The sequence below is a fragment of the Hyperolius riggenbachi genome, chromosome 4 (assembly GCF_040937935.1).
Source record: "Hyperolius riggenbachi isolate aHypRig1 chromosome 4, aHypRig1.pri, whole genome shotgun sequence".
NCBI classification, from domain to species: domain Eukaryota; kingdom Metazoa; phylum Chordata; class Amphibia; order Anura; family Hyperoliidae; genus Hyperolius; species Hyperolius riggenbachi.
Genome location: NC_090649.1, coordinates 284,042,961 through 284,331,318, shown reverse-complemented (window position 1 = coordinate 284,331,318; position 288,358 = coordinate 284,042,961). Strand labels below are relative to the sequence as shown.

The 288,358-nt window shown below is 44.9% G+C and overlaps 3 protein-coding genes and 1 non-coding gene across 7 annotated transcripts; 2 read left to right on the top strand and 2 right to left on the bottom strand.

Moving 5' to 3' along the window:
* Positions 1-41,737: 41,737 nt before the first annotated feature.
* On the bottom strand, positions 41,738-99,165 carry NUS1 (NUS1 dehydrodolichyl diphosphate synthase subunit). Its single transcript, XM_068231358.1, has 5 exons — positions 98,678-99,165; positions 70,695-70,823; positions 63,499-63,651; positions 46,869-46,968; positions 41,738-42,040 (listed from the first exon to the last, which is right to left on the bottom strand). The coding sequence occupies exons 1-5, from the start codon at positions 99,087-99,089 to the stop codon at positions 41,950-41,952; spliced, it is 885 nt and encodes a 294-aa protein (XP_068087459.1). The 5' UTR covers positions 99,090-99,165; the 3' UTR covers positions 41,738-41,949.
* A 19,628-nt stretch (positions 99,166-118,793) lies between these two features.
* LOC137504782 (nephrocan-like) lies at positions 118,794-167,965 on the bottom strand. The gene is made up of 6 exons (XM_068233371.1): positions 167,663-167,965; positions 167,205-167,533; positions 165,012-165,089; positions 164,373-164,514; positions 124,280-125,181; positions 118,794-119,238 (listed from the first exon to the last, which is right to left on the bottom strand). Exons 1-6 carry the CDS (start codon positions 167,963-167,965, stop codon positions 118,794-118,796), a joined length of 2,199 nt encoding a protein of 732 aa, XP_068089472.1.
* TRNAC-GCA (transfer RNA cysteine (anticodon GCA)) lies at positions 166,083-166,154 on the top strand. The gene has a single exon. It is a non-coding gene; the product is annotated as a tRNA-Cys (tRNA).
* Positions 167,966-185,019: 17,054 nt separating the features above from the next.
* GOPC (golgi associated PDZ and coiled-coil motif containing) lies at positions 185,020-258,105 on the top strand. 4 transcript variants are annotated; one of them, XM_068231355.1, is made up of 9 exons: positions 185,020-185,682; positions 201,741-201,905; positions 219,714-219,737; positions 225,605-225,780; positions 233,016-233,181; positions 234,462-234,557; positions 238,890-239,054; positions 249,690-249,873; positions 252,179-258,105. In XM_068231355.1, exons 1-9 carry the CDS (start codon positions 185,428-185,430, stop codon positions 252,295-252,297), a joined length of 1,350 nt encoding a protein of 449 aa, XP_068087456.1. In that variant the 5' UTR covers positions 185,020-185,427; the 3' UTR covers positions 252,298-258,105. The 4 variants fall into 4 exon arrangements, with proteins under 4 accessions (XP_068087456.1, XP_068087455.1, XP_068087458.1 ...); XM_068231354.1 differs by having other exon boundaries at positions 185,022-185,682; positions 234,459-234,557; XM_068231357.1 differs by lacking the exon at positions 219,714-219,737 and having other exon boundaries at positions 185,023-185,682.
* Positions 258,106-288,358: the final 30,253 nt, after the last annotated feature.

The window sequence follows — 288,358 nt, the reverse complement described above, 5'->3', positions numbered from 1 at the left end:
TAACACAGTGCTGCTACAGTATAACAGAGGTGACACAGTGCTGCTACATTATAACAGAGATAACACATTGCTGCTACAGTATAACAGGTAACACAGTGCTGCTACAGTACAACAAAGGTAACAGTGCTGCTACAGTGTAACTGAAGTAACACAGTGCTGCTACAGTATAACAGAGGTAACACAGTGCTGCTACAGTATAACAGAGGTAACACAGTGCTGCTACAGTATAACAGAGGTAACACAGTGCTGCTACAGTATAACAGAGGTAACACAGTGCTGCTACATTATAACAGAGATAACACATTGCTGCTACAGTGTATGATAGTGCGCTGCTACAGTATAACAGAATGTTGCTACAGTATAACAGAGGTGACACAGCGCTGCTACACTATAACAGAGATAACACATTGCTGCTACAGTATATGATAGTGCGCTGCTACAGTATAACAGAGGTAACAGTGCTGCTACACTATAACAGAGGTAACACAGTGCTGCTACAGTATAACTGAGGTAACACAGTGCTGCTACAGTATAACAGAGGTGACACAACGCTGCTACACTATAACAGAGATAACACATTGCTGCTACAGTACAACAGAGGTAACACAGTGCTGCTACAGTATAACAGAGGTGACACAGTGCTGCTACATTATAGCAGAGATAACACATTGCTGCTACAGTATAACAGGTAACACAGTGCTGCTACAGTACAACAAAGGTAACAGTGCTGCTACAGTGTAACTGAAGTAACACAGTGCTGCTACAGTATAACAGAGGTAACACAGTGTTGCTACAGTATAACAGAGATAACACAGTGCTGCTACAGTATAACAGAGGTAACACAGTGCTGCTACAGTATAACAGAGGTAACACAGTGCTGCTACAGTATAACAGAGGTAACTCAGTGCTGCTACAGTATAACAGAGGAAACACAGTGCTGCTACAGTATAACAGAGGTAACACAGTGCTGCTACAGTATAACAGAGGTAACACAGTGCTGCTACAGTATAACAGAGGTAACACAGTGCTGCTACAGTATAACAGAGGTAACACAGTGCTGCTACATTATAACAGAGATAACACATTGCTGCTACAGTGTATGATAGTGCACTGCTACAGTATAACAGAATGTTGCTACAGTATAACAGCGATAAGACATTGCTGCTACAGTATAACAGGTAACACAGTGCTGCTACAGTACAACAAAGGTAACAGTGCTGCTACAGTGTAACTGAAGTAACACAGTGCAGCTACAGTATAACAGAGGTAACACAGTGCTGCTACAGTATAACAGAGGTAACACAGTGCTGCTACAGTATAACAGAGGTAACACAGTGCTGCTACAGTATAACAGAGGTAACACAGTGCTGCTACATTATAACAGAGATAACACATTGCTGCTACAGTGTATGATAGTGCGCTGCTACAGTATAACAGAATGTTGCTACAGTATAACAGAGGTGACACAGCGCTGCTACACTATAACAGAGATAACACATTGCTGCTACAGTACAACAGAGGTAACACAGTGCTGCTACAGTATAACAGAGGTGACACAGTGCTGCTACATTATAACAGAGATAACACATTGCTGCTACAGTATAACAGGTAACACAGTGCTGCTACAGTACAACAAAGGTAACAGTGCTGCTACAGTGTAACTGAAGTAACACAGTGCTGCTACAGTATAACATAGGTAACACAGTGCTGATACAGTATAACAGAGGTAACATAGTGCTGCTACAGTATAACAGAGGTAACACAGTGCTGCTACAGTATAACAGAGGTAACACAGTGCTGCTACATTATAACAGAGATAACACAGTGCTGCTACAGTATAACAGAGGTAACACAGTGCTGCTACATTATAACAGAGATAACACATTGCTGCTACAGTGTATGATAGTGCGCTGCTACAGTATAACAGAATGTTGCTACAGTATAACAGAGGTAACACATTGCTGCTACACTATAACAGAGATAACACATTGCTGCTACAGTATATGATAGTGCACTGCTACAGTATAACAGAATGTTGCTACAGTATAACAGAGGTAACAGTGCTGCTACAGTATAACAGATGAAACACAGTGCTGCTACAGTATAACAGAGGTAACACAGTGCTGCTACAATATAACTGAGGTAACACAGTGCTGCTACAGTATAACAGAGGTGACACAACGCTGCTACACTATAACAGAGATAACACATTGCTGCTACAGTACAACAGAGGTAACACAGTGCTGCTACAGTATAACAGAGGTAACACAGTGCTGCTACAGTATAACTGAGGTAACACAAGGCTGCTACAGTATAACAGAGGTGACACAGCGCTGCTACACTATAACAGAGATAACACATTGCTGCTACAGTACAACAGAGGTAACACAGTGCTGCTACAGTATAACTGAAGCAGCACAGTGCTGCTACAGTATAACAGAGGTAACACATTGTTGCTACAGTATAACAGAGATAACACATTGCTGCTACAGTATATGATAGTGTGCTGCTACAGTATAACAGAGGGAACACAGTGCTGCTACACTATAACAGAGATAACACATTGCTGCTACAGTATATGATAGTGTGCTGCAACAGTATAACAGAGGTAACACAGTGCTGCTACAATATAACAGAGGTAACACAGTGCTGCTACAGTATAACAGAGGTAACACAGTGCTGCTACAGTATAACAGAGATAACACATTGCTGCTACAGTGTATGATAGTGCGCTGCTACAGTATAACAGAATGTTCCTACAGTGTAACAGAGGTGACACAGCGCTGCTACACTATAACAGAGATAACACATTGCTGCTACAGTATATGATAGTGCGCTGCTACAGTACAACAGAATGTTGCTACAGTATAACAGAGGTAACACAGTGCTGCTACAGTATAACAGAGTTAACACAGTGCTGCTACAATATAACAGAGGTAACACAGTGCTGCTACAGTATAACAGAGGTAACACAGTACTGCTACAGTATAACAGAGGTAACACAGTGCTGCTACAGTGTATGATAGTGCGCTGCTACAGTATAACAGAATGTTGCTACAGTATAACAGAGGTGACACAACGCTGCTACACTATAACAGAGATAACACATTGCTGCTACAGTATATGATAGTGTGCTGCTACAGTATAACAGAGGTAACACAGTGCTGCTACAGTATAACAGAGGTAACACAGTGCTGCTACAGTATAACTGAAGTAACACAGTGCTGCTACAGTATAACATAGATAACACATTGCTGCTACAGTGCGCTGCAATAGTATAACAGAATGTAGCTACAGTGTAACAGAGGTGACACAGTGCTGCTACACTATAACAGAGATAACACATTGCTGCTACAGTATAACAGAGATAACACAGTGCTGCTACAGTATATGATAGAGTGTTGCTACAGTATAACAGAATACTGCTACAGTATAACAGTGGTAACACGGTGCTGCAACAGTATAACAGAGGTAACACCGTGCTGCTACAGTATAACAGAGGTAACACAGTGCTGCTACAGTATAACAGATGAAACACAGTGCTGCTACAGTATAACAGAGGTAACACAGTGCTAATACAGTGTAACAGAGGTAACACAGTGCTGCTACAGTATAACAGAGGTAACACAGTGCTGCTACAGTGTAACAGAGGAAACACAGTGCTGCTACAGTATAACAGAGATAACACATTGCTGCTACAGTATATGATAGTGTGCTGCTACAGTATAACACAGTGCTGCTACAGTATAACAGAGATAACTCAGTGCTGCTACAGTGTAACAGAGGTAACAAAGTGCTGCTACAGTGTAACAGAGGTAACACAGTGCTGCTACAATATAACAGAGGTAACTCAGTGCTGCTACAGTATAACAGATGTAACTCAGTGCTGCTACAGTACAACAGAGGTAATACAGTGCTGCTACAGTATAACAGAGGTAACTCAGTGCTGCTACAGTATAACAGATGTAACTTAGTGCTGCTACAGTATAACAGAGGTAACACAGTGCTGCTACAGTATAACAGAGGTAACTCAGTGCTGCTACAGTATAAAAGAGGTAACACAGTGCTGCTACAGTATAACAGAGGTAACTAAGTGCTGCTACAGTATAACAGAGGTAACACAGTGCTGCTACAGTTTAAAAGAGGTAACTTAGTGCTGCTACAGTGTAACAGAGGTAACACAGTGCTGCTACAGTATAACAGAGGTAATACAGTGCTGCTACAGTATATCAGAGGTAACTCAGTGCTGCTACAGTATAACAGATGTAACTCAATGCTGCTACAGTACAACAGAGGTAATACAGTGCTGCTACAGTTTAAAAGAGGTAACTTAGTGCTGCTACAGTGTAACAGAGGTAACACAGTGCTGCTACAGTATAACAGAGGTAATACAGTGCTGCTACAGTATATCAGAGGTAACTCAGTGCTGCTACAGTATAACAGATGTAACGCAATGCTGCTACAGTATAAAAGAGGTAACACAGTGCTGCTACAGTATAACAGAGGTAACTCAGTGCTGCTACAGAATAACAGAGGTAACACAGTGCTGCTACAGTATAACAGAGGTAACAGAGTGCTGCTACAGTATAACAGAGGAAACACAGTGCTGCTAAAGTATAACAGAGGTAGCACAGCGCTGATACAGTGTAACAGAGGTAACAGAGCGCTGCTACACTATAACAAAGGTAACACGGTGCTGCTACAGTATAACAGAGGTAACACAGTGCTGCTACAGTATAACAGAGGTAACTCAGTGCTGCTACAGTATAACAGATGTAACTCAGTGCTGCTACAGTATAACAGAGGTAACACAGTGCTGCTACAGTATAACAGAGGTAACTCAGTGCTGCTACAGTATAACAGATGTAACTCAGTGCTGCTACAGTAGAACAGAGGTAACACAGTGCTGCTACAGTATAACAGAGGTAATACAGTGCTGCTACAGTATAACAGAGGTAACACAGTGCTGCTACAGTGTAACAGAGGTAACACAGTGCTGCTACAGTATAACAGAGGTAACACAGTGCTGCTACAGTATAACAGAGGTAACTCAGTGCTGCTACAGTATAACAGAGGTATCTCAGTGCTGCTACAGTATAACAGAGGTAACACAGTGCTGCTACAGTATAACAGAGTTAACTCAGTGCTGCTACAGTATAACAGAGGAAACACAGTGCTGCTACAGTATAATAGAGGTAGCACAGGGCTGATACAGTGTAACAGAGGTAACACAGCGCTGCTACACTATAACAGAGATAACAGTGCTGCTACAGAGGTAACACAGTGCTGCTACAGTGTAACCAAGGTAACATAGTGCTGCTACAGTATAACAGAGTTAACACAGTGCTGCTACCGTGTAACAGAGGTAACACAGTGCTGCTACAGTATAACAGAGGTAATACAGTGCTGCTACAGTATAACAGAGGTAACTCAGTGCTGCTACAGTATAACAGAGGTAACACAGTGCTGCTACAGTATAACAGAGGTAACTCAGTGCTGCTACAGTATAACAGAGGTAACACAGTGCTGCTACAGTATAACAGAGGTAACACAGTGCTGCTACAGTATAACAGAGGTAATACAGTGCTGCTACAGTATAACAGAGGTAACACAGTGCTGCTACAGTATAACAGAGGTAACACAGTGCTGCTACAGTATAACAGAGGTAACACAGTGCTGCTACAGTATAACAGAGGTAACTCAGTGCTGCTACAGTATAACAGAGGTATCTCAGTGCTGCTACAGTATAACAGAGGTAACACAGTGCTGCTACAGTATAACAGAGGTAACACAGTGCTGCTACAGTATAACAGAGGTAACACAGTGCTGCTACAGTATAACAGAGGTAATACAGTGCTGCTACAGTATAACAGAGGTAACACAGTGCTGCTACAGTATAACAGAGGTAACACAGTGCTGCTACAGTATAACAGAGGTAACACAGTGCTGCTACAGTATAACAGAGGTAACTCAGTGCTGCTACAGTATAACAGAGGTAACTCAGTGCTGCTACAGTATAACAGAGGTATCTCAGTGCTGCTACAGTATAACAGAGGTAACACAGTGCTGCTACAGTATAACAGAGGTAACACAGTGCTGCTACAGTATAACAGAGGTAGCACAGTGCTGATACAGTGTAACAGAGGTAACACAGTGCTGCTACAGTATAACAGAGGTAATACAGAGCTGCTACAGAATTATAGAGGTAACAAAGTACTACTACAGTATAACAGAGGTAATATGCGTTCTGCACATGCAGTTTGTAAAACCTGCTAAACTGGCTATTGTGCATGCGCAAAACATTCACAATCGTGGGGGCACGATCGAGGAGGCACACAGCTAGGAAAGCACATGCACTATAGTCCCGCCGAGGACGTTAGTTAGGCTGACAGCAGCACAACACAGGGGATTGGAAGGCACAGAGGGACCTCACATATTATAGGGTTTTGGAATAAGCTCCAGGTAAGTACAACTCAACGTTTTTCCCCCCTCTTAAAAGTTCCTTTAAAACATACCTGAACTGGCTTAAAAAGGTGCATTTTTACTTACCTGTGGCTTCTTCCATCCCCCTGTAGTCTGTCAGGTCCCTCGGTGACCTCCAGGTCCCCTAAGTTGTGCCGCTGCCCACTCTGAAAGATCTGTGACTAGAGCTCCAGTCTTTCATGCGCTGTCCCGTTTGGGTGCATCCTCTATCATGCTTCCATCACCGGGAGCATTCTGCGCATACAGTATGCAGTACAATTCTTTTGAAAACCACACAACAGGAGTGGGGATGAGGAGGGATGCGGATGGGGCTGCACATGTGTAGTAGCCGGCGGCTAGAGCTCTAGTCACAGACCTTTCAGAGGTGGCAGACGCATATAATACGTGACCATATGGACCTGGCAGAATACTATATATGCTATATATTAGAATATTTCTATATTTCTATGTATAGAAATATGAATCTGGAACCATTACATTGATAATCAAGAAATTATTAGCATCAAGAACTTTGGGTGGTTCGCGTTCGCCAGCGAAGGCGAACTTTTGCGGAAGTTCGGTTCGCCCCCATAATACTCCAATAGGGTCAACTTTGACCGTCTATATCACAGTCAGCAGGCACATTTTCTCCAATCAGACTACACTCACTCCTGGACCCCCCCCCCCCTTATAAAAGGCAAGATTCTCCGGCCGTTTTACTCACTCGTCTGCCTACAGTAATTAGTGAAGGGACAGCTGCTGACAGACTCTGCTAGGGGATTCTTAGTTAGGCTTGCTCCTAGCTGATTGTTATTCCTTATATAGCACCAAGTTCTCCCTCCTTCCCTCCTCCCTCCTTCTCCTCCGGAGGAGGAGAATCTTGTCTTCCAGGGATTTGTAGGATGTCAAAAGCACACTCACATACCTTGGCCAGGAATCGAACCCAGGTCAACTGCTTGGAGGGCAGCTATGCTCACTACTATACTACCAACACTACAGGCTGAAGCCAGCCTAGCTGGCCTGGGAAGGATGAAAAGCTAGGTGGCCATGCAACCATTCCTGCTAACCTAAAGCTTACTTGTGTCTTACAACACATTGGCTTAAGACTTTACCAAATCCAATGCTCCAATATGGGGAAGCTTCTCTGTTTGCTGTTTTTTTTTGTTGTTGTTGTTTTTTTTTAAGTGTGGTGTCACAGTTCACTCAATCCTTTAACTACAAGAAAGGCCCAGGAGTAGTCTTAGCTACCGTAATATCTATGTTACGACAGGGCCCTTATTACACTTTCTCTTACAGGGCTATGGAAACCGTTTTGCCCATGCGATAAAGCGAGGTGCAAAAATGAAATCATGCCTAGCAGAGGATGTATCCATCAACCTCTGGGTTGAACTGAACACTTAACTGAAGACTTGCTGATGGCCAGAGGAAGACCTCAAGGTGCAAGATGGTAACGTGATCTAATGCTAGCACAGGGGCATGGGCGTAGCAATCACTCCTACAACCCCTGCCATTGCAGGGGGACCCCAGAGGCTTTAGGGGCCCCTCTTCCCTCTCCCTAACTGCAAGTGCAGCCAATTAGCAAAAAAACTCCTGTTTGCTCACAATAAAACATCCTCGCCACCTCCTCCTGCCATGCAGAGTAGTGAGTAGCGTAAGCGGCTGTAATTTTTTTCCTGCTTCCAGAAGCTGCTTCACAGCAGAACACTCTCTGCTGCCATTTGACAGCTCCCACGGGGTTCAAGGACCAAGGGGACCCCATGCTATCATTTTTGCAGGGGGACCCTATTAAGTTTAGTTACGCGCCTGGTGCAGAGGCAGGGGTGCTTCAAGATACCACTGATGTTTGTATTTATTGAACGTATAACAAAAATAGTGAAGATTGCTGGGCTGGGGCCAGAAAGTCAATACAGTCATATTGGCAGAGCATATAGATGTTTTTGTAACTACTGAAGGTGTCCATTTATCAGCAGCTGCCCATGACAAGAGTTGGTAGCAGCTTGCCAGTGTGCATGCTCAGTAAGGGTGAGGTAAAAGGGAAGAATACAGTGTCTGACTCTGGCTAAAGTAACACTATATGGCTAAAGTACATATGCACAAATAGCACAAGCAACTTCAGAAAAAAGGAAAACTACCGTACTCTGAAATAACACATGGAATAAGGGAACAACACATATAATATTTTCACATTTGTTTTATTCCATAGGATATGGACACAAGTTCCCTTTAAAAAAATCAGTCTGTACCAAATGAGCCTTACAATGCAAAATAATAATTGGCTTGGCAGTCCATCAGCCTTGCAACCTTTTAACCTTATGGCAGTTAAAGAAGAATGCCACGTCGTTTAATTGGTTTGGGCATTGAATAAAAAGAACATTTCTCATTTATACCTCTTGAAACATTTCTATTATTCAGAACTTATTAGCTGCAAAAATATTCCTCAAACGATCTCTCTAGTCAGCTCTCAGACTAATGCTTTGGGAATGAATCTGATAGCTAAAAGGACAGGCAGCTTGATTGATAGCATCAGAGAAATTATGCAATCTCCAGAGACTAGAGAATGAGTAAGTGAAGCCTGGAAGTAATTGGTTACTACTTCTCACAAAATTGGAGAACTTGAAGTGTTTTCAAAAGTTTACCATACACAAAGGGATCCGCTTACCAGTATCATAAAACGTCCAATATTTATTTGAGAAAACTGGATATATGGACAATTACCTATTTAGTACTGAATTGCTAAATTTCCATATGTCCATTTTTCTCAATTAAAGATTGGAAGCTGATCCCTTTGTGTATGGTGGAGTTTGAAGCTATGCCAGCTAGATCATGCTCCCAGTGAAAGCAGTAGGTTGTAGCAGACAATACCTTCTGGGTGCGTTTTCTAAAGTTTCAATTACATGCATACCCTCACAACCCAGTCTTTAGGGGTTGTTTTGTGTTGACCTCACAAGCAACAGGAAATTAGATGTAGACTTTACTGTAATAACGGATATAACTTGCAATAAGATTTACTTAAATCAGAGTTACTTGCAATCTGTCGTATTCATTGTACAAAGCAATGGATTTGTAATGGCACTGCAAGGATGCTTTCAGCTAGACGATTTTCAGTTTGTACAGTTTTATCCATCCTAGAAAAGTCAGAGCCCAGGTTCGCTTCCTGAGGAATACACATCCACATGCTCCATGAGATTTGGGGGTAGCTTGTGTGTGTGGGTGCAACAATTTCAGTTGAACAACCTGTTTATACAGATTCACCAGTTTGATTATGGTATGGTATTTACTACTCTGTCATCAGCTATGCACCCCAACAATGGCACTCTCTGATAGAAGCAGCTTGGCTGTAACACACAACCACATAGGCGTCAATTCACCAGAGGTTACCAACCTATTTATCTCTTGGGAGGTAATTTACCTCCTGTGATATCTCCAAATAGCAATTCTCCAGAAGTATAGGGGAAAATATCGACAGAGAGAAATGCAAGAGATAAATGTGAGATAAATAAGTGATAGTTAGTAGTTAGTTTTTCTCCAAATCACAATTCAACAGGGAAGAAAGGGGGTGTGGCCATTTGTTATTTTTTCATCTCTTTATCCCCTGAATAAACCTGGAGATATCGTGGTTTTCACACAGCAGCTGCTGCTGTGGAAGATGGAGCCTTTTGAGCTTACTCTGTTAGGCCTGGTGCACACCAAAAAACGCTAGCAGATCCGCAAAATGCTAGCAGATTTTGAACCTCTTTTTCTTATTTTTCTGTAGTGTTTCAGCTAGCATTTTGCGGTTTTGTGAAGCGTTTTTGGTGTAGTAGATTTCATGTATTGTTACAGTAAAGCTGTTACTGAACAGCTACTGTAACAAAAACCGCCAGGCAAACCGCTCTGAAGTGCCGTTTTTCAGAGTGGTTTGCGTTTTTCCTATACTTAACATTGAGGCAGAAACGCCTCCGCAATCCAAAATCTGCAGCAGCCCGGGAGTATGCGTTTCTGCAAAACGCCTCCCGCTCTGGTGTGCACCAGCCCATTGAAATACATTACCCAATCGTATCCGCAGCCGCAAGCGGATCGCAAAACGCAGCCGAACCGCTCTGGTGTACACTAGGCCTTAGAGCTTGCTTCTATTATGAGGAGACGAAGGCGCAGGAGGAGGGTCTGTTTAATCGCCCCTCGTATTTTTCGTGAGAGAACAGTTCTTGATCATTTTACTGAGACAGAGGTGGTGAAGAAGTTCAGACTCACTCATGATATGATTTATGATATGATCTGGCAGTAAAAGGCGGGAATACTCTGGTCAGGTAGTGGTAAAACTCCGCCTCCTACCCACAATGCTTCACTTTCAAGCTTACAGAGAGGAAAAGTATCCCATGCAAATCATTAATACCGATTATCTAACTCTCTGCTTTCTCACACTTTCCTCATGCATATCTCTCCATTATCCCCTGCTATCGAACATTTTTCTCTCTGTCCTCTCACACTGGTGAATTGACTCCAGAGTGTTAAAATACCTCATGAGATAAACTACCTACCTTTTTTCTCTTAGTAAATGCTCTCTGGTGAATTGACGCCATAGTCACCATACACCAACTAATTTCAGACAATCTGCATGTCATCAGGAAGTGACTGTATTACAAGGTGCATCACATTACATAGCTCACAGACATAGCTCCACCCCTCAATGTGAATACTTCTTAAAGGGATTAGAGGTAAACAGAAATTTTTTTGATGATGTTCCAAATGAATGTTCTGTGAATCTGCAACTGAAAACTTCTTACATATAGGGTATTGGTAACTTAGATAGCATCCTTAAAAATTGCTGAAAGATATCAACTGAGGCCCAAGAGGGTGGATTATGGTGGAATTTGGAAGCACCTTTAATATCAAAGGGGCTTCCAGATTTCTACCCACCAGGTGCGATGGGTATAAGGGTACATTGGTACTTCTTCATTCTACACTCAAGTAGGAACAGAGCCTAACAGAGGTAATGTACAGTTTGTGAATTGTCCTAAACTGGCTATTGTGCATGCTCAGAACACTCCCGGTTGGGGGGTGTGATTGAGGAGGCACGCAGCCAGGACAGCACATGCACTATAATCATGGACTTTAGTTGGGCTGAAAGCTGCACAACAGAGGGGCCTCAACGGCACACAGGATCCTCACATATTATAGAGAGTTGGAAGAAGCCCCAGGTAAGTACAACTTAACTTTTTTCCCTTAAAAACATACCCGAACTGGGTAAAAAAAAGTGCATTTTTACTTACATGGGGCTTCTTCCATCCCGCTGTAGTCTGTAGTCTGTCAGGTCCTTCGTTGTCGTCCAGGTCCCCTGAGTTGTGCCACTGCCCACTCTAAAAGATTTGTGACTATAGCTCTAGTCTCAGCCTACTCCGCATTCCCATGAAGGATTAAAGTAAAAAATCCAGTGCCTACCTATAAGGGTGGCAGTAGTTATTTCAACCTCTCTAAGCACAAGGTGGGGATGAGCCCTTTGTCTATTGCCTGGGTCACCAAATAGGTCATAAAGAACCCTGCAAGTGATACAGGTGGGATGGACAAGACTGAGAGGAAATTATTCTACACAATAAAGCATTCTGCATTGAACCAGTCAAAATTTCAGTAAACTTGAAATTGTACAAACGGTAACTGAATTACTAGTAGAATTAGTAATAGTAGTTAATTGGTTAATAATTCATACCACAAGATATTACTAGTTAAATATGGAGAAAACAAATAAATTGAACCGTATACGCATAATAACTGACATAAGGGAGTATTGAAATGTCTCAAAAGTTTATTGAAGATTTGTTTTAAGGCCCCTTTTACACTTGCCCACTGCGTCACCCCGTACTGAGCTTCCCCGCCGCAAGGGCCATGCAAGTCTAAGGAGACTTGCACACTTCACGCGATGCGTTGCAGTGTGCCAGAAGTATCCAAACTACTGCGATGCAAATGCAAAATATGCAGTGTGTTTCCGCATGATGATCAGTGCCTGCAGCATGGATTATGCAGCAATGCAAGTCAATGGGCGACGCAGTAAGTGTAAAAGATGGGCACGTGATGCGATGTGGAATGCATGCTCATACTAACGGGACTCCCAATAACTTACTTCTTGCCCAGGAGGGAGTATGTCACTGAGCAGGGGGTGACGCTATGCTTATGACCCTGTCGCTGCATGATGGAGCAGGGTCATACTAAGTCTGGTTTCTGCGGTGTGATGTGGTACAGGCATCGCATTGCACCGCTTCAAATAGGTGTGAAACTGGCCTTAAAGAAAGGTGATGCGGGAAGCAAACATACTGCACCATCATACTAAAAACACCATGTATAAAAATGTTCACAAGGTTGTACTGAGCAGAATATGTAGTTAAAATGAGAGATCAAAGATTCCCCCCAAAATACGTATAAGGAACATAGATGGATGAAGACTAGTTGGAAGACCTAGAAAGAGATAGCCTGATGAAGTCAGGAAACATGCTAGAGAACTATTAAACAAGCAGGTGAAAGCAGGCAAGTCTAAGGAGACTTGAACTGTAGCTAGGACCTTAACTGGGCTGAAGTCTCATTGGGAAATATGTTCATAATTGCACTATGCGATATGGGTATTGTTGAATACATTATTGTAAGGTGCAGAAAGCTGAGGAACAAACTGATCTTTTCACAGAAGATCAGGAGGAAGAAACGTGCAGATGCCAAGCAAACCAGGATTATACCGAGTATGTTGTAAAAAGGTAAGTGGTTGGCAAGGACCAAAGATGCCAGTAAGGTGGTGTAAGATTGACAGGAAATGAGCAAGAGTCATATAAAGTGAAATGTATGACAGTCCAGAACTGAAACTTCTGGTCCAAATTATGCTCACACAGTTCCTAATAAGGAATGCATCAGGGGCGTAATGAGATTTAACAGGGCCCCCCTGCAACAATGACAGCATGGGGCCCCCTTGGTTCCTGAACCCCACCCATGAGGGACACATATTTGTGAGGCGTCGAATTGCAGCAGAGAGTGTTCTGCCGTGAAGCAGCGTCTAGAACCAGGAAAAAAATTATAGACGCTCCCACTACATGCTACTCTGCATGGTGGGAAGGAGTGGCAGAGACTTTTTTTTCCTAGTTGGGTGCACTTGCGGTTGGGGAGAGGGAGGAGGTGGGGCCCCCAAAGCCTATGGGCCCCCCTGCGATGGCAGGGGTCGCAGTGGTGATTGTTACGCCCATGGAATGCATTATACATATGTGGAGGAGAACCTGCAAATACCTTCTTTTAAGAAGGCAAATTGTACTTGGCACTACTTTTTCATTTGGGGGTTTTAGCGTGCATTTAGGTCCACTAAAAAATCTGGTGGTTCTGATTTCCCATACCTTTCCATACCTGGCTACCCTGTTACTCATCTTTCACAATCTAATCCATATCTTGTTCTTATGGAAGCCAAAACAGCTTGATACAACTGTCTGCAAGCTAGAATATGTAGCTCTGTACAGTCAAATAAGCGAAGATAAGTTTTAAACTGGTAGTTCTGGATATATGTCTTACTTATAAGAAGATAAATGAATGATTTGCATATTCCATTCTGAAATGTTGCTTCTTCTCATTTACATGGTTGTCAAACATGCAAAAGGTCATAATTTCCCATAACATCTTTCCAAAGGGCAGCACCCAGAAAGATGTCCTCATTCCACAACTACTGGACAAGACTATGCAAAATAAAATTTGAATACATTAATATTCATTATGCAATTAACATATCCCTATAAGAGGCTACCATAACATACCCTCTCAGTTCTTGCTCTGTCTACACAGGATATGCATGGTTCCGGTCTACATCTAAGGCTTGCCATGACAGGTGTTAAGGGAGCTGTGGCAGCAGTGAGTCTTCCCCAAGGTGTACTCTTGGCTTCTAAATGAAAAATCAGATCAGATTCTTACTTCCTCTGTCAGCCCAGTTTGTGGGTTTCCCAAATGTCTAGGATTAAGTGGTGCCCACAGGTTCAGCTGATGCAGGTTCCACATGATCACCACTGAACTAGGAACTGCCATTCTTCTAGTTGCAGAGTGGCTGGAGCAGCACCAACCATGCTAGTGAGTCCGGGCTGCGGTGGTGGCAAATTAGGAAGGCAGGTAGGAACTTGTCTGCTGTTGGGGAACAAGGTTTTTACCTTCTACCATTCTGGTACAGGTTTAATGGCTGCACCCCTAATTGGTGGGCCATTTTGTTGGGGCTGATGGGAGATATATATTTGCATGACAACATGGTTCAGCCACCATTATGTGTCAAGCTGACCATGGAACAAGCCACCGGACCCTCCTCCCGGGCTGAAGAGTCAGGCTCTCTATCTCTCTGGTTTATTTCAATAGAAACTGATTCACGTTACCTTGCCTTTGGGTCATTAGGGGTTCTGATAGAATTGTATTCTTTGTTCATTATGGCCCAAACAGTCCACTGCAAAGGCAAAGCAAAAATCTGCCACAAAGCAATGTTCTATGTGTGCTACTAGAAGCCTTCTGTCTTCAACCAGGCTGCTTTGTCAGAGTTGTGTGGATCAAGTAGTAAAGCAAGAATCTATAGGCATTATAAAAGAGTTTAGGTATCCAGGTAATAGATTATCTGGATAATATACTACATTGAGGATGTAATTCCCATCCTTTGTGTTGTCCTATCTAGTGATTGTGGACATCTCTCAGGGTGCTGTCCAAGGTTGACCAGTGAAATCCTATTTTACTTTTCAATCTGCTCTAATTTAAAATGTTAAATCTGATCAGTTACCATGGGCTACTGCACTGTGAATACTGATAGTGTTTGTGTCAGTGACCTAATTCATTAGATTAAGAATATATATTTTAGATTTGGTCTGTGCTGAATACATTATGTTGACAAGATGAGTATACTATTTTTTTCAGAGAACACCTGGTCAGTGAGGGATGAAAGCTAATGTTCAAAGCAGCTCTATACTATAGCCCAAGTGCACTTATCTGCACCCAAATCGTACATGATTATTAATGTGAAGAGATCTAATGAGGCAGATAATGCTTTGACCAGGGAAATCTTGTGGCTTTTTGATACCGATTCTCTGTGACTAGCTATAATGCTTATTCTTCTCTATTACCACACTAATGGAAATGCTGCACAATCCTATAGCTGAATATAATTAACACAGGTGTACTACCGTAGCAGTAATGAAAAATAACTGAGTTTATTGTTGTAAGCAAACACATTTATTCTGATGAAGAATATAAATAGATGCAGTAAATTGAGCCACAGGGAACACTTTCGGCTGGGCGTGCAAGTTTCATATAACCCTTAAGTGATATCAGTGACCAATTGATTCATGCTTAAAGGGAAAGGCCACTGTTGTTGAGGGGGAAAAAATTTTTTTTGCCTTGTCTTGTCTACTCCAGGTGTGGAAAGAGAGTAACCAGGGATTCTGCTGAATGTAACTAATTACTCATGCTGTCGTGCAACAATGGTTCCTTTTAAAGACCTTCTACATTTTCCCTGCAACTATTGGATATTTAATGAGATGCCAATAATTCCAAGTCAATGCAGAACTATGTAAGTGTTCATGTATATGTTTGCTGTTTGCACATGAAATGATTGAGGCCTCTGTGTACTTATATGAGTGCCAGCCAACACGAGGTCAGCATCTTTACGCTGCATGAAGCTTATTGGTAAGCAATGGATATACTGTAGGCCCTCTATTCCTTCGGTTTATCTTTTTTGCTGTATTTGTGTTTGTGGCTATATGCCTTGGGTGTTAGTGAACATTTTGCAGCACTGCTTTCTGGGTAGGATGTGAAACTTGGGGGTCCCAATATAAAAAAGAATGTGAACTATCAGATCGGATTTGTAACCCAAAATACCACCATGCCTTTTTTTGATGATGATGATGATCCAGTGGACACATTGCTAAATTGCTTCAACTGCATTTTTAAACACATACTGTAGTTCAAGAATGTAAAGTTATACAAATCTAATCAAAAATAGCTTCACTGGCATGAGCAAGATGTATACAGGTATACTAATACCGTACTAATTGTTGGTCCTCTGAGGATGCGGATGGATAGTGCAGTGATGGCAGGGTGATGGTCAGGCAATGGAATGATGTGCTCGAAATGATGAAATGTACAGATATTTATACAGACTGGTTTACACAACAATGTGAACAATCAATATTCATGTATATTAAAGAGTGATGTTTTAACAGAAGTAAATTGGTTATATGAATACTTATGCTTTGAATATAAATCAATATAATCATTTGTTATATTGGAAGCCCCTACATTCCATTTGTAGGATATTGGAAGCCCCTACTCTGCATCTGTAGGACTCACTTTATTTAATGAGCCCTTTTATTTTACATCACATAGGAATACATGGGGAGTTGCACTGCAGTAACTGTGGAAAACTGTCAATAATAAGAGTGTATTCCAGTTGTGGCTATCAGAGCAGTAGCAGTGAGGAAGGAGTTAAAGAGGAACTCCAGTGAAAATAATGTAATACAAAAAGTGCTTCGTTTTTACAATAATTATGTATAAATGATTTAGTCAGTGTTTGCCCATTGTAAAATCTTTTAAATCCCTGATTTACATAATGACATTTATTACATGGTGACATTTTTACTGTGGGCAGGTGATGTAGCTGCTACTTGCTTTTTTGGCAGTTGGAAACAGATGTAAACAGCTATTTCACCACTAGAGAGAAAAAGGTGCACAGGACCACTACAAAGCGACACTCCGGAGTGCTCAAAGCCAAAAAAAAAGTCCTGAGGAGCACTAATTTGTATAGTGCGAAACAGCTGTTGACCATCTTTCATGCTTATCCCTCTCTCTCCTGGAATTTTGGTGCTGCTGATGCAAACTTTTTAAATGTTTACAATAAAGGTCTTTTTTACTGGATGTGCCCAGCCGCTCCTGTCTATACAGTAACTGTAAACAGCTATTTCCCACAATGCAGCAAGGTTCACAGACAGGAAACTGCCAAGAGTATGCACTTTGCATTTCTTTGTGGGAGAGGTTTCACCACAATATCAGTCATACAGCGCCCCCTGATGGTCTGTTTGTGAAAAGGAATAGATTTCTCATGTAAAAGGGGGTATCAACTACTGATTGGGATAACGTTCAATTCTTGGTCGGAGTTTCTCTTTAAGGTTATAACTATTGATAGCTAGTGATCAATGGCCACGTACTTAATATGTAACTTACTCACTTTATTACTTGTGTTTGTATTTGGCCCTGTGTCTGTATTCAAGAGTAGAGATTCCAGGCATGTAAAGAGGTGCAGCTTTAGTCAGTTTTAGAAATACATACTGTAGCTTACTTACTGTATCTGAAACAAAAGATAATCACTAATAGCATTACCTTACCACCTCTGCCTTGCATATTCACTGTTCCAGGAGCACCCGGATGACCATTAATGCACCCAATGACTGGTACACTGTCCGTCACACATGTGGTGGCAGGGGCGTAGCAATAGGGGTTGCGACGGCATCGGGGCCTTTAGGCCAGAGGGGCCCGAAGGGCCCTCCCTCAACTACAGTACTTATTGCACCTCTGACACTGTAGTTGCCATTGGCAGGTTTTGGTGCGCTGTATCTATAGTTATGTATAGAGAGCTTGAGGGGCCCCATTGTAAAACATGCATCGGGGCCCACAGCTCCTTAGCTACGCCACTGGGTGGTGGAGTGGGAGTGATCATACATGAAAGAAGAGGCTGTCTGTGTGTGAATATTTAGGCCCATATGCAATTCGCTTTATCACCCGAGTTTTCTCCTAGGTGATATTTTCAAAGTGAAAATGAGAACATACTCAAAATTATTTGGATAGCACTTTTTCACCAACTTTTGGGTACTTTTTCAATTGCAAAATCCTGAAAAGTTACTTTAAAGAGACGATAAAAGTTATCTCCTAGGAGATAACTCAGGATAAAAATAATTGCATATGGGCCTTAGAGTTTACTGTAGCCAGAGCAGGTTAAAGGTATACAGAGGTGAGCATAAACTGATGAGCTAAACAATTATTATCTATCCTTCTTCTACTAAAAATGACTTATTTTATATTTAAATCTACTTTTTGCATTTTTTTCTGTTTCATTGTCTCTGCTCAATGACACATTCATTGAAGTATGCTAGAGTTAAAGTGAACCTCCAGACTAAAAATTGACTGAGCAGCACTGGAAAGGCCTGGTGTTTCTTTAACTGTTTCACAGCATCAGAACTTTTTTTCTCTTATACCAAGCCTCATCTTCAGCTGCACAGAAAAAAACTGCCCGGGCGTTTTTCCCCTAATGCTGTGCAAAGCATGATGGGATTTCTGCTGTTGTTGTTCTCGTTCTGCTGTTTTGGTGCAAAAAAATTTTTTACATTTTGAATTTGACATTTGAAGCCTAGCGTGTGCAGCTGGGAGGGGTGATCAGGACACAGGACAGTTGGAACTGTGTCTCCTGCTCCCTGTCACCTCCTTTCAACCAAAAAGATGGCTGCCCCCATGACAAAGATGGCAGCCCCCATGAATCACAAACATTTGGCTGTTCTTTTAAAACGGGGTGGGTAAGAGATTATGTTACCCATCTATTCTAATTAACATAACTAATGTAACTTAATGACAGTATGTTTGTTTAGGCTGAAGTTCCCCTTTAAAGAGACACTGAAGCGAGAATAAATCTCGCTTCAGTACTTATATTCAGCAGGGGCATGTGTGCCCCTGCTAAAACGCCGTTATCGCGCGGCTGAACGGGGGTCCCTTGCCCCCCAAATCCCCCCCTGCAAAATCAACGACCAACTTGGTCGTAGATTTTGCTGCTGTTGAGGCAGGGCTAACGGCTGCAGCCCTGCCTCTCAGCGCCGTCTATCAGCGGCGCATCACCGCCTCTCCCCCGACCCTCTCAGCGAAGGAAGACTGAGAGGGGCGGGGGAGAGGCGGAGATACGCGCTGATAGACGCGCGTGAGGCAGGGCTGCGGCGCTTAGCCCTGCCTCTATGCGGAAGAGATCCCCGGGACTCCACGAGGGGATTTGGGAGGTGAGGGACCCCCGTTTAGCCGCGGCATAGCGGCGTTTTAGCAGGGGCACACATGCCCTTGCTGAATATGAGCTCTGAAGCGAGATTTATTCTCGCTTCAGACTCTCTTTAACATCTATGATCTCTTTCCTGCTCTCAGAAGCGATTTTGTGTCAGTAAGGACTTTTATGGATGTAATTCCTTATCAGTGAGGGTTAGCTTTGGTCTGAACAGGTCTTGACTGGCAGGGCCGGCGCTACCATTAAGGCAGAGGAGGCAGCTGCCCCAGGGCCCCAGAGCTTGTAGGGGCCCCCAGTGGCTACAAGAGGAAAACATTTTTTTTCAAATCGGCCTTATAGTTTTTGAGAAAATCGATTTTAAAGTTTTAAAGGAAAAAAAAAAACATTTAAAAACCTGCCGACTTTTATGGTTAATAGCAAATCCACCTTCAATGCTAGAAACCCTAAATTTGCAGGATATGTTAAGGAGATCATTAGGAATAAGAAGAAAAAACAATTTTTCAAAAAGACCTTATAGTTTTTGAGAAAATCGATTTTAAAGTTTAGAAGGAAAAAAGTATAGTTTTAAATGCGGTAAATGTCACTTTTAGTAGCAAACCTAACGGTAGTGTAATTTTACATGTATCAAAAGAAAGAGCAATACATTTCCTGACGGGGTTTCCAGGGGGTCCATACGCAGCCGCAGCGCTTTGGCCAGGGATCGCTATACAGCCGCAATATGGCTGTATGAAGATCCCTGGCATTTTTTCCTATTTTCCCAATTTTTTTTATGTTTAGAGTGTGGGATTTTTTTTTTTTTTTTTTTTTATTATGTGGGGTCCCCCCTCCTGAAACTTTTTAACCCCTTGTCCCCCATGCAGGCTGGGATAGCCAGAATGTGGAGCTCTCACCGATTGGGACTTCACACCCTGACTATACCAGCTGCAAAAAAGGTCCCCTAATGCCGATTTTTGTTCCGGGGTATATGTTGGGGGGGCCCCCCAGGTTTATTTTGCCCTGGGGCCCCATTGTTGCTTAAACCGGCCCTGTTGACTGGACAGAAACTGTGACGAAACTGTCACTTGCATTCCTGATGTTTAACTCTTTCAGGCAGAGAAAGAAAAGAAGGAACACAGCAATTATTTGTGTGCTAGGTACTGTATATACACACCTCATGTCACAATATACCTTCAAAGCTGGTGCCTGTGGTTGACCTTTTTTTAAACTGGTAACTGTTTCATTAAAATATATTCTCATAAATAGCTTTTAAATCCAATTCAAATTAGGATTATAGCATGGTGAGGAGATGATAATGAACTGAGTTGGCCATTTCTCCAAGAGAAAGAAAGCTCTAGAAAAAGAACTAAAGAGCTTAAAGAGGCACTACAGCAAAAAAGGTAACATTTAAAATATTTGCAAACATATACAAATAAGAAGTACATTTTTTTCCAGAGTAAAATGAGCCATAAATTACTTTTCTATGTTGCTGTCATTTACAGTAGGTAGTAGAAATCTGACAGAAGTGATAGGTTTTGGACTAGTCCATTTCTTTATAGGGGATTCTCAGGGATATATTTATTTTCAAAAGCACTTAGTGAATGGCAATTGCTCTGTCCAACTACCAAAAAACTGTGCAGCAAGCACGGAAGCTGACCAGCATCATTGTTTAAATACTTTTTCAGGAATATCTTTATAAAGAATAAAAGCTTTGTTGAGAATCCCCTATGAGGAGATGGACTAGTCCAAAACCTGTCACTTCTGTCAGATTTCTACTGCCTACTGTAAGTGACAGCAACATAGGAGAAAAGTCATTTATGGCTCATTTTACTCTGGAAAAAAATGTACTTCTTATTTGTATATGTTTGCACATATTTTAAATTATACAGTTTTTCGCTGTAGTGCCCCTTTAACAGTAGGTGTTTAGAAGCATGTAGGATATTTTTGTCACATGCCGACTGCAGTGTACATATTTTCTTTATTTCAGTGTTGTATCTATGGATCCAAATGTCACTGAACTGTATATGTATAGTAATACAAGACAGCCTACTAACGCCACCTGCTGGAGATCCCATTCTTCATAAATGCTCATGGTACGCTGTAACACAACCTGGGTTTTGATTCATGGGCTATTTTAAACTATTGATCTAGTACTGTAGTATTTTTGTGTGTGTAACATAGTATCAGCATATTTGTATCCGCTAGATTTTATTTTTGCTTTCTTGCACTTGGATTAGATTGAAGACCCATGTTAACCACTGCAATACTTCACATGTGCAAAACATACTCGCTTAGGCCCTGTATGTTTGAGAGTCTGTCTGTTAGTACTGCCAATATCGAAGAAATCACATTTTTGAAGAGCTACCACCAGGGGTGGAAACACATACTTGAGCAGAAGTGGGAACCGAACAAAATGTGAGTATAATAATAATAATAATAATCCGAACATTTGTATAGCGCTTTTCTCCTGTCGGACTCAAAGCGCTCAAGAGCTGCAGCCACTGGGACGCGCTCAAGAGGCCACCCTGCAGTGTTAGGGAGTATTGCCTTGAACTCCTTACTGAATAGGTACTTGACCTAGCCAGGATTCGAACCCTGGTGATTCCCACCCTGCAAGGTGCTATTGACAGATTGCACTATTGGCTCCTGTTTTTTCCCTTTGTCTTTTTCCAGTATTCTGGGTGCTCCGGGACAACCCACCAAGCTCATCTATATACGGAGGTACCATATATACAAGCGGATAACTTTTCCCACGCTTTAGCCGTCCTCCCACTTTTGGCCTAAAAAAGCTATGACCTACTAATTCCCCATTGTGTCGCGGTCACCCAACATGTACAGTGCGCCGGCAGGTACTTGAGCATTTTGTCTTGCATTCTCTAGGGTCCTGTGCCGCTTCTGAACTGGCCACCAGAGCTCCAGGCTCACTGTCATGTGACCACAGTAAGCCTGGAGCTCTGGTCGTGAGTTCAGAAAGCTGCCAGGACACTAGCGGATGCAAGCCAGAGTGAGGACAGGTGGCTATACATGCTAAAACACGTACACAGCGCACTCTGCATATGGTGGCCCTTGCACCCTTTCCCATTTCCAAAACGTCAGAGCAATAAACTTTTCATAACAGTTTTTGAAAAAAGGCAGCCTTTTTTATACCTTTGTAAATCAGGAGTAGAAACAAAATGGCTGGTTTATTGCGCACCAACAGCTTTCAATTGTTTAATTTATTTAGTTTACAGACAGTTTTTTAAACTCAATAACTATTGCCAAATTCCTGCTTTTATTTATTGATTTATTAGTTTTGAATACAGTATAATCTCGTCTTAGTAAACTCTGCTATAGTAAACATTTGTGCATAGTAAACTAAACGTCCAGGTCCTGGCCTGGCACCATTATAAGTAAACAGGAGTACTGCCTACTATAGAATACTCTATGATAGAACTTCTGCTAAATTTAACATGTTTTTTGGCCCCTGCAGTATTATGTATCCAGCTACTTGTAGCCTGCTCGCTACCTGCACACTATAGGCCTGTGTGGATTACCTCAAAAGCACCAGCCGGGGGAAACCTATGCTTCCTGTGTAAGCTGCTGCCTGATGACTCATGGAATTGCCGGTCGCTGTCAGTTAGTGCCTGGCTGCAATGCTACAGTATCATCCAGGCTGCACACAAATGTAGGCAGAGGAGCACACCATCAGTACTATACCTGCAGGCACATGCAGGGAGGGCTCTGGGTACACCCCAAGAATCCCCCTCTGTAAATACACATAAAAAGGTCCCAATGGCTGTAAAAAAAAAAGCCCCACCCCTTCCTACTGGAAGCCCTGCCCACACCTAAAGAAAGCTCCTCCCTATCTGGGACACTTTGGCATGATCTTGCACCCACAGGGACCTCTCCCTCCACCTAGGACCCATACGGACCTCTCCCTCCCCCAGCAGCACCCTTTTTTTCCCCAGCTGCTCCCTTCCTGTCCCCAGCAGCACCCATAGTGACCTCCTCCAGTACCTAAACTGACCTTTCCCTCCCCCAGCACCCCGAATGACTTCCCTGTCCTGCAGCTCCCACACTGACCTCTACTTCTCCCAACATCCACCCCTTCCCCCCATAGCTGGCAGTGGCACCCAGTACTCACACTCACATGACCTTAAGTACCTGTTCCCAGGTCTGACATTGCACCCAGTGCTCACACCTGCACACAGCCTCCACATGGCCCCCACTATCTGCACCAAGCACCCAGTTAACCAGTACCTGCACCCATGTATCTGCATTCAAAACCCATGTGACGGCCAAAGCCCACCCATAGCCAGCACAGGGATGGTGCCAAGTATTCACACTCATGTCACACCCAGTACCTGCCCCCACATGGCATCCAGTACATGCACCCAGATCTCACATGGCACTAAGTACTTGCAATCAACACCTGCATGAAACTTGATACCCACCCATAGCCAGAACTCACATGACACTCTGTACTCACACCCAGAACCCACATGGCACCCAGCATCTGAATTCAGCACACACATGACAACCAATACCCCCTAGCCAGAAATGGGGGGGAGCATTGCAAGGCCCCTTTTTTAAATTTGAACACCCCCCATTTAAGGAGCCTCTGCACGGCCCTGTGTATCTGCATTAACTGGTGAGTCCTGTGCAAGCTGTTGTGTGATTATTGCATGCAAATCCCTGCATATCGGGCACTCTGCATTTTTTATCTAGCTTAAACATTGTCTGTGCTCCCTTGCTAAAGCATTGAAAAGAAAAATTGACTCCCAATTAACAACTAAATTAAGATATAGCAGTATTGTATACTTTGTGCTTGAGTATGATCATTTTTGATATAGTAAACTTTTGATATAGTAAATTACTTGGCATGGTCCCCTGGAGTTTACTATAACCACTTCAGGTTTGGAGGTTTTTACCCCTTAAAGTGAACCTCCGGACTAAAAATCGACTCAGCAGCACTGAAAAGGCTTGGTGTTTCTTTAACAGTTTCACAGCATCAGAACTTTGTTTCTCCTATCCAAGCCTCATTTTTAGCTGCACAGAAGAAAATTGCCCGGGCTTTTTTCCCCTGATGCTGTGCAAAGCATGATGGGATTTCTGATGTTGCTCTTGCTCTGCTGTTTTGCAAAAAAAAATTTTTTACATTTTGAATTTGACATTTGAAGCCTAGCGTGTGCAGCTCGGAGGGGTTATCAGGACACAGGACAGTTGGAACTGTGTCTCCTGCTCCTCGTCACCTCCTTTCAACCAAAAAGATGGATGCCTCCATGAATCACAAACATTTGCCTGTTCTGTTAAAACAGGATGGGTAAAAAATTATATTACCTATCTATTCTAATTAACATAACTAATGTAACTTAATGACAGTATGTTTGTTTAGGCTGAAGTTCCCCTTTAAGGTTCCTGACAATTTTGGCATTTCAGCGGTGTCTCTATTGATACAGCAAAAACTTTTTAATACCTATGCCATCGAAGTGATACATACATTATTTTTTTCAGGACAAACTATGCTTTCTTTGGGTAATTTTTTTTAAAGTATTTTTTGATTTCACGGGAACTTTATCAAAAAATGTTTTTCATGTTTCCCCCTTCCTAATTTTTACCTGGCAAATTACATTTGTAAAACATCAAAACACATTACTTGAGTTACCCGGGTTAAAGCGATACCATACATGCCAATATAGCGTACCATTATCCCCAGCCTGTGCATCTGTAGCGATTGCATGTAATCGCTAGGGTGTACAGTTTGGGGACTCCAGTACTGTATAAATGCATTGCTAGGCAACATTTTTATGCATCTATACATTGCTGGGCCCTCAAGCTCCCGCCCTATTGATTGCATCCGATCACTGTGGGCGGCAGCCATTTCAGGTGTCTACAAATCTTAAAGGGAGCCCGAGGTGGGCTCATGAAATTAAAAAAAAACCTAGGCTACCTGATCTGGGGGGCTGAGCGGATCAGGTAGCCTCCAAAACCGCCACTCCCGTGGGCTGCAATGGCCCACTTTCATGACCTCTAGATCACAACGCTGGAAATAGAGATTCATTCTCTCATTCACAGCGTGCAGGGTGGCAGGGGGCGTGGCCAGGGAGAGAGAGAGCCCTGGTAGGCGTTTTGAACAGGGAATCCCTCTCCCACATGTTTACCTCTGAGATAGCGACAAATATTGTCGCTAATCACAGGGGCTATGGCGGTGGGGGAGGGGGCAGAGAGCGGTGGTGTGGGGACATAGAGGCATGTCATGAGGCAGAGAACATGCCTCTGTGTCACATCTGCCACACAAAAAACACGTCAGGTTCTCTTTAAGGCCAGTTATAGGTGACTCGAGGGGTTTATTAGTCTGGTAGGGTTTAAAATTAAAAAAAAAAAAAAACAACCACAACAACAATTTTTTAATGGACTCACTGTCAATTTAATAAAAAAAAAAATTTGTATAGCTTAACCCCCTTGGCGGTATGAAAAATACCGCCAGGGGGCAGCGCAGCAGTTTTTTTTTTTTTTTTTTTTTAATCATGTAGCGAGCCCAGGGCTCGCTACATGATAGCCGCTGCTCAGCGGCATCCCCCCAGCCCCGCCGATCGCCTCCGGCGATAGGCGATCAGGAAATCCCGTTCAAAGAACGGGATTTCCTGGAGGGCTTCCCCCGTCGCCATGGCGACGGGGCGGGATGACGTCACCGACGTCAGCGACGTCATTGGGAGACCCGATCCACCCCTTGTCGCTGCCTGGCACTGATTGGCCAGGCAGCGCAAAGGTCTGGGGGGGGGGGGGCCGCGCGCCACACCAGATAGCGGCGATCGGGGTGCTGGCGCAGCTAGCAAAGTGCTAGCTGCGTCCAGCAAAAAAAAAATTATGAAAATCGGCCCAGCAGGGCCTGAGCGGCACCCTCCGGCGGCTTACCCCGTGTCACACACGGGGTTACCGCTAAGGAGGTTAATATGAATTACTGGTAGAAAAGTTCCTGAGCATGCACATGTGGCGGCGCACACGGGAGTGCACATACAGCAAGCATTCTGCACTGAATGTACCTTGTATGTCCAGGAACACAGTGAGGCACAGATCTGGATGTACGGAGTCCTGCTGATCATTCTGGCATCAGTTGTGTCTGAATCAAACACCTGAAGCTAGCATGCAGCTAATCTTATCAGATTTCTGCTGGAAAAACACCTGATCTGTATGCTTGTTTGGGGTCTGTGGCTAAAAGAATGAGGCAGAGGATCAGCAGTACTGGGGCTTCATCCTGCCCCCCTGTAGTGCTTCCGGTCCCTCGCTGTCCTCCCGGTGCAATTAGTTCTGCTGCTGTGCTCCACAAAAGCTTGCTGCCTGAGCCCAGTTTCAGGCCACTTTGCATGTGTAGCATGTCTCCTTGATCACGCTCCTGTGGCCAACTGCAGGAACACGATCAAGGAGACAACAGTGCTCAATCGGTCAGCTTTTCAGAGGGGCAGAGAATCAGAATCAAGTTTATTTTGCCAAGTACAACATGAGTCGTACCCGGAATTGGTTTTTGGCACAAACAGGGCCGGTGGTGGTACAATAGCAGCATGGTGCACTTAGCATACAATATATACGTACAATACATACATACATTCAGGGGTCGAGCGGGAGGTGTACGCGGGTGAACGGCGTCCGCTTACTATTTCCGCAGTGTGGACGCCGTCCCCCCTGGCGTGTGGAGGGGAGCAGCGCAGAGAAGAGGGAGAGCTGTGTGGACGGTGGAGAAGGGGTGCCATCTCCCCCCCCCCTTCCCTCACCTTAGGGTGCTCTCCCTCCCTCGCTGTCCCCTCCAGAAGTAACGTGCGGGCAGCAGGCAGCGGGCAGGACTTACCTCTCCTCGTTCCGGCACCGGATCTGCGTGCCGCTGCTCTGGATCAGACCAGACTTGCGGCAGTGGAGTGCTCGCGCCTGAACGAGGAAAGGTAAGTCCCGCCCGCTGCCTGCACGTTACTTCTGGAGGGGACAACGAGGGAGGGAGAGCACCCTAAGTTGAGGGAAGGGGGGGGATGGCCCCCCTTCTCCACCGTCCACACAGCTCTCCCTCTTCTCTGCGCTGCTCCTGCTGGGGGTAACACCTGACTACCTATTCTGGGGACATATACCCCTGCCTACATATATACTGGGCACATATACCCCCTGACTACATATACTGGGCACATATAACCCGTGAGTACATATACTGGGCACATATACCCCTGGCTATATATACTGGGGCACATATACCCCTGCCTACATATATCCCTGCCTACATATATACTGGGCACATATACCCCGACTACATATACTGGGCACATATACCCCTGGCTATATATACTGGGACACATATACCCCTGACTACATATATACTGGGCACATATACCCCTGCCTACATATACTGGGACATATACCCCTGACCTGCGCAGGAGGATTTCTCAGGCCCCGCTGAGCCGATTTGCATAATTTTTTTCCTACACGCAGCTAGCACTTTGCTAGCTGCGTGTGGTACGCGATCGCCGCCGCGCCACCCCCCCCCCCCCCCAGACCCCTACGCAGCCTGGCCAATCAGTGCCAGGCAGTGCTGAGGGGTGGATCGGGATTCCCTCTGACGTCCATGACGTCATCCCGCCCCGTCGCCATGGCGACCGGGGAAGCCCAGCAGGAAATCCCGTTCTGAACGGGATTTCCTGCTTACTCTGATCGCCGGAGGTGATCGGAGCGGGTGGGGGGATGCCGCCGCTCAAGGGCTATCATGTAGCGAGCCCTGGGCTAGCTACAGGATTTAAAAAAAAAAAAAGTAAAAAAAAAAGTGCTGCACTGCCCCCTTGCCGGCGGGAATTGGACCGGCAAGGGGATTAATGGGCACTCCACAGTCTCTTTGGACAACACTAGCTGACTGGTTATGACAAAAAATTGAATTACTGGCATTCTTCAGAGAGAGTCAAACTACCAGTATTATGACAATGAAAAGGTTAGCACTGAATGGATCAAAGCAGCCCTCTGGCACCAGAAACAGTCAGAAGAAGTAAGTGGTTGAATGCTGGGTATTTAAGCTAAAAAAAATGAATTTCTACACTTTCTTTTTGCAGTGCAACTCCAATCACAGAAATAGTACAGTACAGTATTTGTTTCCATGTGACCACCCTGAAATCCAATATCCTATTATGAAAATAGTTTAGATTATACCCAGATTTGTTATGCAAAGATTACTGAATAATTGCAGTTCTTTTCCTTCATCTCCAGTCTGTTATGGTTAGGAAACCTGCAATTCCCTGTCTTACCTGCTGGAGGCATGGCATACCTAAAGTATTGTTGGACTTTTGCTCACCAGCAGGTGTCTCTCATGAGTCTGCAATTCCCTATTCTACCTGTGGATGGCATTTTGCACCGTCATGTACATCCATTACTCACCCCCAGAGGTCCTCAGGAAGACTTTCCTCTGCAATTATGCAGTCAGCTGCAGTAAACCTATCAATCCCTCTGCAACCTGCAAATCTGATTTGCGATTCCGATTTTCCCTGGATGCTATCAAAATAAGAAGAAAACCGCTGAAAAAAAAACACAGCATGCAATACTCATTAAAAATCGCAAATGCATGTAGTGCGCAAGAGACCTGAAGACTCCACCCTGCTACAGACATTGCCAGAGCTTCAGTTGTACCAGGCCTCTGCTTGCTGCCTGAACTGTCTTGCCCTTGATTACGATTTTGTACTGCATTCTTGGATTTGTATAGTTTTGTCACTTCTAGTTATTTAGCCTTGTGTGGAATTGTTCACTGTGCTTGCATTGTTTATACTGACCACTTTTCACTGTTGTATATAGTTATTGCACTTTTCAATAAATATTATTGCCGATATCTGCTCTCATCTCCTGTATGTGCTGCACAGAGTGGCCACCAGCTCTGCTGTCAGTGAGGTTCATACCAGTTATATCCTTTATCATCTGTTGATATGTAATTGGGCCAGTTAACTCTGTAAATAGGAAAGTGGTAACAGGCAAACAATCAAGGCTAAAGCATTATACACATGCTAGACGGTTCTTGTCCAAAGCAGTCGGTTAAGGCCATCTATGGTGAGTATCTAGCATGTGTATGGTATCCCTCAGTGCTTTGTCATGACATCCAGCATGCAGTCATCTCAGCCAAGCCCCCTACTCAAAGCCATGCAGTCATCGCACCTGAGGAATCAAGTCCCGACAGTGCTTGTGCATATGTAAATGCAATCTGCAATGAAAAGGGATCTGGAGGCTGCCATATTTATGGAAAGACCCAAACTGCATAGGTTTGTCTCAGATCAGTACATAGTTGTGGCTTGGGATGTGTCACAGGGGGAAAAAATTATGTGACAAAAAGGTAGAAAATAAAAAACTTGGACGATGTTCTTAAACTCTAAGAACATTGTATGTACTGGCATGTAGTACAGAGGTTGGATCTCAAGTCTTGTGCAGTAACTGATTGTCTAGATTTTAGTTCAAATACAATAGATGTACAGCAATCTTCAAAAAAAACAACAACCTGTAAACTTAATTTTTATAAGGTTATTTCATTAAATTTAAATATCCAGATAGTATCCTATAGCCCTGCAGGAGATATCATCTAATTTGAAGGCCCCTTTTTTACACTTTCTTGAAAAAGTCAAAAGAATAAGGACTTTTCCCCTAGAAACTGGAGTTTTTCACTGCTGGTGGAAGAGTGAACAGACATATCCTAAGCTACATAAGAATAAATAATGGTGAGCCATCCTGCCATCTTGTGGATAACTTTTAGAAGTGCAGCTATGTAAAAATGGAAGTATTTCATAAGTGTAAAATTCTCATAACTGCAAACAGAGAGTCCATTGGCACTGCAATTGGGGAAGCAGTAGAGGGAGAAGAGTGGAAAGATGCCAGCTGGCTGCGTCCATCAAGGTACAAGGCGTGCTCAGACTAATTGTGGAAATAATGTATTATGCAGCAATGAAAGGAGGAAAAGGTCAGCACAGCTCAAGATACCTTCAATTGCTTAATTCAATTCACTTTATTGTCATTGTGTAACACAACGAAATTACTTTTCATGACAACCTCACGGTGCATATAGGGAACATAGTGATAGTAACAAGGAAGAGAAGAAATTATACACGTATGCCAGGTATTACAGATGTCTAAACAATTTGTACACAGTGTTAATTATTTCAGAGAGGATTCAGAGTTCATCAAGTTTATCAAGTTAATGGCGGATGGGAAAACGCTTTCTTTCAGTCTGTTTGTGTGTGTGCGGATTGATCTAAAACGTTTACCTGATGGAAGGAGCTCAAACAAGGTATTTCCAGGGTGAGTGTGGTCCTTGATAATGTTTTTGGCCCTTCTCACGCTGCGAGTATTATACAAAAGTTCCAGTGATGGTAGTTCAGTGCCAATAATGGCTTCTGCTGTTTTAACAACTTGCTGCAGGGCTTCTCGAGTAGCCTTCGTGCAGCTGTTGTACCAGGCCGTCATGCAATTGGTCAGAACGCTTTCTATAGTGCATCTGTAGAAATTAACCAGCAGCTTCTGTGGGAGGTTAGTGCTCCTTAGTTTTCTCAGAAAGTAGAGGCATTGTTGTGCTTTGCCAGTTAGAGCTAAAGCATTGTCAGCCCAGGACAGGTTCTCTGCGATGGTGACTCCCAAAAATTTGAAGCTGGAAACTCTCTGCATTGATCATTAGCGGTAGGTGAGTGGTCTTTTTGGTGGTCCTAAAGTCCAGAATAATTTCTTTGGTCTTCTTTGTATTTAATAACAGGTTGTTAATGTCACACCATGCAGTCAGGTTCCTAACTTCTTCTCTGTATGCAGCTTCCTCATTGTCTGATATAAGCCCAATGACAGTCGTATCATCTGCAAACTTAACAATTATGTTTGAGGTATGGATAGGCTGGCAGTCATGGGTGAAAAGTGCATAGAGGAGAGGGCTTAATACACAGCCCTGTGGCACGCCAGTGCTCAGGGTAAGGGTGGAGGATGTCTGTTTTCCTAGTCTGACAGTTTGATGGCGATTAGTAAGGAAGTCCAATAACCAAGTACATATGGAGGGAGCAAGACCAAGTGCATGGAGTTTGTTGGTCAGCTGGCTCGGTACAATGGTTATTAAATGCTGAGCTGTAGTCAACAAAGAGCATCCTAACATAAGAGTTGGGCTTTTCCAGGTGTGAGAGGGCAGCATGGAGAGCTACACAGATGGCATCCTCAGTCGATCTATTTGTTCGGTAAGCAAACTGGTGTTGATCTAGATTTGCTGGGATGGAGGCCTTGATGTGTGTGGCTACCAGTCGTTCAAAGCACTTGGCAATGACAGGGGTTAGAGCAACTGGTCGATAATCATTAAGACAGGTTATCCTAGGATTTTTTGGGACTGGCACAATGGTTGTAGATTTAAGGCATGATGGGACTACACCCAAGAACAGAGAGAGGTTGAATATTTGTGTAAAACCTTTCGCTAGTTGACCAGCACAGGCCTGGAGCACACGTCCTTGCACACCATCAGGACCTGCAGCTTTCCTGGTGTTGATATTTGTGAGTGCTTGCTGCACTTCATGTATGTGAAGGATTAAAGGCAGTGGCCTCAATTCACGGAGCATTATCAAACGTTTATCAAACATTTTATCAAACGTTTGATAATTAACCTCATGGGTAAAATCTCATTTTGAATTCACTAAGGTGTTATATATTTGTTGAACGTTTTATCGGTAAAACATTCGATAAATATATAACACCTTAGTGAATTTAAAATGAGATTTTACCCATGAGGTAAATTATCAAATGTTTGATAAAGTGTTTGATAAACGTTTGATAATGCTCTGTGAATTGAGGCCTGTGAGTCTGTAGTGGGCCCAAAGTTGACTGGAGGCCGATTGTTGTCTTTTTCAAATCTAGCAAAGAAGTTGTTCAGTTCCTCTGCTAGGCTGGGGATGTTATCGTCCAGTGTATATTGAGTGCTATTCTTTTTGTAATCTGTGAATAGTTGAATGCTTTGCCACATCCTCTTTGGGTTTGAGTCATTTTCAAAGTTTTCCTCAATCCTTTGTTTGTATTTAAGTTTTGCATTTCGTATGCCTTTTTTCAGACTTGCTCTGGCTGAAGAATATGATTCTTTGTCCTGTATTTTAAAAGCTTTGTTTCTATTCTTTAGAAGTTCCTTGAGTTCTTTTGTTATCCATGGTTTATGATTTGGGTAAACCGTAATTCTTTTGTTGACAGTGATGATGTCCACACAGAAATTAACATATGACAATACAGAGGAAGTACTCGTCTCCAGGTCTGTTTCATAAAAGAAAATATCCCAGTCTGTATTTTCAAAGCAATCTTGGAGCTGAGTGACGGCAGTCTCAGGCCAGACTTTAACAGACTTGCTAATTGGTTTAGCAGTGTTGATAATGGCTTTGTATGCGGGAATAAGAAACAAAGATAGATGGTCAGACTGTCCCAGTGGGGGGCGTGGGGTGATCTTATAGGCACTTTTTATGTTATGTTAAAAGTGCAAGTACAAGTACAAAAATGCAGGGCTGTGGAGTCAGAGCAATTTTGGGTTCCCGGAGTCGGGAAAAAATGCACCGACTCCTAATGAATTTAAAATATGATAAAATGTTCCATTTCTCAGATAATAGTCATCATAAAGAATTTATATATACAGTAATAGCTGTGCTTAGTCCACAAAAATGAAATAAACCAATCAAAATTAGTTACTTGTGCTGCTTCAATAAAGCAGTCCCCGTATTTTTAAAGTCAGATATACATATCTGACTGTACAGTATATATGATGTGTACACAGGAATCTCATATATACTAAATAACATCTATACTGTAAGAATAAAGCCTGATGTGTAGCCGTGTCACTAATAGAGATGGTCAATGAGATGGAAATAATTCTGCGTTGATGCCGATTTATGCAAATGTATGCACTCATGAAATCAAATAATTTGATATGTTGTTAACATTTGGTTTGGGGACTATAAATTAAAGGGTACCTAAGACAGATGAAAAGAAAAGTTGTATACATACCTGGGGCTTCCTCCAGCCCCCTTCAGGCCAATCAGTCCCTTGCTGTCCTCCTCCACCACCTGGATCTTCTGCTGAGTCCCGGTAATTCAGCCAGTCCGGCCACTCCTACAGCCAGGAGCATTCTGCACCTGCACAATAGTGCTGCGCAGGTGTAGTACGCTCCCGGCGGCAGAGTGTGTGCATGCGCACTACGCCGGACTGGCTCCAAGTACCTGGACTCATAGCAGAAGATCCAGGTGGCGGAGGAGGACAGCGAGGGACTGATTAGCCTGAAGGGGGCTGGAGGAAGCCCCAGGTATGTATAAAACTTTAATTTCATCTGTCTCAGGTTTACTTTGTTACACAGTAGTACTATACTCTACATATGCACTCTCCACAGAGCTGCAGGGAATCCACTGAGAATGTTGTGCACATTGAACACAGAGGTGTTGTCTATCACCCATAAACCTAGTTCAGATTGTGCATGAAGAATGTATAGAGGAAGAATCTCCTCATACCCCTGCAGAGTACCTGCACATCAGTCTTACATGTACCCACAGTTACATTGCCTAGGGCCTGATAGATGCGCAAGAAGTGGGATCAGCGCATCACCAGGCCGCCTCCGAAAGGCCTACGATAAGAGATGCGCTGAGCCCCCCCCCAGAGACTGCAAACGCACCTTGAACCCAAACAGAGGCTCTGCATATACACCAAAAGCAAAGCTGTTAAGTGGGAGCGGCTGACCAAAAATGAATTAAATTAGTACATAGCATTGAAATGAACAGCGCTACATAAAAACAGATGAGTGCCTACCTGCAAAAGAGTGCAAGCCCCACTTATGGGATAAAATACACACTGAGCAGACACATGACCTGTCCACCACTGGAGGATGTTTGTTTCCTGTAACTGCTTGCATGCAACTTGTTAAGTACTCGTCCCTCCCACTGCAAATAAGTCAATCCTCCATGGGAGGGGACCTAACACTTACTAAATCCTACCTATGCACATGCATAGCCTGGGCGCGCTACCAGGTAAAATTGAAAATTGCGCAAAAAGTGGGATCAGCGCATCACCAGGCCTGATAGATGTTCTTTGCTCCGGTCTGCATCTTTAACAAGTACTCTTACCAAGGACTAGTTTTAGTCTATGACTAAAGGGAATAAATATGACAGTCTACATATCCTCAGTTCAGTTGTCTTTTAAAATTCCTAAGTGTTGGCAGTTAAGAGACGAAGTTCATGTTACATACTTTCAATCAACAAGATTGTAATATGCAAACTAGAGGAGTCGGATTCGAGGAGTCGGTGGAATCCTAAACTGAGGAGTTGGGAGGATTTTTGTACCGACTCCACAGCCCTGCAAAAAAGTATATGGCACATACCGGTGGCAGCCTCCGAACAATGTGGGTGGGTACAGTGTGCTGGAGCCTAGGCCTTTCACTATCAATTACATTAGCTGCTGTGAAAAATGTGTGCAAATACAGTATTCCAAGCATTCTATAGTAAAGAATATCCATGGTATTGTAACACATTCTTCATGTAGGAATACAAGGTTAGATGTAGTAAAGGATCAGTCTCTACCTAACTCCAAACCGTCATCCAGTTACACTGCCAGCTGCTTGGTTAGATAAACCCTTTCCTGATCAATATTCGATAATGCATCAACTCAAAAAGCATTATTTCTTTAACATTCTAACATTTAATCAATTGTATATTGTCAATATTGTACAATAAAATCCGCTTCTCGTACATGTCAAGTAGTTTACTATATCAGGATTGGTCATACATTGTATATGTATACAGGCACATGGTCGGGGGACTGAGTTTACTACTGTATACTGTATATGTGTTTACTGTAACAAGATTCTACAGCAGAGAGTTTACCCGTCCTGAGTCTTGAATATTTTGTTACCTTCAGATCTGAGACACTCACAGTGGAGAATAGTGCGAAACAACTTTATTGTTTCCAGTTTATTCAAATACAGCACATTGCGCTTCAATCATAAAATGTAATGATTTATTTTACCCATAAAAACTTTACATAATATTTACAAATAAGCCAAAACATTACAGCATCACAGAGCACAAAATACTTGTCTGTACAAATGCACAAAAAGCCATGGAAATGATCATGATGTTGATGGGTTATGACTTGAAAGGTCCACATACATTCATAGGCAAGTCGCCACAACTCAGCATAGTGCTTGGCACAAGTGGTTAAATTTAAGGTCTTGTGACCAAAAATATACTGCAGCACTAACAAAAAAAAAATCTCCCAAAACTCTGTGAAAAAAAGTGGACATCTCACAAGTGGAAGAAGCAAAGAGATATTTTGAGGGTGACGGGAATCCTGCTCCCACTCCATCAGTGTTCTGACAGAATGTGCTTCTCATAGCTGTGCACATTGACCTTCACACTGGGAAAATTGGAAAAATGGACAAATGTGGCTGCATGTGTATATAGGTGCTCTATCCACCTAATCAAGTTCTTACAGAGCTACAAACATCAGCTCAACCAATAATAATATTACCTTTCAAACTGATTGGTTTAAAATACTTTGTAAATAGAGCTTTTATTCCTTCCATACTCCCAAAATATATGTATTATTACTTATTTATAAATATATATTTGTCCCATCTAGTACAATTGTGAAACTACTCCAATCACCACTACAAGCCCTTGCTCTTCTCAGGATCAGGGGACTGTTGCCTGCTCTATCACAGTCATGATGTCCATGTCACAATGTCTTGGTAATGTCATCTTCAAGTACATTTGCAAGATTTTATAAAAACAGATTTAAAAAACCCTTCTGATTAAACATTATACAAGAAATGTGGTTACAGTATACCACACAGTGGCCTTATTTGTGACTCAGGATAGACTGCAATTGAGTGCATAAGGCAGCAGTCCCAGAGTAAGGATATTTTATCTGTTTGTGTACCACCCTAGTTACAATAAAGTTGCTGGACTTGTTTAATTTTTTGCTTTGTAAAAAGTCACAGGTACACATTTGATACTTGCCTTACTAGAGGGAAGTCTCCAGATAATGCAGAGGATTCCCTCCACCCACCTCTAGCTCCATTTCAACACTGGTACTCTCTGAACTTTTTTGACAAGGCCTTGCTCCTATGCACAAGTGCATCTACGCTGTGCAAGACTGTCCGCACCTGCACAATAGCACAGAGCCGCTCGTGCACGGTTTTATCACTACCTAAAACACTAAAAAAAGAAATTTGACACTGCAGTATGGTGGCTGTTTTATAATTGTGCTGCAATCTCATTTTTAATTATGTTCGCCGTTGTGGTGTCCCTACGGTGTGTGTGTGTGTATACACGCACTGATAACAACCCCCCCCCCCCCCCCCCCCCCCAATAGTGGTTTCACTATAGTGCCTTACGGTGCGTCCATGTATAGCAGTTTTCATTGCAGCATCTTCAATTTCAAAAGCTCCCCGTATTTAAAATCCACCCTATGTAGTGCCCCCCAAATAGTAACCCCTTATATTCCTCCCTACATGTGCTCATGTCCCAAATAGTCCAGTTTTCCTCCACTATTTGTACAGTATACAGTCTAGACCTGATGGTGTGCAAGATTATATTGGAGGAGGATGGCATGTAGGACTGGGAGCTCAGTAAACAGTGCTAGAAAGGGGATAATATACCCAGCTTGGCTTTCACTGCTGCCAATCACTACAGTGGGAAGAAGGGGTGCACTTAAGATACCACTGCCTGTTGCCATTAGCTAAGATCAAAAGTACGCATTATCTGACGCCTGGTCAGTTGGGTGTGGGTTAGCCAAATAACCCGGCATCCACAAAAAAGAAAAAAATATATATAAAAAAAAAACAGTTGTAGCATCTCGGAGGAAGAAGTAATTTGGGGGTCTGGCAATCGCCGGCACCCAATTTACATTTGAAACCCAGCTGCGCCGCTATAGACGTGATAACATTAAGTCTTTCGCTGCGCCCAGGTCAGGCACAGCGCATGGTAGAGCGCACGCCAACAAGACTTCCTAGTGAATAAAAAGCCCTCGATGTTCTTGCCACTAGAGGCCTCAGATGACTCCGGGATACAGACAGTCAATAAGCGACGCAAATAGTTCAGCATTGATGCAGGATTATGTACTATACATTTTGTATGCAAATGTATGTAACTTGAAAACATACCAATCAAATTTCACCTTGGCTTTCACTGGCCCAAGCTGCATATATTTGTATCAACACAGAATTATTTGCCTCATTGACAGTGGTTCTCCACTGATGGAAATGCAAAGTCTCTGTGACAGTCACCTACTCCCTGGAGTGGCAGGAAGATAGGGAGCGTTTTTTGATGTAGAGGTCAGCAGAAGGAGCCATGAAGAGACATATTAGGAAACTATTGTTGCTTAAGCAGCCCCTAAAGAGAAACTCAATTGAAGGGATATGGCGGCTGACCTATTTATATAAATTTAAACCATACCAGTTGCCTGGCAGTCCTGCTGATCCTTTGCCTCTAATACTTTTAGCCATAGACCTTAATCAAGCATTAGCTGCTTGCCTGTTGTGCGATTCATTCACTAAAGTCAGAAAGATCAGGCAACTGGTATTGTTTAAAAGGAAATAAATATGGCAACCTCCATTTAAGCTCTCGCTTTAGGTTCCCTATAAGAGACAGAACAGCTGGATCACTAGTACTATATATTCCCATATTCTTTTTCTTGCACAAAGCTAGGGAACTGCAGCAGTGTAAAAGCAAACAAGTATAAATCAAAACCGTTCTCATGTAAATATTTCTACATATAATTATTTTTTGAAGTTGTAGGAGTTCTAAAAAACAACAAAAAAAAAACGACATTTCTGATTTTAGACAGGTTTAATGCATTTTAGACAAAGCCTTATTGAGCTGGTGGCACAATTATAGGTACTTGAAAAATATAGAAGAGTGGCAATTTCCACTTTAGAGTTAATATTTACTGAAAGGGCTGACAAGCATTACTGCATCTTGACATAGTGAATAGCTGCTGGAACGAACCCTGGAAAATACAGACAGTAATAATTGTGTGCACAAATTGACCAGTGCAGCTGACAGGAGGCAACTGCAGGCAGCATTATTAACAAGGGCCCTTAAGGTGGGTACACACGTCAGATAAAAGTCTTTGGAAAATGAAAGATCACAGACCAATTTTACCCCCTTTCATGTAGTATGAGAACCATACTCTACACAGTCTATTCTATGGAGCTGAACTCCCCATCAGATAAAAAGCTTTGCAAGATGCTGCACACAAAGACCGCTGTACACATGCAACAGATCAGTATCTGCAAAAGATCTGTTCCTGCAAAAGATCCATTCCTGCAAAACGCATTCATAGTCTATGATATCTGAAAACCTCATACACACCTTGTTTAATGGACAATTATCTGTAGATCAGATCCACCAGGTTGGATTTTCAAATCGGCAGATAATTGGCTGATCTGCAGATGAATGTCCATTAAACAAGGTGTGTATGGGATCTGCAGATATCATAGACTATGAATGCATTTTGCAGGAATGGATCTTTTGCAGGAACAGATCTTTTGCAGATACTGATCTGTTGAATGTGTACGGGCATCTTTGTGTGCAGCATCTTGCAAAGATTTTTATCTGATGGGGAGTTCAGCTCCATAGAATAGACTGTGTAGAGTATGGCTCTCATACTACATGAAAGGGGGTAAAATTGGTCTGTGAGCTTTCATTTTCCAAAGATTTTTATCTGACGTGTGTACGCACCTTCAGATTCAAGTTAAATTTTCTAGCATATATTACATGGCAACCAACTGCATACATTAATACTAAGCAGCTCCATCAATAACATCTATATAAAAAAAAAACAAAGACAACAACAAATATTCTACTAGTGCTGTGGATCTACCAAAGGATGAATTTGTGATGTTTTTCCTTTTGCCCAATTAGTAAAAAGCAGTGGTCTTCCTCATTTGAGGGCAGCCATCTACTGCCTGTTCTCCCATAGTTATGAGCCTAAAAATAAAAATACTGTATATAGAAAATTTTGCCTCCACAGAAACCACGTTTTGTGAAATCAAAATTTGCTGTTTACTCAAATTTTATGCCCATCACTACTCTCCACAGCCCACTGATCTAGACCAGAACTGCAGCTGCTGAAGTCAGATTCTATACTCATTTCTGTCCATGACATTTTATACATTGTATATGGTCATTGTTCTCCCCCTTTTTTCTAAATTTACTTATGGTGCATTTGATTTTTGGCCAATCGCAAACGCTTTGCATGCGGTAATTTTAAAACCTGCTGAAAATTGTTGCTTAAAACCCACACGTCAAATGAACAAACTCTCCTACCACAGTGTTTGCAATACCGATTTTCTGTGAAAAAGTGTCCAAAGTAATAGGAACTATAGGTTTCTGCTTTATGCTCTTAAAGAGAACCTGAGGTGGGTTCTAAGAAACCTATTAGCACACAGAGGCCGGGTCTGCATATAATGCCCAGCCTCTGTTGCTATACTGTCTCCCCCCAGGCCCCCCCCCCCCTGCACTCTGCTGTGCCCCCATAAATCAAACGCAGTGCTAGCGACACGCAGCGTTTCGATAGCCGGCTGTTTACCGCTGCACTGCCACTCTCGCCGCCCCCGCCTCCTCTATATTGCCGCTCACCGCCTGCGACCCTTTCCTCCAATCAGCGGGGAGGGACGCAGGCGGGGAGCGGTGACAGAGGAGGTGGGGGAGCAGTGAGGGTGACAGTGCAGATGTAAACAGCCTGCTAGCGATGTTGCTAGCACGGCTTTTGATTTATGGGGGAAAGCAGAGCGCAGGTGAGGCCTGAGGGGAGCCAGTATAGCAACAGAGGCTGGGCATTATATGTAGACCCAGCCTCTGTGTGCTAATAGGATTCTTAGTACCCACCTTGGACACCTCTTTAAAGGACACCTGAGAGGAGAGTGATATGAAGGCTGCCATATTTATTACCTTGTAAACAATGCCAGTTGCCTGGGAGTGCTGTTGATCTTCTTGCATATGTAGTGCCAGAGTTAAAACCCTGGAACAGGCATATAGCTAATCCAGTAAAACCTGAGTCAGCTGAGCCAGAGTACCTGATCGGCATATGCTTGTTCAGGGTCTATGGCTGAAACACAGGATCAGGAGGACTGCCGGGCAACTGGTATTGTTTAAAAGGAAATAAATATGGCAGCCTCCATAGCACTGTCACCTGGGGTTCCCTTTAAACAACTGCTGCTTGGACTGATCCCGACTTCTTCAATAAGGCAGTGCAAGTATCCCTAAGCAATCAGGCTACATGCCATTATAAAGTGGTTAGCACGGGCTAGCTAGGAGGTATTGCTCCTGCATCAGTTTTAGATAATTCACTACATCACAAGCAAGAGAACCTCAACATAAATAAAAAACATGCTTGCAATGTAGTTTTCCTTTTTCACACAGGTAAAGAGTTTTGTAGTGATCTAACAAGCTGGCTGCCTGATGCCGACTAGCCTAGTGATCAAGGTGCTGAAGAGTGATGCAGGAGCCAATGGCTAGGTTTGATTTAGAAGAAGAGAAGGGTGTGGGGTTTAATACTTCAGCGCTAAAATAGCACAAGGAAAAAAACATTTTTAGGTTTTTATAATTCTAGACATGTGTTAATAAGTATTTTAAACTGCTCAAAAATTTAGAGCAGCACTGTCCAAGAACAACATCAGGTCTCACCAAAAGTGAATGCTTTTCAAACAACGAGTTGTGTCAGCGGTCGGGTTTAGCCCAAATCCACAGAACAAGAACCGTTAACTGGAACTGAAGACAGATATAGGATTCTCAAATTTAGAGGCTATACCTCAAACACGACCTGTCTTTTGCCAAAAATGATTTCAATATAAATTATAACTTAAAATATATATAAAACAAAAAATGTACAATGTTGGTTGGCATGTAAATTCAGTGCAACTAACAAACAGCTCTCCAGAATTTCTGATAAATTACTAATTGGCTCTAAGACCAAGTACACCAATTGAAATACACATTTGGTTAATATTCACATTGAAAATACTCCATGCTAACAAAAAGATCTCAAAATGTCCACATACAACAAAGGGGGATTTTTGGTAATGAAAACCCTATTGTCCACCAATCTTCCAATGGGTACATTCCATACATCTGATTGGGTAGTTGGAGAAGAGACATGCTCTTAGCCCACATAAGCTTCCACACCAGGAGACAATAGCAGGACGGAATGCTGGCTGAGACATTTGCTTCATAGGGTAGTCATCAGTATACATGGACTTCCAAGGCACCCAGCAATAGACACAGGAATGCCAGGTAACATAAATAGCTTGGCTTTAAAGATCTTGATGGAGGTAGTACCCACACAATGTTTGCATGACCGTAATGTTTATTTAAACTTTCCAATATCGGCAGCTGATGTCTCTCAATCTGTGCACTGTCATGTTCTACTGTGTGATGAGTGAAAAGATCAGCTCTGGGGCAAGAACCATCAGCATCTCTGAAATCATACGTTGCTCGTAAACACATGTATTACGTCCCTTTAAAAGGAAGCCTGAATTAGCTCAGATGCAGAAAATAAGGTCATTTTCCAAATCGCTGCTCACAACCTGCGTAGCAACGAAGTGCAAAGAAAAAGTCTTCGTACTGGATATTCACATGAGATGGTAAAGAACTGTGTAAAGAGAGGAAAGGAAAAAAAAAAAATTATGTTGTGGAATCATATCAGGGAATTCTTCTATTTAACAAAGCACAATACTAATGCCTCTAGCTTTTCTGCATTCATTGTAAAGGTTATCATACATGTTGCATATTCATGATACAGTATAAACTTAGTAGGAGATACAACAAAAGTTACAGCCCGTTTATCCATTTCTAGGGGTGGCAATGCTTAGGAGAATTCAGTTTGATCAGCTGACAGATTTGCAAGGTTCCGATTTGCTGTGCTGACTCCCTGGTTTAAAGGGAATCTGAAGTGAAAATAAAGTTATGATATAATGATTTGTATAAGTAGTACAGTTAATAAAGAACAGATATGAGTATCATTGTTTCCAGTACAGGAAGAGTTGAATAGTTTTCTACGCAAAAGAACTTCTCTGAGCTCTCTTGACCAAGCTTGGTCTGAAGCACTTATCTCACCCTGCCTCTCACGGTTCGTTTGTTAAATACGGTTTCACCCTGCAAACTGGCAGCAGCGATGCATCACGCCCGCCGCACCGCATGAAACAGGCCTTCAGGGAAAACCGCGGTGTTCCCTGTCTGGCCACCAGACAAGCAGGAAGTGACACGCACGTGCGGTCACTTCCTGCTTCGTGGTGTGCGGAAGTGAATGAAAGCATATTGTAAAAATCCGCTTCCACGCATGCGCACCATTGACCTTTTAAAAAACTCTGCGTCGCCATAGACTAATATAACTTCCAGGTCGACACATAGCATAGTTCTGCGCTAGTGTTAGATTAGGGACTTCCGGCACAGCGTACTGCAACGTGGGAAGTATGAACTTCCCCATAGGGTTGCTTTTTCTCTATTTTGGATTAAGAAAATAATATAACTTGCCATAGTCTTGCATGCATCTCTAGGCCCCATTTACACTGGGAATCACAAAACGCTAATAAAATCACTAGGGTTTTGTAAAGCAATTTTTCACAGTACAGGAAAGCAATTTCAGAGTGACTGCGTTTTGCATTTCTAAACAATGAAATGCAATCCTTCCAAAATCACTAAAAAATATGCTGCATGAACCAAGTTTGCAAATTCAGCAAACAAAAAAAAACAAAACAAAAAAAACAAAAAAAAAAACAAAACAAAACAAAACAAAAAAAAATAAAAAAATCGCTGGTGACCGCTACAGTGTGAACACCGCCATTAACCACTTGCCGACCGTGCACTCATAACGCGCGGCGGCAAAGTGGCAGCTGCAAGACCAGCGACGCAGATCTGCGCTGCAGGCTAATTAATCAGGAAACAGCCGCTCGCGCGAGCGGCTGCTTCCTGTCATTTCACGGCGGGGGGCTCCGTGAATAGCCTCCGGGCTGCCGATCGCAGCTCGCAGGCTAAATGTAAACACAAGCGGAAATAATCCGCTTTGTTTACATTTTTACAACGCTGCTACAGTAGCAGCGTTGTAGTAGATCAGCGATCCCCGGCCAATCAGCGGCCGGGGATCGCTGGTATAGTATTGTGCACTGTTTACTGAGCACAAAACTGTGCAGCAATTTTACTTCTCCCACACATATCCAAAAGGGGAAGAGAAGATATCGTATAATGGCACAATAAGATCTGATTAAAGACCGCAGTAGCCAGATATTTGGTACCATCAAAATGACCTTGGATTTAGAGTAAGGCCTAGTACACACCTGAGCGTTTCCGCTGCGGTTTGCGATCTGCTTGCGGGTGCGGATCCGCTAGGGTAATGTATTTCAATGGGCTGGTGCACACCAGAGCGGAAGGCGTTTTGCAGAAACGCATACTCCCGGGCTGCTGCAGATTTTGGATTGCGGATGCGTTTCTGCCTCAATGTTAAGTATAGGAAAACCGCAAACCGCTCTGAAAAATGGCACTTCAGAGCGGTTTCCCAGGCGTTTTTTGTTATAGTAGCTGTTCAGTAACAGCTTTACTGTAACAATACATGAAATCTACTATACCAAAACCGCTACACAAAACCGCAAAACGCTAGCTGAAACGCTGCAGAAAAATAAGAAAAAGCATTTCAAAATCTGCTAGCATTTTGCAGATCTGCTAGCGGTTTTTGGTGTGCACCAGGCCTAACTTGATTTTAAGAGCGCTTTCCAATACAAGCAAAAATTTGTGAAATTTTGACTTAACCACTTTATCCACCACTGCAGTATATCTACGTCCTCTGTTACTTCATCTAAGCCACAAGTCAGTAGATATACATCTTGCAGGAATGGGCTTGCTCCTGTGCACATTTCTGGCACTATCTGATGCAGCACTAATTGGTGAATGGGAATATATGTTTCCTGAGCTAATGAGATTGATTTTTACCATTAAAAATACTTTTATTTTCTCAGTTCATGGTGAAAAATACACTCTGAAGCATCATTTCAGAATCAAATATCTTCACCATAAACTGTGACAGGAACATAATCTAAGTTTTGTGATAAGCAGTAAGAATGGCCAAACAAATTTTGTGTTTTTTATCTACAGTAGCACTTTTAATTTTTAAACTGGAATTGGTAAAACTGAGAAATAATGTGTTTTTTTCTACTTTTTTTCCTTGTTTTCCCATTAAAATTCATAGAAAACCAAACTGTTCAAGGGGAAAAAATGGCATACAATGAAAGCCTAGTTTGTCTTGAAAAAACAAACAAACAATATATATTTCATTTCCGTGTTATAAGTAGGGATAAAGTTATTCCTGATTAAATAGGGACATAGCTAAACTGTCAAAACTTCTCTGGTCAATAAGTGGAAAACAAGGTCTGGATGCGAAGTGGTTAATATACAAGAAAAAAAAAAAAAAAAAAGTATACACGCGTCACATCATCACTACTGAGCGAATGGTTCTTCTCCCTTAGGTCCTGTTTACACTTAATCAGTTGATCTCATTTATAACTGAAAGGTCAACTGATTTTCAAAGAAAGACCCTTGTTTTCCTATGGCACCTTTCACACTTGATGCGTTTTAACTGGTATCTTTTTCACAATGCACTGCTATGGAGAAGAAAAAAAAACGTGTACCAACTAATTAAGTGTAAACGGGGCCTAAGGTGCTGCAGGATTGTACTTATTTGTACTTAGAGTGAAGAGACTGTGCAAAGTCACATTTCCATGAAATCCTCAAAAGTAACTGTCATTGGATACGTTCCTTGTTAAAGCCACACACAAAAAAAAGTTGGGGCAAGCCAAAAGATGGCAATGACAGTAGCGGCAGCAGGTTGACTTAACTTCCTGGCGGCTCCAGGTGGTGATCACGTGCCTCCGGGCTCCTCTGTACATCGCAGCTAACAGGAAGTAGTAATCAACTACTTCCTGTTAGCCTGCGATGTAAACAGAGGAGCCGGTGGCACAAGATTATCGCCTAGAGCCGCCTGGAAGGTGAGTTACCCCACTGCCGCCGTGATTTCAGACAGGGAGAGGGGAGCAAGGAGGGGGGGGGGGGGGGGGGGGAACAGAGGAGAGGGAGGGAGGAGTCGCCCCTCCCTACGGCCGAGTCCCGCTGTGCCACTGCTCCCCTCTCCTATCTTATAGCTTGTGGGGGGAGCGGAGAGAGAACTCCTGCGGGGGCACACATATGCCTTACTAACTATACCGGGGACATCTACACCTGGCTACCTATACTGAAGCACCTATGACTGGCTACCTATGCTGGGGACATCTACATCTGACTACCTATACCTAACCACCTATGGCTGGCTACCTATACTGGAAACATCTACACCTGTCTAACTATACTGGGTCACCAATGGCTGGCTAACCTATACTGGGGCCATTAGGGGTGCCCAACGTATACTGGGGCACCTATGGGTGCCCAACCTATATACTGGGGCACCTATGGGTGCCCAACCTATATACTGGGGCACCTATGGGTGCCCAACCTATATACTGGGGCACCTATGGGTGCCCAACCTATATACTGGGGCACCTATGGGTGCCCAACCTATATACTGGGGCACCTATGGGTGCCCAACCTATATACTGGGGCACCTATGGGTGCCCAACCTATATACTGGGGCACCTATGGGTGCCCAACCTATATACTGGGGCACCTATGGGTGCCCAACCTATATACTGGGGCACCTATGGGTGCCCAACCTATATACTGGGGCACCTATGGGTGCCCAACCTATATACTGGGGCACCTATGGGTGCCCAACCTATATACTGGGGCACCTATGGGTGCCCAACCTATATACTGGGGCACCTATGGGTGCCCAACCTATATACTGGGGCACCTATGGGTGCCCAACCTATATACTGGGGCACCTATGGGTGCCCAACCTATATACTGGGGCACCTATGGGTGCCCAACCTATATACTGGGGCACCTATGGGTGGCTAACCTATACTGGACATACCTAGGTTTATAATCAGGTCAATCATTTACCTCTGTTTTTTAGGGTAAAAGTTGGGAGGTCTGCTTATACTCAAGTATATATGGTAGCTTGCTTAGCCCTGTTTTATACAACACAACAGAACATAGTAATTATGAACTTAAAGTGGAGCTAAACTCAGACATTCCTTTCTGCTCTAAAAGATAAGCAACAGCGTAATAATCTTTAAAGAAAATGTATTCGTTCCTAGAATTACTGGGAGAACCGAAAGGGTTAACCTCCAGTGTTTACATATTAGCACAGAAAAATAGCACAGCTGACAGCCCTGATTTACAACTGCTGTTCACTTGTGGATATTAGAGAATCACACAGGCTGATCTCACTAAAGGCACACAGTCAATTTCTAAGCAACTATATACTGTGTGTGTTTTCCTTGTTTGCTGTGCAAAAGTTTAAGTCCGCTTTAACACATATACCAAAATATACTTACATCACTTCTGAAAGTCGTATGTGCCATGGCAGAAAACCAAGTGTGCTGTTTACAGTGCCAAATTTTAAAATAAGCTCAGGGTCTGGAAAATTATGTGTACCTATGAAGAAGGAAAAAAACAGAAAAATTAAAATCCCCAATAAAATCCCCCTTAACTGAGAATTCTGGCTTAATTCTTGATTTGATTGAGTTTCTGAAGTGCACAAAGGACTGGCTGTGCAGCAAGAATAAGGCCAATCTCTTTCTACAAGAGGCATGAGGGAATACCATGACCCTTATTCAATTCACTTTTCCTCCTAAATTTCCTCCTAGGAGATCACTTTTCATCATGTTTAAATAACTTTTTTTCAGGACTCTGCAATCAAAAAAATACCAAAAGTTAAGTGAAAAAAGTACAGTCAAAATTTAGAGTATTTTTTTTTCTTGCTGGTGGCTTAAAGCAGATCTGAGATGAAAAACTAAATATAACAAGTAACTTGTCTAAATATCATCTAAAGTTTAGATAGTTTACACAGCAAATCTAGCTACAGACAGCTTAAATAGAATTTGAGGTACTTATCCGTTAGCCGGGCGCATCCGGCAGGTGGCGCTAATTACTATTCCCCCTCCAGGCCGACATGGATAGTAGGGAAAGATGTAACTCTGGTGGAGTTTTGTCGCCACCTAGAGGATGCGCCCGGCTAACGGATAAGTACCGAATTTGATTATTCCTTCCTGTGATACAATGACGATACAATGACGGCAGCCATGTTGTTTGTAAACAATACACACAAAATAGTGAAAGCTTATCTGCATCTTCAGCACTCAGCCTAATCCCCCTCCTCCTCCCCTCTGCCTCTGAAATCTCTGACTAGTAATACCTCCCCCTCCTCCTGACCAGACTGAGCTCCCATGAGCCCTTGCTACAGTGCCAAGGCTCTCAAAGGCCGTGGGTGAGGCTTGTTTAGTTTATAGGGAATTAGAGTATTAAAACAAAAACGTACCATATATCCTCGGCTATAAGTCGAGAAATTTAGGACTGACTCACTGTATAAAAGGTGTGTGTGTGTGTGTGTGTGGCGGGGGGGGGGGGGAGGTCGCCTTATACTCGAGTAGTCCTAAAGTTCTCCACTTATAGCTGGTATGGGGGGGGGGGGGGGGGTCTCGCTCTTCCTCCTGGCTGTGCTGCAATTTCCTTGGTGTGCTAAAACTTCCCCCTCACCCACCATCATCCAAAGGGAGACTCTGCATCTATTTCCCCCTTCGCGCTGTGTAATCCTATGCAGCGTGATTAGCGCAGCAGAAGCCGTCACTCACCATCAGCCGGCGCACCGTCCTCCCTTCACTCGTGCTGATGCGTAGCCCCGCCTCCCGATATCAGAAGACGGAGCTACGCTATGCATGGAGATCAGCGGCAGCCGAGTGAAGGGAGAAGAGAGGATGATGCGCCCGCTGATGGTGAGTGACGGCTTCTGCTGGGCTTCTCACTCTGCATAGGATTACACAGCGCGAGGGGGGAAATACAAGCAGAGGCTCCCTTTGGATGATGGTGGGTGGGAGGGGGGCAGGAATTACAAGCAGAGGCTCCCGTGGGGGGGAATACAAGCAGAGGCTCCCATGGGTGATGGTGGGTGGGAGGGAAATACAAGCAGAGGCTCCCATGGGTGATGGTGGGTGGGGGGAATACAAGCAGAGGCTCCCATGGGTGATGGTGGGTGGGGGGGAAATACAAGCAGAGGCTCCCATGGGTGATGGTGGGTGGGGGGAAATGCAGACAGACAGCTCCCATGGGTGATGGTGGGTGGGAGAGAGTTACAAGCAGAGGGCTAATGGCTGCATGTGTGTCCTGGAGGAGTTATTTGCTGTACTTGGTGGGCCAGGAGGGGTTATTGCCCCAAGTACAGCCATTAACTTTACTGGGTAGACTTATACATGAATAATTGGAAAATTCCAGCTTTTGAGGGTCAAATATTGGGGTCGACTTATACACGGGGTCGACTTGTATCCGAGTATATACGGTATTTGGCTTGAGGAATGCCCTATAAACAATAGGAAAGGAACACAATTATGCAATGAGTAAAAGTTAATCTCGGATCCACTTTAAAATGCATTTTATCGATAAAGTGAGAAAGTATTTCCTAGAAGCAAAAGTGAATTGAATAAGGGACACACTTCTAAAAGCCCATCTTTCTCCTAACCCTTACACTGCCAGCATTTTTTTATTTAAAAAAAAAAAAAAAAAAAGCTACTCAATTATGCTTGAATTGTGCTTATGCCCAAATCAACTTGTCCAATGTTCACATTAACCAGTAGGTATTATCACGGAGATGCAAATACATTTGAAATGATTGAGAATTATGCTGATGATACACAATTATGGTGGTTATAAAAATCTAAAAGGGAAATGGACTAATCAAATCTTGAAGTGAAAGCATTTGATTGGTCAATTTTCAAGCTGCATAGATTCACAGTAACATTAGTATAATTATGCATTAATTTAGAATAATTTGAATATTTCAAGTCAAGTAGAAAGCCTTCACTGGCCCATACTTTATTTCGGAAATAGTTTTGTACTTAAAGGGAAACTTAAGTCAACGATAAAAAATGAGATTTACTCACCTGGGGCTTCCCTCAGCCCCCAGCAGCCGATCGGTGCCCTCGCAGCCCCGCTCTGACGCTCCAGGACCCGCCGGCGAACACTTCTGGTTTGGCCGTCACCGGCCGACAGGCATGGGAACGCGAGTGATTCTTCGCCTTCCCAGCCTGTATATCGCCCCCTATGCTGCCATTGCGGCCAGCCGGAAGTGTTCGCCGGCGGGTCCTGGAGCGTCAGAGCGGGGCTGCGAGGGCACCGATCGGCTGCTGGGGGCTGAGGGAAGCCCCAGGTGAGTAAATCTCATTTTTTATCGTTGACTTAAGTTTCACTTTAAAGAGGAGCGGTTAGCCATCCTATCTCAAAAAAACACCATCACATATATAAGTAGATAAATACTTGCTCTACGTACATAACATATGTATTGCACTGTCCACGTTTTGATTTCAGAGAATTTTATATAGTAATAAAGAGAATTCTGTTTCAGGCATTTGCCATCTTAAAGAGGATCTGTAACGTCAAAACGTCCCCTGGGGGGTACTCACCTCGGGTGGGGGAAGCCTCCGGATCCTAATGAGGCTTCCCACGCCGTCTTCCGTCCCTCAGGGGTCTCACTGCCGCCCTCCGTGCAGCGGTGACGTCAATATTTACCTTCCCGACTCCTGAGCAGGCGCTCTGACGGCTGTCGGCTCCGAAGTAGGCGGAAATACCCGACCGCCGTCGGGTCTGCTCTACTGCGCAGGCGCAAAATTTCCGGCGCCTGCGCAGTAGAGCGGACCCGACGGAGATCGGGTATTTCCGTCTATTTCCGAGCCGAAAGCAGCCACAGCGCCCCCGCTGGAGCCAGCAAAGGTAAATATTGAATCTACAGTCTGGTCTGTCGCCGGCTGTTCGGAGGGCTGCAGCAAGACCCCCGTGGGACAGAGGATGGCGTGGGAAGCCTCATTAGGATCCGGAGGCTTCCCCCACCCGAGGTGAGTACCCCCCAGGAGAGGTTTTTGATGTTACAGAGTCTCTTTATTGCCCTCTGACTGAAGCCAATAGTGATGTAATTTCCTCCCTTACTCTGGGAGGAGGGCAGCCAACGCAAACAGACAGTCTTCAGACTCTCCCACCCAGCTCTACAATAGAAAGTGCATTGTCGGGGGCGTGGCTGGCGCGCTAGAGAGATGGCCGCTTTCTAGACTCGCTCAGCGTGGCCGACTGCTAAAGCTAACTACCCCAGCCTTTTCAGCAACCATCCCCACTCCTTTTTCCTCTCCTCAGCATCCTAAAACATCGGTGACTCGATGGGCCGAACCTCAAAAGGATCCAGGGAGAGCTCACCCCACTCTCAGGCTTCTTTCTCTCAGCGCTGCCGAGGCAAATCCAGCATGGCGTCCTCAGCCTCCTCCTCACACTCAGACGCAACAGTAGCTTCCCGACCCCGCACCAGAGCACGGAGGTCGGAACACAACTCTTCGGATCCCACACTGGACTGGACTCCGAGGGATGCCCTTCTCCTAGAGAAATTCAAGTCCCTTCTCCATAAAGAACTAGACGCTGTAGCTAACAAATTAGCCCGTCAGCTCAAAAAAGACATCAAAGACCTTACCGCTCACATGGGAGAATTTGAAGAAAGGTACGAAAAGACTGCGACGGTGGTCGATGCACATGACAAGGAGCTCACTGAAGTTAAATCTGAGCTAGCAGAAACCAAGCTACGGTTGGAGGACTCAGAAAACCGCTCCCGCCGCGGCAACCTGAGAATTCGCGGGCTACCGGAGTCCATCTTGGATCTGAACTCCACTGCAACAGCTATGTTCCAGGAGCTAGTTCCTAACATCCCAATTGAGCGCTTAGAATTTGACCGCATCCACCGGGCCCTGGGGCCGAAGAGAGCAGATGGTTCCCCCCGGGACATCATCATTAAATTTACATTTTACCGCACTAAAGAAGTGATCCTGCAAGCGGCAAGAGAAAAGGAGCCATTAAATTTTCAAGAGCACCCTTACCAAATCTTTGCGGACCTTGCTCCCGTGACAATACAGAAACGAAGAAGCATGAAGCCCTACACTGCTGCACTACGGGCTCAAAATATCAAATATAAGTGGGGGTTCCCGTTCAAATTAATCTTCCTGCTGTCCGGGAAATCTTACACTACCACCTCTCCCGAAGAAGCCCAAGAGCTGTTTGAGCGCCTACACCTGCTCCTACCTCCAAACGGCAACAAGTCACCTGCCGGAGCTTCATCACAGCGTCCCCCGAATCTGCAAAATTCTTGGAAACAAGTTTCCCCATCACGGAAATCCACTCAGTCTGCTCCAGCTCTTCGGGATGTCTCTCCAACCTGAGGACCAGCTGCAGCTACTCCTCTGCCTGCCTTACGGAAAATCTCCCTAAGCTGATGTACGCATCACCGCTCAGGTGCATTACCATAAGCACGGATCACCGGTGGACAGTTATAGTCCTACGTTCTGTTTGCTTCTTCTACTTTTAGGACAGTCCACTCCGGGGTTAACTAGTTCAGCATTCCGCTCTTGATCTTGTTTGAACATCTGGCTTTGGTTTATCTTCCTGTCATCACCCAGAGAACTCCGTGCTTCACAGATAACCTTTTGTTCGCATACCTCTTCACTTTACCAGCTACCGCCACGGTTGGGTAAGACACTACAGTTTTTTCTTCGCTGTTAAGCTGACTTTATTTTTATTTTACTCCTCAGTCACTACTTTTGATCTGGCTGGGCTACTCAGCGGTAACCTTGCCCAGACCTCCGCTTTCTAATTGTTACACTCTGGGACAATGTTTATATGTTTACTGAACAGTTTAGGAGGGCATAGACCTGAAAGCTCTCTCCTCGCTACGAGATCTTGCTTTTCTTAGCATACTGTGTATCTGATAAATGTAGCTTAAATGATGAACTAACTAACCTCTCTTAATTATTTAACCTCTCTTAATTATTGTTCTTATTGCATTAAGTTTAACAATGTTAATGTTACTGTTCTTATAGGATGCTCGCACAATGTTCCATTTACAATATATGTCTTGCATTAAGCTTAACATATTACCCCCCCCCCCTCCTTTCCTCCCCCCACCCCCTTTCACCTGTGCTCTCTGTATAATTAGCACTTCATAGATACATGTTCTAACGGAACATTTACTGTCCTGCTTGTCCTCGTTTCCCCCCCCTCCCTTTCCCCCTAAGCAAATTTGCCGGTAGTTTTGCAAAGCATCACACCCTTAGTGTTTTGTAACATATATATAAGCCAGAACTCTAACTGGAAACCTCAAGGTTCTATATAGGGTTAAAAGGTTGTACTTATCATTACTGTTATGCACAGTTTACCCCAGATTTACCCCCTCTCCCCACCACCCATGCTACTACTGCTGATATGTTCATCCTCCCTCCCCACCCTCTCTACCCCACTCGCTCTCCCCCCCCCCCCCCTTCTTCTCCCCTCCTGTCTGCACTAGCTTTAACAGAGGAGCCCCCTCCGTTATTGAGCCTCTTCCCCTTCCCCGTCCTTCTCCCCCTTACCCTTCCTACCCTACCCTACCTTATTACCTAACTTTCCCTATGAAGGGATCGACAACTTTTAAACCAAAATAAGGATGTGTCGCTCTAAGCTTATATTTGATTTGAAGTTATACCTCAGGCCTTTTATATGTACACCAAGTCTTCAACAAAATTTGCTATCTTTTTCCCTTTTCCATTTACCTGCCTTACTAAGCTTAACAGTTTGTTACCGAAACAAAATACTGTACGATACCTACCTGTCTTGGTGAACATAAAAGGGACAAACCAACATACCACATTAAAGCTGATTACTCTGCTGGCTTGACCCATCCTCCACACAGAAACTACATAACCATATTCTTAATTATAATAATTAACACCCCCAGCCGACAACCTACAACTAAATCGTAAGTTTATCCTCCCCCCTCCACCCCCACACACACTTGCAACTACTTTCTCTCCTGACGCTGGGACCTATTTTGAAAATATGACCCGATAACTAAGCCAGCAAGGCAGTCGGCCAACACATGTTCCCCAATGATTTGGACAGAGCCCCTTACCCATGGGGACTCAATCCCTCTCGAGAACCTCTCGACCCTGACTCAATTGGAGTCGCCCTCTCTGCCTACCTCAGTCCCTTTGTTACTAGGGATCTGGGTACCTCTTACCTTTTCTCCTTCTCTTCTATTCTCAACTGCTTTTAATCTTTCCTACTCTTTTCTCTTTCCCTCCTCTCCCCACTCTAAAGGTGTCCACCTTGCAGCCTTTCACATTCGCACACCCTCATACATCGACCCTCCATGACTTCCCCGTTTTTTAAAATCTTTTCTCACAACGTCCAAGGATTCGGATCCCCACATAAACGCTCCAAGGCGTTCACTTACTACAAAGCGAGTCAAGCTGACATAGTTTGCCTACAAGAAACCAGGCTAGATCAAACCACCTGTCCCAAATACTTAAATCGTCATTATCCCACAGCCTACTTTGCTTGTGCCCGCACAAAAGTACGGGGTGTTCTAATAGCTATTAGAAATAATTTTCCCTTCTCCTATACAAAACACATTGGTGACCCTACTGGTAGGTATCTTATCTTACTTGGCACCATATATGACAGAGAAGTCACCATTGCCACATATTACGCCCCCAATGCACACCAATCTAATTTCTACTCACATTTTCTCCAAGTTCTCACTCAACATGGCTCAGGTCAAATCATAATTACTGGTGACACAAATGCCACTCTTAACCCCAAAGTAGATAGACAGAAACCCCCCAACTCTAACGCTGCCCCAGAACCAAAAGACCCGCAAGGTGTTAAAATTAAGGAATTGCTGGATAAATATGGCTACGTGGATATATGGCGAGAACTCCACCCTTCCACAAAGGATTTCACCTTTTACTCTAACGCCCACGATAGCTTCAGTAGAATTGATCACATATTCGTCCAGCAAAACCATTTACATCTGACACCAGCTGCTAAGATACACACAACCCCCTGGTCAGATCACTCTCCAATCTCTGTCTGCTGTTCTGCTACACTTCCAATCAACCGAGCATTTCATTGGCGATTAAATGACTCCCTACTCTCGAGAGCAGATATAACTGATCAATTAAGAGGGAGAGTCACAGAATACTTTGAGGATAACACAGGCTCGGTAGCCTCCTCCCTAACTCTATGGGAGGCCCATAAAGCTACCATAAGGGGGACCCTGATTGGAATAGCTAGCGCTATTAAAAAGCAACGCAATAAAAAAATCGAAGAACTATCTTCAAAACTAGATCAAGCAGAACAAGATTGGAAGCGCAACCCCTCACGTATCAATAGAATCATTAAAGATCGCACCCGCACAGAACTAGATCTTTTACTTACAGATAGAGTTGAGCAGCAGCTTAGGTGGCGCAGACAATTATATTACTACAATGCAAACAAACCTTTAGCTTTGCTTGCTAGATGCCTTAAAAACAAACCATTAACTCCAACCATGCTGAAAATTCGCAACAGCTCAGGACAAATTACCGCCAATCCCCGCAAGATTGTAGATCTTTTTTCTAAATTCCTATCAGATCTATACACCGACTCCTCCACTGCTCCTGATGGAGACATTCTCGCCTTTCTAGACCAGGTTACACTCCCAAAACTAAGCCAGGAATCTGTTTCACACCTGAGCGCCCCCATTTCCACCATTGAAGTCCTCTCCGCTATCAAAACCCTGAAATCCAACAAATCTCCAGGCCCAGACGGGTTCTCAGCCCTATATTACAAAAAATGTTCAGACTTATTGGCCCCAGTATTAGCGAAATGTTACAACGAACTCCGAGAAGGTAAATCTCCTCCGAGATCTATGCTTGTAGCTCACATTTCGATGATCCCCAAAACAGACCAAGAACACCACGCAGTCCACCAATTTCGCCCCATATCCCTCATCAATGTAGACTTCAAAATACTAGGTAAAATCCTGGCCCTGAGATTAAATAAACTCCTCCCAGCTTTGATCCACCGTGATCAAGTTGGATTTGTTCCGGGAAGGCAAGCTGAAGACAGCACCAGAAGAGCTATCCTTTTAACTCACTATCTCAATTCACATAAAACCCCAGGGGTAGCCTTATCCTTAGACATCTTTAAGGCCTTTGATACCCTCTCCTGGTCTTACCTAAAGCTCACCCTGAATAAATGGGGCCTTGATGCCCACTTTTTAAATTGGATTCAAGGGATGTACACAGATCCAACAGCCTCAGTGAAACTTTCTGGCCATAGTTCTCCAACCTTCGCTATCAAACGAGGTACGAGACAAGGCTGCCCACTATCCCCACTGCTTTTTATTTTAGCCCTCGAACCCTTTGCATGCTATTTACGCAATGCTACAGACATTAAAGGGGTAGACTGCGCTGGTCTATCTTACAAGCTTCTTATGTTTGCAGACGACACCCTACTATTTTTAACACAGCCCCACATCTCAATCCCGAATGCCCTTTCAGCCTTTACTCGCTTTGCCCAGGTGTCGGGCCTACAAATTAATGTTGAGAAATCCAAGGCCTTAGGCATCTCTTTACCCCCCCAAGACCTTGAGCGAATCAAAGACCTCTGTCCCTTTCAATGGGTCCAGTCCTTACCTTATTTAGGCATCACTCTTACCCCCAATTATGCCTCCCTCTTTTCAGCCAATTACCCCCCCTTATTAAAATCACTCTCAGCCCTAACCGACCGGTGGTCCCACTCCCCCCTATCATGGCTAGGGAAGATCAACGCCATCAAGATGTCATTCCTGCCCAAACTCCTTTATTACTTCCGCACCCTTCCAGTCCAAGTCCCAAACTATTACATACGCATCTTTCAAAATAAAATCATGGGATTCATTTGGGGACGTAAATGTCCCAGAGTCCGCAAAACTACTCTCTTTGCTCACAGATTTGATGGAGGCCTAGGAGTCCCACAAATCTCGTCATATTATCGCGCGGCAACCATAGCCCAACTTGCTCGTTTATTTCAAATACAAGATACTCCCCTCTGGGTTTTCCTGGAAATACCTAACTGTGCTCCCTTGCTCCCTAGTACCTTACTATGGCTTCCATTGAAGGCGAGGCCTCCCTCACTTAGCCCCCCTTTGACCCACTGCCTCCAAGTATGGGACTCCATTCGCTATTCAGCACACCTGCAATCCCCATTTTTACCATTGCTTCCCCTGATTAACCTCCCTGGCGGTAACCCCGTGTGTGACACGGGGTAAGCCGCCGGAGGGTGCCGCTCAGGCCCTGCTGGGCCGATTTTCATAATTTTTTTTTGCTGGACGCAGCTAGCACTTTGCTAGCTGCGCCAGCACTCTGATCGCCGCCGGCCCCCGCCCGATCGCCGCTATTTGCTGCGGCGCGCGGCCCCCCCCCCCCCCCAGACCCCAGCGCTGCCTGGCCAATCAGTGCCAGGCAGCGCCGAGGGGTGGCCCGGGACTCCCAATGACGTCCCGACGTCAGTGACGTCGGTGACGTCATCCCGCCCCGTCGCCATGGCGACGGGGGAAGCCCTCCAGGAAATCCCGTTCTATGAACGGGATTTCCTGATCGGAGATCGCCGAAGGCGATCGAAGCGGGCGGGGGGATGCCGCTCAGCAGCGGCTATCATGTAGCGAGCCCTCGGCTCGCTACATGATTAAAAAAAAAAAAATTTTAAAAACTGCTGCGCTCCCTCCTGGCGGTATTTTTCATACCGCCAAGGAGGTTAACAATCCTTTATTTCTGCCAGGACTTGAGGACCCAACAGCATTCTCATGGTGGAGCACGAAAGGCCTCACCCATGTGACACACTTCCTTACGCCTAGGGGTATTCTCTCGTGGCCAGATATTCAAGAGAAATTTCGGGCTCCCCCCAGAGAATACTTTCGCTACCTGCAAATCCGACACTGGGTCAAATCCCTCACTCAAAGCATAGATCCCCCCTATACCGTAACGCCTTACGAAAACATCTGTCGCTACCGCCCTAACGCCAAAGGGCTAATCTCCCAGATATATGCCCTTTTAACCCGCCCATCCCCACCTGTAACACACCTCTACACCTCTAGGTGGGAAGCAGACCTGGGTGACCCTAAGGACAGGGAAGATTGGCTTGATATATGGAGCAGAGTCTCAACTGATCTTGCAACCTACATATAGTAGAAGCTGCTTATAAAGTTATGACCCGCTGGTACCTGGTCCCAGCACGCATAGCTAAGGTATTCCCATCCGCCAACCCGTACTGCTTCCGGGGCTGCAGGGTACTTGGCGACATGTTGCACACTTGGTGGACTTGTCCACGACTTATGAGATTTTGGTGCCAAGTATATAAGATACTCTCCTCCCTTTTCCATAAACCTATCTCTAGAAACCCATGGCAAGCCTTACTACATGAAAAGATAGAAGGTTTAACATTAACACAAAACAAACTAGCCTCCATAGTTCTCTCAGCAGCTACCATGACAATTGCACGAAATTGGAAAAAGCCCTCGGTCTCAATCACTGAAGTGAAATCTAGAATCAATATGATAATGGTGAACGAGAAGTTAACCAGTATTCTTAAAGACACCCACAAAAAGTTTGGAAAAATCTGGGATCCTTGGATTCGCTTGGAACATCCAAATCTAGAGGCATCTCTTATCTCTAGGCTGTAGGGTGGACCCCTCCTTTTCTTCTTCTTCCTTCTGCTCTTACCTCCTCTTCCTTCTCACTTATCTTTCCCCCCCCTTTCTCTTTCCTTTTTTTTTTTTTTTTTCTTTCCCCCTCCCCCATATCTTCACCACCCCTGTAATGATGCTACTGGCTATAATCCTTCCTGTCTTGCTTGCCTATCACTGGACGGCAGGCTCCCAGGACCGAAATTAGAAAGACCCAATATTGACTTGGGTCTCCCCATGCCCCTACATTTCCTTCAGCAAGCCCCAGGTAGCTGGACTAAATCCCCTGAGGGCTCAGTATAACCTCCAGGCAGTGATACCTCGTTTTCTACAAGCAAGTTGGTCAATAATTATTAGGAGTATCACGGATGACCCCACATACCCCCCTCCTACTATGCAATGTTTGTATGATGAGCTTATCTGCATCAGGCGTTTCCCTTGTTTTTGTCATGATGTTTTTTCTTTTATGCACTGTTTGTTTGTCAAAAATTTCAATAAAACTTTGAAAACTAGAAAGTGCATTGTCATTGTGTGACTCTGTAGCTTGAGAAGCATGAGAAATGTTGGCCAATCAGAGAGGAACAGAGGTGTGGGAGAGGAAAACAGGAGGGAGAGAGGCTCCAGCCAAGCGGGCTGCATTAGTTAAGTCTGAGGGGAATTAGAGAAGCAAAAAAAGACAACCCAGCATGCCCTGCAACTTCCTTTTTGTGTACCAAATAAGACACAGGTAAACTGGTGAATTATTTTTCAACAAGAAAAGTAATAGTGATTTTAACTTTTGAATTGCCTGGTTAGCATCTTTATTACTTGTTTAAAAGATAAAAATAAAGAATTAATTTATTTTATGCCGGACAGTTAGGGCTCATTCACACTACAGAGCGCATACACGATCGCGATTTCGTGTATGTGTTGCCATCGTTCAGCCAATGCACAGAATACACGTTGTGGTGCGCTAGGAGCGCAGACGTTGGCAGCCAACTAATCAGGAGAATGTGTGCGTTATGCGATTAGATGTTCCCAGAAGCGCTACATCGTATTACATTGTAACGCATGGGAACGCACACCTGTAATGTGAATGGCAACATCAAAGTCTATGGACTTTCATGTTGCCATGTAGACTATGTGCATTGCGTCAAAACTGACAGCGCAGCACATAGTGTGAATGAGCCCTTACTCTTTAAAAACAAAAAAAAAAACACCTTTAGATGTCAGTGGCGTACAAATGCAAACAAACATGAAATGCCTAGAAAGCATAAACATAGTAGATTACTAAGCCCAAACTCTATGGTCACCATGTATATGGTCTATTTTTATCCATGCATGCAATAGCATGCTCTAATAGTCGCCTGGTTAGACAAATCACCCCATAGCAGATGACTACATGATGGGTTATGTTATTTTAGTAATTGAAAAAAAACAGACAGCCTCCTCCAGCTCAACATGCTATGTGACTACACACAGTGGGAAATGCGAATCATTTTACAGGAGACCACTGCAATATAGGGATATAAAAAAAATTATGGAAAATCTATGTAAATGGAAAAATAGTCAACTTTTTTAACCTGTCACATTAGGAAATGTTACCAAATCAGCAATACTGCCCAGGTACCTTGTGGTGGTTCGACCCTGAATTAAGCTAGGCATACACTTTATAATGTGCAGGAGATCATAAAACAGGATCTACCTTGTATGGACCTCGTTTCCCACCTTGCAATAGTAGATAGTAAATTTCAACACAAATCTGGACAAATTAATGGTGGCCACTAATGATCCAATCTTTTTTCATCCAAGCTTACCATTTCTAATATAAGGGAACTGTCTATAGCAGGGGTAGGGAACTTATGGCTCGGGAGCCAGATGTGGCTCTTTTGATGGCTACATCTGGCTCACAGAGAAATCAGTAGGGGTTGATTCACTAAGCTACACTGCTCGAGCAGCGCAGCTTAGTGTGGCAGTGCAAATCAAATTTTCAAAGTAGGCACGTTACTGCTGTAGCATGCACTACTAACTTACTCGCGCTCCCCCAAAACTAACAGCTGCTCCAATTATCCCACTCGGGACCCTGTCAGGTCCAGTGACTTTGTAGGGCAAGATCCCCGCACTTTGATTGGCCCAATAACTTGCCTGTCACTTGACAGGCAGGCTATTGGGCCAAAGTGCGGAGATCTCTTCCTACAAAGTGAATCAACTCCCAAGTCAGCTAGCTAATTGTTCAAGCTGTTAGTCTGTATTTGTCCTGTCTGGCTCTCGGGGAAATTACTGATGTTGCTGAAACCCAAGAGAAGCTGAAGACGTGTCTTACACTTCCAATGCCGGCGGATCAACTGTATACACATCACCATGGCAACAGGGACGTGAGTCCTCCTGTCCCAGTTTGAAACATATTGTATGGCTCTCATGGAATTATATTTTAAAATATGAGGCGTATGTGCTCTCTCAGTCAAAAAGGTTCCTGACCCCTGGTCTATAGTATCCAATTAATATATTTCATCAGTTTACTCTTCTACTACATACTGTAGATTTGGTAAGATTGGATGAAAAAGATTGGATCATTAGTGGCCACCCTAATACTGCCTGCATTCCAGCTTGGTACAGCCTAATGTTGTACGTCAGTTGTGCACGGTTCTTACTACATCCACTCCCATGCCCTTTCCCAGTCATCAGTTTGATTAAAAAAGAGGGACATGTATGACTAATACTCAAAAATACACTTGGACGTGCCCTTATTTTAATAGAGTAGATGTTAGCTTTTACAAGTACAGCACAAATAATATAACGGTTTATACCTACTTTACTCCTTAAAGCAGAGTGTGCAACCAATGTGCCCCAGCCTGGATATACTAGGCACAAGGGATATGAATATTGCCACATAATATGCCTGGTCTTTTCTGGCACTAAGCTGTATCACTCTATACAGCGATCCAGTGTTAGAGCCATTACTTATCACATATGCTCTGACATTGCAGAATGAGTGACTGAGGCCGACCTTAGCCACTTCTCTCCTTGCTGTCTAACAGAGTGCCGCTTTAGTTAATAGTATGTCCCATTATCACCTCTCAGTTTAAAAGGAAGGTCTTTGCAGCTAAAATATGCTGATGCAAAAAGTATATGGTGGCCATACACTTATCCATTTGATTCCTGGTAGATTTGATCACTCTGAACAAGTCAGCAAAAAATCTATTGCCTTGACATGTCCACTCAATCGATTTTAACCAAAAACTGAAACTATTATAATTTGACAGGATGGAAAACTTTCATCAACAGAGGGCAGGAGTGGTTGATTGATGGGCCATAGCACCGCACTGAATAGTGCAACACTGTGGAATAAACTATTTTCAATAGATTTCCTGCCAAATACGAGGTCTCCTGTGCAATGGAATTAGTCTCTCTCTGATCAGATAGGGAGCAATCACTTTATCCTATCAGGTGGCAATCTTTAAGTGTATGGCTAGCTTAAAAGACATCAGAATTAAAACAATGTGCCCAAAAAAGAGTCTACACATACATTCAGTATGGTATCCACACCAGGATCGCTGCCTCAGTTTGACCCTGCCAAGCTCCATTTTCCTCAATCAGTATCAGATTAGGGCCTGACCACAAGTAGTCTGGCGGGGGCAAACAGAGACAGCGATCCTGGTGTGGATACCATCCTGAAAGTAGTCTGAAACTCAGCATTTCTTCTTTGCTCTAAAAGATTCCTTACAGCTTTAAAGCTACTATAAAAAAAAAAAAATAAATAAAAAAAATTGTAGCAGAACAGCATTCAAACAGTTGAACAAAGCACTTCATACCGAGCGCTGTGATAACAGTGCAGGAGATTTGGTCGCAGCCGGCACCACCATAGACCGCAATAGGAATTACGGCTATAGCGGCGCACAGTGCGCAACTTCCGCACCATAATTAGACGGAGCTGAAGTTACTTTTAAAACACTAATTCGGCCTCCAGCAATAGCTGGAAGTCGAATTACATCATTCCCCACCATTCCACGTGGACCTAGAGGGGGAATAGTATTTAATGCCGCCGGGAACTTGAGCAGCAGGATAAGCCATATACCAGCTGTATTCTGCGCCCAAGTCTCCCAGCGGCAAGATCACAGAGACACCTTTGTACTACCATGGAAAGCCTCTTTAGCTTAGGATCCGATCTGAAGTGGAGACATCAGTATATTTTGTTTACATTCCTCAGTTGTTACATTGTGTGTAACAACTGAAAACCAGCTCTCTGTGAAGTGCTCTCTGCTTCAACTATACACAGTTCACTAGAAGATTTTAATATATAATAAAAAGCAGCTCGAATAAATGCAATGGCAGCTTTCAGAGCAGATAAACTGTACTTTGGGAACTTTTAATTTGTAAACCGATAATATTACTTGTGAACAAAAGCAAATATGGTAACTGTATGGGTAATAAAAAGTAGGAAAACACATTTTTATTGAATGTTATGTCAGAGTTTCAGATCACTTGGATGTAGTATAGATTGTTTTTGGCACAGTGAGGAGGGATTTGCTTATTAAGTTGGAATCAAGGGGTCACTCCCTCTCCTTAATTATATATTTTTTTTTGGGCACATTGTTTTCATATGTCCTTCCGTTACCATAAAACGGTGTCTAGGATAACCTGAAAAAGCAGTTTTTCCAAGGTACTGCCCAACACATGCGAGCACTTTAGAGTGTTGATGGAGGATTCAGTTAATTAACCACTTGCCGACCAGTGGCTTTCTGGCTGATCTGTGCTGCGTAGGCTCTCCAGCCCGCAGCACAGATCAGGTTTTAGCCAGGGTGATCAGACTTACCCCCTTTTTTCCCCACTAGGGGGATGTCCTGCTGGGGGGGGGGGGAGGGTCTGATCGCCGCCGGCTCTCTGCGCTTTGCGGAGGGGGGGGCTCTTCAAAGCCCCCCCTCCGCAGCGTTTTCAGCGCTCCGTCCCTCTTCCTTCCCATCTGAGCTGCGCAGGACGGATATCCATCCTGCACATTGTAGGATAGGCTTCAGCCTATCAAATGACGGCGATCCCCGGCCAGAGGCCAGGGATCGCCGATCTGCATTACGGCGCTGCTGCGCAGCAGCGCCGTATGATGTAAACAGCGGGGATTTCTTCCCCGCGTGTTTACATTTTGCCGGCGAGCCACGATCGGCGGCTCTCCGGCTGTTCACGGAGACAGCCTCCGTGAACGGACATGGAAAGGCCGCTCGAGCGGCCGTTTCCATGGAAACTTGCAGACGACCAGTTTACGCCAATCGGCGTTAGCTGGTCGTCAAGAGGTTAAGAAAATGCCAGCTTCCCTTTAAAATTGCTCAAACAACATGCTTATTGTCGCAATTACACCTAAAAGGAAACACTACATTAAAACTACAAGCATAAATTAGGACCAAAATGTATCAGAAAAAAATACAATTCTAATGAAAGTAAAGAGGGCAAATTACTTCTAAGTAAATGGTCTAAAGTATCTACATCCAAATCTGACGGTCTTTTTTGTTTCTCTGCTACTTGCTGACAAAATGTCTGTGCGGCTTTGACAATGTTTGGCTTCCCATCTTCTGGCGATAGCACCTTCAACATGGGCAAATGGTGGAATGCTGTGGGAAAAAAAACAGAGACTAATTTACTAACACATAAGATGGAAAGCAGCACATATCCCCATAAACTCTACACCCACCGACCAACACCACTCCTGTAGACATTCTAGCTACACAATGGTATACAAACTTTGTACATTGTGCCTGTTTAGGAATATTTCATAGGATCACAACATATAGTGCTACTCCTTTACTAGTCTCCACGGTTGGATTTTGGACAGACAGATAGAGGAGAATTTATTGGTTTAAAAACGGGCTCTAGGTAGGGATATTGCCGCCACCGCATGTTAGTGTGCGTGCGCACACCTGCCAGACTCGCGTGCGCACCCGCCCTGCTCCCTGGCCCATCCTCCTGTCCCAACGGTTGACTGTACTGTGCACATGCACAGTACAAAAAAACCACGGACACACAGACAGGGACAGAGGATGATGCAGGGAGAATTAGGTTTTATTATAGAGGATGGAAAGGAGAAACATGTATTTTAAATGCCAAACTCAATTACAGCCCATTTGTTTTGCTGGCTTGTTTCCTCTAGCAGGGATGATAAGATAAATTCACACGTAAGTAATTATAAAAAAAGAGAAATGATAATGGCATGCTCACCTACTGGACATATTGTCAGGCATTAATAATGAAATATGGAGCTGTGGAAAGTGCAGTCCATTTAAAATGATAGACAGTTGAGGTAACTAGTGCAAGACAACCTTGCCATAGAGACCCAACTGTGTTGTGCCAAAACTTCAGTTTCACGCAAAGAGGGCACTGGGTTTAGACCAAACTATTTGATGTCTAAAGGTGGCCACACACCATACAATTTTTTAAATACCTGTTCAATTTAAGAATTGCAATCAATTTTTCTGACTGATTGTAACATTTAAAAAATATGACCAATAGAGGGCTGCTATAGCAACATAGAGGGCGCTATTGTGGCTGAAAACGCGAAGAATCACTTGCGTTCCCAGCCTGTCGGGTCCTGACGGCGAAACCGGAAGTGGTCGCCGGCGGGTCCAGGAGGATCGGAGCGAGGCTTCGAGGGCACCGGACCACTGCAGGGTGTTGAGGGAAGCCCCACGTGAGTAAAACTCATTTTTTTTATTTGGCTTAAGTGACTCTTTAAACATAAAACATCTTTGTTACAGCGGATACAAATCCTAAAAAAAAAAATCTGCACTGTTTCTACTTCCTGAGTCATGGAAGCAGACACATTGTTAACGTCCTGTGCTTTCAAAACAGCTCATCTGCCATCTCTGCTGTAGCAGTCATGTGACAGGGGAGAGATCAAATTACAACTTGTGATTAGACACAAATGAGGGGAAATTAAACAAGCAAAACTCTAGAAATACATACAGGGTGCATTTCTTTCGGTTTTTCTTTTGCCCTGTGCAAGAGCTCAGGTCTACTTTAATGGCACAGGGCAGAGGTGTCAAGCTCAATCACGTATGGGGCCAAAGCTGAAAGTAAATGGTTTATAAGATTTAACATTCAATAGCCTAAACTGTGTGACTGTGTGTGTGTGTGTGTGTGTGTGTGTGTGTCTGTGTGTGTGTGTGTGTGTGTGTGTGTGTCTGTGTGTGTGACTGTGTGTGTGTGTGTGACTGTGTGACTGTGTGTGTGTGTGTGTGTGTGTGTGACTGTGTGTCTGTGTGTGTGTGACTGTGTGTCTGTGTGTGTGTGACTGTGTGTGTGTGTGTGTGTGTGTGTGTGTGTCTGTGTGTGTGTGTGACTGTGTGTGTGTCTGTGTGTGTGTGTGACTGTGTGTGTGTGTGTGTGTGTGTGACTGTGTGTGTGTGTGTGTGTGTGTGTGTGTGTGTGTGTGTGACACTGTGTGTGTGTGTGTGTGTGTGTGTGTGTGTGTGTGTGTGTGTGAGACACTGTGTGTGTGTGTGTGTGTGTGTGTGTGTGTGTGTGTGTGTGTGTGTGTGTGTGTGTGTGTGTGTGTGTGTGTGTGTGTGTGTGTGTGTGTGTGTGTGTGTGTGTGTGTGTGTGTGTGTGACTGTGTGTGTGTGTGACTGTGTGTGTGTGTGTGTGACTGTGTGTGTGTGTGTGTGACTGTGTGTGTGTGTGTGTGACTGTGTGTGTGTGTGTGTGACTGTGTGTGTGTGTGTGTGACTGTGTGTGTGTGTGTGTGACTGTGTGTGTGTGTGTGTGACTGTGTGTGTGTGTGTGTGACTGTGTGTGTGTGTGTGTGTGTGTGTGTGTGTGTGTGACTGTGTGTGTGTGACTGTGTGTGTGACTGTGTGTGTGTGACTGTGTGTGTGACTGTGTGTGTGACTGTGTGTGTGACTGTGTGTGTGACTGTGTGTGTGACTGTGTGTGTGTGTGTGTGACTGTGTGTGTGTGTGTGTCTGTGTGTGTGTGTGTGTGAGACTGTGTGTGTGTGTGACTGTGTGTGTGTGCGACTGTGTGTGTGTGTGACTGTGTTTGAGTGTGACTGTGTGTGAGTGTGACTGTGTGTGAGTGTGACTGTGTGTGAGTGTGACTGTGTGTGAGTGTGACTGTGTGTGAGTGTGACTGTGTGTGAGTGTGACTGTGTGCGAGTATGACTGTGTGCGAGTGTGACTGTGTGTGAGTGTGACTGTGTGTGAGTGTGACTGTGTGTGAGTGTGACTGTGTGTGAGTGTGACTGTGTGTGACTGTGTGTGTGTGTGTGTGTGTGTGTGTGTGTGTGTGTGTGTGTGTGTGTGTGTGTGTGTGTTTTCCTTCTCCCCCTTCTGTAGATTAGCACAGTAGAGCAGTTCAATATTTACCTGCTCTAGTGTCCTTTGATCTTCCCGACAGCACCTCGCTCTATGCTGCTCACCTCTGTGACTCTGCATGCATGTCACGTGATTGAGAGGAGACACGCCAGCAGAGAGGGTGAGGCTGCCAGGAAGGACGGAAAAGACATAATGCAGCATGGGGGCAGGTACATATTACACTGCTCCACTGCCCTAATCTGCAATTTGGGGAGAGGGTGTGTTTGTGCTAATTTCAGGTGTGCCAATTCCTCTGGGGAGTACTGTGGGTTGCTGAGCCCCACCTCAAACTAACAATGTTTAAACAAGAAACACTGTCACCAGGGTGCTCTTATGGATGGGAAGGCAGGGTGCTGTCATTCTTTGAACTGCTTATAATGATGCACATTTGAAGCGCTCAAGGGCTACACTCGGTCCACAGGTCTTGAATTTGACACTTGTGGCATAGGAAGTCACCTAGCAAATCAATTCATCATAATATCAGCTTTATTGGAATGGGAGTACACGTATGCTTAAAGGACAACTGAAGTGAGAGGGATATGGAGGCTGCCATATTTAATTCCTTTTAAGCAATACCAGTTTCCTGGCTGTCCTACTGATCCTCTACCTCTATTACTTTCAGACATAGATCCTGAACAAGCATATGCAGATCAGGTGTTTCTGACATTGTGAGCCCTCGGATTAGCGGCATGCTTGTTTCTGGTGTGATTCAGACACTACTGCAGCCAAATAGATCAGCAGGATGCCAGGCAACTGGTATTGTTTAAAAGTAAATAAGGCAGCCTCCATATACCTCACTTATGTTGACCTTTAAGAGAGCCAGTGTGATTTACAGAAGTACTAAATGTAAGCAGCATTTTGGGCAAGGTCTTATCCAGTTTTTAGTAACACTGATGCTGTCTTGTTCTGTAGAGAACACTTGATTATGGATTCATGCATCTATTGCAGGTGAGCTGCCATTTTCATAGTAACTTGATCTATACGTGTCTAGAGTGTCCGTGTCTAAAGAGAAAATTGAATTTTTACTGCTAATTGGTGTCTGGCAAGAGTCTTCACGTCCTATCAAAATAATGGAGTTACTGAGAACAAAAATCATAGTATAATCTCTCCATCACTAATACAGTGAGGAACATAAGCAGTGTTCTCCCCAGACTCTTTTAGCCAGGTGCTCCACCCGGCTAGTTTTGGTGAGCACCCGGCTGTCACTGGCTCACCTCCTCCTATGCTATAAGCATAGTTGCTCACAGAAGCACAAGCCCTGCATAGTCTCATCCCGCCACCCATTCGGCTACTTTTTCATTCCACCCGGCTGGAAAAAACTTCTGGGAGAACACTGCATAAGTATTTGAACACCCTACAATTTTGCAAGTTCTCCCACTTATATATCATGGAGGGGTCTGAAATTCACATTGTAGTAGCACCCATCTCAGCTCTTTGAAGACACCTGTTCACACCACAGTCAGACTCCAACTACTACCATGGGCAAAACCAAAGAGCTGTCAAAAGAAACCAGAGACAAAATTGTTCACCTCCACAAGGCTGGGAAGGGCTATGGGGAAATTGCAAAGCAGCTTGGTGAAAATAGATCAACTGTTGGAGCAATTGTTAGAAAATGGAAGAAGCTTAAGACGACTGTCAGTCTCCCTCAGACTGGGGCACAATGCAAGGACTCACCTCGTGGGGTATCACTGATGATAATAAAGGTGAGGAATCAGCACAGAGTAAACAGTGTACGCTATGTTGGGGTGGCTGGGAGGAGTATCAGTGGGAAGGCACATTTGAATACTGTGTTGGCACGCAGCCTGTGTGAGTTTCACAGACTGCATTGCTGATTCATCCATCCCTCCATAGCGTACACAGTTTACTCTGTAACAGGCAGACAGACAAGATTTTCTCTTCAAACATTTTCAGAGTCTCTCTCTCCTCACACTATTATTGTTTACTGATGAGTGTCATGCAACCCTGGATGGTCAAGGTGGATAGAGTGGTGGATGGCCACCACGTCACAGCAGGGCTGGGACATCAGCCAAAAGGTGGTAGAGTCATGGTTTGGGTCGAAATCATGTGGAGAGAGCTGGTCAGCCCCTTTAGGGTCCCTGGAGGTGTGAAAATGACTTCTGAAAAGTATGTGGAGTTTCTGACTGTCCACTTTCTTCCATGGTACTTAAAGAAGAACCGTGCTTTCTGTGACAAAATCTTCACCAGCACCAGCTCATGCGACATATACCTTTGCATCATATCAACTGTCAGCAAAAAAGCAGAGAAACTCATAGTGTGGCCCTCATCCTTCCCTGACCATCATAGTGAGAACCTTTGGAGCATAGTGAAGCAAAAGATCTATGAGAGTGGGAGGCAGTTTACATCCAAACAGCAGCTCTGAGAGGCTATTCTGACATCCTGCAAAGAAATTCAAGCAGAAACTCTCAAAACTCAAGGTCAATGGATGCAAGAATTCTGAAGCGGCTATCAAATAAGGGGTCCTGTGTTAATACATAACTTGACCAGTTAAGATGTTTTTCATTGAAATAGCTTTTTTTATTTTTGAAAAATATCCTGTTATCATGAGGTTTGTTCAGTAACATTTCAATTATGCTCTAATGGTTGATGACTAAAAGATGATGCTGACTGCCACTTTCATCCACCATTTAGGCAAATCAGAGGGAAATATAATTTGCATAATAATTTGGAACATGGTGTAGGACTGATTCAACTGAAGTGGTACTGTATCATTCTGATGAATTGTTCATCACTGCACCATTGTAGTCCGCTGCCACCACAGCAGATGGATGCCACTTAATGGATGAATGGCAATATAGAGGCTGATACACTAACTAGTGGTAATATTGTCGCGCTGAGACAGAGCACTGCAATATTACCTGTACTACTGCCAGCAGTGTACCACACGTAAAAGCTATTAGCGCAACCCGCGGTACTCGAACACGAATGTTGCTATGGCAACGCATGTTACGTAAATAGCGCAACGCGCATAATTGTAGCAATACTTGCATTACTCGAGTACCATGGGTCTTAACTAGTCAGCTATTTCCACAATGGACATGTAAAGGTGCATACACGTTAGACAAACCTGGCTGGGAATGGAGCATATGTTCAGGTATAACATGAGCTCAAACGCCAGATCTTTATGTGACAGGCATGCAGAGCACCTCTTTCCCCTCCTTGCGCCTGCCACCAGAAGCCAATACACCCCGCCTCCCTTCTCCATAGAAGCAGTAAACACTACTCTGCTATAGGTGGGCATGTCTGCAGAGCTCTGGGCCTCCAAATTGTCACTTGTGGGATCATGTCCTTCATGTGTATGAAGCTTTCCAGCAGGTAGTAGATATAGTGTAAACTGAGTAGAGGATTTTCTATGAAGTCAGCTGCTAGAACTATCTTAAAGGGGTTCTGGGGGGGGGGGGGGCTGAGGATAAAGACCGCCACTTACCTGGGGCTTCTATCTGCCCCCTGTAGCAGCAATGTCCCACACCGTCGTCCTCCGATCCGCCGTTCCCCGCCGCCGGCACCGGGCAATTATTCGTCTGACAAAGACGAGTAATGCGTGCTACCACCCGCATCAGAAGCTTACTGTGCAGACGCAGTACAAAGTTTTCTTGTACTGCGCCTGCGTAGTAAGCTTCCGATGATGCGGGCGGGAGCGAGCAGGCGCAGTTGGACGGCATGCTGCGCTAGACTGGGGCCGGCGGCAGGGAACGGTGAGGGACATTACTGCTACAGAGGGCTGATAGAAGCCCTAGGTAAGTGGCGGTTTTTATCCTCAGATTCCCCCCCTTAAGAAAGAATTTGCCAAGCTGATGTGTGCAGTGCCGGTCCAAAATGAGATCTCAAATCTTCCTTATGGTGCCCATACACGGTGCAATTTTTTTAATCAGAAATTTTATCAATTATTCCCTTTGGTCGAATAATGTTTAAAATCCTTTTCGAGGTACCATACACAAACGTTCGATTTTTCAAAGAAATCCAAGAAAAACAATTGAATATGAAGAAAAAGTTGGTTTATCTAATAGTATTTTCTTACACAACCTACCATACGTTATACAATTTCACAAAAAAACAAAACAAAAAAAAAAACAAAAAACAAAAAAAACACCCAGATTTTTCCAACATGTCCGATCAGATTTATATAAAAAAAAACAACAACTAAATATTCGTCCGACTTTTCTCAATCGAAAAAAATATTCATTTTCACTCTATTTGATCGTTTTGGTTGAATAAAACAGGAAAATCGAAGGTTTTAATAGTACCATGTATGGGCACTATTAGCACAACATGCTTACAGTTTTACCTACCTTTATCTATTTTGTCAGCATTACCATTTGCATATTCTAGGGGATACTTGGAGGATTCATGACCCAACAATTCTTTCTGTTGTTTTAATACTTCATCCATAAGTCTTGAAGAATTTTGTTTGAAGATTCCTTCAGATGAGAAAGGAAACAAAACAAGTTAAGTTGCTGCTGTTTACATGATAACAGGCTTTGTATGCCATCAAACATAAAGTGGAGAGATTCAGTCAGAGCAGCCTGAAAGCAGCATGGAAATAGAACAGCAGTTCTTTCACCTTTTCCACTGTCCTAGACAGGCCAAAATGGGCAAAGTCACGTGCAATGGTACAAAACACTAAAGGCAGAAATGAAGCACAACATAAACCAAGAGAGGACATTTGTCACAGAATAGAATCTTGGGTATCTTTTTAAAATTTTGGGGATATTTAACCACTTTACCCCCGCGCGTACGTATTTCTCCGCCCCTTTTTCCATCCTTTAACAACCAGGGACGGAGAAATACGTACTTTCCGCGTTCCCGACGCTGCCCGCGCTCCCGCTCGTAAACACGCCGCCCGCCGCTAGTAAACACGCCGCCGCCCGCTCGCCCAGAGATCAATGAACGGGAAAATCCATTCCCGTTCGTTGATCTAAGCCCCGCAATGATCAGCTTCTCTCCTATGGGCAGCGCGATCATTGTGAGAAAAAACTCACGTGTCCAGCCTCCTTATTCTTCCTCCAAGCTTCCAGAAGGAAGCTTGGAGGTCGCATTAAAACAAAAAGTTACTGTGGCCATCTTGTGGCCAAATAGTAAACTACACCCTACACATTTTTCACATACAAATAAATTACTTTTACACATAAAATTAACTCATTACCTCCCACACTCCCTATTTTTTTTTTTTTTGTAATTAAAAAAAAATTAAAAAATTTACAATTAAAAAAAATACATAAATAGTTACCTTAGGGACTGAACTTTTTAAATATTTATGTCAAGAGGGTATAACACTGTTACTTTATAAACTATGGGCTTGTAATTAGGGATGGACGCAAAAATGAAAAAAATGCACCTTTATTTCCAAATAAAATATTGGCGCCAAACATTGTGATAGGGACATAATTTAAATGGTTTTATAACTGGGACAAAAGGGCAAATACATTTCATGGGTTTTAATTACAGTAGCATGCATTATTTAAAAACTATAATGGCCGAAAACTGAAAAATAATTATTTTTTTCCCCACATTTTTCCTATTTTCCCATTAAAACACATTTAGAAAAAAATAATTCTTGGCATTATGTCCCACCTAAAGAAAGCCTAATTGGTGGCGAAAAAAACAAGATATAGTTCATTTCATTGCGATAAGTAATGATCAAGTTATAGGGGAATGAATGGAAGGAGCGCTGAAAGGTGAAAATTGCTCTGGTGCTCAGGGGGTAAAACCCCTCAGTGGTGAAGTGGTTAAAGTTCACTGTGCTCAAAATAACTTAGAATAAGGCTCTAATCAAAGCAATGTATTGTACTCATTTTAGCTCTGAAATAAAATAAAAGCCCATCACTGCAATTATTGACATTACAAAAATAAGTAATCTGAAATCCAAACTCTGTAAGGCTATGTGCACACATAGCAGACACGCTAGCGTTACAGAAAATGCTGCATTTTTGCTGGTAATGGAAGTCTATGGGTCGCAGGAAAAGAAAAAACGCATATCAAAAATGTGCATTTTCAAAACCGCTGGTTTTGTTGCATAATCTTCAAAAACGCAGCAAAAATGCACATAATGAAAGTCAATGAAAACGCAATGGTATGCGGTTTTCATGCATTTTTACTTAAAAATTGTTTTGCAATGTATTTCCGCTTCCTGTTGTCTTCCTAGTGCATAAAACGCAAATTAAAAACGCATGAAAAACATATGCGTTTTTATATTCGAACCACAAACGCATTAAAATGCATGCAAAACGCATCTGTAGTAGGAAAAACAAAAAACGCTAACATAAAACATGACCTAAAACGCAGTTTTTCATGTTATGTCACTTGTGCACCTAGCCTAATAATGCAGGATCAAGAAGGGAATAGCTGTGAATTCCCTGCTAGACAGGAACAGCTTTTACCCAGAACACGTGAAGGCCTCCCTGCCATATGGCCAGTTTCTACATCTAAGAATGAATAACTCCTGTCTTGATACTTTTGGAGGCACAGGAACTTACTGAACGCCTGAAACCAAGGAACTATGACAGACAGTCCCTGCAAGAAGCCCAGGAGAGGGCCGGTAAGAAGGATAGAGCCTCCCTTCTTTGCAGAGGCTCCAAGAACAGAGGGAGAAGTCCCTTTACGTTCACCTTTGACTACACCCCCATGACAAAAAGGCTAACACAGATCATAAAGAAAAATTGGGTAGTAATAGCCAGGGATCCCGCACACCAAAAGATCTTTCCTGACCCACCCAGAATAGTCTGTAGGAGAGCCCCCACACTGGGAGACGTTCTCACGCGGAGCAAATTTCGCTCACCCCCGTTCATAATTGGTTGACAGGTAGATGTCCTAAGGGGAACCACAAGTGTGGTAACTGTCAATTTTGCCCCTACATGTGGGAGGGCACAAACTATCGCATGTGAGGAATTCAATGGGAAGTAAGGGCATTTATTACATGCCAAACTAGGTTTGTTTCTTACGTTCTGTTTTGCCCCTGCCTCTTTTATTACAGAAAAAACGACAGAAGTGGAGGAGCACCCATGCAAAAGGATATGGGGTGTGCCGTAGCTTTAAGACCACTGTACCAATGATCCAAAGATGCAGATCCAGACGAAGCAGGCACCACCTTCAGTAAATAATTAGCTCTTTATTGAAAAAGACATAAAAAATGACAAGTCATCGATAAAAAATGGCTTTAGCCGCTAAAGCCATTTTTTATCGATGACTTGTCATTTTTTATGACTTTTTCAATAAAGAGCTAATTATTTACTGAAGGTGGTGCCTGCTTCGTCTGGATCTGCATCTTTTATTACAGAGGCAAGACCACTCGACCCTTGAAAGAAAGAGCGGGGGAACACTTTAAATCGATCAAGTCGGGTAGGGGTTGTCCCAGGCTCATTGAGCATGTGAGAGAGGCTCACGGTGGAAAAGCGAGATGCTTGAGATTTGCTGGCCTCTTGTATGTCGCTCCCTCACGGCAAGGGGGTGATGGCGACCGTGAATTAGCACGTCGATAATCACGTATCATTTTGCGCACAGAGGCAATGGGACCGCTAGGCCTGAATGATAGGCTGAGTTGTCCTGTTTCCTCGATCCATCAACTCCCCTGGACATGTTGGGCCTGGCACACCCCACCTATATACCTACAGTATACTTCATGTAAGGAGGCAACAGTGGGGTTCCCTCTGATTCCTGTCTTTGGACCCCCCCCCCCTTAATCTTTTCAACTTGGTACTTCATGGGCCCACCTTGTGGAGGGTAATAGGAATCCTTCCATGGACTAAAGGGTAATTATACCCCGACGATCATCAATAGTTGACCCCCTGGCTGTGTGGCAGATACGGGAAAAGTTTTAAAATCAGTGACCTTCCCCAACATGGACAACGGGTCATCCCGCCGTCAATGTTAATGGGAATGGACAGCTCAATTAGTGCCATCTGCTGCATGGGAGCTTAGTGGTTTATCCCAGCCCCCTAAGGGATTTTTCCTCGCTTTGCGCTTTGCCTTAAGAACCCCTCAAGGTAGCCACTTCTGTGATACTTACCTTGTCTGCTTTCTTCTTCATACTTGGGCACCACTTTGCCATTTCTATTGATTTCCTCTATGATTGTCATAAGCTGGGATTGCTACGACACATTGGATGTCTTTCCAGTCCCTAACTGTAAACTTCCCTGGGTTGCCTTAACTAGACTTGAAGTAATGGCTATTTGAGTGGCCTGAAATACAGTGGTGTGAAAAACTATTTGCCCCCTTCCTGATTTCTTATTCTTTTGCATGTTTGTCACACTTAAATGTTTCTGCTCATCCAAAACCGTTAACTATTAGTCAAAGATAACATAAATGAACACAAAATGCAGTTTTAAATGATGGTTTTTATTATTTAGTGAGAAAAAAAAAAAAAAAAAAACCTACATGGCCCTGTGTGAAAAAGAAATTGCCCCCTGAACCTAATAACTGGTTGGGCCGCCCTTAGCAGCAATAACTGCAATCAAGCGTTTGCGATAACTTGCAACGAGTCTTTTACAGCGCTCTGGAGGATTTTTGGCCCACTCATCTTTGCAGAATTGTTGTAATTCAGCTTTATTTGAGGGTTTTCTAGCATGAACCGCCCTTTTAAGGTAATGCCACAACATCACGGTACAACACTTTACTGCTTCTAAGGTAATTCCACAACATCTCAATAGGATTCAGGTCAGGACTGACTAGGCCACTCCAAAGTCTTCATTTTGTTTTTCTTCAGCCATTCAGAGGTGGATTTGCTGGTGTGTTTTGGGTCATTGTCCTGCTGCAGCACCCAAGATCGCTTCAGCTTGAGTTGACGAACAGATGGCCGGACATTCTCCTTCAGGATTTTTTGGTAGACAGTAGAATTCATGGTTCCATCTATCACAGCAAGCCTTCCAGGTCCTGAAGCAGCAAAACAATCCCACACCATCACACTACCACCACCATATTTTACTGTTGGTATGGTGTTCTTTTGCTGAAATGCTGTGTTACTTCTACGCCAGATGTAACGGGACACGCACCTTCCAAAAAGTTCAACTTTTCTCTCGTCGGTCCACAAGGTATTTTCCCAAAAGTCTTGCCAATCATTGAGATGTTTTTTAGCAAAATTGAGACGAACCTTAATGTTTCTTTTGCTTAAAAGTGGTTTGCGCCTTAGATATCTGCCATGCAGGCCGTTTTTGCCCAGTCTCTTTCTTATGGTGGAGTCGTGAACACTGACCTTAATTGAGGCAAGTGAGGCCTGCAGTTCTTTAGATGTTGTCCAGGGGTCTTTTGTGGCCTCTCGGATGAGTTTTCTCTGCGCTCTTGGGGTAATTTTGGTCGGATGGCCACTCCTGGGAAGGTTCATCACTGTTCATCACTGTTCCATGTTTTTGCCATTTGTGGATAATGGCTCTCACTGTGGTTTGCTGGAGTCCCAAAGCTTTAGAAATGGCTTTATAACCTTTACCAGACTGATAGATCTCCATTACAGTACTTTTGTTCTCATTTGTTCCTGAATTTCTTTGGATCTTGGCATGATGTCTAGCTTTTGAGGTGCTTTTAGTCTACTTCTCTGTGTCAGATAGCTCCTATTTAAGTGATTTCTTGATTGAAACAGGTGTGGCAGTAATCAGGCCTGGGGGTGACTACAGAAATTGAACTCAGGTTAGATAAACCACAGTTATGTTATTTTTTAACAAGGGGGGGTAATCACTTTTTCACACAAGGCCATGTAGATTTGGAGTTTTTTTTCTCACTAAATAATAAAAACCATCATTTACAACTGCATTTTGTGTTCAATTATGTTATCTTTGACTAATAGTTAACGGCTTTTGATGAGCAGAAACATTTAAGTGTGACAAACATGCAAAAGAATAAGAAATCAGGAAGGGGGCAAATAGTTTTTCACACCACTGTATGTAATGCCCAATATGCATTGACTCTGGTCTTTGTGTTTGGAAGGGGTGCTCAATGACGGTCCTGACAGTTTGGAGGTCAATGCACCTATATAGGTCTTTTAGAAAACCGCAACACACCCCCAGTCTTTATACAACACCGTTTTTGGTAGCACACAGTTTATGCACATTATATGTGTCAATATGTTTGCACTATGAGTTTTATATAATATGTTACTGAGCCTAACATCACTTAATGTTATTGGTTTTCACCAATTCGTCACTAAATCATTAGTACACTTGGTAACATAGATGTGCCCATCTCATGCAGCATTTGCTTGCAAAGGAGGCTTAATAAAGCATTCTTCTAATTCTCGCCGCTGGTCGACGAGTCTCCGTTCATTCACCCCCGACCCTGACACACTCCTGCACCAATGACGAGCGCCACGGGCACGGTCTGGCAACTTTATCCCGGAAGCTGCGCCACCATTAACATTGTACACACGCACGTGAACAAGCCCAGGTCTGGCGTGAACCGGCTGTAGTGCCATCCATCTACTTCCCTGGTCACCAGCACCCTGTACACCCCAGCACCATCAACCTCTCCCCAGCACCATCATCATCATCATCATCTCAGGTTTGATGTTATATTTGTGATTGATGTCCTTGTATCATTTGTGGCATAAAGATGGAAAATAAAGCAGTTTAAGTGACAAGTGCCCGGTCTGCCTTTCACTACAGTGCTTTGACATTTGTTTTCCGTTGTTTACAACCGGCTGCACGTCCTTCAGCTTAGTGTCATGTGCCAAGATACGGGTGCTTTTTCTGGGGTGAAGACTTTTGCTACACACGCAGCAGATGCAGGCTGAGGCCCCCACCCCCAGCAATATGTACTGGGTGCCGAGTTGTTTCCTCCCTACAGTGTACTAGCCTAAAGAATGTTTGCTGATTTTATTAGCTTTTCGGTAGAGGGACGATAACAAGAGAAGCAGTGATTAGCAAAAAGTGTACTTAATTTAACATCAGTATAAGCAGTTTATCCACTAATTCTATGCATACTGGAGATGGAACATCCATCTTCACCCTTTCTGCACCGAGCTAGTTTAAATCTATGCCATTTACGTCTTGTTATGCCTGTCAAGGAGTAGATTTCAACTACTCGCCGCCAAGCACTAACTCCACTCCCATCGCTGCAGTCTGCTCAACTGTCCTAGTGACAGCCTAACTTTGTACACCTGTCAGACCCTGTGATCAATGGGAGCCAATGACTGTGATTAAAGTGTAAAATAGAAAAAGGCTCATTAAAATACTGCACGTGCAAGTGAAGACGACAGTATGCATGACGCATCCACATTTAGTAGAACAATGTCCTTCAAATGACACTTAGCCAACTGCACACTTTCCAACAGTTGTAAAGCCCAATCAACACGATACGATTCTTTTTGCGATTTGATTACGATTCTATTTACGATCTGATTAAATCAGAAATGTCCGACTGGGATTCGATTTGCCATTGCAAAACAATGACAAATCGAATTGAATCAAATTGAATCCCAATTGGACATGTCAGATTTAATCGGATCATAAATAGAATCATAATCGAATCGTACAAAGAATCGTATCGTGTAGATGGGGCTGAAGAGTTGATCTACCGGAAGGGTTGTTCAAAAGGAGTCGATTGGCATGTCTTTTTGCTATATTATGGCACAAGATTGTTGTCAAACATGGTGAAATTTGTGGTTTGTTAGATATTTAAAAAGGACTTTATTTGAGCATGTGTACGGGCCTAAATTCTATGATGTGAACCATAAAGGAGTAAAAACTGGCCAGATATAAAGATACTTTTTTTTTTTGTCAGTTTTCCAGCTCGATATGAGAGTGTGTTTTGAGTGCAGCTATAACAAATGACTTTCAGAAGTGACAATAATAAAGCTAAGAGCAATATACTCATCACGCTATATACATGTTTTTACACCGGGTGTATTGATGCTTTAAGATTTCTTTTGTCTGAACAGACTAACAGATATGCGATTACATAATCACTTGTTAAGTGGCTGAACAGTGCATATTGCAAAACAGCCCAAGTTCACATTTTACCCAGTTTAAATCAGAGAATAAAGGTCTGTAATAGGACTATTTTCCTGAACATGCATTACTCAAATCTATTCACAAAAGACATAGGTACATAGATCTGGTCTCTGTCATTTAAGAGGGGCTTAAAGTGGCCATTTCCTGTTGATATCCGACAGATTTGATCACCCTTGTAGATTCTGCTAGAAATTAATGCTGCAAACAATGCCTGATCTTCTCTCCCGGGGTGCCTGACTATATGTATGACTATACTGTAGTTGATATATACGATGACCTGAAATGCAAGAGCCACAAAGCCATCCTTTAACCACTTGAGGACCGCCCCCAGCCGATGGACGGCGGCAAAGTCCGGGCCCAAATGACCGCAATACGCCCATCGGTGACACCAATGAGGAAGTAGTACACAGCGTGGAGGCCGTGGCGTGCTGAGACGTGGGAAGCAAGTACCAGCAGAGGCAAAAGCCAGCCCGGATGGCCACCGCATGGGGGAGAGCCCAATAAAACTCTATGCTGTTTATATGCTGTGGAACATGTGAGTGTGCATTTTTAACTTTTTAATAAATTTTCCGTATGGTTTTACGCTATGGGAGCCTTGTGCTTTTACTTTGAGGTGCAATTCTTGTGAGGAGTATACAGTGACAGCGAGCAGAGGATCGTTAAAGGCTGGGGATCGCCTTAGAGTATCCCGCAGGCGCTGTGTGACCCACTTGATTGAGGGTCATTTACTAAGAGTAAGTGCCCACTCTGCAGGGTGTGGTGAAGGTGTAGGATCGTTAAAGCACCTGTTGAAACTGTGAAGCTTGTGAACAACCAGGGACTGTGCTGATTATTTTGTATGGACTCTAAGGGTTGCTTATCACTGTAGGACTGTAATCATAAGTGCAGCGCGGTTCTAGCTAATATAGTTTGCCAAATTGATTATTGAACGCGCACCACCTGACTTTGTATTGTGCACATTCAGTATATCATTGAGTATACTAGCGCGGTGTATGGTGTAATAATTGGCTTTGATTGGCCCGTGATTGGCTTCGATTGTCCCGTGAATTGAGTGCCCTGTGATTGGCCTGCGATTGCCCTGTGATTGCCTTTGATTGTCCTGTGATTGTTTCTGATTGCCTCTGATTCCCCACTCGCCACCACCCCCCTGTCACTATCCTAGTGATCTAAAAACAGTGATCAGTGAAAACTGTCACTTTTTTAGTATCACTAGTGTTAGCAGTTAGGCCAGTTAGCTAGGCCCCTTTGTGTCAGTTAGTGCTCAGCCCACTGCACCACAGTCACTAATTAGCGTCATCACTGTCGCTAATCAACATTGGTACTATATAGTATCTGTAAGTGATCATTACTGATCGCAGTCAGATCTATTAGGGTCACTAGGATCCACAAAAAAAAAACGCAGTGTTTGCCCGATCAGGCCTGATCGTTCGCCTGCACTTGCGTTCAGCCCGCCCCACCGCAGTGACAGAATTTTTTTTCTGATCACTGCAAAAAACACTGTACAATAGCTGTGGCACTGTAAACTCAGTTTTGATTTATTTTTTTATCAAAACTCAGTGACCACAGCTTTCTACCTCTCAAATACTCCCTTTTGCTAGGTAGGTGCTCTTTTTTTCTGGGTAGTCTCAGAGGAATACCCCCTAAATTTAGCAGACCACCATGGCAAGAAAGGGGTATTCCGATGATGAGGTTCTCAGGTACATGGCCCAGTCGGATGAGGACGATTGGGACGCCTCATTCGACGAATCTTCCGGGTCAGAGTTTGAACCTGAATTGAGCAGTGGCTCACTGACCGATAGTGATGACGAGGTTGAGGTCCCGGCTAAAGCCAGGCGTACCACACCCCATGTTGTTGGACCGCAGGTGGCGCAGGATCGGCCTCAAGGGCAGCAGAGTAGTGTTCGTGCTGGTCTGAGATTTCATGGTGGGGCAGGAACCAGCAGCACAACATCTCCTGGACCTAGCACCAGTACTTCCGTAGACCCTGGTGAAGTGGCGAGCACCAGCATGGAAGTTGAAACTGGTTCGGTGGCACGTGCAGTAAGATCCCAGTCGCAGCCACCAAGAAGACGGGCCCGTACTACCCCTAGTTTACCAGAGGTGCTGGCAAACCCAAATTGGCAATCCCCTGATTCCGCCGCACCCGTACTTCCCCCTTTCACCGCCCAGTCTGGAGTCCAGGTGGAGACAGATAATCTAGGATCGGCCCTAGACTTTTTCTATCTGTTCTTCACCCAGGATCTCTTAGACTTAAAGAGGAACTCCAGTGAAAATAATGTAGTAAAAAAAAGTGCTTGATTTTTACAATATTTATGTATAAATGATTTAGTCATTGTTTGCTCATTGTAAAATCTTTCCTCTCCCAGATTCACATTCTGACATGTATTACATGGTGACATTGTTACTGTGGGCAAGTTATGTAGCTGTTTCTAGCTGCTCTGGCTGTTACAGACAGCTTTAAACAGCCATTTCCTGTCTGTGAACATTGTTACATTGTGGCAGTTTGCCCAGAGTACCGCGGTATTGAGCCTCTTGTGGGAGGGGTTTCAGCACAAAATTAGTCACACAGCGCCCCCTGATGGTCTGTTTGTGAAAATCATTCTATTTCTCATGTAAAAGGGGGTATCAGCTACTGATTGGGATAAAGTTCAATTCTTGGTTGGAGTTTCTCTTTAATTGTGGCAGAGACCAACCGTAAGGCCACACAATATATAACCGCCAATCCGGAAAAGTTCCTTGCCCAGCCTTTTCGGTGGAAACCAGTCCAAGTTTCCGAAATGAAATTTTTTTTGGGCCTTCGCCTTCACACGGGACTAGTAAAGCAGAATGTGTTGCGGTCTTATTGGTCTACGGACCCAGCATATCATGTTCCCCTGTACTCTGCTGCCATGTCCAGGACACGATTTGAGAACATCCTGCGCTTCCTGCACTTCAATAACAACGAAACCTGTCATCGAAGTGACCACTCTGCTTTTGACCGGCTCCACAAAATTCGACCCCTCATAGACCACCTGTCATCCAGATTTGCAGATGCTTATACCCCTGACCAGGACATATGCGTAGACGAGTCCCTCATACGCTTTACCGGGCGCCTTCGCATCAAACAGTACATCCCAAGCAAGCGCGCCCGGTATGGGGTGAAACTTTATAAGCTCTGTGAAAGGGCCACAGGCTATACATCTTATTTTAGGGTCTATGAGGGAAAAGACTCAAAATTGGAGCTGGTCGGATGCCCTGACTACCTGGGGAGCAGTGGAAAGGTTGCGTGGGACTTGGTGTCACCCTTGTTCCAGAAAGGGTACCATCTTTTTGTGGACAATTATTACACAAGTGTGGCCCTCTTTCAGCACTTAAAAATAGAAAAAAATCTGATGCTGTGGCACCGTGCGGCCTAGTCGCCGGGGCTTCCCCCAACGGCTCATTACCACCAGACTTGAACGGGGCAGAGGGCCGCCTTGTGTGCTGACGACCTGCTCGCGGTGAAATGGAAGGACAAGAGGGAGGTTTACTTCCTGTCCACCATTCACGCAGACACGACAGTTGAAATTCAACGGCGAACTCAGGTAATTGAAAAACCCCTTGTCGTCCATGAGTATAATACTAACATGGGAGGGGTGGACTTCAATGACCAGAGGTTAGCGCCCTATTTAGTTGCCCGATAAACAAGACGCTGGTATAAAAAAAAAGTGTCTTTTTACCTCATTCAATTGGCAATTTACAACAGCTTTGTTCTCTACAGTAAGGCTGGGAGAACTGGATCGTTTATTCAATTTAATAAACAGATCGTGATGGAACTCCTGTATCCAGGAGGTGCAGTGGCCCAACCCCAAGATGCAACTAGCCGGCTGCATGGAAGGCATTACGCCTATCCAATTCCGAGTACCCCAGGTCAACGAATCCGAAGAAAACGCTGTCGTGTCTGCAGCAGGGCTGGAATAAGGCGTGACACCACTGTTTATTGTCCCACCTGTCCTGACCAGCCTGGCCTATGCCTAGGGGAGTGTTTTGAGAGATACCACGAGCAGGTACACTATTAGAGAGTAGGGAACTCCACACACAGCGGTAGGCACACAAGGGTCTCTCAGTGCTATTTCACACTGCTGCGATGCGTTAGGGCAAAATGCCTAGCAAAAGTCACACTTTGCGGTCCCCCCCTACGCCGGAAGTGCTTGACTTAACGCTAGTGCATGCCTATGTTACTGCGTGGCTTCTGTGGCAATATCGATCGGCCCGGAAGTCATGTTGGTCTATGGCGACGCAGTTCATTACTAGGCCGAATGCTACTCTTGTGGTATTGCCTGAAGGTCTGTTTTGGACGATATGGTGCGGCGGGCTCGACCCACCGGATAGACAAAAATTACTTACGGTAATGTCTTTTCCAGAAGACGAAAGGACAGCAACCCTGAGACTTGTCTCCTTCCATAATTCACTGGACAGGAAGCTAGATAAGAATTTGCATAATAGATTAGATAGGGATTAGACAGGTATATACAACATAGTTCCCGCTTACCCCATCAGTTGTAAAAAAAAGACCACACAGAATGATGCTTCAAAATAAATTTTAATAAGACAAAATCCGGGTGGGTAGTAAGGGTGCTGTCCTTTCGTCTTCTGGAAAAGACATTACCGTAAGTAATTTTTGTCTTTCCCAGAACGTCTCAGGACAGCAACCCTGAGATGATATACAAGATCAATTTAGGGGGGGGGACTACAGCTTGCAATACTTTTCTGCCAAAACATAGATCAGAATTTGACAATACATCCAGTTTATAATGTTTGACAAATGTATTGTGACTTGACCAGGTGGCTGCCTTACATATTTGCTCGATAGTGGCTCCTGCCCTCTCTGCCCAGGAAGTCGAGACAGCTCTCGTCGAATGTGCTCTGATTGTAGAAACAAGCTGCTTCCCCTGATGAAAGTAGGATAAAGCAATTGCCTGTTTAATCCATCTGGCAATTGTTGGCCTAGATGCTTGTTTGCCTCTAAATTTACATGCGAATAGTACCAGTAAAGCATTAGATTTTCGCCATGACTTGGACCGCTGAAGATATTCGATTACACATCTTCTGACATCTAAAGAATGCAACTTATTTTCTTTTTGATTAGATGGGTTGTTACAAAAAGATGGTAAAAAAAATCTCCTGAGATCGGTGAAACTTGGAAGATACATCTAGCCGTAGCGTAATCCTATCTTCACTGATAACACAATAAGGTTCATTTATTGAAAGAGCCTGTAGTTCTCCTATTCTTCTGGCAGTTGTTATTGCTAACAAAAAAGCAGTCTTTAGTGTCAATAGCTTATCAGATATATCAGAAATAGGCTCAAAGGGCGATTCACATAGAGCTTGCAACACCGTATTTAGGTCCCATGACGGAATCTTTGACTGGACAACTGGTCGAAGCCTCCTTGTTGCTCTAAAAAATCTAACCACATATTCTTCCTCCGCTAATCTTCTCTCCAGGTAAACACTCAGAGCCGATACTTGTACTTTTAATGTGCTGATGCTAAGACCCTTTTGAAATCCACATTGTAGAAACTCCAGCACCGAATTTGAGTGTGATGTGTCCATCTCATTCTTCAAACACCAGGAGAGATATGTTTTCCAAGCCTTATGATATATCTGGCGTGTAACTTTTTTCCTACTCTGAATGAGTGTTTCTGATAATCTATTAGAGAAACCCTTGCTCTTTAATATCCTCCATTCAGGCTCCATGCCGAAAGCCGAAGAAGAGTCGGATTGGGATGAAACGCTGGGCCCTGGGTCAGTAGATCCTGTCGACATGGAAGGATCAGATGGTCTGAGGCTAAGCGCTGAAGTGGAGCAAACCAAGGTCTCTTGGGCCAGAAAGGAACAACCAGAATGACTTGTGCTTGGTCTCGCCATATCTTGTTCAAAACCCTCGAGATGAGATGTAGGGGGGGGGGGGGGGGGGGGGGAAGGCGTACATCTTGTGCTGGCTCCAGCTGATTGAGAATGCATCCACTTCCCATGGATTGTCCTGTGGGCACAGGGAACAAAATAGAGGGCGTTTCGTATTGATTCGTCTTGCAAACAGATCTACTTGTGGGGCCCCCCAGAGATTCGATATTTCCTGAAATATTTGATCGTTTAGGCTCCATTCGTCTTGAGAGAGGTTCCATCTGCTTAAATAATCTGCTAGATAGTTGAGCGTCCCTTTCAGATGTACTGCTTTTAAGGAAAGTAGACTCTTTTCTGCCCAATGAAGAATCCTTGATGCTTGGGACCTTAAAACTCTGCTCTTCGTACCCCCCTGCCGGTTCAGGTAGGCCACTACTGTACTGTTGTCCGTACGAATAGTCACATGGGATTGGTGAATCTGAGTCTGGAATGCCTGAAGTGCTTCCCATACAGCTTGCAACTCCCTGCTGTTTGAAGATCGTTTGTGAAGATGTGCAGACCATTGACCTTGAGCAAGAAGAGTATTCAGATGTGCTCCCCAACCCCCGGAGCTTGCGTCTGTCGTTATTACAGTCTGGGTTGGAAAGTCCCAAAGATTTCCTCTGGAGAGATGATTTGCCTCCAGCCACCAAAGAAGAGAGTGCTTGACACTCCAAGGAATGTGAAACTTCTTGTCTAGGGAAGATAACCTCTTGTCCCATTTGGATAAAATCCAGCTTTGAAGTACTCTCGAATGAAGTTGACCCCATTGTACTGCAGGAAACGATGCTGTTAATAAACCCAGTAGCGCCATAGCTTTTCTTAGAGAAATGATCTTCATTCTCTGAAAAGAAAGAACAGAATTTAGTAAAACAGTATATTTCCTGGAAGGCAAAACAAGTGTTTTATTGCCAGTACAGATCACAAAGCCCAGGAACTCCATACTCTGCTGAGGTTTTAAAGAGGATTTCTCCCAGTTAATCACCCACCCAAGGGACTGAAGAAAATCAAGTGTGAACTCTGGAGATTTACTGAGTGGACAGAGGGACCCCAAAGTAGTAAGTCGTCCAGGTAGGCCATAATCTGGATAGAGTCTAGTCTCAGGACAGCTAAAACTTCTGCCATAACTTTGGTAAATAGCCATGGGGCTGAAGATAAACCAAAGGGGAGGGCACTAAATTGAAAGTGTCTTACCTCTCCGTGTAGAACCACTGCGAACCTCAGGAATTGCTGTGATTCTAGGTGAATTGGCAGATGTAGGTAAGCGTCTTTGAGGTCTAGAGAGGTTAACCAACAGCCCTCTTGTAGCAGATTTATCACTGAGCGAATGTTGTCCATTCGGAATTTCCTGTAACGGACTGCCTTGTTTAATTTCTTCAGGTTCAGGATAAACCTGTAGTTCCCTTGAGGCTTCTTTATCAGGAACACTGGAGAGTAAAATCCTAGACATTCCTGGCATCTTGGGACTTGTCTGATGACTCTTTTTTCTAGTAGAGAATTTACTTCGTTTAGTAATGCCTGTGCCTGGTCTGGACTGCTTGGACAGGGAGTCACAAAGAACTGTGTCGGTGGGCGCTTGATAAATTCTATTTTGTATCCCTGTAAGATTATGTTTAACAACCAATTGTTCTGGAATGTCTTCTGCCATCTTTCGAAAAAATGGGCTAGTCTGCCGCCCACCGGTATCCTGGCGTCATTGTTTTGTTGGAGGGTTTGGATTGGAGTAAGAGGGATTTCCTCTTGGCCGCTGCGTTCTATTTGGTACCCACTTCTTCTTCTGGATATTCCTATTTTCTGTTTCTTGTTTTCCTGAAGGACGAAAGGAACGATTGAAACGAAAATTTCTCCGCTTAACTGGAAAATTTTTCTTTTTATCTGCAGATCTTTCCAAAGTCTCTTCCAACTTTGTTCCGAACAAGAGATTGCCTTCACAAGGAATTCCGCATAGTTTAGACTTGGAAGAGGTATCACCCTGCCAGGTCTTTACCCACACACCTCTGCTAGCAGAATTTACCAGAGCTGTTGTTCTAGCCGTTAGACGTACTGAGTCATCTGCTGCATCCGCCAGATAATTAGTGGCATGTAGGATCTTAGGGAAGGCATTCAATATTTCCTCTCTAGGGATGCCTGACGCAATCTGTGATTGGACTTCCATTATCCATAACTTTAGGGATCTAGCCACTGCAGTAGATGCTACCGAAGGCTTGAAGTTTAAAGAAGCTGCCTCCCATGCCCTTCTTAAGATGTTATCCATTTTCCTGTCAATTGGATCTTTTAGGCAACCGAAATCTTCAAATTGCAGATCCGACCTTCTGGACACTTTAGATAGTGAAGGGTCAAGTTTAGTTGAGGTCCCCCAAAACTTTTGATCTTCTGCGCTATATGGGTATCTCTTGGCCAAAGACTTAGGCCAAAAGGCTCTCTTTTCAGGATTGTCCCATTCTCTTTTAATGATGTCCTTAAGACTATTATGCACAGGAATAAAGGACATCTGAGGTTCAGATAAAGTCTCATACATTTGATCTAGGGGTGTTAATGTTTTCTTTTCTGTAGCAATTCCCATTGCCATGTGCATGGCCTCTAACAGTTCTTTCATAAAGTCAGTGGAGAAAGCAAACCTATGGCATTTACTCCTCTTTTCTTCCACATTATCTGTTTCAGAAGGTATTTCATCAAAAGAGGAAATTTCCATTTCTCCCTCGGATCTTTCTGATTCCTCTGAAAGCACAACGTCTAATTTCCTCTTCTTAGTCGGAGGGGTACCTTCAGGAGCCCGATCCGGCTGTTTAGTAGCCACAGAACCCGAGGGTCCTGGTAGGACTGTCAAACCTGCCCTTACTGGAGAGGTAGCTGAGCTTTTCATAGTCTCTACTGCTGAGGAGATTTCTGCTCTAATCCATCCTTTTAAATCTTTAAACATAGAAGGAGATTCATCTCTGACCACTTTATCTGTACAAGACTGACATAACATTTTAGATGAGGATGAAGACAAATGACCCTTGCAAACTGCACATTTCTTAGAAGGCTTATGAGATGCTTTAGCTTCAGAGCCTTTAGATTTATCAGTGTCAGTTTTATCAGGCTTGTTAGGGAGTTCTTTATCAGACTTAGTGTCCATCTTCCGGGTTTTAGGCTAAAATAAAACACAAAGAAAAAACCCCAATCAGCCTGATAACCCTCAATAATTAACCAATATGGATCAAGGAACCACAATGATGCATACCAGAGAGGGTACGGAGCTTGACTCCACAGAGCCCTGGGAGGAAGATCCAGAGGCAGCCTCCATAGTCACAGACACTGTAAAGAGTGACTAAGTTAGTTAAGTAGAATGTACCTGCCCACAGCATAATAACATTATCCCTGGCTATCACCAGAGATCCTACCAGTCCAGAAGATTCCACAGCTTTCCAAGTGGTTACTGCAGCCTGCACGTCCGCTGTCCGGAGGAATCCGTGCTAAACGCTGCACTGGAGCGCACGCCGGGCCAGGAGACTTCCTGCTTCCGGCTTCTGGTCACGTGGGTGCCAATCACGTGATGCGCGGGCGGGACTTCCGGAATCCGTACGAACTTCCGTATCCTGGGGAAGGCTACAGCGTGCTCCCGCGCGAGGACAACTAGCCTGCGCAGCCAGGGAGATCACACAAGCAGCGGCTCCTGCAACTAGCATGGGTGGCCAGCCATATCCCCACACCTAGCATCCTGCTGGACAGGATAACAACTGATGGGGTAAGCGGGAACTATGTTGTATATACCTGTCTAATCCCTATCTAATCTATTATGCAAATTCTTATCTAGCTTCCTGTCCAGTGAATTATGGAAGGAGACAAGTCTCAGGGTTGCTGTCCTGAGACGTTCTGGGAAATGTCAATATGCAGTGTGAAACCAAACATCGGGTTTCCAGAGACCCTAATACACAGGGCTGCCAGAAACCTCTCCTTTCACTTGGGACAAATTGCGTAATGTACTTCGCCACAACTCTGTGCGATTTGCACTTCGCACATTGTTCCATGGGGGGGGGGGGAGAGGTTTGTCCTCGGGAGGCAAGTTAAAAAAAAACAAAAACAACAAAAAAAAAACAGGTAAGCAAAGAAGTTAATGTTTGGTTTGCAATGTTAAGTTTTTTATTAAAAAAGTTCAAAGTTTATTATTGTTAATGAAGTAATTGCTTTGCTGCTTGCTTGTTTTTTGGTTTTTTTTGTATTTTTTGTCACAAGTTAGCGGAAATTGCTTTTTATTAGATTTTTTCACAAAGTGTCATTTTCCGCTAACTTGTGACAAAAAAATAAAATCTTCTATGAACTCACCGTACTACTAACGTAACACCTTGGGGTGTCTTCTTTCTAAAATGGGGTCATTTGTAGGGTTCCTATACTGTCCTGGCATTTTAGGGGCCCTAAACCGTGAGGAGTAGTCTTGAAATGAAATTTCTCAAAATGACCTGTGAAATCCTAAAGGTACTCATTGGACTTTGGGCCCCTTAGCGCAGTTAGGGTGCAAAAAAGTGCCACACATGTGGTATTGCCGTACTCAGGAGAAGTAGTATAATGTGTTTTGGGGTGTATTTGTACACATACCCATGCTGAGTGGGAGAAAGATCTCTGTAAATGGACAATTGTGTGTAAAAAAAAAATCAAAAGATTGTCATTTACAGAGATATTTCTCCCACCCAGCATGGGTATGTGTAAAAATACACCCCAAAACACATTATACTACTTCTCCTAAGTACGGCAATACCACGTGTGACCCCTTTTTGCAGCCTAGGTGCGCTAAGGGGCCCAACGTCCAATGAGCACCTTTAGGCTTTACAGGGGTGCTTACAATTTAGCACCCCCCAAAATGCCAGGACAGTAAATACACCCCACAAATGACCCCATTTTGGAAAGTAGACACTTCAAGGTATTCAGAGAGGGCTATGGTGAGTCCGTGGCAGATTTCATTTTTTTTTGTCACAAGTTAGCAGAAATGGAATTTTTTATTTTTTATTGTCTCAAAGTGTCATTTTCCGCTTACTTGTGACAAAAAGTAATATCTTCTATGAACTCACTATGCCTCTCAGTGAATACTTTGGGATGTCTTCTTTCCAAAATGGGGTAATTTGGGGGGTATTTATACTATCCTGGAATTTTAGCACCTCATGAAACATGACAGGTGGGCGGAAAAGTCAGAGATGCTGGAAAATGGGAAAATTCACTTTTGGCACCATAGTTTGTAAACGCCATAACTTTTACCCAATCCAATAAATATACACTGAATGGGTTTTTTTTTATCAAAAACATGTTTGTCCACATTTTTTGCGCTGCATGTATACAGAAATTTTACTTTATTTGAAAAATGTCAGCACAGAAAGTTAAAAAAAAATCATTTTTTTGCCAAAATTCATGTCTTTTTTGATGAATATAATAAAAAGTAAAAATCGCAGGAGCAATCAAATAGCACCAAAAGAAAGCTTTATTAGTGACAAGAAAAGGAGCCAAAATTCATTTAGGTGGTAGGTTGTATGAGCGAGCAATAAACCGTGAAAGCTGCAGTGGTCTGAATGGAGAAAAAGGCTCTGGTCCTTAAGGGGCGAAAAGACTGTGGTCCTTAAGTGGTAAAAAAAAAAAAAAAAAGTGTTTTCTGGCTATCATTTTAATGAAACTACAACCCTTATAAAGTAGGCTTACTATACAGTAAATGTAAAATAATGTTACATTGATATAGGAGATAAAAAGAAGCTAGTAAAGTAAAAAAAGAAAAAAAAGGGGAGGGTGGGGGGGGCATGGGCCAAGGTTTACACTGCAAAACAAATCGGTGCGTTTTGAATGTTTTCTCCATTGCGGTAGCAGAATGCAACGTCCCTACCTGCACGTATTTATTGGACGCCGCACGGAAAAGGGACATGCCCACCATGGTCTCCCTTGCTGTCCAAAAGACATAATGGAAGTATTCCGACACTGTACTGTCCGTACAGTGGATTGTACATTAGATTCGCTGTGACTGTTCATACTGCCTATCAGGCATACTGTGGACCTAGCCATACAATTCACAAATTAGAGATATGCAAGTTTTTCCCTACAAGGGAAAAAAAAAAAAGCATATTTTCCTTACTGTAATACAAATAACACATTGCAATTCCAACTTCCTAAAAGTCTGTGGCCTTATCTAGGAGATTGGTGCACATTCTTTTAGTGACAACTGTTACATTTAAGAAACCATCTTATTTTTTGTCCCTGAGCCAAAGTGACAGCAAAAGAAGCTGTAACCCTTCAACTTAAAACGGATTCACACTGACTGGATGTCAGCCTGTTGTGGCAACACAACCCCTCCTAATGTATTCCAATGCAAACTTCTCGGACTCTAAAGAAAAAACATTTGCATAAGCACAGTGGATAGAATTAAGAATCATAATATTCAATGACTGTGAAGCAATACATGCAACATGAGTAAAAAATATAGTATGTATAAAACCCACATGAGATTAAGTTTTCTTACAATGAGATTCATTCAGAGTCCTGAAGGAAATTGAATGGGAGATGCTTAAGCATATTACAAGAGATCACTGGCAATACAGTACAAGGATATATAGAAGCATTGAAATTATTTTGTAATATCTAGCACAGATGAGGTTTAATGGTGTGCAGATGGCTTTTTAACATGTAAAGCTTAGCATACACGTTACAATATATGCTCAACCAGGGAAACCATCAATATTTCACAGACCCATATTATTAGTACAGTACTAATTGGAATTCCATCACCGCTAGAACTGTGCAACTCAATGCAGTATAAAGTGGAAAATGCTTGCCTGCCGCTGACCAATTACAAATTTTTCCAGGGCTGTGGAGTCGGTACAAAAATCATCAGACTCCTCAGTTTATGAAACCTCCGAATCCAGGTACCCAAAACGCGTACATTTGAAATCGGCGCCGGTAGACTTGGGCACAGGATACAGCGTTATATAGCTGATCCTGCTTCTGCACAAGTCCGGGCCGATTTAATTACTATTCCCCCTCCAGGCCGCCATGGATAGTGGGGGAATGAAATAATTCGGCTTCCAGCGATTGCTGGAGGCCGAATTATTATGTTTTTAAGCAACTTCGGCTCTGTCTTCTGACGGAGCCGACGTTACTCACTGAGCACTTCAATAGGAATGATTCCTATTGAAGTCTATGGAGGCGCCGGCTGCGCCCAAATCTAGCAGCGCTGAAAAGCACTGCTCCGACCCAAAACTGCTCTAACTCCACAGCCCTGATTTTTTCATTTCAATAAATGTTTTAACAAAATGATAGTCTAATCTATGAAAAATGCAGGGCTGTGGAGTCGGAGTCGTGCAATTTTGGGTCCCTGGAGTCGGGAAAAAATGCACCGACTCCAACTCCTAATGAATTTGTTACTGTAATTAAAATAGAAAATATGATAAAATGTTCTATTTCTCAGATAATAGTCATTAAAAATAATGTATATATACAGTATATATACAGTAATAGCTGTGCTTAGTCCACAAAAATGAAATAAAACAATCAAAATTAGTTACTTGTGCTGCTTCAATAAAGCAGTCCCCGTATTTTTAAGGTCAGATATACATATCTGATTGCGACTGTATATATGATGTGTACACAGGAATCTCTTATATATGTTACGTCCAGAACCCGAAGTGTGGCCACTTCTAGTTCTGGCCGGCCACTTCGGGTTCTGGCCGGCCAATGCGCGAAGTGGCCGCAGCGCAGCGGCCAATGTTAGAAATGGAATGTTTCCTTTTATTATGAATGTAGTTTTCCGTCTGTCTCTGGCCAAAATGTAGCAAAACAGTTCGTTCATTAAATGAAATGAAGCTGGCGGCAATGTAGAAGGATGAAGCCGCCCGGCTTCTGCTCCGCCTCCTCTCCTCCGCCCCTGCCTCTCTCTCTTCTCCCCGATACTGGCAGCGGGGGACATGCGTGACCCCCCCAGAGTCGTTCGTCGCGGCAGGCAATCCTGTCGTTCGTCCCTGCAGAGCGGGTGCCGGCAGAAGCAATGCCTGCAGCCTCCCCGCTCTGCTTTCCTGCCGCCACGAACGACTCTCGGGGACACGCGTGTCCCCGCCGGCTGCCCGAAGAAGAGAGAGAGAGAGAGAGAGAGAGAGAGAGAAGAGGCAGGGGCGGAGGAGAGGAGGCGGAGCCGCCAGCTTCATTTCATTCAATTAACGAACTGTTTTGCTACATTTTGGCCAGAGACGGCCGGAAAACTATATTAATATTAAAAGGAAACATTCCATTTCTAACATTGGCCGCTGCGCTGGGGCCACTTCGCGCATTGGCCGGCCAGAACCCGAAGTGACCGGCCAGAACTAGAAGTGGCCACACTTCGGGTTCTGGCCGTAACATATATACTAAACAACATCTATGCTGTAAGAATAAAGCCTGATGTGTAGCTGTGTCACTAATAGAGATGGTCAATGAGATGGAAATAATTCTGCACTGATGCTGATTTATGCAAATGTATGCAATCCCTTTGCTGATGAAATCAAATAATTTGATATGTTAAAATTTGGTTTGGTGACTACAAATTAAAGGGTACCTGAGACGGATGAAAAGTAAAGTTTTATACATACCTGGGGCTTCCTCCAGCCCCCTTCAGGCTAATCAGTCCCTCGCTGTCCTCCACCACCCGGATCTTCTGCTATGAGTCCTGGTAATTCAGCCAGTCAGTGCTGTCCGGCCGCATGCCGCTCCCACAGCCAGGAACATTCTGCACCTGCGCAATAGTGCTGCACAGGTGTAGTATGCTCCTGGCTGCGGAGTGTGTGCATGCGCACTACGCCCGACTGGCTCAAGTACCTGGACTCATAGCAGAAGATCCAGGTGGCAGAGGAGGACAGTGAGGGACTGATTGGCCTGAAGGGGGCTGGAGGAAGCCCCAGGTATGTATAAAACTTTAATTTCATCTGTCTCAGGTTTACTTTGTTACACAGTAGTACTATACTCTACATATGCACTCCCCACAGAGCTGCAGGGAATTCACTGAGAATGCTGTGCACATTGAACACAGAGGTGTTATCTGTCACCCATAAACCTTGTTTAGATTGTGCATGAAGAATGTGTAATAGAGGAAGAATCTCCTCATTCCCCTGCAGAGTACCTGCACATCACTCTTACATGTACCCACAGTTACATTGCCTAGGGCCCGATAGATGTTCTTTGTTCCGGTTTGTACCTTTTACAAGTACTCTTACCAAGGACTAGTTTTAGTCTAAAGGGAATAAATATAGTAGTCTACATATCCTTCTCACTTCAGTTGTCTTGTAAAATTCCTAAGCGTTGGCAGTTAAGAGACAAATTTCATGTTACATAGTTTTAATCAACAAAATTGTAATATGCAAATTAGAGGAGTCGGAGGAATCCTAAACTGAGGAGTCGGAGGATTTTTGGACAGACTCCACAGCCCTGAAAAAATGTCTTACTAAAAGGGTAGCTTTAGTGCACTCAAGTGACACCTGATGTTAGAGGGGAATGGAGACTGACATATTTATTTGATTTTTTGATTTTAAACAATGCACATTGTTTGGCTGCCCTGCTGATCCCCTGATACTTTTAGCCGTAGACCCTGAACAAGCATGCAGGTCAGATGTTTCTGACTGAAGTTTAACTGGATTAGTTGCACACTTGTTTCAGGGGTGTGGTTCAGACACTGCTGATGCCTGAAACATCAGCATGGCTGCCAGGCAACTTGCAATGCCTAAAAAGAAAATACCAATGGCAGCCTCCATATCCCTCTCTCTTCCAGTGTCCTTTAAACTGTAAACACAAAATAAGGCACTGATCAAAGATTAAATTATTTTTATTTAATAATGTGCCAGGTAAATATCAGTCATGCAATGCTGGCCAAGAATCTAAGTAAGTGCATGTATTCCGAGGTTCAGAGCACCAGATCAATAGCAACAGCCGAGTGCATTGTTCTCCTCCTTACCCCACATGTCAGAAGCTTCCCCAATGTCAGCTGAAACATTGTCCTTCCTTTCCCACGGAGCAGCATGGCAGTTGCCGAAAGACACACCTGTAAGACTACATTTGAAATCGGCGCCGGTAGACTTGGGCGCAGGATTCAGCGGTATATGGCTGATCCTGCTTCTGCACAAGTCCGGGCCTTTTTATTACTATTCCCCCTCCAGGCCTACATGGACAGTGGGGGAATGAAATAATTCGGCTTCCAGCGATTGCTGGAGGCCGAATTATTAGTTTTTTAAACAACCTCGGCTCCGTCTTCTGACGGACCCGACGTTACTCACTGAGCGCTGCAATAGGAGTGATTCCTATTGTAGTCTATGGCCTCAATTCACGGAGCATTATCAAACGTTTATCAAACACTTTATCAAACGTTTGATAATTTACCTCATGGGTAAAATCTCATTTTAAATTCACTAAGGTGTTATATATTTATCGAATGTTTTACCGATAAAACGTTCAACAAATATATAACACCTTAGTGAGATTTTACCCATGAGGTAAATTATCAAACGTTTGATAATGCTCCGTGAATTGAGGCCTATGGAAGCGCCGGCTGCGCCCAAATCTAGCAGCACTGAAAAGCACTACTCCGACCTGTAAAGCTCTTGTGATTTCGGCATGCCATATATAAGCAGCGCCTCACAACATAACGCAAACGTGGCGTCACTTAAGCACATATGTAATGGAACATACAGGCTTCTGACCTAGCCAATTATCATTTGAGCCGCACACCGTAAGCTACAAATGGACTGCTTCAATCAGAAGTGGTGAAGTCCAAGCCGGGAACTTTTACTTCATTTTAACCTGATCTCGCTTGTTGGCCAGCACACACATGCAATTCAGTACTGAGTGCCTGTTTTTGTGCTTATTTCTATACATTGTTTGATACAGTTCTTATGAAATAAAACCAGACCACTACACTATGAACTGCCTTTGTTTCGTATGATCATATCCTGAGACACTGTTTGCTAATCTCAGTTGGAGGATTGACATGTAATCTCGAGCCTGGAGGGTCATCCTACGATCCTTGATTAATTATGCTCTAGTCTATATAAAACCTTATAACATGGGTTGTTTCTGTTTGGTAAGCCTTGACTCTTTTTGTAATGATAGTAGGCATGTCTTTAAACCACTTGGAATATTATTACACTGAATCATCTCGCAATCAATGAGACCTGCGCTGATTTATGTACATGACTTATTCTGAACTCTGGACATTAGTCACTCTCAGCAGCCGTCGCTTGTAAACCTGGTGGCAATGATTGTTCTTCCTATTTTCTACCCATTCCTACAGGAATTCCCAGAACTTCTGGCCATGCTAACTCTGTCTTATCCGAGATGGATCATCCTTGGTGACTTCAACGTCCGGGCTGATAACACTCAATCACAAGATGCAAATGAACTAATAAATCTCATGGGTGGACTAGGCTTCACTCAAGTTGTAAAATCTGCTACCCACAGAGGAGGGCATACGCTAGACTTACTGTTCCACCTCGGAATGGACATTAGTAACATAACAGTAACCCCAGTGGTGTGGTCAGACCATCACATAATACAGTTTACTATTGAACATCACCCTATCAAGCAGCTCCCTAAAGAAACAATCAAAACCCGTCCCCTGAGTAAATTAACACCGGAGAGGATAACTGCCAACCTGGATTTTACAAATCTGCTCCACAGCCAAATGGACCCAAACACTCTAGTAACCCAGTACAACACCACGATATATGAAACACTTGACAGTATTGCCCCATGGCGCACCAAATCAGCAACCAAAAAGCAGAAAGCTAATTGGTTTGACAAAACCATCATGGATCTAAAAAAGAAAGGGCGCAGACTAGAAAGACAGTGGCGTAAATCAGGGACTGAGGAGCACAAATCTAGCCTAGTTCAACACCTCAGACAATACCAACAAGCAATAACCAAGAAAAAAAAATCAGACTTTATCTCGCACAAAATATCTACAGCCAACAACAGAGCTGCTCAACTCTTCCACACAGTGGAATCACTCTGCAATCCTTCCTGCCTAAAAGCCCCAACCACATACTCCAGGGAAAGGTGTGAAGAATTCTCTGCCTTCTTCACAAGCAAGGTGTCTACCATCCGTGCCAGCATTACACCAACTACATCAATTGACCACTGGACGTTGCATATGCCTACTACCGTACCACCATGGCAAGTCTTTGACACTGAGTGTAGAAGATTTTGGAATTCTCATTCAAAGTCTCCGCCCCACTACCTGCGACCTGGATCCTGGCCCAACTGGATCCTTAATGCAGTGCCCAGAGCTGATCAGGCCAGCACTTCACAAAATCACTCAGTGCTCCTTGCAAAGTGGTCTTTTCCCAGAAGAACTAAAGAAAGCAATCATAAAACCCCTCCTGAAGAAACCATCACTAGATCCTGATTCTGTAACCAACTACAGACCTGTGGCGAACTTACCATCCCTATCAAAAGTTATCGAGAAAGCAGTCGCCAACCAGCTAGAAGCCAGGCTTACAGATAACAACATCTTTGATACTTTTCAGTCAGGATTCAGGAAAAGGCACAGCACTGAAACAGCATTAGTCCGAGTAATGAATGATCTACTTACTGCAAGGGACAAGGGTGATTGCTCAATTCTGATTCTTCTTGACTTGTCAGCAGCATTTGATACTGTAGATCATGAAATTCTTATCCAGCGACTGAAGAATTACTGTGGCCTAAGGGGTACTGTTCTTAGATGGTTTCAGACCTTCCTATCTGGCAGGACACAGCAAGTATGTCTGGGCACACACTACTCTAATCCAGTGCCACTTGCCTATGGAGTTCCACAGGGTTCTGTACTATCACCATTACTCTTTGCAGCCTATATGCTCCCACTGGGCAAAATAATCCAGAACTATGGCCTAGGATACCATTGTTATGCAGATGACACACAACTGTATCTGTCCTTCAAGCCTGGCACCCAAGACCCATCAGCATCCATAAATGCGTGTCTAGTGGATTTACAAAATTGGATGAACACCAGCTGGCTGAGGCTGAACTCTGACAAAACAGAGGTGTTGGTGGTAGGTGGTCCACACATGATGGATAAAGTTCAAAACGCTCACCACCTCAAACTAGCAATTGGGGGAGATACTGTACAGTATAAAAACTCTGCGAAACCTTGGGGTGATCCTGGATGGAAATCTAAAACTCAGACAGCAGGTATCAGCTGTCGTCAAGTCTTCCTTCTTCCATCTAAGAAATATAGCGAAAATCAAACACCTTATCCCAGCTGAAGACCTACCTGCCCTGGTTCACGCATTTGTATCCTCCCGCCTAGACTACTGCAACGCCCTGTTCATCGGATCTACAGATAAGGCTCTGCGCCCCTTACAGCTAGTACAGAATGCTGCAGCCAGACTCCTAGCCAATGCCCCCCGCAGCTCACACATCACCCCAGTACTGCAAACTCTTCACTGGTTGCCAGTAAAATGGAGAATCAATTTTAAAGGGATACTGTAGGGGGGGTCGGGGGAAAATGAGTTGAACTTACCCAGGGCTTCTAATGGTCCCCCGCAGACATCCTGCGCCCGCGCAGCCACTCACCGATGCTCCGGCCCCGCCTCCGGTTCACTTCTGGAATTTCTGACTTTAAAGTCAGAAAACCACTGCGCCTGCGTTGCCGTGTCCTCGATCCCGCTGATGTCATCAAGAGCGCACAGCGCAGGCCCAGTATGGTCTGTGTCTGCGCAGTACACTCCTGGGGCCATCAGCGGGAGCGAGGACACGGCAACGCAGGCGCAGTGGTTTTCTGACTTTAAAGTCAGAAATTCCAGAAGTGAACTGGAGGCGGGGCCGGAGCATTGGTGAGCGGCTGCGCCAACACAGGATGTCTGCGGGGGACCGTTAGAAGCCCCGGGTAAGTTCAACTCATTTTCCCCCGACCCCCTACAGTATCCCTTTAAGATCTGCCTGCTGACATTCAAGGCTCTACACCACATGGGACCCAAATACATAGCGGATCTATTGGAACTTTATGCCCCTTCACGCACCCTCCGCTCTGCCAACAAGATGAAGCTGGTTATTCCCAGGATACACTTAACATTTGGTGCTCGGGCCTTTTCCTACGCAGCCCCTACTCTATGGAACTCACTTCCACAATCAGTACGAGAGGCTCCTTCTCTGGACAGCTTTAAAAAAAGGCTAAAAACTCACCTCTTTTCCCGAGCCTTTGAGACTGCATAATGCAGGGTCACAGCGCTTTGAGTCCCCAGGGAGAAAAGCGCTATATAAATATTATTGTTATTGTTGTTATTTTAAATTAGATTACAGCAGGCTAGTCATTTTCTTGGCAAGGGTTGAGAAAAATTTACTTTTAAGGCCCAGTCTAATAAAACAAACAAACACTTAACTCATTCATTTTCAAACTATATGAATGCAAATGTCTCCAGCAGGGATGATGGTAGCAATGTGATCAGTCTGATCAGAGGCTGCATAGCAGCCGCACATACCTTGCTGGTCATAGACGCTGACATAGGAAATGCCCAGTGCCATACACCACACCACCAGGCTGGCCACGTCGGGGTAGCTCTCCTCCTCCTCCCCAAAGAGCAGTGCCAGGTGGACAGGCAGCTTGTGGAGCTTGGCGCGGTCCCTCCTTTGCAGGATGAGCTCGCGGTGCAGGGTGCTGCAGTCACAGCGCTGCCGCAGAGAGGCGCTATCAGTGCTGGGGGTCAGACACCGGCACCTGTCCCCACGCCCGGGTAGCCGCTGCTGCTGGAAACCGATATCAGGTGGCAATAGGAGAGCGCCCGCTGCCCTCCACAGCCTCCAGTGCCAGAGCCGCAGCCAGGCGAGCAGCGCCCGCTGTATCCCGAGCAGCACGTGCAGGAGGCGCCAAGCCAGCGCGTACAGTACGGACATGTCTGCCGCTCTCTGACACCGGCACCATCCCACAGCATGCACAGGACCCCCACCACGGGGATTGGCCGGGAGACCGAGTGTCGTCACTTCCGCAGGAAAAGAGCAGCGTGACGTGGCCAGCGCAGGTTGGAGCCGGAAGATTGAAGTGCAAAGAGTAAACGAGTCAGGAGGTAACGGAGACACACAGAATTGCGGCACACTGACATCGCCTGGCCTGTCCAAGAAACTGCAACAGCTGTATCTGTTGCAGTCATTTGTTCTGCATCTTTATAGCTGGCTGCTAAAATACAGTGGGAACTGTGTAGGTAGTACATGTACAGCACTTGTGCGCACAGTGCCTGAGTGCATGTACAGTGTGAGCTCAGGGAATATACAGAACATGTGGATATAGCATGGGTATATCTACAGTGCATTTGTGGACATGGTTTGGGCAGATGCACAGCAGATGCGTGGACAGAGCTTGGGACCTGTACACCATGCTTATGGAGAGACCCTGGCTACCTATATAGTATGCTTTTTGATAGTGTGTGTGGGCTCATTGGCGCAAGCACAGTAAAATCTTCAGGTTAAGGTTAGGCATCAGGAAGGAGGGTTCTGTGTGAGAGTACAGTTAGGTTTAGCTGTAGTAAAATATTTGTAACATTTACTTATGACCAAAAAGTATTCAAACCCCAACCCACAGTACCTATAAACATACCTGTACACATTTTATTTAGTTCAGTGGTTGTAAGAAACATTCCCTATAAAATCAAACCCTTAAAAGCAATATCCTGAGCAATGTTTAAAATTAAGGAGCGCTCATTGCGACAGGCTCACCCACTCTCACACTACAACCATACATACACAGATTGGCCAATCTTATTAGTAATACAGTAGCGTGTGTGAATAAAGTCGTTGCACTAAACATTAGTTGTTAGTCATGGATTCATAAACATTTACCAATATTTTACTATTGACAGTTATCACTGTAAAATAATAGAATTTCATTAAATGTATGGATGCCTTAGCTGCACACACTCCATGGCTCTGAGCCTGTCATACTCTCCATACATCGCCCCCACCCACCATCACACTCATTCTTTGCCAGCTCACCTATCTTGCAGTCTCCAATGTCTGTATGCATTACCTTTTTCTACTCTCCGCTTCCTGTGGTACTATAAAATCACCTAATTTCAAATTTAAACCACATCCCTACTTATTTCATTGCTAGAGATGGTCAATGACATGCAAATAATTCCAAGGTGATGCAGATGTTATCCTTGTTTTTTATGGTAATGTATGCAGCTTGAAAATGGACCAGTCAAATCAAATCATAGATAGCTTTATTGGCATGACCAAGATTCATTACAGGTATTGCCAAAGTAAGGGGAAATAGGGGACGTGGGAGGGGGTGGGGTAGGGGGGACAATGGCTAAGCAGTCTGTGGACATTTTTAGGTTTACAGTTCCGTTATGCTCCTCTCAGTCTGTGGCATGCTGTGACATAGTGTGCAGCGATTGTCACTGTGGATTCCTCTTCTCCCAGTAGGATATATGTTTTTCTCTCATCTTCTAGTGTGAGAAAGTCTGGGAATAGTTCCAACAATTTCTTAAAGTAAGTGTCCCTGGTTGCAGTATATTTGGGGCCAGGGGTGAGCCTGGGGTGCCTGGCACCTGGGTGCAAGATTTTCTCTGGCGCCTATGGGAGTGGTTAAATTAACCACGCCCAACCACATAACCACACCCATGTCCTTCCTAATCACACCCACACCTTCCACCTCTTTACGCATGCATGTGATACCCCATTCCTACCCCTCTTCCATGGGCTTGCTCCTGGCTGGCTTTGGCTTCCTGCGAGTGACAGTCTGCTAGTCTCTGGACTGACTCAGGCTGAGAGGCTCTGCGAGTGCGACGCAGTCACACACTGCGTATTTATGGCTGCCTGCGGCCACCCTACTCTCGCTCGCTGACATCGGCTCCTCCCCCCTGCCAAGCCCAAGGTGGGCTGCCTGTATCTTTCCCGTTGCGCCACACAGCCTGCCAGTGTTGCCAACCTTTCACGTTATTTTTTACTGACAAATACCTAAAAATTTACTGACAAAAGATTATTTTTACTGACAAAAATTCCCCACTAAATGCACATAAGAGACAGCTTTTCCCCATGTAAATGCACATAACGAGAGACTGCTTTTCCCCATGTAAATGCACATAACGAGAGACTGCTTTTCCCCATGTAAATGCACATAACGAGAGACTGCTTTTCCCCATGTAAATGCACATAACGAGAGACTGCTTTTCACCAGCAAATGCACATAACAAGAGACTGCTTTTCACCAGCAAATGCACATAACAAGAGACTGCTTTTCACCAGCAAATGCACATAACAAGAGACTGCTTTTCACCAGCAAATGCACATAACAAGAGACTGTTTTTCACCAGCAAATGCACATAACAAGAGACTGCTTTTCACCAGCAAATGCACATAACAAGAGACTGCTTTTCACCAGCAAATGCACATAACAAGAGACTGCTTTTCACCAGCAAATGCACAAAACAAGAGACTGCTTTTCACCAGCAAATGCACATAACAAGAGACTGCTTTTCACCAGCAAATGCACATAACAAGAGACTGCTTTTCACCAGCAAATTCACATAACAAGAGACTGCTTTTCACCAGCAAATGCACATAATGACAAACAGCCAGTGTCCCCAGGATATGTAGCCAGGGGGTATATGTGCCCGGGATAGGTAGCCAGGGGGTATATGTGCCCGGGATAGGTAGCCAGGGGGTATATGTGCCCGGGATAGGTAGCCAGGGGGTATATGTGCCCGGGATAGGTAGCCAGGGGGTATATGTGCCCGGGATAGGTAGCCAGGGGGTATATGTGCCCAGGATAGGTAGCCAGGGGGTATTATGTGCCCAGGATAGGTAGCCAGGGGGTATTATGTGCCCAGGATAGGTAGCCAGGGGGTATTATGTGCCCAGGATAGGTAGCCAGGGGGTAATATGTGCCCAGGATAGGTAGCCAGGGGGTATATGTGCCCAGGATAGGTAGCCAGGGGGTATATGTGCCCAGGATAGGTAGCCAGGGGGTATATGTGCCCAGGATAGGTAGCCAGGGGGTATATGTGCCCAGGATAGGTAGCCAGGGGGTATATGTGCCCAGGATAGGTAGCCAGGGGGTATATGTGCCCAGGATAGGTAGCCAGGGGGTATATGTGCCCAGGATAGGTAGCCAGGGGGTATATGTGCCCAGGATAGGTAGCCAGGGGGTATTATGTGCCCAGGATAGGTAGCCAGGGGGTATTATGTGCCCAGGATAGGTAGCCAGGGGGTATTATGTGCCCAGGATAGGTAGCCAGGGGGTATTATGTGCCCAGGATAGGTAGCCAGGGGGTAATATGTGCCCAGGATAGGTAGCCAGGGGGTATATGTGCCCAGGATAGGTAGCCAGGGGGTATATGTGCCCAGGATAGGTAGCCAGGGGGTATATGTGCCCAGGATAGGTAGCCAGGGGGTATATGTGCCCAGGATAGGTAGCCAGGGGGTATATGTGCCCAGGATAGGTAGCCAGGGGGTATATGTGCCCAGGATAGGTAGCCAGGGGGTATTATGTGCCCAGGATAGGTAGCCAGGGGGTAATATGTGCCCAGGATAGGTAGCCAGGGGGTAATATGTGCCCAGGATAGGTAGCCAGGGGGTAATATGTGCCCAGGATAGGTAGCCAGAGGGTAATATGTGCCCAGGATAGGTAGCCAGGGGGTAATATGTGCCCAGGATAGGTAGCCAGGGGGTAATATGTGCCCAGGATAGGTAGCTAGGGGGTAATATGTGCCCAGGATAGGTAGCCAGGGGGTATAGGGTCCCCGTTTAGGTAGTGACAGGAGCGCACCCAATCCTCCCCTCCCGCCGCTGCTGCCTCTGCCGCTCCCTCCTCACCTTGCAGCAGCTTCAGACCTCAATCAGCGGGCGACCCGACCAGTAAGAAGGCGCCAGGCGCACCCGCTCTATATGCGGAAGTGATGTCACTTCCGCATATCAGTGCGGCGTGCTAGGTCCTAGCGCCCGCCCGCCTGATCGAGGTCTGACGCGGCGCCGGCGGCTAGAGGGAGGGAGGGAGCGAGCGAGCGGCGGCCACAGGGGGAGAGCCCAGGCTCGGCCCTGTTTGGGGCAGTGCAATAGGAAGTGGCTTTCATCCTCAATGGTCTTCTGCTCACAGTGTTGGCATAGTCTCTCCTCCCTGGGTTTGTACGTCTGTCTGTGTCTCCCAGACTCTATTTCGAGGTTGTGAGCACTCAATCTGTAGACACTCAGGATTTTCCTCTCTTGAGAGTTTTGGAGCTTTTCCAGGTATGGGGCCATTTTATATTCTCTTTGTAGAGACTGGTATATGGTTAGCTTTTGTGACTGTTTTATTTCACTCCTCCATTTTTCCACATAGTCTTCTTTGCTCTTAGCTGTGGTGTGTTTTATCTGGACTTTTGTTATGACCTGTGGGTTGGGGGTTGGAGGGAGTATAGAGCTGACCACGACTTTCAGCGCACACGGCTTTTCTTGGTCTTCATTGTGCAGCATGGCTTTGTAGTGGGGTGAGTCGGGGCTGCTGCTCTGTAGGTGGGCCCAGAAGGACAACACTCTCTTCTGTATCTCAAGCAGTAATGGGAATCTCCCCAGCTCAGCTCGGCAGGCATTGTTTGAGGTACTCCGGTGGACATGGAGAAGGTGTTTGCAGAACTCAAGGTGGAATATTTCTGTTGGGCTGGATTCCCATTTTGATTGATCAGGGTAGGTGGTGGGGCCCCATACTTCACTTCCATACAGTAGGATTGGGGTGATGACACTGTCAAATACTTTCAGCCAGACCTTTACTGGTGGTTTGAGGTGGTACAGTTCTTTCCTGATGGCATAGAACATTCGGCATGCTTTGGCTTTTAGGGCCTCCATGGCTGACTTAAAGTGGATCCGAGACCAAATATAGCTGCTTTTATAATTCAGCTCCTGACATATACTTTATAGGGCATTTATCCCCCCAAAAGATTTTATTACATTTATTTAATACCCAATTGTCACTAAAATGAATATATCCCCTCCCCCAGCATCTCTGAACGCCGCGGCGTTCAGTCCCATGCTGCAATACCTCATGGGAACTCAGCCAGGAGAGGAGGAGGCTTCTGCAGGAAGAGGAGGAGGAGGCGTCACCAGCCAGCCCGGCAATATGCTGATCTTCAGCGTGGTGACTGTGCGAAGCGAGAAGCAGTTCCCTGTCACATCTCTGTATACTTCACACACAGGTGCTTTCTGTGTGTAAAGTATACAGCGCTGTGACAGGGCACTGCTCACTTGCCTCACTCGTTACATGCGGTCTCTGCGCTGATCGGCAGAGTTAGATATGGCCGGGCATTTCATCCATCAAGCAGGACTTTGACAGCAGTAATCGCCTGCAAAAGAACTAGATACAGGCTGGCTATGGCAGACTCCAGATACTTCACGGAGTTCATGACCTCTCCAGCCCTCAGACAACAAATCATGTCCCTGCAGAAGAAGGGGGGAAGCAGCCAGTCATCTATGCAGAGCAAATGTAACCTCTTAGTTGCTGGATAGCTGCTGCAATGTCCATTATTCATTTCTTCTTCATCATAGTTTCCTTCTCTTTCCCAGTTCTGTTCTATTTGCCTCTTTTTTTCTTATTCCTTCTTCTCTATCTTGATCTCTCTTTTCCACTGTTATTCTCCATCCTGGTCTCCCTGACTTTCTCTCTCTCCCTACCCTGTGCACCCTGTCTTTCCCTTTATCATTTTATTGCATATTATGTGGGGACAGTTGTGTTTAGGGGCCCCACTGCTGTCAGTCATTTAGGGGGGTCAGCCGCTCTGAAATGAGGTCTGATTTTATTGCATATTATGTGCACAAAGGGGCCCATTGCTTTCAATCATTTGACACTGACCATGCAGAGGTTTCAGAGGCAAGGGGGCGGAGAGGGGCGTGGAGTTTGCACAGGCTAAGGCGTGGAGATGCAGATCAGTTTAGATTGTGTGTAATGATGACAAGACAACATGGCCGCTCTCATTGTATCACAGGAAAAAATAATCATACAAAATTGAAGCTGTTTGCAGATAGATTTGCTGTGTAAACTATCTAAACTTTAGATAAGATATATAGACAAGTTACTTGCTATGGTTAGTTTTTCATCTCGGATCCGCTTTAAGGCTTCCTGATTGGTTGATTTCCAGACCAAGGTAGGTATATGTATTAGTTCTGCTGATTTCACAGTCATTGAGTATAAAGGATGGGCTCTGGGCTGACTTGTTTTTCCTCTGGAACACCATGGTTTTGGTTTTCTTTAGATTAATGGGGAGTGCCCATGTTGTGCTAAATTTCTCCAGGATTTCTAGGCTGTCTTGTAGACCTTCTTTAGTTGGCGATAGCAGTAAGAGGTCATCTGCGTACAGAAGGAATTTCACTGTTGTGTCATGCAGGGTGAGTCCTGGTGCTGGTGAAGCCTCTAGGGCTGAGGCTAATTTGTTGATGTATATGTTGAAAAGTGTTGGACTCAGGCTGCAACCCTGTCTTACCCCCGACCCTGGAGGAAAAAAGGTGTTGTTTTCCCATTTACTTTCACACTGCACTTGTTCCCAGTGTATGAGCTCTTTATGACATCATATGCTTTCCCTCCTATTCCGCTCTCTAGGAGTCTCAGGAACAAACCTGGATGCCACACTGAGTCAAAAGCCTTTTTAAAGTCCACAAAGCAGGCACATATTTTTCCCTTTCTTCGTCTGTGTACATGGTGCTTGATAAGGATGTGCAGGGCGTAGATGTGGTCAGTGGTGTGATGGTTTGGCATAAAACCTGCTTGGCTCTTACTGATAACATTGTGCTGTGTGAGAAAGGTGAGGATTCTCTTATTTAGGATGCTGTTGAACAGTTTTCCCAGTGTGCTGCTCACACAGATGCCTCTGTAGTTGGCTGGGTCATAGCGATCTCCACTCTTGTAAATGGGAGTTATGAGTCCTTCATTCCAGACCTCAGGGAAGTAACCGGCGTACAGGACCAGGTTGAATAGTTTCCATATTGCAGCATGGATTTCTGGGGTGCCAGATCTGATCATTGCTGATAGGATTCCATCTGTGCCACTAGCTTTTTTGCCTTGCATGGATTTTATCTTCTCTTTTATTTCCTCCAGTGTGAAAGGTGTCTCAAGTGGGTTTTAAAAATCTTTCACCTTCTCCTCCAGGTTCTTTAATTTGCTGAATATTTGTACTTGTTCTGGGCTGAGTTCTTTTTTAGGAATATCTCTATATAGGTCTTTGAAGTATTGTAGCCAGACTTGGCCATTTTGGATATGCTGATTTTGTTTGGGTTTTTTGCCAATTTGTTTCCAGGTCTCCCAAAAGGAGTTGTCTTGCAGGGATTCTTCAAGCCATTCGAGACGATTTTGGATGTGATTTTGTTATTTCTTTTTAATGGTCGCTTTATATTGACGTTGTGCGGCGTCATGTGCTGTCCTCAATTCTATGTTGTTTGGATGTCTGTGTTTTTTGTTTGATATGGCTCGTAGGTTGTTTCTTAGTGACTTGCATTCACTGTCGAACCATTTGTTTGAGTTTTTCTTTGGTGGTCTCTTTTGGGCAGTCCTTCTTATGTTGGCCATTTCTGCAATGGTGTGTAATATCTGGTTGAAGTACTTTGCTGCTTGCTGCACACCTTGTTGATCAGGGTTGTAGGTATACGTTTGATAGTCCAGATGTAGCTGTATTGCTTCTGGTCTGTTAAGAGTCTCCTTGTACTTTATGGTTGATTCTCTGGACCATTTAAAAGTGGGTGGTAGGTTACACAGGCTTACTGGATGTTGTTGTACAGAGGGTTTGCTTGAGGAATTGATGTATAGTAGGATTTAGTTGTGGTCTGACAGGTGTGATTGTGGGGTGACTTCATTCCATTAGACTGTTTTCAAACTGCATAAATATGCCTAAAATTATCAGTGTGACTGGATAGTGTAATGGTTAAGGGCTCTGACATAGGACCTGGCTTAAGATCCCGGCTCTTCCTGTTCAGTAAGTCAGCACCTATTCATTAGGATTATAATCAACAGAAATACTGAGCTTAGGAAAAGCGAATTAGCAATTAGTTTCTCAGATTCAATGGAGCGCAATAATAAAAGTCACCATAAAATACTATAAAAAGAAAAATCTCGCTACAAGCTCACAGTCCCAATAGATGCAACGATATTCAATCGAGGAATCAATTGATATGTACAGTCCACAGCCACCAGGAGCAGACCCTTCTAATTGAAACAAAAAAGATTGCATAGAGTAGTATTGCCAATCATCATTTTTCCCTTCACCGTCCACCTGTGCATAAAACACTTCCCAACGATCCAAACACCAGACTGAGAGGGAGACTGTGGAGGCTGATGGAGTGGGAGCAGTGTCCCGAGAACACCTGGGCAAGACTCCCTAACATTGCTACACTGAGTGTGCTCTAGTGGCTGCCTTGCAAGAGGTTTGAATCCGATAGGAGAAAAGCACTATACAAACTTCGGAATTATTATTATTAAAAATCTGCATCAATTCAGAATTCTTTGCATTTCACATAAACATAACTGACATGTGAAATTACCTTTCACCCATTCCCATACAATGTCTGAGCCGCGCTGTGCACAACAAGCACTATATTTGATTTATAAGGCACAAACATATTCCGTGGTGCTATATATATAGCTACATCTAATGATAATATATATATATATATATATATATATATATATATATCCTACCTAATAAAACCTAAGTGTCTCTGCGTCCTGTCCCTGGGTGTGTGTGTCCATGCGTTTGCGCTACTGCGCATGTGCTGCACGGATAGCCGTCGGGCCGGGAGCAGGACGGGCAAGGAAGTCGGGTGGGCGTGTGCACGTAGACACGCGTCAATGACACACCTAGAGCCTGTTTTTAAACAGGCTAAGGACACTTGCCCATATATATATATATATATATATATATATATATATATATATATATATATATATATATATATATATATACAGTGGGATGCAAAGGTTTGGGCAACCTTGTTAATTGTTATGATTTTCCTGTATAATTGGCTGTTACAATAAAAAATGTCAGTTAAATAGATCATATAGGAGACACACACAGTGATATTTGAGAAGTGAAATGAAGTTTATTGGAACTTACAGAAAGGGTGCAATAATTGTTTAAAAAAAATAGGCAGGTGCATATATTTGGGCACTGTTGTCATTTTATTGATTCCAAAACCTTTAGAACTAATTATTGGAACTCAAATTGGAGTGGTAAGCTCAGTGACCCCTTGACCTACATACACAGGTGAGTCCAATTATGAGAAAGAGTATTTAAGGGGGGCAATTGTAAGTTTTCTTCCTGTTTTAATTTTCTCTGAAGAGTAGCAACATGGGTGTCTCAAAACAACTCTCAAATTACCTGAAGACAAAGATTGTTCACCATCATGTTTTAGGGGAAGGATACAGAAAACTGTCTCAGAGATTTCAGCTGTCTGTTTCCACAGTCAGGAACATATTGAGGAACTGGAAGACCACAGGCTCAGTTCAAGTTAAGGCTCAAAGTGGCAGACCAAGAAAAATCTCAGATAGACAGAAGCGACGAATGGTGAGAATTAGGGTTGCCGCGATATACCGGTATTACGGTATATCACGGTTTCAATGTGCATGGTAATCACCGTTTATTCCCGCTGCCTTTTGCCGCTTCCACATCATCGCCACTTTCGCATTGCCGCCACCGTTCACATTTCCCTGTCTACCTCCATGAAAAGCAAGCTCCCGAAGCTATTTCCTGGTTGCGGGAGGCTTGCTGATGCACTGCGCAGGTGCTGGATGGGACGTGCTTCCTATGATGACGCACCTGGAACGCAGAGACTGCTCCCCCATCGGCTGGAGCGCACACGCAGCAGAAGTGCGAGAGCAATGATTGGCTCAGTAACGGGGCTCTTGTCCCGCCCATCACGGCCAATCAAGAGACAGCCTTTGAAATGTGCCTCTTCAGTATTGTGTGCTGAAGCGCTGAATGTTCTCTGATATCCCTCTGCCATTCTTCGTTATCCTGCTGCCACTCAATGCCTGGTCCAAGCTCTACAAACAGGACTGGTAAGCTGGGCACATTTTAGGCAGTATTACATCGCTGGCACTCTTTCCTTTCCACTTGTGCCACCTATGACTGCCTACACTTATCCCTGGCTACCTATGCTACGGCCACCTATTACTGCCTACACCCTATCCCTGGCTACCTATGCTGCGGCCACCTACTACTAGCTACACGTATTCCTGGCTACCTATGCTACAGCCTCCTACTACTGCCTACACCCTCTCCCTGGCTACCTATGCTGGGGCCACCTACTACTGGCTACACCCATCCCTGGCTACCTATGCTACGGCCACCTACTACTGCCTACACCCCATCCCTGGCTACCTATGCTGCGGCCACCTACTACTAGCTACACTTATTCCTGGCTACCTATGCTACGGCCACCTACTACTGCCTACACTCTATCCCTGGCTACCTATGCTGCGGCCACCTACTACTGGCTACACCTATCCCTGGCTACCTATGCTACCACGGCGCCACCTACCCTGCCTACACCTATCCCTGGCTACCTATGCTACGGCCACCTACTACTGCCTACACCCTATCCCTGGCTACCTATGCTGCCAGCACCTATTACTAGCTACACTTATTCCTGGCTACCTATGCTACGGCCACCTACTACTGCCTACACCCTATCCCTGGCTACCTATGCTACGGCCACCTACTACTGCCTACACCCTATCCCTGGCTACCTATGCTGCGGCCACCTACTACTAGCTACACTTATTCCTGGCTACCTATGCTATGGCCACCTACTACTGCCTACACCCTATCCCTGACTACCTATGCTGCGGCCACCTACTACTGGCTACACCTATCCCTGGCTACCGCCACCTATCCTGCCTACACCTATCCCTGGCTACCTATGCTACGGCCACCTACTACTGCCTACACCCTATCCCTGGCTACCTATGCTGCCAGCACCTACTACTAGCTACACTTATTCCTGGCTACCTATGCTACAGCCACCTACTACTGCCTACACCCTATCCCTGGCTACCTATGCTATGGCCACCTACTACTGGCTACACTTATTCCTGGCTACCTATGCTATGGCCACCTACTACTGGCTACACTTGTTCCTGGCTACCTATGCTATGGCCATCTACTACTGGCTACACCTATGTCTTACGCCACCAGGACTTTTGCAGGAGCAGGGTGAGCCATTTTACAGTTCCAGAGGGAGTGGGGAACCTCACACTGGGGTGGACGGGCACATTATTTAATGTAAAGGGGGGGGGGGGTCCCGGGTCCAAATAATTGTATAATATCGTATAATGTAATACCGTCATACCGTGGTATTTTTTTTGACGGTTATCATACTGTGGAGTTTCATACCGTTGCAACCCTAGTGAGAATAGTCAGAGTCAACCCACAGACCAGCTCCAAAGACATACAACATCATGTTGCTGCAGATGGAGTCACTGTGCATCGTTCAACCATTCGGCACACTTTACACAAGGAGATGCTGTGTGCAATAGTGATGCAGAGGAAGCATTTTCTCTGCCCACAGCACAAACAGAGCTGCTTGAGGTATGCTAAAGCACATTTGGACAAGCCAGCTTCATTTTGGAATAAGGTGCTGTGGACCGATGAAACTAAAATTGAGTTATTTGGACATAACAAGGGGTGTTATGCATGGAGGAAAAATAACAAAGCATTCCAAGAAAAACACCTGCTACCTACAGTAAAATATAGTGCTGGTTCCATCATGCTATGAGGCTGTGCGGCCAGTGCAGGGACTAGGAATATTGTCAGAGTTGAGGGACGCATGGATTCCACTCAGTATCAGCAGATTCTGGAGACCAATGTCCAGGAATCAGTGACAAAGCTAAAGCTGCGCCAGGGCTGGATCTTTCAACAAGACAATGACCCTAAACACTGCTCAAAATCCACTAAGGCATCCAATGCAGAGGAACAAGTACAATGTTCTGGAATGGCCATCTCAGTCCCCAGCCCCGAATATAATTGAAAATCTGTGGTGTAAGTTAGAGAGCTGTCCATGCTCGGAAGCCATCAAACCTGAATGAACTACAGAGGTTTTGTAAAGAGGAATGATCCAAAATGCCTTCAACCACAATCCAGACTCTCATTGGAACCAACAGGAAGTGTTTAGAGGCTGAAATTTCTGCAAAATGAGGATCTACTAAATATTGATTTCATTTCTTTTTTTGTGGTGCCCAAATGTATGCACCTGCCTAATTTTGTTTAAACAATTATTGCACACTTTCTGTAAATCCAATAAACTTTACTTCACTTCTTAAATATCACTGTGTGTGTCCCCTATATGATATATTTAACTGACAGTACACGACTATCCGGAAGTGGCAAAACATAAGTGGAACATACATGTCCAGTTTGAATCCTATAATATTACAAATAAACACATTCTATCGATTTCAATATCACAAAACTTTTATTTATCCAAAAATTAAAAATATACCTAAATGCATAAAAAATACATGGGATGGCCACCCCATCACAACCAACCGGTACATCCACACTCCAAACATGCATACCACGGCCGTATTTGATTGCACAAGGGAGAGAGGGACTAGTCCTCATTCAAAGGATTTGAGATATCAAAGTCTATGCGTCTCCAGATACATGGCATGCGCCACACAGATCGGCATCAGTTGATTCACTCAATTTAATATTGTCAGCAGATGAAGCAATAGCAGGTATGTAAGTAAGCATTTGCATCTAGTTAGCCAAAAAGCGTTCACAGGTTAGCAAAGCGTACAGCCAGCATAGTCATAAGATGTATAATCAAACTTGTCGACCTTATTGCAAGGATCTCACCACTCTGCTGTCAGATGCATCATGTAGTTCCGTGCTGACGATCGCATGATTGGGGGGCATCAGGTGAATTGATCACAACGCCTCAGCATGTGTGTCTACAGACCCGAAATCCCAGACAGTGCAAAGAATGGAACAACGGCAGATATAGACCCAGGCAATCGCCGTCCTCGCAGTTCGTTAGGCGGCTTGCATGACAGGGAAGTCTCAGTCCTTTTACAGGTCCATGACCAGTGTGGAGTCCGGGGTCGGGGCAGAGTGGCGTCCCATGCGGGTGAGAGGCGCTCCTGACAGTTTCGCCGGCTTCCGGCTTCCTCAGGGGGGCGTGGCCTCATGTCCTCCATGCATACAGCTAAGAAGACCCAAACAACCAATCACAGCAGCCGAGTGGGGAGTTCCACCGCGAGCCAATGGGTAAGGCACAGGTCTGCATGTCAGCAGTTACCAGGCAGAACTGAATTGACATCAACGATGTCATATATTTATCCGTATAGGCCACACAGACATTGCGGACTCCGTGTTATAGGATGTTGTAAAGAAAGGCATCCCCCAGTGCTCCAAGCACTAAGCAGGTATTGTAGGCTTCCGCGAATGTCCGGTGGTCAGCCCTGGTCTCTGTGTCTATATCCCCATAGGGCATACACAGCGTCAAAATCCCCCTCATACAGTCTCATATAGATGTACAACTATAGTAATTATCTTCTGTCTAGGCATGCAAAAAGCGGCTGACATCATAACACTTGTAACCCCCATCAACCTGACAAATGTTTAACAGAAAAACCATATTGGAGATGCAAAAAATGCGTTTTTCAACCAAGCATATTAGGTCCAATTAGGACCCGCTGGAGTCACATGCTCCTAAGTTTAAATATGAAAATAGAAAAAACTGAATTTTTTTTTTAGATAAGTTGGGGGATAAATTGGGGGATAAAAAAGAGAGTCAGTGGTCATCACAGTGGAGAGGGCCCAGGAACACAGGTACGAGAGTGCACAGAAGGCAGAGAGGTCGTGCAGAGCAATTCTAGGTGGGCAAAAAATGGGCATAACTGACCTGCGCGTTCAAGCCTGGATAGGAACATGCTTTTAATTTATATATCCATCTAGATTCGCAACGCAGTAATAGCCGATCGAAGTTTCCTCCTCTAATGGTTGGGTGAATACGGTCCAGGCCAATGAATTTTACCACACCCTTATCACCCGCATGGTATTGCACGACATGTCTGGCGACAGGAGACTGTGCATCGCCGCTCTCAATGTTAGCTAAATGTTCTGACATGCGTTCACGTAAAGTAGGTTTTGTCTTGCCAACGTAGAAAGCACCACATTGGCACATCAACAGGTATACCACAAATCTCGTTTTACAATTCACGAAATGCGGCAATTCCAGTCTCCTGCCATCCGGCAGAAATGCAAATCTTCCTATCTGCATAAAACGACAATAGTCGCACCCTCCACACGAGAAAGTTCCTGTAACTGAACAATGTTTCTTGGGAGTTACCCCTGGGAAATGGCTATGTACTAAAGCATCCCGTAGCGACCTTGCTCTACGGAAGGTCAGACTAGGGGATGAAGGTAAATGTATACCAACCACTGGGTCATTCTGTAACAGATACCAATGTCTGTCCAGAATGGTTTTTAATGCAGGATGCTGCGCACAAAAACGTGTACAAAAACGAGGGAATGAAAGCATATCCCGACCACTGCGTCGGTGGCGTTGTCGCAGCAGGTCGCTTCTATCACTATTCTTTGCTCTCTTGAAAGCCCGCCGTAAGCATGTATCTCGATATCCCCTAGCTCTAAATCTATTCCGCAATTCCTGTGCTTCACGTATAAAAGTTTCTTCATCTGAGCAATTTCGACGTACACGTAAATACTGCCCCATCGGGATCCCTCGGATTGTATGTGTGGGATGAAAGCTCTCCGCATGCAGAAGTGCATTTGTTGATGTCGACTTTCTATATAAGGTGGTACTTAAACGACCATCCCTATTAATTGCAATGCGTATATCCAAGAAAGAAATAGAATTTTTATCGAAATCCAAAGTAAACTTAAGATTCCGATCGTTATTATTGATCCGTTTTACAAAGTCCACAACCTGCTGCGACATGCCCGTCCAGAAGATCAAAATGTCGTCTATATACCTGTGCCACGCCAAAATGTGGCACAGGTCCATCGACAGATCATCGCTTGAAAAAATCTCGCGTTCCCAGTCCCCCAGATACAGATTTGCGTACGACGGGGCACAAGTTGTCCCCATTGCCGCACCCTGCACCTGGAGGTATCTGTCACCATCAAAAGTGAAAACATTATTAGTTAGCAAAAAATCCAAAAGTTGTAAAATAAACGAATTGTGCGCAGCATCCTGCACTCCAAGCTCACAAAGGAAATTGGCTACCGCCTGGACACCGGGGCCATGGGGGATGCATGAGTAGAGGGACTCAACGTCAAGGGAGACCAAGAGAGTCCCAGCCGGGACCTGTATATCCTCCAAACTGCGTAACAGATGAGTAGTGTCCTTGATATAAGAGGGTAGGCCCTGTACATGCGACTGTAAATGTTTGTCTATATACATACTAACACGCTCAGTGAGAGAACCCCTACCTGACACTATTGGCCGGCCTGGGGGGTTTGTCAGACATTTATGCACTTTAGGGAGTGCGTAAAAAGTCGGTAGCACAGGGTCTATAACCTTCAAATATAATGCAATGTTTTCGCTTATTATATTTTTATGCAAGGCAGTATCAATGATGGAAAAAAGTCTCGGCTGGCAACGATCTACCCTCGACGCCGAGACCATTTGGTAGCACCCCCGCTGGCCCAAAATGTCCATGCACATAGTCCTATAATCAGAAGTCAACATGATGACGACATTGCCCCCCTTATCGGAGGGCTTAATCGTCCATTCATGTCTTTCAGAAAGGAGGTCCAAAGCCTGACATTCATGCTCGCCAAGATTGGACATTCCCTCATCAGTTCTCTCCAAACTTGCGATGTCCCTCTCCACTGCTCTAATGAAGCAGCGTAAGCCCATATTGCTAGAAATCGGTGGAAAACGGTGAGAACGATTGTAGGATTGTTTGTTAATTTAGATGTATCTGGGAGTAGAAAGGTATTGGGGCCATTCTCCATTGCAACCGTCATCGTCTCCCAATGACTCTGAGCTGTTTTCACTTAATAGAAAGTTGAGTTCCTCCAGGGCCTCATAATCTCCCTCTGTGAGCGCTGGTGTACTCGGTGGTTGGCTACTTGTCTCCCGATTTTTTAAAGTCGAGTAAAAAAAGAGTTTCCTACAAAAAAGATGTAGATCAACTATAAATTCAAAACGGTCAAGTTGTTGTGGTGGGCAAAAGCCTAAACCACGTCCCAGCAAACTTCTGACAGATTCAGGGATTGTTTCCCCTGTCAGGTTAATCACCTGAAGCTCATCCTCTCTAGAGCTTAATCCATCTAGGGTCAATGAAGTCCCTGGTGGTACAGATATCCTATCGCCCTGAGGGGGCGAGGTTATATTTAACTGACATTTTTTATCATAACACCCAATGACTTATACAGGAGAATCATGACAATTATCAAGGTTGCCCAAGCGTTTGCACCCCTCTGTATATCCAGTATATATATATATATATATATATATATATATATATATATACAGGCGCGTCGCTAGCGCTATTTGTACGTGGCCCGTGCCACGAATATGGCTCTAGGGTGCCACGAATATATATATTGGGAGTGCCCAACATGGGTGCCCCGAATGTATCGGTAAACGCGGCCGCCGTTCGCTCTTGCGTCAGCAGCGCTCGCCGCTCCCAGCATTCCTGTTTGTCTGGCTTTGGCTGACTGTCCGCCCCCTGCCCAATCACAAGTGGAGCATGTGGCAGGAGGCGTGGGATTCTATTGAAAAGGCAGGGGGCTGGAGAGAGCGTGGTAGCTCCGCACCCTTCACGATGCATATGCGCCGTTCGGCCGAGTCCGACTGCTGACCCGCACATGGCACCATCCTGGCATCTGGCTGCCACCGTGCCTCACCACTGCCCACAGGTGCCAGTGCCACCAGGTCCAGACCAGCACGATGACAGAACACCTCAACCTGGCTCTCTTTCCCTAGCCTGCTGCCACCACGGTCATCAGATTCGGGCCCAGCCCAGCCCCCACAGCTACATACTGCTTCCTCCACCTTGGGAAAAGGTGCCTGCCTGCAGCCAGTGCCACCAGCCAGATACCAGAGAGAGGGCACCACTGCACCAGGCAGCCTGCAGATCAGCCTTTCTCAACCTTTTTACCTTGGAGGAACCCTGTAAATAACTTTTGGATCTCAAGGACCCCCTGCAAACAATTTTTTGGTCTCGAGGAACCCCTACATTTATTTTTCAGGAGGCGTGGTCTTTAAATAGGTTATGCTGCTCATTTCACGATCTCCTATTACACTGCCACTCATACTGTCTCCTGACCCCCCCAATTTAGTGCTTCTTGTTACAGTACCACCTATTATAGTGTGCTCTATTATACTTCCCCCACAATGGGGTGAAATGCCAAGGAACCCCTGCAGAGTCCTCAAGGAACCCTGGGGTTCCAGGGAACCCTGGTTGAGAAAGCCTGCTGCAGATGAACCCAAGCTTCACAAGTAAGTAATCTGCACTGCAGCCACTGCCAGCAAATGCAAGTGGTAGGAGGGTTGGGGAAGAGTGAGGCCAGGCAGACAGCCACATAGCCAGGAGCCAGCCCAGTAGTAGCCTGTAGCCACACTAGCCAAACAGCACCTGGGACTGGCTGGGCCTATCTGCTGTGCTGTTAGCCTGTGTCTATTTACTGGTAGTGTACATAGTTATATTGGATAGTCTGGTACCATAGACTGGTGGTACAGCAGCTTTATTGGATGCCTTAGCCTAGCATTCATTTGAATTATAAAGTTATGCTGTGTGTGGGGAGGGCTGTGCATAGGCTTACTGTGCACCTCCTGTGGCCTGGTGTTGCCCTTGGTCTGCCTGCAGTGCTATTCTTATATCCTGGTTGACATGTGCAGTATTTCCTATTGGCCTGCCTATGACCACTGACCATACTTGCAGGGGACCAAATACTGTGTGCCAGTGCCACTAGAGGCCTATACTGCATATGGTAAGCCTATGTACACCTCCCCACACATGGCATCAATTTGAATTGTAAATGAGCACTAAGGTAGCCTAAAGGATTCCAGAGATCAGAGGCAGAGCCCAATGTTCTCTGATTTAAAAAAAACAGGCTGGGAGGGGGTCATGGATCTTACTGCTCATTCTGTTTCAACCTGTGTGGCTCTGTTTCCCCCTTTCAACCCCCTGTTGTGGCACATGCACAGTATTTCCTTCTTCTGGCCTGTATCTTTCCTGGTCATTCCCACTTGCTCCCGCCGTCTGCAGTAGGGAAGACGGAGGAGTGTTCACAGAGCTGAAGAAAGTAAATACTGCGCATGTGTGGTGTACAGTGTAAGATGTAACTCTGTGCCTGTACTGATAATAAGCTAGCTGCAGCATGTGCTGATCTCTGCTGCCTCCAATATGTCCAGTATAAGCTGTTACTCTGTGCCTGGACTGATAGTAAACTAGCTGCAGTGTGTGCTGATCTCTGCTGCCTCCAATATGTCCAGTATAAGCTGTTACTCTGTGCCTGGACTGATAGTAAACTAGCTGCAGCGTGTGCCGATCTCTGCTACCCCCAGTATGTACAGTATATGCTGTTACTCTGTGCCTGGACTGATAGTAAACTAAGCTGCAGTGTGTGCCGATCTCTGCTGCCTCCAGTATGTACACTATAAGCTGTTACTCTGTGCCTGTACTGTGTGTGCGGATCTACCTCCAGTGTGTACAGTATAAGGAGTTACTCTGTGCCTTTACTGATTGTGAACCAGCTGTATTGTATGCTGATCCCTGCTACTTTCACTATGCACAGTATTAGCTGTAAAGCCTGGTACACACATACAATTTTGATTAGCCAATTTTAGCTCTGTTCATCAAATTCATTGTCTGTTGGCCCTTGTCTGTTGGCCCACTTACTGCATGGGGGTGGTAAAATTGGTCAGTGATTGACCAATCAAAATTGTATGTGTGTATACATCTTTGATCTATGCCTACACTGATTGTAAATTATCTAAATAAAGGACAGGGGCTCATCCAATATTTTGCAGGCCCGTTATCTGTAGCTTACACCGCTGCTAAGTTCATGTACATTTGGCCCCACCCATGGCCACACCCACTCGTGGCATGACCACGCCCATTTTTGCCACGGCGCGCATATACCCCCCACCTAGTGCCCACTGGTGCCCCCGATCGCCAAGGACCCTAGGAACGTCCCTGTATATATATATATATATATATATATATATATATATATATATATATATATATATATATATATATATATATATATATATATATATATATACCCACACAAACACAAACAATATATTTATACAATCTCTAGCAATTCTTTAGATAACCGAAATAGAAAGCCTTAAAGGGAACCTTAACTGAGAGGGATATGGATGTTTCCTTTTAAACAATACCAGTTGCTTGTCAGTCCTGTTGATCTCTTTGGCTGCAGTAGTGTCTGAATCACACACCTGAAACAAGCATGCAGCTAATCCAGTCTGACTTCAGTCAGAGCACCTGATCTGCATGCTTGTTGAGGGGCTGTGGCTATAAGTATTAGAGACACAGGATCAGCAGTAGAGTCTGGCAACTGGTATTATTTTAAAAAGAAAATCCATATTCTTCTCAGTTTAGGTTCCCTTTAAGATCTGGGAAAACAACAGTGTACAAATAAATCAGTAATCTGGGTCATAATCATAATCTTCATCACTATGAACATCAATGTTGATTAGTTCATGGAACTTCAGCTTTTTCTTATTTTCTTTTCCTTTATGAAAGGTGTAGATGCTCTCGCAATGCCTTAGTATGGTTTCAGAGGACATCCATCTCTCGCCACGGCAATAACTAGGCTCAACACAGTATCCCTCCTTTGTATCAGTCCCTTTATCAATAAGTAATCTTCTGACCTTCAGAAGTTTGCAGGTACAGTTCCAGGGGTTTCCATCTAAGTAGAGGTGTCGCAGTCTTGGCAAGCACTCCAGTACTTGGTGATCTAAAGATGTGATCTTGTTATTTCGAAGATTTAGTACTTGAAGATGTTTCAGATTGTTCACATCATGACCTCCAATATGCTCTATTTTATTGCCTTTGAGATCCAAACGGAGAACTGTACTTGGAAGTCTATAAAAATGTGAAGGAATAATTTATTATATATTACATATTGGTCCTTAAAGAGAACCCGAGGTGGGTTTGAAGAATATTATCTGCATACAAAGGCTGGATCTGCCTATACAGCCCAGCCTCTGTTGCTATCCCAAACCGCCCTAAGGTCCCCCTGCACTCTGCAATCCCTCATAAATCACAGCCACGCTGCTGACAAACAGCTTGTCAGAGCTGGCTGTGTTTATCTCTATAGTGTCAGTCTGCTGCTCTCCCCGCCTCCTGCAGAACTCCAGTCCCCGCCTGCATTCCTTCCCTCCCTGCTGATTGGAGGGAAGGGACGGGGGCAGGGACCGGAGCTATGCAGAACTGCTAAAGCCTTATTCAATATGCTGGGAATACACGGCTTGATTCTGAGCCATTTAGATGGCTCGATAGATAATTTCCCACATGTCCGATCTCCCGCCCCGATCGTTTTGCCGCTTGATTCCGCATTGAACACAATGGAAAAAGATAAGAAAAACGAGCGGAAGATAAGAGAATAGCCCCCGGAACCGAGCGGGGAATCGAACGAGCGGGAGAATCGAGCGGCAGAATCGGGCCGTGTGTGCCAAGCATTAGCTCCTTCAGCAGTGCGGATAAGGAACTCGTCCAGACAATTTGCCCTCCCGGGTAGTTCTTCTCACTCTACCTGCAGATTTGCTAAAAGGATGGTAGATGAGCAAGAAACGTATCACCTGCTCTCTGTGTGTGTGTGTGTGTGTGTGTGTGTGTGTGTGTGTGTGTGTGTATCTCTCTAAAGGGGCCCATACACCTGACGATTTTCCCGCCGATATACAGCAGATTCGATCTCTGTGATCGAATCTGCTGTGAAATCGTTGCGCAAACGCTGACAGAACGATAGATTTCCGCCTGAAATCAATAGTTCCCGCCAATCCGTCCGTGCGGAAGATTTTGCTCAATCACCGGTGGGTCGGGAGTGCGTTGATAGCGGCGTTGGAATGCCCGACAACCAGCGCTAGCGGCAATACATTACCTGATCCGGCTGGCGCATGTCCCTTGGTCTCCGCTGTCCCTTCTCAATGCTCGGCTCCTCCAGCTTCACTGAACTTCCTGTCCCGGCAGAAAGTTTAAATAGTAGAGCTCCCTCTACTGTTTAAACTTCCCCGGCAGGAAGTTCAGTGAAGCTGGAGGAGCAGAGCATGGAGAAGGGACAGCGGAGACCAAGGGACACGCGCCGGCCGGAGCAGGTAATGTATGCGGTGAAGGGGGCGTCAGCAGCTTCACAGATTGTGATCTGTTTCATGCTGAAATCGATTCACAATCTGTTTGCAGTAAAGGCAGCCATACGATCCCTCTCTGATCAGATTTGATCAGAGAGGGATCTATCTGTTGTTCGGATCTGATGGCAAATCGACCAGTGTATGGCTACCTTAACTTATGGGACCTGAAGCAGGAAACCTTGGTAATAATGAAATGCACAGACATAGCACGGCAATATAACCCTTATTAACGGGGGTACTTGACTAGCGTGAATGTTGCAGACCTTATACGAGACCGCCTAAAATATAACTTTTAATTTATTACAGTAAAAACATTTCTGTCATTATGATTGTAATTTTTATTTTTTTTTATTCAAGATTTAGTTCACATTAACCTAGTTGGGTAGTTGAGAGAAATAATGGTGCAAGTTAGAAAGAACATTCTGTATTTTGTAGTCAGTTCTTATCTATCCCAATACTAGGCACTAAAATCGTATATGCTGAGTTACTTCAAATAGTTTAAAACCCTCCACCTAAAACCGACATGTTTCGGCTCCTTAAAAATAGAGCCGTCGTCAGGGCTACAGTGAAAAAGTGCTTAGGGTGCAAAGTGCATAATAGAAGATAAACGCAGCTATTTACAAATACATAATCAAGAAACACAAAAAAATGGGAGCTATGCTCCCTAGCAAGGTCAGCAATCAACTGAGGCTGACTCGCAGCCTTCCTTATATACCCTGGAGATGGAAAAATGGGAGCTATGCTCCCTAGCAAGGTCAGCAATCAACTGAGGCTGTCTCGCAGCCTTCCTTATATACCCTGGAGAGTGGGTGGGATCTGGTATGCCATACCTCCCATCCTAGAATTTCCCTCCTATTGGTTAAATTCATTGGCCTCAATTCACTAAGATCATGCTGGAGATAATAAGGCAAGAGAAAACTTACCTCCACACAGTGAGAGAGCTATCTTACCTCTTCATTCCTTAAGTTACCTCCTCTGTAGTTAATTTACCTCCTCTGTAGTTAATTTACCTCTTCTGTAGTTAAGTTACCTCCTCTGTAGTTATTTTCACACACAGTTAATTAACACCCTGTCTTTAACTCTGGAGTTATTTTAAGGATTGGAGATTTAACTTAAAGACAGAAGAGTTAACTTTAGGTTTGCCTGAGGTAAAATGTTTCCTGAATACTACATGCCTTATCACCATGGTAACAACTCTAGAAGAGTTATTAAAGACAGGAGATAATCTTAGTGAATTGAGGCCATTGTCATTTATAAACTCTCTACAGACATTGGTTAGTTCTCCTTTAAAATCTTTTTCCATAACTTCTCAAAAAAGCCTTTCAAAAGCCTCCGAATAGCCAAAAAAGTAATGGTGTATGTATTTTCTAATAAATAAATGACCTGTGGTAATAAAGAATCTCTTACCCTTTTCTAAAGTTTAAAACGCTGGGTTTAGGAAAGTTTCCCATAGACTACTGGAGAACACCTATTGGTCAGGTGGGGGCATGTGACCTGACGTCACACACCCTCTTATATTTTAGGCGGTCTCATATAAGGTCTGCTAAGTGTGTTTAATTCAATAAATCTTTTTTAGATTTGTGTAGTTTGTTTTAGCGTGAACGTTGCTATGGTAAAGCACATTATTATTGAGAGTTAACATTAGTAGTGCGTGTTACCTTAGCAACAGTTAGACTAGTCGAGTAGTGCAGGTTGTGCTAATAGCGTAACTCTGGTACACAGTTCTGTCAGTGGGGGTAATATTTCCGTGTGATGTCTGTGCATGGCAATATTACGGCGGTTTCCTGCATCAGGCCCATGATCACGAGGCAGAGGTGTCAGGTTCAAGTCCCCTTATGGCATTCCTCTGTGTACCAACTGGGGCTAACAAGAGTCTTATTTCATGAAAAATGTGCAGTACAGCATATTGTGCTGCTTAGGATGCAGCCATACATAAAGCTTCATTTTTGTATTTCAATTACAAAGAAACTTTAGCAGTTAATCATTTTCAGGATGGATTCACACTACTGCAGCCACAATGTGGACAGTCACAGCGGATCTGATGTACGATCAGCTGTGTCTGTCCATATCCGTTGGTATCCATTGTAACGGACATGTCATAGGTAGCATTTCTATGGTTTACTACCCTGTGTAGTGTGAACCCAGGCGCAGGCTAGAACAGAATTTCCCTAAACTGTTTAATATTCACTCTGATAATCAAAATATGAGCACAGCTCACAAACTAAATGCTCTACCTGTGCATTTTCAAGATTAACATATAATTATGTACTGTTCATGGGGCATAAGGTGTCCATAGACTGTGAGACTGATTGGGTAATGTCCTCATGTTCCTGAATTCCTGATGGGAATTGTTTCCCCTTCATCACTGGTGTCTGGCCAGCGCTCCCTTTCCATACCACAAACAGGAATCACTAAGCATAAATTAAAGGTGCATACACACGTCTGATTTTATGCCCGATTGACGTTCAAGCCGGACGTTTGAACGACTTGTCATTTAAACAAAAAGTCATTCAGACTCCTTGTACACACAGATGACAAAATGTTTGAAATGCTAATTACACTAATTTACATGTTGTTTGACTGGTCAGCGGACTTGATAGAACAATGGACTAGATCAAATGACTGATCAAACGACTTGTTGTTTGAAAGTCTATTAAGGTGCGTACACATGCACTACGGCCGCCAACGACGGGTCCGTCAGACCGTCCCACTGGGCAGACTTTCAGGCGACAGTAGCGCGTGTGTACGTACTGTCGGCGGACTGATAAGGCTGTGTCTGAACGATCCGCCGGGCGGATCGCTAAGAAACAGCCTTATCAGTCCGCCGACAGTGCGTACACACGCGCTACTGTCGCCTGAAAGTCCGCCCAGCGGGAGGGTCTGACGGACCCGTCGTTGGCGGCCGTAGTGTGTGTGTACGCACCTTTAGTGTCTAAAGGTGGCCATACACTTATAGATTTGCAGCAAATTCGACCATCAGATAGATTTCTGTCAGATGACTGTCAAATTCAATCTGACAGGAATCTATCTGATGTGTGCCACACACTAGGAACAGATTTCCAATAGATTTAATTCTGAAATTGATCTAAATGCATTATTGGACCATTAGATTCAATAAAACTCTATGGGCCATCGATCTGCTTCCAGCAGCAGATCGACCTGGATTTTCCATCCTGTCAGATAGATCAAATTGATCGAAATCGGACACTAATCGATCGAATGGGGGATTTTTATTTTTTTATGCCAAATTTTTACTGCTATCAGTCTAAAGGTGCCCATACACTCGTCAGATTGGCAGCAGATAGATAAGAAATGCATCTGATGATCTATCTGATGCGTTTTTAGAACATTTTTTACCAGGATAGAATTCCAATAGATTTCAGTTTGAAATCTATTGAAATTCGATCTGATGGCATTTTTTTGCCATCAGATTTCCATTAAGGCCAATGCAAACTGATAAGCAATCTCATCAGATCGACCTAAATTTTCCACCCTGCAAGTTCGATGGAAATCCATCGAAATCGGCCGTCGATCGGTCGATTGGCCAACCGATTTGCAATCGATTGATCGATCGATCGATCGGGATCGATCGGTCGGCCAGAAAATCGGCTGAGTGTATGGGCTGCTTAACAATCATTCCTACACACACCAAACTGTCATTCAAAAGACTGGTATCAGAAGTGAGTACGTACCTTAACACTCATGTTCTTGGAGCTGCTGCCACACCATGTTCCACACTCTGCATGAGCTCAAACTGTCTATATGCTAAAGAAACTTACCCCTGTGGGATGGAGGTGAGAAGATTCTGCTCCATGGCCAAGTTGGATAAGTGAACACACCCCTGGAGTGATTTGTCTTCAAACAGAATCATGCCATTGTTATCCAGGAACAGATGTCTAAGGTTGGACAGGCCCTTCATGTTCTCTGTTGTCACTCTTGAAATCTGGTTGTTGCTAAAGTCAATTCTTTGTAATTTAATTGGCAATTTATTAGGAAAAGATGAGAGGTGGTTAGTAGACACATCTAAAGAAGTCAAATTCGTAGCTGCCAGGACACCATCGGCTGAAGAAAGTTGGTTCCCAGAAAGGTTAAGCTCATACAGATTCTCCAAGTGTTTTACGTCTCTAACACGTACAATTTGAATGAGATTTCTCTCAATCTTCAAGGAAAGCAGAGACCGTGGGAGCTGTGCTGGGATTCTAGCTAGCTGATTCCCAGCTAACCTGAGATACTGCAAGCTTGGAAGATGTAAGAAGAACATTTCATGAAATTGCAGCAGCCTGTTGTTCTCCAAGCTTAGGTATTTAAGCTGTGTGAGCTTGGCTGTTGCATGTACTGTCTGCACACCATTATTGTCTAGAATCAAACGCTGAATATTCGTAATTGAAGCAAACACGTCTAGCGACACTGAATGAACCAAGTTGTTCTGCATTTCAAGTATCTTCAGCTTGTTTAAACCATCAAAATCATAGTGATGAATGGAGTGAATGGAATTATCACCAAGTTTTAAGACCTCAATACTTGGTGGAAGGTACCTGGGAATAGCTGTCAGTTTATTCTTCCATACTTCCAATGTCTTCAAGTTACTTAGTGATCTAAAAGTGTTATTCTCGATAGTTTCTGTTCCACTGGAGAAGAACACCAACTCTTGCAGGCTAGACAAACCAGCAAAGTCTGAAAGCTGAGAGGAAAAAAAAGGTTTTACTAACGACCTAAATGCATAGTGGATTATGGTTTCAACATGAAATATCTAGGATTTTACAAAATCTTGTATATTATTAGATTCTATATATATTCTATATATAAAACCTTATAAAGAATTGAATTCTTTAAATTAAAGCATACCTGAACGTATAATGCAGTAGTGCAGTTGTCCTAATCTAAGCCCTTGCTAAATAAAAAGTAAATGTTAGTCCCCATGTAGGAGCTGGTGATGAGTATTTCTGGCACTCCCCACCCCACCCTTACCTCCTCTCCCCATCTGCCATTTCTGCAAATCATAGATTACTAGGGGTTGGGGAAGAATGGGACTTCTCATGCTTTCCACTGGGAATTATGGGAGACTTTCAGCCATGTTTGGATGATTGTATGATAGTTGGGTGGAAAAGCTTCATGTGTGTATGAGTCTTAAGTGGTTGGACTGGAGAATATATAGCCAATTGGACGCTAATAATACTAGCTTTGAATGCAAATTGTGTACAGCTTGGAATCTGGTCAATCAAAATCAGCAGAAAGTGCATCTCACTGGCTAATTTCCGAGCTGCATACAGTTGATCTCTAGATTTGAGATATGTTTTTGCCAGCTCCCAGGCAGGAACTGTCATTTCTAAACCCCTGACATTATGTTAACTACACTGTGAACTTTAAGTTAAATTATCTTTTAAAATGTTAAAGGGACTCCGAGCAGTGCAGAAACTATGGAAAGATGCATGCCATTTTGAAGCGCTCTTTCTCCTCTCTCCAACGTTATATAAACCGCCGCCCTACGCCTTTTAGTTTTCGCTATTTTTTGATCGACATTGCGGCCGCCGCAATTTTGTTCACGAAAATATCGAAAACTAAAAGAAAACCCAAAGTCAGCAACTAAATAGAGCTGCCGACTTTGGGGAAAAGTCGTCCTGTGTAATACAAGTAACTATGGAAAGATGCATACCATTTTAAAAGCTCTCTTTCTCCTCTTTTTAACGACACATAAACCGCCGCCCTACGCCTTTTAGTTTTTGTTTGCCACGGTTTCGATTGCGAAAATAGCGAAAACTAAAATGTGTAGGGCGGCGGTTTATATATTGTTGGAAAGAGGAGGAAGAGAGCTTCAAAATGATATGCATCTTTCCATAGTTTCTGCACTGCTCTGAGTCCCTTTAAGGTACTCATACACCGATTGGTATTTTTACATTATTAACCCCCTTGGCGTTAGGATTCTTTCGGGATTTTAGGGTCTAAAAGCGGTGCAATTTTTTGCACCCTTTCAGACCCTAAAACCTGGAAAAAATCATGCTGCCAGGGAGATCTGCAGCAGCCCAGCAATCACTCACCCTCCTGGCTCCAGCGCTGCAGTTATGCCTCCATCCTCCGGGTGGTGCTGCAACTCTAAAGTGAAATTGCCGGCTGTCATGACGACAGCCAGGGATCTCCCCAGGAGTAAGCAGAGCCCCGGAGGAGAGGAAGAAGAATGCTGTCCGACATCGGGATCCCGCAGGAGGTATGTAGAAACGCTCCCGCTGCGCGCATTGCTCTGCATACAGCCTCCGGCTGCTACCCCGAGCAGAGATCGGGATTACTGCTCTGAGCTGTGGTTTTCCCCGCCGACCCTAGCTTGGGATTACCGCCAAGGAGGTTAATAGTTTTTACATTTGATTTGACAAAAGCATTGAAGAATGCAATGAAAATCTATTATCAGAATCAGAATCTTTATTATCGCCAAGCACGACTGGGTCGTGCCTGGAATTGGGCTTGGCACTAACAGGGTACTGATACAGGATATAGATACAGATACAGGACAAAAACGAGCAGTCAGAAAGGAACACATTTGCAGAGAGAGACAATGTAGCATAAGTTAAAACACAAAAAACACCCAAAAAAAAAACCAAAAGAAAGTCGGCTTGAGCTAGAGCGCCGTCTATCTATGTGTAGAGTGCCGCAGTGCCGGCATGGTGTTTGGTGTGGGGATGGGCAGTTACGTGGAGAGAGTTCAGAAGGTTGACAGCAGAGGGAAAGAAACTGTTTTTATGCCTTGAGGTCTTGGTGAAGATGGACCGGAACCGGAGTCTCCGGCTCGAGGGGAGCTGACTAAAGAAGAGATGGCCTGGGTGTGAGGGGTCGCTGGTGATCTTTAATGCTCTGGAGTACAGCCTGGAATGGTAAAGGAGGTCCAGAGAGGGGAGGGATCTCCCGATGATCCTCTCCGCTGATCTGATGACCCTCTGCAGTTTGAGTCTGTCGCTGGCAGAAGAGCTGGCGTACCAAACCAGGATGGAAGAGCATAGGACAGATTCGATTGTAGCGGAGTAGAAGTTTGTCCGAAGTTTTTGGACCATACCAAACTTTTTTAGTCGGCGGAGAAAGAAAAGTCTCTGTTGGGCTTTCCTCTGTGTGGAGGCAGTGTTGGCCTTCCACTTCAGGTCATTAGAGATGGTTGTGCCCAGAAGGCGGACGCTAGGGACTCTTTCCACCTCCTTGCCATCGATGCAGATTGGGGGCGGGGTGGAGGCGCATCTCCTGAAATCAACAATCATCTCCACAGTTTTCGCTGTGTTTAGGACCAATCCGTTCTCTCTGCACCAGTGACAGACACCTTCAACCTGGTGGCGGTACTCTTTCTCATCATTATTGGTGATGAGACCGACAATGGTCGTGTCGTCAGCGAATTTGATTACTTTTACCGAGTCTGATGTGGATTTGCAGTTATTTGTATACAGAGAAAACAGAAACGGCGACAGAACGCAGCCTTGTGGGGCTCCTGTGTTGGTGATCCTAGGTTGTGAGGAGATAGTGCCCAGCCTAACAACCTGGGACCTATTGGTGAGGAAGTCCGTGATCCACAGGCGTAGGGTGGGGTGGACTCCTATTGCGACAAGATTGTCTTGCAGTATTTTGGGGCTGATGGTATTGAATGCTGAGCTGAAGTCCAGTAGGAGGATCCTCGCGTAGGAGTCTGGTCTGTCCAGGTGATCATAGACGAGCTCCAAGCAGATGTTAATGGCATCATCAGTGGACCTGTTTGCTCTGTACGCAAACTGGTGTGGATCTAGCAGTCCCTCTGTGGAGTGCTTAAGGAGGGGGAGCACCATGCTTTCAAAAGCTTTCATGATCACGGATGTAAGTGCCACAGGCCTGAAGTTGTTGAGGTCGAGGATGCCCTGCTTTTTGGGGACGGGGATAATGGTGGACCTCTTAAAGCATGCGGGTACTTTGCCTCCCTGGAGAGACCTCGTGAAGATGGAAGAGAGGGTGGGAGCAAGCTGATGAGCGCAAGTTTTCAGGCAGGCTGGTGACACACTATCCAGACCGGAGGCTTTCCTAGCATTTAGCCTTAGCAGGTGTTTCAGTACATCCGCCTCCCTCACTGACAGTGGAGGTGGGTTCAGGCCCAGGGCATCAATGTTAGAGGATTGTGCAGGCGGCTGTGGGAGTCCCACAGGTGTTGGCTGGTTCTCGAATCTGCAGTAGAAGTCGCTTAGACTCTCTGCCAGCTCAGTGCTAGGTGTAGTATGCTGAGGGGGAGGCTTGTAGTTGGTGGCAGACTTAAGCCCTTTCCACACAGCTCGTGACGTGAGTCGTTTGAGGAGAGGTTCTGTTCCAGCTTTTCCGCGTAGCACTTCTTTGCGGACCTCAGTTCCCTGTTTAGGTTGTTCCTTGCCCTCTTGTAGTCCTCCTGGTTGCCGGACTTGTGTGCAGCTTCTTTGCTGTGTTGCAGTTGTCTAAGTCTTTTTGAGAACCACGGTTTATCGTTTGGATATAGTTTGAAGGATTTTGTAGGGATGCAGGAGTTCTCGCAGAAGCCAATGTACGAGGATACATTGTCTGCCCACTCGTCCAGGTTAGGCGATTCCAGAGCCTTCCAGTCTGTGCAGTCAAAACAGGCCTGAAGTTGTAGTTTAGCCTCACTTGACCACACTTTGAAGGTTTTGGTGACAGGTTTTGAGGTTTCCAGGCGCCTTTTGTAAGTAGGTATCAGGTGGATGATGCAGTGGTCAGATGAGCCTAGTGCTGCCCACGGTGTCGCTTTGTATGCATCTTTGAGGACCGTGTAACAATGGTCGAGGGTGTTGGCATTTCTGGTGGGGCAGGTGATGTGCTGATGGAAGCGGGGCAGCTCAATACGGAGGTTGGCCTTGTTGAAGTCCCCCAAGATGATGAACATCGAGTCCGGGAGGGCCTTCTCCCACTGCATGATGGTATCACTGAGATCACGCAGGGCAGCATTTACCTCTGCATCAGGAGGGATATACACACCCACGAGGACGTAGGAAGAGAACTCCCTGGGCGAGTAGATTGGCCTGCAATTGATGAGGAGGAGTTCAAGTTCTGGTGTGCATTTCTTGGCCAGTACGGAGGTGTTTGGGCACCAGACAGAGCTGATGTAGAAGCAGATGCCGCCCCCCTTTCTTTTTACCAGAGAGGGTGCTGTCACGGTCTGCTCGGATGAGGCTGAAACCTGTGAGCTGGAGGGCACTCTCAGGGATGTCGTCATGAAGCCACGTTTCGGTAAAGCAGAAGACTGGGGTGTTGTTACCGAGTTCCCTCTTGTCGGGGGATGGATGACCGCAGGCCTCTCCTCTTCAGCCTCGCCCGAACACCTGATCGACAGCCCCTGCGGCACTGGTTGGTGTGAGGCCAGGATGTAGAAGCGGTGATTTCTTGGACGTGGTTCCAAACAGAGTTGGCCAGGAGCCTGTCCTCCGGGTGAAGGGCTGAGATATGTTCCCATTTGAGTAGCTGTGCCCTGGAGTAGGAGGTATGAGGGGGGTAGAGTAGCGTTGGAGGCATGGATGGTAACCCAGCACTGTGCGACATGGTATGTACACCAGTAATAGTGATGGTACTAGTGCGCACAGAAGAGCGCTAACAGGCCGTCTGTGGTGTGACATGGATGTAAAAACAACATGTGCAATACAGTCCATCCGCCGTGTGACACAGAAGTAAGAGGCATGTGCAATACAGTCTATTGGTAGTGTGACTCAGATCAGAGATGTAGCGAACGGTTTGCCGGCGAACGGTTCCAGGCGAACTTAGGGGGTTCGCGTTCGCCTGCACCAGGTGAACTTTTGCGGAAGTTCGATTCGCCCCATAATGCACTATGAGGGTCAACTTTGACCCTCTGCATCACAGTCAGCGGGCACATTGTAGCCATTCAGGCTACACTAAGCCCTGGAGCCCCCCCCCTTATATAAGGCAGGGTCCAGCGGGCATTAGCCTCACTTGTGTGCCTGCTAGAGAGAGGAAAGGGACAGCTGCTGCAGACTTTTTCTCCTAGGGACAGATTAGTTAGGTTCTAGGCTGCTTTGCTTGCTCCTGACTGATTATTATTGCTTTTAAAGCACCCAGCAACAGCTCTTTTCAGAGCTCATCCTGTACATTTTTTTTTCTGTGTGTCAAACTGACACTTTTGTTGCATGCACAGCCTTGCTAATGGATATTGTGTGTGCCACTGCCAGCAGCCCAGCACATTCAGTGACTACCTGTGTGTGTGAGACAGGGAGCTGCACATTGTACTACCCAGTACTGCATATACCCCAGTACCTGTTGTGTTTACTTAACCCACCTCATCACTGCATATACCTAGCTTTGTGTTGAGTGAACCCAACTCACTGCATCTAACTACCCAGTACCTGTTGTGTTTACTTAACCCACCTCATCACTGCATATACCTAGCGTTGTGTTGAGTGAACCCAGCTCACTGCATCTAACTACCTGTTGTGTTGAGTGAGAACCCACCTCACTGCATCTTAAGTACCTTTACTGTTCAGTGAACCCAGCTCACTGCATCTAACTACCCAGTACCTGTTGTGTTTACCTAACCCACCTCATCACTGCATATACCTAGCGTTGTGTTGAGTGAACCCAGCTCACTGCATCTAACTACCTGTTGTGTTGAGTGAGAACCCACCTGGCCACCTCACTGCATCTAACTACCTGTTGTGTTGAGTGAGAACCCACCTCACTGCATCTTAAGTACCTTTACTGTTCAGTGAACCCAGCTCACTGCATCTAACTACCCAGTACCTGTTGTGTTTACTTAACCCACCTCATCACTGCATATACCTAGCGTTGTGTTGAGTGAACCCAGCTCACTGCATCTAACTACCTGTTGTGTTGAGTGTGAACCCACCTAGCCACCTCACTGCATCTAACTACCTGTTGTGTTGAGTGAGAACCCACCTCACTGCATCTTAAGTACCTTTACTGCTCAGTGAACCCAGCTCACTGCATCTAACTACCCAGTACCTGTTGTGTTTACTTAACCCACCTCATCACTGCATATACCTAGCGTTGTGTTGAGTGAACCCAGCTCACTGCATCTAACTACCTGTTGTGTTGAGTGTGAACCCACCTGGCCACCTCACTGCATCTAACTACCTGTTGTGTTGAGTGAGAACCCACCTCACTGCATCTTAAGTACCTTTACTGTTCAGTGAACCCAGCTCACTGCATCTAACTACCTGTTGTGTTGAGTGAGAACCCACCTGGCCACCTCACTGCATCTAACTACCTGTTGTGTTGAGTGAGAACCCACCTCACTGCATCTTAAGTACCTTTACTGTTCAGTGAACCCAGCTCACTGCATCTAACTACCCAGTACCTGTTGTGTTTACTTAACCCACCTCATCACTGCATATACCTAGCGTTGTGTTGAGTGAACCCAGCTCACTGCATCTAACTACCTGTTGTGTTGAGTGTGAACCCACCTAGCCACCTCACTGCATCTAACTACCTGTTGTGTTGAGTGAGAACCCACCTCACTGCATCTTAAGTACCTTTACTGCTCAGTGAACCCAGCTCACTGCATCTAACTACCCAGTACCTGTTGTGTTTACTTAACCCACCTCATCACTGCATATACCTAGCGTTGTGTTGAGTGAACCCAGCTCACTGCATCTAACTACCTGTTGTGTTGAGTGAGAACCCACCTCACTGCATCTTAAGTACCTTTACTGTTCAGTGAACCCAGCTCACTGCATCTAACTACCCAGTACCTGTTGTGTTTACCTAACCCACCTCATCACTGCATATACCTAGCGTTGTGTTGAGTGAACCCAGCTCACTGCATCTAACTACCTGTTGTGTTGAGTGAGAACCCACCTGGCCACCTCACTGCATCTAACTACCTGTTGTGTTGAGTGAGAACCCACCTCACTGCATCTTAAGTACCTTTACTGTTCAGTGAACCCAGCTCACTGCATCTAACTACCCAGTACCTGTTGTGTTTACTTAACCCACCTCATCACTGCATATACCTAGCGTTGTGTTGAGTGAACCCAGCTCACTGCATCTAACTACCTGTTGTGTTGAGTGTGAACCCACCTAGCCACCTCACTGCATCTAACTACCTGTTGTGTTGAGTGAGAACCCACCTCACTGCATCTTAAGTACCTTTACTGCTCAGTGAACCCAGCTCACTGCATCTAACTACCCAGTACCTGTTGTGTTTACTTAACCCACCTCATCACTGCATATACCTAGCGTTGTGTTGAGTGAACCCAGCTCACTGCATCTAACTACCTGTTGTGTTGAGTGTGAACCCACCTGGCCACCTCACTGCATCTAACTACCTGTTGTGTTGAGTGAGAACCCACCTCACTGCATCTTAAGTACCTTTACTGTTCAGTGAACCCAGCTCACTGCATCTAACTACCTGTTGTGTTGAGTGAGAACCCACCTGGCCACCTCACTGCATCTAACTACCTGTTGTGTTGAGTGAGAACCCACCTCACTGCATCTTAAGTACCTTTACTGTTCAGTGAACCCAGCTCACTGCATCTAACTACCCAGTACCTGTTGTGTTTACTTAACCCACCTCATCACTGCATATACCTAGCGTTGTGTTGAGTGAACCCAGCTCACTGCATCTAACTACCTGTTGTGTTGAGTGTGAACCCACCTGGCCACCTCACTGCATCTAACTACCTGTTGTGTTGAGTGAGAACCCACCTCACTGCATCTTAAGTACCTTTACTGTTCAGTGAACCCAGCTCACTGCATCTAACTACCTGTTGTGTTGAGTGAGAACCCACCTGGCCACCTCACTGCATCTAACTACCTGTTGTGTTGAGTGAGAACCCACCTCACTGCATCTTAAGTACCTTTACTGTTCAGTGAACCCAGCTCACTGCATCTAACTACCCAGTACCTGTTGTGTTTACTTAACCCACCTCATCACTGCATATACCTAGCGTTGTGTTGAGTGAACCCAGCTCACTGCATCTAACTACCCAGTACCTGTTGTGTTTACTTAACCCACCTCATCACTGCATATACCTAGCGTTGTGTTGAGTGAACCCAGCTCACTGCATCTAACTACCTGTTGTGTTGAGTGTGAACCCACCTGGCCACCTCACTGCATCTAACTACCTGTTGTGTTGAGTGAGAACCCACCTCACTGCATCTTAAGTACCTTTACTATTCAGTGAACCCAGCTCACTGCATCTAACTACCTGTTGTGTTCAGTGAACCCAGCTCACTGCATCTAACTACCTGTTGTGTTGAGTGAGAACCCACCTCACTGCATATAGCTAGCATACCCCCGAGATGGACAAAATGGACAAACCAGGTAGAGGAAGAGGTATGAGGCAGACCCAGAGGAAGGCCACCAGGCACCGGCAGGTCTGTGGCTGTGCGAGATGGTGTTGCTGTGATTTCGTGCGGACCTGCCCCAAAATACAGTGCTCAGAAGAAGGCATGTGCCATCACTTCCCAAAATCGTGAGGAGGTGCTTAAGTATTTAACACAGAATACCTCATCTCCCGTAGCCACCAGTGCTACAACAAGCACCACATCCGCTGCATTTGACACTTCGCAGGAGTTATTTGGTGGTGGTGAAATCACTGATTTCCAGCCACTACTGCAACAACAACAAGAAGGCGCAGGTACACCACCTCATACGTCTGAGTTAGGTGGCGATAGTATGGACGTAACGTGTGTGGATGGGGATGATGGTGGACCACCTGAAGTTGGTGCACCTGAGGAGGTGTCTGAGGAAAGCGCAGCTGGCCAGGAGGATTATGATGACGATTATACGGATACCACATATGTTCCCGGTAGAGGAGATGACCAGGGGGACAGTTCAGAGGAGGAGTCAGAGAGGAGTAGGAGGAGACGACTCTATGATAGAAGCAGAGGGAGCTCGTCCTCAGAAACAGCGGGGGGCAGTGTCCGGCGCCATGTATCACCAGCTATGGCCAGCCAGCCAACATGCCCTTCAACCTCAGCTGCTGATGCCACCGTAGCGCCATCAGCCCAGGGGGGCTCAGCGGTTTGGAAATTTTTTAACGTGTGTGTCTCAGATCGGAGCAAAGCCATCTGTTGTCTCTGCCAGCAAAAATTGAGCCGTGGAAAGGCCAACTGTCACGTAGGGACAAGTGCTTTACGAAGGCACCTGGAGAGAAGGCACAAACAGCTATGGCAAGAACACCTGAGGAAAAGCAGCACCCCTCAAAAGACAAGCCGCGGAGAACAACCGCGGCAGCCGTCACAGGGGGCTTCTGCTGCTCCACGTTCCCATGGTATTGTTCGTGGCTGGGGGGAGGAAGAATGGATACACTTTTAAACAATTTAAAAATACAACCATCTAAACTTTCAAACAATTTAAAAATACAACCATCTAAACTTTCAAACAATTTAAAAATACAACCATCTAAACTTTCAAACAATTTAAAAATACAACCATCTAAACTTTCAAACAATTTAAAAATACAACCATCTATCATTTTCAAAAAATTTTAAAAAAAAAGTGCAAAAAAACTTGCCCTCCGTAAAACATTCTTGGCAAATGCTTTCGACTTGGTTTGTCTTCCGCTGGCTTAAGGGTCCATCTGACCACAGATGCCTGGTCTGCAAAGCACGGTCAGGGCAGCTACAGCATGGGTCTCAGCAGGCTCCCACTTCGGGCCGGAATCTAACCTTCATTCCCCGCGGTGACAATGGCAGACTTGCCCTCCATAACGGATTCCCGTTAAAGGATTTAAAGTTAATTCATTTCAAATACACAGCAGGGCCTCGAAAGTCCGCCTCCTGTATTGTTATTTTTGGTCACTACCTCGGGGCGGGCGTGCATGCCTGCCTGCTGCCCTCCTTGGATGTGTAGTGGTAGCCGTTTCTCAGGCTCCACACCGGATTCCATCCCTCATTCCCCGGCCATTACCCGGGGTCACAAATGGCAGACTTGCCCGCCTCCATATGATTCTCGTGAAAGGAATGTGGTGTCATCTTTGCCCGCCATAACTGGTTCTCGTTAAAGGATTTAAAGTACATTCATTTAAAATACACAGCAGGGCCTCGAAAGTCCTCCTCCTGTATTTATTTGTTATTTTTGGTCACTACCTCGGGGCGGCAGGCCTGCCCGCTGCCCTCCTTGGATGTGTAGTGGTAGCCGTTGCTCAAGCTCCACACCGGATTCAAACGCCTCATTCCCCGGCCATTACCCGGGGTCACAATAGCCGACTTGCCCGCCTCCACAGGATTCTCATTGTAGCGGTACTGAACAAGTACACAGCAAGTAGAAAATGTAATTTAAAAACAAAACGTAAGCTTTTTAACAATGCCATGGAAAGTTGAGAAGGAAGTCACACATTACCTGACATCACTGAGTGAGGAAGAGCAATCTCGCCATGTTGCGCAGTAGTCCAGCATGGCCGTCACTACACAAACAGCTGTTTGCGGTGCGTTACACAGTGAGTTTGGTGTGTCAATGTGAAGCAGTACTCTAATTACACTCCCTGATTGATGTATACACATGCAAGATGTTTGAAAGCACGTTAGGCCTGCAATTTAGCATTCAATGTGATTTCTGCCCTTAAAACGCTGCTTTGCCTCACATCCAGATTTTCCCCGGGACTTTTGCCATGTATCCCACTCCGCCATGCCCCCCTCCAGGTGTTAGACCCCTTGAAACATCTTTTCCATCACTTTTGTGGCCAGCATAATTTTTTGTATTTTTCAAATTTTCGCCTCCCCATTGAAGTCTATTGCGGTTCGCGAACTTTTCCTCAAACCGAACCTTCCGCGGAAGTTCGCGAACCCGGTTTGCGAACCGAAAATCGGAGGTTCGCGACATCTCTAACTCAGATGTAAAGGGCCTGTGCAATAAACAGTCCATCAGCAGTGTGACACAGATGTAAAGGGCCTGTGCAATAAACAGTACATCAGCAATGTGACACAGATGCGAAAAGCACGTGCAATAACAGTCCATCCGCAGTGCGACACAGATGTAAGGGGCATGTGCAATAACAGTCCATCAGCAGTGCGACACAGATGTAAGGGGCATGTGCAATAACAGTCCATCAGCAATGTGACACAGATGTAGGGGCATGTGCAATAACAGTCCATCAGCAGTGCGACACAGATGTAAGGGGCATGTGCAATAACAGTCCATCAGCAATGTGACACAGATGTAAGGGGCATGTGCAATAACAGTCCATCAGCAGTGTGACACAGATGTAAGGGGCATGTGCAATAACAGTCCATCCGCAGTGTGACACAGATGTAGGGGCATGTGCAATAACAGTCCATCAGCAGTGCGACACAGATGTAGGGGCATGTGCAATAACAGTCCATCAGCAGTGCGACACAGATGTAAGGGGCATGTGCAATAACAGTCCATCAGCAATGTGACACAGATGTAAGGGGCATGTGCAATAACAGTCCATCAGCAGTGTGACACAGATGTAGGGGCATGTGCAATAACAGTCCATCAGCAGTGCGACACAGATGTAAGGGGCATGTGCAATAACAGTCCATCAGCAATGTGACACAGATGTAAGGGGCATGTGCAATAACAGTCCATCAGCAGTGTGACACAGATGTAGGGGCATGTGCAATAACAGTCCATCAGCAATGTGACACAGATGTAGGGGCATGTGCAATAACAGTCCATCAGCAGTGCGACACAGATGTAAGGGGCATGTGCAATAACAGTCCATCAGCAGTGCGACACAGATGTAAGGGGCATGTGCAATAACAGTCCATCAGCAATGTGACACAGATGTAGGGGCATGTGCAATAACAGTCCATCAGCAGTGTGACACAGATGTAGGGGCATGTGCAATAACAGTCCATCAGCAGTGCGACACAGATATAAGGGGCATGTGCAATAACAGTCCATCAGCAATGTGACACAGATGTAAGGGGCATGTGCAATAACAGTCCATCAGCAGTGTGACACAGATGTAAGGGGCATGTGCAATAACAGTCCATCCGCAGTGTGACACAGATGTAGGGGCATGTGCAATAACAGTCCATCAGCAGTGCGACACAGATGTAAGAGGCATGTGCAAAACAGTCCATCAGCAGTGTGACACAGATGTAAGGGGCATGTGCAATAACAGTCCATCCGCAGTGTGACACAGATGTAAGGAGCATGTGCAATAACAGTCCATCCGCAGTGCGACACAGATGTAAGGAGCATGTGCAATAACAGTCCATCCGCAGTGCGACACAGATGTAAGGGGCATGTGCAATAACAGTCTATCAGCAATGTGACACAGATGTAAGGGGCATGTGCAAAACAGTCCATCAGCAGTGTGACACAGATGTAAGGGGCATGTGCAATAACAGTCCATCCGCAGTGTGACACAGATGTAGGGGCATGTGCAATAACAGTCCATCCGCAGTGCGACACAGATGTAAGGAGCATGTGCAATAACAGTCCATCCGCAGTGCGACACAGATGTAAGGGGCATGTGCAATAACAGTCTATCAGCAGTGTAACACAGATGTAAGAGGCATGTGCAATAACAGTCCATCCGCAGTGCAACACAGATGTGAGGGGCATGTGCAATAACAGTCCATCCGCAGTGCAACACAGATGTGAGGGGCATGTGCAATAACAGTCCATCAGCGGTGTGACACAGATGTAGGGGCATGTGCAACAACGGTCCATCCGCAGTGCGACACAGATGTAGGGGCATGTGCAATAACAGTCCATCCGCAGTGCAACACAGATGTGAGGGGCATGTGCAATAACAGTCCATCAGCGGTGTGACACAGATGTAGGGGCATGTGCAATAACAGTCCATCAGCGGTGTGACACAGATGTAGGGGCATGTGCAACAACGGTCCATCCGCAGTGCGACACAGATGTAGGGGCATGTAATGCCCTTTCAATCAATAATCAATTGTTTGAAGTGGACCTGAATTATTGCACAGGCAAAACATAGAGAAATGCACCCTGTGTGTACAGTGGTTTGCAAAAGTATTCGGCCCCCTTGAAGTTTTTCACATTTTGCCACATTACTGCCACAAACATGAAGCAATTTTATTGCAATTGGTGGTGTACACGTGAGAAGTGGAACGAAAATCTTACATGATTCCAAACATTTTTTACAAATCAATAACTGCAAAGTGGGATGTGCGTAATTATTCAGCCCCCTGAGTCAATACTTTGTAGAACCACCTTTTGCTGCAATTACAGCTGCCAGTCTTTTAGGGTATGTCTCTACCAGCTTTGCACATCTAGAGACTGAAATCCTTGCCCATTCTTCTTTGCAAAACAGCTCCAGCTCAGGCAGATTAGATGGACAGTGTTTGTGAACAGCAGTTTTCAGATCTTGCCACAGATTCTCGTTTGGATTTAGATCTGGACTTTGACTGGCCCATTCTAACACATGGATATGTTTTGTTTTAAACCATTCAATTGTTGCCCTGGCTTTATGTTTAGGGTCGTCGTCCTGCTGGAAGGTGAATTTCCGTAACAGTCTCAAGTCTTTTGCAGACTCCAAGAGGTTTTCTTCTAAGATTGCCCTATATTTGGCTCTATCCATCTTCCCATCAACTCTGACCAGCTTCCCTGCCCCTGCTGAGGAGAAGCACCCCCAGAGCATGAGGCTGCCACCACCATATTTGACAGTGGGGATGGTGTTTTCTGAGTGATGTGCAGTGTTAGTTTTCCGCCACACATAGCGTTTTGCATTTTGGCCAAAAAGTTCCATTTTGGTCTCATCTGACCAGAGCACGTTTGCTGTATCCCCCACATGGCTTGTGGCAAACTGCAAACGGGACTTATTATGCTTTCTGTTAATAATGGCTTTCTTCTTGCCACTCTTCTATAAAAGCCAACTTTGTGCAGTGCATGACTAATAGTTGTCCTATGGACAGATTCCCCCACCTGAACTGTAGATCTCTGCAGCTCGTCCAGAGTCACCATGGGCCTCTTGACTGCATTTCAGATCAGCGCTCTACTTGTTCGGCCTGTGAGTTTAGGTGGATAGCCTTGTCTTGATAGGTTTACAGTTATGCCATACTCCTTCCATTTCTGAATGATCGCTTGAACAGTGCTCCGTGGGATGTTCAAGGCTTTGGAAATCTTTTTGTAGCCTAAGCCTGCTTTAAATGTCTCAATAACTTTATCCCTGACCTGTCTGGTGTGTTCTTTGGACTTCATGGTGTTGTTGCTCCCAAGATTCTCTTAGACAACCTCCGAGGCCCTCACAGAGCAGCTGTATTTGTACTGACATTAGATTACACACAGGTGCACTCTATTTAGTCATTAAAGTGTAGAGAAACCGAGAGCCCAATATAGTGTAGTATGTTAAGCATAAATGAAGTAAAGGTTATCGTGAGCAAATTATACTCACAAACGTGGGTTACCACAGAGGCAACCACTGTATAGGCAGGTGAGGAGATTAGACCTGTCCTCACTCAGGGATAAGAAGTCACTCTCTGTAGATGCGAAAGGGGGTAAATCACCCCTCCACCAGGGGTGGACATGGTATAGCAGTAGGAGAACAGAGGCGCCAGCAGGATAAAAGTGGATAAAAACTTTAAAATTTGCTGGGAGGAAGCAGTGGACTTACCTCCATAAAGCAGACACGAAAGACTGTCTGAATAGTAGTCACATTTATTAATTAGTACCCCAAAACAGTGCAACGCGTTTCGCAGGCCCAGCCCGCTGCATCAGGCAATAACATGGGGACAAGACAGAATTTCAGCAATAGCCAGCCTCACTGAGGCGCTACACTGGCTATTGCTGAAATTCTGTCTTGTCCCCATGTTTATTGCCTGATGAAGTGGGCTGGGCCTGCGAAACGCGTTGCACTGTTTTGGGGTACTAATTAATAAATGTGACTACTATTCAGGCAGTCTTTTGTGTCTGCTTTATGGAGGTAAGTCCACCGCTTCCTCCTAGCAAATTTTAAAGTTTTTATCCACTTTTATCCTGCTGGCGCCTCTGTTCTCCTACTGCTATTTAGTCATTAGCATTCATCAGGCAATGTCTATGGGCAACTGACTGCACTCAGACCAAAGGGGGCTGAATAATTACGCACACCCCACTTTGCAGTTATTGATTTGTAAAAAATGTTTGGAATCATGTATGATTTTCGTTCCACTTCTCACATGTACACCACTTTGTATTGGTCTTTCACGTGGAATTCCAATAAAATTGATTCATGTTTGTGGCAGTACTATGACAAAATGTGGAAGACTTCAAGGGGCCGAATACTTTTGCAAGCCACTGTATTTAGAGAGTTTAGCCTGTTTAATTCCTCCTTTTGTGTCTAATCACAAGTTGTAATTTGATCTCTCCCTGTGTCACGTGACTGCAACGGAGATACGGAGAGAGATGGTAGAAAAGTCCATTTGAAAACACAGAATGATAACAATATGTCTGCTTCCATGAATCAGGAAGTAGAAACAGTGCAGATGTATTATTTTCCACCATATCTTATCAGAATATCAATCAATATACCAGGGGCAAACGCAGGATTTTTAAGGGGGGGGATTCCTGAAAGGTCCAGAAGCACTTATGTCCCCGAGTGCTTCCGAATACAGGTGGCTCCATACTGCCCATGCACAAAAGTGCGCTGGTGTATTACGGAGCTGCCTATCTTTGGAAGTACTCAAGGACACGAGTGTTTCTGAGGGCTTCTGGTAGCAGCAAATTTGAATGGGGTACAGCGCTGGAACAACTCCCCGAGAGAGGAATGGGAGATATGCCACATAGTGTCACATAGCGCAAGCGATACTCATGATGCAGGGATATATGCATCTGCGGAAGATGGCGGCGCTATATAAATACTAAATAATAATAATTTGCCTCACCAGGATTGCACTTTTATTTAGCTTTCCTGTATGACAAGAAGACCCAGCCAGCACTAGGGGAAGAGGGAAACAAAGGTGAATGAAGGAGGGCTGGTGCACACCAAGAGTGCTTCTGAGCGTTTTTTAAATCAACAGTGATTTGAAAAGCGCTTGGCTAATGTTACCCTATGAGGGTGTTCCCACAGCAGCGTTGTGACTTTTTCAAAATCGCACGTATACTGCATGTAGCATGTTTTTGAGCGATTCATTCAAAAATCGCTCTGAAAATCGCTTCACAAAATCACACTCACAAATTGCTAGCGATTGCTATTGTCATTTTGGTGTTGCACTAGACCAGAGAGAGGAGTGGAGAAATTGAGAATAGCCTGAGATGGAGCAGAGAACTTATCTGTATTGCAGTCCCACATCAGACAGGCTACTTGCCTGTAATCGGACTCCTGTCCCTGTCATTCTCTCACACAAGTCAGAAAAAACTTTTCAACTTGTTTAACACCTTATCCACACATGCAGTCATAACAATGGGGAGAGACCAGACAAATGTTTGCCCACGGACCCTCAGGGCAAGCTCTGCAATCATGCTGTGTATATTTACCAGCTGACATTTCTGTGCTGTGGAGAGTCCGGGACTCCAGAATCAACATTCTCTCACTGCAAGCTGCATCTTCTTGTGGGGGAAGCTCGGCTGCCTCTCTCATTCTATTAGCTGGAGGGAGGCACCAGAAGTAAGAAGGGAGGGAGAATGAGACTGTTTATATTATGCGGGCTTCCCTGGCTGAATACACAGCTCAGTGCAGGGAGGGTGTTCCAGACACCCGGAACAGCCCCCTCCGTTCGCCAGTGTATACTGCCCAACAGTGAGTGAAAGTAAATCAACTGGATATGTTGGAGCAATAAACGACTGATTAGATCTAAGAAATCAAACATTTAGAAATTGATCAGAAAATCTGTACATGTATGGCCAGCTTTGGATATTTTTTGCCTGTGGACTATCAGCAAGCACGGATGTCTTAGGAATGGGACTTCGCAGAGACAAAGTAATGGCATATCCCTAATCATACTTCAGAAGCGATCATACAAATGCTTTTTGTGTAAAAAGACATCCAGTATTCATGTACGCTTTAATTACAAATATTCACAAAGCTACGTTATGTATAGCTGTATCTAGGTTTTTGACCTTAGATGAAGGTGTGGATTTGTATGATTTTGTATACGATAAGTCTTGAAGTTACAGAGACAACACCAAGATCATGAAACATTTAAAAAATACTTAGACATAAAATGTACGTTTCTTCTAGAGTAAAATGCACTATAAATGACATATTTCCTATGTTGCGGTCACTTACAGTTGAAAGTAAAAAGTTGTCAGATACTGTATGCCAGCTGTTTACTACTTCCTGTTAGTGACATCAACATAGGAAAAAGTCATTTATAGATCATTTTACTCTTGAAGAAATGGAAATGTTCATTATTATGTATGTACAGTATTTTAATTTTTTTTTTGCAGTAGTGGTCCTTTAACCTCCTTGCCGGTTTTCCCGACCTGAGCTCGGGGTAGAAAAAAGAAGCTGTTAGCGGTGATCCCGAGCTCAGGTCGGGGTAGGGAGTGCAGCGCTTTACCTGTAGTTGTGGAGTCCCGCGCGCGATTGCGCTGCGCAGCGGGACTCCAGCCTCTCTCCCCGGCAGTGTGGGGTCTTTCCCTGGCCGCCGGGATCCCCATGTCCCCGCTATTCTTCCGGGGACCCGGCGGCCAATCGGAGCAGCGGAGCGGCGGTGGCGGCGTGACGTCATCGGGGGCGGGGCTAATATTTAAAACGAACTTCTCTATATTAGAGAAATATAGAGAAGTTCGTTTATATGTATATTAGCGCCATCTTGTGGTCAAAGAGAAAACTGCAGCGCAGGAGCCCAGGAAGGTAAAAAAAATTTTCTGCTGCAGATCTCCCTGCCAGAATGATTTTTTTCAGGTTTTAGGGTCTGAAAGAGTGGAAAAAAATTGCACCTCTTTTAGACCCTAAAATCTGGAAATAATCAGAACAGCAAAGAGGTTAAAGAGACCCAGAACCACCAGGGCTTAATGTAGCGCCATCTGCCTGATTCTGTCCAAATTAAGGGCTCATCTACAAAGCTGCTTGCCCAACATTTACCACCACACCTGTATGACTGCTATAAAATGGCTGGTGTTTAGATGAGAGTTTTTGTAAATGTTTGTGGTGTTTGTGTTACGCTTGGTGGTATATTCTCCACAGTCAGCACGTGGTGTATATCCTGACGTGAAGGAGGTACACACGCTAGCACAAGGAACCAGGATATCCCCAGTTTAGTGGAGGAGAGGACTGACTCCAACAGGAGATGTGGCGCACAGAGCAGGCGTAGATCTGAACCTCCACAAACAATCCTTCCACTATAGTGGCTCAGCGCAAGGTAGCGCTGAGTGCATAAACCAGACCTCAGAAGATCAGGACAGGTAACAGAATGAACGCTTGCTTAACTAGTCACTGCTTAAGTGACAGCAAGCGTCCATAACAAGACAGACTGGAATGAGGCAGCCAATGCGGTTGCAGCGGTGGCGTGCCTCACGAGGACAGGACAGAATAGTCGGGAAATAGAGTCAAAGAAGGCAGACGTAGTACATACAAATATACAATAGGTAAGATTTCCTAACGTATTACCATTACAGCTATCAATGAACTACAATGACTAACTGACATTTGTATATATCGGCGATAAACCGATATATGACATAAGCAAGGAACACTAACTAAGAACTGGAGCAGGACTAGGAAGGATTCGCTACTTCTACGCAGAAGTGAGCGCAATCCACGCAAGGCAACAGGAACAGGACTGACTAACTAAGCACGGGTGATCACGATACGCTCAACCTACCAAAACGTGCTGAAAGCTGACTGACTGAACACAGGATATAAACAGTTAGTGTACGTATATATATATCAGCGACACTGATGTATTAACATAACACGAATACAAGGAAAATAACAAACACGCTAGTATGCGTATATATTGGCGATGAACCGATATATGATGCAAGACTAGCAAGTAACAAATACTGAATAAACAGAACAGGACTTAGAAGGACTCACTGACCCCTTTGCAGGAGTCAGTGCAGTCCACACGAGATCTAGGAGCGAGGGGGGCCAGAACAGAGTAACAGACTGATCTGAAACTATGATAGCCTGAGGAGCCCTGCAGGAAGCAGATCTTTATACTGAGGTCATCCAATTGGAGAAGACATGCAGATTCCCACACAGGTGAATGGTAATCATTCAATCCTGAGCTGGCCAGAACTGCAGAGCCACTACAGATGGAATCAGCAACTAGTTTAAGTGCAACCCAAACTATGCAAGCAAAAGCATGTAATGACATCAAAAACTGCTTGTCTTCAGTAAAACTGCAGCCAGCAGTACATGCTGCAGACATGATCATAACAGTACACCCCCCCCCCCCCCCCCCTTAAAGTCAGATACTAGACGCCTTTCAAAACTGACATTCCCAGCAAAACAATCTGACTGATAATTTATGATGGCCGGGACAGCCCGACAAGACCAAATTCCAGAATCATTCACCACAAGACTGGACCCATCAGAACCAGAACCTACAAAACCATGCCTGTCAGTACTACAAGCATCAGTGTGATACGTACCCATCAGAACTGCGATTTCCAGAAAAAAGCCCCCCGAAACTCTCTGAGCGATACCCACCGCCTTCCAGGGACTGTCCAAAAATGCCAAAGCCTTTGCAATGCTCACCGGAACTGTCTTTAACAACACAAAACCCACTGTTGAACCAGTCCAAGGTACCAGGACAAGTTTCCCCAGAGATCTCCCAGAACACTTTGAAGTTCCATAGGGATCCCAAAAGGTTAGAACGCGCTTTTAGGCTCACATGGAGAACTATCAAGAACCCCTATGGAACCTACGGCAATTCCAGAGTCAGGGTTACTAGACAAATATCAAGATCAGGGCTTTCAGGGACCAGAACCATCTCTGGGTATGCAGGCAGACTGGCAACATCAGAACATGTCTCCACTAAGGAAGCATCTGAGCACTCCAACACCTTAGACACACTTGGGCATTCTGGCACACGGAGCACATCTGGGCACACTGGCACAAGAGAAACTTCTGGGCATGTCAAGGAACTGCAGACCTCAGAGTCAGTCAAGATAGGACCGAAACCAGGACTGGGCAAAAAAAAAATCATCATGACTCGACTTCACAGCTACTGGATTCTCACTAAAGAATGCAGGATCAGACTTAGATGTCACTGATTCTAGCAAGGTTATTAACAAATCATGTTCAGGGGCATTTACAAGACAGGACAAATCTTCTGATGTATGCACCGAACTAGACAGGGTTTCCATAGCTTCTTCTGGATTAGACAGAGACTCATCTAATACACTGGATTGGAGCTCATGAAGGGCTGCAAAACAAGTCAGTATTGCAGCAACCCCCACTGAACTAGGCAAAACTGAGGAACTCACTGGACAGGAAGGGGACTCTGGAACTTCTGCCACACCGGCCAGAGAACCAGAATTTTCCAGAATACAGGGCTGGGTTTCAGGAACACTCATTAACCCGGACTGAAATTCTGAGATTTCTATTATTTTTTCCAGAGAGTCCGAATTATCCACGTTACAGGGCAATACTTCTAAAACATTCAGAGGACAGGGCTGAAGTTCCCTGGCTACTGTGATATCAGAGAGGGACTCAACGTCATTAGCAAAATCAGACTGTGTACAGGGCAAGGTATCTAAAATGCTTGCTAACAAGGAAAATGCTTCAGTGGCTTCTGCTTCACTAAGCAGGGATTCATCAAGTTTTACTAGAGCAGACTGTAATTCCAAAACAGCTGCTAAACAAGTGAATATTACTGTAACACCCACTGAAGTAAGCAGAGCCTCTGAGTCTTCTGCTCGAGATCTTGAAGCATCTACAATACTGAGTGAAGCATAATACTCTGTAATTTCAGCTTCACTGGACAGAATCACTGAACAGTTTATATTGCAGGGCAGAACCATGGAAGCACCTGCTGGACAGCATAATGATTCTGAGAGCTGAGTTTCATTGGAAAGAATTGAACAATTCATGGTACAGGGCGAATTCACAGGAATATTTTCTGAATAAGGCAATAATTCTTTGATTTCTGTTTCACTGAACAAAGACTCATGAGTACTGACTAGACTGGACTCAGAAGTCAGCAGGACCTCTGGATCCTCTGCTGAGAAATTTGTGCAGGGCAAGGTTAAGGAAGTATCAGTAGCTTCTGTCTTACTGGGAAGTAACACTGAGTTATCCATGGTACAGGGTGGATTTACAGGAACATTTACTGGACAAGGCAGGGATTCAGGAACTTCAATTTCACACAAAAGGAGCTCTGGATCACTCGCTGAATCAGCCAAAGGTGCTGAAGCAGGCGGGTCAGAACGCCAAATTTGCGAATCCGGAGTCAAGTTCAATTGTGAAACTGGAAAACTCAAAGACAGAGGTTCTGAGGTTACCTGACTGGATTGCGGAGCCTCAGGAACTGAGGAAGTGGAACAATCTCCAACTGACAGTGTGCTTTAACTGGAATCAACTGATTGAATCGCATAAAAATCATCCAAAATCATTTCCCATACATCGATCAATGGAGCCACAAAGTCATACCCACAAACACCAGTTTTTATTAGATTATTGGCAGACTTAATGCATGCATTCAATACTGCTTCACTTTTAGCACTGAAGAAATAACAGAATGAACTTGAATCACTGTTCAATTCACAGACCAGAGCTTCAACCTCCCATTTCTCAAATGGAGGATCCCATGCACACTTAACGACAGCTGAACATTCAGGCTGAACACAGTGCACAGGTGTGGTTGTGGCAAAAACATGTATAGGGTTATTTAGCAGGCGATTGGCAGATTTCTTATTCCTAAGAATCTCCAAAACCTGTAACAAGTGTTGAACTGTAGTATATGCAAATTTCCCTTGCTGCACAAATACGTTGATTTGCTCAATACTCTGTAATATGTCTTCATAATCATATTCAGACAATTCATTTAAACAAGAATTTTTATTTCTCCCTGGCTAACAACGAAAGTTCATTAGTAGTTTCATAGGTCCATTTGACTCCCCTGAATGGTAACTGAATTTCATCATCTGCTAATGGCGGAGTCTCATTACAGATCTGATGTGCAGTCGCTAAAGGCAACGACTCTGCTGGTTGTGAACGTTTCCTGGAACGTTTACGCTTATTTCTATGTGAGACTTTAGACTTTGCTGCCTTAGGCGATTTATTCACAAATGAAGGAAAGTTATCAGTACAACTCTCTGCTTGTGTAAAGGATTGCGGAGATACCACCGCGCGGTCTGGCAGCGGGGAGGCTGTCTCTGCGTTCAGACCGGCGGTTTCCGCACAGCAGCATGTGTCTTGTGTGTCTGAGCCTAGAGAGCTACGCGCGCACGCGCTAGGAGGCAGGACCTTTATGCCAATAGGAGAGGGATCAGCTGATCAGGACTGTCAGCTGATCCCAGCGCAGGGAGTGATTGGCTGAGTGGGGCTGGGCCGCACCGTGGAGCGCTGCACTATATATACTTCTGGCCTGTCAGTTGCTGGTTGTCTGCCGTTGCGAATACTTACATGTGAGCACTCAGACCAGTCAGATCCCACAGTGTGTTAGAACCAGGAGGACCTGGGAATTCACACTTAGCCAGATTACGTTGTGTCATTTATGTGTTATACTTTAGACCAGTTCCAGGGTGTTGTGACCAAGGACCTCACACCCAAGCTTAGGGATACTGTGTCATTGCTGTGTTATACTTTAGACCAGTTCCAGGGTGTTGTGACCACGGACCTCACACCCAAGCTTAGGGATACTGTGTCATTGCTGTGTTATCATTTAGAACAGTTCCAGGGTGTTGTGACCAAGGACCACACACCCGAGTTTAGGAATACTATACCTATACTGTGTTATACTCTAGACTAGTTCCAGGGTGTCGAGACCAAGGAACTCACACCTCAGTCTAGGAGATTGTTATACTAATATGTTATGACCATTTGCTCTGTCGACCTTGCTCTTGTCTTCTGATTCGGTACCTCTGCATATCTGCCTACCTGTTGCCAGACCCTGCCTGTACCTGGTTACCGAAACAGTCTCTCTCTCTCTGTACCTAATCTGCTCATGTGTTGCCGACCTGGCCTGCCCGACCACTCCAGCTGTCACTCTCCCAGAGTGCTCAGTCGATCTGTACTAGCAGTAACACCATTCCATCAGGTGTCAGCTGCATACAGGACTCCCGCTCCTCGGAGAGTCCGGCCTGTTAGCAGCCAGTGGTTTCTCCCTCTGGCTGCAGTACAGTTTACCACCTGATCCTTGGTTACCAGGCCTTTGCTATCTAGGAGATAGTCTCTGCACTGCCCAGGGCCACCTGCCCCTCAGGTGGCTCTTGGCCGAGCCATTTATATCTCCCGCTCCTCGGGAGATAGCCTCCAGTTCATATAGTACTTCACTCATTTGGTGTCCAGAGGTTAGTCATACTTGTATTATTGGTGATTCTGCAGATCATCCATAATCAAGTATACATCTGTATTGTTGATGATTCTGCAGATCATCAACAATCAGATTCTCTCTGTGTGCTGACACCAATCGTTACAGAACGGCAGACCTGAAAAACAAAATGGACGCACTTAACAGCCGTCTTGATGCACTCACCACCTCGGTGGAAAATTTCATCAGGGTGCTGGACGGTCATCAGACCCAGATCACAGCATTGTCTGGGTCCATACATGTCCTTCAGATGGCTGTAAACACAGTGCGATCTCCTCCAGTTACCGACTTACGCATGTCTGTACCCAAAAGGTTTTCTGGTCATAGATCTGACTTTCAGAACTTTAAAAATCGAGTAATGTCGTATTTTGAACTGAGACCCAATTCATCAGGAACTGAGGCACAGAGAGTTACTTTTATTAAGACCCTTCTATCAGGAGATTCTCAGACTTGGGCATATAGCTTGCAGGAAGGGCATGAGGCTTTAACGTCAGTTGAGGAATTTTTCAAGGCCATGGCCATAATTTATGATGATCCGGACATTGCCTCCACTGCTGAGCAGAAGCTCAAGACCTTGCGTCAAGGCAAGGATCTGGTAGAAGTCTATGCAGCTGAATTCAGGAAGAGGTCTGTGTCAGCTAGATGGGGGTCATTTGCACTATTAGACTGTTTTTTATCAGGGTTGTCAGACGCAGTCTCGGATTTGATGTTGGGACACCCTGAACCAAAAACTATTGATGAGGCTATTGCTTTAGCAGTACGGGTTGATCGCCGATTACGCTATCAGAAACAAACCCGTGGTAAGAACACTGTAAGCTATGTCTCCTACGCCTCTCCTCCACCCGTCTCACCTCCACCAAAGCCAATGCACATTGGACAGTCCAAATTGACACGGGTGGAGAGGAATCACAGGAAAACAGAACAGCTCTGTTTATACTGTGCAGAGGAGGGTCATAAGGTGCAGAATTGTCCCAAGAAGTCGGGAAACGCTGCCGCCTAGGTGTAGTCAGAGGTAATACCCTAGGCGCGCAGTCCTAATCTCTAAACAACAATCGTTTGCTCCTTCCCTGTTCAGTCACATGGGAGGGCCAGACTGTTACCACTGAAGCTTTCGTAGACTCTGGTTCAGCAGCTAACTTTATAGATTACGAGTTTGCAAAAAACTTGGGGATTCCTATACTCCCATTAGACCAACAGGTTTTGGTCACTGCTGTAGATGACTCTTCTCTGCAAAGTAGACATCCTCTGTCTCGAACCCCGGAATTGAGGTTCAGTGTTGGGGTGCTACATAAGGAGAATCTGCAATTTCTGGTCCTGTGTATGGCAACCTCTACCGTCATTCTTGGCATGCCATGGTTACAACTTCACTCTCCTCAGATAGATTGGGTTTCAGCTCAGCTAACGGGCTGGTCTACCCATTGTTATCATCATTGTTTACCGAAAGTAACCGTGGGTAACACCAAGATTCAGATTAAAGGTGTGCCAAAACAATACGCAGAATTTGCTGACGTGTTCTGTCCCAAATCAGCAGATAAACTTCCCCCCCACCGTACCTTCGACCGTCCCATCGATTTGAGATCTGGTTGTATGCCTCCCAGGGGTCACCTCTATAATCTGTCTGGGCCTGAGAAACTAGCTATGCAGAAATACATCAGAGAAAACTTGGCTAAGGGGTTCATCCGTCCCTCTCGTTCACCAGCAGGGGCAGGATTCTTTTTTGTAAAAAAAAAAGATGGAGGCCTTCGTCCCTGCATTGACTATCGAGGCTTAAACAAGATCACAGTGAAAAATCGTTATCCGTTACCCTTGATTGACGATTTATTCACCCAGGTTACCAACGCCAAGATTTTTTCAAAGCTAGATCTGAGAGGTGCTTACAACCTAGTTTGTATTAGGGATAGTGATGAATGGAAGACGGCCTTTAACACGCCCGGCGGGCATTACGAGCATCTGGTGATGCCCTTCGGGTTGTGTAACGCTCCGGCCGTCTTCCAGGAGTTGATTAATGAGGTATTCAGGGAGGTGTTGGGGAAGTTCGTCCTAGTCTATCTGGACGATATACTGATTTTTTTCATTTAATCTCTCGGAACACCGCAAGCATGTTAGGTTTTTTCTAGAGAAGTTAAGACAGAATCTGCTTTATGCCAAACTGGAGAAATGCCTCTTTGAGGTGACCTCGGTTGCCTTCCTGGGGTACATTATCTCTACATCTGGCCTCTCTATGGATCCAGGGAAGGTTTCTGCTGTCCTGGTCCTGGAGTGGCCTCAGCCTGTAGGACTGAAGGCACTCCAGAGATTTCTGGGTTTTGCCAACTACTACACGAGGTTCATAAAGGGGTACTCTACCATAGTCTCGCCCCTCACCAGTCTCACCAAGAAAGGGGCTGATACTCACCACTGGTCAGCAGAGGCCCATGCTGCCTTTTCTATACTGAAAAAACTGTTCTGTTCCGCACCTATATTGAGACATGTTGATGTCACCTTTCCTTTTATCGTGGAGGTTGATGCTTCAGAGGTGGGGGTGGGAGCTGTATTGTCTCAGAGGTCAGGCTTACAGGGCAAACTCCACCCATGTGCCTACTTTTCTCGTAGGTTTTCACCCGCAGAGAAAAACTACGACATAGGCAATCGAGAGCTTTTAGCCATCAAATTAGCTTTTGAGGAATGGCGACACTGGCTAGAAGGTGCAGAACATACTATCACAGTTTACACAGATCATAAGAATTTGGAGTACATAGAGGGTGCCAAGAGACTTAGCCCCCGTCAGGCCCGGTGGTCCCTGTTCTTTGCAAGATTGAGATTTGTAATTACGTATACTCCTGGTAGTAAAAACATCAAGGCTGACGCCTTGTCCAGGTGTTTCGAGCCTGAGACAGTACAGCCCTCAGCCCCTGAGACCATTCTACCTCAGAAGGTAGTTCTGGCAGCCACTGAGACTTGGAAGGATTGGACAGTCACTCTGAGTCCTTACCAACAGGATGTTCCAGAGGGGAAGCCTGATGGGGTCATGTTTGTACCACTGCCTTTCCGGCTACAACTCTTGCAACTGTTTCATTCCCATAAGAATGCTGGTCATCCCGGGGCCACCAGAACTCAGGATTTACTGGGCAGATGTGCTTGGTGGCCTTCATTGGCAACAGATTGTAAGGAGTTTGTAAGAGAGTGCGCAGTGTGTGCTAGGAGTAAACCCTCTCGTCAGGCCCCTGTTGGTACTTTACAACCCTTGCCAGTCCCAAGTGAACCATGGACCCATGTGTCCATGGATTTTGTGGGTGAACTCCCCAGGTCTGAGGGCAAGACGGTCATTTGGGTGGTAGTGGACAGATTCAGTAAGATGGCTCATTTTGTTCCTTTGAAAGGACTCCCCTCGGCCCAGGAATTGGCTGATCTCTTCATCCAGCACATTTTCCGGCTGCATGGCATTCCGGAAAACATAGTGTCAGATCGGGGAGTCCAATTTGTTTCTAAGTTTTGCAGAGCCTTTTTCCATCAACTGGATATGGACCTTGCTTTCTCATTAGGCTACCACCCACAGACCAATGGCCAGACCGAGAGAGTTAACCAATCCCTAGAACAGTTCCTCAGATGTTATGTTGCAGATGCGCAATTTGATTGGGTAAAATTTTTGCTGTTCGCAGAATTTGCGCACAACAACCTGAAAAGCTCCTCTTCAGGATTTTCCCTATTTCAGGTAGTCTTGGGAAGATCACCGAAGTTTGCTCCATTACCAGTGACATCCACACCATTCCCGGCTCTGGAGGATTGGCAGAGAGCTTTAAAGGAGATTTGGGGAATGGTTAAGAGGAACCTAGGGAAAGCTTTCCAAACCCAGAAAAAGCAGGCAGATAAAAGGCAGTTCGTAGAGTGGAAGTTTTCTCCAGGAGATTTTTTTTTTGCTAAAATAATTTTTATTTTGAATTTTACAGGACAATACAGATATTAACAATTACAACTACAATAACCCCTCCCAACCCTCCCCCCTTGTTGGTTCCAGTTGAGATAGGATCAATGTCCACTATACATAGACCTAAGTGCAAAGACACAGTCGACACCAAAGTAGAAAAGAGGAAAAGACATATGTGCAGTTAGAGTTATGGGTTCCACATCGAACTCGTGTAAAGTACATCGTTACATATCAATTATGAAGTACATATCATACTCATGCAAAATGCTACATTACATATCGAGTTTAAATTTGGACAGCCATTTGGTCCATAGCTTATAAAATTTATTTTGTGAGCCTCTATTAACATACACTCCTTTATAAATTGGTAGGTCATTATTAACGGATAGGGTTAACGCTCCCAAGGTAGGGGGGTCGGGAGATTTCCAGCTAATAGCAATCTGTCGTCTGGCATAGAATAGGAGGATTCTAGCCAATAGTAATTTTTTTTCCGAATGAGTTTTAATGTTAAAGATACTAAGCAGCATGCTTTTAGATGTAAAAGGAATAAATGGGCTCACTATTTCAAAGAGTAGAGCATGGACATTTTCCCAGTATTGCGAGATCTTGGGGCATGACCAGAAGATGTGTATGAAGTGAGCGTTGGAGGCCCTACATCTCCAGCAACTGTCCTGACAATCGGGGCTAATTTTAGAGAGCTTGTATGGAGTGAGATACACTTGGTATAGATACTTAAGCGCCGACAATTTATGTCGAGCGGCTATCGGGGTGGAAATAAACGTGGATACCGAGTCATTCCATTCGCTATCAGTAAGATCAGGTAGCTCTTTTTTCCACACCAGGAAGGGTTTAGTTTTACAATGGTTATTGGTGTTAATTAGAGTATTGTAAATAGCCGAAATGAGACCTGTCTGGTTGGTATGAGATAGGATATCCTCGATAGGGTGAGATTGCATAATCAATTTAGGCGAGGTGAATTGAGAATGGAACGCATGTCGAATTTGGAGGTATCGAAAGTACATTGAGTTGGGAAGGGAAAATTGCTGTTTGAGGGTATTGAATTGTTTGATCTCATTGCCTTCCACTAGATCCCTCAGTTTCGTTATACCTCTATTAGCCCAGATCGAGGGGTCGGGTATAGTGAGGAATTCAGTTAGTTTGGCATTATTCCATAACGGGGTAACTGGTGACCATTGACCTTTGGTAGAGGTGAATTGTCCAATCTCTTCCCATATTTGGACTGTAGTGATCACGGGTAGAGTAAGGTTTGGGCTGGCTTTGGGTCCCCTGAAGGGTAGGCTAGCTAAGGCTAAGGCTGAGCCTATAATTGTTGCCTCCAATACAGAGGCCGGATTGTAGGCGGACTGCTCAAACCACCAGTAAATGGTAGGAAGTATAGCAGCCCAATAATAGAGTTTCATTTTGGGCAGGGCAAGCCCCCCCTGGTCAACCGGGAGCTGTAGGTTAGACAAGGCAATGTGAGGAGATGAGGTATTCCATATAAACGAGGAGAACATAGAGTCGAGTGTCGTAAACAGCTTAGCTGGCAGTTTAGTGGGAGTATGTCTAAAGACATATGTAAATTTTGGAAGGATACACATTTTAATCAAGTTGACACGGCCAATGAGTGATAGTGGGAGAGTAGCCCATGCTCTTAGTTTGTCCCTGACCTGTGTAAGTAGGGGTTCAATGTTGAGAGCGTAAAAATCTCTGATAGTGGTTGTAAGTTTAATTCCGAGGTATTTTATTTGGGATACTACTTGTAGTGACGTATTGTGAATGGAGTTTATGGGAAAAGAGTCTATCGGTAAAAGAAGAGATTTATGCCAGTTAATGACTAAACCAGAGTAGGAGCCAAAAGATTCTATGGTTGCTAAAGCTGATGTTAGGGATGTATGGGGATCTGCTAGATATAATAAATCCGCATATAATGAAACTTTTTCTTCGAGGGGGCCCACACGTAAGCCCACAATATCAGTGTGTAAGCGGAGCATTGCTGCCAGTGGCTCCATGGTTAAGGCAAATAGAGCTGGGGATAAGGGGCACCCCTGGCGAGTGCCCCGTTTAAGAGGGAAGAAAGAGGAGACTTGGTTTCCGGTGCGGACTCTGGCTCTGGGGGAGGAATATAAAGCCTTAAATAAATTTGGGGCCTATATTGAATTTCTTGAGGACTGCCCACAGGTAGGGCCACTCAACCGTGTCGAAGGCCTTCTCAGCGTCAAGGGAGGCTATTACTCTGGTACCAGGATTAGTATGTGGCACAGATAGACGAGTGAACAGTCTACGGAGATTGATATCGCATCCTTTCCCTGGGATGAAGCCGGATTGATCCCTGTGCACGATAGAGGTGATAACTCTATTAAGTCGGAGGGCGAGAATTTTTGCTAGAATTTTACTGTCAACGTTTAACAATGAGATGGGACGATAGGATGAGCATAGGGTAGGATCACGCCCCGGCTTATGTATTACTGTGATTAAGGCTTCTGACATAGAAGAGGATATAGAACCTGTGGCTAGGATTTCTTTATAGACAGTTAATAATTGGGCAGCAAATTGTCCTTTGTATGTAGAATACAATTCTGATGGTAGCCCATCTAATCCGGGGGCTTTCCCCTTTTTGAGGGAAAGTATAGCCTGGGTCACTTCCATAAGTGATATATCTGCCTCTAATAAATTAACCTCGTCCACATCAAGAGAGGGAAGAGGGATAGGTTGTAAATAAGCATCAATTTCGGCCGGGGCCTTCGACACGGTTGAGGTATATAAAGTCTGGTAGTAGGAGTAAAAAGTATTAATAATGTCTCCTGGATGCGTAAGCATTGTTCCGTCATCCGTTTTCAGTGTAGCAATTTGAATGTTAACGTAGTCTTGTTTAGTTAAGCGGGCCAGTAGCTTCCCTGTGCGGTCTCCATGTTCAAAGAGTCTCACTTTAGTTAACTGGAGTTCTTGTTTCGTACTGTCAATCTGTTTACTAGAGACGGATAGGAGTCGTGATTGCCATATCTGGTAGTTCTGAGGGTTCGGATTCGTTATATATTCTTGTTCGGCTTGTGCAGTTTTTTCCTCTATGTTAGTAAGTATGATGTTAGATTGCCGTTTCTCTTCCACTATACTAGAAATGTATGCTCCTCGTATGACTGCCTTATATGCATCCCAGGTGACCAGGGGGGGGGGACCAGGTCATGGTCTAAGGAGTGATATTCTTTCATCCTATCCTGGACTGAGTATTTCACCCTAGGTTCGAGCAACCAATGAGGGTAAAGTCTCCAAATTGTGGTGGATATGGAAGTACCAAGGTCTAGGGTGAGTAAGAGTGGAGTGTGATCCGAGATCCCCCTGGGTAATAGAGTAAGGTGTTGTACAAGTTGTTGTGCAGAGGACGAGGCGAAAGCCAAGTCTATTCTAGATAGTGTACGATATGAGGTAGAATGACATGTGTAGCCAGGACTATCTGGGTATTTCCATCTCCATATGTCAGTGAGTGAGTATGCTTGTGCCCAGTCCATAAGGGCTGAGGAGTTGGGTGTTTTAGAGTTTAGGCGATCCGCTGTAGTAGAGGGGACCATGTTGTAGTCCCCTAAAAAAAAGCAATGAGGGGTAGAGTAGCTGAGGGAGAGCTGTGCCAGTTCATTGAGTAAATGTACTGTGCCCGGAGGAGGGTTATATAGGCCTGTAATTACAATTTTAGTTTCATGAAATTTCCCATGTATTAAAACGTATCTGCCTAGATTGTCAATTTTAAGGTCTAATAATTGAAAGGGGAGATTCTTTCTAATTAAGATGGTTCCACCTCTAGAGTAGGATGAGTGTGTAGAATTATAATAGTACCCTACCCAGGGTTTCTTGAGCGTGAGAGTTTTGCTACCATAAAGATGAGTTTCTAGAAGGATGACTAAATGTGGTGAGTATTTTTTTATATAATTAAATACCAGTGATCTCTTGAAGGAGGAATTTAGACCTGTAACATTCCAGATTATACAGGTAATCTGTTCGCGTTTAGGTTTCATTTATGGAGGTAATAATAATCAGAGTGTAGTGTCTTAATAGTATTATGTCTATGTAAGTGGTATGTGCGATCTGAGAGACAGAAAGTATTGCGATATTATTGGAACCAAAAATCCCCCCACCCTGCATCTTCACCCAACTTGAATCTGCTTTAATCCCTTAACCTTTAACAAAAGTTCCCTTCTCCTACCTTATTTAACTAAAATGCTAGCACTACAGTTAACAATTCTGAATTACGTGTGGTCCGCAGAGAAGTTCAACCGGGGGCTTGTCAACTGCTGTCCTCCGTGTGAGCTCCGCTACCCAGAGTCTCCCAATATTAATTGGGGGAAACCTTCTTAAACGTTGAAAAAAAACTCCAAACCTACATGGCCCTGTGTGAAAAAGTGATTGCCCCCTTTGTTAAAAAATAACTTAACTGTGGTTTATCACACCTGAGTTCAATTTCTGTAGTCACCCCCAGGCCTGATTACTGCCATACGTGTTTCAATCAAGAAATCACTTAAATAGGAGCTATCTGACACAGAGAAGTAGACCAAAAGCCCCTCAAAAGCTAGACATCATGCCAAGATCCAGCCGACCAAAATTACCCCAAGAGCGCAGAGAAAACTCATCCGAGAGGCCACAAAAGACCCCAGGACAACATCTAAAGAACTGCAGGCCTCACTTGCCTCAATTAAGATCAGTGTTCACGACTCCACCATAAGAAAGAGACTAGGCAAAAATGGCCTGCATGGCAGATATCCAAGGCGCAAACCACTTTTAAGCAAAAAGAACATTAAGGCTTTGTCTCAATTTTGCTAAAAAAACATCTCAATGATTGCCAAGACTTTTGGGAAAATACCTTGTGGACCGACGAGAGAAAAGTTGAACTTTTTGGAAGGTGCGTGTCCCGTTACATCTGGCGTAGAAGTAACACAGCATTTCCGCAAAAGAACATCATACCAACAGTAAAATATGGTGGTGGTAGTGTGATGGTCTGGGCTTGTTTTGCTGCTTCAGGACCTGGAAGGCTTGCTGTGATAGATGGAACCATGAATTCTACTGGCTACCAAAAAATCCTGAAGGAGAATGTCCGGCCATCTGTTCGTCAACTCAAGCTGAAGCGATCTTGGGTGCTGCAGCAGGACAATGACCCAAAACACACCAGCAAATCCACTTCTGAATGGCTGAAGAAAAACAAAATGAAGACTTTGGAGTGGCCTAGTCAAAGTCCTGACCTGAATCCTATTGAGATGTTGTGGCATGACCTTAAAAAGGCGCTTCATGCTAGAAAACCCTCAGATAAAGCTGAATTACAACAATTCTGCAAAGATGAATGGGCCGAAATTCCCCCAGAGCGCTGTAAAAGACTCGTTGCAAGTTATCGCAAACGCTTGATTGCAGGTATTGCTGCTAAGGGTGGCCCAACCAGTTATTAGGTTCAGGGGGCCGTTTCTTTTTCACACAGGGCCATGTAGGTTTGGAGTTTTTTTCCCACTAAATAAAAAAAACCATAATTTAAAACTGCATTTTGTGATCAGTTATGTTATCTTTGACTAATAGTTAACGGTTTTTGATGAGCAGAAACATTTAAGTGTTACAAACATGAAAAAGAATAAGAAATCAGGAAGGGGGCAAACAGTTTTTCACACCACTGTATATACTTCTGGCCTGTCAGTTGTTGGTTGTCTGCTGTTGCGAATACTTACGTGTGAGCACTCAGACCAGTCAGATCCCACAGTGTGTTAGAACCAGGAGGACCTGGGAATTCACACTTAGCCAGATTATGTTGTGTCATTTATGTGTTATACTTTAGACCAGTTCCAGGGTGTTGTGACCAAGGACCTCACACCCAAGCTTAGGGATACTGTGTCATTGCTGTGTTATACTTTAGACCAGTTCCAGGGTGTTGTGACCAAGGACCTCACACCCAAGCTTAGGGATACTGTGTCATTGCTGTGTTATACTTTAGACCAGTTCCAGGGTGTTGTGACCACGGACCTCACACCCAAGCTTAGGGATACTGTGTCATTGCTGTGTTATCATTTAGAACAGTTCCAGGGTGTTGTGACCAAGGACCACACACCCGAGTTTAGGAATACTATACCTATACTGTGTTATACTCTAGACTAGTTCCAGGGTGTCGAGACCAAGGAACTCACACCTCAGTCTAGGAGATTGTTATACTAATATGTTATGACCATTTGCTCTGTTGACCTTGCTCTTGTCTTCTGATTCGGTACCTCTGCATATCTGCCTACCTGTTGCCAGACCCTGCCTGTACCTGGTTACCGAAACAGTCTCTCTCTCTCTGTACCTAATCTGCTCATGTGTTGCCGACCTGGCCTGCCCGACCACTTCAGCTGTCACTCTCCCAGAGTGCTCAGTAGATCTGTACTAGCAGTAACACCATTCCATCAGGTGTCAGCTGCATACAGGACTCCCGCTCCTCAGAGAGTCCGGCCTGTTAGCAGCCAGTGGTCTCTCCCTCTGGCTGCAGTACAGTTTACCACCTGATCCTTGGTTACCAGGCCTTTGCTATCTAGGAGATAGTCTCTGCACCGCCCAGGGCCACCTGCCCCTCAGGTGGCTCTTGGCCGAGCCATTTATATCTCCCGCTCCTCGGGAGATAGCCTCCAGTTCATATAGTACTTCACTCATTTGGTGTCCAGAGGTTAGTCAAACTTGTATTATTGGTGATTCTGCAGATCATCCATAATCAAGTATACATCTGTATTGTTGATGATTCTGCAGATCATCAACAATCAGATTCTCTCTGTGTGCTGACACCAATCGTTACAGCTTGCTGGTCATTTTTGAAAGGAGTTAAAGGAACAGCTGATTGACAAGCTGCCAGGAGCTCATTAAAAGGGTAAGGCAAATTAGTTTTGCGCAGCCAGTTATGGATCACAAACGCTAAAAATTCCAGCAGCCTCTCTTTCAAATTGGTATGATCCAGCACATCATAAGCCCACTGAAACAATTTCCCCTTAAACAAGATATAAACTAGCTGGGATGCCCATGTTGAAACAGGAGTAGCTTGGAGCTCAGGATTGGCCAGAAACCTGGTACATTCAGAAAAAAACTCATTTTCTGTTTCAGAGTTAAGTTTCTCAAATTTCTTAAAGGAACAGGAACCATAATAAACGGTGTCATATTTTCTGGAAGTCTCCTCCACAATGGGGATTTGTAATGGGGCTATCATAATGTTACGCTTGGTGGTATATTCTCCACAGTCAGCACGTGGTGTATATCCTGACGTGAAGGAGGTACACACGCTAGCACAAGGAACCAGGATATCCCCAGTTTAGTGGAGGAGAGGACTGACTCCATGACTCCAACAGGAGATGTGGCGCACAGAGCAGGCGTAGATCTGAACAGCCACAAACAATCCTTCCACTATAGTGGCAAGGTAGCGCTGAGTGCATAAACCAGACCTCAGAAGATCAGGACAGGTAACAGAATGAACGCTTGCTTAACTAGTCACTGCTTAAGTGACAGCAAGCGTCCATAACAAGACAGACTGGAATGAGGCAGCCAATGCGGTTGCAGCGGTGGCGTGCCTCACGAGGACAGGACAGAATAGTCGGGAAATAGAGTCAAAGAAGGCAGACGTAGTACATACAAATATACAATAGGTAAGATTTCCTAGCGTATTACGATTACAGCTATCAATGAACTACAGCGACTAACTGACATATGTATATATCTGCGATAAACCGATATATGACATAAGCAAGGAATACTAACTAAGAACTGGAGCAGGACTAGGAAGGATTCGCTACTTCTATGCAGAAGCGAGTGCAATCCACGCAAGGCAACATGAACAGGACTGACTAGCTAAGCACGGGTGATCACGATACGCGCAACCTACCAAAACGTGCTGAAAGCTGACTGACTGAACACAGGATATAAACATGTAAGGAGACAAAATATAGAAAACGGGAGCCCCCAATAGTGTATTATTGATGATATTAAATGACAGTATGATAAGCAATAAGAGATATACTCACAAACACGGGTTGCCGGGGTAAGGCAACCACTATATGCACATATGACAAGCAAAGAGAGTCCAGGTTAGCACACCATTGGAAGATTCAGGTTTCTTCAATTTATTGCTTCATCAGCACTTAGATATGACAATTGTTTCGGGGCCAACAACGGGTCCCCTTCTTCAGATAGTGCAAACAAACAATACACCCATTGTGCACATCAAATATATACTCTATGAGGTGGAGATCCACCTATGACAATCAGAGCAATAACCCCTCCCATCATTTCTGCTTCAGATGTAAATAAACAATGCTGCACACCCTAATATAAACAATCAAAAGTGTCATGGCATTGTAACACAGATGTCATCAGAGGTTATCTATACCTGCAAAGGCCTCACATGCTCAATGTCCCAATTACAACTGCATTATATGCACATATGGGGATATTAGACCTGTCCCCACTCAGGTTAAGAAGTTGCTCTCTGTAGTAGGAAAAAGAAGGGGGGTGTTCACACCCATCCACCAGGTGGATAACAATGTACGGTAATAACAGAGGCGCCAACAGAATAAAAAACAAGAACTAATTTAAAATGATAAAAAACAAGGGGGTAAGGGTGGACTTGCCTCCCCAATATCAACACAACCACTGTGATCAGTATGCAAAAAACATTTAATCTGTACTCCAAGTAAAACACATGCAGCTCGTTTTAGATTTATGTTGCCATATGAGGAATTATATATTGTACAATCATACATATATCTGGCCTTCATGGAATGGATATTCAGATTTTTATTGTGTACAGGAAATCCTTCCTTTACACATGTGTTTGCTGTGCGCATTTGGTAGGGTGATTTAATCAATCAATTTATTTATTTTTTATTTATTTTTTATGTTTACACTAACCCTTTCCCCCATTTGTATTATCCGCATCATCACGACCACTCTGTCGCATTATATTAATGTATCGTTATTATGGCCATTAGGGATGCATATCCTCTGAATCGATATAGCCCTGTTCCAATATGGCAGCTGCGGGAAGTGTGCCCTTTTATGACACACTTCCGCTTGGCCACGTATCACCCTCCTTTCCCCTGTAAGCCAGAGCGGACCTCCCCGCAGAGTACCATGCCCTGTTCTAACATGGCGGCGGCAGACAGTGTGCCCTCAGCTGACGCACTTCCGCTTTTTCCGCGTGGACGAATACACACTGCGCAATTAGCATGAACACTCCTCCACTTTCCCTGCAGATCACGCCCCCCGTACGGATCTCCCGCCAGCTCCGCATTAGGTAGACGGCCATGGAGTATATCAGAAGCCAGCGCAGCGCCCGCTCGCTACAGAGGCGCTGCGCTATGTTGCACAACCTTTGAGGTAAGAGCTCAGCATGTTTATCACAGGGGGCACACATACATAGGTTAACACCAGTACCTCCGATAATTATATGGATGGGGCCACAGAGTACATGTATATAGCGGTGAGGGTGGTAACAGTAATAAGTCACAAGTGGGAGTGTATTTTCCCTGCCAAATAGTATTGATGCACCCTGCATATGCACTTTGTATGCATATGCTCATTTTTATTTATTATGCCTGCATGGCATCCGTGTTATACTTGTGGTGTATCTATGCACATGGTTGATACACACATATATATTTACAATTATGTTTATTCATTTATACATTATTATTATTATTTATTGTTTTTTTGTCTTGTTTGATGTCTTTTCCTTTGACGTCATTGTTATTATTTTTTTATTGTACGCTTTTTTATTTTCTGTTTGTTACAGCTGCTCCTTTTTGTATTTTGCCTGAAGAAGCGGGCTTGAGACCCGTGAAACGCATTGCATGTGTTTTGTGCTTGGAGTACAGATTAAATGTTTTTTGCATACTGATCACAGTGGTTGTGTTGATATTGGGGAGGTAAGTCCACCCTTACCCCCTTGTTTTTTATCATTTTAAATTAGTTCTTGTTTTTTATTCTGTTGGCGCCTCTGTTATTACCGTACAGGATATAAACAGTTTGTTTACGTATATATATCAGCGACACTGATGTATTAACGCAACACGAATACAAGGAAAATAACAAACACGCTAGTATGCGTATATATTGGCGATGAACCGATATATGATGCAAGACTAGCAAGTAATAAATACTGAGTAAACAGAACAGGACTTAGAAGGATTAACTGACCCCTTTGCGGAGTCAGTGCAGTCCACACAAGATCTAGGAGCGAGGGGGGCCAGAACAGAGTAACAGACTGATCTGAAATTATGATAGCCCAAGGAGCCCTGCAGGAAGCAGATCTTTATACTGAGGTCATCCAATGGGAGCAGACATGCAGATTCCCACACAGGTGAATGGTAATCATTCAATCCTGAGCTGGCCAGAACTGCAGAGCCACTACAGATGGAATCAGCAACTAGTTTGAGTGCAACCCAAACTATGCAAGCAAATGCATGTAATGATATCAAAAACTGCTTGTCTTCAGTAAACCTGCAGCCAGCAGTACATGCTGCAGACATGATCATAACAGTTTGCCTTGTTATTATTATTTTGAAACTGTTTAGCCATAATTTATTGGGTTAACCTCCTGGAAGTGTAGTAACTCCTGGATGTCAGAAAAATCCCTGGAAAATACTGAAATCGTTATACCTGTATTTGAAATTCAGCATTTGGCCATTTTCTGCTGTTGCTACTGGCGAACAAATCCAGCAGTCTACCTCCCTTATGAGCTCACACCAACACCATAGATTTCTATTGGTGAAATTTTCCAGGTAATATCCTTGCTGCAAAAATAAGCAAGGAAAATGCCAGGAAATAACCCATGTGACTATGGTTTAAAGCAAAGCTGTATGCCCGGCCCCCCAATCCAAAAAAAGAAAGAAAGTGAGCTACTAGTCCAGAGGCTTCCTATCTTCTCCTTGACCCCACTACTGCTCGCCTGCCTACATGAAGCCACCCATTTTTGCCTACATGAAGCCACCCATTATTGGGGGATTGTACATGTTTGATTTAAAAGCAAAGCTGGACCACCCATTTTACCTTACATCACCTCTACCTAAGGGGAACAGAAAAGGCCTTTACAAAAAGTACTACAAAGAACAATATTGGCTTTCTTAAAATAGTAGGCTACCTACAGTCAGTCAGACCTTGACACTCCTTTTGCCAGTGTGTGCTCATTATGGCAGTGCCAAAGGCAATACCGATTTAGGCTAGGTGCATAGTGGGACATTATGTTGTGTTCCTGTTTTAACAGGAACACAATACAATGGAAATAAAAAGTTGTACTACGCATTACAGCCATGTTGCGTCGAATACAGTGAGGTGCAGTGAAGAATACAATGAAAAGTATGCTTACCTGTACCTAACGTGTGCAATTAGCAGTAACTCAATGCAGCAGTGTGTTACCATAACACAACACGTTACCCTGCAATCATAACATTGCATTGTGAAAATTGCATAGACTTAGCACTGCAGTGCGTCGTTCAGCATTGCAATGCCTTCCTTACCGCGCTCTATAACATCCCACTGTGATCGTAGCCTCAGGGTGATTGCGCATTACATCTGTTGTTGTAGTTTACCAATGTTTGCAAATGTTTAGAATGAACAAAGTGTGATGAGGCACTGTGCTATATACAGTATTTTTGCTTTCAGGTGGCAAGGTATTGCTAGCAATGATGTTCCCTCACCTGTAGCTTCCTGATTTTGCTGTGGCTGATGTACAGCTTTCTGGTGGAGGCAGGGGTGCCGGCTGGGATGTCAGAGATCCTGAAGCACTGCATTGTCCTGGGAGAGTCACAGCTACATCTTCTAGGGCAAAATGCCAGACATCTGTATAATATGCAGGAGAAGACACACAGCACACTTATGGCAAGCATATTCAGTTCAATGCTACTGACAGAACTGATCAGCTATATATATGTATCATGCAATCTGATTATGGACCACAATCAACAGTTGCTGAGTTTATCTAAAGCAATAGGTGACAGCCAACAAAAGTGTCACCGACAGTTGACAAATTATCTGCAAACATAGTAGATGAGCAGCACCTTTTTGTATCTGGAAAATGACCATCTGGTAACAGGTGCTCAGATAACACATCTGCTGAGTACTTGGCCAGAGATCTGACCCTGAAGAGAGAGATTGCGTAACTGTGCTTTCCTAGAAGAGTCCACTTTTTTAAGTGTACCTGAAGACAAAATAGGTTCAAAAGATAGATACTTACCTCAGTAGAGGGAAGCCTCTGGTCAATCCAGAGGCTTCTCCACACTTACCTCAGTAGAGGGAAGCCTCTGGTCAATCCAGAGGCTTCTACATACAGTACTTACCTCAGTAGAGGGAAGCCTCTGGTTAATCCAGAGGCTTCTCCATCTCCCTCTAGCTCACCCTTCCAGCACTGGGATCCTCTGAACATATTCAACAAAGGCTTGTGAAATAGGTATGCGGGGCCATGCTCCCATCTGGGAAAGAATGTGGCTGCACTGTGCAGATGCTAGATGGCCTGGGCAGTAGACTTTTTCCTCCGTGCATGGGCAGCTCTGTGCTACAATGCAGGCACTTGTTCACAAATGAGAAAGAAGGTGGTCCTGAAGACCAGCAGCAGACTCGAGAAGGATTGTAGAAGCCTCCGGAGGATCCAGAGGCTTCCTTCTACTGAGGTAAGTGTACCCATGCCGCAGCTTGGGTACAAAATCAAATACCTCTAGATTCTAATGAGGCTTCGCTATGTGTCATCCCCCATCACCAAGTGCAGACACTCCAACGATTGCCGACAAAGGGATTGTCCGTAATCTGATTGGGGCCACGCTCCTTTTCAAGGATGAGCATGTCTGTACTACGTCTGCATGAGTACGGCCATGCCTGAGCAGTAAGCTGGAGCTGCTTGTGCACCAGCGGCTAGATGCTACTGCGCATATGCAGCCATACTCTCAAGATTGTAGCATGGCCGCGCTCGTGCCAGCACAATAGTACGGCCCTGATCAGTGGAGGACGTCAAGGGAAGCCTCATTAGGATCCAGAGGCTTCCGTCTCGTTTGACAAGACGCAGAACATTTTATATTGTGCTTTTCACCTGGCAGACTCAAAGTATTTCAGGGTTGCAGCCACTTAGAGCATGCTTCACGGGCAACCAGGATCAGTGGGGACTGTAGAGCCTTGCCTAAAGACTCCTTACTGTGTTACTTATTGACTTTAGCTGGGATTGAGTATTGGTTTGAGTTCTTTTTAACTATAATAAAAATAAAATTACAGGTTTTCTTTAATTAGATGATTTTCTACAAAGCAATTCTCTAATGTAAGGCATTTTGAATATAACATTTGTCATCTGAATTATTCCAAATAAAGAAATAATCACTTCCTAGTTAGTGAGAATTACACAGCCTGGAAGCCAAGGAGCGTGAGGGGGTATAGCTCAGTGGTAGAGCATTTGACTGCAGATCAAGAGGTCCCCGGTTCAAATCCGGGTGCCCCCTTCTTTTGTTTTAATACCTCCTTTATAATATATGGCTTACTTGAAAGCTGCTTGGTTAAACTGTTACTATAATTCCCACGGCTCACTTCTTTTTTACGCATTTCAAGTCACGTAGTCCTTGTGCGGATGTGTAAATCTGTGCCGCATAACAACATGAATACAAAGTATCACATTAACAGCTGAGCTCTACTGACACCTAGAGACTGGAAATGGAAACTTTTTAATTATCCTTCAAATAGCTTACTTAGTGCACGATGTTCATAAGTGCTACATTGTTGCATGCTGCATTTTAGGGGCAAAGTAATACGAATATTTGGAGTCTATACTGTTGTAATTTGTGGAGTTCTCACTACAGTTATAAAAGCACAATAATGCAGTAGAATATTGCAGTGATAAAAGGAGCCATGCATTTGTATATTATTGCAGTGATTTGATCAGAATCAGAATCACTTTATTTCGCCAAGTACGGCAGGGCCATACTCGGAATTGCTTGTGGTACACATGGCATAGACATAGTATGAGGACAGACACCCAAACACATACCATTTATCAATTTATACAGGTAGCAAGACTTCAGTAGAGGTGTAGATCTGTCCTTCTCGTATAGCAGTCCCAGGCGCATTGGGAACCAGGGCCGGCAGACGGCGAGTGCTGGCACTGGGGCATGCTAGTAGGCAGGCCCCGACGGGGAAGGTTGGCGTTAAGCAGCCGAACCGCTTGGGGGTAGAAGGAGTTCTCCCGCCTGGTGGTTTTGGATGTTAAGGTTCTGTAGCGGCGGCCCCGCGGGAGGATTTCGAAGTAGCGACTGCCTGGATGGGAGGGGTCCCCGGAGATCATGGTGGCTCTCTTCATCATCCTAGCGGAGTGGAGGAGATCGAGAGGTGGAAGAGGAGACCCAATGATCTTCTCTGCGTCAGATATGACCCTCTGCAGTTTGTGTTTGTCGCTGGCCGTTGCACCCGCGTACCAGACGATGACTGAGGAGCAGAGGATGGATTCTATGGTTGCGGTATAGAAGCTGGTTAGCAGTTTCCGGGGCATGCCGAATCGCTTCAGTTGGCGCAGGAAGAATAGCCTCTGCTGAGATTTCTTCTGAATTCTGATGGTGTTTTGCTCCCATTTCAGGTTGTTTGTGAGGGTCGTGCCGAGAAACCGTACAGATGACACCCTAGAGACTTCGTTTCCCCCGATGAGAACGGGTGTGAGGGGAGGAGGGTTTCTCCTGAAGTCAATGACTAATTCAACTGTCTTAGCTGCGTTGAGTACAAGGTTGTTGTCTCCGCACCAGTTGCAGATGCTCTCGACTTCGCCGCGGTACTCCTGCTCTCCGTTGCTGCCAATTAGGCCGATTATGGTGGTGTCATCCGCAAATTTGATGACCTTCACAGAGTCAGCGGATGAGATACAGTTGTTTGTATAGAGGGAGAACAGTAGAGGTGACAGGACGCAGCCTTGTGGAGCCCCTGTATTTGTGGTTCTGACGCTGGAGTAACAGTTTCCCAGCCTCACCTGTTGCGTTCTGTTTGTCAGGAAGTGTTTGATCCATGCCCGAAGGGTGGGGTCTACTCCAAGCTGCGTCAGATTAGAGAGCAGGATATCTGGGCAGATCGTGTTGAACGCTGAGCTAAAATCCAGGAACAGGATCCTAGCATAGGAGGCAGGGTTGTCTAGGTGCTCCGAGACGTATGCCATGCAAGCATTTATGGCGTCCTCTACGGATCTGTTTGCCCTATATGCAAATTGGAGTGGGTCCAGGTGGGCGTCAGTGAACTTCTTCAGGTGGGCAAGGACCAGCCGCTCGAGGAGCTTCATGATGTTAGAGGTCAGGGCCACCGGTCGGAAGTTGTTGTGCTCGGTGCTGCCTGGTTTTTTGGGGACTGGTACGATTATAGATCACTTAAAACAGGAGGGGACTGTGCCCTCCGATAGTGACTGGATGAATAAGGAGGAGAGCACAGGGGCTAGCTGAACAGCACAAGTTCTCAAGCAGATCGACGACACCCCGTCCGGGCCAGAAGACTTCCTGGGATTTAGCTTGCGGAGTAGCCGGAGTACCTCAGCTTCATGGACGGCAGCAGGTGCTAGGGTGCCGGGTTCCCCCGAGGGGGGGGTCGCCTTGGCCGTGGCTGTTTGATCTGTGCGCTGGTCAGGTTGTCGCTCGAACCTGCAGTAGAACTCATTGAGCTCCTCCGCCAGTTGAAGGCTTGGGGTCACCGGCTGAGGAGCGGGTTTGAAGTTCGTGGCTGCCCTCAGGCCCTTCCATACTTCCCGTGTGTTGTTAGACTGGAGACAGAGCCCCAGCTTCTCAGAGTAGGCCCTCTTTGCTGATCGCAGCTCTCTTTTCAGGGTGTACCTGGCCTCCTTGTACTCTACAGTTGAGCCAGACCTATGCGCTTCCTCCTTGCGTTTCCGAAGTCGGCGAAGCTTGTCGTTGAACCAGGGCTTGTTGTTGGGGAAAACCCTGAAGGTCTTGGATGGTATGCACATATCCTCGCAGAAGCTGATGTAGGAGGTGACGTTTTCGGCCCATTCATCAAGGGAGGGAGCCTCGAGGGTCGACCAGTCGGTGGTGTCAAAACAGGCCTGGAGCTCCAGTTTTGCTTCGGCTGTCCATTTTTTGATGGTTTTGATGGAGGGCTTAGAAGTTTCCAGGAGCCTCCTGTATGTGGGGATCAGGTGGATTGTATTATGATCGGAGTTCCCCAGGGGGGCACCTAGAGAGGCCTTGTAAGCATTCTTATGGACCGTGTAACAGTGGTCCAGGGTGTTACAGTTCCTGGTAGGGCAGGTTATGTGCTGCTTGTAGCGGGGCAACTCCTGTCGTAGGTTCGCCTTGTTAAAGTCGCCCAGGATGATGACCAGTAACTCATAAATAACACTTACTCAGGCACTTAGCAGAAACGCAAGCTTTGCAGAAAACACTACGTTTTTGCCGCTAATGGAAGTCTATGGGCCGTATGAAAAACGCATATAAAAAAACGCATATTTGTTTTGTATGCCTGCATTTTCAAAAATGCTGGTTTGGTTGCATAATATTCCAAAACGCACATAATGAAAGTCAATAGCAACGCAATGTATTGCGTTTTTCAATGCGTTTTTTTAATATTAGTTTTGTGATATATTTCCGCTTCCTGTTGTCTTCCTAGTGATTTGCATAAAACACAATATAAAAACGCATTGAAAACGCATATGCATTTTGTATATGTGAACCGCAAATGCGTAAAAACGCACACAAAACGCTAGGAAAAAGCATATGTGGAAAAAAACGCAAACACACTAAAAAGGCACACACAAAAAAAACAACAACGCATATGACAGAAAACGTGACCTTTCACGCTCTGTTATGTGTGCACCCAGCCTTAACAATTCGAATTAAAGAGAAACTCCACTGACATGTCGTATATTTATTTATTGCTGTATATTGGTATGCAATCCTGCCCTACCAGTGATGTTTAGATATGCAGAATTCTTCTTCCAGTGGGAGACCAAGGCTGCTTTTACACTGTTGAAGTGCGATTGTTAAACAATCGCACCACAACATCCTCCACAAGTTGCACCGCGTATTACCGCTGTGGTTCAACCAAATCAATGAGGAATTCTTTCCATTTTAAGTATGCCACACCTCTGGGGTTACCGCACACAACACACTGCAACTCTCACTATTTCTGTGATCGCATGCGGTGGTTTTGGGTGACACAATGGGCCACTTGCAATGTGAAATGGAATAAGGACCCTTTCACACTTACCCCGTTCCATCATGTTGCACAAAAATGCTGCATTCCATCGCAAAAGCACGCTGTCACATTGATCGCGGTGCAGCAGCTGTCATCGTGGAAACTATCTGTGTGTTGTGCATGGTTGACCTGAAAGTGAGGCATTCATTGTAGTTCAACAGGCTACTGCAGCGTCTGTTTTGATGTGTGGTTAATAGTATACTATTGGTAAATAAAGATGTAACAAGTAATAAACAAACTAAAGATTAGATAACAGAACAGAGCACCTGAAGTGTGGCTATTATTAGTTTATGCTTATGCTGAGTGGTTCCTGTTTGTGGTATGGAAAGGGAGCACAGGCCAGACACCAGTGATGAAGGGGAAACAATTCCCATCAGGAATTCAGGAACATGAGGACATTAACCAGTCTCACAGTCTATGGGCACCTTATGCCCCATGAACAGTACATAATTACACGTTAATCTTGAAAATGCACAAGTAGAGCATTTAGTTTGTGAGCTGTGCTCATATTTTTGATTATCTGAGTGAATATTAGACAGTTTAGGGAAATTCTGTTCTAGCCTGCGTCTGGGTTCACACTACACAGGGTAGTAAACCATAGAAATGCTACCTATGACATGTCCGTTACAATGGATACCAACGGATATGGACAGACACAGCTGATCGTACATCAGATCTGCTGTGACTGTCCACATTGTGGCTGCAGTAGTGTGAATCTATCCTGAAACTGATTAACTGCTAAAGTTTCTCTGTAATTGAAATACAAAAATCAAAAACTGCACTTCTACTATCTGTCTTTATTAAAGCCTCATACACAAGCCTGAATTGAGTTGGCTGAGGCGCCGATAACGACCACCTCAGCCGACAATCAGGCATGTGTACGGCACCCGACGACGACCCCCGACGCCCAACCCGCAAGCAATTCGCCTGATGGATCTACTCAATCCCAGAGACACCGATCCCGCCCGATGATCCTATAGTTTGCGTAGCACCCCCACCCTGCCGCAAAACATCAGGCCTGCGCTGCTCGACGTCCCTCCCCCCACATAGCAACACAGCATGTCATCAGCTACACAGGAACAGATCTTTTGCAGATACTGATCGGTTGCATGTGTACAGCATCTTTGTGTGCAGCATCTTGCAAAGATTTCTATCTGATGGGGAGTTCAGCTCCATAGAATAAACTGTGTAGGTATGGCTCTCATACTACATGTAAGGGGGTAAGATTGGTCTGTGGTCTTTCATTTTCCAAAGACTATGGTCTGATGTGTGTATGAGCCTTAGAAAAAAACTTAAAATAAAGGTGAAAGAAGTGGCAGGTAGTGGGGCAGATTCACTAACCAGATGTAAAACTTCCATGCACAGGCAGCACACTGCAATATTACTGTTACTTGTGGCACCAATGTAGTGTGCGTTGCGTAAATAGTGTGACCTGCATTATGTAGGTTACTTCGGCATTGCGAATGTAACGTGCATTGCGCTATTTGTATAGCTCGTGTTACACTAACAACGTGGGCATTACCTGGATAATGTGGGTGTGCTAATTGCGCAATGCGTGCGACACCAGTGGCATAAGTACCAGTAAAATTGCTGTCTTCTGGTTACTAAATATGCCCCATTATCTGCCACTACTTTCACTTTTATTTTAACTTCCCTTATTACTGATTGATTGCTGCTATTTCCTATAGTAGCAATCATTCACTATTGAGTGCGTGTGTGCGCATGCATGAGCACTTGCAGGAGTTGGACAATGGCTGGACTGGTTACGCGACAGTGACACCCAAATACATAGTTTCCCTCCTTACCCCGCCCACAGGAAGCCATTCCACCATGCTCCATGCTGTTATCCCTCCTCCCCTTCCCATGGCATCAGTACGCATTGATTTGGTAAACCAGAGCAAAGCGACGTGTCTGTACAGCTCGATCCTGACAGGTGACATTAATGGTTTGTATATATGCATCTTTAGTGACAGCCAGTAGCGTAACTGGGGAACTTGGGGCCCCAGTATGAGTTTTATATGGGGCTCAAAGCATTCTATTGACATGAAGCCCCAAAACCTACTAAGGACAGTTTCAGTCAGGGCCGGGCCGAGGCATAGGCTGGAGAGGCTCCAGCCTCAGGGCGCAGTGTAGGAGGGGGCGCAGAATTCATTTAGCTGTCATTCCTAATTGTGTTTGAAGCAGAAATAAATAAGAAAAGGGGATACATGGCAGTGACTGCAAGCCAGATAACTAAATATTAAGGTGTTGGGGAGGTTGTGGGCCCTGTGGCGCCTCTTAGTCTAATAGCAATCAGTGTGTGATGGCTGCGGTGGCAAGGTTGGATGGGCGCACTTTGGCGTCTCAGCCTTGGGTGCTGTAGGACCTTGTCCCTGCTCTGGTTTCAGTGCCCGAGAGGTGTAATAAGAGTAAGGAGACAGTTAGTTAAGGATTGCTACTATTCAATACTATAGAGATGTTTATTACCAGCAAAGCATCAATGCAAAACTAACAAGCTGTATGAAGTAGGGACTCTAATGGGCCCCTCTAGTCCAGGGGCCCCGATGCAGTCGCAACCTATGCAGCCCCTATTGCTACGCCACTGGCGACACCTACATGTCTATTGTCACCTCCAACTATCTTCTATCTATGATGCTTAATAACACAACTTAATTGGATAGTAAACCTCCCTGTCCTTTTCTTTGACTGTGTCTCCTGGGGTTATCTTGAGATCAATGGCACACCATACACTGTTTGCTGAAGTCAAGAAATTTAGTGTATCTTAAAGAATGTAATTAGAGTACAGGTCAGTATCAGCACAATTTGAAAAGACTGATAGCAGTCTGTTTAGAGGCTGGTCCACTATCTTATCATTGTTTGTCCCCATTTCCATAAATTGTCCTGCAGACACTGATTAATAGACCACACACATTATAAGGTGGCATACAGGTTAACACTTATGCTAGGTACACATTATGCAATTTTCTGTCAGATCGATTATTTCCAACATGTCCGATCTGATCTCCAATCAATTTTTCCAAATGATTTTTCAGAAGTGAATGGAAAATCAATCGATCAGAGATCATACATGTTGGAACTAATCGATCTTAAGGGGCCCATACACCTAACTATTTTCCCGCCGATATACAGCAGCAGGGGTGCCTCTAGCCATTTTGTCACCCCAGGCGAGAAAACCTGTGGCGCCCCCCCCAAAAAAAATAATCGTAATGCGGCAGCGTTTCACTAGAAAATAATCATAAAGCAGCAGCGTTTCAACAAAAATAATCGTAATGCAGCAGCGTTTCACCCAAAAATAATCGTATTGCAGCAGCGTTTCACCCAAAAATAATCGTATTGCAGCAGCGGTTCACCCGAAAATAATCGTAATGCGGCAATGTTTCACCAGAAAATAATCATAATGCGCAATTGTTTCACCAGAAATTACACAATGCGGGCAGTGTTTCACCAGAAAATACACATAGGCAGGGCTCCACTTTCATGAGCCACAAAGGGGGACAGAAGAAGGCACAGGGAGACTGAATATGGCACACAGGGCGACATAGGGAGGCACAGGGGGGCAGAAGGAGGCATGAGGGTCAGAAGAAGTCACAAAGGAGGACATAAGGAGGGGGACAGATTAAGGCACAAAGGGAGACAAAAGGAGGCACAGAAGGAAATAAGGAGGCACAAAAAGCGGCAGAAGGAGGCACGGTGGGGGACAGAAAAAAACACAAAGGGGGCAAAGGGAGGCACAGGGAGACAGTAGGAGGCACAAAGGGGAACAGAAGGATGCACAAAGGGGGACAGAAGGAGGCACAAAAGGGTGACAGAAAAAGGCAGAGGGGGATGTATGGGGGCACAGGGAGGCAGAGGGGGACAGACAAAGCCACAGGGAGACAGAAGAAGGCACAAAGGGGCACATAAGGAGGCACAAGGGGACAGAGGATGGCGCAGGGGGTAGAGGTAGCACATGGGGACTGAAGAGGCACATGGAGACAGAATGAGGCACAAAGGGAGACAGAAGGAGGCACATGAGGACAGAAGGGGGCAGAGGTAGCACAGGGGGACAAAGAAAGGCACAAGGGGACATAAGGAGGCACAGGGGGACAGAAAGAGGCAGAGGTGGCATAGGGGGACTGAAGGAGGCACATGAAGACAGAAGGAGACACAAAAGGGACAGAAGGAGGCACAAAGGAGGGGGGGAGGATGTACAAGCCACTGCAACTTACGCTAAGCAGAACACCCATGGGGCGGGGCTTAGTCAGGGGCATGGCTTATGTCAGGGGGCGTGGCTTAATCCAGCAACATGGCGCCCCCAGGACCAATGGCACTCCAGGCAATGGCCTGTACTGCCTATGCCTAGAGGCTCCCCTGTACAGCAGATTCGATCACTGTGATCGAATCTGCTGTGAAATCGTCGCGCAAACGCTGACAGAACGATCGATTTCCATCCGAAATCAATCGTTCCCGTCGATCCGTCTGTGCGGAAGATTTTTCTCGAACGCCGGCAGGTCGGGAGTGCATCGATAGCGGCGTTCGAATGCCCGACGCAATACAGCGGAGATACATTACCTGTTCCGGCCGGCGCGACTCCCCCGGTCTCCGCTGTCTTCTTCTCTGCTCCGGGCTGCAGCCTCCTTGAACTTCCGGTCCCGGCAGGAAGTTTAAACAGTAGAGCGCCCTCTACAGTTTAAACTTCCCCTGGACAGGAAGTTCAGTGAAGCAAGCCAGCCGGACCGGAGACCAGCGCGGAGAAGAAGACAGCGGAGACCGGGGGAGTCGCGCCGGCCGATCAGGTGATGTACAGCTGGCGGGCGGCGGCAGCTGCACAGATTGTGATCGGTTTCATGCTGAAATTGATTCACAATCTGTTTGCAGTAAAGGCAGCAATACGATCCCTCTCTGATCAGATTCGATCAGAGAGGGATCTATCTGTTGGTCGAATCTGATGGCAAATCGACCAGTGTATGGCTACCTTTAAGGTGGCCATACATTAGCCGACCAAACAACCAACCAATTGACTATCCAATTTGATTATTATAATCGAATTGGATGAAAATTGGTGCTGCCAAGTGCATGCCTGATCGACAAAGCGACCAATTTCGGGACAGAAATTGGGTGCACAGTTGATTGCGCATGCTGCAAGATGTCGGGCCAAGTTGGTTGGTTGGGTGTGCGGCGGTACGGCGGCCAATTTGCGAACGAGAGACAAGACGACGAAACCCCCACCGCAATGTATAAATGTATGTTGTGTGTGCATTTAGACATTACCTGTCCAGTGTCAGCCTCCACGCGATTTCCATCCATTTCACCGGGTTCCGCATACACGCCGGCGGCGCATATCGTCTGACGTCAGACGCTATGCGCCGCTAGCATGTATGCGGCTGTTACCCGGCTGGACGGACATCGTGCGGAAGCTGCTACAGGACAGGTAATGTATAAATGCACACACTACATACATTTATACGTTTTGGGGGCAGCGGCCGGGAGGATGCGGCAGGCTCAGCCGATTCCCTGATGATTTCATGCTGAAATCGGACCGGAATCGGCCTGTAGTGTATGTGCAGATTCGACCAAGAGACAAATTTATCTCTAATCAGATTCGATTAGAGATAAAGTTGTCTCTTGGTCGAATCTGCCCATAATCTTCTACTGTATGGCCACCTTTACAGTAAATCTGTCAGAAAATTGCATAGTGTGTACCTGGCATTACGTTGGTATAAATGTTTTTGCCTTAATTCTGGCAAATCAGAACTTTGCATGGAAATTAATTTAGCAAAAAAGAAAAAAAAATGTGAACTTAAAATGAGTATGTATTTTTATAGCACTGAAATCTAAAACAGCATTACTAGTCATGTTAATAACTTTCCCCTTAGAAGAGCTCACAATCTAAACCCTACCAGTCATATTCTTCTGTTCTCATCAGAGACTAATGATGATTCACATGATTCAATTTCCTGTCCGATTGACGGATAATCTGATGGGAAGTTGTATTGTGTGTACATGTCCAAACTGCTCCTGATCCATAACAGGATCGTTTTTCCCATAACTTCTGAAAATCAATCCCTTTATCGAATAGGAGCAGACCGGACATGTCAGAAATAATTGCCTGATTCCCGGGAAATTGCATCTACATGCAATAGATTTAACCACCGCAGTGACTGATTAAGACCTCCTCGGCTAGCTTTCATTAACCTATTTTGGTTCCTGGACGTAGAAACTACGTCCAGGAACCATGCGCGCTACCGCGGCTCCCAGCCCGCGGTTCGTTAGCCAGGAAATCAGTGAATCGGGCTATGGTGCCCGATCACTGATTCCTCTCCCCTGCTGAAAAAGCGACAGCTTCTCTCGGAAGCTTCGCTTTTTCTGGCTGTAACGTACCCCATGCGTCGCTCTAAGCGTGTGTTACGCTTAGAGTGACGTCATGTAAACAAACTCATGGCCGCCATCTTGTGGCCAAAAAGTAAAACTACAACTAAAAGTAAAAAGAATAAAATTCAAACACACATTTACATTATAAATCACTTGTTTACATCCCACCCTCCCAAAACTACCCAAATAAAATGTTTAACCACTTTACCCCCACGCGTACGGATTTCTCCGCCCATTTTTTCCCTCCTAAAAAAACCAGGGACGGAGAAATCCGTACCTTCCGCGCTACCGCCGCTGTCCGCGCTCCCGCCGCTCGTGCGCGCGCACCCGCCGCTCGTGCACGCCGCCGCCCGCTCACCTGGAGATCAATGAACGGGAAAATCCATTCCTGTTCGTTGATCTAAGCCCCCGCAATGATCTGCTGCATCTTTCAGAAACAGCGAGATCATTGTGAGTCTCCCAGCCTCCTACTGCTTCCTGTAAGCGTCCTTCCGGACGCTTACAGGTCGCATGTAAACAAACACTCTGTGGCCATCTTGTGGCCAAATAGTAAACTACACCCTAAAAGCATTTTACATATACAAACATTACATTTACACAATAAATTAACTCATTACCTCCCACACTCCCCAATTTTTTTTTTTTTTTTGTAATTAAAAAAAAAAAAAATACAATAAAAAAAAAAACATAAATAGTTACCTTAGGGACTGAACTTTTTAAATATTTATGTCAAGAGGGTATAACACTGTTACTTTATAAACTGCGGGCTTGTAATTAGGGATGGATGCAAAACTGAAAAAAATGCACCTTTATTTCCAAATAAAATATTGTCGCCAAACATTGTGATAGGGACATAATTTCAATGGTTTTATAACCGGGACAAATGGGTTAATACATTTCATGGGTTTTAATTACAGTAGCATGCTTTATTTAAAAACTATAATGGCCGAAAACTGAAAAATAATAATTTTTTACCACATTTTTTCCTATTTCCCCATTAAAACACATTTAGAATAAAATAATTCTTGGCATAATGTCCCACCTAAAGAAAGCCTAATTGGTGGCGAAAAAAACAAGATATAGTTCATTTCATTGGGATAAGTAATAATAAAGTTATAGACGAATGAATGGAAGGAGCGCTGAAAAGTGAAAATTGCTCTGGTGGTCAGGGGGTAAAACCCCTCAGTGGTGAAGTGGTTAATATAAAAAAAAAATTACAATTAAAAAAAAAACATGTAAATATTTACCTAAGGGTCTAAACTTTTTAAATATCAATGTAAAGATGAAATACTTCTATATTTTTTTTTATTTTAAACTTGTAAATAGTGATAGATGCAAAACGGAAAAAATGCACCTTTATTTCCAAATAAAATATTGTCGCCATACATTGTGATAGGGACATAATTTTAACGGTGTAATAACCGGGACATATGGGCAAATACAATACGTGAGTTTTAATTATGGAGGCATGTATTATTTTAAAATTATAATGGCTGAAAACTGAGAAATAATGAATTTTTTCAGTTGTTTTCTTATTCTTCCTGCGAAAATACATTTACAGTAAAGTGGCTCTTAGCAAAATGTACCCCCCCCCCCCACAGAAAGCCTAATTGGTGGCGGAAAAAACAAGATATAGATCAGTTCATTGTGATAAGTAGTGATAAAGTTATAGGCTAATGAATGGGAGGTGAACATTTCTCAAGTGAAAACGACGGAACGCGAATGGGTTAAGTGCCTATTTACACCAACAGGGAATTGCGACCATTTACCTCACACAATTTCAGATGCTGAATCACAGCCTATTGAAATCAATATACTTCACCCATATCGCGTGTGAGGAAAACAATGCTGCATGCTGCAGTTCTTACAGCTTGCATCCAACTCCCCATAGCCATGTATTGCATGGTAATACGGATGCAAATTCGCATCAACACAGTGGAAATGTAGCCTTACCTGTGTACAACGGCTGCCTGACATCGCCTAAAGACCCAGCATGCAACCCCCAATTGCATTGTTCTACCCACTCATGTAAAGCCACTCTATTGTGCATCACTAGTTGGCCCTGTGTCCCCCCTCCCCCTCAATAGTCAGACATGTCACTAGCTTGCAGTGTTTTTCAGTGGAAAGATGACCCGCACACTAGTTCAGAATTGTAGCTGTGATTTTAATTCTTTAAAGAGGAACTTAAACCTCGGATTGAACTTCATCCCACAGTAGCCAATACCCACTTTCCCAGAAAAAATCTTTACTTTTTCTAAAACAGGTAATCAGGGACATCTGTATGGCTGATATTGTGGTGAAACTTCTTCCGCAGGGTGATGTCAGGACCATGGCTCTGACAATACCTATCTGTGAACCTTGTTGCATTGTGGGAAATAACCGCTGTTTCTAACTGCCAAGCGTACAGTATCTCCCTTTGTGGAATGTTCGTTTACTGAGGCAGGGAACACACTTATCACACGCGATCGCAAATTTTCACGCAAAAACACGAGCGGAAATGGCCGTGATATGAGTTATAACGGTTTAGTGAATCAAGCCCTAAACCATACTGTATGAGTGCATACAGTATGGTTTAGTACACAGTATAGAGACACAAATATCTGGCAATAGGACAGCCATCTGAAAAAAAAATCACATTTACACCAGCAGGTGCTGCTCCAAGCAAGTATACAAGGAGTGCAGAATTATTAGGCAAGTGGTATTTTTGAGGAATAATTTTATTATTGAACAACAACCATGTTCTCAATGAACCCAAAAAACTCATTAATATCAAAGCTGAATATTTTTGAAAGTAGTTTTTAGCTATTATAGGGGGCTATCTGTGTGTGCAGGTGACTATTACTGTGCATAATTATTAGGCAACTTAACAAAAAACAAATATATACCCATTTCAATTATTTATTTTTTACAAGTGAAACCAATATAACATCTCAACATTCACAAATATACATTTCTGACATTCAAAAACAAAACAAAAACAAATCAGTGACCAATATAGCCACCTTTCTTTGCAAGGACACTCAAAAGCCTGCCATCCATGGATCCTGTCAGTGTTTTGATCTGTTCACCATCAACATTGCGTGCAGCAGCAACCACAGCCTCCCAGACACTGTTCAGAGAGGTGTACTGTTTTCCCTCCTTGTAAATTTCACATTTTATGATGGACCACAGATCAGGTGAACAAAGAGGCCATGTCATTAGTTTTTCTTCTTTTATACCCTTTCTTGCCAGCCACGCTGTGGAGTTCTTGGACGTGTGTGATGGAGCATTGTCCTGCATGAAAATCATGTTTTTCTTGAAGGATGCAGACTTCTTCCTGTACCACTGCTTAAAGAAGGTGTCTTCCAGAAACTGCCAGTAGGACTGGGAGTTGAGCTTGACTCAATCCTCAACCCGAAAAGGCCCCACAAGCTCATCTTTGATAACACCAGCCCAAACCAGGGGGGTCGGGTTGGAGGGGCTCTCTCTGGCTACCTACACAAGTGGCTTTGTCAGGGGTGTAAGTAAAAATCACTGGGCCCCTGTGCGAAACTTTGGATGCCCCCTCCCCAGCTATTGTTGCTGGAGGGGGGGGGGGGGGGCTGATGGAAGCCCGAGGTGAGGAGGGAGTCAGCCCCCCCCCCCCCTCGCTGCTGTTTGTGTCTGCTGCTCCTCCTTCCTGCACTGAGCCCCCTCCTGCCCCTAAAAATAGCCCCTAAGGGCCCCAGAGCCAGCCCCCCCTCAGGCTTCTCCCCCTAAGGGCCCCATTGGAGCTGCATCCCTTGCAGGGGCAATTATTATGCCCCTGGGCTCTGTAGCAGCCTACAGGACGCATGGGCTCTCTAACAGGGTGTCACAACTGGCTACTCACACTAAGAAGCTTCCCACGCTGTCCTCTTGTCCTCCGCCACTGCTCGGGAGCCTCTTTTACATCGGTCCATGCTCCTCTTCTGGCATGAGCCATCGCAAGTTATGCCTGTCCCACAGTGTGGCATATACAGTGAAGCATAGAAAGAACTGTTAACCCTTTCCAATCTTTATTTCATGATCACCAACTTCCCCCAGCACTCAGTGTCGGACTGGGAGGTGGAAAAACTGAGGAAATCTACCTGCTGGCCAAGCAGCAGAAACCCTGTGTTATCACTCCCAATAGAAACCTGCAACAAGTCTTCACTGTGAGCAGCAACACCTGATTACTGCTGGTTGGCCAGCAAGTGGATGTCCTCAGCTTTTTCAGCTCCCAGTCCGACACTTCCAGCACTTCATATTTTTCGGTGTGCTGGGCATACATGGGTAAGCGGGGAAAAGGACTGCTCTGTACCACCTCACTCCGTCTCTGCTCCCTTACATGACCCCCAGTGTAATTACACAGTGCTCCATGCTGCTAGAGCAGGGGTCCCCAACCTTTTTAAGCCCGGGGCCCACTATCCCGACCAAACTTTTCTCTGGGGCCCCCCGGGGGGAGGGGGGGCGTGGTTAGTGGCGGCGGCAGCCGACACTCTTTTCCATGATTTTGAGTGTAGTATATAGGTAAGTAGGTATCTAGGTATAGTTGCCCCCAGTATAGGTAGCTAACACAGTTGCCCCTGTATAAGGACTATAGTTGCCTCAGTATAGTTAGGTAGTATAGTTACCCCAATATAGTTAGTATAGTTAGTACAGTTACCCCAGTATAGCAAGTACAGTTACCACACTATAGCTAGTACAGTTACCGCAGTATAGCTAGTACAGTTACCACAGTATAGCTAGTACAGTTACCACAGTATAGCTAGTACAGTTAGCCCAGTATAGCTAGTACAGTTAGCCCAGTATAGCAAGTACAGTTAGGGCCCGTTCACACTGCACGCGTTTCCATATGCGTTTTGGAAACGCGTGCGGGGGGGCCGACACGCAGGACATCAGACATTGCATAGAGTGCAATGTCTGATGTTCACACAGCATGCGTTCCGGACCTGTGCGGTCCGGGAACGCATGCTGCACGCAGATTTTACAAAAACGCGCGGCTGTCCCATTCACTTTTCAGTGATGGGATCAGCCACGCAACGCATACGAACGCGGATGGCGTGCGTTCGTACGCGTTGCGGTCCGCATGCGTTGCGGTCCGCACTTTGTAGTCTGAACGGGCCCTTAGCCCAGTATAGCAAGTACAGTTAGCCCAGTATAGCAAGTACAGTTAGCCCAGTATAGCAAGTACAGTTACCACACTATAGCTAGTACAGTTACCACAGTATAGCTAGTACAGTTACCCCAGTATAGCTAGTACAGTTACCACAGTATAGCTAGTACAGTTACCACAGTATAGCTAGTACAGTTACCCCAGTATAGCTAGTACAGTTACCACAGTATAGCTAGTACAGTTACCACAGTATAGCTAGTACAGTTACCACAGTATAGCTAGTACAGTTACCCCAGTATAGCTAGTACAGTTACCACAGTATAGCTAGTACAGTTAGCCCAGTATAGCAAGTACAGTTAGCCCAGTATAGCTAGTACAGTTACCACAGTATAGCAAGTACAGTTACCACAGTATAGCAAGTACAGTTACCACAGTATAGCAAGTACAGTTACCACAGTATAGCTAGTACAGTTAGCCCAGTATAGCAAGTACAGTTAGCCCAGTAGTTACCCCAGTATAGCTGCCCCAGTGTAGCTAGCAGAGGTGCCCTCTCCCCCCCCCACCTGTTACCTTATGAGCGGGCGTCCGCTTTCTTCCTTATATTCCTCCAGCCGCGGCTCTCCTCTTCGCAGCATGTCGTATTACAGCAGCGCTTCCTGCGCGGCTGCTGTAAGGAGGGAAGGAGGCGGGGTAGCGGCTTCCTGCAGCGGCGATACGCATCACCGTTACTATGGGAACCGCTGTCCCGGCTCCCTTGGCTCCTTACAGCAGCCGTGCAGGAAGCGCTGCTGTAATACGACATGCTGCGAAGAGGAGAGCCGCGGCTGAAGGAATATAAGGAAGGAAGCGGCCGCCCGCTCATAAGGTAACAGGATCGGCGGCCGCGGGGGGAGAGGGAGAAGCCGCGGCCCCCCAGAAATTTGCCCAAGGACCCCCAGGGGGCCACGGCCCCCAGGTTGGGGACCCATGTGCTAGAGAAGATCTTTATCTGACACTTTGATGCACATGGGGGAAGCTGTGCCGGACCAGATGCAGCAGCAGTACCCCTTATATGGCCCAATTGAGCCCACGTAATGTCTATATATAGATCCACCGCACCACAATTCTACTGCTCCGATGTGAATGTACCATTACAATATAACTGTATTGTGTTAGCAATGCTATTATATTATCTGAAGCAAAGCACCACTCATGCTGGGCATACATGGACAGGAGGGAGGCTTAGCCAGGCCCTGATGGCTCGATTGATAATATCCGACGTGTCTGATACCCCGCCGATACCGGCGGGGAGAACAATGACAAGAAACGAGCGGCTCATTAGCCGATCCCGCGGGGTCAAGCGGCAATCGATCCGCGCGCACGCGCTGCATCGATACCGACGCAAGAACGGTCCGTGTATGCCCAGCATTAGGCTGTGTTCCCACTTGTGCTGGACCACGTGTGGTCAGCGGAAGTGGAAAGTAGATTTTCCGCCCCGATGGTCCGGCTGTAGCCCGGGGCAGATGCGATAAATCCATAGGCTATATGGGGGAACACATCTACCTGCCCAAGATTTATTTTACTGCAACAAATCCTGCAGATCCATTGCTGCGTGACAAGTATTCATAAAATAGGAGCAGTTCACTGACCGTTTATCGATGAGCGGTGAATGGACAAAAAATGTCCATTCCATGGTTCCACAAGTGTAAAAGGACCCTGAGGCCTTGTTCACACTGCGTTCCACTGACGTGTCCGTCCGCGGTGGGCTTTTTTTGAGGCGTTTTTTTCCAATTCCCGTGCTTGGGTGGGCGATTCGTTTTTGTGGTTAATGGTCTCCGATGCGTTTTTCCCGAGCATTTTGGTAATTCACTCCCTGACGCAAGTCAGGAAGTGAACTCTTTGATCCGGAAAATAATAAATACAATGTATTTATTCATAAAAACGCGAACGCAATCGCTCCACAAAGCGGTTTTGTGAGCGTTTTGCATTTTTTCTATACTTTCCATTGAGGCGAAATCGCCTAAAATATGGCTCAAGTACCGCTTTACAAAGCAGAACGCAAACGAGCTGCTCATATGTGAACTATCTCATACAGAAACATTGTGTAAACGCTTTCAAGGCGATTTTGAAAAATCTCCCACGCTTAAAGGGACACTATGGCAAAAATTGTAAAATTTAAAATATGTGCAAACAAACAAATAAGAAGTATATTTTTTCCAGAGTAGAATGAGCCATAAATTACTTTTCTCCTATGTTGCTGTCACTTACAGTAAGTAGTAGAAATCTGACAGAAGCGACAGGTTTTGGACTCGTCCATCTCTTCATGGGGGGATTCTCAGGGATTTATTTAATTTTAAAAGTTGAAGTGGACTCAAATTAAAAATACAAGATTTCAGAAATAAAATCTATTTTCTAAATTATAATAATAAATAGCAGCCTTTTTTCAGCTGCATGATGACAAATATAAAATATTTTACATTTATTGGAGAAACCCCTCCCTTCCTTTCAAATTGCCGGGACAGGATCCGGCAAACTGGTGGAGTAGATGGTGTCCAGCAAAGGAGAAATTGCTAATAGCTGCCACCTGTATAACCCTAGTTATGAAAAGAGAAGGGTGAAAAGCAGTCACTGAAATGCTCATAGGCTTGAAGGAGTGTTTATTTATCTTTGTATGTGTCAGAGTGGTGCAACTAAATATCTTCAATTAAAAAAAGTTTGGTTTGGGTCCGCTTCAGTGAATAGCAGTTGTCCAACTGCCAAAAAACTGTGTACCGAGCAGGGAAGCTGGCCAGCATCATTGTTTAAATCCTTTTTAGGCCCCATTCACACCTGAACACCTATGGGCCCATTCTTACTTGGGCAATTTGCGCTAATCACCGCAAATCGCCCAAAAATTGTGAAACGCAAACGTGTAGCCTGCACCATTTTCAGGCGATTTCCCTGCAATCGCGTTTCAGTGCTATAGAAGCGTTATACACGATCACAGAGAAATCGATGCACTGCCCAGTGATTTTTCCACGTAAAATCGTGGTAATATCACTCCCGCAAAACGCCCGCAAAAATCGCCAGCGTTTTGCGCTTCTAAGTATGAATAGGGCATTAGAATAAAAGCCTTGCTGAGAATCCCCTATAGAGAGATGGACTAGTCCAAAACCTGTCGCTTCTGTCAGATTTCTACTACCTACTGTAAGTGACAGCATTATAGGAGAAAAGTAATTTATGACTCATTTTACTCTGGAAAAAAAACATACTTCTTATTTGTCTATGTTTGCACATATTTTAAATTTTACAATTTTTCACCATAGCGCCCCTAAATAACAAAAATGCCTGTAGTGTGAACAAGCCCTGAAAGAGAAGCCACTCCTCCATAATAGGGACAGTTGGGACAGGGAGCTAGGCAGCTAGCTGTACATAGCTTTAGAATCTGCACACCCAGTTTGTTTTCTGTACATCTGCTGAATTTTGTCGAAACCATGGTATAGTAGGACAGTCAGAAACTATTATTTTAGTTCTATTGTCAGATGTGCTCTATTTACATTATGCGAGCAAAATAAGAAAGACAGACAAATACCAAACTGTCCGCTCGCTTCAAGAAAGCTACAAAACAGGACGGGCGTGTCTCCCTCTCCCATCCATACACTAAAACGCGATCGCTCGGCTATCGTTTACTTTGGTCTCATGTCAGTTGTGGCAGACAAGACACATGGATAACCCACACAAACGTATACAGCCAAACAGATTAAAATGGCCATTCAATAGGAGGAAATGCAGGAAAAGGACACAACAATGCAAAAATGAACAAGAACTGTAAGGGAGAAAAGACAACCAAACGCTGTCAAGACCAGTATACGGTTCAGACAGCGCACATCAAACGTCTCCGCCTCCGTCAATATTATCCAATCACAACTCCATGTTAGAGCACATGGTTATCGTTCAGCTAATCATGTCATTTTGCAGGTTTCTATTTCCTAATATCCGTCTGACTTCCTATCTGTACAGGCCAATCAGAGAGCTGGGTGCGCAGCTATAGACCAATGAGCTGGTAGCGCCCGTGACGCGCAGTGTGGGTGACGCTTTCCATCTTCTACTGTATCTCATCTCCGTTGGCTGTCATCATGTCGGCGGTACCGTGCTCGGTTGCCTCGCCCTCCGGGCCCGTGCCCGGTATGTCCATGTTCCGCTGGCTGGAAGTGCTGGAAAAGGAGTTTGATAAGGCCTTCGTGGATGTCGACCTATTGCTGGGGGAGATAGACCCTGACCAGGCTGACATCACCTATGAGGGTCGCCAGAAGATGACCAGTCTGAGCTCCTGCTTCGCTCAGCTGTGCCATAAAGCCCAGACAGTGAGCCAGATCAACCACAAGCTGGAGGTGGGTGAGAGAGAGAGAGAGAGGGCCGACTGGTCAGAACACAGTATTCCAACATGGCTACAAGATCGGGGCAACTTGGCCATCCTGGCATTGCCAGGGACTACACCGGTAGTTTTCTTTTGAGGAATGGGGCATGAATAAATGTGTACTAATCAACCAAAACATTGGGCTGGGACAAACTAGAAATTGCAAGTGATTGCGCTTTGCTACAGAAAATATCAAAAGATTATTGTAATGAATTATTATTATTGATTTATAACGCACCAATATATTTTGTGGCGCTGTATTGAAGGGATGCGATTTTTCTTCTGCATTGCTTCAATGCGATCGCTCAAAAAATGCTGCAACTTCAAGCAATGTGACATTGCATGTGAAAATGCAAGTTAGGCCCCGTTCACACTTGCGTTTTGGCAAGTAAACGGACTGGATCCTGATCGGATCCTGACCTGAGCAGAACCGTACGGTTCCGAATCGGATCCGGTCCATTTGTATCAGGCATGCATCAGGCTGCCATCCGGATCCGTGGGCAAAAAATAGCGAAATTTAAAAAAAAAAAATAAAAAAAATGTTGGGGTCAGCAGAAGGTGCACCTGTAGAATCAGGTTCCTCCGCTATAGGCTTCACCTCCACCTCCCGACATACTGCCAAACAGCTCCAGCACGTCTGTCACTGCTGCTCCACTCCAGACATGCTTGGCCCATGTGTCCCCATCCGAAATGGCCGCTTGGATACGCATAGGAAGTGGGGTAGAACGTCAGGTTTTTGTTGGCAGTGTGTTCTGTGCCTTCCGTTCCCCATTGGTTTCTGTGTTCCTGATGGTGCTGTCAGGCTCAGGTCCGGCTCCGGTCCGGGTGCGTGGGCAGGAGAGCCGGACCCAAAAAATAGCGCATGTTGGAAAAGAGTCCGGATCCGATCCGGCTCCGTACTGTACGGAACGGACACGTGTGAACGTCCGCATAGCGTTTACATTGCTATGCGGAACGTATGTTCCGTTTGTACAGTATGCGGTCCGGATCAGATCCGGAAAATCCGGATAGCGAACGCTAATGTGAACCGGGCCTAAGGCACACGATTCTAATTTATAACCGGTTTTTACATCCGATTCCGGTTTTTAATCGTTACTGCATGCTGCATTTTTTTCCTCCGTTTTTCTGATGATTGTATTCAGGGAAAATTGGAATTGCGAATAGGAATCGCAAACCTGATTTGCGGACACTATGGCAAAAATTGTAAAATTTAAAATATGTGCAAACAAACAAATAAGAAGTATATTTTTTCCAGAGTAGAATGAGCCATAAATTACTTTTCTCCTATGTTGCTGTCACTTACAGTAAGTAAGCCTTCCTTTACTATAGGGCCACTGCTGTTTCAGGAACCACCTGTGATTCTGCATAGCGTTTAAAAAAAAAAAAAAAACAACCTCGCTACTTTTCAGCAGAACACATGCAATTCCTCACTGGATTTAATGGCTTCTGTGGGGGGTTAGGGGAAGCTAGGTTCTATTGCAGACAGATGCCCATATCATGTGGAGAAAGAAGGGAAAAAAAATGCAAGAAACCACATGTGATTCCCGCAAACACCAGTGTGGTCCTTTCCTAAAACCAAGGTTCCTATGGTGCTGTCAGAACAGCTCTGACGTGTCAGGGCATGGACTCCACAAAATCTCACAAGTTGTCCTGTGGTATCTGGCACCACGACTAGCAGCAGAGCCTACAATGCCATAAAGGGTTGTACCTGGTGATGGGTGTTGCATGTCAAAGTGACATGCATATGATCTAAATTTATTATTTATTTATTTATTGTATTTATAAAGCGCCAACATATTACGCAGCGCTGAACATTAATTTAGGTTACAGACAATATTTAGGGTGACATACAGCAATATGACAATACAGGAATACAAGAAAACCAGATCACACAGCACAGTATGAGTACCAGGTAATGCTTAGTCAGTCACTGGATGGAGCATGGAGATTAGGCAAGTTAGGTTCATTCAGATGCGTAGCATGGGTTCTAGAGATGTGAAGTTCGGATCTTTTTAATGATCCGGATGATTCGAATCGGATCATTGAAAAGATCCGGATCTTTGATCCGAATCTCGGATCATTTTACCAGGGCTGTGGAGTCGGAGTCGTGGAGTCGGGCAATTTTGGGTGCCTGGAGTCGGAGTCGGGAAAAAATGCACCGACTCCGACTCCTAATGAATTTGTAACTGTAATTAAAATAGAAAATATGATAAAATGTTCTATTTCTCAGATAATAGTCATTAAAAATAATGTATATATACAGTATATATACAGTAATAGCTGTGCTTAGTCCACAAAAATGAAATAAACCAATCAAAATTAGTTACTTGTGCTGCTTCAATCAAGCAGTCCCCGTATTTTTAAGGTCAGATATACATATCTGATTGTGACTGTATATATGATGTGTACACAGGAATCTCTTATATATACTAAATAACATCTATGCTGTAAGAATAAAGCCTGATGTGTAGCTGTGTCACTAATAGAGATGGTCAATGAGATGGAAATAATTCTGCACTGATGCTGATTTATGCAAATGTATGCACTCCCTTTGCTGATGAAATCAAATAATTTGATATGTTAAAATTTGGTTTGGTGACTACAAATTAAAGGGTACCTGAGACGGATGAAAAGTAAAGTTTTATACATACCTGGGGCTTCCTCCAGCCCCCTTCAGGCTAATCAGTCCCTCGCTGTCCTCCACCACCCGGATCTTCTGCTATGAGTCCTGGTAATTCAGCCAGTCAGCGCTGTCCGGCCGCATGCCGCTCCCACAGCCAGGAACATTCTGCACCTGCGCAATAGTGCTGCACAGGTGTAGTATGCTCCTGGCGGCGGAGTGTGTGCATGCGCACTACGCCCGACTGGCTCAAGTACCTGGACTCATAGCAGAAGATCCAGGTGGTGGAGGAGGACAACGAGGGACTGATTATCCTGAAGGCGGCTGGAGAAAGCCCCAGGTCTGTATAAAACTTTAATTTCATCTGTCTCAGGTTTACTTTGTTACACAGTAGTACTATACTCTACATATGCACTCCCCACAGAGCTGCAGGGAATCCACTGAGAATGCTGTGCACATTGAACACAGAGGTGTTGTCTGTCACCCATAAACCTTGTTCAGATTGTGCATGAAGAATGTGTAATAGAGGAAGAATCTCCTCATTCCCCTGCAGAGCACCTGCACATCATTCTTACATGTACCCACACTTACATTGCCTAGGGCCTGATAGATGTTCTTTGTTCCGGCCTGTACCTTTTACAAGTACTCTTACCAAGGACTAGTTTTAGTCTATGACTAAAGGGAATAAATATGGCAGTCTCCATATCCTTCTCATTTCAGTTGTCTTGTAAAATTCCTAAGCGTTGGCAGTTAAGAGACGAATTTCATGTTACATACCTTTAATCAACAAAATTGTAATATGCAAATTAGAGGAGTCGGAGTCGAGGAGTCGGAGTCGGTGGAATCCTAAACTGCGGAGTCGGAGTCGGTGGATTTTTGGACCGACTCCACAGCCCTGCATTTTACTACGGAAGCATTCGGGGGTGAAATGACTAGCAGGACAGGACTTTCCCTGCGGTGGACAGAGAAGGGAAGGGGGGTGGACACACAGAGAAGGGGAGAAGATGGACAGAGGGCAGGGAGTGGACAGAGAAGGGAGGAGGGACGAGCAAAGAGCAGAAATGTTTTTTTGCACACAATACCCACATGATGCAATCATATGCTTTACATATATTTCACCTATATGTTCATCTGTATACTTTTAATGCAAACGTCGCACAGTGAAAGAAAGCATTCCCTAAAGCATTCCCAGAAGTGAAGTGCAGCTGTTTAGAGCAGTGCAGGAGGATCATATTACACAGCAATCACAGTGCCTGCCCTGTCCTAGCCCAGCACGCTGTCTACAAAGTTACTGAGCTGAGCCAAAAGTTTCCCATGTGTTCCCTATGCAGCACTACGGAACAGACAGCCAATAATGAGCAGCACATTATAGCCAGTATGTGTGCTCTACACATATCTGGCAGTGGCACCGATATCCCCTCTCTCTCATCTACCTGTCCCTGCAAGCCTGGCTCCCCTCCAACAGAGCGATCCATCTCCTGGTCCCACCCCTGTGCGATCCGAATCACTCATTTTGCTGATTCGGATGATTCGACTCACAAGAGATTCGGATCAAAGATCCGAATCGTTCATGATCCGGACAAAACTAATGGGTTCACAGTAATGGAGGTGCATGATCAGGTAGGACACAAAAGGAGGAGGACCCTGCCCAAAGGCTTACAATCTAGAGGGAGAGGTAAGGATACGAACGGTAGGGGACCAGAGTTCAGCTGTGGGTTTAGAGCACTTGTGAGGGGTAGCAGGCCAGAGTGAAAAGGTGAGTTTTGAGGGCTTTCTTGAAGATGTTGAAGGAGGGGGCTGCCCTAATGGGTGGAGGTAGGGAGTTCCATAGTGTTGGAGCAGCTCTTGAGAAGTCCTGGAGGCGTGCATGGGACTGGGTGATGCGGGGGGCGGTTAGGCGAAGTTCATTGGAAGAGCGGAGTGAGCGGCTAGGTGTGTACCTCTGAGTAAGATCGGAAATGTAGGTTGGACAGGTTTTGTGAACAGATTTGTAGGTCAGACACAGTATTTTGAATCTGATTCTGGACTGGATAGAAAGCCAGTGGAGGAATTCTAGTAGGGGATCTGCCGTGGTGGAGCGATGGGAGCAGTGGATAATTCTGGCTGCCTTATTCATGATGGACTGCAGTGGGGCTGTTCGGGTCATAGGGAGACCAGACAGCAGGGCATTGCAGTACTCAAGGTGGGAAATTATGAGGGCATGGATGAGGAGTTTGGTGGTGGCAGAGGTCAGGAAAGGGCGAATCTTACAGATGTTACGAAGGTGGAAGTTGCAGGACTTTGTGAGGTTTTGGATGTGGGAAGTGAAAGAGAGTGCGGAGTCCAGGGTGACACCCAGACAGTGGGCTTGAGAGGTAGGGCGAATGGTAGTGTGGTTAACAGTGACATGCACATCTGGGAGGTTCGTGGATGGCTGGGGTGGGAAGATCATAAATTCCGTTTTGTCTAGATTTAGTTTCAGGAACCTAGCGGATATCCAGGAGGAGATGGCTGATAGGCAAGAGGAGACCTTGTCCATGGTAGTGGTGCATATGTCAGGGGTGTGGAGGTAGATCTGGGTGTCATCTGCATACAGATTATAGTTAAAACCCAAGGAGGAGATAACCTTGCCAATGGAGGATGTGTATAGGGTGAACAGTAGGGGGCCAAGGACCGAACCTTGGGGGACTCCCACCAAGAGGTGGTTGGGGGTGGACGAGGACTCATTGAAGGCGGTTGTGAAGGAGCGGTTGGAGAGGTAGGATGAAAGCCAGGACAGGGCGAGATCGTGAATGAAATGAAAATGAATCACAAGGTTAAGGACCAATGGACTTCCAAGGATGTGCAAGATCCGTCCCTCGGAGTATAGACCCTGAGGGCTTGTTTCCACTGTTGCGACGCGATTTCGGCCGCATTCCGACGCTTGTAAAAAACGCATGCGGATGCGTTTCCACATGCGTTTTTACCCGCGATTTCGCATGGCAGGGTGCCATGCGAAATTAACCATGACACTGCCAGGGCTAAATAAAATTGAAAAAGGTGCGAAATCGCACGCGAAATCGCGGGTAAAACCGCATGTAACAAACGCATGTGTTTTTACTATTAAATACATTAGCGGCGATTCGCACGGATTCCCGACGCAGGCGAAATCGTTGGCTCTTTTGTGCGTTTTTTTCACGCTGAAAAAAACGCACCTCAACAACGCTACAGTGGAAACCGGCCCATCCACTTGTATTACATGTGCGGATCTGCATGCGTTGGACGCATGCAGATTCGCGATAGTGGAAACGAGCCCTGAACGAGCATGCAGAACAGGTGCTCTGACTGACTGACTGACTGGCTAGCAGGCTGCTTGTTTGTTTGAGGTGTGTGATTTAGACAACTACTGCTGCCAAAAAGATCAGCAAGAATGCCAGGCAACTGGTATTGTTTTAGGCTGCTTACACACAGGGACGTTACAGGCGCACGTTAGTGCAGCCTGTAACGCTCCCCCAACGCACAGAAATGTGACACAAGTGGGCTGTTCACACTGCCCACGTTGCGTTACATGTAACGCTGCACGTTCTTCCGAAAGTGCAGCATACCATAGCGTTACAGCGGCTTAAGCCGCCTTAGACTGTTTGCACATGCTCAGTCATGTTGGGGAGGAGCGGAGAGCGGCCAGGCACATGGCTAATTAATATTCACTGCACGTTGTGACGTGCAGTGTTTACTTCCTGGTGCGGCCGCTCTGTGCGGCGATTGGCCAGTGGGACCACGTGATGCCGCATGCGTCCAAGAGTACGCATCGCAGACGCCAGAGTGAGCTGCACAACGCGGCTCACTCTGACGTCCACATCGAAGAGCACCAGGCCCTGCGTTAGGTGCACGTTATGCGACCTTAACGTAGCACCTAACGCAATGTCTTGGTGTGCAAGTAGCCTGAAAGGAAATAAATATGACAGCCACCATATCGCCCTCGCCTTGGGTTCCCATTCAAAGATACTGGCCTATATACAATTAACGTTTTCTTCTAGGTGATCTTTTCACAACTTGTCCATAAGATTCCTTTTAAAGTGGACCTGAACTCTTGCACAGGACAGAAGGAAAACCTAGAGAAATGCACCCTGTATGTATTTAGAGAGTTTAGCCTGTCTAATTCCTCCTCACCTGTGACTAATCACAAGTTGTAATTTGATCTGTCCCCTTTGTCATCTGACTGTCATGGCAGATAAGCTCATTTCAAAGCACAGGATATTAACAATATGTCTGCTTCCATGAAAGCGGGAATTAGAAACCGCGCAGATTTCAGGATTTGTATCAGCTGTAACAAAGAAATGTTTTTGTTTAAAGGTTATGCTGTTATGTATCTTTTTTTTTTTTTTTTTAGCAGAGAGGAAGTTGAATTCAGGTCCGCTTTAAAGGGAAGATCCATGCTGGAAATATAAAACAAACTGCACTCACCTGGGGCTTCTTCCAGCTCCTGGCAGTCGATCTGTGCCCTCATAGCAGCTCCTGCGTCTCCCGATGTCCACCGGTGAAGAAGCTGACCTCGCCGGGTCGGCAACATGTGCACTCCATGGCGCGGGTCACGTGGTGTACGTGACGTCATCGGGTCTCTACTGTGCAGGCGCAGTAGTGACCCGATGACGTCACGTACACCACATGACCCGCGCCATAGAGCGCACATGAAGCTGACCCGGAAGCTGACCTGGCGAGGTCGGCTTCTTCACCGCTGGACGCCGGGAGGAAGAGGAGCTGCGCCAAGGGCACAGATCGACTGCCAGGAGCTGGAAGAAGCCCCAGATGAGTGCAGTTTGTTTTATATTTCCAGCGCGGATCTTCCCTTTAAACCACCAGTAAGCAAGAAAATACTCGGCTTAATTTTGACAGTACTTTTTTCATCTACTTTTTCATTCTCTTTCGATTGCGAAGTGCTAAAAGGTTATTTAAAAGAGGAGATGAAATATGATCTGGGAGAAAACCTTAATTGCATATGGGCCCTAAGTGTCGGGTTTTTGATAATATAAATGTAATGTTTCTTTAAAGAGAACCCGAGGTGGGTTTGAAGAATATCTGCATACAGAGGCTGGATCTGCCTATACAGCCCAGCCTCTGTTGCTATCCCAAACCCCCCTAAGGTCCCCCTGCACTCTGCAATCCCTCATAAATCACAGCCACGCTGCTGACAAACAGCTTGTCAGAGCTGGCTGTGTTTATCTCTATAGTGTCAGTCTGCTGCTCTCCCCGCCTCCTGCAGAACTCCAGTCCCCGCCTGCATCCCTTCCCTCCCTGCTGATTGGAGGGAAAGGACGGGGGCAGGGACAGGAGCTATGCAGGAGGCGGGGGGAGCAGCTGAGACTGACACTACAGATGTAAACACAGCCTCACAGCAATGCTGTGATTTATGAGGGATTGCAGAGTGCAGGGGGACCTTAGTGGGGTTTGGGATAGCAACAGAGGCTGGGCTGTATAGGCAGATCCAGCCTCTGTATGCAGATAACATTCTTTAAACACACCTCGGGTTCTCTTTAAAGCAAGATTCAGGAGGGATTCTGTCAGGGCTGTGGAGTCGGTCCAAAAATCCACCGACTTCGACTCCTCAGTTTAGGATTCCTCCGACTCCTCGACTCCGACTCCTCTAATTTGCATATTACAATTTTGTTGATTAAAGGTATGTAACATGAAATTCGTCTCTTAACTGCCAACGCTTAGGAATTTTACAAGACAACTGAAATGAGAAGGATATGGAGACTGCCATATTTATTCCCTTTAGTCATAGACTAAAACTAGTCCTTGGTAAGAGTACTTGTAAAAGGTACAGGCCGGAACAAAGAACATCTATCAGGCCCTAGGCAATGTAAGTGTGGGTACATGTAAGAATGATGTGCAGGTGCTCTGCAGGGGAATGAGGAGATTCTTCCTCTATTACACATTCTTCATGCACAATCTGAACAAGGTTTATGGGTGACAGACAACACCTCTGTGTTCAATGTGCACAGCATTCTCAGTGGATTCCCTGCAGCTCTGTGGGGAGTGCATATGTAGAGTATAGTACTACTGTGTAACAAAGTAAACCTGAGACAGATGAAATTAAAGTTTTATACAGACCTGGGGCTTTCTCCAGCCGCCTTCAGGATAATCAGTCCCTCGTTGTCCTCCTCCACCACCTGGATCTTCTGCTGAGTCCAGGTACTTGAGCCAGTCGGGCGTAGTGCGCATGCACACACTCTGCCGCCAGGAGCATACTACACCTGTGCAGCACTATTGCGCAGGTGCAGAATGTTCCTGGCTGTGGGAGCGGCATGCAGCCGGACAGCGCTGACTGGCTGAATTACCAGGACTCATAGCAGAAGATCCGGGTGGTGGAGGACAGCGAGGGACTGATTAGCCTGAAGGGGGCTGGAGGAAGCCCCAGGTATGTATAAAACTTTACTTTTCATCCGTCTCAGGTACCCTTTAATTTGTAGTCACCAAACCAAATTTTAACATATCAAATTATTTGATTTCATCAGCAAAGGGAGTGCATACATTTGCATAAATCAGCATCAGTGCATAATTATTTCCATCTCATTGACCATCTCTATTAGTGACACAGCTACACATCAGGCTTTATTCTTACAGCATAGATGTTATTTAGTATATATAAGAGATTCCTGTGTACACATCATATATACAGTCACAATCAGATATGTATATCTGACCTTAAAAATACGGGGACTGCTTGATTGAAGCAGCACAAGTAACTAATTTTGATTGGTTTATTTCATTTTTGTGGACTAAGCACAGCTATTACTGTATATATACATTATTTTTAATGACTATTATCTGAGAAATAGAACATTTTATCATATTTTCTATTTTAATTACAGTTACAAATTCATTAGGAGTCGGTGCATTTTTTCCCGACTCCGACTCCGACTCCAGGCACCCAAAATTGCCCGACTCCACGACTCCGACTCCACAGCCCTGGATTCTGTCCACACTGAGGGCCCATTCACACTAGGGCGATTTAGCGAGTGATTCCCGTAATCGCCAAAGCGCTAGCAATTTTTTAAGCACTAGTGCTATTGTAACCTATGACAGTGATCTCATTGGCGCCATTAGCAAGCATTTTGCGATTGCCAATTGCAAAACGCGTATACCTGCAGCATTTTTGCAGCGATTCTGGAGCAATTGTGGTACGTTGCTTAATAAAGCGCTGATCGCGATTACTCTGAATTGCAAAAGTGCACAGTGATTTTACCACGCTAATTGCGGTAAAATCACCTGCGCAAGGGTTTTGTGCTTTAAGCGTCAACAGGCCCTTACAGTGTTTTTTTATTTTTTATATATGGATCTTTCGATTTAGGATACTTAAAGGAATACTATTGATACCCAAGTGTTCTAAAATGACAGTGTGCAAATAATGTCTAAGTAGCTGTGTAAACATTTTCCTACTTTTCATGTTAAATATCAGAGGCAAAAACTGTAATTGAGGGTAGGATTTAGCTATATTGGGACAAATCAATTGCAGAAGGGGTGGCTGCTTCAATGCACAGCCAGAGTTGCATATCAGACTACAGAAAGCAAATATCAAACTCTGAAAGCAAAAACAGTATGAAAAGCTGTGACAATTAGTTACATTTCCTCTGCTCTCTTCAGACACTCCAGTCAAAAACACAGGACACAGGAGCTGCAGCTGTTGGGAGCTCTCTTCTCTGTCACACACAGAGCTACACCTAGAGTTAACTGATCAAGTGTAAGGGCCCGTTTCCACTGTTGCGACGCGATTTCGCCGGCATCCCGACGCTTGTAAAAATGCATGCGGATGCGTTTCCGCATGCGTTTTTACCCGCGATTTCGCGAATCGCGGGTAAAAACGCATGTAAAAAACGCATGCGTTTTTCCTATTAAATACATTAGCGGCGATTCGCATGGATTCCCGATGCAGGCGAATTCTGTGGGTCCCGTCGTGCAGATTTGGCCCGCCGCCAAATCGCTCCAGCACGCCGCACATATGGAAACAGCCCCCGCCACTTCAATGTACCAAGCGAATCCGCATGTCGGCGCCGCATGCGGATTCGCTATGGTGGAAACGAGCCCTAAGGCAGGGAACACACTTGACTTTCAGTTTTCCGCGCGCGTTTTTCTGCATACTTTTTCTGCACACGAAGTGTGTTTCCATGCAGGAAAACGCACGTGTTTTTTCACAGCAGCTGATGTAATTGATACAGAAAACTGCCAAAATGTGCAGAACCAGGATGCAGAATGTCAGTTTTTTTTCTGCGCGCGAACAACAAGGTAAGCGTGCACTAGCACATTGATTAACATGAGTTCTCAGTTTTTCTGTGCAGAAAACGCGCACGAAAACAGTCAAGTGTGTTCCCTGCCTGAGGGGAATTTCCCCTCTCCTCATGGCTCAGTCAGCTGTCAGTTTTTGTCAGTAAACTTTGAAAGTATTTTGCTAACAGTAAACAAAGAAGTTGCTACTAAAATGTATACACCATTACTTAGCAGCACTTCCCAAACAATTCCTGTGTCAATTGAAAACCTAAGTGGGGGACCCCAAGGACAACGAGTAGTGGTGGCACACTTTTGCAAAGGTAATCTAACTGGAGGCCTCCATCCTTCTGCCTTTTTTTTTTTTTTTGTCCCTGTGCTGCAGAAACACCAGTTGAAGTGACCGTGGTGAGGTAGTGTGCCCCCGGCTGCCACAATCCATGCTAGGAGACACCGTTCATTGATTATATCTCCTGGCATGAATTGTGGCAACTGGGGTTATGAAGATGGAAACTTGCATGGGGGGGGGGGCGCAATATGTGAGGGATTGAATCGCCCAGGAAAATCTTCTGTATGGGTACCTTTTTAAATTAAGGTACATACACACGCACAACTTCCACCAAAGACGGGTTGGCTAAGGCTGGTTTCACAGTGGGATGTTAAAGTCCCATGTTACAGCAGCCAGTAACGCAGCCTAAGTCACAGCACTGTAAAATCAATTGTACTGTGCACAGTGCCCACGTTGCGTTTATATAGTAACGCAGCACGTTTAAACAAAGTGCTGCATGCTGTACGTTATACTGGGCTAAGCAGCGTTAGACTGCTTGCACATGCTCAGTAATGTTGGAGGAGGAGGTCTCCCCTCCTCCTCCGTGGCCAGCCACATGGCTAATTAATATTCACTGCACTGCAGAGACTTGGTGGTAGGACTGTAGTGTTGTCCAAATCATGAACGAATCGTTCATTTGATCCGGATCTTTTTTGTGAGTCAAATCATCCGGATCATCACAATGAAAGATTCGGTTCACAGTGGATGTCTGTCTGGAAGAAACCAGAACATACAGAATATACAGTGCAGGGAAAGTCCTGTCCTGCTAGTCATTTCACCCAGTCTGCTTCCCTAGTAAAATGTTTCAAATGATCCGAATCCTTAAAAAGATCCGAACTTCCTATCACTAACCTGGAGCTGCTGCTTTGAGAGCTGCATAAGGCAGCTCAATCTGACGTCCAACTTCAACACCACCATGCGTTGCGTTAGGGACACGTAATGTGACCATAACGTCCCCTAAAACGCAACGTCTTGGTGTGTAAGTAGCCTAAATGTCTGCCCAGCGGGAGGGTCTGACGGACCCGTCATTGGCGGAAGTAGTGCGTGTGTACGCACCTTTAGACATCCCTAGTCTTTGTCCAATCAATTACATTTAATGGCTTCTAGTTTTAAAACAAAAAATAATGTTTAAGTATTTCTTTTGAATGCCTTAGGCTGGTTTCACACTGGAAACCAGCGTCAGTGATGCGACGCACAGCATCGGACTGTCAAAAGCAGGTCTTCAGGAAACCTTTCCTGTCTGGCCGCTGGCGAAAGCAGGAAGTGATGCACGGTTGTGTTCCTGCTTCGGGTATACGGAAGTGTGTTGTTCAAATACACTTCCGTACATGTGCACCGCAACGTCTCGTCTTTTAGAACTATGCATTGCCATAGACTAACATGACTTCCAGGCCGATGCACCTGTCTGCAGAATCGGTGCGGTAACGTAGTTCTGGCCCTGTGTCGTGGATGTGGCAAACTCTTTGCGCCGTAACGTCCTAGCATGAAAGTCTCCATAGACTTTCATTGCATGGTGGTGGGGTGCGGTAAAAATACCGCGCCGCCTCGGTGTGAAAGGGCCCTTAGATGTCTGTGTGCTGTAACATTTTGAGTAATAATATATACGACCACTCAGACTTTATTGGCGCAGAACAGCGGTCATGTGCAGAGATTGTCATTGAGTTGCAAATCATTCCACCTTGCGTGTCATTTTTATGCAACTTGAAATTGGACCAATCAGCTTCAGCAGTCAGGTTTCAAGCTGCATTCGCCTTCCATGAAATCTGCATGCAATGTAGTACTATTTGCATCACATTGACCATCTGTAGTCATAAGGTTAAAAATTTTTTCAAGCTCCAAGATATAATCTGATGAAGATCTAAGTCAGCATCTTGTAGTGTGACTGTTCTATGATTAACAGAAATTCAAGCAGGTGGAGTGTCAGAGTGGTGTCTTAGTGGAATATGTTTGGAGGTGGTATGGCCACTTCAGGAGTGACTCTAGCAGCCAGTGGTGTGGGGATAAGGTGCATGGCCTCAAAATGACTTGGTTTAGATGGAAAAGCTGCATTTCAGTGAAGTTATAGAAGGGCTGGCATTTAGTTATAAACCCGAGTGCCGTTCACATACCTGCTTAACGGATGCTGTGACCTTGCTGAACCGGTTTTTCTGTGGGTTAAAGGTTTACAACTATTATATACTAGGTGTGTTCAAATATAATCATTTATGCTCAGATCCTGCTTCTTTGGAAACTGATGGTCATGTTTATTATATTACATGAAAAGGTTTTACAGAATTGTTAGTGCTGGCCTAAAAGCAGGGGTGGACAAAGCAATATGGAATTCAGGAACCAGTATGTCCTGTCCAGAATCCAGAAGGCATTTTCTCTAGTCATTCCTCAGTAGCTCAGACCAAAGGGTAAATTGGCTCCGCCTATCCTTAGAAACGCAACCTTATTAAGTTTAAATGCCCACACCCTCCCTTATTACCTCAGTTGTTTTTTGTATCTTTTGGCAAGCCTGGGCTCAGATGAGGCCACTACACTTATTCATTCTTGCCCCTGCTAGACTGTGGGTTGAGTTGTTTCCTGCTGGGGTGGGACGGACACACATAACTGCTAATCGCTGCAAGGGAATGCAGCTGAGGGTCATGAAAATTAACAATTATAATTGGGCACAATAATGGGCCACATTAAAATGCTGGAGAAAGGTTAAGTAGCACTAAAATGTAGCGTCAGTGTAAATAGATAGATAGATAGATAGATATTATAGTAAGTATAAGAAGGAGCACCCTGATACAGAGACAGTATAATGAGGAACACTAATATATGGCGTTTGTATCGAAGAGCACTATAATTGTGGGAGCTCTAATTGGTAGTACTGTTAGTAGCTACTGGTAGTAGCTCCAGCACTGGCCACTGTAATAACAAGCACTATGCTGAAGAGCCTGAAATTGGTGCACTGTAAAGGAAGAACAATGAGTGGGGGCTAAACAAATAACATACCTCCTGGAAATAAATCCAGTGTTCTCCCCAGGCTCTTTTAGCCGGGTGCTCCACCCGGCTAGTTTTGGTGAGCACCCGGCTGTCATCGGCTGACCTCCTCCCCTGCTGTAAGCAGAGTTGCTCACAGAAGCACCGGCCCTGCATTCTCATCTCGCCCAACCCGGCTACTTTTCCATGCCACCCGGCTACTATTTCATGCCACCCGGCTGGAAACATTTTCTGGGGAGAACACTGTAAATCCCTTCATCAGTCAATCATTTTTTGCATGTCCAATCTGTTCCCGACCGAGAACGGATTTATTTTTAGATCAGTACTGCTTACAATCAATCCTATCCTTGATCGGGAGCAGATCGGACAAGTCGAAAATTATCCATTTGACTTGTCTGATCTGACAGGAAATTGCGTTGTGTGTACTAGCCTTTATTTACATAATTCCTTCAGGGTAAAGGATTGAGAAAGGATTTTCACACGAGACTATCACTTTGGGGAAAATTCCCAGTGTGTATGTCTTTTTACCATAAATTGTGTCTCTGTCCATTGTCTGGAAGGGCCATATACTGCAGCATGACTTGAGTTTAGCTTTAAGGGACAACTGTAGTAAGAACAATATGGAGGCTGCCATATTTATTTCCCTTTAACCACTTCAGCCTACAGGGTTGAAATTTTTTTTGCATCTGAGCAACTTTCACCACCCAGTCATTTGCCAATAACTTTATCACTACTTGGCACAATGAATGGATCTATATCTTGTTTTTTCCGCCACCAATTAGGCTTTCTGTGGGTGATACATTTTGCTGAAAATTAATTTATTCTAAATCAATTTTAACAGGAATATTAAGAAAGAAATGGAAAAAAAATTTCTCAGCTTTTGGCCATTATAGTTTACAATTCATACATGCTATCATAATTAAAACCCATGTACTTTATTTGCCAATTTGTCCCGCTTATTACACCATTTAAATTATGTCCCTATCACAATGTATGGCGCCGATATTTTATTTGGAAGTAAAGGTGCAATTTTTCAATTTGCGTCCATCACTATTTACAAGCCCATAATTTTTAAAAAATATATTAATACACTCCTCTGACATGCATATTTATAAAGTTCAGACCCTTAGGTAACTATTTATGTTTTTTTTCTTTTTTATTATTGTAAAATTTTTCTTTTCTTTTTTTTTTTTTTAATTAAACATTGTATGTGGGTAATTTTTGGTGTGGGAGGTAATCAGTTATTTTTTTTAATGTGAAAAAGTGTTTGTGTAATGTAAAATGTATGTGGTTGTAGATTTACTATTCGGCCACAAGATGGCCACAGTCAAATAGTCCTGGGAGCGATCGAGCTCGCTCTCAGGAAGAAGATTGAAGCAGGGGAACTTTTTGAAATGCAGAAAAGTTGTAGCGTCTGGAGAGACGCTGTCGGCTTTTCTCCGGGGGGGTCAGATCAGTGAAAGGGATCAATTATCCCTTTAACTGTTCGCTGGGTTAACGGCCGGTAGCGGGAGCGCGCACGGGGGGGGGGATTCTGCGAGAGCGAGCGCAACCTGACTGGACAAAAAATTTCTTCCAGTTAGGCTGAAGTGGTTAAACCATACCAGTTGCATGGCAGCCCTATTCTGATCTATTGGCTGCAGTATTGTATGAATACCACCAGAAACAAGAGGGACAGCTATACGAATGCTGCCATCTTTATTCACTTTTATTTAGGGGGATAAAAGTGAATAAAGATGGAAGCAGTCCTATTGCTGTCTGCTGGTTTCCTTTCTCCCAAGTGAGTTCTATTAGTGTTCTTAAGAAAAAATACAATGCTGAAGTCAAGACACCAAATTGTCATATTCTTGTTGTCCTTCTCAATGATTTTTTTTTTTTTTTTAAATTTTTGCAGGCTCAGCTTCTGGACATGAAGTCGGAGCTGACAGAAATTCAAGCAGAAAAAGTGGTATTGGAGAAGGAGGTGCACGATCAGTTGCTGCAACTCCATGCTGTACAACTGCAACTTCACTCTAAAACAGGACAGAATGTGGATTCTGGTGCTATCAAAGCTAAACTGGTAAGCTAAAAATGTGTGTGTGATCTACAGTTGGGTCCACGTGGATAGTGATGTGACTGCACCCTCCCAAACGGTGGCTTTCAATTCGGTGTTCCTGGCCAGCGATCCCGCAGCACTCTGGATCATTCAGCAAAATAAAAGATGAAGCCGGCACCATCTATGTAATTCTTCTGCTCTTTTATTTGTTTTCCAGTAAATAATGCAACGTTTCAAGGCTGCACGCCTCTTTGTCAAGCTTAGCTGGAAGTTACAAACATATGAAACATACACTGACATTTATAGCAGACATGGTTAACAGCAGCCAATCAGTTCCAATTACTAACCACCAATCCATAATGATCCTGCTCTGTCGGACCTGATGGGGAACTTACATGCGGCTGCCCTGATAGGACACACAAGCTGGACCTTCCCATCTATTCAGCACCTCCTGGCCGCACGCTCCATGACCTCCTTGGTCCGCCCATCGTCACCCCCACCCGCCTGCACTCGGCGGACCTGATGGGGAACATGAGTGATGTCACGCCAGGGGCGGCGCCAAAACGCCGTCCCGGCGTGTCTAGGCGGATACTTGGGAGACGCAAGCGGCGAGTAGCCGCTGACGTCACCCATCAGATGTTGGGAGGCCCGGGCCGCCGGCCAATCAGCGCTTACCTATACTATGCGGCATAGAGGTCGCATCCAAATATCCGCATATACGCATCCGCTCAGATGCATAGTAACCACATGGCGAATCTGCAAATATAAACAAGTTTACGCTTGCAGCAAAATACAGGAGGTACTCCATATTATTGAATTAGGAAACAGGACAATTTTAACAAACAAACCAGGGAGGGGAAGGGGGAGGAAAAATAGGAAAGGAAGGGAAAAGGGAAGGCAAGGAAAAGTAAAGGGATAAGGGGAACACAGGAGAATGAGGGAGCTATTACTCCATAACAATATTCAATATTATCCACGCTATGACATTCTGGACTATAGGTACATCATAGTTAAATACTAAGTGCTTTAATAGTAGATCTCAATTAAATATACAATCCACACAATTAAGACTGGGCACAATGGAGCAAAATCACAAGAAGGGCAACAGGTCAAGTTCCCCGTTTAAACCCCTAGGCTCCCTTGTGTCCAGTCTTTTAATCTAATACGCTTCCCTCCAAAGCAGCTTTTTTTAGTCGGTCACCCCCTCTTCTTAATTGTGTAACCTGCTCAATGACCATAAATCTCAATTTGCTGACATGGTGACCTGCTTGTACAAAATGATATGGTACAGCCTGATCTGTGAGTTGTTCCCTAATAGCATGTTTATGAGATGACAGTCTCTTTTTTTAATTTCTGGGTGGTCTGTCCAATGAATAATAAGCCACACGGGCACTTAAGGGCATAAACGACATAATCTGAGTCACATGTGTGCCACCCCTTTATTGAAATTTTAGTACCTTGGTGAGGGTGTGTAAGGAACAGGCCCTTAATTACAGAGCTACAATGTACACAGTTTAAGCAGGGATAAGTCCCCCTTCTATGTGTCTGTGTTATACCAGTATCTGGGGTCAGGTCAGCATGCAGTCGATCCCTAAGTGTCGGTGGTTTCTTATATGATATAAGTGGAGGGTTCCTAAACTGCTCAACCTCAGGGAAGCTAACAGTCAATAAATGCCAATGTCGTCGTATGATCTTAGATATATTAGAACTATGGGTATTATACCTAGTAACAAAGGGAATACGATTGTGTATCCGCTGTCTATTCCTCTGTCCCCCAAATTGTCCAGTCGTCCTAGCATGTGCCTTCTGAAGGATATCTATTGGATATCCCCTGATTTCAAATTTGTTTTGCATCTCGTCGAGTCTCCTGACCCGCACTTCCTCATCCTCAACTATATGATTTATCCTCTGAAATTGACTAATTGGAACCGAACCTCTAGTAGCCATCAGATGAAAACTCCCGTAATGGAGAAGGGAGTTCACATCCGTTGGCTTAAAGTGACTCTGTAACAAAAATTACAACGTTTTTTCTACCATCCTACAAGTTCCTAAACCTATTCTAATGTGATCTGGCTTGCTGCAGCTCTTTCTACTATAACCATCTCTGTAATAAATCAATGTATCTTTCCCCTGTCAGACTTGTCGGCCTGTGTCTGGAAGGCTGCCAAGTTCTTCAGTGTTGAACTGTTCCTCTATGCACACTCCAGTGTGTGTTTTATTTACATAAGCCAGCAGCTTCTCTATCTTATCAGTGATAGAAGAGAGCTGGATAAAAATCCTCCTCTGGAGGCTGTGAAAGGATCTGGTCTGTCACATACTAAGGAATTAACAACATAGGCAGAGCTGTCTGCAGGAAGCCTGTAATGTTCAGTGCATGAGAGAAGCTGGGGACAGAAGGTAAACACACACAAGTGATCACTTGAGATTCAGAAGTAAGGCTGTATACAGCCTGCTTGTGTATGGATGTATTTTCTATGTGTGGACATGCTGTACATCAACCTTCTTCCTGTTTTGGTGGCCATTTTGTTTGTTTATAAACAAACTTTTTAAAACAGTTTTTGACTACTTTAAATGCGGCGGGGAGCGGTGAAATTGTGACAGAGGGTAATAGGAGATGTCCCCTAACGCACTGGTATGTTTACTTTTGTGCGATTTTAACAATACAGATTCTCTTTAACATAGAGGTCGGTGATTAACCTATCTCCACTCCGTCGAATCAATGTATCAAGAAAGCTCACTTCTTCTACAGATGAATGGATAGTAAGTCTAATCGTTGGGCATCTGCCCATCAATTTGTCATGATGTACCTATAGTCCAGAATGTCATAGCGTGGATAATATTGAATGTTGTTATGGAGTAATAGCTCCCTCATTCTCCTGTGTTCCCCTTATCCCTTTACTTTTCCTTGCCTTCCCTTTTCTCTTCCTTTCCTATTTTTCCTCCCCCTTCCCCTCCCTGGTTTGTTTGTTAAAATTGTCCTGTTTCCTAATTCAATAATATGGAGTACCTCCTGTATTTTGCTGCAAGCGTAAACTTGTTTATATTTGCAGATTAGCCATGTGGTTACTATGCATCCGAGCGGATGCGTATATGCGGATATTTGGATGCGACCTCTATGCCGCATAGTATAGGTAAGCGCTGATTGGCCGGCGGCCCGGGCCTGCCAACATCTGATGGTTGACATCAGCGGCTACTCGCCGCTTGCGTCTCCCAAGTATCCGCCTAGACACGCCGGGACGGCGATTTGGCGCCTCCCCTGGCGTGACGTCACTCATGTTCCCCATCAGGTCCGCCGAGGGCGGGTGGGGTGGGGGTGACGATGGGCGGACCAAGGAGGTCATGGAGCGTGCGGCCAGGAGGGGCTGAATAGATGGGAAGGTCCAGCTTGTGTGTCCTATCAGGGCAGCCGCATGTAAGTTCCCCATCAGGTCCGACAGAGCAGGATCATTATGATTGGTGGTTAGTAATTGGAACTGATTAGCTGCTGTTAACCATGTCTGCTATAAATGTCCAGTGTATGTTTCATATGTTTGTAACTTCCAGCTAAGCTTGACAAAGAGGCGTGCAGCCTTGAAACGTTGCATTATTTACTGGAAAACAAATAAAAGAGCAGAAGAATTACATAGATGGTGCCGGCTTCATCTTTTTTTATTCTACAGTTGGGTCCATAAATATTTGGACAGACAACTTTTTTTTTTTTTTTTTTCTTCCTAATTTTGACTCTACATTTTAATTTTAACTCAGATGCGGTTGAAGTGCAGTTTTTCAGCTTTAATTTAGTGGGTTGAACAGAATGATTACATTTAGGCTACTTTCACACCAAGACGTTGCGTTTTAGGGGACGTTCAGGTTGCATTACGTGCCCCTAACGCAACGCGTGGTGGTGTTGAAGTTGGACTTCAGATTGAGCCGCGTTATGCAGCTGTCAAAGCAGACGCTCCAGGATAGTGATGGGAAGTCCGGATCTGTTTAAGGATTCAAATCTGATCATTGAAAAGACCTGGATCTTTGAACCAAATTATTTGAATCATTTTACTAGGGAAGCAGACTGGGTGAAATGACTAGCAGGACAGGACTTTCCCTGCACTGTACATTCTGTATGTTCCTGTTTCTTCCAGACAGACATCCACTGTGAACCAAATCTTTCATTGTGGTGATCCGGATGATTCGACTCACAAAAAAGATCTGGATCAAATGATCCGGACAACACAGTCCCACCACGAGTCACCACAGTGCAGTGAATATTAATTAGCCATGTGGCTAGTCACTGAGCATGTGCAAACAATCTAACACAGAATACACACAGAAGCAAAGTATGGCCCTACAAAAACCGCACCACAAAGGTTTATAGAAATATAAATAAGCCTTTATTTATCCATATCAAAAGTATTAAAAAACCATAAACTTAAAAACAATGGCACATTGTTGTATTATACATGTAAATGTATATCCAGTATGGCCCTCATAATGAACTGTGAAAATACAATCACAAGGTAAATGACATCTGAGTATAACAATCTCAATCCACAGTCAGTAGTGGGAGTGAATGGGTGATGACTGGAAATGACTGTGCACGAAAGGAAGGCAGAATGGCATCCTTCACATCCTAACGGTCTTTGTGCAGGGTGGCCTCACACACGGCCTTTCTGCCTTCCTTTCGTGCACAGTCATTTCCAGTCATCACCCATTCACTCCCACTACTGACTGTGGATTGAGATTGTTATACTCGGATGTCATTTACCTTGTGATTGTATTTTCACAGTTCATTATGAGGGCCATACTGGATATACATTTACATGTATAATACAACAATGTGCCATTGTTTTTAAGTTTATGGTTTTTTAATACTTTTGATATGGATAAATAAAGGCTTATTTATATTTCTATAAACCTTTGTGGTGCGGTTTTTGTAGGGCCATACTTTGCTTCTGTGTGTATTCATCCTGTTTGGTGGCCTTTCTGCACACTATTGGTTTTAGTTCATTGAATACCATTAGCCTAACATTGAAGTCAAGTGGATGGTGCTTGTCCAAATCTTTGTGCAAACAATCTAACGCAGCTCTATAGGGGTATAACGTACAGCATGCTGCACTTTCATTCAACGTGCAGCATTATACCCTAACGCAAAGTGTGCACTGTGAACAGCACATTGATTTTACAGTGCTGTGAGATAGGCTGCGTTACTGGCTGCTGTACGTGGGACTTTAAAGTCCCACTGTGAAACCAGCCTAAAATGTGAGCCAATTAAAGCATTTTTAAAGGGATACTTGAGTCCAAAAATAAAAAAAATGATTTTTACTCACCTGGGGCATCCCTCAGCCCCCCTGAAGCTGTATGGTGCCCTCGCAGCCTCGCTCCGATCCTCCTGTCCCCGCCGGCGGCTACTTCGGCGACAGGCTGGGAACGCGAGTTATTCTCCGCGTTCCCAGCCGCTATATCACCCTCTATGCTGCTATAGCGTATATGTTATACGCTATAGCAGCATAGAGGGTGATAGAGCAGCTGGGAACGCGGAGAACCACTCGAGTTTCCAGCCTGTCGGCGGCTGTCGCCGAACCCGGAAGTAGCCGCCGGCGGGGACAGGAGGATCGAGCGAGGCTGTAAAGGCAGCATACAGCTTCAGGGGGCTGAGGGATGCCCCAGGTGAGTAAAAATCATTTTTTAATTTAAGTATCCCTTTAACCACCTTAGCGGTATGGACCAGCTCAGCTCGTCCATTACCGCCAGAGGGTGCCGCTCAGGCCCTGCTGGGCCGATTTTGATGAAATAAAGAGCAGCACACGCAGCCGGCACTTTGCCAGCCACGTGTGCTGCCCGATCGCCGCCACTCTGCGGCGATCCGCCGCGAGCAGCGGCAAAAGAGGGTCCCCCCAGCCGCCTGAGCCCTGCGCAGCCGGAACAAATAGTTCCGGCCAGCGCTAAGGGCTGGATCGGAGGCGGCTGACGTCAGGACGTCGGCTGACGTCCATGACGTCACTCCGCTCGTCGCCATGGCGACAGGAGAAGCCAAACACGGAAGGCTGCTCATTGCGGCCTTCCGTGTTACTTTTGGCCGCCGGAGGCGATCAGAAGAACGCCTCCGGAGCGCCATCTAGTGGGCTTTCATGCAGCCAACTTTCAGTTGGCTGCATGAAATAGTTTTTTTTTTTTATTTAAAAAAAACCCTCATGCAGCCGCCCTGGCGATCTTAATAGAACGCCAGGGTGGTTAAAGCAATCCCTTCGTTTCAAGGGCTCAAAAGTAATTGGACAATTGACTCTAAGGATATTTCATGGGAAGTGCCAGGTGTGGGCAAGTCCGTTAAGTCATTATTAACCACTTAACGACCGCCTAACGCCGATAGGCGGCGGCTGGTCGTAAGTGGAATTACATGGAAACTTTCCATGTCAGTTCACGGAGGGTGTCTCCGAGCCGCCGATCACGGCACGCAGGCTAAATGTAAACACGCGGGGAAGAAATCCCTGCTGTTTACATCATACAGCGCTGCTGCGCAGCAGCACAGTAAAGGAGATTGGCGATCCCCGGCCTATGGTCGGGTGAAAGAAACCAGCAGAGAAAATAGAAAAGCCCAGCCGAGAAATTGCAACAATACTGGAGAACTTGGCAATGCAAAAAGACCTGGATGTCCAAGGAAGACCATAGTGGTGGATGATCACATAATAATTTTCATGGTGAAGAGAAACCCCTTCACAACAAAGTAAACACTGTCCAGGGAGTAGGCTTATCGATTTCCAAGTCTACCATAAAGAGAAGACTACTTGAAAGTAAATACAGAGGTTGCACTGCAAGGTGAAAGCCACTTGTAAGCCTCAAGAATAGAAAAGCTAAATTGGACTTTGCTAAACATCTTAAAAAGCAAGCAAAGATCTGGAAAAATATTGTTTGGACAGATGAAACCAAGGTCAACTTCTACCAGAATATGGCAAGAAAAAAGTATGGAGAAGGCGTTGAACAGCTCATTATCTAAAGCATACAACATCATCTGTGAAACATGGTGGAGGCAGTGTGATGGCTTGGGCATGCATGGCTGCCAGTGGCACTGGGACACTAGTGTTTGATGTGACACAGGACAGAAGCAGCCAAATGAATTCTGAGGTTTTCAGAGACACACTGTCTCTTCAACTCCAGCTAAATGCAGCTGAACTGATTGGGCTGCGTTTCATGACACAAATGGAAAAATGACCCAAAACATACAGCCAAAGCAACACAGGTTTATTAAAGGGAAGGTTCAAGCAAAATAAAAAAATGAGTTTCACTTACCTGAGGCTTCTACCAGCCCCATGCAGCCATCCTGTGCCCTTGTAGTCACTCACTGCTGCTCCAGTCCCCCGCTGGCAGCATGCCGACCTCGGAGGTCGACGGGACGCATTGCGTACATTTTTACGCATTCCCGCTAGTGCAGGAACATTAACACATACATTTTTACGCGTTACTGGTTCAATGCGTACATTTTTACGCATTGAACCAGTAATGCGTAAAAATTTATGTGTTAATGTTCCTGCTCTAGAGGGAATGCGTAAAAATGTATGCAATGTGCCCCGCCGACCTCCGAGGTCGGCATGCTGCCAGCGGGGGACTGGAGCAGCAGTGAGTGACTACGAGGGCACAGGATGGCTGCATGGGGCTGGTAGAAGCCCCAGGTAAGTGAAACACATTTTTTTTATTTTGCTTGGACATTCCCTTTAAAGCAAAGAAGTGGAACATTCTTGAACGGCCAAGTCGGTCACCTGATCTTAATCCAATTAAGCATGCATTTCACTTGTTGAAGGCTAAACTTCAGACAAATGCCCACAAACAGCAACTGAAAGCCACTGCAGTATGGGCCGGTTCACACGGACGCTTGGCGGCGTCTACCGTCAAGCGTTCGGGACCCATCGGCTAAACTCTCCCATTCAAGTGAATAGGAGCGTTTAGCATTGCGCGGTTACCGTCGATTACCGTCGATTGCATAAACGCGGCGTTCTGATCCCGATTTAACGCATCGTTTCGGCCGTCCCTAGAAGCCGCATGCAACGTCTAGGGACGGCTAGCCGGCGCGTCTTCATGTCCCCCTGCGGGGACGAGAAACGCCGATCGCGACGATCTCTGTACCGCCGCCACCGAACGGGACGTCACAGGACGACGCGACTTCCTGGCCGCCCCAACGCCGCCTGCCGTCCGTGTGAACCGGCCCTAAAGACCTGGTAGAGCATTAAAAAGGGGGAAACCCAGCATCTGGTGATATAAATGAGTTCAAGACTTCAGGCTGTCAATGCCAGCAAAGGGTTTTCAACCAAACCATAGAAATGAACATTTTATTTCCAGTTATTTAATTTGTTCAATTACTTTTGAGCCCCTGAAATATTGTTAAAAATACTTTAGTTGCCTCACATTTTTATGCAGTTTTGTTCACCCCACTGAACTAAAGTTTTTAAAGACTGCACTTCAACTGCATCTGAGTTATTTCATTTAAAATTAATTATAGTAATGTACTGAACAAAAATTAGGAAAAAAAAAACCCTATGGACCCAACGGTATACTGTTATTAGAGCAGGCTGAACTATCTTCTCAGTCTAGGGACCAGCACCCAAACAGCATGCTGTGGCACTAGGGTTGACTCAAAAATATGTAGGTAAACATTTTTTTAAGAAAAAACTTTCCTGTTAGATTGATCTGGAATTGTACACACTTGAAATAATGGTGGCCTGAAGCAATCATTCTTGATGGTTTCAGTGACCTTTTACAATACTCTGCCTGGCTGTCTGCTGGGCAGTGTGTTTTACTTTATGGGAAGGATGAGGGGCAGTGATTTACCAGCACCTAGGAGGGTTTAGAAATGTAGTGACCATGCATGGTTTCCCAGTACACTCTGTCACACAGCGCTCACTAGGGAAAGGCACCCAACCCTATCTCCAGAACAGCGGTTTGTGATATTAAGTTGCTGTTGTGTTATTTACGCATCCTTCTCTGCCCACCGCATCTCCTTGACAGGTTACCTGATCAACCAGCCTACTTTTTTAAGCAGTTCTCAGGTTTTTTTTTTTTTGTTTTTTTTTTTTTTTTGTTGTTTTTTTTTTTAATTCACCTTTGCCAATGCTGAATAATGACTGTGTTAATTTGACAGTCCTGCCTAACTAGTGCTGTGAGGGATGTTGAAAAGGCTGGGAGAGATAGACGTACTATTCTGGTTACTAGAATACAGTAGTTCCAGAAAATAGAGCTTCTTGCTTCCCCAGCAGCTGAGCAATATGAAAAATCATCCCAGTAGAATCCCCTGGGCAATTCCTAAGGTGCCAATCGGGGATTGCACAGTCTTACCAAATCTATGTAGCAGGAAGGTAAACTGGGTGAATATGCTTTAAATGGATACTTTAGCTTGTCCATATTACATGAAAATGGTAAAATTGTACAATCAAGATTGTATCATTAATGGGCTCATTTTCATGAGCGCTTGCTAGATATTGCAAAAATATAGATTTGCGGAAGGAATAACTAACTTCATTATAGGTGTAAGGTATGTTGAGTATTTTTAGTTGTGTAATTTTGAAGCACTGTGCATGAATTTTGTAGCATGGTTTGTAAGCTGCCAAGAGCTGCTATGTAGAGCCAGGGTATTGCTTGTGGAACTGTGTAGCATACCTAGGCATGTATCTAGCATGCCTTTTTATGTCATCTAGTATGTGGCTCTAAAGTATGTTTAACATACTGGAACGCATCTTGCTCTTTTCGTCTGTTTTAGCTGTGGAATTCAGTCTTGTGTAACCTAGTTTAAAAAGACACCTAATGTGGGAGCCTGCCATTTTAAAGAGAACCCGAGGTGGATTTGAAGAATATTATCTGCATACAGAGGCTGGATCTGCCTATACAGCCCAGCCTCTGTTGCTATCCCAAACCCCCCTAAGGTCCCCCTGCACTCTGCAATCCCTCATAAATCACAGCCACGCTGCTGACAAACAGCTTGTCAGAGCTGGCTGTGTTTATCTCTATAGTGTCAGTCTGCTGCTCTCCCCGCCTCCTGCAGAACTCCAGTCCCTGCCTGCATCCCTTCCCTCCCTGCTGATTGGAGGGAAGGGACTGGGGCAGGGACCGGAGCTATGCAGGAGGTGGGGGAGCAGCTGAGACTGACACTACAGATGTAAACACAGCCTCACAGCATGGCTGTGATTTATGAGGGATTGCAGAGTGCAGGGGGACCTTAGTGGGGTTTGGGATAGCAACAGAGGCTAGGCTGTATAGGCAGATCCAGCCTCTGTATGCAGATAACATTCTTTAAACACACCTCGGGTTCTCTTTAAACTAAAAGGCTGAAAGAGCAGTATGGTAATCTGGCAAAAATACTGTATATTCCTGCGTATAAGACTACTTTTTAACCTTTGAAAATCTTCTGAAAAGTTTGAGGTCGTCTTATATGCCGGGTATCATTGATGCTGGGTGATACCCCCTATCCTGTTACCGTCTCTCAGATCTCGCTGCTGAGGACTGTAGTAAAGCGGCGCAGGCACATATGTGTGAGATCTGAGAGGGAGGTAAATAGGATACAAGGGTGGGCCAGAGGGGTGAAAGAGGTGTATTTTATGGGCACAGCGCAATCTATTCTTCCATACCGCTCTGATAAACAGGTAGACAAGGAGAGCTGACCAATCCACTTAGGGAGAGGGAGAGTTGACCAATCCAACTAGTCAATTGACTATATACTGTTATATACTGGGTACCACATACAATACAGCACCAGTATATGATTTTTTTTTTATTTTTTTTTAATTTGGTGTACGTTGGAAGAGAGGTAGTCTTATACGATGAGTATATCGCAAACTCTATATTTTAACTGAAAAAGTTGGGGGTGTCGTCTTATACACCCAGTCGTCTTATACGCCGGAATATACGTAGCATAAAATTAAGCCAGCATCCAAGTAATGTACTGGTCTGTTTAGTCCGACGCTTAGGATGCAAATGAGGGGATACTGAAAGCTAAAGTGACGGAGCAAGCAGCTCTGTTTATTTTTTTTTAAACTAAAGCTTTTTTTATTGCAGCTTCTTTTGGATGCTGGCTTAATTTTATGCTGCATTAATTTAAACAGTAATTCGCCATAGCGCCCCTTTAAAGAGACTCTGTAACAAAAAAAAAAGTCTCCGGGGGGGTACTCGCCTTGGGAGGGGGAAGCCTCAGGGTCCCAATGAGGCTTCCCCCTCCCCTGTAGCTGCAGGCAATCCAGCGCTGGCTCCCCTGAAACGTCTCACAATCCAGGCTCGACAAGCCTGATGAGCGCTGATTTATTTACCTTTCCTGGCTCCAGCGGGGGTGTTGTTGCGGCTCTCAGCAAGGAGAGGGGCAGAAATAGCCGATCTCTGTTGAGTCCGCTATACTACACAGGCGCAGGAGACTTGCGCCTGCGCTGTAGAGCGGCCCGACAGCGATCGGCTATTTCCACCGATCTCAGAGTAGAGAGCCGATCTTGCGCTGGAGCCGGCAAGGTAAATATTTACATCCCCACTATTCGGAGGGGCACAGCAAGACTGCAGTGGGACACAGGAGGACAGGGGAAACCTCGATAGGATCCGGAGGCTTCCCCCTATCGAGGTGAGTACCCCACAGGGGAACTTTTTAAAGTTACCGGTTTTCTTTAAAGAGGAACTGCAGTGAAAAGAACATAATGAAAAAGTTCTTTTTTTTTTTTTTTTTTACAATAATGCTTTATAAATTATTTTGTCAGTGTTTGCCCATTGAAAAATCTTTTCTCTCCCTGATTTACATTCTGACATTTTTATCACATGGTGACATCTTTACTGCTGGCAGGTGATGTCTGTGGAAAGAGATGATGCATTTCTGGCAGTTGGAAACAGCGGTTATTTCCCACAATGCAACAAGGCTCCCCCAGTGTGATGTCGGCACTGTTGGAGGGGTTTCACCACAATATCAGCCATACAGAGCCCCCTGATGATCCCTTTGAGAAAAGGAAAATATATTTCCTTCCTTAAAGAAAATCTGAACTAAAAATAAACATACACGTCATACTTGCCTCGCGTGTAGTCTATTCCTCAATCTCTTTCTCCTCTCCTGCATCCTGTTTGTCTACTGTGCTCGATGGAATTCTCCACCCTCCAGTTTAAAAATGGCAATGACCCTGTAACAGCTTCCAGGCCAGCACACTGCTAAACTGTAATATTGCCCTCTTCAGCCATAGGGAATTATGGACATTACCTTGCTCATCAGTTGTTCTTTCAGCTATAACTGACAGCAACTGAGATATTTCAGTTTTGTCAAAATCTTGTCAGAACTGGAAGGGTTCATTATTAGAAGAAAATGGCGAGCTTCTGAGAGGAACGGACAGGGAGGCAAGTATGTAATATTCATTTGCTGGTACATCATGTGTTTATTTTAAATAACTTTACTTGGTTCAGGTTCCCTTTAACCAGTTGCTACCATCAGCTGTTACATGATGCAATGTAAGTATTACTACAGTGCCTATGTGCTGACTTGGTGCAACTCACTTCAAAGTAAGTTTGCAGGTTTAACACGATTACTGATAGTCTGTGTTCGCAAGTGTGATGGGCAGAACATTTGACCTGCATTGTAACTGCAGAACAGCGCCACTACCTTTTTTTTTTTTTTTTTTTTTTTTTTTTTTTTTTAGTAGCCATCGCTATTTATATCAGAGGGCTCTCTTTTAATGAGGGGTTTCCACCAAGAACTGCAAGCTGCACTGGTTACATCATTGTAGCAATGGAGATTTTACCATTATTGGACAAGCTGCTACAGGCTTTGGTGGAGTTAGAATTAACACATTATTTTGATTTTTAGCTTACCCTGCTGGACCTCACTGTTACCAGTCTGTCTGGAGGTTTTGGCAGACAATGATTACTGTGGGTTTTGCTCTATAGGGACATTCTAATAGGTATTTATGCTTTCTTAACCACCCTGGCGTTCTATTACCTGCGCCAGGGTGGCGGCGCACCATTTTTTAAAAAATTTTAAATCATGTAGCTAGCCCAGCGCTAGCTAAATGATGCCCCCCTCCCTGCGGCATCCCACACGTAACTTCGATTGCCGCCGGAGCGTACCCACGTAAGGAAATCCCGTTCTGAACGGGATTTCCTTAAAGGGGAACTTCAGCCTAAACAAACATACTGTCATTAAGTTACATTAGTTATGTTAATTAGAATAGATAGGTAATATAATCTCTTACTCACCCTGTTTTAAAAGAAAAGGCAAATGTTTGTGATTCATGGGGGCTGCCATGTTTGTCATGGGGGCAGCCATCTTTTTGGTTGAAAGGAGGTGACAGGGAGCAGGAGACACAGTTCCAACTGTTCTGTGTCCTTATAACCCCTCCCAGCTGCACACGCTAGACTTCAAATGTCAAATTCAAAATGTAAGAAAACAAAATTGCACCAAAAACAGCAGAACGAGAACAACAAAATCAAAAATCCCATCATGCTTTGCACAGCATCAGGGGAAAAATGCCCAGGCAGTTTTATTCTGTGCAGCTAAAAATGAGGCTTGTATAAGAGAAACAAAGTTCTGATGCTGTGAAACTGTTAAAGAAACACCAGGCCTTTCAGTGCTGCTGAGTCGATTTTTTTTTTTTTTTAGTCTGGAGGTTCACTTTAAGGGCTTCCCCCGTCGCCATGACGATCGCGATGACGTCATCGATGTTGTGACCTCAGACGTAGTCCCGATCCACCCCTCAGCGCTGCCTGGCACTGATTGGCCAGGCTGCGCAGGCGTCTCGGCGGGGGAGGGGGCGGCGGATAGCGGCGCATCGGCGGCGAGTGGGACCAACACGCAGCAAGCTAAGTGCTTGCTCCATGTTTAAAGTAAAAAAAATTGTGAAAATCGGCCCAGCGAGGCCTGAGCGACGCCCTCCAGCGGTCATGGACGAGCTGAGCTCGTCCATACCGCCAAGGAGGTTAAGCATTGTGGCTATCGATTAAATTACAAATGTGGTATCAGTAAGGTTTATTTCCTGAATGTTCAAGGAGATTCTTGTCACTCTATATTCCTATCAGAAAGCTGCAGAAGAGCTTCCGCTCAATCAATCCCCCTTCCCCCCCCCTCCCCCCCCCCCCCCCCCCCCGTTTTAAAGGGAACCTAAACCCTAGGGAAAAAGAGTTTCACTTACCTGGGGCTTTTACCAGCCCCCTGCAGCCCTCCTGTGCCCTCGACGTCACGCTTGGATCCACTGGTCCCCAGCCGGCAGCTAGTTTTGTTTCGCCACGCGTATCATTACACACATTACCGCGGTAACAGGATGCTATAGCTGGTGTCAATGCGTACAAAGATACGTGTTGACACCTGCTATAGCGTCCTGTTACTGCGGTAACTCATGTAATGATACGTGGTAGCAGCCTGCCGACTCAGAGTTGGCAAAAAACGAAACTAGCTTCCGGCGGGGGACCATAGGATCCAGGAGTGATGTCGAGGGCACAGGACGGCTGCAGGGGGCTGGTAAAAGCCCCAGGTAAGGGATTTTTTTCTTTTCCCTAGGGTGTAGGTTCACTTTAAGGGGCTGACCCTCAGTCAACACCTGGCAATAAGTTGTCATTTTTATTTTGGAGTAAAGCCTCTGCTGAGGTGGTGTTGGGGCCATCTCTGCTGAGAATCCAGCATATGTGCAGGTGTCCTACAATGTTTCTTAGAATGGGATTATACTCCCCAAAAGGAAAATTTCAGTAACTACTGTTACATAAAGGAATATTGTGAATGCAATCCCACTTTTTGTGTATAAAAACACACTTTCACTGCAGGGAACAGTAAAAGATAGTTTATCTCTGGCTAACACGAAATGTAAATGTTGCTGGCTGAAGCTCTCTGAAGACATGTGGTTTTGCTCTGCCCCCTCTTTTTGCTGAAGTGACTCTGCTGTTGCCAGGGCAATGTCTGTTCAGCAAAGGGAGGAAAAAGCAGAATCAAAACAAAGGTGGAGAATGTCTTCTGCCTTTGCGGATGAGACAAATACGCTATCTTGAACTGCTCTACAGTGAAAATATGTTTTTACACACAGAGAATGGGTGGGATTGCTTTTAAATGTTCTTTTATGCAACTAAGACTAGTTACTGAAATTTTAGTTTTGGGAGCATAATACCACTTTAAAGGGAATCTGAAGTGAAAATGAACTTAAGATCTAATGAATTGTATGTGTAGCACAGCATACGAAATAGAACATTAATAGCAAAGAAACATTTATTGAAGTCATTTATTGTTTCCAGTACAGAGAAATTTCAGTTATCTATGCAAAAGAGCTTCTTTGAGCTCCAGGGCTAAATTGGTCCCTGATTTCTGGATCACTATACATCAAAGAGAGAGTGACAGACTGCTTCCGATAAGGTTCACTGAGAAGAGAAGTTCAAAGGGTCATTAGCTCTGCAATCCACACTCTGTATTTTAAACTATAAGACGGGGAAACTGCAAATATGACAACATGATGCAATGCTTTAAAATGCTATACAAATGAAAATAAAAATTAGACTAATTTCTTTGCTACTAATGTTTTATTCCCTATCTGTAATACACATACAATTGATTATCATAAGGTGTTTTTTTTTCCCCCCTTCAGTGTCACTTTAAAGTGGATCCAAGAATCTTTTACTCCTTGCATAATTGTGTTCCTTTCATATAGTTTATAGGGCATTCCTCAAGCCAAATACTTTTGTTTTAATACTCTAATTCCCTTTAAACTAAACAAGCCTTGCCCACAGCTTTCTCCAGTGCCTTTGTACTCCCAGGCTCATGTAGCAAGGGCTTATGGGAGCTCAGTCTGGGTAGGAGGAGGAGGTTACTAGCCAGAGATTTCAGAGGCAGAGGGGAGAGGGAGGTTTTCACAGGCTGAGGGCTGGAGATACAGATCAGCTTGCCTGTGTTTAATGATTACAAACAGAACATGGCTGTCCTCATTTTATCACAAGAATGAATAATCATAAACTGTTGCAGCTGTTTGCAGCTAAATTTGCAGTGTAAATGATCTAAACTTTAGATAATATATATAGACAAGCTACTTGTTATAGTTAGGTTTTCATCTTCGATCTGCTTTAAAGATTCAGCACGCTTGATCTTACAGCAACAGCTAAGTGAATTGTTCCCCTTCTTATCCCATCTAGTGGAAGCTGCTAAATTTTGCAACACGCCATCATCCCACCTTCCTGCAACAGTACATGTCGCTTGGTGTAGCCAAGGGATGTGTCTGTATTAGCTTGTCCTCAGAACTGTCATCCTAGGGTCAGAGTCCCAATCTCTACAAGCAAAGATGTGTAGCTTTAGTCATCTGCTTTCTGGTTCATCAAAACATTACATGAGCCTGGTCAGGTAACTGCAGTTGTGTGTGTGTGTGTGTGCTCCTTTTTTTTTTTAAACACTCTGGCCTTTTTATAAATAACCTAGAGTTCACACTGGGCAGCACCACTTTTTTTTAAATTGGCCTCTATTTTTAACTCATTAGCTGTCAGTTTGGCAGAGTTGAGGGCTGTAGCCTTAAAATGACGACAGTTTAAATTCTCTTTTTTGGGCCCTTGTGACAGAGCAGGACTGTTCACCATAGTCAATTTTGGCGGGTTAGGATCTGTGGCACAAAATTCCCTTTCGTACTCTCATTAATTTCAATGATTGGCCCACTGGCGCAAAACTAGAAAAGTTATACTGTACTTAATGTTAGACACATGAAGTAGATTCATGTGAGGGAATATATTGGGTTGTGCCAAAAAGTGCAGCATTACATTTTGGTACTGAAATTGCCCAGGTCCTTGTGCCAGAATCCAACGGATTGCTATACCTGGTACTATTAACTACGCCTTTCCCTTTTTTTGAGTCCATGCTGAACTCTGGTTACAAAGGTCCACATCCAGTGGGGGTACTAATTTAAAGCCTGCCTGAACTCTGGAATTTGGAGGCTGACTTATTTATTCCCTTTTAAAAAATTGCCTTGCTATACTAGTGATTCTCTGCTTCAGATACTTGTAGACATAGACCCTGAACAAGCAGTGATCAGGTGTTCACTACTGAAGTTTCACTGGATTAGCTACATGCTTGTTTCAGGTGTGTGAATTGGACACTACTGAAGCCCAAGAGATCAGCAGGACTCCCTCGGAACCGGTATGGTTTTAAAGGAAATACATTTGGTAGCCTCCATATTCCTCTCAGTTCAGGTGTACTTTAAAAAGAATTAAGGACACAACTTTATATACAGTTGAGTTTTGTATTAGGACCACTTGATTATATCCAGAATAAGATTGCAGCCAGGTACAGTCATAGGAGTAACTCAATAAGATGCTGGAGGGATGCTGGAGGTATTTGAAGACATGCAAACTGCAATACTGTATATAGCATGTGCTGACAGACGCATAGTGGTGAATGCAGTCATCAAATATGTTGATCACAGTGGTTCCTAATGTACTAGATTAGGTTAAGGTCTGAGTAATTTGGAGGTCCGGGAATTCTTGTTAGAGAAGGAAGCTCTTTCAGTCGGTGTAAATCCAGTGCTGGGTGTGCTCCTGGGCAACTTCCACTAATAACAGAGTTATGGTCACAGTCATTTCTAACACACATCTGGAAGCCTCCTAGAGGTAACTGGTTAATATGTACTTTCTCATCATATCCTCAATTTATATTGCTCAGGATTACTTCAAGGTCACTTTAATATGCAGGCTTTTAGTATTTATCTTCCTTTGCTTTCATTTTTTTATGAAGCTTTCTTTATATAGTAACTGTAAACTACATGCATATTATTCTTTAGCTTAATTTTTCTTTCTGTTATTTCACTGAAGCATTTTAATAATCTATTGTTTTATTCTTTCTAATGCTACATCCTGCTTCTCTAACAATGCCTAGTCTAACCTGAAATGTCTTTCTTCTCTTGCTTTAAGTCTGTCCCTACCTTGGAAGTAATGGTGAGTATGACCTGCTCCTCTCCACATTGTGCACATGTTGTACTTTGTTGGGTTTCACTCATCAGTAAAGATGTGTTTAACTCTGTGTGGACATCTTTCTACAAATACAGCTCACAGGGCTTGGTGCTTTTTGCAAAAATAAGATAGTTTGCCTGTTAATAACTTGTGGGAATTTTTTTTATATCCCTGTACATTCATACCAGACTTTAATGCACATAAAATAATTTTTCTGTAGAGCTTCTACAAGGCTTTAATACATGTGATTACCGTATATACTTGCATATAAGATGACCCGTGCATAAGCCGAGGTATCCACTTTACCTCAAACCAGGGAAAAGTGATTGATTCGTGTATAAGCCCTCTCCACAGTAGCCAGATGTGCCCTCAGCACAAGTCAGCCCCCCTTCCCATAGCCAGATGTGCTCCAAGGATGATACAGCTGTGTTTCAAGATGCTGCTAGATGGCATCATAGATACGAGACACAGAATTTTCTACACAGGAAGAATCTCCCATCATTGAACAGCTGGCAATGCTGCTTGCAGTTTCTGCTCCACAAGCCAGGGGACACAGGTAGTCTTGAGCAGTGCACTAGAAATTGCAAGACGATTTTTGTTTGCAAGTGGTACATTTGAAAAGCGTTGAATGTGTTCAGTGCAGAATAGCAGGAAAATGTTGTTGTGTTTTTCTTTACCCTTTTGGGCAGGAACTGGTCACAGCAGGAAGTGGAAATATCTTTTTGTACTTCCTGTCTGAACTGCTGCCATTTATTCATATGGAAAAGCAGTTGGTCTCTTTTTTCAAATTTCTGCATTCGGCGGCTGAAAAAAAAGACCAGTTTCTGACTCTGTGAAGCAGCCCGAAAGGTGCATACATACATTCAAATTCTATCTTCCGCAGGCTTCCAGTGGAGCCAAACTCTGACCTTTCATTGGCTCCTGATGGCTTAAACCTCTTTCTGTTCTAATAGGAAGCTTCCTGTAATAACCTGGGACATTGAAAGCACCCCTTTTGTATCGCCATACCCGGGCAGGAACTAGTCATAGCAGGGAGCGGAAATCCCTTTTTGTACTTCCTTTCTGAACTGCTGCCATTTATTCAAACGGAAAAGAAGATGGTCTCTTTTCAAATTCGGTGTCCAGTGGTTAAGGGGAAAAAAAAAAAAAAAAAAAGCAAAACCGTTTCCGACCCCGTGAACCATTTTTTTTTTTTTTTTTTTTTTTTTTTTGATAGAATAGTACGTTGCTTTTTGTTTTTGTGACAGTCCTTTAATTTGTTTTGAAAATAAATTGCTTTTGTCATAGCACCTGTCACAGTAGCGCTAATTTTAAATGGAGCTTTTAAATCGAGTAAAATGTAACTGTCAGCATCACAAGAGATCACTCATAACTTGAGACTAATATGCATGCAGTGGTTTTGTGTTACTCCAACATAAGTATTTGTGCTGCTTCCTAACTCTATAAATTGCATTTTTGTACGAGGTTGATCAGCGTGCATCAGTTATACTGTTTCTTTACATTCATTATTGAGGAAGACAGCTGTTGTATTTGCTGAATGGGCGACTCTACAGATATGAGTATAAGCATCCGTCCATTTTATTATCCCATCCTTATAACTGCGTACATGATTTTAGCAGCAGTACAGACAGTTGATTATTTGTAAAGTATTGTTATACTTGAATAACGTGATCATAACTGGTTTTATCTTGTCCAACTTGCAAATTGTATTTTGACATTTGTGTTGACTTTGCAGGAAAAGTTTGGAGTTTGCAAATTTCACTTCCATAATGGCAAGAAGTTATACTTAGAAATGCATCCATTCAGTACAGTGGGGGGAAAAGATGATCATATCTTTGGACACATTTTAAGACTTGCATGCAGAAACCACAGTTTGTAGCACACTTATAATAGCTATAATCTGTAAACATATTTTTAAGTGCATTTTCAGTAGTTGGCTTTCAGGTCTCTTCCAGCTCTGAATTAAAATTCAGTGGGTTTTGGTTTTTTATGACTGAGAACCATTTATGAAACCTCTCTCAATTCCTAAACCTGAAAGTATACGAGCCTTGCTTATCCAAGCCAAGCCTAGCTGTAATGAAGACTAAAATGGCCTGAATATGTCTGCAAACTGGATTCCATTACTCTGCAAAATTAATAGCTAGATCGTTATCATAAACCAAACCATCAGTTGTGGATGTACACCTGATTTACAAAAGGCATTAAGGTATGGTTTGCTTTTTACACCCAGCGTCCTGAATTGATGCTTATCTGCACTTCTACACATAAGACTAATACAAAATAATCATGGTGGATGAATCTTCAAATAGGTAATCTCCAGGACCGCACCCTTTGAATGGTGACCATCCCTACCACCAATGTCTGGATATAAAATTGTCAAAATGCCATCACTAGCTTACCCAGTTTCATTTCCTGTGCACACCAGTTGGAGCTGGTTTGCTCATCTAGGATGCTAGTTCTGCCAGACATTTAGGAGCAATTACCCGTCTACAACTCCTCCCTCCCCCAGACTAGCCAGGGTGATCTGGTGGGAAATTGGGTGACTTTTACACCATTGGTTAACTCTTCTTGAAGATTTTCAAGACCTTTAGATTTAAAAAAAGAATCTAATTTTAGACTTGGAATCCTCTTTCATCTAAGCTACAACGGTTAAACTTCTGTGGCCAATACTGGATCCTTAAAAAGTAGGCCTGAACTTTGAACTAGATATGCAACATGTTCTCCCAGGGACACTATAATGGAGTTTCTTCCCAATTTATTTAGTGCGGCGGATGATTTAGCTGATACAACTGTTAATTGGACTTAAGTGTCAGAATCACTGCATTGGGCAACTCTGCACATGCAGGAATGTAGCCAGACGTAGGTAGGGGATGTATCTTCCATGTCGAATAAGAATTCCCCATAACAAGGAATCATTTTAAGTCCAAATTGAAAAAACTCAGTTACTGAAAAGCATTTTCATCAAATGTAATTTTTTTTTTGTGGTCAGGAGACAGAACTCATAAATAGAGATGAGAGAAAAGGTTACTAAATCTTAGTTTACAAAGTTACAAGTTTGATTTAGTAACAAGTTGCCTTTATCATTTGCCCCTAAAGAGTCTGTCTGGCTTCTTAAGATTTGCTATTCAACATAATGACTTGTAGAATGATAGACTTTGCGGGATTACTTTCAGAGCTGATTTATTTTAATACACTAAATAAAGTGACCCCTAATCTACACTGTGAATTACAAAATATTAATCTTGTGCTGGGTACACACTATGTGTGTGTGTGTGTGTGTGTGTGTTTTTTTTTTTTTCTGCTCGATTTTCCACCCGATCATTTTTTCCGCTTGATTCTCTTATCTTCCGCTAGTTTTTCTTATCTTTTTTTTTTTCCATTCACTTCTATGAGAAATCGAGCCAAAAAACCGGTCGAAGGAATATCAGACATGTCGGAAATTATCTACTGAACCATCTATTGGGGGTAAAAATGTATGGTGTATTCCCAGCACAAGAATAGGAAGACTCTTATCAATAGTATATATAATCTTATCTGATGATATTCTAGAACACAACACATCAGAATCACAGCGATAACTGCCTGCTTCACTCCTTGTAATTTGCAGTGGACAAGATAAACCTGTCTTAATGTAAGATATTTTACCAATGTGGTAGTAGTTATGAAAAATATGATAATACTTACACACGATACAATGTCACATTAGATCGGCATGTCAAACCGATTTATCTTGGACTTGTCAGAACTACTCCTGATTGATTAACTGGATCGATTTTGTAAAGTAATGATCTGACAGTCAATCCTGTTATAAATTGGGAGCAGTTTGGACATGTACACATGATGCAACTTGCTATCTGATAATCCATGGTTCTGATGGGAAATTGCAAAAGTGTGTACCTAATGTACCTAACATTACATCACAGTTGGGTCTTCATAAGGACCAGCAGATAAAAATTACCTACCAGGAGTCTCTGCAAATCTCTGGACAGAAGGCAAATTAAACCATTGAATACATGCTTACCTTTTTTGAAATTTTTAACCCAGCTTTGCAAGCATTTTTTAAGCACCCTTTTCAGCCCATAAGGGATATTTTCGATGGGCCTCGCCGTAAAGAGTGTGTTTCAGCAGGAAGTTTCCTCCACCATGACAGCACCCCAAGACGATAAACAAGACAGTGCTATTAGACTTGCCAGTAACTTATTTTCTGGGAATTGTTCAAGATAGCATTTTAACATCCTGCCTTCTGACTTTTTTTTTTTGCTATAAAGCTTTACATCTTTGTCATGTCACTTTGATGCGTACTGCATAAGCTGTCAGAAGTACCTTATTTATGCTAATATTGTCTGCTTCTATTTCCTGTCCAGATGACTGTTAAAGGGGTCATCTCTCAGGGGTGTTGTCCTGTTACAGTCCCAGAAAATCTTACCAGAAAAGGTGGCCATACTATGTTTGATGTGGGCATCAGATAGATCCCTCTCCGATCGTTATCTGATCAGAGATGGATCTATCTGTTAGAATCCCTCCACACTTAAAGGCAGTATCAGATAAAATATCCCTCCCGATCTGTTTACCTGGGGCTTCCTCCAGCCCCTTGCCGCCAATATGTCCAGCGTCGCAGCTCCGCTCCCAGCCGCCGGCTCGGTGGGTGCAGAGGCTGACCTCGAGGTCGTCCTCTACTGTGCCAATGTCAATCAAGTCCACGTTGTCCGGAGTGTTCTGAACAGACGCAGAGCGGAGCTGCAGGGTTGGACGTATCGGTGGCAAGGGGCTGGAGGAAGCCCCAAGTAAGTAGATTGGGGGAAACATATTTTGACTGATGCTTCCTCTTAACACACAGATTTCAGCAGGAAATCTATTGAAAATGTGTGCATTCCTTTCTCTTTTCCCAGTATAGTTGCCCCCCTCCCATTTTTACTCCCCACCCCGGGCTGTGCAGTGTAGGGGAAGCTCTCACCTGTCCACTGCATGGTTCTGATGTCTTCTCTGCTTGCTGCTTTTTCCTCTCTCCACTCCTGAGTCCTGGGGCACCTATGTGATATAAACTATACAGGGCAAAAACTAGGGGCAGCATGGCACATGCCTCCTGTGACCACTAGAGGTGTTAATTACATCACACAGGTGCCTGGGGACTTGGGAGTGAAGAGAGAGGAAGCAGCCAGCTGGAAAAGAAGTCACCGGAGCTGTGCCATGAACAGGTGAGGGTAGCTCCTGCTGCTGCATCACTCATTGCACTGTCAATCGACCAAAACTTTTTTTTCCCCTTGCATTTGGTCAGAACGACCGTTTTTGACCAAAAATCATTCGATTGGGAATTTGCAACATTTATTTCTAGTTGATTTGATCAAATGATTATTGAATCAGTCCAATATCGATGCAAAAAGTCTACTAGTGTATGGCCACCTTTAATCTAGCTATCTTTCTTTTTAATGTTTTCTAACTAGGGGCTTGATTCACAAAGCGGTGCTAACCTACTTAGCACGTCTAAAGTCTTTAGATGCGCTAACCAGGGTGCTAAGTAGGTTAGCACCGGATTTCTCAATCAGATCGTGCGCTAACTTTGCGCGCGTAAAGTGTTACGCGCGCAAAGTTTTTACGCGCGCTAAGTCCCATAGGCTTTAATGGGCACTTCGAGCGGTGCGCCCTGTGCTCTGTGCAGTACGCGCGTAAAGTTTTACGCGCATAAAGTTTTGCGCGCGTAAAGTTTTATGCGTGAAAAGCTTGTTTAGACATGCTAAGGGGGTTTTCACAGGCGTGCTAACAGTTAGCACCGCTTTGTGAATCAAGCCCTAGATGTGTTGCCTTATGACTCTGTGGCATATGGCTGTTTGAAATTTGTCTTTATGATGTTGTAGGAAAAGGAATTAGAAGCCAACAAGAAAGAGAAGGTAAAGGAAGCACAGCTGGAGGCTGAAGTAAAACTGCTTAGAAAGGAAAATGAAGCTCTCCGCAGACACATTGCTGTACTCCAGGCAGAGGTTTATGGAGCGAGACTAGCTGCAAAGTACTTGGATAAGGAGTTGGCTGGAAGGTAGGTCAAGATATTTCAAAGCTTTTTGTTATCTGGAAATTTGTTCCATTTTTGTATGATTGGATGTTGTAATTTGCCTTTCTTAAATCAGTTTTAAAATTGAGCTATATCCTTACGTCTGTACTGTTATGATCCTCCAGATATATTCTAATTACAGGTTGGAGCCCATTGACCCATGGAAATTGAAACACTACTTTTTCCAGGAATTTGCTGAGAAAACTTGGGCATAGCATGCATTTTCCATTTAGAGACATTAATCTTTATCTTGCCATTACTGGTAGGAAGTTAAGAGTTCTAACCTCTCAGTATAATGTTAAAAAAATTTACATGGATAATGGATTACATTTCCATTATATTCTCTGCAGATTGTTATGGAGATGCTATACCATTTGTGCAGTTAAAAAAAAAAATACTTTAGAACATGACATCTTGAGTAGGTTCCACTGCATTTACTATGTAAGTGGTCAAGAGACCTCTCTCTAAGGCTACAGGTATGAATCAGGCAGGTTATCCCAACAATCGGCATGCCTCTATATTCAAATTACGTAGGTTTGTGATGTTAGGGCTCTTTTTCACTAGGAAACTCTATTGCCCTGTGCTGCGATCGCATTTCTTTCCAATATCCTCTGCCAGATTCTGTGAGGTGTATGGCTTGATTGTGGTGCATTTGCGACTTGCACCAGGGAAAAAAACAAGTGGGTAAAATCGAAGAGCGTTGCTATTGCTATGGATTGTTTTTCTGTTCATATACAAAGTTTAGGAACCCAATCTTCCCCAAACATGCCAGGATGACTTGCGCTCTGGAAGAAATTGCACCGCAAATGGATCGCGCAAATGGAAACAGTCCCTGCTGTTACCATTTTTTTTTTTTTTTTTTTTTGTACCTAGAGTTTTCTGTGATCCACGTGCAATAGGGATTGGATCACAAATGCTGGTGGTGGAAAAGGGCCTTTTAATTTCTTTGCAACTGATGTTTTTCATACACTGAATTAAGGGTTTTTTATACGTATGTGAACATGATTTACAGGCTACGATGTGGCGGAGTATCTTTGTATCTCTGACTTCAAGTGCCAGTTCAGGTACTTTTATTAGAAGTGCATTTTCTAAAAAGTGCATTTAAAAATCTGTTGTTAAAATGTTTAGTCCTTTGCAACATAAAAATTCAAAGCTTATGTAATTTGCAGCTTGGAATGGGGCCAGTGGGAAAACGACAATGGGGACTTTGATTGGCTCGGTTCAAAGTTGCATACAATTTTCAATACATATGTGTGCAAATTGGAGTTATCAGCATTTCATTGATTATCTGTACTTACTACTAGCATGAAATGGCAATGCCAAAAACAATGGTAACAAAAATAACATGACCAATGTTGATTAAGTTCTCAAAGGGGAATCTGTATGTAATCATGTAATCCTGAAGAGTTCAATGGCAGAGTTAGTCCCAGTCATGAAAGATCTGTAAATGAAGTACGTAGATCATAATAACCGATTAAGATCAGCATTTCTATTTAACCCCTTAAAGTGTACCAGAGATGAACAATAGTCAAAGTTTTATACACACCTGGGGCTTCCTCCAGTCCCATCCGCACGGATCGCTCCCTATCCCCCTCGTCCTTCCTCCCTACCGATCTAAATTGATCTACTCACCCGAGGGCTTTCTCCAGCGACGGCTGAGGCGCACACCCTCCTCCATCTCCGAAGTCTCGTTCTCTGTACAGTTGTTATTATTATTATTATTATTATTATTATTATTATTATTATTATTATTTAGTGTTTTATAGTGCCGACATATTACGTAGCACTGTACATTGTATGTGTGTATCTATCTATCTATATGTGTATATCTACAGTGGTGTGAAAAACTATTTGCCCCCTTCCTGATTTCTTATTCTTTTGCATGTTTGTCACACTTTAAATGTTTCTGCTCATCAAAAACCATTAACTATTAGTCAAAGATAACATAATTGAACACAAAATGCAGTTTTAAATGATGGTTTTTATTATTTAGGGCTTGTTTCCACTAGTGCGGCGTGCGTCTCGTAGACGCACGCCGGCACTGAGCGGGTGGGCGGGATCGCAGGCGATTCCCATCAGCCGTGCCATGCACGGCTATGGGAATCGCAGCCTCCGCCGCGAATTCTGTGGGGGTTTCCGGCCGAATCGCTACTGCAAGCGATTCGGCCGGCGGCGCCGTTGTCCCCTATGGCAGAGTTTCCCCGCGCGATTTGCCTGCGGGGAAACTCTGCGGATTCGCGGCCGTTTCCGCGAGAGTGGAAACGGGCCCTTAGTGAGAAAAATAACTCAAAACCTACATGGCCTGTGTGAAAAAGAAATTGCCCCCTGAACCTAATAACTGGTTGGGCCACCCTTAGCGGCAATAACTGCAATCAAGCGTTTGCGATAACTTGCAACGAGTCTTTTACAGCGCTCTGGAGGAATTTTGGCCCACTCATCCTTGCAGAATTGTTGTAATTCAGCTTTATTTGAGGGTTTTCTAGTATGAACCGCCTTTTTAAGGTCATGCCACAACATCTCAATAGGATTCAGGTCAGGACTTTGACTAGGCCACTCCAAAGTCTTCATTTTGTTTTTCTTCAGCCATTCAGAGGTGGATTTGCTGGTGTGTTTTGGGTCACTGTCCTGCTGCAGCACCCAAGATCGCTTCAGCTGGAGTTGACGAACAGATGGCCGGACATTCTCCTTCAGGATTTTTTGGTAGACAGTAGAATTCATGGTTCCATCTATCACAGCAAGCCTTCCAGGTCCTGAAGCAGCAAAACAACCCCAGACCATCACACTACCACCACCATATTTTACTGTTGGTATGATGTTCTTTTGCTGAAATGCTGTTACTTCTACGCCAGATGTAACGGGACACGCACCTTCCAAAAAGTTCAACTTTTGTCTTGTTGGTCCACAAGGTATTTTTCCAAAAGTCTTGCCAATCATTGAGATGTTTTTTTTAGCAAAATTGAGACGAGCCTTTTTTTTTTTTTTTTTTTTTTTTTTGCCGTGCTCCTGTGTTGAGCTGTACTATCATCATTGGTTTTCTCATTTCCATGCCAGTATGCTTTTTCTGAAGAAAATTTTTCTATTCAACAACATAATCGAGCATTCATCTCCTCTACTCAATCAACATTCTCATACACTCAAACATTCTTCCTGCATCTAATCACATAGGTCTATTTTTGCTCATAAATCGTCCATACACTTCCTGTCGTGTTTAGGTCAACTAGTTTAAAAGCTTTCATGTATTAGGTTATTTGTTCTGCTCTCTCATCTGTTTTTCCCTTAATGTTTCAGTATTTTGCTCCAGATTTGACGCCAGTTATGCAGTCTCGTTTTTGGACTTTTTTCCTCTAATATTAGTGACTCGTATGATTCCTTTGACTCCCACTCTTCCAGTTCAAGGAGACGAGCCTTAATGTTGTTTTTGCTTAAAAGTGGTTTGCGTCTTGGATATCTGCCATGCAGACCGTTTTTGCCCAGTCTCTTTCTTATGGTGGAGTCATGAACAATGACCTTAATTGAGGCAAGTGAGGCCTGCAGTTCTTTAGATGTTGTCCTGGGGTCTTTTGTGGCCTCTCGGATGAGTTTTCTCTGCGCTCTTGGGGTAATTTTGGTCGGCCAGCCACTCCTGGGAAGGTTCATCACTGTTCCATGTTTTTGCCATTTGTGGATAATGGCTCTCACTGTGGTTCGCTGGAGTCCCAAAGCTTTAGAAATGGCTTTATAACCTTTACCAGACTGATAGATCTCAATTACAGTACTTTTGTTCTCATTTGTTCCTGAATTTCTTTGGATCTTGGCATGATGTCTAGCTTTGAGGTGCTTTTGGTCTACTTCCCTGTGTCAGATAGCTCCTATTTAAGTGATTTCTTGATTGAAACAGGTGTGGCAGTAATCAGGCCTGGGGGTGACTACAGAAATTTAACTCAGGTGTGATAAACCACAGTTAAGTTATTTTTTAACAAGGGGGGCAATCACTTTTTCACACAGGGCCATGTAGATTTTGAGGTTTTTTTCTCACTAAATAATAAAAACCATCATTTAAAACTGCATTTTGTGTTCAATTATGTTATCTTTGACTAATAGTTAACGGCTTTTGATGAGCAGAAACATTTAAGTGTGACAAACATGCAAAAGAATAAGAAATCAGGAAGGGGGCAAATAGTTTTTCACACCACTGTATCTCTCTCTATCTCTATCTCGTCACTGACTGTCCCTCAAAGGAGCTCACAATCTAATCCCTACCATTGTCATATGTCTATATTATGTAGTGTAAGTACTGTAGTCTAGGGCCAATTTTTTTTTTTATTGTACAGTTACATTACGAGACTTGGTGACATCACAGGGATTTCCTAGGGTGGCTGGATGCTTGATCTGCACGTTGTGGGTAGCACAGATCGCTACCCACAGCGTGCTGGGGGGGACATCTGGCTACCTATAAATCTGGCTAAACACCTGGCTCACTATATACCTGGCTGCACATCTTGCTACCTATACATCTGGGTCTTATACTCACCATTGGCGTGCTGATCCCTCGTCGCGTACCTCTGATAGCTTCCCCAGTGTCTTCTTCCATGTCCCTTGGCAGATTTTGCTTTTCCCTCGGCGATCACATGTCCCCCGTTGATCGGCGTTGATGACACCAGGGTCACACAGCGTCGACAACATCATGCAGAAAACCTTTATTAAAAAATTGGTTGAAAATTATTGGAAATTAATTGAAACACTTTTTGCACGGAAATCCTGGGGAAATTTAACATCAGGGTGGAAGGATCAGGCTAGTTGCACACCAGGACGTTGCATTTAGGGGACGTTATAAGGCACATAATGTGCCCTAACGCAACGCCTGGTGCTCTCTGGTGTGGACGTCGGAGTGAGCCGCGTTGTGCAGCTCACTCTGGCATCCGTGATGCGTACTCTTGGACGCATGCGGCATCACGTGGTCCCGCCCGGCCAATCGCCGCACAGAGCGGCCGCTCCAGGAAGTAATTACTGCACATCACTGAGTGCAGTGAATATTAATTAGCCATGTGCCCGGCCGCTCTCCCCTCCTCCCCAACATGACTGAGCATGTGCAAACAGTCTAACGCGGCTTAGCCGCCTAGAACGCACAGCATGCAGCACTTTGCTGCGTTACAATGTAACGCAACGTGGGCAGTGTGAACAGCCCACTTGTGTTACATTGGTGTGCGTTGGGGGAGAGTTACAGGCTGCACTAACGTGCACCTGTAACGTCCCTGTGTGCAAGAAGCCTTCATGTATTTAGTATGTGGATCTAAAGAAATGGCTGTTTATGCTAAAAGATTATCTCTAGCCTGGGTTTAAGAATATGACCAGCCTACAAAATATATAATTTCACACACAACTCCAGCCTCATTGCCATACAGCTATATACAGGATAGAATGTAATAGAACATACACCAATCAACCAAAATACTGAAAACACCTATTTTGTGTAGGTCCCTGTTGTGTCACCAAAACAGCTCTGACTTGTTAATGCATGCATTCCAGAAAACCTCACAAGGTGTTCTGTGCTGCGTGACACCAATACATTCTCCTCATGCTTTCAGCCTTGCCAGCTGCAAAGATAGCCTCATGAACTGGACTTGTTTTTCCAGCTCATCTCACAAAAGCTTTATTAGATTGAGACATGGGTAATTTGGAAGCCACAGAGACTGATCAGCCCAAGCCACCTTCTTTCATTGCTCCATAATTAAGTTCTGATGCTTGTGTGCTCACTGTAGACACTTTTAGCAGTGAAAAGAGGTCCTCATGGGAGCTTTGTATAGGGCTAAACTATGATGCACGGTGTGTTCTGACGCTTTTCTCTTATGGAGAGCATCCGGTTTTTCGTCCGTGAGTGTTGCTGTAGCTCTTTTGTGAGATCTGGCCAGTCAGGCTAGCGGCTAGCCTTTGCTCTTCATGGACAATTATCAGCTTTTGACACCCATGACCCTTTCACCAGTACACTGGTTTTTCTTTCTTGTACCACTTTTTGTAGATACTATCAAGGCTGCGGAGTCTGAGTCAGGGCAATTTTGGGCACCCAGAGTCTGAGTCGTTGATTTCATAAATTGAGTTGGGAGTCGGATGATTTTTTTTTGTACAAAATCCACAGCCCTGTTAAGTATTAGGCCACATACACACATCAGACTATAGTCTTTTGAAAATGAAAGATCACAGACCAATCTTACCACCCTTCTTGTAGTATAAGAGCCATACTCTACACAGTCTTTTCTATGGAGCTGAACTCCACATCAGAAAAAAATCTTTGCAAGATGCTGCACACACAGATGCTGTACAGACACAAAAGATCAGTATCTGCAAAAGATCTGTTCCTGCCAAAAATCCATTTCTGCAAATTGCAATGATAGTCTATGAGATCTGCAGATCATCATACACACATGATTTAACTGACATTCATCTGCAGATCCGCAGATCTGAAAATCCATCCTGGTGGATCTGATCTGCAGATGAATGTCAGTTAAATCATGTGTGTATGGTGATCTGCAGATCTCATAGACTATCATTGCAATTTGCAGGAATGGATTTTTGGCAGGAACAGATCTTTTGCAGATACTGATCTTTTGTGTCTGTACAGCATCTGTGTGTGCAGCATCTTGCAAAGATTTTTTTCTGATGTGGAGTTCAGCTCCATAGAAAAGACTGTGTAGAGTATGGCTCTTATACTACAAGAAGGGTGGTAAGATTGGTCTGTGATCTTTCATTTTCAAAAGACTATGGTCTGATGTGTGTATGTGGCCTAAGACTAAGGAGTCGAAGTCTGAGCCATTTTGGGTACCCGGAGTCGGAGTTGGAATCGGAGTCGTGGTTTCATAAACTGAGGAATCAGAGTTGGAATCGGAAGTTTTATGTCCCGACTCCACAGCCCTGGATACTATCCACTGTATACAGGAAACACTGTAGATGGGATATTTGGAGACACTCTGACTCTGACTTAGCAAGAAAAAAACATAGGAATTGTAGCAGAGAAAGCCCTTGTCCTAGATTCTTGAAGCCCTCATGCCCATTTATTTCTTGTCTGACTCATCATTTGAAGACTTGTCTATTCCCTTGCTGCCCAATATAGTCTACAATTTGACAGGTGCTATTCTAACAAGACAATTAGTTATTTACATTATCTGTCAGTGATTTTATTGTTGCTGCAGACAGGTGTGTGTACCATAATTACCGGTAAGCACATTAAACTATGTTTCTGTTCATAGAGTACAGCAAATTCAGTTGCTTGGTCGTGATATGAAAGGTCCTGCACATGACAAGCTTTGGAATCAGCTTGAAGCAGAAATCCACCTACATAGGCATAAAACAGTTATCAGAGCCTGTCGAGGGCGAAACGATTTAAAGCGACCTTTACCAGCTCCACCAGGGCATGTAAGTTTTCTCTGCTATACACCACTTATTTACTTTGTGTATTTGTGTATTTCTTTCTTTTTTTTTTATATATATGGTGTCCTTCTGTTTACAGTTGAACTAGTGGTGATGGGAAGACGGGTAGGATAAAGAGGACCATCAGGAACCTTGGGCTTGCACACAAAATCACATATTCACTGCTGTTCCAAATATTTGGATTGTCTTAGAATTTAAGGCATAAGTGCCGTTGGTAAATTAAAACATGCATGCTGTCACTAGAATTGCAATAAATCTCTTGTGAAATATCTACAACTTGCTTTTTTTTGTGTGTGGTGATTTTCTGTCCTCCATACATCCCCTTTATTGCCGTGCAATAAATGTGCTCACTAGTAGACTAAAGGTGCATACACACATCAGACTATAGTCTTTGGAAAATGAAAGATCATAGACCAATCTTACCACCCTTCCTGTAGTATAAGAGCCATACCTACACAGTCTTTTCTATGGAGCTGAACTCCCCATCAGAAAAAAATCTTTGCAAGATGCTGCACACACAGATGCTGTACAGACACAAAAGATCAGTATCTGCAAAAGATCCGTTCCTGCCAAAAATCCATTCCTGCAAATTGCAATGATAGTCTATGAGATCTGCAGATCATCATACACACATGATTTAACTGACAGTCATCTGCAGATCAGATCCACCAGGATGGATTTTCAGATCTGCAGATGACTGCTTGATCTGCAGATGACTGTCAGTTAAATCATGTGTGTATGATGATCTGCAGATCTCATAGACTATCATTGCAATTTGCAGGAATGGATTTTTGCAAAGATTTTTTTTCTGATGGGGAGTTTAGCTCCATAGAACAGACTGTGTATAGTATGGCTCTTATACTACAGGAAGGGTGGTAAGATTGGTCTGTGATCTTTCATTTTCCAAAGACTATGGTCTGATGTGTGTATGCACCTTTAGAGGAGGGGATGGGTCCAGCAGGTAGAAGTGCAAACCCTGCAATCAAGGGTGCATACATTTACTGCAGTGGATATAGCCTTTTAAAATTTTGATCACTTGATTTCCTGCACTCCTCAGTATTTTTTGCAGGCTTTTGCAGCAATTAAAATTGGACCAATCAGCCAATTTTCATTAGCTCATTTTCAATCTGCACAAAATTCTCAACCTAATTTCCATCAGCTCTTGGCCATCTCTAGGAATTTTTGGGGGACAAATGATTGGATGGTCCAATTCCTATTGTATCTCTCATTCATAAAGGCTATAAATCTATCTTTTGTACCAGCAGGACCCAGAGTGCCTAAAGAAAAGTCAAGGCGTCGGGCCAATCAGAAAAGTAATTCTGGTTAAGGAAGACCACGAAGGGCTTGGCATATCTATTACAGTGAGTAGAAGTCATATTTGAGATGCAACTTTTATGTTTAGGTGTGACTTTAGTTTTGTAGAGTCTTTTGGTTGCTAAGGATTACTACAGAATCTTAACCACTTGCCGACCGCCCCCAGCCGATGGGCGGCGGCAAAGACTGGGCCCAAACGACCGCAATACGCCCATCGGCGGGGGCGGCTGCGGGAGTGGCTATGCGGCGATCGCGTCATTCGTGACGCGATCAGCCGCCGGGGACTGGCTCCGCCCACCGCTCGTAGTAACCCGCCGGCCGTTCGGAAGCGCCGGCGGGTTACTAGCACCCGGATCGCCGCTGCACATATGTATAATAGGCTTTGTAATGTATACAAAGCCTATTATACTGGCTGCCTCCTGCCCTGGTGGTCCCAGTGTCCGAGGGACCACCAGGGCAGGCTGCAGCCACCCTAGTCTGCACCCAAGCACACTGATTCCCCCCCCCCCTGCCCCCTGATCGCCCACAGCACCCCTCAGACCCCCCCCCTGCCCACCCCCCAGACCACTGTTTGCACCCAGTCACCCCCCTAATCACCCATCAATCACTCCCTGTCACTATCTGTCAACGCTATTTTTTTTTATCCCCCCCCCCCTGCCCACTGCCCCCTCCTGATCACCCCCCACCCCTCATATTCTCCCCAGACCCCCCCCAGCCCCCCCCCCCGTGTACTGTATGCATCTATCCCCCCCTGGTCACCCGTCAATCACCCGTCAATCACCAGTCAATCACCCCCTGTCACTGCTACCCATCAATCAGCCCCTAACCTGCCCCTTGCGGGCAATCTGATCACCCACCCACACCAATAGATCGCCCGCAGATCCGACATCAGATCACCTCCCAAGTGCAGTGTTTACATCTCTTCTCTCCTCTAAACACCCACTAATTACCCATCAATCACCCCCTATCACCACCTGTCACTGTTACCCATCAAATTAGACCCTAATCTGCTCCTTGCGGGCACCCAATCACCCGCCCACACCTCAGAACGTCCTCAGACCCCAGCCCTGATCACCTCGCTAGTGCATTGCTTGCATCTATTCCCCCCTCTAATCACACCTTGAGACACCCATCAATCACCTCCTGTCACCCCCTAGCACACCTACCCATCAGATCAGGCCCTAATTTGCCCCGTGTGGGCTCCTGATCACTGGGCCAAACCTTCAGATCCCCCTTCCGATCACCTCCCCAGTGCATTGATTGCATCTATTTTCCCCTCTAACCGCCCCCTGAGACACCCGTCAATCACCTCCTGTCACCCCCCTAGCACTCCTATCCATCAGATCAGGCCCAAAACATCCTGTCATCTAAGAGGCCACCCTGCTTATGACCGGTTCCACAAAATTTGCCCCCTTATAGACCACCTGTCATCAAAATTTGCAGATGCTTATACCCCTGATCAGTCATTTTGAGAAATTTGGTTTCCAGACTACTCACAGTTTTGGGCCCGTAAAATGCCAGGGCAGTATAGGAACCCCACAAGTGACACCATTTTAGAAAGAAGACACCCCAAGGTATTCTGTTAGGTGTATGATGAGTTCATAGAATTTATTTTTTGTCAAAAGTTAGCGGAAATTGGATTTTTATTGTTTTTTTCACAGTGTCATTTTTCACTAACTTGTGACAAAAAATAAAATCTTCTATGAACTCACCATACCCCTAACGGAATACCTTGGGGTGTCTTCTTTCTAAAATGGGGTCACTTGTGGGGTTCCTATACTGCCCTGGCATTTTAGGGACCCTAAACCGTGAGGAGTAGTCTAGAAAACAAATGCCTCAAAATGACCTGTGAATAGGACGTTGGGCCCCTTAGCGCACCTAGGCTGCAAAAAAGTGTCACACATGTGGTATCGCCATACTCAGGAGAAGTAGTATAATGTGTTTTGTGGTGTATTTTTACACATACCCATGCTGGGTGGGAGAAATATCTCTGTAAATGGACAATTGTGTGTAAAAAAATAAATCAAAAATGTGTCATTTACAGAGATATTTCTCCCACCCAGCATGGTTATATGTAAAAATACACCACAAAACACATTATACTACTTCTTCTGAGTACGGCGATACCACATGTGTGACACTTTTTTGCAGCCTAACTGTGCTAAGGGGCCCAAAGTCCAATGAGTACCTTTAGGATTTCACAGGTCATTTTGAGACATTTGGGTTCAAGACTACTCCTCACGGTTTAGGGCCCCTAAAATGACAGGGCAGTATAGGAACCCCACAAGTGACCCCATTTTAGAAAGAAGACACCCCAAGGTATTCTGTTAGGTGTATGATGAGTTCATAGAAGATTTTATTTTTTGTCACAAGTTAGCGGAAAATGACACTTTGTGAAAAAAAAACAATTAAAATCAATTTCCGCTAACTTGTGACAAAAAAAAAAAAATCTTCTATGAACTCACCATCCTCCTAACGGAATACCTTGGGGTGTCTTCTTTCTAAAATGGGGTAATTTGTGGGGTTCCTATACTGTCCTGGCATTTTAGGGGCCCTAAACCGTGAGGAGTAGTCTTGAAACGAAATTTCTCAAAATGACCTGTGAAATCCTAAAGGTACTCATTGAACTTTGGGCCCCTTAGCGCAGTTAGGGTGCAAAAAAGTGCCACACATGTGGTATCGCCGTACTCAGGAGAAGTAGTATAATGTGTTTTGGGGTGTATTTTTCCACATACCCATGCTGAGTGGGAGAAATATCTCTATAAATAGACAATTGTGTGTAAAAAAAAAAAAAAAAATAAAACAATTGTCATTTACGGAGATATTTCTCCCACCCAGCATGGGTATGTGTAAAAATACACCCCAAAACACATTATACTACTTCTCCTGAGTACGGCAATACCACATGTGTGGCACTTTTTTGCAGCCTAACTGCGCTAAGGGGCGAAAAGTCCAATGAGCATCTTTAGGCTTTACAGGGGTGCTTACAATTAGGCACCCCCCAAAATGCCAGGACAGTGAACACACCCCACAAATGACCCCATTTTGGAAAGTAGACACTTCAAGGTATTCAGAGAGGAGCATAGTGAGTCCGTGGCAGATTTCATTTTTTTTTTTTGTCGCAAGTTAGAAGAAATGGAAACTTTTTTTTTCTTCTTTTTTTTGTCAGAAAGTGTAATTTTCCGCTAACTTGTGACAAAAAATAAAATCTTATATGAACTAACCATGCCTCTCACTGAATACTTTGGGATGTCTTCTTTCCAAAATGGGGTCATTTGGGGGGTATTTGTACTATCCTGGAATTTTAGCCCCTCATGAAACCTGACAGGTGCGCAGAAAAGTCAGAGATGCTTGAAAATGGGAAAATTCACTTTTGGCACCATAGTTTGTAAACGCTATAACTTTTACCCAATCCAATAAATATACACTGAATGTTTTTTTTTTTTTTTATCAAAGACATGTAGCAGAATAACTTTCGCGCTCAAATGTATTGGAAATTTTACTTTATTTGAAAAATGTCAGCACAGCAAGTTAAAGTCATTTTTTTGCCAAAATTCATGTCTTTTTTGATGAATATAATAAAAACTAAAACTCGCAGCAGCAATCAAATAGCAGCAAAAGAAAGCTGTATTAGTGACAAGAAAAGGAGGTAAAATTCCTTTAGGTGGTAGGTTGTATGACCGAGCAATAAACCGTGAAAGCTGCAGTGGTCTGAATGGAGAAAAAGGCTCTGGTCCTTAACCACCCTGGCGTTCTATTAAGATCGCCAGGGCGGCTGCGGGAGGGTTTTTTTTAAATTTAAAAAAAACTATTTCATGCAGCCAACTGAAAGTTGGCTGCATGAAAGCCCACTAGAGGGCGCTCCGGAGGCGTTCTTCCGATCGCCTCCGGCGCCCAGAATAAACAAGGAAGGCCGCAATGAGCGGCCTTCCTTGTTTTGTTTAGATCGTCGCCATAGCGACGAGCGGAGTGACGTCATGGACGTCAGCCGACGTCCTGACGTCAGCCGCCTCCGATCCAGCCCTTAGCGCTGGCCGGAACTTTTTGTTCCGGCTACGCTGGGCTCAGGCGGCTGGGGGGACCCTCTTTCGCCGCTGCTCGCGGCGAATCGCCGCAGAGCGGCGGCGATCGGGCAGCACACGCGGCTGGCAAAGTGCCGGCTGCGTGTGCTGCTCTTTATTTGAACAAAATCGGCCCAGCAGGGCCTGAGCGGCAGCCATCGGCGGTGATGGACGAGCTGAGCTCGTCCATACCGCTAAGATGGTTAAGGGGCGAAAAGACTGTGGTCCTCAAGTGGTTAAGCTGTGTTGCAGGAGTAGTTCTGTTGATAGACTTTGCATTAATGAAAAATGTATCTGACTTATTTCCTATTGACATAGGGAGGCAAAGAACATGGAGTTCCAATCCTTATATCAGAAATTCACCCGGCACAACCAGCTGATCGCTGTGGTGGGCTCCATGTCGGTGATGCTATTTTGGCAGTGAATGGAATAAATTTAAGAGATGCCAAGCACAAAGAAGCAGTTACTATCCTGTCTCAGCAGGTAACTCTCTTCATAAAAGAACTACATTTCTTTTGTGTAATGTGTAAGTTTATCAGAAGTTCATTGCTCTGATCCTGTATCCTGGTTAGCGTCCGAGTGCTGTGTTCAGCTCTCCTGTGGCCAGGAGCTGCAGGAGGGGGGGATACTGCGGCCAGGAGCTGCAGGAGGGGGGGATACTACGGCCAGGAGCTGCAGGAGGGGGGGATACTGCGGCCAGGAGCTGCAGGAGGGGGGGATACTGCGGCCAGGAGCTGCAGGAGGGGGGGATACTGCGACCAGGAGCTGCAGGAGGGGGGGATACTGCGGCCAGGAGCTGCAGGAGGGGGGGATACTGCGGCCAGGAGCTGCAGGAGGGGGGGGGGGATACTGCGGCCAGGAGCTGCAGGAGGGGGGGGGGATACTGCGGCCAGGAGCTGCAGGAGGGGGGGATACTGCGGCCAGGAGCTGCAGGAGGGGGGGGGGATACTGCGGCCAGGAGCTGCAGGAGGGGGGGGGGGATACTGCGGCCAGGAGCTGCAGGAGGGGGGGGGATACTGCGGCCAGGAGCTGCAGGAGGGGGGGGGATACTGCGGCCAGGAGCTGCAGGAGGGGGGGGGGATACTGCGGCCAGGAGCTGCAGGAGGGGGGGGGGATACTGCGGCCAGGAGCTGCAGGAGGGGGGGATACTGCGGCCAGGAGCTGCAGGAGGGGGGGGATACTGCGGCCAGGAGCTGCAGGAGGGGGGGGATACTGCGGCCAGGAGCTGCAGGAGGGGGGGGGGGATACTGCGGCCAGGAGCTGCAGGAGGGGGGAATACTGCGGCCAGGAGCTGCAGGAGGGGGGGGGGAATACTGCGACCAGGAGCTGCAGGAGGGGGGGATACTGCGGCCAGGAGCTGCAGGAGGGGGGGGATACTGCGGCCAGGAGCTGCAGGAGGGGGGGGATACTGCGGCCAGGAGCTGCAGGAGGGGGGGGGGATACTGCGGCCAGGAGCTGCAGGAGGGGGGGGGGATACTGCGGCCAGGAGCTGCAGGAGGGGGGATACTGCGGCCAGGAGCTGCAGGAGGGGGGGATACTGCGGCCAGGAGCTGCAGGAGGGGGGGGGGATACTGCGGCCAGGAGCTGCAGGAGGGGGGGATACTGCGGCCAGGAGCTGCAGGAGGGGGGGGATACTGCGGCCAGGAGCTGCAGGAGGGGGGGGGATACTGCGGCCAGGAGCTGCAGGAGGGGGGGGGGGATACTGCGGCCAGGAGCTGCAGGAGGGGGGGGGGATACTGCGGCCAGGAGCTGCAGGAGGGGGGGGGGATACTGCGGCCAGGAGCTGCAGGAGGGGGGGGGGGATACTGCGGCCAGGAGCTGCAGGAGGGGGGGGGGGATACTGCGGCCAGGAGCTGCAGGAGGGGGGGGGGGATACTGCGGCCAGGAGCTGCAGGAGGGGGGGGGATACTGCGGCCAGGAGCTGCAGGAGGGGGGGGGGATACTGCGGCCAGGAGCTGCAGGAGGGGGGGGGGATACTGCGGCCAGGAGCTGCAGGAGGGGGGGATACTGCGGCCAGGAGCTGCAGGAGGGGGGGGATACTGCGGCCAGGAGCTGCAGGAGGGGGGGGATACTGCGGCCAGGAGCTGCAGGAGGGGGGGGGGATACTGCGGCCAGGAGCTGCAGGAGGGGGGAATACTGCGGCCAGGAGCTGCAGGAGGGGGGGGGGGAATACTGCGACCAGGAGCTGCAGGAGGGGGGGATACTGCGGCCAGGAGCTGCAGGAGGGGGGGGATACTGCGGCCAGGAGCTGCAGGAGGGGGGGGATACTGCGGCCAGGAGCTGCAGGAGGGGGGGGATACTGCGGCCAGGAGCTGCAGGAGGGGGGGGGGATACTGCGGCCAGGAGCTGCAGGAGGGGGGGGATACTGCGGCCAGGAGCTGCAGGAGGGGGGAATACTGCGGCCAGGAGCTGCAGGAGGGGGGGATACTGCGGCCAGGAGCTGCAGGAGGGGGGGATACTGCGGCCAGGAGCTGCAGGAGGGGGGGGATACTGCGGCCAGGAGCTGCAGGAGGGGGGGGGGATACTGCGGCCAGGAGCTGCAGGAGGGGGGGGGGGGATACTGCGGCCAGGAGCTGCAGGAGGGGGGGGGGGATACTGCGGCCAGGAGCTGCAGGAGGGGGGGGGGATACTGCGGCCAGGAGCTGCAGGAGGGGGGGGGATACTGCGGCCAGGAGCTGCAGGAGGGGGGGGGGGATACTGCGGCCAGGAGCTGCAGGAGGGGGGTGGATACTGCGGCCAGGAGCTGCAGGAGGGGGGGGGATACTGCGGCCAGGAGCTGCAGGAGGGGGGGGATACTGCGGCCAGGAGCTGCAGGAGGGGGGGGGATACTGCGGCCAGGAGCTGCAGGAGGGGGGGGGATACTGCGGCCAGGAGCTGCAGGAGGGGGGGGGATACTGCGGCCAGGAGCTGCAGGAGGGGGGGATACTGCGGCCAGGAGCTGCAGGAGGGGGGGGATACTGCGGCCAGGAGCTGCAGGAGGGGGGGGATACTGCGGCCAGGAGCTGCAGGAGGGGGGGGATACTGCGGCCAGGAGCTGCAGGAGGGGGGGGATACTGCGGCCAGGAGCTGCAGGAGGGGGGGGATACTGCGGCCAGGAGCTGCAGGAGGGGGGGGGATACTGCGGCCAGGAGCTGCAGGAGGGGGGGGGGATACTGCGGCCAGGAGCTGCAGGAGGGGGGGGGGGATACTGCGGCCAGGAGCTGCAGGAGGGGGGGGGGGATACTGCGGCCAGGAGCTGCAGGAGGGGGGGGGGATACTGTGGCCAGGAGCTGCAGGAGGGGGGGGGGATACTGCGGCCAGGAGCTGCAGGAGGGGGGGATACTACGGCCAGGAGCTGCAGGAGGGGGGGATACTACGGCCAGGAGCTGCAGGAGGGGGGGATACTGCGGCCAGGAGCTGCAGGAGGGGGGGGGGGATACTGCGGCCAGGAGCTTCTGCAAAGGGGCAGGACTATGTGCTGGAAGCCGGTGGACTTGGGGCTCCGGGAGGGATTCGGGGAAAACAATATCTGGTAGGCAATAACTTTTTATTTGAAGAGGATGTTAGAACGTTCCATAGAATGTGTTAAATTTAGACTGAATTTGTTCTTTTAAGGGAACCTGAAGTGAGAGATATATGGAGGATGCCATATTTATTTCCTTTTAAGCAATACCAGTTCCTAGTAGTCATGCAGTCCTTTCTGATCAGTAGTGTCTGAATTACACACCAAGCATGCAGCTAATCTTGTCAGAAACCTCTGATCTGCATGCTTGTTCAGGGTCTATGGCCAAAAATATTAGAGGCAGAGCATCAACAGCACAGCCAGGCAATTTGTTTTGTTTAAAATTAAGTTATTTCAAATATTTCAACCTCCATATCCCTCAGTTCCCTTTTTTATAGGACACCCCAGGCGAAAATAAACGAAATAAACAATTGTCTTCCTTCTCATAAAAATGACGTTTTAAGATCTTCCACAGTTTTATTTTGTTTAAATCTTGCACTGTGAGAGACAAGTCGGCAAGGGTGGGGGGGTTGCCATATGCTTCAGATCCTCCTTGAACATAAGGCCCCTGCCCATATTCCCCACTGAAACCTTTGAATGTATTGCAGCTCAACTGTCAGCAGAAGTAAACATCAACATATTGCTCATATACCGCCCCCCAAAAAATGGTCCAGCCTTTCTTAAGGAAATATCTGAACTCTTATCCTGCGTAACAGTGGAACACCCTAGATGGATCATCCTGGGAGACTTCAATGCATGGGTGGATGATCACGACTCCCAGCTAGGAAGTGAACTACTTCTCATAATGAATTAACTGGGTTTCTCTCAGGCTATCAACCTCCCCACCCATACGAAAGGGCACACCCTGGATCTTATATTTCATTCCGGACTTTTAATATCACACATGGATATAAACCCAGTGGTATGGTCAGACCACCACACCATCCACTTCTCTCTGACAGCACCAGCGATAAAACACAGAGGGAAAGAACTCATAAAATACCGTTCACTGAAAGATGTCTCACCCCAGCACGTTCAGAATATCCTCAACTTCGACGCATTAACCAATCATTGCGCAGACCCAGACTCCATGGTCCTGATATACAACCATGCAGTGTCATCTGCCTATGACGCCCTCGCTCCATTTCGCATCAAACGATCTACACCACTTCACCATGCACGGTGGTTTGACAGCTCACTAAAGGACCTAAAGAAAGAAGTGCGCAAACTAGAAAGGAAGTGGCGAAAATCTCAGAATTCAAAAGATAAACACACCCTTGTCTCTCACCGGGAAAGCTACCAAAATGCGATCACCAAGAAAAAATCCTCCTACCTATCACAGGAGATCGCAAAGGCCGCCAACAGACCAGCCCAACTATTCCGCACAGTTGATAGACTATGTAATCCATCCTGTCTAAAACCCACTATAACTCCCTCAAAGGAGCTATGTGAGAAATTTGCCTGCTACTTTGCTGACAAAGTATCTTCTATTCGGTCTCTCATTCAGTCCACAGCACCCAAGACTCATGCAACTAATGGAAATAGCTGCAAAAACAACCTAACACCCTGGACTGATTTCAAAAGTATTAGTGAGGAAGAGATCTCAGACATCCTCTGTCGTCTCCGCCAGACAACCTGCGACCTGGACCCTGGACCAACTAAACATATGCTGAAATGCCCTGACCTGCTTGGTCCAGCATTTCACAAAATAGTAAATTGCTCTCTGCAAGCAGGGAGGTTTCCTTCCTCTCTAAAAGAAGGAATCATCAAGCCCCTTCTTAAAAAACCTTCCATGGATCCAGATGCTATGAGCAGCTACAGACCTGTCTCCAACCTCCCCTTCTTAGGTAAAGTTATTGAAAAGGCTGTCTATCTGCAACTTGAAACCAGGCTGTCAGAAAACAACATCCTGGACCCTCTACAATCTGGCTTTAAGAAACACCACAGCTGTGAAACAGCCCTCATCCAAGTCTGCAACGATCTGCTCATGGCAAGGGACAGAGGGGAATGCTCCATCCTAATCCTGTTGGATCTCTCAGCTGCTTTTGATACAGTTGACCATGAAATCCTGCTTAACAGACTGCAGGAGTACTGTGGCATCAGTGGATCAGTCCTCCAGTGGTTCAGATCATTCCTGACTGACAGAACACAGAGAGTATCCCTAGGACCTATAATGTCCAAACCTGCACCTCTACAATTCGGAGTGCCACAAGGATCAATCCTATCCCCTCTGCTGTTTGCAATCTACATGTTGCCACTCGGTACACTTATCCAACGACATGGCCTGACGTACCACTGCTACGCCGATGACACACAGCTATACCTGTCCTTCAAACCTGGTGGAACAGACCCTACCCCAAAAATAAACTCTTGCTTAGCTGAGCTTCAGGCATGGATGAATGATAACTGGTTGAAACTGAATGCTGACAAAACTGAGGTCCTGTTTGTCCAAAGCCAGTGCTCGCCATCAAAACAGCTCTATCCTAAAGCAACACCAATCAGGATTGGGAATTCAGACATAAACAGCTCCAACCTTGTGCGCAGCCTTGGCGTACTAATCGATGGGGAATTGAGTTTCAGAAACCAAATTTCATCTGTAGTTAAATCTTCCTTCTTTCATCTGAAGAACATTGCAAAGATTAAACATCTGATTCCCCCAGAGGATCTTCAAACCCTAGTCCACGCCTTCATCACATCACGGCTGGACTACTGCAATGCCCTTTATGCTGGCCTCCCCAAAAAAGACCTGCGTCGCCTGCAATTAGTGCAGAATGCTGCTGCCAGATTGCTAACAAACCAGCCTCGCCACTGTCACATTACACCGATCCTTCGCTCACTGCACTGGCTACCAGTAGAATGGAGAATACTCTTCAAGATTGGACTGCTGACATTCAAATCCCTGCACAATCTGGGCCCTGGATACATGAAGGACTTGCTGAAGCTGCACCACACCTCTCACAACCTCAGATCAGCAAGTTCTATAAACTTGGTCACTCCCAGAGTGCACCTCAAAAAATCTGGAGACAGAGCCTTCTGTCATGCTGCCCCTACTCTTTGGAACTCCCTACCACACCCAGTAAAGACAGCACCATCCCTGGAGCTATTCAAATCCAGACTGAAAAGCCACCTGTTTAGCCTGGCATTTCCAGATTTATAAAATTCTTCCTCTGTACCACGATGGTCGGAGCCATGCTTATGCGCTTTGAGTCCCACGGGAGAAAAGCGCTTTACAAATGTTATTTGTTGTTGTTGTAAATCTAGTTTTGTAAGTTGTTTTTTGTTTTGTTTTGGTTTTTTTTGTTGTTTTGTTTTGTTTTTTGCTCAATGACTCATTCATTGAAGTTATGGCAAATTCTATACCTGCATTTAAAGGGGGCTTAGATACTTTCCTTGCGTTTGAAAGACATCCATGGCTACAATTACTAGGTAATGCCCAGTGATGTTGATCCAGGGATTTTATCTGATTGCCATCTGGAGACGGGAAGGAATTTTTTTTCCCTTTTGGGGCGAATTGGCCTTGTAAGGGTTTTTCGCCTTCCTCGGGATCAGCAGGGAAATTTTGCTTGAAACTGAATGGCAAAGGTCATGTTTTGTATACTCCAGCCATAAAATGTATGTAAATGTGTACTGATGTGAGACAAGCTTGTGTGCTTTGGGTCCTACAGGAGAAAAGTGATTTACAAATGTTTTCTTGTTGTTTTTTACATTAATCTAACTGATCCAGAGTGGGTTCACGTTTCAACAGGATTTTTTTTTTTTTTAAATTTCAGAATGATTACATTTGGGCTGCACGGTGGCATAGTGGTTAGCACTCTCACCTTGCACCGCAGGGTCCCAGCCAGGTCAACATATGCAAGGAGTTTGTATGTTCTCCCTGTATCTGCATGCGTTTCCTCTGGGCACTCGGGTTTCTGCCCACATCCCAAAAATATTCAGATAAGTTAATTGGCTTCCCCCTAAATTGGCCCTAGACTATGATACATGCACTACAGGATACATACCTAGACATACAGTAGGACTATGGTAGGGACTAGATTGTGAGCTCCTCTGAGAGACCGTTAGTGACAAGACAATATACTCTGTACAGGGCAGCGATAGATGTTAGCGCTATATATGAATAATAATAATTACATATGATTACATACTCCTATACGGTTTATGTTTAGCTTGTTGCATATCAGTCTGAAATGTGTATCCGTTAATACCATTCATTAACTGATATAACTTAAATGCATATTTTGACAAATCATTGTAAACAAAAAGGATGTCCCTCTCTCCCCCAAAAAGTGTATAACTCTTCTTTCACGCTATTTGACAAGTGATTATGGATTGTTCTTCTAGATATAGAACATAAACACGCAGTACCCCTTTATCTGTAGGGGAAGCATTCTGATGGGAAGTGGCCTGGTATATTCCTTTACATGAAAGTGTAAAAGGTAACTTTATGGCCTGACAACTGCTTCATGTGTCACTAGGAAATGAAGCTTATAGAATTAGAGTAGTATGGTAAACGTACCATTACCAGTTAGAGCACATTCCTGACACAAGCACAAGATATGTATTCTGGATGACGAAAAAGGAAGGTTTGTTGATCTTTGTTGTAACTGCTAACCCATCCACCCACCCTACCTCATTCTGTCACAGATTACTGTGCTATAGGTCAGGACCTTGGAGACAAACTCAGGTGTAGTATGAACTGCTGGGCATTCACCAGACTTTTGATGAGGGTCCTATGTTAAATTCGGGCTAGTGTTGAATAGAGAAAGTAGCATATAGTAAAGTCTGATTAGTAAAAAATGATTAAAGGACAACCGTAACGAGGGATATGGAGGCTGCCATAATTATTTCCTTTTAAGCAATACCAGTTGCCTGGTTGTCCTGCAGATCCTCTGCCTCTAATGCTTTTAACCATAGACCCTGAACAAGCATGCAGCAGATCAGGTGTTTCTGACATTATTTTCAGATCTGACAAGATTAGCTGCATGCTTGTTTCTGGTGTTGTTCAGACAATACTGCAGACAAATAGACAACCGTGGCTGCCACGCAACTGGTATTGTTTAAAAAGAAATAAATATGGCAGTCTCCATATTCTTCTCACTTCAATTGTCCTTTATGTGAAATTTTATTTCTTTGAAAAAAAGACCTCTTATTTCTGTGCGTCAGTCATCTGCAAAAGTTAAAGTGTTTAATTTGAGTCACCAGGGCTTGTACTCTTTGCGGCTAATTACTTATGTAACAAAATGGAAAAGTTTTTAAGCTAAATACTCACAACCCGACGGAGGAAGATGGATCCAGCGTCCCCCTGGCGATGAGCTTCCCACAATTCATCTTCTGGCTGGCGGGTACACGCGACGGCAAACGACGGGCACAAGCCGCAAGCCAAGCGATCGCGGTACTTAGAGGAACTGTCGTGAAAATCTTAATTTAAAACGCATACAAATAAAAAGTTAATTTCTTCCAGAGTAAAATGAGCCACAAATTATCTTTCTCTATCACTTACAGTAAGTAGTATAAATCTGACATTACCGACAGATTTTGGGCTAGTCCATCTCTCCATAGGGGATTCTCAGCATGGCCTTTATTCTTTATAAAGACATTCCCTGAAAAGAGATTTGTACAAAGATGCTGGCCAGTCTCCCTCGCTGCACACTATTTTGGCCGTTGGATGGAGCAACTGCCATTCACGAAGTGCTTTTAAAAATAAAACTCTGAGGACCCCCCCATCCCATTTGAAGATGGGCTAGTCCAAAATCTGTCGGTAATGTCAGATTTCTACTACCTACTGTAAGTGACCGCAACATAGGAGAGAAGTAATTTATGGCTCATTTTACTCTGGAAGAAAGTTACTTCTTATTTGTATATGTTTGCATGTATTTAAAATTTTAAGACTTTTGCGACAGAGGTCCTTTAAATATCTGATCTGCTGTGATGGTCGTCATCGCCACGCGTTGCTAAATATGATTGTGCGCCAAGTCGCGAGCTTGCGGAAACTGCGGATTGCGGAAGCTTGTTGCTCAAAAAACCATTGTTCGTTGGAAAAATCATCGGGAAAATCGCATGGTGGGTATGGACCTTTTAGAGAGCTGTTTCCTTAGTGAATAGAGATTATATTTGCAAAGGACTATTTTCAGTCAGTTCAAATATCAGTCCTGCTGATGTTTTTGGTGTCAGTAGTGTCTAAATCATACGCCTGACACAAGCATGCAGCTAATCCAGTCACACTTCAACCAGAGCACTTGAACTTGCATGCTGGTTCAGGGTCTATGGCTAAATGTATTAAGAGGCAGAGGATCAGTAGGACAGCTGGGCAAGCTGCATTGTTTAAAAGGAAATGACTGAGCCTCCATATTCCTCTCGCCTCAGGCTTCCTTTAAGCCAAAAGTTGAGGGAGGTGAGGGAAGACGTGAAATGGACCACTCTCAGCTATATAGATCCAGCACGAATATGCCCCTGTGTTAAGTCCCGTTCAGACTGCACGCGTTTCCAGCCGCGTTTTGGAAACGCGTGCAGGAGGCCGACACGCACGACATCAGACAGTGCATAGAGTGCACTGTCTGATGTTCACACTACATGCGTTCTGGACCTGCGTGGTCCGGGAACGCATGCTGCACGCAGATTTTGTCAAAACGTCTGGCTGTCCCATTCACTTTTCAGTGATGGGATCAGCCACGCAACGCACACAAACGCGGATGGCGTGCGTTCGTAAGCGTTGCGTTCCGCACGCATGGCCATCCGCATTTGTGATCTGATCTTAATGTGTTAACCTTGGGTAGCTTTGTCTCAGGTCAGGTATACTTTAAAGGACCAGTGTCACAAGTGTCACGAACGATGTTGTGTCAAGCAGAGATGTTTTTGTTTGACACATATAGTGTGCAATTTACCAGCCTTGTCATGTTGACAGGTGACGTCACTGCGGTTCTTCAGAAGCCCGTAGAAAGGGCCTTCAGTGTCCCATCACTACAGGCATTGCCGTGGCCAGCTGCCCAGTCTCTATGTATGTCGCTATGTATGGACAGCCTGAAAAGCCTGAAGTATAAAACAAAATGTATTTTCCTTTGTTACATTACATAAACTGACAATAGTTAGCACACAGCGCCAGCCACAGAGCACATGCACGAGTCTTAGAGACTTGGCAGCTGCCCGCAGCAATGCCTGTAGAGATGGGACACTGAAGGTCCCCTCTACAGGCTTCCTGAAGAACAGCGATTGTCGCCTGTCAACATGACAGGCAGTCATGCTGAATCCCCGAGCGCAGCCAGAGAGCGCCTGTTAGGGATGATCAAAGTAGGCTGGGTGAGAGGCTGGTTATGCTCCCCCCACACCATGGTAGTACGTCCCGTCGCATGAACAGGCGCGGGATACATTTGAATTAATAAGTGTATTTTTCTGTGGGGCAAATTTAAAGAAAAAGAACTGGTGAGTTGCACACTGTATGGAGAAGCAGAAAACCTTTTTTTTTTTTTTAAAGTAATACATATAACACATGGATGCTACACACACTGTTTGGTGATTGATTGAAACGTAACTCTTTCATTTATAGTCTGCAGCCAGCTCTGCATGACTGATGCCTGTTACTTTGTCTGTTTTTAAGGAAGTATGAACTTTAACATCTCTTCTTGTGTAACTTGATTTTTCAGAGAGGAGAAATTGAGTTTGAAGTGGTGTACGTTGCTCCAGAGATAGACTCAGATGATGAAAATGTGGAATATGAAGATGAAAGTGGACACCGGTATCGGTTGTACCTTGATGAGTTGGAGGAAGGTGGAACGAGCCCTGCAGCATCCAATAAAGATGGAAGTGGAGATGCTAAACCACTTAGAGGTAATTGAAATGCACTGTCCTGTTCATAAAAGGGTGAAACTTGTAAAATCTTTCTAAATAATGCTCGAGTGATTTACTTTTTTTATATTGTTGAACAGCTTGCTTATATATAAATTGACCTTGCGTAGTTCCACCTATAAGTAGTATGGCCCTGTTCATACTTGGAATTCGCTTTGTTGTCCACAATGGCCTGTGTAGCCCTAGCCTTGTTCACATTATCATTAAACAATGAGTCTTGAGAAATGTTTATTCTGGTGGTTAGCAAGGCTCTGAACACATGGAGAGGTAACTCTGAGGCATATTTTAGATGGACACCTGAACCTGCACACTTGTGGAGCTGTTAAGCATCCCATCTGCCGGCCACGACCACTATTCCGGTGCAATTTAAATGCAGCCAAATGACAACGTTGTAGTTGTAACATCACGCATATCAGCCCTGGACACGTGGTGGTGTTACTTTGCTGCAGAAAAATGCAGTATGCTGCGTCTGAGCATGGCCGTGCTGAGATGTGACCCCATGGTGGGCTAACTATCCACTGCCAGTACAGAGCGCTTATAAGCGCACAGCTAGTGTACAAGAGCAGTTGACAGGTGGTGAATTCACCACCTTCACCTGCCTGAAAGAGGCTTTAAACTAGCCATACATCTAGTGATGATGGTCAGATTTGACAAAGAGATTAATCTCTCTTAATCAAATCTGATGAGAGATCTGTCAGCTGTCCATACACCGCAGGCCGATTCCTGATCAGTTTCATGCTGAAATCAGTCCGGAATTGGCCTTGTGATGCCACGTCCGACAGTCTTGCTGCCCTGATGCTTTCCCCCTAATGTTAAAGAGAACCCGAGGTGGGGTTCTAACAAAATCCCCATACAGAGGCTGGGTCTGCTTATAGAGCCCAGCCTCTGTTGCTATCCAGATTCCCCCTAAGCCCCCCCTGCGCTCTGCGAGACCCCATAAATCACACACACAGCGTGTCAGAGCGGGCGGTTTACCTCCTCCTGTCAGTCTCACCGCTCCCCCGCCTCCTGCATCGCTCCAGTCCCCGCCCACATCCCTTCCCTCCCCACTGATTGGAGGGATGGGACGCGGGCGGGGACCGGAGTGATGCAGGAGGCGGAGGAGCGCCGAGACTGACAGGAGGAGGTAAACACAGCCCGCATAGAGTGGCTGTGATTTATGGGGTCTCTCAGAGCGCAGGGGGAACTTGGAGGGAATCTGGATAGCAACAGAGGCTGGGCTCTATAGGCAGACCCAGCCTCTGTATGCGGATTTCGTTGTTAGAACCCCACCTCTGGTCCTCTGTAAGGGCCTGAGCCCACTAACGCAGTTGTGCGCAGTTGTGTCCACTTTTCAGCAACACATCAATGTTACAGATGCTGAAAAGCAGACACAACTGCGTTAGTGGGCTCAGGCTCTAATTACCCCCCCCCCCGGTCCCCTGTGCATGTTATACATTACCTGTCCACGACCTCCGCTTGTCCCCGCTGGATCAGGACACGCTCTATTCTTCATGCATGTGTGCCACGTGGTTGCCTAGTAACGTGGCTGCGTGTTTGACACCTGACCTTCTGACGCACGCTCTTACTAGGAAACCACGTGGGGCGCGCGTGTATGTGAAGCGGAATGCGGCCGGAGCAGCGGAGAACAAATGGAGGCCACGCACAGGTAATTTGTAACATGGGTTTTGGGGGGGTACAGTGTCTGGGGATTCGTCGCGTTCGCCAGTCTTCCTAAAATTGCACACTGTTACTGCTGTGCACCCGATCAAGCAAGTTGGCCCAACATCTTGCAGCATGCGTAATTGACTATGCGACCAATTTCTGCACCGAAATTGGTTGCATTGTCTGTCGGGCATGCACTTTGCGACACACAGGTTTTCATCTGCTGCCAAGTCACCTGATGCATGGCCACCTTTTACTATGAAAGAAGTTAGAGCGAAAGCATGGCCATTAACCATAGTCTGTGTTTGTGCCAATTAGCCCCAAATCTTAGCGCACACAAAGAACATGTGAGGATACATGAAGACTCATCTAGGTGCTGATATTTTCACCTTTGCTAACAGATTAGGTGGTTTGGAGTAAACACTGATTTACTTTAGATTTTGTTATCTTGCCTTGCCTACTGGCTAGTTCTCTTGACCATACGCTGTTGCACACATTTCAGCAGGTTCAATCAAGGTAGCCAAATTTGTTGGATGGGATTTCCAAGAAAAAAAAAGTTTGAGTGCTTTATGTAATAAGATGGAGACCACAGTTGTCTTGCAGGATTTGTCTTGAGTTTTTTTTCTCATTTGTTTTCTTCTAGTGTTTGACCAAAAACCTCATGTTGATGGACATGAAAACGGGGACCTGGAGGCAACAAGTGAATCTCTTTCAGGAGATGCGGCTTCCAAGCTAGCATATTCTTCAGAGTCCCTATCGTAGGGATTAGTTGTTGGCGTCAACAGAGGAAGAGACCGACTTTCACTCTAGTGGACGAGACAGACTGTAGTCTCACATGGGGGAAGGGTATTAGTGACTTCAATGCGGTTTCCTCAGGGGTTGTCTGAGCAATTTTACATGTGCAAAATCTGTCATTTATCCACTTGAAGCCATAACTATTCATATTGCATGTTTCTTTTCTGATTCTATTTTATTTTCATATAAACACCAAAGCATGTATTTTTTAAAGATAATGGTTAGCTTGTGTTGGACACTGTTAAGAAAGCGACTGTTGTAGTATCATATTACAGCACAACTGGACGTGCTAGACAAGGTACATTTAAAGCAAGCAACAGAAGGACATCCTCTAATACATATTTAGCTCATCATTCTGTTTTTGTTGTATATTCGTGCCAACCTGGATCAGCACAATCATTTTAAGTTGCTTTGCGTGTTCTGAGTCATGCAGTAAATGTCTCCTTGTATTTAAATAATTTTAAGTACCAGACTTTCACTCCCTTCCATGCAGTAAAAAGATCCTGTGCGCACACACAAGAGCAGGTTTGCTATTAGGACTGCTACTATAACAGGCATGGGCTGTAATTTTATGTCAGACCCGATGTGCGCACTTATGCAGACTACTTGTCGAGATGCAGTTAGCAAACCCTCCCCTAGAATAAGTTGGGTGCTTACAGCTACTGTAACTTCTGTCTGACTGTGTGACCTGTTATGCATTCTGCTGATATCTGGTCTTCAAGCCCCTACACTCTTCCAACTTGGGGAGCCTAAAACAATTGTGAACATTTTTAAAAAAGCCTTATGAACTGATCAAGAGTGACCTTTTCAGACAACAATCATTGTAACCGAGTACAGAGACCTTACAACACAGTAATATTTGCTGTTTGCACTGTGACAGAAGTGGGGTCTTCATTGGTCTGTGTAAAAGTGTGTAATGGGACAAGTGCTAATGGATATTTGTTCTCTTGAGAACTGTTATTTATAGCAAGGGTTTTCAAACTGGTGCTTAGACCTCACAAATAATGCAGTTTTTGTGGATATTCAGTAGAACACACAACTCTTGATGGTTTAGGAAGTAGTCGTTTTGAAGTTAAAAACTAAAATCCACAGAATGTTCACTGTGTGATGTCTGAAGACCAGCTTGATTCCTGTGCTTTAGACTGTTAAAAGTGGACCTGTCATTGTTTTAAGTTTATCGCGTTTGTGTCAGTATTCGGGTACTGTATCTTTATTTTCCCAAACCCTCCTCTGTCATTAAGTAGCTTCTGTTGGGGCAATTCTCAAATTCCTACCCTTCTAAGAAAGTTGTTAAATTTGGGGACAATGCATATTCAAGAGGTAAATATACAGGGCATTTCTGACTTGTTCCATTTAAAGAACATTCATATGGTATTATGAGTGGTATGTATTACAGCCTACATAATTATTTTCCATCAATTGCTGTATGCAATATTTTGTGTAATGGTCTCTAACTTTAATTGCCCCCTCCAAAGCTTTTGAATGAGCAGGCCATAGGAATGTGTTTTTGTTGCATTTTTTTTTTAAATTAGTTTTTCTCTTACCTGTGTATAAAACTATATATTTGTGGAGAGAGCAGAGTGTGCTTTCATCTCCCAGATTCAGTTGGCAATGACCACATTATGGCCTCAATTCACGGAGCTTTATCAAACGTTTGATAATTTACCTCATGGGTAAAATCTAATTTTGAATTCACTAAGGTGTTATAGATTTATCGAATGTTTTATCGATTAAATGATAAATTAATCTATAACACCTTAGTGAATTCAAAATTAGATTTTGCCCATGAGGAAAATTATCAAACGTTTGATAAAGTGTTTGATAAAGCTCTGTGAATTGAGGCCAATGAATTCTACCACACAAGAGAAGACTAGTGTACACTTTCATAGCAGCTGTGTAAACTAATTGCATTGAGACCTCATTAAACATGGCAAACCATGCACTATTTAAGCCTCAGACATGTGCATGAGGATTGTGGGCTGCAGGTATCGGAACTCGATCCCTCAGGTGCCGGTTCAAGACAGTTCTGCACACATGTTGCTGTCTTACAGGGTAGATTTGCATTCTGTTGCTATGCAGTATAGTCTTTGGCAAAGACAATCAGGCAGGTTGATCGCTTGCCAACGCATCAGGGGCTGCTGTACACACAAGATTCTTGGGAGAGGCAGCCCTGTACCGTCTAGCACTTGTACAAGGCTTTATGTTGTGCAGGGGGCATGGGAGTAAATATGCAAATTGAGTCTGAACAATGCCTTGAGCAATTGTCCTGCTCTTCCTTGTCCCACCAGAGGTTCTTTACTGGATAGGTGACCAATATTGGGGACATGCTTGAGATAGTGAAAGTCAGAAGTACAGTAGTCAGGACATCTGAATAGACCTGGACCACAGAGAGGACGCTTTGGAAGATACCTGTGCTCACTTGCAGGCCTCATATAATTTTTTTGAAAAATACATGCTTAAAACATTGACAGGTTTACTTCAAATGTGAAGTGGCATTGGCTTAGAATTGAGCACCAATACATACAGTAACTCCGTTGATAAACAATCTCTTTATTCCACTTTAAGTTAGTTATGTATAAAGTTCTGTGATATAGGTTTTTGTTCCTCCTATATGCAACTGCACTATATATTGCTTAAGAAAGCTTTGGAAAATGTACATAGTAGCGAAATTGCTATTTATAAATATATATATATAATTTCCTTCCTGTCTGTGACATGTTTGTGCAGTCACATGTACGTTTTAAGCCTTTTTATACTGTGTATTTTTTGTTTACTATAATTATCATTAAAGCTGACTGTACAGGAGCTGGTGTCTGCCGGTGATGTAAATGTGGTAAGGCAGTGCAGGAATAGAAACGGTACCAAGTTCTTCTAAGTATCGGAAGCAGCTGCTGTGACAGACTTGTGGAACATCTCTGCTTCATCATTTCCCTATTCCCACAGGAAAGCAGAACATCCCATGACAAACCATTAAACATGAGCTGAAAATTTGACTTTGTGTAATTTAACCCTGTAGAGATCTGGAATGATCAGGAGACTACGGTTCCTTAAACTTTGCACAAGGTAGTTTGACTTAGAAAGCTACTGATTTATCTGACTGCTTAAAGTGAATGGGAACCAGTTTTTAAATAAAGTCAGATACTCACCTAAGGAGAGGGAGGCTCTGGGTCCCATAGAGCTTTCCCTCTCCTCTCCTGGTCCCTGCTATTGTCCTGGCTTCCCTGTAGCGGTATTCAACCGTATCTGTCAAATACCGCTGTTTCCCGGCCGAAGGGAGGCTTCGAAAATGCTTTGGGAGCCTGAGTGCTCCCGAAGACTGGCCGGTCTACACTGCGCATGCGCAAGCGCCCTCTATGACGCGCATACGCTGTGTGGAGCCACCTGTCTTCAGGAGGACCCTGCTCCCGAAGACTTCTGAAGTCCCTCAGCGGGGGATGTAAACGGGGGAGCCAGCGCAGCACGGAGGACACCAGGAGAGGTAAGGCTCATTAGGACTGAGCCTTCCCTCTCCTTAGGTGAGTATCTGACTTTTTTTATTTACACATGGGATCCCATTAGCTTTAACCTGTACTGAGTAAAATCATTTAAAATAAACACGAGGTAACTTCAAATGAACATTACATAGTTACCTTGCCATCAGTTCCTCTCAGAAGCTCACCATTTTCTTCTGACAATAATCCCTTCCAGTTCTGACAACATTTTGTCAGAACTGAAATATATCAGTTGCTGTCAGTTACAGCTGAGAGGAGAACTGATGTGTCCAAGTTTCCCTATAGCTCAAGTGGGCGATGTTACAGTTTAACAGTGTGCTGACCAGGAAGCTGTTATGGGGTAATGGCCATTTTCAAAATGGAAGAAGGAGAATTCCATTGATCACAGTGGACAAACAGGACACAGGAGAGGAAAAATAGATTGAGGAGTAGACTACACAGGAGCTAAGTATGACTTGTGTATGTTTATTTTGACTTTTTGTTTTCAGTTCAGGTTTTCTTTAAAGGATACCAGAGCTGAAGCTTGTTGTTTAAAAAGGGGGGGAGCAGGTATGTATATGAAGCAGTCCACATGCCCACCGCTTCTCCTACCCCCCATATTTTCCTCCATCCCACTCCTATCTCTCGCAAATGCTCCCTGCAGCTACTTCCTGGTCGGCCGGGTTGGGCATTGGTGTGCAGGTGCTGGCCCAGCTGCACCTGTCCTTGATCGTGCGGTCGGGAGTGCTCTTCGAATGAGCACAGCGTAGTCGTGATGCCATGCGCAGAGCGGTCACGCTAATGGCTGATCAGGAAGTAGCTGCGGGGGCATTTGCGAGAGATGGGAGGGGGACAGAGAACTGGGGGAGAGGTGGGCATGAGGACTGCTTCATATTCAAGCCTGCTCCCCCGTTTTTACTGCCGGAAAAATTGTGGGCTAAGATTACCTGTTGCTTAATGTGATACTAAAGTGAAAAACTTGTGATGAATTGTATGTGTAGTAGGGATAATTAATATAAAATTAGTAGCAAAGAAAAGTCTCATTTTTATTTTCATATATATTGGGTTTTTTTTGTTTGTTTTTTTTTAAACATTAAATCATTCTGTCATATTTGCAAATTACAAACCACACACTGTATTTTAAACTATAAAACAAAGCAGTAATAATGACCCTTTGAACTTCCCTGCAGTAAAACCTTATCTAAATGTCTCACTGTTCCTTTTGATTAAGTGCTTCAGAAAACAGTACTGTGTTGGAGCCAGGGGTTTTAATAGCTCAGAGCCCTTTTACATAACTGAAGTTTAACTCTTCCTGTACTGGAAAACAAGACTTTTTTTTTTTTTTTTTTCCCCTTACAAATGTTCTACATTTTAGCTGTACTACACATACAAGTCATCTCATAAGTTTATTTTTGCTTTAATGTGCTGCCACTCCTACTTCATCTTCAACCGGATCTTTCAGTCAAATACTGTTTTTAGAAAGTGCGATAGAGAACGGTGCAGGAGCAGTTCTTAATTGTGCAAGCACATTGAAGTGCAAGCGTTTTTTCACTGAGCAGGAGCAGGCTGGAACTCACCCCTGTGCTGTGCAAAATTGCTTTGCACTGCTCAAAAGCACTTCTGGGCGGCGACTGTGGAGCTTAGAGGGTGGGAAACTGGGGAGACCCAGACAACAATGAGCAGCACATTAAGGTACAGGTAATCTAGCCCACCATGTGATCCAAGTAATAGCATTTCCCTGATTCAAGGTTACTGTACTTTAAATCAAGTTGTGAATTATAGTAAGTAATTGTGGTTTGAATTCTGGTGAGCTGGACCAGAACTTGGCTCAGGCCTATGTTCATTTTGGTTCCTACAAGGGAAACTGGCGAGTCAGATTTTGGAGCCTATATTTTATTAACCATGCTTTTCATCCATATACCTGCATTTAAAATAAAATGCATACACGTGACAAATCCCTGGCATCATTGCCATTTTACTAGAGACATTGGTGACTTCCTTTTTACAGCCAAAAGCAAAAAAATAAAAGCTTGTAGCACTTAATAATACTCAATATTTGCTTTAGCAGGTGGTTTGGAAAATCCATACAAAGCAGAAAACTTTGTGTGGGGGTCATAGAAGCATGGGTCAGATTATTTTTTTTTTTTTCTCCAGTCACCAAAACCATCCGGCTGGACCTTCTGATACATGTACCTTCCATGATTTAGGTTTCCTAATGTATTTTTTTAAAATTAAATCTGGAATGCACTGTTCCACTGGTTATGTGTTACAGGCACCACTAAATTAAATAAATCCACTAAATTCACTAGTGAGCGTTGTAGTGGTCATTCTTTCTATTTGATCTGTAGCACATGGAAGTATGATGTCTAAAGGTGCATCAGTACCACATTTTCCTCAGATGTCATTCAATCAGATTTGTGTTATCAATATCCATTGATCCTCTATAAAAATAGGAAAGATGGCAGTATGAACCCAGCCTGTCACTTACAATAGGTTACAAAAATCTGGCAGGCTTTTCGGACTGGTCAATCTCTTCATGGGGATCCTGTTTTTTCATTTTTTGTTTTTGTTTTTTTTTTTTTGTTTGGTTTTCAAATGCCCTTACTAAATGGTGGTTGTGCAGTCCAACTGCCAAAATAGTGTGTAAGTTCATAGGGAGGCTGGCCAACATTTTGGTATACAGTAGATCAGGGATGCCCATTATGGTGGCCATACATGGTACAATTTTTTCATCCAATCTTACCAATTCTATGTAGTATAAGGGAACTGCCTAAATTATCCTTTCCATATATTCACTTAATTTACCCTTATACTACATAGAAATGGTAAGATTGGATGAAAAAATTGTACCATGTATGGCCACCTTTTGGTAGATCGCAAAAGACTTCATGGTAGATTCCAACCCCACTACAGTTTCCAAAATGTGCTCCTAAAATTGTACATGGGTAGATCATTTCGACTTACTAATTTTTTTAAGTGGCTCACAAGCCGAAAAAGTGTGGGCACCTGTAATAGATCATTCCATACAGGCTTTTGTAAAGAGCACTGGAAATACAGTACTGAGAATTTTCACTAATCACTAATCTGAGAAGTTGCACTAATCAAAAACCTGTCAGATCTGTCACATTTTTAAGGCAAACTGTAAGCAACAAATGAGAAAAGTAATTGATAACCCATTCTATTCTGGTAGAAATTGACAGTTTATACAAATGCATTTAAATTTTACAGTTTTTTGCAATAGTGGTCCTTTAAAGAGACTCCGTAACAAAAATTGCATCCTGTTTTTTATCATCCTACAAGTTCCAAAAGCTATTCTAATGTGTTCTGGCTTACTGCAGCACTTTGTACTATCACAGTCTCTGTAATAAATCAATGTATCTTTCCCTTGTCAGACTTGTCAGCCTGTGTCTGGAAGGCTGCCAAGTTCTTCAGTGTTGTGGTTCTGCTATGCACTCCCCCCTCAGGGGGGAAAGAAACACACAAATGATCTCTTGAGATTTAAAAGGAAGGCTGTATACAGCCTGCTTGTGTATGGATGTATTTTCTATGTGTGGACATACTGTACATCAACCTACTTCCTGTTTTGGTGGCCATTTTGTTTGTTTATAAACTTTTTAAAGCTGTTTTTAACCACTTTTAATGTGGCGGGGAGTGGCGAAATTGTGACAGAGGGGAATAGGAGATGTCCCCTAACGCACTGGTATGTTTACTTTTGTGCGATTTTAACAATACAGATTCTCTTTAATTAGCAACAGATCACAAGCCTGATTAGGTGTGAAATTTGCAGACAAATGGTACATACATTTTCTGGTACATACATTTTCTGTTTTACAATGAGGAATGGAATGCTGGATTCACTGTGTTAATTGAATGCCCGCATGCAGCGAGTCAAGCCCTGTACACACATACACTTTTGATAGGCCTATGACTGACCAAATTTACTACCTCCATGTAGTATGAGGGCCAACAGATTTTGAATACTAACACTTTACGCAGATAAGCTCTCATACTACCGGTACATTGAAATGGTAAAATTGGCCAATCAAAATTAGATGTGTACTAGGCTTAACCACTTCACATTGTTTTTTTTCCCCTTAAAAACCAGAGCATTCCATTAATCTGCCAATAACTTAATCAGTACTTATCACACTGAAATTATCTATAGTTTTTGTTTTTTTTTGCCACCAGTTGTGCTTTCGTTGGGTGGTACTTTTTGCTAAGAATTATTTTATTCTAACTATTTTAAGTTCAGTCCCTAAAGTAACTACCGGTATGTGGTGGTTTTTTGTTTGTGTGTGTATTTAGGGGAGAGTGTGGGAGGTAAGGAGTTTAATTTTAAATTGTGTAGGTCTTTTTATTGAAATAGCTGTATCTAGGTGTAATTTTACTATTATATTCAGTGTGTCTATGGCACCACAACCCCTCTCAACTGTTTATCCAGTGATCTCATTGGCCGAGAGCATTGTTCTCCCCACTTACCCCACCAGCTGATTTGACTTAATATGACAAGAGGTTGTTCTATAAAATGATCAAATCTGCCTGAAATTTTCTGATGCAATGATACATTTTATAACTCATGATAGATCTTCAAGGTCTGATTGATTGAAAATGCAACTGGACATGTCAAAGTTGGCTGAGCAACCACACATGGTTAAGGGGTAGTCATCAAATCAAAACTGGTACTGCTCTGCAGGGTTATTCAAATTTTCTATGCAAATTATGCATAATCATGGGTCAAGTCAGAATTATTTGTATCTCATCATCCCTAGAGCTAAGAATGGACATTACTATTTTGACTGGTTTGAAATTACAAGGATGTAAAGGTAGCCATATAAGCTTTAAAGTATCTGGTTCACACAATGTGGTTCCTGTACTTTACTTAGAAAAAAAACCCAAAACATGCTGCTGTGTTGGAGTGGGCCCCTATAGCTAGACTTTTCTACTGTGAAGTACCATAGTGACAATCGTGAGGTAAAATCTTCCAAATAGGAACACAAAAAGCAATTTAAAAAAAAAAAAATCTGGTTACACAAAATAACTCTTTACTACCCTTGACTTGTAATGTAACTGCTTTCCTAAAAACTAGAGTAAGCTACATTTCATTCACCAATAATGTTATTGCTGCTTATCCTAAAGGAATATATATATTTTTTTTTTTTTTGCAGAACAAACTAGGCTTTCTTTGGGTGTTTTTTTTTTTTTTTAAAGAATGATTTTATTTCCTATGCATTTGAAAGGGAATAAGGAAACATTATTTCTCATCCATTAGTTTAAAAATAAAAGGTGCTGCTGTAGATAAAACTCAGTTTATTTACCAATTTGTCCAGGTTACATTTAACTTGTGTCTCTAATAATGTATGGTGACAGTATTTGGGGGAAATAAAGGTGTATTTTTTCTTGTTTTGTTCATACTCTATCAATAATTATAGCCCTTATTTGCAAATAATACATATTACAATGCACCTAAGGTGACTTAAAGGCTGTCACTTTGTGTAAAAATAAATAAAACATCAAAAAATACAACAAATGTTTTATTTTGGGGGAAGGGGTAGTAGGGGCCAGGCCTACATTGCCCTCTCCATCTGCTCCAAGGAGGGGCCAACCTCTGCACCAGGGATTTGATTGGTCTTCGCTGCCGCATCAGGGGCTTAAAGGGCTGCTCTCCAACCATCACCTGACTGGGTTAAAGTGCCCTCATCCAGACAACACACAATGGGGTACCTATGCCACGGGGAGACCCCGCCAGGATTGTAGCAACCCTGGGTAGCCCACTGCTGGCTCCTTTCTTCACAGTAAGGGGACTTCTGGAATCTGCTTGTTGTGCTGCTGGCTGCTCTCCCCTCAGGACCTCCAAAGGTACTCTGCTGCTTCCCTTCTCTTTTCCTTGCGTAGGGTGACCATTGCCTGCCTACTGCCCTCTCTGTCACCTTGCCTCTGTGAGGGTGACCATTGCTTGCCTGCTGCCCTCTGTCTGAGCCCACGCTGATGCTATACTGTGCATCACTGGAGGTTGTTTCCCCCCCTTCAGTATGGCTGCCCATTACCCCCCCCCCCCTTTCACCACTCCTCATGCCCTGCACAGCTTACACCAGGATGCAGCTCTTCCCTCCCTGACGGTGGTCTCCTTTACAACTCCGTCTGGAGTCACATCCCAAAAAAATTGCTAGCTCTGACTCTGGTTCAGGTCAGCGGGGTAGAGGTTGCCGTGTGGGGGCCATTGTGAGGTTGAGGAAAAGGGGTCTGCGCTCACCCATTCCTTCCTTCCTCCCTAGTAAGTTGGACGAACTTTGCCTTCTCACTAACAAGAGGAAGCTTGGCAAGAATACCCCAGTCATCTGCTTCATGGAAACGTGGCTGCAGGAGGACATCCCAGACGATGCCCTTTTCCTCCCAGGCTTCAACACATGGGCGTCGCTAGCCCTATTTTAGGGGGGCCTGTGCCCCCAACATGTCCTAGGGTGCACCCAATCTATTTACAGGGGTGCCCCGCTAGGACCTGGAGGGGTCGCAGCATGAGGGGAGAGCTTGGTAGCACGTCGGCAGGAAGGGGGGGGATGGTATGCGGGCAGCGGCAGATACATACCTTCCGTGCGTTCCAGCTCGGACGTTTCTCCCTCTAGTGTCTGACGTGACTTCCTGTTTATACAGGAAGTCGCGTCAGAAGCTAGAGAGAGGAACATCCGTGGAGCGCAAGGAATGTATGCATCTGCCTGCTGTCCACATACTAAAGAAGTTTGGTATGGCCCAAGAACTCCTAAGGTCCTTCTACTCTGCCACAATCGAGTCAGTCCTCTGCTCATCCATCGTGGTCTGGTTCGCTAGCTGCACCGCCAGCGACAGATATAAACTCCAGAGGGTCGTCAGCTCAGCGGAGATTATTGAAAAACCTCTTCCCCCTCTAGATCTCATCTACAACACCAGACTGCATAATAGAGGAATGAAAATTGTGGTCAACCCATCTCACCCTGGTCACAGTCTTTTCAGTTGACTCAAACTGGGCTGGAGGGTTCTGGTCCATCCCTGCGGCCGTCAGACTCTTAAACTCTGCCCATTCCACCCTGCAGTCATCTGCGGACTAATATCTGACTTTGGTTGCGGCCGCTCTGTTTACTGCCGTGCTCTAGGTCGTACTAGAATTATCTTCTATCTTCTGTCTCACGCTGCTGCTGCTCCTGCTAGACCCACAATGCTCTACTTCAAATGTATTACTCCTGTTCTGTTGTATTACTCTTTGTGCCAATCAATGTGCCAAATCCAATTCCGGGCATGGCCCCAACCGTGCTTGGCAAAATAAATAAATTCTGATTAATAACTAGGATATTTATTTTATCAATAATTTTTTAAATTGAAATAAGAAAAGACAAATACAGTAGCAAATTATATAAAACATAGGTACTATTAGAATAGCAAGCAGGATGAATACAGTTATCTTCACAATGAACGCAAGTTATACAGGGGAAAGGTTCTCAAGCCATAGTTCACCCTGTAGATCCAATAGGCTCGCTAATCCATGTATAATGACGAACATAAAATAAGATGTATAATATGGCAGGACTTCCATATTAGGAAAAAAACAGACAAAATCAAACAGACTTATAACCGACCAAATAGTTAAATTACTAACACAAACCAACAGATACTAAAATATCATAGTGAACACATCCCAAACTATCCAAGCTAATCAAAAAGTATTCCATAAACAAAAAAATTATGGGGGCTTACAATTACGTGACTGGAGCCACAATGTAATATCCCAGTCCTCCCATGGACCCCACAGCTCGCCATGTGCCTTGATATTATCATGGCTTCTGGCCGTTAGATCTTCCAATCTCCTAACATCATTAATCTTATCTATTAATATTGTTTTACTAGGAATCATTGTGGATTTCCAAAACTGGGCAATTAACCTCTTTGCTGCAGATAATATATGCAACATAAGCTTCCACCGCTTACGAGGGAGATTCTTAACAGGAAGGCCTAGAAGTGCGTTAAGCGGATGCAGGTCTACATGGGTTTCAAAAACTTCTGAAATGAGTAATGAAACACTCTCCCAAAAAGGTTTAATTAGAGGACAGTCCCAGAAGATATGCATCAGCGAACCCACCTTGTCCTTACACCTCCAACAAGTTGGTGAGGTATTTGGGAACCAACGATGTAATTTCTCTGGAGTCCTGTACCAGAGCAAAATAATTTTATAATGGTTTTCTTTGTGGACTGAGCATTGCGTGGATTTAGCGATAGACTGCCAGATCTTGGACCACATTGGAGCTGTGATATCCATAGAGAGGGCCCGAGACCAATATTCCATGTACCTGTGGGAAGGTAAAGTGTCTGATGGAAAAGCACAGAGAATTTTATAAATAGAGGAAATTAAGTGTGTCTGCGTCGGGCCATTATTGCATAGACTTTCAAACGGGGTAGGTGAGGAGGTAAAGTCTGAATTTCCTAAGGATTTAGCATAATGTTTGATTTGATGAAAATTGAAGCGTAGGGCAGGAGTTAAATTGACCCATTGGGAGAGATGGTCTGCAGAAACAAATGATGAGATATTGGGGATCAATGGATTAAAAATTACATTAAATAAGGACGAGGGGTTAGTAGTAAGGGGAAACTTTGATGAGCAGTAATTAGGATATTTATTTTAATGCATTTATAATTCTACTTTTTGTACACTAGATGTCCCCACATTTTAAATTGGTGTGGTAAAATTTCTGCTCAGGGTGAAGATGAGACTGCTCACACACATTCCACTTTTCATGCTTTATTTTTTTCTCTTTACATTTAGATTTCATTACATTAATGCAATGTTTCTAAAACCTGTCCTTGTGACGCAGGCATCATCCACTATGCACAGGTGGAGTAATTAGTGTCCGTTAGGGCTGATTCACACTACAAGGGATAGCTAAGAGAGTGTAGAAGAAAAGAGAGAGAGCCAAGGCAGGGAGAGACAGAGGCAGAGTCTTTTTGGGCTGTAGGTTACAGTTAGTCCGAGTAGAGAACATCCCTGTGGGAAATCGCCAGGTGGGCCACCCCACGCAGATCTTCAGGGCTTCCTTGTTTTGCTTACATCGTCGCCATAGCGACAAGCGGAGTGACGTCAGCAGACGTCCTGACATCAGCCGCCTCCGATCCAGCCCTTAGCGCTGGCCGGAACTTTTGTTCCGGCTGCGCAGGGCTCGGGCAGCTGGGGTGACCCTCTTTCGCCGCTGCTCGCGGCGGATCGCCGCAGAGCGGCGGCGATCAGGCAGCACACGCGGCTGGCACAGTGCCGGCTGCGTGTGCTGCTTTTTATTTCGCTCAAATCGGCCCAGCAGGGCCTGAGCAGCGACCTCCGGCGGTGATGGACGTGTATAGTAGAGATGGGCCGAACGGTTCCAGGCGAACTTTGGGGGTTCGCGTTCGCCTGCATTAGGTGAACTTTTGCGGAAGTTCGATTTGCCCCATAATGCTGTATTGAGCAAAATTTTTACCCTCCATTTCACTGTCAGCAGACATGTTATTGTCAAACACACTGCTTTCAGTGCTAGAGAACCCTCCCTTCAAGCTAGGTCTTTTATACCATTTGACTCAGTTGTCTGCCTACACTAATTAGTTATGGGACAGCTGCTACACACTCTGCTAGGGAGATTTTAACCACTTGAGGACCCACCCTTTACCCCCCCTTAAGGACCAGCGCTGTTTTAGGTGATCTGTGCTGGGTGGGCTCTGCAGCCCCCAGCACAGATCAAAGGGCACTCAGAGCGATCAGATCGCCCCCCTTTTTTCCCCACTAGGGGGATGATGTGCAGGGGGGGTCTGATCGCTCCTCCTGGCTGGCATTTTGCGGGGGGGGGCACCTCAAATCCCCCCTCTGCGGCGAAATCCTCCCCCTCCCTCTCCTACCTGCCACCCCCGGGAGATCTGGGCTGCACAGGACGCTATCCGTCCTGTGCAGCCAGTGACAGGACGTCCCCTGTCACATGGCGGCGATCCCCGGCCGCTGATTGGCCGGGGAGCGCCGATCTGCCTTACGGCGCTGCAGCGCAGCAGCGCCGTACAAATGTAAACAAAGCGGATTATTTCTGCTTGTGTTTACATTTAGCCTGCGAGCCGCCATCGGCGGCCCGCAGGCTATTCACGGAGCCCCCCGCCGTGAATTGACAGGAAGCAGCCGCTCGTACGAGCGGCTGCTTCCTGATTAATTAGGCTGCAGCTGGCGACGCAATACCACTGCTGCCACTTTGCCGACGCACGGTATAAGCGTGCGGTCGGCAAGTGGTTAATTGGCCTCCTCCCTTCTACCTATTCCCTCCTCCCTCCTACCAGAGGGAGGAGGGTCTCTTCTGCCAGGGAATTATACTATTTTAAAAACCAGTATACATCATACCATAGCTGGGAATACATACATGAGTATACATCATACCATAGCTGGGAATCGAACCCAGATCTCACTGTGTGGTGGGCACGTCACCCTAAGCACTGTACCACTACAGAAGTAAGTGAAGCTAGCCTAAAATTTAACATTTATGCTCAATGCAATAGAACCATTAGGTTGCTTAAAGGAGAACTGTAGTGAGAGGTATATGGAGGCTGCCATATTGATTTCCTTTTAAGCTATACCAGTTGCCTGGCAGCCCTGCTGATCTATTTGGCTGCAGTAATAATAATAATCCAAACATTTGTATAGTGCTTTTCTCCTGTCGGACTCAAAGCACTCAAGAGCTGCAAGCCACAGGGACGCACTCAAGAGGCCACCCTGCAGTGTTAGGGAGTCTTGCCTTGAACTCCTTACTGAATAGGTACTTGACCTAGCCAGGATTCAAACCCTGGTCTCCCATCTCAAAGGCAGAGCCCTTAACCAGTACACTATCCAGCCACTGTAGTGTGAATCACACCAGAAACAAGCATGCAGCTAATCTTGTCAGATCTTACAAAAATGTCAAACACCAGATCTGCTGCATGCTTGTTCAGGGTCTAGGGCTAAAAGTATTGGAGGCAGAGGATCTGCAGGATAGCCAGGTAACTGGTATTGCTTAAAAGGAAATCAATATGGTAGCCTCCATATACCTTTCACTACAGTTCTCCTTTAAAGGGAACCTTAACTGAGAATGATATGGATGTTTCCTGTAAACAATACCAGTTGCCTGGCAGTCCAGCTGATCTTTGTGACTGCAATAGTGGCTGAATCACACCCTGAAACAAGCATGCAGCTAATCCAGTCTGACTTCAGTCAGAGCACCTGATCTGCATACTTGTTCAGGGGCTGTGGCTAAAAGTATTAGAGACACAGGATCAGCAGGCGATTCAGGCAACTGGTATTATTTTAAAAGGAAAAGTCCATATCCTTCTCCGTTTAGGTTCCCTTTAAAGAGACACTGAAGCGAGACTAAATCTCGCTTCAGGTCTTATATATAGCAGGGGCACGTGTGCCCCTGCTAAAACGCCGCTATCCCGCGGCTTAACGGGGGTCCCTTCACCCCCAACCCACCCCCCGCAAACCTGGGTCGGAAAAAGGTCGCTGGAGCTGATCTTCCTGGAGGCAGGGCTAACGGCTGCAGCCCTGCCTCCAGTCGCGTCTATCAGACGCGCATCGCCGCCTCTCCCCCGCCCCTCTCAGTGAAGGAAGACTGAGAGGGGCGGGGGAGAGGCGGAGGTACGCGTCTGACAGACGCACATGGGGCAGGGCTGCGGCGGTTAGCCCTGCCCCAACCAGGAAGCGCTCCCCCGCTGCTCGGAGGGGGTTTGGGGGGACGGACCCCCGTTAAGCCGCGCTATAGCGGCGTTTTAGCAGGGGCACGCATGCCCCTGCTAGCTATGAGGTCTGAAGCGAGATCTATTCTCGCTTCAGACTCTCTTTAAGGATTTGTAGCATAAAAGCCAACTCACATTGGCTGGGATTTGAACCTGGGTCTCACTGTATGGTGGACAAGCACACTAACCACTATACCAACTGAAGCTGGCCTGAAATTGCTGGCCTAAAATTTACTATTTATGCTCAATACAAGAGAAAAAGTGGACAAGACAAATAACACAAAAGAGAAGGCCATGTCTGGCTAAATATCTGTAAGCAGTGGCTGCATGGTGTAATGGATAAGGGCGCTGCCTCTGACAAAGGAGACCAGAGTTCAAATCTCAGCTCTGTCTGTTCAGTAAGCCAGCACCTATTAAGTAGGAGACCTTAGGCAAGTCTTCCTAACACTGCTACTGCCTATTAGTGTTGGGCGAACACCTAGATGTTCGGGATTGTGAACGTTCGCCGAACATCGCCGCGATGTTCGGGTGTTCGACCCGAACTCCGAACATAATGGAAGTAAATGGGGACCCGAACTTTCGTGCTTTGTAAAGCTTCCTTACATACCCCAAATTTGCAGGGTATGTGCACCTTGGGAGTGGGTACAAGAGGAAAAAAAAATTAGCAAAAAGAGCTTATAGTTTTTGAGAAAATCGATTTTAAAGTTTCAAAGGGAAAACTGTCTTTTAAATGCGGGAAATGTCTGTTTTCTTTGCACAGGTAACATGCTTTTTGTCGGCATGCAGTCATAAATGTAATACATATAAGAGGTTCCAGGAAAAGGAACCGGTAACGCTAACCCAGCAGCAGCACACGTGATGGAACAGGAGGAGGGTGGCACAGGAGGAGAAGGCCACGCTTTGAGACACAACAACCCAGGCCTTGCATGAGGACAAGAAGCGTGCAGATAGCAATTTGCGTTTTGTCGCCATGCAGTCATAAGTGTAATACAGATGAGAGGTTCAATAAACAGGGACCGGAAACGCTAACCCATCACAGATGTTCATTGTTCATGTTACTTGGTTGGGGTCCGGGAGTGTTGCGTAGTCGTTTCCAATCCAGGATTGATTCATTTTAATTTGAGTCAGACGGTCTGCATTTTCTGTGGAGAGGCGGATACGCCGATCTGTGACGATGCCTCCGGCAGCACTGAAACAGCGTTCCGACATAACGCTGGCTGCCGGGCAAGCCAGCACCTCTATTGCGTACATTGCCAGTTTGTGCCAGGTGTCTAGCTTCGATACCCAATAGTTGAAGGGTGCAGATGGATTGTTCAACACAGCTATGCCATCTGACATGTAGTCCTTGACCATCTTCTCCAGGCGATCGGTGTTGGAGGTGGATCTGCACGCTTGCTGTTCTGTGTGCTGCTGCATGGGTGTCAGAAAATTTTCCCACTCCAAGGACACTGCCGATACCATTCCCTTTTGGGCACTAGCTGCGGCTTGTGTTGTTTGCTGCCCTCCTGGTCGTCCTGGGTTTGCGGAAGTCAGTCTGTCGGCGTACAACTGGCTAGAGGAGGGGGAGGATGTCAATCTCCTCTTTAAAGAGAAACTCCAACCAAGAATTGAACTTTTTCCCAATCAGTAGCTGATACCCCATTTTACATGAGAAAGACAATGATTTTCACAAACAGACCATCAGGGGGCGCTGTGTGACTGATTTTGTGCTGAAACCCCTCCCACAAGAGGCTCTGAATACCGCGGTACTGCTGGCAAACTGCCACAATGTAACAATGTTCAGAGACAGGAAATAGCTGTTATTAGCTGTCTGTAACAGACAGAGCAGCTAGAAACAGCTAAATAACCTGCCCACAGTAGCAATGTCACCATGTAATACATGTCAGAATGTGAATCTGGGAGAGGAAAGATTTTACAATGAGCAAACACTGACTAAATCATTTATACATAATTATGGTAAAAAATGAAGCACTTTTTTTACTACATTATTTTCACTGGAGTTCCTCTTTAAAGTCTCCACAAGGGCCTGCTGGTATTCTTCCATTTTGACCTGTCGGACTCTTTCTTCAAGCAGTTTTGGAACATTGTGTTTGTACCGTGGATCCAGAAGGGTATAAACCCAGTAATTGGTGTTGTCCAGAATGCGCACAATGCGTGGGTCGCGTTCAATGCAGTCCTAGGCCGAAGAGGTCATAGCCTAGGGTCACAAAAACCTGTTTATTTGGGCTATTTCAATGGTAGTGATGGTGACGTACATAAATCTCAGCTATGGCCGTTAGCAACGTCTGAATTTCACGAAATGTCTCATGCAGGTAGAAGACATATTGTTAGACTTGGATTCCAAAGATGGGGTCCCTACATCTCTGCAAACCAGAGTTACAGGGGTCCAAAATTGGTAAAATCCCCCATAGACTTTCATTGCCTCCCTATTTCACTTTCCAAAATCTCACATCTTTTCAAAGGGCAATGGCTCAGCAGTACCAAATTTTCTAGCATTGTAGGGACCCTTAGGGGGAACATGACTGGTGAGTTTCGGGCCCCTAGGCCAAAGAGGTCATAGCCTAGGGTCACAAAAACCTGTTTATTTGGGCTATTTCAATGGTAGTGATGGTGACGTACATAAATCTCAGCTATGGCCGTTAGCAACGTCTGAATTTCACGAAATGTCTCATGCAGGTAGAAGACATATTGTTAGACTTGGATTCCAAAGATGGGGTCCCTACATCTCTGCAAACCAGAGTTACAGGGGTCCAAAATTGGTAAAATCCCCCATAGGCTTTCATTGGGCCTACTATTTACCATTCCAAAATCTCACACCATTTCAAAGGGCAATGGCTCAGCAGTGGCAAAACTCACCAGTCATGATCCCCCTAAAGGTCCCTACAATGCTAGAAAATTTGGTACTGCTGAGCCATTGCCCTTTGAAAAGATGTGAGATTTTGGAAAGTGAAATAGGGAGGCAATGAAAGTCTATGGGGGATTTTACCAATTTTGGACACCTGTAACTCTGGTTTGCAGAGATATTTCGTGAAATTCAGACGTTGCTAACGGCCATAGCTGAGATTTATGTACGTCACCATCACTACCATTGAAATAGCCCAAATAAACAGGTTTTTGTGACCCTAGGCTATGACCTCTTTGGCCTAGGGGCCCGAAACTCACCAGTCATGTTCCCCCTAAGGGTCCCTACAATGCTAGAAAATTTGGTACCGCTGAGCCATTGCCCTTTGAAAAGATGTGAGATTTTGGAAAGTGAAATAGGGAGGCAATGAAAGCCTATGGGGGATTTTACCAATTTTGGACACCTGTAACTCTGGTTTGCAGAGATATTTCGTGAAATTCAGACGTTGCTAACGGCCATAGCTGAGATTTATGTACGTCACCATCACTACCATTGAAATAGCCCAAATAAACAGGTTTTTGTGACCCTAGGCTATGACCTCTTCGGCCTAGGACTGCATTGAACGCGACCCACGCATTGTGCGCATTCTGGACAACACCAATTACTGGGTTTATACCCTTCTGGATCCACGGTACAAACACAATGTTCCAAAACTGCTTGAAGAAAGAGTCCGACAGGTCAAAATGGAAGAATACCAGCAGGCCCTTGTGGAGACTTTAAAGAGGAGATTGACATCCTCCCCCTCCTCTAGCCAGTTGTTCGCCGACAGACTGACTTCCGCAAACCCAGGACGACCAGGAGGGCAGCAAACAACACAAGCCGCAGCTAGTGCCCAAAAGGGAATGGTATCGGCAGTGTCCTTGGAGTGGGAAAATTTTCTGACACCCATGCAGCAGCACACAGAACAGCAAGCGTGCAGATCCACCTCCAACACCGATCGCCTGGAGAAGATGGTCAAGGACTACATGTCAGATGGCATAGCTGTGTTGAACAATCCATCTGCACCCTTCAACTATTGGGTATCGAAGCTAGACACCTGGCACAAACTGGCAATGTACGCAATAGAGGTGCTGGCTTGCCCGGCAGCCAGCGTTATGTCGGAACGCTGTTTCAGTGCTGCCGGAGGCATCGTCACAGATCGGCGTATCCGCCTCTCCACAGAAAATGCAGACCGTCTGACTCAAATTAAAATGAATCAATCCTGGATTGGAAACGACTACGCAACACTCCCGGACCCCAACCAAGTAACATGAACAATGAACATCTGTGATGGGTTAGCGTTTCCGGTCCCTGTTTATTGAACCTCTCATCTGTATTACATTTATGACTGCATGGCGACAAAACGCAAATTGCTATCCGCACGCTTCTTGTCCTCATGCAAGGCCTGGGTTGTTGTGTCTCAAAGCGTGGCCTTCTCCTCCTGCGCCACCCTCCTCCTGTTCCATCACGTGTGCTGCTGCTGGGTTAGCGTTACCGGTCCCTTTTCCTGGAACCTCTTATATGTATTACATTTATGACTGCATGCCGACAAAAAGCATGTTACCTGTGCAAAGAAAACAGACATTTCCCGCATTTAAAAGACAGTTTTCCCTTTGAAACTTTAAAATCGATTTTCTCAAAAACTATAAGCTCTTTTTGCTAATTTTTTTTCCTCTTGTACCCACTCCCAAGGTGCATATACCCTGTAAATTTGGGGTATGTAGCATATAAGGAGGCTTTACAAAGCACGAAAGTTCGGGTCCCCATTGACTTCCATTATGTTCGGAGTTCGGCTCGAACACCCGAACATCGCGGCCATGTTCGGCCCGAACCCGAACATCTAGATGTTCGGCCAACACTACACGTGACCCGTTCGGCCAATAACAGCGCTAGCCGAACGTTCGGGTAACGTTCGGCCATGCGCTCTTAGTTCGGCCATATGGCCGAACAGTTTGGCCGAACACCATCAGGTGTTCGGCCGAACTCGAACATCACCCGAACAGGGTGATGTTCTGCAGAACCCGAACAGTGGCGAACACTGTTCGCCCAACACTACTGCCTATAGAGCATGCCCTAGTGGCTGCAGCTCTGGTCCTTTGAGTCCACCAGGAGAAAAGTGTGATATAAATGTTGTCTTGTCTACTTTTTCTCTTGTATTGAGCATAAATAGTAAATTTTAGGCCAGCAATTTCAGGCCAGCTTCAGTTGGTATAGTGGTTAGTGTGCTTGTCCACCATACAGTGAGACCCAGGTTCAAATCCCAGCCAATGTGAGTTGGCTTTTATGCTACAAATCCTTAAAGGGAACCTAAACAGAGAAGGATATGAATTTTTCCTTTTAAAATAATACCAGTTGCCTGAATCGCCTGCTGATCCTGTGTCTCTAATACTTTTAGCCACAGCCCCTGAACAAGCATGCAAATCAGGTGCTCTGACTGAAGTCAGACTGGATTAGCTGCATGCTTGTTTCAGGGTGTCATTCAGCCACTATTGCAGTCACAAAGATCAGCTGGACTGCCAGGCAACTGGTATTGTTTACAGGAAACATCCATATCATTCTCAGTTAAGGTTCCCTTTAAAGGAGAACTGTAGTGAAAGGTATATGGAGGCTACCATATTGATTTCCTTTTAAGCAATACCAGTTACCTGGCTATCCTGCAGATCCTCTGCCTCCAATACTTTTAGCCCTAGACCCTGAACAAGCATGTAGCAGATCTGGTGTTTGACATTTTTGTAAGATCTGACAAGATTAGCTGCATGCTTGTTTCTGGTGTGATTCACACTACAGTGGCTGGATAGTGTACTGGTTAAGGGCTCTGCCTTTGACATGGGAGACCAGGGTTTGAATCCTGGCTAGGTCAAGTACCTATTCAGTAAGGAGTTCAAGGCAAGACTCCCTAACACTGCAGGGTGGCCTCTTGAGTGCATCCCTGTGGCTTGCAGCTCTTGAGCGCTTTGAGTCCGACAGGAGAAAAGCACTATACAAATGTTTGGATTATTATTATTACTGCAGCCAAATAGATCAGCAGGGCTGCCAAGCAACTGGTATAGCTTAAAAGGAAATCAATATGGCAGCCTCCATATACCTCTCACTACAGTTCTCCTTTAAGCAACCTAATGGTTCTATTGCATTGAGCATAAATGTTAAATTTTAGGCTAGCTTCACTTACTTCTGTAGTGGTACAGTGCTTAGGGTGACGTGCCCACCACACAGTGAGATCTGGGTTCGATTCCCAGCTATGGTATGATGTATACTCATGTATGTATTCCCAGCTATGGTATGATGTACCAGCTATGGTATGATGTATACTGGTTTTTAAAATAGTATAATTCCCTGGCAGAAGAGACCCTCCTCCCTCCGGTAGAAGGGGAGGTGGGAGGAGGGAAATTAAAATTTCCCTAGCAGAGTGTGTAGCAGCTGTCCCATAACTAATTAGTGTAGGTAGGCAAATGGTATAAAGGACCTTGCTTGGAGGAGGGAGGGTGGGCGGGTCCTCCAGCAGTGATGTGTATTTCACTCAATTAGGTGTGGCTCCAGTATTAGAGCTTTTGAAACATGTTTTCTATCATTTTTCCAGTTGATAGAATTTTTTAAAACTTTGAAAGTTCGCCTCCCCATTGAAGTCTATTGCGGTTCGCGAACTTTTTCGCGAACCGAACCTTTCGCGGAAGTTTGCGAACAAGGTTCGCGAACCTAAAATCGGAGGTTCGGCCCATCTCTAGTGTATAGTCGTCCATACCGCTGAGGAGGTTAACCACTTGAGGACCTAGGGCTTTCTACCCCTTAAGGACCGGCCACTTTTTTTCCATTCAGACCACTGCAGCTTTCACGGTTTATTGCTCGCTCATACAACCTACCACCTAAATGAATTTTGGCTCCTTTTCTTGTCACTAATAAAGCTTTCTTTTGGTGCTATTTGATTGCTCCTGCGATTTTTACTTTTTATTATATTCATCAAAAAAGACATGAATTTTGGCAAAAAAAATGATTTTTTTTAACTTTCTGTGCTGACATTTTTCAAATAAAGTAACATTTTTGTATACATGCAGCGCGAAAAATGTGGACAAACATGTTTTGGATAAAAAAAAAACATTCAGTGTATATTTATTGGTTTGGGTAAAAGTTATAGCGTTTACAAACTATGGTGCAAAAAGTGAATTTTCCCATTTTCAAGCATCTCTGACTTTTCTGACCACCTGTCATGTTTCATGAGGGGCTAGAATTCCAGGATAGTATAAATACCCCCCAAATGACCCCATTTTGGAAAGAAGACATCCCAAAGTTTTCACTGAGAGGCATAATGAGTTCATAGAAGATATTATTTTTTGTCACAAGTAAGCGGAAAATGACACTTTGTGACCAAAAAAAAAAACAACAAAAAAGTTTCCATTTCTTCTAACTTGCGACAAAAAAAAATTAAATCTGCCACGGACTCACCATGCCCCTCTCTGAATACCTTGAAGGGTCTACTTTCCAAAATGGGTCATTTGTGGGGTGTGTTTACTGTCCTGACATTTTGGGGGGTGCTAAATTGTAAGCACCCCTGTAAAGCCTAAAGGTGCTCATTGAACTTTGGACCCCTTAGCGCAGTTAGGATGCAAAAAAGTGCCACACATGTGGTATTGCCATACTCAGGAGAAGTAGTATAATGTGTTTTGGGGTGTATTTTTACACATACCCATGCTGGGTGGGAGAAATATCTCTGTAAATGACAATTTTTTAATTTTTTTTACACACAATTGTCCATTTACAGAGATCTTTCTCCCACTCAGCATGGGTATGTGTAAAAATACACCCCAAAACACATTATACTACTTCTCCTGAGTACGGCGATACCACATGTGTGGCACTTTTTTGCACCCTAACTGCACTAAAGGGCCCAAAGTCCAATGAGTACCTTTAGGATTTCACAGGTCATTTTGAGAAATTTCGTTTCAAGACTACTCCTCACGGTTTAGGGCCCCTAAAATGCCAGGGCAGTATAGGAACCCCACAAATGACCCCATTTTAGAAAGAAGACACCCCAAGGTATTCCGTAAGGAGTATGGTGAGTTCATAGAAGATTTTATTTTTTGTCACAAGTTAGCGGAAAATGACACTTTGTGAAAAAACACAATTAAAATCAATTTCCGCTAACTTGTGACAAAAAATAAAATCTTCTATGAACTCGCTATACTACTAACGGAATACCTTGGGGTGTCTTCTTTCTAAAATGGGGTCATTTGTGGGGTTCCTATACTGCCCTGGCATTTTAGGGGCCCTAAACCGTGAGGAGTAGTCTTGAAACGAAATTTCTCAAAATGACCTATGAAATCCTAAAGGTACTCATTGGACTTTGGACCCTTTAGCACAGTTAGGGTGCAAAAAAGTGCCACACATGTGGTATCACCGTACTCGGGAGAAGTAGTACAATGTGTTTTGGGGTGTATTTTTACACATACCCATGCTGGGTGGGAGAAATACCTCTGTAAATGGACAATTGTGTGTAAAAAAATCAAAAGATTGTCATTTACAGAGGTATTTCTCCCACCCAGCATGGGTATGTGTAAAAATACACCCCAAAACACATTATACTACTTCTCCCGAGTACGGCGATACCACATGTGTGGCACTTTTTTGCACCCTAACTGCACTAAGGGGCCCAAAGTCCAATGAGTACCTTTAGGATTTCACAGGTCATTTTTGTTTCAAGACTACTCCTCACGGTTTAGGGCCCCTAAAATGCCAGGGCAGTATAGGAACCCCACTAATGACCCCATTTTAGAAAGAAGACACCCCAAGGTATTCCGTTAGGAGTATGGCGAGTTCATAGAAGTTTTTATTTTTTTGTCACAAGTTAGCGGAAATTGATTTTAATTGTTTTTTTTCACAAAGTGTCATTTTCCGCTAACTTGTGACAAAAAATAAAATCTTCTATGAACTCACCATACTCCGTACGGAATACCTTTGGGTGTCTTCTTTCTAGAATGGGGTCATTTGTGGGGTTCCTATACTGCCCTGGCATTTTAGGGGCCCTAAACCGTGAGGAGTAGTCTTGAAACCAAATGTCGCAAAATGACCTGTGAAATCCTAAAGGTACTCATTGGACTTTGGGCCCCTTAGCGTACTTAGGGTGTAAAAAAGTGCCACACATGTGGTACCGCCGTACTCAGGAGAAGTAGTATAATGCGTTTTGGGGTGTATTTTTACACATACCCATGCTAAGTGGGAAAAATATCTCTGTAAATGACAATTGTTTGATTTTTTTACACACAATTGTCCATTTACATAGAAATGTCTCCCACCCAGCATGGGTATGTGTAAAAATACACCCCAAAACACATTATACTACTTTTCCTGAGTACGGCGGTACCACATGTGACACTTTTTTGCAGCCTAGGTGCGCTAAGGGGCCCAACGTCCTATTCACAGGTCATTTTGAGGCATTTGTTTTCTAGACTACTCCTCGCGGTTTAGGGCCCCTAAAATGCCAGGGCAGTATAGGAACCCCACAAGTGACCCCATTTTAGAAAGAAGACACCCCAAGGTATTCCGTTAGGTGTATGGCGAGTTCATAGAAGATTTTATTTTTTGTCACAAGTTAGTGAAAAATGACACTTTGTGAAAAAAAACCAATAAAAATCAATTTCTGCTAACTTTTGACAAAAAATAAAATCTTCTATGAACTCGTCATACACCTAACAGAATACCTTGGGGTGTCTTTTTTTCTAAAATGGGGTCACTTGTGGGGTTCCTATACCGCCCTGGCATTTTACGGGCCCAAAACCGTGAGTAGTCTGGAAACCAAATGTCTCAAAATGACTGTTCAGGGGTATAAGCATCTGCAAATTTTGATGACAGGTGGTCTATGAGGGGGCGAATTTTGTGGAACCGGTCATAAGCAGGGTGGCCTTTTAGATGACAGGTTGTATTGGGCCTGATTTGATGGATAGGAGTGCTAGGGGGGTGACAGGAGGTGAGTGATGGGTGTCTCAGGGGGTGGTTAGAGGGGAAAATAGATGCAATCAATGCACTGGGGAGGTGTTTGGAAGGGGGTCTGAGGGGGATCTGAGGGTTTGGCCGAGTGATCAGGAGCCCACACGGGGCAAATTAGGGCCTGATCTGATGGGTAGGTGTGTGCTAGGGGGTGACAGGAGGTGATTGATGGGTGTCTCAAGGTGTGATTAGAGGGGGGAATAGATGCAAGCAATGCACTGGCGAGGTGATCAGGGCTGGGGTCTGAGGGCATTCTGAGGGTGTGGGCGGGTGATTGAGTGCCCTAGGGGCAGATAGGGGTCTAATCTGATAGGTAGCAGTGAAAGGGGGTGATTGATGGGTAATTAGTGGGTGTTTAGGGTAGAGAACAGATGTAAACACTGCACTTGGGAGGTGATCGGACGTCGGATCTGCGGGCGATCTATTGGTGTGGGTGGGTGATCAGATTGCCCGCAAGGGGCAGGTTAGGGGCTGATTGATGGGTGGCAGTGACAGCGGGTGATTGATGGGTGGCAGTGACAGGGGGTGATTGATGGGTGATTGACAGGTGATTGACAGGTGATCAGTGGGTTATTACAGGGAAGGACAGATGTAAATAATGCCCTGGCGAATTGATAAGGGGGGGGTCTGAGGGCAATCAGAGCGTGTAGGCGGGTGATTGGGTGCCCGCAAGGGGCAGATTAGGGTCTGATCTGATGGGTAACAGTGACAGGTGGTGATAGGGGGTGATTGATGGGTGATTGATGGGTAATTAGTGGGTGTTTAGAGGAGAGAATAGATGTAAACGCTGCGCTTGGGTGGTGATCTGATGTCGGATCTGCGGGCGATCTATTGGTGTGGGTGGGTGATCAGATTGCCCGCAAGGGGCAGGTTAGGGGCTGATTGTTGGGTGGCAGTGACAGGGGGTGATTGATGGGTGATAGGTGATTGGCAGGTGATTGACAGGTGATCAGTGGGTTATTACAGGGAAGGACAGATGTAATTAATGCACTGGCGAATTGATAAGGGGGGGGGGGGGGGATTCTGAGGGCAATCTGAGCGTGTAGGCGGGTGATTGGGTGCCCGCAAGGGGCAGATTAGGGTCTGATCTGATAGGTAACAGTGACAGGTGGTGATAGGGGGTGATTGATGGGTGATTGATGGGTAATTAGTGGGTGTTTAGAGAAGATAACAGATGTAAACAATACATTTGGGAGGTAATCTGACGGCGGGTTTGCGGGCGATCTAATGGTGTGGGTGGGTGATCAGATTGCCCGCAAGGGGCAGGTTAGGGGCTGATTGATGGGTGGCAGTGACAGGGGGTGATTGATGGGTGATAGGTGATTGGCAGGTGATTGACAGGTGATCAGTGGGTTATTACAGGGAAGAACAGATGTAATTAATGCACTGGTGATTTGATAAGGGGGGGGGGGGGGTCAGAGGGCAATCTGAGCGTGTGAGCGGGTGATTGGGTGCCCGCAAGGGGCAGATTAGGGTCTGATCTGATAGGTAAAAGTGACAGGTGGTAATAGGGGGTGATTGATGGGTAATTAGTGGGTGTTTAGAGGAGAGAATAGATGTAAACAATGGATTTGGGAGGTGATCTGATGTCGGATCTGCGGGCGATCTATTGGTGTGGGGGGGTGATCAGATTGCCCGCAAGGGGCAGGTTAGGGGCTGATTGATGGGTGGCAGTGACAGGGGGTGATTGGCGGGTGATTGACGGGTGATTGACAGGTGATTGACAGGTGATCAGGGGGGATAGATGCATACAGTACATGGGGGGGGGGGTCTGAGGGGGGGTCTGGGGAGAATCTGAGGGGTGGGGGGTGATCAGGAGGGAGCAGGGGGCAGGGGGGGGGGATAAAAAAAAAATTGCGTTGACAGATAGTGACAGGGAGTGATTGATGGGTGATTAGGGGGGTGATTGGGTGCAAACATGGGTCTGGGGGGTGGGCAGGGGGGGGGGGGGTCTGATGGGTGCTGTGGGCGATCTGGGGCAGGGGGGGGGGAAATCAGTGTGCTTGGTGCAGACTAGGGTGGCTGCAGCCTGCCCTGGTGGTCCCTCGGACACTGGGACCACCAGGGCAGGAGGCAGCCTGTATAATACACTTTGTAAACATTACTTTGTATGCGGCGATCGTCGGGTTAACATCCCGCCGGCGCTTCCGTATGGCCGGCGGGATGTTGCGGCGGGTGAGCGGCGCCAGGCGGAGGCGGAGGATCGCGTCACGGATGACGCGATCGCTCCGCCCATGCCCCTACAAGGACCGCCGCCATTTGTCTATACGGCGGTCCTTGCGGCGTCCACTTCCGGGCCGCCTCTGTGCGTTAGGCGGTCGGGAAGTGGTTAAACAATACCAGTTGCTTGGCAGCCTGCTGATCTCTGGCTACAGAAGTGGCTGAATCACACACCTGAAACAAGCATGCGACTAATCCAGTCTGACTTCAGTCAGAGCACCTGAGCTGCATTCTTGTTGGGGGGCTGTGGCTAAAAGTATTAGAGACACAGGATCAGCAGGAGAGTCAGGCAACTGCTATCATTTTAAAAGGAAAATCCATATCCTTCTCAGTTTAGGTTCCCTTTAAGTGGTTAAACACTAGAGATTCTAAGAGCTCTTGCTAATGCAATGCAATGGGGGATTTTGACAAAATTACCACAGTGTGAACACACACACATAGGATAACATTAGCAAGAGCTTTTAAAATCACAAAGCGCATAGAAAAGATCTTGTAGTGTGAACAAGCTCTTAAAGGGACTCTGTAACAAATTTTTCAGTCTTATTTCTTCTATCCTATAAGTTCCTATGCCTGTTCTAATGTGCTCTGGCTTACTGCAGCTTTTCCTAATTGCACTGTCTCTGTAATAAATCTTATCTACTTTCCTCTGTTGGGCTAAAGCTTGAGTGTGTGGAATGTGCAAGGCTGCTTGTGATTGGTTAGAAGCGATACACACCCTCTGCAGGCCCCCTGCACACTCTGTATGACTCACACACTCTGTTTATGTGAGCCTATTACAAGCTGGTTAGTTTGTTTGTAAACACTGCCTAAAACTCTTAACTACTTTGAATCCCTTGCTACGCTTATCTACTCCCCACAAAACTTCATCTGAAGCTCAGGGGAGTAAATATGCGTACTTGTGGTAAACAGTGTGCTGTATGCCCAATAAGCTATCTGATTATGCATATAGGGTATCATTTTAACCGTGACAAGTGAGAGAATAGATTTTGTGTTGTTTGACAACTGAGAACTAAGTCATGTGATTGTTTTTTACCGGAAAACTGAATGAAAAGCAATAAACTGTTATTTTCATGTACTCTATACCCCTAAATAAATATTTGTAAAAAAAACAAGTGACAGCATTGAAAAGAGAATACATAGTTACCCTAGGGACTTAGCTTTTAAAATATGTATGCCATGAGAGTGTATTACTGTTAATCATGAAGATAAGGGCTTTTAATTACTGATAGAGTACAATGAGAAAACAAAAAACACAAACCAGAAACTAATATATTATCGCCATACATTGTACTAGGAACGTTCTTTAAATGTTGAGATAACCAGGACAAATTAGCAAATACAATATGTGGGTTTAACCTATGGTAACATTGTTTATTTAAAAACTATAGTGGATGGAAATGGAGAAATAGTGTATTTTTTCTTTTTTTTTTCTAATGTTTCCCTTTAAAATGCACAGATAATAACATAATTACTAAAAGCAAATATCACCCTCACAAAGCATAATTTGTGGCGGAAAAAACAAGATATAGATCATTTACATCTGATGAGTAGCAATAAAGTTATTGGTGAATGAATGGGAGGAGCGCTGAAATGTGAAAATTGCTCTGGTTTTTAAAGAGGAGCTGTTAGGTATAAGGTCTCCGAGAAAATAAACACATATATCAGTAGCTAAAGATTGGCTGTACTTACATTACATATGCATTTCACTGTCCACGTTTGGATTTCACATAATTTTTATATAGTATATGCAGAGAATGATGCTCCTGACAGCCCATGGCAGGTTCCATGTTTGTGAAGCCAAATGTGTCGTCATGTCCTGCCTGCTTCTGATCACAGAGGAGCTAGTACAGAATAACACAGTGTGCAGTGAATATTAATGAGCCATGTGGCTAGGAACAATAGCGGACTCCTGCAGTGTAATCTGCCCAGGAGATTTATCTGTGCTGTGGCTGGACTGCGTTAGAAGCTGCTGAAACTTGATCCCGTCTTCTCCTTAGCAGCCGAGGGGAGGGCCCCAGAATGCTTTGCAGTATGGAATGCGGCTTGCGTCCTCCTTAGGAGCTTAACTGTGCTGATAAGCACACATTAAATGTAAGAGAGATCTTTATCTTTAGTAATGTCTTTTTGGCTTCTGTCTAAACTGTTTAACACAGGAGAATAGAGGTTTAAATTAGCTTCTGCAGCCTGACAGTTACTCTTTAAGCAAAAAACCCTGTGGTGCTGAAGTGGTTAATTACAAGCCAGGATTGCAGCAGGGAGTGGCAGAAACAGCACAGAGGGGCCCAGGAGAAAATAAGGAATAGAATGGTACGCTTTTTAGTGTAAGAATATTAGAGTACAGATTCTCTTTAAGCCTGGTGCATACTGATCGGTTTTTGAAGCGTTTCGCAAACCGCTTCCGCCTGTGAAAACGCTTGGCTAATGTATCTCGATGGGTTGGTGCACACCAGCGGTTTGGCAAACCGCAAACGCGGGTCCTGCAGCACTTTTCCGGTTTGCAGAAATGTTTCTGCCTCAATGTAAAGTATAAGAAAAGCGTAACAGCGCTGAAAAACGCTAAATCAGAGCGGTTTTCCAGGCGTTTTCTGTTACAGAAGCTGTTCAGTAACAACTTTACTGTAACAATATATGAAATCTACTACACAAAAACGCTCCAGAAAACACTAGGCATGTTTAGAAAACCTCTCTAAACATGCCTAGAATCGCTCTGAAAATCTGCTTCAAAAATCCGTTTTGCGGATCTGCTAGAGGTTTTGGTGTGCACTGGGCCTTACATGGAATCCACCCAGCTGAGACACACCTGTGCATAGATGAGGTTAACTACAAAACATGCACCATTGGAGAGTCACAAGGAAAGGTTTGAGAAACCCTGCATTAATGTGTAAATGTGAGCACATACATTTACAACACTAACTACTTAAAGGGATACAGAACTCCTTCCTGACCGCTTAACGCCAATAGGCGTCAGGAAGGTGGCAGCCCCAGGGCCGACTAACGCTGAAATGTGTTAAGTCCTGGGGTGGGTTTTGCAGGAGATCGCACAAACCGATGTGCACGCATACCCGCTTGCATGACGGAGCTCCGCGACATCATCAGTCTAGCAGTGGAGATCTGCCAGCGTCTGCCAATATCAAAAAAGCTGCAGAAGCGATCATAGCCCACCAACAGAAAACTGTTGGTGGGCAGAAAAGGGGGGGGGGGGATTCATTTGTGTGCTCGGTTGTGTGGGTGGCTCTGCAGCAAGCAATTAAGGCTGCTTTCACAGTGGGACGTTAAAGTCCCACGTTACTGCAGCCTGTAACGCAGCCCAACTTACAACAATCAAAAATCATTGGGCTGTTCACAGTGCCCACGTTGCATACGAGTATAATGCTGCACGTTGTGCGTTATACTCCTATGTGGCTGTGTTACACTGCTTGCACATGCTCAGTAATGTATATCAGGAGAGGAGGAGGGGAGAGTCCTATTGTGTCTAGCCACATGGCTAATTAATATTCACTGCACTGTAGTGTTGTCCAGATCATGAACGATTCGGATCTTTGATCCGGATCTTTTTTGTGAGTCAAATCATCCGGATCATCACAATGAACGATTCGGTTCACAGTGGATGTCAGGAAGAAACAGGAACTGCAGCTTCTGTGCACAAGCACAATCTTCCTGCTGCATCTCTCCCTTCCCCATTAGCACCCTCAATGTGCCCTCATTCTCCTGCACCTCTCACTCTGTTGCACCCCTGCTTTCCTAGTAAAATGATTCAAAGATTCGGGTCAAAGATCCGGATCTTTTCAATGATCCGATTCGAATCATTGAAAAGATCCGGACTTCCCAGTATAGAAAGAAAACAGCGCACCAAGAGCCGCATAACGCGGCTCAATCTGACGTCCAACTTCAACACCACCATGCGTTGCGTTAGGGGCACGTTATGCGACCTTAACGTCCCCTAAAACGCAACGTCTTGGTGTGAAAGAGGCCTAAAGCTGCAGAGCACTTGTGTAAAAAATAGCCTGGTCACTAGGTGGGGTTTGATCCTGTGGTCCTTAAAGAAAACCTGAACTGAAAAATAAAAGTCTAAATAAACATACACAAGTCATACTTGCCTCCCGTGTAGTCTGCTCCTCAATCTCTATCTCCTGACCCGCGTCCTGTTTGTCCACTGTGATCAAGGGAATTCTCTGTCCTCCATTTTGAAAATGGTCATTACCCCATAACGGCTTTCTGGTCAGCACACTGTTAAACTGTAACATCGCCCACTTGAACCATTGGGAAACATTGATATTACGTGGCACATCAGTTGTCCTCTCACCTATAACTGGCAGCAACTGATATATAACTGACACCAACTGATATATTTAAATTCTGACAAAATGTTGTCAGAACTGAAAGGGATCATTGTCAGAAGAAAATGGTAAGCTTCTGAGAGGAACTGATTAGAAGGTAACTATGTAATGTTCATTTGAAGTCACCTCGTGTGTTTATTTTAAATAATTTTACTCAGTTCAGGTTCTCTTTAAGTGGTTAAGCCAATGATAAAAAATCAGTTTCTCGCCTAGGGCTTCTACCAGCTCCCTGCAGCCGTCCCGTGCCCTCACAGTCAATCACGTATCCTTCTGTCCCCTGCTGCCAGCTATTTTCGTTTCCACCGACAGGCTTACTATGCCTGCGCAGGCCTGGCCACACATCATTCGCGTTCCCGTCCGCAATAGCATCCTGTGCAGTGTGCTATTGCGGACAGGAATGCGAAGAAGGCTACGAGTGGCCGGGCCTGTTGGCGAAACGAAACTAGCTGGTGGTGGGGGACAGGAGGATCAGTGAGCGGCTGTGGGGGCTAGTAGAACCCCAGGTGAGTAAAACGGATTTTTACCATTGGCTTAAAGAGTAACTGTTACACAAAATCCAAAATTATTAATCTTTTTCTAGCTGTAAATTAAGTAAAAGGGATGCTTATTTCGTACATCTGCCACGAAAGGTAAGTTGCAGGGCATTTTTTTTCTTTTGTACTTTCCTCCTCCCACTAGTAATTCCCGTCTGACAGCTAGTTCAGCCTGGTTGGCTGAAGTCTCTATCCCTCCCGTTTTCCCCTCCCGCACTTCTGTCCCTCTTTGATTGGCCGCCCTGTTCTTCTCCTCTGGGTGGTAGCTATGGCGCAGGGAGGGGGGGCCAGCACCTATCCTCATCCTGTATTGTTCCACCGTATCCCCCCTGGGTATACCTTTCCCCGCAGTATTACCGCACGAAGCGGGGGGAAATTAAGGCAGCGCACACAGACTTGCGTCCTTATGGTTCATGGTGCTGGAGCTCCCGTCTATACACTCTGCACTACCGCCGGTGGTAAAGGGGAGCTCCAACACCAGGAACCATAAGGATGTGAGTCTGTGTGCGCTGTCTTAATTCCTCCCTGCTAAGCTTTGTAATACTGTGGGGAGAAGAGGATGTGGGAGAGTAAGGGAGGAAATGACATCAGGCTTAGCTTCATGCTTGTGGGAGCCAAGATGGCTCATGCCAAAAACAGAACTTTATTTTACTTTATAAAATTCACTGAAGTCAAAACGTGGACAGTGCAATAAATCTGTTATGTAAATAGAGCATGTAGCTCTCTACTTATGTGTTTTTTCCCCTTGACATAGTATGGCTAATAGTTCCTCTTTAAGTATCCCTTTAAAACATACATTCAGCCATTTAAACCACGATGATCTCTGAAGGACCACTATTGTGAAAAAGTGCAAAATCCAGAATACCTGCAAACACAAACAAATGAAAAGCACGTCTCCCCCAAAGCAAAATGAGAGACAGACACACACACCAGAAACCCGATACAACTAACAGGCCCTGGACCAGCCTATCCCCCACGGGGGACCCCCAGCAAGGAAGCTCTCACTCTCCACAAAGACACACCCCAAAAAACATTCACACAACGATGCCTGCCAGCCCCCCAACCACTGGACACTCTCCCACTCAGCCAACACCCACCAAGTGCTCCTGAAAATAACCAAAACCCTGGGAATCCTCCATGAGGTGATGGGCCAGCCACCACCGTAAGCGACAGCAGCACAGGAGAAAACCAATCCACAGCCCACACCACCCCGAAAGAAGCACACCTGCATGTGTCCACATGCACCCCAAACTTCACAATCCCCGCGGCAGTGGTGCCTCAAAGAACCCCATCACGAAAAGGCCGCAAAACCCAAAACAAGCAGCCATACATAGAGTGCTTGCCCCCCCCCCCCCCCCCCAAGTAGAGCCACAAACAATAGGCAGCGGCACGGGGGACAGCCCACCCTACCCCAAACACCACATGTTTCTCGAACTCCACAATCCTTGCGACATCGGTCTTCCCTCAATCTGACTATTAAATTGATTTTGACACTATAAAGTGTGAGAGGTGCTTTTACCACTAGAAAGGAACACAGGGGATGTACCAGGAGATTCTGCTAAGGGTGCCACACCCACCAGATTTAAAAGCAATGTCCAGGACTCTACTCCAACCGCTCCTATTCGGGGAACATCTCCCAAGGAGTCGAAAACAGGTGGCTGATATGACAGGCTGAGGAGAGAGCAGTTACCATTACGAGCTAATCATAGCATCCCCTACATTCCTCCCCAATCCACCAGTCCCCTAATCCTCTTCCAAGTTTTTTTTTTATTTTATCAACACATTTTTCCAAACTTGTTTTAACTGCTTCTGTCTCCCACTCTCCTCATTATCATCCCCCTCCTCTGCTGCTACTTCAAATAAATCAATTAATTGCTCATCTTATTTACCCAATCATCCAAGCATGGAGTTAAAGTAGCTAATCTGGTCATAAACATCTGATCTGCATATGCTTGTTCAAGGTCTATGGCTGAAAGTATTATGCTGGGCATACACCGCTCGATCGATTCCCTGCTTGATTCCGCAGACGATTCTCTTTATCTTCCACTCGTATTTCTTATCTTTTTGCATTGTCTTGAATGCGGAATCAAGCGGCGAAACAATCGGGCCGGAGATTTGACATGTCAGAAATTATCTATTGAGCCATCTAAATGGCTCAGAATCGAGCCAGAATCGAGCAGAGAACCAGCAGAACAGCAAGGCAATATGCATTGTTTAAAAGGAGATAAGTATGGCAGCCTCTATATCCTTGTCTTTTGAGGTGTCCTTTAAAGTCATTGGGAGTCTGTAATAAAAAAAAAAAAAAAAAAAAACAGATACTTACCTAAGGAGGGTGAAAACTCTGGGTCCTAATGCACCTTCCCTCTCCCGATGCCCTTGTTGCAGCGGCAGCTCCTCCGGTCAAATCCCCCGCTGCGGGGGACTTTGGAAGTCTTTGGGAGCGGAGCCCTCCTGAAGACAGGCAGCTCCATGCTGCGTGCGTGCGAGAAAGGGGTCTTTGGGAGAACTCAGAAGACTTCTGAAGCCTCCCTTCGGCGGTGAAAATGGCAGCATTTGACCTGCACTGCTGATCCTGCACTGGAACGAGCACAGGTAGAGGAAAGGGAAGGCTCATTAGAACCGAGAGCCCTTCCTCTCTTTAGGTAAGTACAGTGGTTTGCAAAAGTATTCGACCCCCTTGAAGTTTTCCACATTTTGGAAAATCAAACATGATTCCAAACTTTTTTTTTTTACAAATAAATAACTGCAAAGTGGGATGTGCGTAATTTTTCCGGCCCCTTTGGTCTGAATGCAGTCAGTTGCCCGTAGACATTAACTGATGAGTGCTAATGACTAAATAGAGTGCACCTGTGTGTAATCTACTGTCAGTACAAATACAGCTGCTCTGTGACGGCCTCAGAGGCTGTCTAAGAGAATATTGGGAGCAACAACACCATGCAGTCCATAGAACACACCAGACAGGTCAGGGATCGTTATTGAGAAATTTAAAGCAGGCTTAGGCTACAAAAAGGCTTCCAAAGCCTTGAATATCCCACGGAGCACTGTTCAAGCGATCATTCAGAAATGGAAGGAGTATGGCACAACTGTAAACCTACCAAGACAAAGCCGTCCACCTAAACTCACAGGCCGAACAAGGAGAGCGCTGTTCAGAAATGCAGTCAAGAGGCCCATGGTGACTCTAGATGAGCTGCAGAGATCTATAGCTCAAGTGGGGAAATCTGTCCATAGGACAACTATTAGTCATGCACTGCACAAAGTTGGCCTTTATGGAAGAGTGGCAAGAAGAAAGCAAAGAAAGTTAACAGAAAAGCATAAGAAGTCCCTTTTGCAGTTTGCCACAAGCCATGTGGGAGACACAGCAAACATGTGGAAGAAGGTGTTCTGGTCAGATGAGACCAAAATGGAACTTTTTGGCCAAAATATGTGGCGGAAAACTAACACTGCACATCACTCTGAACACACCATCTCCACTGTCAAATATGGTGGTGGCAGCATCAAGCTCTGGGGGTGCTTCTCTTCAGCAGGGACAGGGAAGCTGGTCAGAGTTGATGGGAAGATGGATGGAGCCAAATACAGGGCAATCTTGGAAGAAAACCTCTTGGAGTCTGCAAAAGACTTGAGACTGGGGCGGAGGTTCACCTTCCAGCAGGACAACGACCCTAAACATAAAGCCAGGGCAACAATGGAATGGTTTAAAACAAAACATATCCATGTGTTAGAATGGCCCAGTCAAAGTCCAGACCTAAATCCAATCGAGAAACTGTGGCAAGATCTGAGAAATGCTGTTCCCAAACGCTGTCCATCTAATCTGACTGAGCTGGAGCTGTTTTGCAAAGAAGAATGGGCAAGGATTTCAGTCTCTAGATGTGCAAAGCTGGTAGA

Coding starts and splice junctions, on each gene's coding strand:
- NUS1 (XM_068231358.1), bottom strand. CDS start 99,089: ATGTCCGTACTGTACGCGCTGGCTTGGCGCCTCCTGCACGTGCTGCTC. Junction 46,969..63,498: donor TTTAGACCATTTACTTAGAA/GTAATTTGCCCT, acceptor CCTTCTTCATAG/GTACACATAATTTTCCAGAC. Junction 42,041..46,868: donor ATACGACTTTCAGAAGTGAT/GTAAGTATATTT, acceptor CTCTTTACACAG/TTCTTTACCATCTCATGTGA.
- LOC137504782 (XM_068233371.1), bottom strand. CDS start 167,965: ATGAAGCTCCTCGAGCGGCTGGTCCTTGCCCACCTGAAGAAGTTCACT. Junction 164,515..165,011: donor AGAGGCTTCCCTCTACTGAG/GTAAGTACTGTA, acceptor CATATTATACAG/ATGTCTGGCATTTTGCCCTA. Junction 125,182..164,372: donor GCAAAATCAGGAAGCTACAG/GTGAGGGAACAT, acceptor TTTTCCTCTCAG/CTTTCAGACTTTGCTGGTTT.
- GOPC (XM_068231354.1), top strand. CDS start 185,428: ATGTCGGCGGTACCGTGCTCGGTTGCCTCGCCCTCCGGGCCCGTGCCC. Junction 201,906..219,713: donor GTGCTATCAAAGCTAAACTG/GTAAGCTAAAAA, acceptor TCTTGCTTTAAG/TCTGTCCCTACCTTGGAAGT. Junction 233,182..234,458: donor TACCAGCTCCACCAGGGCAT/GTAAGTTTTCTC, acceptor CTTTTGTACCAG/CAGGACCCAGAGTGCCTAAA.